The sequence below is a fragment of the Chiloscyllium punctatum genome, chromosome 24 (genome assembly GCF_047496795.1).
Source record: "Chiloscyllium punctatum isolate Juve2018m chromosome 24, sChiPun1.3, whole genome shotgun sequence".
NCBI classification, from domain to species: Eukaryota; Metazoa; Chordata; class Chondrichthyes; order Orectolobiformes; family Hemiscylliidae; genus Chiloscyllium; species Chiloscyllium punctatum.
In genome coordinates this window covers 47,354,758-47,632,754 of record NC_092762.1, presented here as the reverse complement: position 1 = coordinate 47,632,754, position 277,997 = coordinate 47,354,758, and positions in this window count along the sequence as shown.

Sequence of the window (277,997 nt, the reverse complement as noted above, 5' to 3'; positions counted from 1 at the left end):
CTCAGTCTCAGACTCAGTCTCAGACTCAGTCTCAGTCTCAGACTCAGTCTCAGACTCAGTCTCAGTCTCAGACTCAGTCTCAGTCACATACTCAGTCTCAGACTCAATCTCAGTCTCAGACTCAGTCTCAGTCTCAGTCTCAGACTCAGTCTCAGACTCAGTATCAGACTCAGTCTCAGTCTCAGACTCAGTCTCAGATTCAGACTCAGTCTCAGACTCAGTCTCAGTCTCAGACTCAGTCTCAGTCTCAGACAGTCTCAGACTCACACTCAGTCTCAGTCTCAGTCTCAGCTTCAGATTCAGACTCAGTCTCAGACTCTGTCTCAGTCTCAGTCTCAGTCTCAGACTCAGTCTCAGTCTCACACTCAGTCTCAGTCTCAGTCTCAGCTTCAGATTCAGACTCAGTCTCAGACTCTGTCTCAGTCTCAGTCTCAGTCTCAGACTCAGTCTCAGACTCAGTCTCAGTCTCAGACTCAGTCTCAGTCTCAGACTCAGTCTCAGACTCAATCTCAGTCTCAGACTCAGTCTCAAACTCAGTCTCAGTCTCTGTCTCAGACTCAGTCTCAGTCTCAGACTCAGTCTCAGACTCAGTCTCTGTCTATGTCTCAGTCTCAGACTCAGTCCCAGTCTCAGTTTCAGACTCAGTCTCAGTCTCAGTCTCAGTCTCAGTATCAGACTCAGACTCAGTTTCAGACTCAGTCTCAGTCTCAGTCTCAGCCTCAGTCTAAGTCTCAGCTTCAGATTCAGACTCAGTCTCAGACTCTGTCTCAGTCTCGGTCTCAGTCTCAGACTCAGTCTCAGTCTCACACTCAGTCTCAGTCTCAGTCTCAGTCTCAGCTTCAGATTCAGTCTCAGACTCTGTCTCAGTCTCAGTCTCAGACTCAGTCTCAGTCTCAGTCTCAGACTCAGTCTCAGACTCAGTCTCAGTCTCAGACTCAGTCTCAGTCTCAGACTCAGTCTCAGACTCAATCTCAGTCTCAGACTCAGTCTCAAACTCAGTCTCAGTCTCTGTCTCAGACTCAGTCTCAGTCTCAGACTCAGTCTCAGACTCAGTCTCTGTCTATGTCTCAGTCTCAGACTCAGTCTCAGTCTCAGTTTCAGACTCAGTCTCAGTCTCAGTCTCAGTGTCAGACTCAGATTCAGTCTCAGTCTCAGACTCAGTCTCAGACTCAGTCTCAGTCTCAGTCTCAGACTCAGTCTCAGATTCAGACTCAGTCTCAGTCTCAGACTCAGTCTCAGTCTCAGTCTCAGACTCAGACTCAGTCTCAGTCTCAGTCTCAGACTCAGTCTCAGTCTCAGACTCAGACTCATACTCAGTCTCAGACTCAGTCTCAGTCTCAGACTCAGAATCAGTCACAGATTGAGTCTCAGACTCAGTCTCAGACTCAGTCTCAGTCTCAGACTCAGACTCAGACTCAGTCTATGACTCAGTCTCAGACTCAGTCTCAGTCTCAGATTCAGACTCAGTCTCAGTCTCAGACTCAGTCTCAGTCTCAGTCTCAGACTCAGTCTCAGTCTCAGTCTCAGACGCAGTCTCAGACTCAGTCTCAGTCTCAGTCTCAGTCTCAGTCTCAGACTCAGTCTCAGTCTCAGTCTCAGACTCAGTCTCAGATTCAGACTCAGTCTCAGTCTCAGACTCAGTCTCAGTCTCAGTCTCAGTCTCAGACTCAGTCTCAGTCTCAGTCTCAGTCTCAGAGTCAGTCTCAGTCTCAGACTCAGTCTCAGTCTCAGTCTCAGTATCAGTCTCAGACTCAGTCTCAGTCTTAGTCTCAGACTCAGACTCAGTCTCAGTCTCAGTCTCAGACTCAGTCTCAGATTCAGACTCAGTCTCAGTCTCAGACTCAGTCTCAGTCTCAGTCTCAGACTCAGACTCAGTCTCAGTCTCAGACTCAGACTCAGTCTCAGTCTCAGACTCAGACTCATACTCAGTCTCAGACTCAGTCTCAGTCTCAGACTCAGAATCAGTCACAGATTGAGTCTCAGACTCAGTCTCAGACTCTGTCTCAGTCTCAGACTCAGACTCAGACTCAGTCTATGACTCAGTCTCAGACTCAGTCTCAGTCTCAGATTCAGACTCAGTGTCAGTCTCAGACTCAGTCTCAGTCTCAGACTCAGTCTCAGTCTCAGTCTCAGACTCAGTCTCAGACTCAGTCTCAGTCTCTGTCTCAGTCTCAGTCTCAGACTCAGTCTCAGTCTCAGTCTCAGACTCAGTCTCAGATTCAGACTCAGTCTCAGTCTCAGACTCAGTCTCAGTCTCAGACTCAGTCTCAGATTTAGACTCTGTCTCAGTCTCAGACTCAGTCTCAGTCTCAGCTTCAGATTCAGACTCAGTCTCAGACTCATTCTCAGTCTCAGACACCGACTCAGTCTCAGACTCAGTCTCAGACTCATTCTCAGTCTCAGACTCTGTCTCAGTCACAGACAGTCTCAGATTCAGACTCAGTCTCAGACTCATTCTCAGTCTCAGACTCAGTCTCAGTCTCAGACTCAGTCTCAGACTCAGTCTCAGTCTCAGACTCAGTCTCAGACTCAGTCTCAGTCTCAGACTCAGTCTCAGTCACATACTCAGTCTCAGACTCAATCTCAGTCTCAGACTCAGTCTCAGTCTCAGACTCAGACTCATACTCAGTCTCAGACTCAGACTCAGTATCAGACTCAGTCTCAGTCTCAGACTCAGTCGCAGATTCAGACTCAGTCTCAGACTCAGTCTCAGTCTCAGACTCAGTCTCAGTCTCAGACAGTCTCAGACTCACACTCAGTCTCAGTCTCAGTCTCAGCTTCAGATTCAGACTCAGTCTCAGACTCTGTCTCAGTCTCAGTCTCAGTCTCAGACTCAGTCTCAGTCTCACACTCAGTCTCAGTCTCAGTCTCAGCTTCAGATTCAGACTCAGTCTCAGACTCTGTCTCAGTCTCAGTCTCAGTCTCAGACTCAGTCTCAGACTCAGTCTCAGTCTCAGACTCAGTCTCAGTCTCAGACTCAGTCTCAGACTCAATCTCAGTCTCAGACTCAGTCTCAAACTCAGTCTCAGTCTCTGTCTCAGACTCAGTCTCAGTCTCAGACTCAGTCTCAGACTCAGTCTCAGTCTCAGTTTCAGACTCAGTCTCAGTCTCAGTCTCAGTCTCAGTATCTGACTCAGACTCAGTTTCAGACTCAGTCTCAGTCTCAGTCTCAGCCTCAGTCTCAGTCTCAGTCTCAGCTTCAGATTCAGACTCAGTCTCAGACTTTGTCTCAGTCTCAGTCTCAGTTTCAGACTCAGTCTCAGTCTCACACTCAGTCTCAGTCTCAGTCTCAGCTTCAGATTCAGACTCAGTCTCAGACACTGTCTCAGTCTCAGTCTCAGTCTCAGACTCAGTCTCAGTCTCAGACTCAGTCTCAGTCTCAGACTCAGTCTCAGACTCAATCTCAGTCTCAGACTCAGTCTCAAACTCAGTCTCAGTCTCTGTCTCAGACTCAGTCTCAGTCTCAGACTCAGTCTCAGACTCAGTCTCTGTCTATGTCTCAGTCTCAGACTCAGTCTCAGTCTCAGTTTCACACTCAGTCTCAGTCTCAGTCTCAGTGTCAGACTCAGATTCAGTCTCAGTCTCAGACTCAGTCTCAGACTCAGTCTCAGTCTCAGTCTCAGACTCAGTCTCAGATTCAGACTCAGTCTCAGTCTCAGACTCAGTCTCAGTCTCAGTCTCAGACTCAGACTCAGTCTCAGTCTCAGACTCAGACTCAGTCTCAGTCTCAGACTCAGACTCATACTCAGTCTCAGACTCAGTCTCAGTCTCAGACTCAGAATCAGTCACAGATTGAGTCTCAGACTCAGTCTCAGACTCAGTCTCTGTCTCAGACTCAGACTCAGACTCAGTCTATGACTCAGTCTCAGACTCAGTCTCAGTCTCAGATTCAGACTCAGTCTCAGACTCAGTCTCAGTCTCAGTCTCAGACTCAGTCTCAGTCTCAGTCTCAGACTCAGTCTCAGACTCAGTCTCAGTCTCAGTCTCAGACTCAGTCTCAGTCTCAGTCGCACTCTCAGACACAGTCTCAGATTCCGACTCAGTCTCAGTCTCAGACTCAGTCTCAGACTCAGTCTCAGTCTCAGACTCAGACTCAGACTCAGTCTATGACTCAGTCTCAGACTCAGTCTCAGTCTCAGATTCAGACTCAGTGTCAGTCTCAGACTCAGTCTCAGTCTCAGACTCAGTCTCAGTCTCAGTCTCAGACTCAGTCTCAGACTCAGTCTCAGTCTCTGTCTCAGTCTCAGTCTCAGACTCAGTCTCAGTCTCAGTCTCAGACTCAGTCTCAGATTCAGACTCAGTCTCAGTCTCAGACTCAGTCTCAGTCTCAGACTCAGTCTCAGATTTAGACTCTGTCTCAGTCTCAGACTCAGTCTCAGTCTCAGCTTCAGATTCAGACTCAGTCTCAGACTCATTCTCAGTCTCAGACACCGACTCAGTCTCAGACTCAGTCTCAGACTCATTCTCAGTCTCAGACTCTGTCTCAGTCACAGACAGTCTCAGATTCAGACTCAGTCTCAGACTCATTCTCAGTCTCAGACTCAGTCTCAGTCTCAGACTCAGTCTCAGACTCAGTCTCAGTCTCAGACTCAGTCTCAGACTCAGTCTCAGTCTCAGACTCAGTCTCAGTCACATACTCAGTCTCAGACTCAATCTCAGTCTCAGACTCAGTCTCAGTCTCAGACTCAGACTCATACTCAGTCTCAGACTCAGACTCAGTATCAGACTCAGTCTCAGTCTCAGACTCAGTCGCAGATTCAGACTCAGTCTCAGACTCAGTCTCAGTCTCAGACTCAGTCTCAGTCTCAGACAGTCTCAGACTCACACTCAGTCTCAGTCTCAGTCTCAGCTTCAGATTCAGACTCAGTCTCAGACTCTGTCTCAGTCTCAGTCTCAGTCTCAGACTCAGTCTCAGTCTCACACTCAGTCTCAGTCTCAGTCTCAGCTTCAGATTCAGACTCAGTCTCAGACTCTGTCTCAGTCTCAGTCTCAGTCTCAGACTCAGTCTCAGACTCAGTCTCAGTCTCAGACTCAGTCTCAGTCTCAGACTCAGTCTCAGACTCAATCTCAGTCTCAGACTCAGTCTCAAACTCAGTCTCAGTCTCTGTCTCAGACTCAGTCTCAGTCTCAGACTCAGTCTCAGACTCAGTCTCTGTCTATGTCTCAGTCTCAGACTCAGTCTCAGTCTCAGTTTCAGACTCAGTCTCAGTCTCAGTCTCAGTCTCAGTATCTGACTCAGACTCAGTTTCAGACTCAGTCTCAGTCTCAGTCTCAGCCTCAGTCTCAGTCTCAGTCTCAGCTTCAGATTCAGACTCAGTCTCAGACTTTGTCTCAGTCTCAGTCTCAGTTTCAGACTCAGTCTCAGTCTCACACTCAGTCTCAGTCTCAGTCTCAGCTTCAGATTCAGACTCAGTCTCAGACACTGTCTCAGTCTCAGTCTCAGTCTCAGACTCAGTCTCAGTCTCAGTCTCAGACTCAGTCTCAGACTCAGTCTCAGTCTCAGACTCAGTCTCAGTCTCAGACTCAGTCTCAGACTCAATCTCAGTCTCAGACTCAGTCTCAAACTCAGTCTCAGTCTCTGTCTCAGACTCAGTCTCAGTCTCAGACTCAGTCTCAGACTCAGTCTCTGTCTATGTCTCAGTCTCAGACTCAGTCTCAGTCTCAGTTTCACACTCAGTCTCAGTCTCAGTCTCAGTGTCAGACTCAGATTCAGTCTCAGTCTCAGACTCAGTCTCAGACTCAGTCTCAGTCTCAGTCTCAGACTCAGTCTCAGATTCAGACTCAGTCTCAGTCTCAGACTCAGTCTCAGTCTCAGTCTCAGACTCAGACTCAGTCTCAGTCTCAGACTCAGACTCAGTCTCAGTCTCAGACTCAGACTCATACTCAGTCTCAGACTCAGTCTCAGTCTCAGACTCAGAATCAGTCACAGATTGAGTCTCAGACTCAGTCTCAGACTCAGTCTCAGTCTCAGACTCAGACTCAGACTCAGTCTATGACTCAGTCTCAGACTCAGTCTCAGTCTCAGATTCAGACTCAGTCTCAGACTCAGTCTCAGTCTCAGTCTCAGACTCAGTCTCAGTCTCAGTCTCAGACTCAGTCTCAGACTCAGTCTCAGTCTCTGTCTCAGTCTCAGTCTCAGACTCAGTCTCAGTCTCAGTCTCAGACTCAGTCTCAGATTCAGACTCAGTCTCAGTCTCAGACTCAGTCTCAGTCTCAGTCTCAGACTCAGTCTCAGTCTCAGTCTCAGTCTCAGAGTCAGTCTCAGTCTCAGACTCAGTCTCAGTCTCAGTCTCAGTATCAGTCTCAGACTCAGTCTCAGTCTCAGTCTCAGACTCAGACTCAGTCTCAGTCTCAGACTCAGACTCAGTCTCAGACTCAGTCTCAGTCTCAGACTCAGACTCAGTCACAGTCTCAGTCTCTGTCTCAGACTCAGACTCAGTCTCAGTCTCAGTCTCAGACTCAGTCTCAGTCTCAGTCGCACTCTCAGACTCAGTCTCAGATTCAGACTCATTCTCAGTCTCAGTCTCAGGTTCAGTCTCAGTCTCAGTCTCAGACTCAGACTCAGTGTCAGTCTCAGACTCAGACTCAGTTTCAGTCTCAGACTCAGACTCAGACTCAGTCTCAGACTCAGTCTCAGATTCAGACTCAGTCTCAGTCTCAGTCTCAGACTCAGTCTCAGTTTCAGTCTCAGTCTCAGACTCAGACTCAGTGTCAGTCTCAGACTCAGACTCAGTTTCAGTCTCAGACTCAGACTCAGACTCAGTCTCAGACTCAGTCTCAGACTCAGGCTCAGTCTCAGACTCAGTATCAGACTCAGTCTCAGTCTCAGTCTCAGTCTCAGATTCAGACTCAGTCTCAGACTCAGTCTCAGTCTCAGACTCAGTCTCAGTCTCAGACAGTCTCAGACTCACACTCAGTCTCAGTCTCAGTCTCAGCTTCAGATTCAGACTCAGTCTCAGACTCATTCTCAGTCTCAGACTCCGACTCAGTCTCAGACTCAGTCTCAGACTCATTCTCAGTCTCAGACTCTGTCTCAGTCTCAGACAGTCTCAGACTCCGAATCAGTCTCAGACTCAGCTTCAGATTCAGACTCAGTCTCAGACTCATTCTCAGTCTCAGACTCCGACTCAGTCTCAGACTCAGTCTCAGACTCAGTCTCAGTCTCAGACTCAGTCTCAGTCTCAGACTCAGTCTCAGATTTAGACTCTGTCTCAGTCTCAGACTCAGTCTCAGTCTCAGCTTCAGATTCAGACTCAGTCTCAGTCTCAGTCTCAGACTCAGTCTCAGTCTCAGTCTCAGACTCAGTCTCAGACTCAGTCTCAGTCTCTGTCTCAGTCTCAGTCTCAGACTCAGTCTCAGTCTCAGTCTCAGACTCAGTCTCAGATTCAGACTCAGTCTCAGTCTCAGACTCAGTCTCAGTCTCAGTCTCAGACTCAGTCTCAGTCTCAGTCTCAGTCTCAGAGTCAGTCTCAGTCTCAGACTCAGTCTCAGTCTCAGTCTCAGTATCAGTCTCAGACTCAGTCTCAGTCTCAGTCTCAGACTCAGACTCAGTCTCAGTCTCAGACTCAGACTCAGTCTCAGACTCAGTCTCAGTCTCAGACTCAGACTCAGTCACAGTCTCAGTCTCTGTCTCAGACTCAGACTCAGTCTCAGTCTCAGTCTCAGACTCAGTCTCAGTCTCAGTCGCACTCTCAGACTCAGTCTCAGATTCAGACTCATTCTCAGTCTCAGTCTCAGGCTCAGTCTCAGTCTCAGTCTCAGACTCAGACTCAGTGTCAGTCTCAGACTCAGACTCAGTTTCAGTCTCAGACTCAGACTCAGACTCAGTCTCAGACTCAGTCTCAGATTCAGACTCAGTCTCAGTCTCAGTCTCAGACTCATTCTCAGTTTCAGTCTCAGTCTCAGACTCAGACTCAGTGTCAGTCTCAGACTCAGACTCAGTTTCAGTCTCAGACTCAGACTCAGACTCAGTCTCAGACTCAGGCTCAGACTCAGGCTCAGTCTCAGACTCAGTATCAGACTCAGACTCAGTATCAGACTCAGTCTCAGTCTCAGTCTCAGTCTCAGATTCAGACTCAGTCTCAGACTCAGTCTCAGTCTCAGACTCAGTCTCAGTCTCAGACAGTCTCAGACTCACACTCAGTCTCAGTCTCAGTCTCAGCTTCAGATTCAGACTCAGTCTCAGACTCATTCTCAGTCTCAGACTCCGACTCAGTCTCAGACTCAGTCTCAGACTCATTCTCAGTCTCAGACTCTGTCTCAGTCTCAGACAGTCTCAGACTCCGAATCAGTCTCAGACTCAGCTTCAGATTCAGACTCAGTCTCAGACTCATTCTCAGTCTCAGACTCCGACTCAGTCTCAGACTCAGTCTCAGACTCAGTCTCAGTCTCAGACTCAGTCTCAGTCTCAGACTCAGTCTCAGATTTAGACTCTGTCTCAGTCTCAGACTCAGTCTCAGTCTCAGCTTCAGATTCAGACTCAGTCTCAGACTCATTCTCAGTCTCAGACTCCGACTCAGTCTCAGACTCAGTCTCAGACTCATTCTCAGTCTCAGACTCTGTCTCAGTCTCAGACAGTCTCAGATTCAGACTCAGTCTCAGACTCATTCTCAGTCTCAGACTCAGTCTCAGTCTCAGACAGTCTCAGACTCGGTCTCAGTCTCAGTCCCAGACTCAGTCTCAGTCCCAGACTCAATCTCAGTCTCAGTCTCAGTCTCGGACTCAGTCTTAGATTCCGACTCAGTCTCTGTCTCAGTCTCAGTCTCAGTCTCAGACTCAGTCTCAGTTTCAGACTCAGACTCAGTCTCAGTCTCAGACTCAGACTCAGTCTTAGTCCCAGACTCAGTCTCAGTCTCTGTCTCAGACTCAGACTCAGTCTCAGTCTCAGTCTCAGTATCAGACTCAGACTCAGTTTCAGACTCAGTCTCAGTCTCAGTCTCAGCCTCAGTCTCAGTCTCAGTCTCAGTCTCAGTGTCATACTCAGATTCAGTCTCAGTCTCAGAATCAGTCTCAGTCCCAGACTCAGACTCAGTCTCAATCTCAGTCTCAGTTCCAGACTCAGTCTCAGTCTCAGACTCAGACCCAGTCTCAGTCTCAGTCTCAGACTCAGACTCATACTCAGTCTCAGACTCAGTCTCAGTCTCAGACTCAGAATCAGTCACAGATTGAGTCTCAGACTCAGTCTCAGACTCAGTCTCTGTCTCAGACTCAGACTCAGACTCAGTCTATGACTCAGTCTCAGACTCAGTCTCAGTCTCAGATTCAGACTCAGTCTCAGACTCAGTCTCAGTCTCAGTCTCAGACTCAGTCTCAGTCTCAGTCTCAGACTCAGTCTCAGACTCAGTCTCAGTCTCAGTCTCAGACTCAGTCTCAGTCTCAGTCGCACTCTCAGACACAGTCTCAGATTCCGACTCAGTCTCAGTCTCAGACTCAGTCTCAGACTCAGTCTCAGTCTCAGACTCAGACTCAGACTCAGTCTATGACTCAGTCTCAGACTCAGTCTCAGTCTCAGATTCAGACTCAGTGTCAGTCTCAGACTCAGTCTCAGTCTCAGACTCAGTCTCAGTCTCAGTCTCAGACTCAGTCTCAGACTCAGTCTCAGTCTCTGTCTCAGTCTCAGTCTCAGACTCAGTCTCAGTCTCAGTCTCAGACTCAGTCTCAGATTCAGACTCAGTCTCAGTCTCAGACTCAGTCTCAGTCTCAGACTCAGTCTCAGATTTAGACTCTGTCTCAGTCTCAGACTCAGTCTCAGTCTCAGCTTCAGATTCAGACTCAGTCTCAGACTCATTCTCAGTCTCAGACACCGACTCAGTCTCAGACTCAGTCTCAGACTCATTCTCAGTCTCAGACTCTGTCTCAGTCACAGACAGTCTCAGATTCAGACTCAGTCTCAGACTCATTCTCAGTCTCAGACTCAGTCTCAGTCTCAGACTCAGTCTCAGACTCAGTCTCAGTCTCAGACTCAGTCTCAGACTCAGTCTCAGTCTCAGACTCAGTCTCAGTCACATACTCAGTCTCAGACTCAATCTCAGTCTCAGACTCAGTCTCAGTCTCAGACTCAGACTCATACTCAGTCTCAGACTCAGACTCAGTATCAGACTCAGTCTCAGTCTCAGACTCAGTCGCAGATTCAGACTCAGTCTCAGACTCAGTCTCAGTCTCAGACTCAGTCTCAGTCTCAGACAGTCTCAGACTCACACTCAGTCTCAGTCTCAGTCTCAGCTTCAGATTCAGACTCAGTCTCAGACTCTGTCTCAGTCTCAGTCTCAGTCTCAGACTCAGTCTCAGTCTCACACTCAGTCTCAGTCTCAGTCTCAGCTTCAGATTCAGACTCAGTCTCAGACTCTGTCTCAGTCTCAGTCTCAGTCTCAGACTCAGTCTCAGACTCAGTCTCAGTCTCAGACTCAGTCTCAGTCTCAGACTCAGTCTCAGACTCAATCTCAGTCTCAGACTCAGTCTCAAACTCAGTCTCAGTCTCTGTCTCAGACTCAGTCTCAGTCTCAGACTCAGTCTCAGACTCAGTCTCTGTCTATGTCTCAGTCTCAGACTCAGTCTCAGTCTCAGTTTCAGACTCAGTCTCAGTCTCAGTCTCAGTCTCAGTATCTGACTCAGACTCAGTTTCAGACTCAGTCTCAGTCTCAGTCTCAGCCTCAGTCTCAGTCTCAGTCTCAGCTTCAGATTCAGACTCAGTCTCAGACTTTGTCTCAGTCTCAGTCTCAGTTTCAGACTCAGTCTCAGTCTCACACTCAGTCTCAGTCTCAGTCTCAGCTTCAGATTCAGACTCAGTCTCAGACACTGTCTCAGTCTCAGTCTCAGTCTCAGACTCAGTCTCAGTCTCAGTCTCAGACTCAGTCTCAGACTCAGTCTCAGTCTCAGACTCAGTCTCAGTCTCAGACTCAGTCTCAGACTCAATCTCAGTCTCAGACTCAGTCTCAAACTCAGTCTCAGTCTCTGTCTCAGACTCAGTCTCAGTCTCAGACTCAGTCTCAGACTCAGTCTCTGTCTATGTCTCAGTCTCAGACTCAGTCTCAGTCTCAGTTTCACACTCAGTCTCAGTCTCAGTCTCAGTGTCAGACTCAGATTCAGTCTCAGTCTCAGACTCAGTCTCAGACTCAGTCTCAGTCTCAGTCTCAGACTCAGTCTCAGATTCAGACTCAGTCTCAGTCTCAGACTCAGTCTCAGTCTCAGTCTCAGACTCAGACTCAGTCTCAGTCTCAGACTCAGACTCAGTCTCAGTCTCAGACTCAGACTCATACTCAGTCTCAGACTCAGTCTCAGTCTCAGACTCAGAATCAGTCACAGATTGAGTCTCAGACTCAGTCTCAGACTCAGTCTCAGTCTCAGACTCAGACTCAGACTCAGTCTATGACTCAGTCTCAGACTCAGTCTCAGTCTCAGATTCAGACTCAGTCTCAGACTCAGTCTCAGTCTCAGTCTCAGACTCAGTCTCAGTCTCAGTCTCAGACTCAGTCTCAGACTCAGTCTCAGTCTCTGTCTCAGTCTCAGTCTCAGACTCAGTCTCAGTCTCAGTCTCAGACTCAGTCTCAGATTCAGACTCAGTCTCAGTCTCAGACTCAGTCTCAGTCTCAGTCTCAGACTCAGTCTCAGTCTCAGTCTCAGTCTCAGAGTCAGTCTCAGTCTCAGACTCAGTCTCAGTCTCAGTCTCAGTATCAGTCTCAGACTCAGTCTCAGTCTCAGTCTCAGACTCAGACTCAGTCTCAGTCTCAGACTCAGACTCAGTCTCAGACTCAGTCTCAGTCTCAGACTCAGACTCAGTCACAGTCTCAGTCTCTGTCTCAGACTCAGACTCAGTCTCAGTCTCAGTCTCAGACTCAGTCTCAGTCTCAGTCGCACTCTCAGACTCAGTCTCAGATTCAGACTCATTCTCAGTCTCAGTCTCAGGCTCAGTCTCAGTCTCAGTCTCAGACTCAGACTCAGTGTCAGTCTCAGACTCAGACTCAGTTTCAGTCTCAGACTCAGACTCAGACTCAGTCTCAGACTCAGTCTCAGATTCAGACTCAGTCTCAGTCTCAGTCTCAGACTCAGTCTCAGTTTCAGTCTCAGTCTCAGACTCAGACTCAGTGTCAGTCTCAGACTCAGACTCAGTTTCAGTCTCAGACTCAGACTCAGACTCAGTCTCAGACTCAGTCTCAGACTCAGGCTCAGTCTCAGACTCAGTATCAGACTCAGTCTCAGTCTCAGTCTCAGTCTCAGATTCAGACTCAGTCTCAGACTCAGTCTCAGTCTCAGACTCAGTCTCAGTCTCAGACAGTCTCAGACTCACACTCAGTCTCAGTCTCAGTCTCAGCTTCAGATTCAGACTCAGTCTCAGACTCATTCTCAGTCTCAGACTCCGACTCAGTCTCAGACTCAGTCTCAGACTCATTCTCAGTCTCAGACTCTGTCTCAGTCTCAGACAGTCTCAGACTCCGAATCAGTCTCAGACTCAGCTTCAGATTCAGACTCAGTCTCAGACTCATTCTCAGTCTCAGACTCCGACTCAGTCTCAGACTCAGTCTCAGACTCAGTCTCAGTCTCAGACTCAGTCTCAGTCTCAGACTCAGTCTCAGATTTAGACTCTGTCTCAGTCTCAGACTCAGTCTCAGTCTCAGCTTCAGATTCAGACTCAGTCTCAGTCTCAGTCTCAGACTCAGACTCAGTCTCAGACTCAGTCTCAGTCTCAGACTCAGACTCAGTCACAGTCTCAGTCTCTGTCTCAGACTCAGACTCAGTCTCAGTCTCAGTCTCAGACTCAGTCTCAGTCTCAGTCGCACTCTCAGACTCAGTCTCAGATTCAGACTCATTCTCAGTCTCAGTCTCAGGCTCAGTCTCAGTCTCAGTCTCAGACTCAGACTCAGTGTCAGTCTCAGACTCAGACTCAGTTTCAGTCTCAGACTCAGACTCAGACTCAGTCTCAGACTCAGTCTCAGATTCAGACTCAGTCTCAGTCTCAGTCTCAGACTCATTCTCAGTTTCAGTCTCAGTCTCAGACTCAGACTCAGTGTCAGTCTCAGACTCAGACTCAGTTTCAGTCTCAGACTCAGACTCAGACTCAGTCTCAGACTCAGGCTCAGACTCAGGCTCAGTCTCAGACTCAGTATCAGACTCAGACTCAGTATCAGACTCAGTCTCAGTCTCAGTCTCAGTCTCAGATTCAGACTCAGTCTCAGACTCAGTCTCAGTCTCAGACTCAGTCTCAGTCTCAGACAGTCTCAGACTCACACTCAGTCTCAGTCTCAGTCTCAGCTTCAGATTCAGACTCAGTCTCAGACTCATTCTCAGTCTCAGACTCCGACTCAGTCTCAGACTCAGTCTCAGACTCATTCTCAGTCTCAGACTCTGTCTCAGTCTCAGACAGTCTCAGACTCCGAATCAGTCTCAGACTCAGCTTCAGATTCAGACTCAGTCTCAGACTCATTCTCAGTCTCAGACTCCGACTCAGTCTCAGACTCAGTCTCAGACTCAGTCTCAGTCTCAGACTCAGTCTCAGTCTCAGACTCAGTCTCAGATTTAGACTCTGTCTCAGTCTCAGACTCAGTCTCAGTCTCAGCTTCAGATTCAGACTCAGTCTCAGACTCATTCTCAGTCTCAGACTCCGACTCAGTCTCAGACTCAGTCTCAGACTCATTCTCAGTCTCAGACTCTGTCTCAGTCTCAGACAGTCTCAGATTCAGACTCAGTCTCAGACTCATTCTCAGTCTCAGACTCAGTCTCAGTCTCAGACAGTCTCAGACTCGGTCTCAGTCTCAGTCCCAGACTCAGTCTCAGTCCCAGACTCAATCTCAGTCTCAGTCTCAGTCTCGGACTCAGTCTTAGATTCCGACTCAGTCTCTGTCTCAGTCTCAGTCTCAGTCTCAGACTCAGTCTCAGTTTCAGACTCAGACTCAGTCTCAGTCTCAGACTCAGACTCAGTCTTAGTCCCAGACTCAGTCTCAGTCTCTGTCTCAGACTCAGACTCAGTCTCAGTCTCAGTCTCAGTATCAGACTCAGACTCAGTTTCAGACTCAGTCTCAGTCTCAGTCTCAGCCTCAGTCTCAGTCTCAGTCTCAGTCTCAGTGTCATACTCAGATTCAGTCTCAGTCTCAGAATCAGTCTCAGTCCCAGACTCAGACTCAGTCTCAATCTCAGTCTCAGTTCCAGACTCAGTCTCAGTCTCAGACTCAGACCCAGTCTCAGTCTCAGTCTCAGACTCAGACTCATACTCAGTCTCAGACTCAGTCTCAGTCTCAGACTCAGAATCAGTCACAGATTGAGTCTCAGACTCAGTCTCAGACTCAGTCTCTGTCTCAGACTCAGACTCAGACTCAGTCTATGACTCAGTCTCAGACTCAGTCTCAGTCTCAGATTCAGACTCAGTCTCAGACTCAGTCTCAGTCTCAGTCTCAGACTCAGTCTCAGTCTCAGTCTCAGACTCAGTCTCAGACTCAGTCTCAGTCTCAGTCTCAGACTCAGTCTCAGTCTCAGTCGCACTCTCAGACACAGTCTCAGATTCCGACTCAGTCTCAGTCTCAGACTCAGTCTCAGACTCAGTCTCAGTCTCAGACTCAGACTCAGACTCAGTCTATGACTCAGTCTCAGACTCAGTCTCAGTCTCAGATTCAGACTCAGTGTCAGTCTCAGACTCAGTCTCAGTCTCAGACTCAGTCTCAGTCTCAGTCTCAGACTCAGTCTCAGACTCAGTCTCAGTCTCTGTCTCAGTCTCAGTCTCAGACTCAGTCTCAGTCTCAGTCTCAGACTCAGTCTCAGATTCAGACTCAGTCTCAGTCTCAGACTCAGTCTCAGTCTCAGACTCAGTCTCAGATTTAGACTCTGTCTCAGTCTCAGACTCAGTCTCAGTCTCAGCTTCAGATTCAGACTCAGTCTCAGACTCATTCTCAGTCTCAGACACCGACTCAGTCTCAGACTCAGTCTCAGACTCATTCTCAGTCTCAGACTCTGTCTCAGTCACAGACAGTCTCAGATTCAGACTCAGTCTCAGACTCATTCTCAGTCTCAGACTCAGTCTCAGTCTCAGACTCAGTCTCAGACTCAGTCTCAGTCTCAGACTCAGTCTCAGACTCAGTCTCAGTCTCAGACTCAGTCTCAGTCACATACTCAGTCTCAGACTCAATCTCAGTCTCAGACTCAGTCTCAGTCTCAGACTCAGACTCATACTCAGTCTCAGACTCAGACTCAGTATCAGACTCAGTCTCAGTCTCAGACTCAGTCGCAGATTCAGACTCAGTCTCAGACTCAGTCTCAGTCTCAGACTCAGTCTCAGTCTCAGACAGTCTCAGACTCACACTCAGTCTCAGTCTCAGTCTCAGCTTCAGATTCAGACTCAGTCTCAGACTCTGTCTCAGTCTCAGTCTCAGTCTCAGACTCAGTCTCAGTCTCACACTCAGTCTCAGTCTCAGTCTCAGCTTCAGATTCAGACTCAGTCTCAGACTCTGTCTCAGTCTCAGTCTCAGTCTCAGACTCAGTCTCAGACTCAGTCTCAGTCTCAGACTCAGTCTCAGTCTCAGACTCAGTCTCAGACTCAATCTCAGTCTCAGACTCAGTCTCAAACTCAGTCTCAGTCTCTGTCTCAGACTCAGTCTCAGTCTCAGACTCAGTCTCAGACTCAGTCTCTGTCTATGTCTCAGTCTCAGACTCAGTCTCAGTCTCAGTTTCAGACTCAGTCTCAGTCTCAGTCTCAGTCTCAGTATCTGACTCAGACTCAGTTTCAGACTCAGTCTCAGTCTCAGTCTCAGCCTCAGTCTCAGTCTCAGTCTCAGCTTCAGATTCAGACTCAGTCTCAGACTTTGTCTCAGTCTCAGTCTCAGTTTCAGACTCAGTCTCAGTCTCACACTCAGTCTCAGTCTCAGTCTCAGCTTCAGATTCAGACTCAGTCTCAGACACTGTCTCAGTCTCAGTCTCAGTCTCAGACTCAGTCTCAGTCTCAGTCTCAGACTCAGTCTCAGACTCAGTCTCAGTCTCAGACTCAGTCTCAGTCTCAGACTCAGTCTCAGACTCAATCTCAGTCTCAGACTCAGTCTCAAACTCAGTCTCAGTCTCTGTCTCAGACTCAGTCTCAGTCTCAGACTCAGTCTCAGACTCAGTCTCTGTCTATGTCTCAGTCTCAGACTCAGTCTCAGTCTCAGTTTCACACTCAGTCTCAGTCTCAGTCTCAGTGTCAGACTCAGATTCAGTCTCAGTCTCAGACTCAGTCTCAGACTCAGTCTCAGTCTCAGTCTCAGACTCAGTCTCAGATTCAGACTCAGTCTCAGTCTCAGACTCAGTCTCAGTCTCAGTCTCAGACTCAGACTCAGTCTCAGTCTCAGACTCAGACTCAGTCTCAGTCTCAGACTCAGACTCATACTCAGTCTCAGACTCAGTCTCAGTCTCAGACTCAGAATCAGTCACAGATTGAGTCTCAGACTCAGTCTCAGACTCAGTCTCAGTCTCAGACTCAGACTCAGACTCAGTCTATGACTCAGTCTCAGACTCAGTCTCAGTCTCAGATTCAGACTCAGTCTCAGACTCAGTCTCAGTCTCAGTCTCAGACTCAGTCTCAGTCTCAGTCTCAGACTCAGTCTCAGACTCAGTCTCAGTCTCTGTCTCAGTCTCAGTCTCAGACTCAGTCTCAGTCTCAGTCTCAGACTCAGTCTCAGATTCAGACTCAGTCTCAGTCTCAGACTCAGTCTCAGTCTCAGTCTCAGACTCAGTCTCAGTCTCAGTCTCAGTCTCAGAGTCAGTCTCAGTCTCAGACTCAGTCTCAGTCTCAGTCTCAGTATCAGTCTCAGACTCAGTCTCAGTCTCAGTCTCAGACTCAGACTCAGTCTCAGTCTCAGACTCAGACTCAGTCTCAGACTCAGTCTCAGTCTCAGACTCAGACTCAGTCACAGTCTCAGTCTCTGTCTCAGACTCAGACTCAGTCTCAGTCTCAGTCTCAGACTCAGTCTCAGTCTCAGTCGCACTCTCAGACTCAGTCTCAGATTCAGACTCATTCTCAGTCTCAGTCTCAGGCTCAGTCTCAGTCTCAGTCTCAGACTCAGACTCAGTGTCAGTCTCAGACTCAGACTCAGTTTCAGTCTCAGACTCAGACTCAGACTCAGTCTCAGACTCAGTCTCAGATTCAGACTCAGTCTCAGTCTCAGTCTCAGACTCAGTCTCAGTTTCAGTCTCAGTCTCAGACTCAGACTCAGTGTCAGTCTCAGACTCAGACTCAGTTTCAGTCTCAGACTCAGACTCAGACTCAGTCTCAGACTCAGTCTCAGACTCAGGCTCAGTCTCAGACTCAGTATCAGACTCAGTCTCAGTCTCAGTCTCAGTCTCAGATTCAGACTCAGTCTCAGACTCAGTCTCAGTCTCAGACTCAGTCTCAGTCTCAGACAGTCTCAGACTCACACTCAGTCTCAGTCTCAGTCTCAGCTTCAGATTCAGACTCAGTCTCAGACTCATTCTCAGTCTCAGACTCCGACTCAGTCTCAGACTCAGTCTCAGACTCATTCTCAGTCTCAGACTCTGTCTCAGTCTCAGACAGTCTCAGACTCCGAATCAGTCTCAGACTCAGCTTCAGATTCAGACTCAGTCTCAGACTCATTCTCAGTCTCAGACTCCGACTCAGTCTCAGACTCAGTCTCAGACTCAGTCTCAGTCTCAGACTCAGTCTCAGTCTCAGACTCAGTCTCAGATTTAGACTCTGTCTCAGTCTCAGACTCAGTCTCAGTCTCAGCTTCAGATTCAGACTCAGTCTCAGTCTCAGTCTCAGACTCAGTCTCAGTCTCAGTCTCAGACTCAGTCTCAGACTCAGTCTCAGTCTCTGTCTCAGTCTCAGTCTCAGACTCAGTCTCAGTCTCAGTCTCAGACTCAGTCTCAGATTCAGACTCAGTCTCAGTCTCAGACTCAGTCTCAGTCTCAGTCTCAGACTCAGTCTCAGTCTCAGTCTCAGTCTCAGAGTCAGTCTCAGTCTCAGACTCAGTCTCAGTCTCAGTCTCAGTATCAGTCTCAGACTCAGTCTCAGTCTCAGTCTCAGACTCAGACTCAGTCTCAGTCTCAGACTCAGACTCAGTCTCAGACTCAGTCTCAGTCTCAGACTCAGACTCAGTCACAGTCTCAGTCTCTGTCTCAGACTCAGACTCAGTCTCAGTCTCAGTCTCAGACTCAGTCTCAGTCTCAGTCGCACTCTCAGACTCAGTCTCAGATTCAGACTCATTCTCAGTCTCAGTCTCAGGCTCAGTCTCAGTCTCAGTCTCAGACTCAGACTCAGTGTCAGTCTCAGACTCAGACTCAGTTTCAGTCTCAGACTCAGACTCAGACTCAGTCTCAGACTCAGTCTCAGATTCAGACTCAGTCTCAGTCTCAGTCTCAGACTCATTCTCAGTTTCAGTCTCAGTCTCAGACTCAGACTCAGTGTCAGTCTCAGACTCAGACTCAGTTTCAGTCTCAGACTCAGACTCAGACTCAGTCTCAGACTCAGGCTCAGACTCAGGCTCAGTCTCAGACTCAGTATCAGACTCAGACTCAGTATCAGACTCAGTCTCAGTCTCAGTCTCAGTCTCAGATTCAGACTCAGTCTCAGACTCAGTCTCAGTCTCAGACTCAGTCTCAGTCTCAGACAGTCTCAGACTCACACTCAGTCTCAGTCTCAGTCTCAGCTTCAGATTCAGACTCAGTCTCAGACTCATTCTCAGTCTCAGACTCCGACTCAGTCTCAGACTCAGTCTCAGACTCATTCTCAGTCTCAGACTCTGTCTCAGTCTCAGACAGTCTCAGACTCCGAATCAGTCTCAGACTCAGCTTCAGATTCAGACTCAGTCTCAGACTCATTCTCAGTCTCAGACTCCGACTCAGTCTCAGACTCAGTCTCAGACTCAGTCTCAGTCTCAGACTCAGTCTCAGTCTCAGACTCAGTCTCAGATTTAGACTCTGTCTCAGTCTCAGACTCAGTCTCAGTCTCAGCTTCAGATTCAGACTCAGTCTCAGACTCATTCTCAGTCTCAGACTCCGACTCAGTCTCAGACTCAGTCTCAGACTCATTCTCAGTCTCAGACTCTGTCTCAGTCTCAGACAGTCTCAGATTCAGACTCAGTCTCAGACTCATTCTCAGTCTCAGACTCAGTCTCAGTCTCAGACAGTCTCAGACTCGGTCTCAGTCTCAGTCCCAGACTCAGTCTCAGTCCCAGACTCAATCTCAGTCTCAGTCTCAGTCTCGGACTCAGTCTTAGATTCCGACTCAGTCTCTGTCTCAGTCTCAGTCTCAGTCTCAGACTCAGTCTCAGTTTCAGACTCAGACTCAGTCTCAGTCTCAGACTCAGACTCAGTCTTAGTCCCAGACTCAGTCTCAGTCTCTGTCTCAGACTCAGACTCAGTCTCAGTCTCAGTCTCAGTATCAGACTCAGACTCAGTTTCAGACTCAGTCTCAGTCTCAGTCTCAGCCTCAGTCTCAGTCTCAGTCTCAGTCTCAGTGTCATACTCAGATTCAGTCTCAGTCTCAGAATCAGTCTCAGTCCCAGACTCAGACTCAGTCTCAATCTCAGTCTCAGTTCCAGACTCAGTCTCAGTCTCAGACTCAGACCCAGTCTCAGTCTCAGTCTCAGTCTCAGTCCCAGACTCAGTCTCAGACTCAGTATCAGACTCAGTCTCATACTCAGTCTCAGTCTCAGTCTCAGGCTCAGTCAGTCTCAGACTCAGTATCAGACTCATTCTCAGTCTCAGACTCCGACTCAGTCTCAGACTCAGTCTCAGACTCATTCTCAGTCTCAGACTCTGTCTCAGTCTCAGACAGTCTCAGACTCCGAATCAGTCTCAGACTCAGCTTCAGATTCAGACTCAGTCTCAGACTCATTCTCAGTCTCAGACTCCGACTCAGTCTCAGACTCAGTCTCAGACTCAGTCTCAGTCTCAGACTCAGTCTCAGTCTCAGACTCAGTCTCAGATTTAGACTCTGTCTCAGTCTCAGACTCAGTCTCAGTCTCAGCTTCAGATTCAGACTCAGTCTCAGACTCATTCTCAGTCTCAGACTCCGACTCAGTCTCAGACTCAGTCTCAGACTCATTCTCAGTCTCAGACTCTGTCTCAGTCTCAGACAGTCTCAGATTCAGACTCAGTCTCAGACTCATTCTCAGTCTCAGACTCAGTCTCAGTCTCAGACAGTCTCAGACTCGGTCTCAGTCTCAGTCCCAGACTCAGTCTCAGTCCCAGACTCAATCTCAGTCTCAGTCTCAGTCTCGGACTCAGTCTTAGATTCCGACTCAGTCTCTGTCTCAGTCTCAGTCTCAGTCTCAGACTCAGTCTCAGTTTCAGACTCAGACTCAGTCTCAGTCTCAGACTCAGACTCAGTCTTAGTCCCAGACTCAGTCTCAGTCTCTGTCTCAGACTCAGACTCAGTCTCAGTCTCAGTCTCAGTATCAGACTCAGACTCAGTTTCAGACTCAGTCTCAGTCTCAGTCTCAGCCTCAGTCTCAGTCTCAGTCTCAGTCTCAGTGTCATACTCAGATTCAGTCTCAGTCTCAGAATCAGTCTCAGTCCCAGACTCAGACTCAGTCTCAATCTCAGTCTCAGTTCCAGACTCAGTCTCAGTCTCAGACTCAGACCCAGTCTCAGTCTCAGTCTCAGTCTCAGTCCCAGACTCAGTCTCAGACTCAGTATCAGACTCAGTCTCATACTCAGTCTCAGTCTCAGTCTCAGGCTCAGTCAGTCTCAGACTCAGTATCAGACTCAGTCTCAGTCTCAGACTCAGTCTCAGATTCAGACTCAGTCTCAGACTCAGTCTCAGTTTCAGACTCAGACTCAGTCTCAGTCTCAGACTCAGACTCAGTCTTAGTCCCAGACTCAGTCTCAGTCTCAGGCTCAGTCAGTCTCAGACTCAGTATCAGACTCAGTCTCAGTCTCAGTCTCAGACTCAGTCTCAGACTCAGTATCAGACTCTGTCTCAGTCTCAGTCTCAGTCTCAGACTCAGACTCAGTCTTAGTCCCAGACTCAGTCTCAGTCGCTGTCTCAGACTCAGACTCAGTCTCAGTCTCAGTCTCAGTCTCAGTCTCAGTCTCAGAGTCAGTCTCAGTCTCAGACTCAGTCTCAGATTCAGACTCAATCTCAGTATCAGTCTCAGACTCAGTCTCAGTCTCAGTCTCAGACTCAGACTCAGTCTCAGTCTCAGACTCAGACTCAGTCTCAGTCTCAGACTCAGTCTCAGACTCAGTCTCAGTCTCAGACTCAGACTCAGTCTCAGGCTCAGTCTCTGTCTCAGACTCAGACTCAGTCTCAGTCTCAGTCTCAGACTCAGTCTCAGTCTCAGTCGCACTCTCAGACTCAGTCTCAGATTCAGACTCAGTCTCAGTCTCAGTCTCAGACTCAGTCTCAGTCTCAGTCTCAGTCTCAGACTCAGTGTCAGTCTCAGACTCAGACTCAGTTTCAGTCTCAGACTCAGACTCAGACTCAGTCTCAGACTCAGTCTCAGACTCAGGCTCAGTCTCAGACTCAGTATCAGACTCAGTCTCAGTCTCAGTCTCAGTCTCAGTCTCAGATTCAGACTCAGGCTCAGTCTCAGACTCAGTATCAGACTCAGTCTCAGTCTCAGTCTCAGTCTCAGTCTCAGATTCAGACTCAGTCTCAGACTCAGTCTCAGTCTCAGACTCAGTCTCAGTCTCAGACAGTCTCAGACTCACACTCAGTCTCAGTCTCAGTCTCAGCTTCAGATTCAGACTCAGTCTCAGACTAATTCTCAGTCTCAGACTCCGACTCAGTCTCAGACTCAGCTTCAGATTCAGACTCAGTCTCAGTCTCAGTCTCAGACTCAGACTCAGACTCAGTCTATGACTCAGTCTCAGACTCAGTCTCAGTCTCAGATTCAGACTCAGTCTCAGACTCAGTCTCAGTCTCAGTCTCAGACTCAGTCTCAGTCTCAGTCTCAGACTCAGTCTCAGACTCAGTCTCAGTCTCTGTCTCAGTCTCAGTCTCAGACTCAGTCTCAGTCTCAGTCTCAGACTCAGTCTCAGATTCAGACTCAGTCTCAGTCTCAGACTCAGTCTCAGTCTCAGTCTCAGACTCAGTCTCAGTCTCAGTCTCAGTCTCAGAGTCAGTCTCAGTCTCAGACTCAGTCTCAGTCTCAGTCTCAGTATCAGTCTCAGACTCAGTCTCAGTCTCAGTCTCAGACTCAGACTCAGTCTCAGTCTCAGACTCAGACTCAGTCTCAGACTCAGTCTCAGTCTCAGACTCAGACTCAGTCACAGTCTCAGTCTCTGTCTCAGACTCAGACTCAGTCTCAGTCTCAGTCTCAGACTCAGTCTCAGTCTCAGTCGCACTCTCAGACTCAGTCTCAGATTCAGACTCATTCTCAGTCTCAGTCTCAGACTCTGTCTCAGTCTCAGACAGTCTCAGACTCCGAATCAGTCTCAGACTCAGCTTCAGATTCAGACTCAGTCTCAGACTCATTCTCAGTCTCAGACTCCGACTCAGTCTCAGACTCAGTCTCAGACTCAGTCTCAGTCTCAGACTCAGTCTCAGTCTCAGACTCAGTCTCAGATTTAGACTCTGTCTCAGTCTCAGACTCAGTCTCAGTCTCAGCTTCAGATTCAGACTCAGTCTCAGACTCATTCTCAGTCTCAGACTCCGACTCAGTCTCAGACTCAGTCTCAGACTCATTCTCAGTCTCAGACTCTGTCTCAGTCTCAGACAGTCTCAGATTCAGACTCAGTCTCAGACTCATTCTCAGTCTCAGACTCAGTCTCAGTCTCAGACAGTCTCAGACTCGGTCTCAGTCTCAGTCCCAGACTCAGTCTCAGTCCCAGACTCAATCTCAGTCTCAGTCTCAGTCTCGGACTCAGTCTTAGATTCCGACTCAGTCTCTGTCTCAGTCTCAGTCTCAGTCTCAGACTCAGTCTCAGTTTCAGACTCAGACTCAGTCTCAGTCTCAGACTCAGACTCAGTCTTAGTCCCAGACTCAGTCTCAGTCTCTGTCTCAGACTCAGACTCAGTCTCAGTCTCAGTCTCAGTATCAGACTCAGACTCAGTTTCAGACTCAGTCTCAGTCTCAGTCTCAGCCTCAGTCTCAGTCTCAGTCTCAGTCTCAGTGTCATACTCAGATTCAGTCTCAGTCTCAGAATCAGTCTCAGTCCCAGACTCAGACTCAGTCTCAATCTCAGTCTCAGTTCCAGACTCAGTCTCAGTCTCAGACTCAGACCCAGTCTCAGTCTCAGTCTCAGTCTCAGTCCCAGACTCAGTCTCAGACTCAGTATCAGACTCAGTCTCATACTCAGTCTCAGTCTCAGTCTCAGGCTCAGTCAGTCTCAGACTCAGTATCAGACTCAGTCTCAGTCTCAGACTCAGTCTCAGATTCAGACTCAGTCTCAGACTCAGTCTCAGTTTCAGACTCAGACTCAGTCTCAGTCTCAGACTCAGACTCAGTCTTAGTCCCAGACTCAGTCTCAGTCTCAGGCTCAGTCAGTCTCAGACTCAGTATCAGACTCAGTCTCAGTCTCAGTCTCAGACTCAGTCTCAGACTCAGTATCAGACTCTGTCTCAGTCTCAGTCTCAGTCTCAGACTCAGACTCAGTCTTAGTCCCAGACTCAGTCTCAGTCGCTGTCTCAGACTCAGACTCAGTCTCAGTCTCAGTCTCAGTCTCAGTCTCAGTCTCAGAGTCAGTCTCAGTCTCAGACTCAGTCTCAGATTCAGACTCAATCTCAGTATCAGTCTCAGACTCAGTCTCAGTCTCAGTCTCAGACTCAGACTCAGTCTCAGTCTCAGACTCAGACTCAGTCTCAGTCTCAGACTCAGTCTCAGACTCAGTCTCAGTCTCAGACTCAGACTCAGTCTCAGGCTCAGTCTCTGTCTCAGACTCAGACTCAGTCTCAGTCTCAGTCTCAGACTCAGTCTCAGTCTCAGTCGCACTCTCAGACTCAGTCTCAGATTCAGACTCAGTCTCAGTCTCAGTCTCAGACTCAGTCTCAGTCTCAGTCTCAGTCTCAGACTCAGTGTCAGTCTCAGACTCAGACTCAGTTTCAGTCTCAGACTCAGACTCAGACTCAGTCTCAGACTCAGTCTCAGACTCAGGCTCAGTCTCAGACTCAGTATCAGACTCAGTCTCAGTCTCAGTCTCAGTCTCAGTCTCAGATTCAGACTCAGGCTCAGTCTCAGACTCAGTATCAGACTCAGTCTCAGTCTCAGTCTCAGTCTCAGTCTCAGATTCAGACTCAGTCTCAGACTCAGTCTCAGTCTCAGACTCAGTCTCAGTCTCAGACAGTCTCAGACTCACACTCAGTCTCAGTCTCAGTCTCAGCTTCAGATTCAGACTCAGTCTCAGACTAATTCTCAGTCTCAGACTCCGACTCAGTCTCAGACTCAGCTTCAGATTCAGACTCAGTCTCAGTCTCAGTCTCAGACTCAGACTCAGACTCAGTCTATGACTCAGTCTCAGACTCAGTCTCAGTCTCAGATTCAGACTCAGTCTCAGACTCAGTCTCAGTCTCAGTCTCAGACTCAGTCTCAGTCTCAGTCTCAGACTCAGTCTCAGACTCAGTCTCAGTCTCTGTCTCAGTCTCAGTCTCAGACTCAGTCTCAGTCTCAGTCTCAGACTCAGTCTCAGATTCAGACTCAGTCTCAGTCTCAGACTCAGTCTCAGTCTCAGTCTCAGACTCAGTCTCAGTCTCAGTCTCAGTCTCAGAGTCAGTCTCAGTCTCAGACTCAGTCTCAGTCTCAGTCTCAGTATCAGTCTCAGACTCAGTCTCAGTCTCAGTCTCAGACTCAGACTCAGTCTCAGTCTCAGACTCAGACTCAGTCTCAGACTCAGTCTCAGTCTCAGACTCAGACTCAGTCACAGTCTCAGTCTCTGTCTCAGACTCAGACTCAGTCTCAGTCTCAGTCTCAGACTCAGTCTCAGTCTCAGTCGCACTCTCAGACTCAGTCTCAGATTCAGACTCATTCTCAGTCTCAGTCTCAGGCTCAGTCTCAGTCTCAGTCTCAGACTCAGACTCAGTGTCAGTCTCAGACTCAGACTCAGTTTCAGTCTCAGACTCAGACTCAGACTCAGTCTCAGACTCAGTCTCAGATTCAGACTCAGTCTCAGTCTCAGTCTCAGACTCAGACTCAGTTTCAGACTCAGTCTCAGTCTCAGTCTCAGCCTCAGTCTCAGTCTCAGTCTCAGTCTCAGTGTCATACTCAGATTCAGTCTCAGTCTCAGAATCAGTCTCAGTCCCAGACTCAGACTCAGTCTCAATCTCAGTCTCAGTTCCAGACTCAGTCTCAGTCTCAGACTCAGACCCAGTCTCAGTCTCAGTCTCAGTCCCAGACTCAGTCTCAGACTCAGTATCAGACTCAGTCTCATACTCAGTCTCAGTCTCAGTCTCAGGCTCAGTCAGTCTCAGACTCAGTATCAGACTCAGTCTCAGTCTCAGACTCAGTCTCAGATTCAGACTCAGTCTCAGACTCAGTCTCAGTTTCAGACTCAGACTCAGTCTCAGTCTCAGACTCAGACTCAGTCTTAGTCCCAGACTCAGTCTCAGTCTCAGGCTCAGTCAGTCTCAGACTCAGTATCAGACTCAGTCTCAGTCTCAGTCTCAGACTCAGTCTCAGACTCAGTATCAGACTCTGTCTCAGTCTCAGTCTCAGTCTCAGACTCAGACTCAGTCTTAGTCCCAGACTCAGTCTCAGTCGCTGTCTCAGACTCAGACTCAGTCTCAGTCTCAGTCTCAGTCTCAGTCTCAGTCTCAGAGTCAGTCTCAGTCTCAGACTCAGTCTCAGATTCAAACTCAATCTCAGTATCAGTCTCAGACTCAGTCTCAGTCTCAGTCTCAGACTCAGACTCAGTCTCAGTCTCAGACTCAGACTCAGTCTCAGTCTCAGACTCAGTCTCAGACTCAGTCTCAGTCTCAGACTCAGACTCAGTCTCAGTCTCAGTCTCTGTCTCAGACTCAGACTCAGTCTCAGTCTCAGTCTCAGACTCAGTCTCAGTCTCAGTCGCACTCTCAGACTCAGTCTCAGATTCAGACTCAGTCTCAGTCTCAGTCTCAGACTCAGTCTCAGACTCAGTCTCAGTCTCAGACTCAGACTCAGTCTCAGTCTCAGTCTCAGTCTCAGTCTCAGACTCAGACTCAGTTTCAGACTCAGTCTCAGTCTCAGTCTCAGCCTCAGTCTCAGTCTCAGTCTCAGTCTCAGTGTCATACTCAGATTCAGTCTCAGTCTCAGAATCAGTCTCAGTCCCAGACTCAGACTCAGTCTCAATCTCAGTCTCAGTTCCAGACTCAGTCTCAGTCTCAGACTCAGACCCAGTCTCAGTCTCAGTCTCAGTCCCAGACTCAGTCTCAGACTCAGTATCAGACTCAGTCTCAGTCTCCGACTCAGTCTCAGATTCAGACTCAGTCTCAGACTCAGTCTCAGTTTCAGACTCAGACTCAGTCTCAGTCTCAGACTCAGACTCAGTCTTAGTCCCAGACTCAGTCTCAGTCTCAGGCTCAGTCAGTCTCAGACTCAGTATCAGACTCAGTCTCAGTCTCAGTCTCAGACTCAGTCTCAGACTCAGTATCAGACTCTGTCTCAGTCTCAGTCTCAGTCTCAGACTCAGACTCAGTCTTAGTCCCAGACTCAGTCTCAGTCGCTGTCTCAGACTCAGACTCAGTCTCAGTCTCAGTCTCAGTCTCAGTCTCAGTCTCAGAGTCAGTCTCAGTCTCAGACTCAGTCTCAGATTCAGACTCAATCTCAGTATCAGTCTCAGACTCAGTCTCAGTCTCAGTCTCAGACTCAGACTCAGTCTCAGTCTCAGACTCAGACTCAGTCTCAGTCTCAGACTCAGTCTCAGACTCAGTCTCAGTCTCAGACTCAGACTCAGTCTCAGTCTCAGTCTCTGTCTCAGACTCAGACTCAGTCTCAGTCTCAGTCTCAGACTCAGTCTCAGTCTCAGTCGCACTCTCAGACTCAGTCTCAGATTCAGACTCAGTCTCAGTCTCAGTCTCAGACTCAGTCTCAGTCTCAGTCTCAGTCTCAGACTCAGACTCAGTGTCAGTCTCAGACTCAGACTCAGTTTCAGTCTCAGACTCAGACTCAGACTCAGTCTCAGACTCAGTCTCAGACTCAGGCTCAGTCTCAGACTCAGTATCAGACTCAGTCTCAGTCTCAGTCTCAGTCTCAGTCTCAGATTCAGACTCAGGCTCAGTCTCAGACTCAGTATCAGACTCAGTCTCAGTCTCAGTCTCAGTCTCAGTCTCAGATTCAGACTCAGTCTCAGACTCAGTCTCAGTCTCAGACTCAGTCTCAGTCTCAGACAGTCTCAGACTCACACTCAGTCTCAGTCTCAGTCTCAGCTTCAGATTCAGACTCAGTCTCAGACTCATTCTCAGTCTCAGACTCCGACTCAGTCTCAGACTCAGCTTCAGATTCAGACTCAGTCTCAGACTCAGTCTCAGACTCAGTCTCAGTCTCAGACTCAGTCTCAGTCTCAGACTCAGTCTCAGATTTAGACTCTGTCTCAGTCTCAGACTCAGTCTCAGTCTCAGCTTCAGATTCAGACTCAGTCTCAGACTCATTCTCAGTCTCAGACACCGACTCAGTCTCAGACTCAGTCTCAGACTCATTCTCAGTCTCAGACTCTGTCTCAGTCTCAGACAGTCTCAGATTCAGACTCAGTCTCAGACTCAGTCTCAGTCTCAGACTCAGTCTCAGACTCAGTCTCAGTCTCAGACTCAGTCTCAGTCACATACTCAGTCTCAGACTCAATCTCAGTCTCAGACTCAGTCTCAGTCTCAGTCTCAGACTCAGTCTCAGACTCAGTATCAGACTCAGTCTCAGTCTCAGACTCAGTCTCAGATTCAGACTCAGTCTCAGACTCAGTCTCAGTCTCAGACTCAGTCTCAGTCTCAGACAGTCTCAGACTCACACTCAGTCTCAGTCTCAGTCTCAGCTTCAGATTCAGACTCAGTCTCAGACTCTGTCTCAGTCTCAGTCTCAGTCTCAGACTCAGTCTCAGACTCAGTCTCAGACTCAATCTCAGTCTCAGAATCAGTCTCAAACTCAGTCTCAGTCTCTGTCTCAGACTCAGTCTCAGTCTCAGACTCAGTCTCAGACTCAGTCTCTGTCTATGTCTCAGTCTCAGACTCAGTCTCAGTCTCAGTTTCAGACTCAGTCTCAGTCTCAGTCTCAGTCTCAGTATCAGACTCAGACTCAGTTTCAGACTCAGTCTCAGACTCATTCTCAGTCTCAGACTCCGACTCAGTCTCAGACTCAGTCTCAGACTCATTCTCAGTCTCAGACTCTGTCTCAGTCTCAGACAGTCTCAGACTCCGAATCAGTCTCAGACTCAGCTTCAGATTCAGACTCAGTCTCAGACTCATTCTCAGTCTCAGACTCCGACTCAGTCTCAGACTCAGTCTCAGACTCAGTCTCAGTCTCAGACTCAGTCTCAGTCTCAGACTCAGTCTCAGATTTAGACTCTGTCTCAGTCTCAGACTCAGTCTCAGTCTCAGCTTCAGATTCAGACTCAGTCTCAGTCTCAGTCTCAGACTCAGTCTCAGTCTCAGTCTCAGACTCAGTCTCAGACTCAGTCTCAGTCTCTGTCTCAGTCTCAGTCTCAGACTCAGTCTCAGTCTCAGTCTCAGACTCAGTCTCAGATTCAGACTCAGTCTCAGTCTCAGACTCAGTCTCAGTCTCAGTCTCAGACTCAGTCTCAGTCTCAGTCTCAGTCTCAGAGTCAGTCTCAGTCTCAGACTCAGTCTCAGTCTCAGTCTCAGTATCAGTCTCAGACTCAGTCTCAGTCTCAGTCTCAGACTCAGACTCAGTCTCAGTCTCAGACTCAGACTCAGTCTCAGACTCAGTCTCAGTCTCAGACTCAGACTCAGTCACAGTCTCAGTCTCTGTCTCAGACTCAGACTCAGTCTCAGTCTCAGTCTCAGACTCAGTCTCAGTCTCAGTCGCACTCTCAGACTCAGTCTCAGATTCAGACTCATTCTCAGTCTCAGTCTCAGGCTCAGTCTCAGTCTCAGTCTCAGACTCAGACTCAGTGTCAGTCTCAGACTCAGACTCAGTTTCAGTCTCAGACTCAGACTCAGACTCAGTCTCAGACTCAGTCTCAGATTCAGACTCAGTCTCAGTCTCAGTCTCAGACTCATTCTCAGTTTCAGTCTCAGTCTCAGACTCAGACTCAGTGTCAGTCTCAGACTCAGACTCAGTTTCAGTCTCAGACTCAGACTCAGACTCAGTCTCAGACTCAGTCTCAGACTCAGGCTCAGTCTCAGACTCAGTATCAGACTCAGTCTCAGTCTCAGTCTCAGTCTCAGATTCAGACTCAGTCTCAGACTCAGTCTCAGTCTCAGACTCAGTCTCAGTCTCAGACAGTCTCAGACTCACACTCAGTCTCAGTCTCAGTCTCAGCTTCAGATTCAGACTCAGTCTCAGACTCATTCTCAGTCTCAGACTCCGACTCAGTCTCAGACTCAGTCTCAGACTCATTCTCAGTCTCAGACTCTGTCTCAGTCTCAGACAGTCTCAGACTCCGAATCAGTCTCAGACTCAGCTTCAGATTCAGACTCAGTCTCAGACTCATTCTCAGTCTCAGACTCCGACTCAGTCTCAGACTCAGTCTCAGACTCAGTCTCAGTCTCAGACTCAGTCTCAGTCTCAGACTCAGTCTCAGATTTAGACTCTGTCTCAGTCTCAGACTCAGTCTCAGTCTCAGCTTCAGATTCAGACTCAGTCTCAGACTCATTCTCAGTCTCAGACTCCGACTCAGTCTCAGACTCAGTCTCAGACTCATTCTCAGTCTCAGACTCTGTCTCAGTCTCAGACAGTCTCAGATTCAGACTCAGTCTCAGACTCATTCTCAGTCTCAGACTCAGTCTCAGTCTCAGACAGTCTCAGACTCGGTCTCAGTCTCAGTCCCAGACTCAGTCTCAGTCCCAGACTCAATCTCAGTCTCAGTCTCAGTCTCGGACTCAGTCTTAGATTCCGACTCAGTCTCTGTCTCAGTCTCAGTCTCAGTCTCAGACTCAGTCTCAGTTTCAGACTCAGACTCAGTCTCAGTCTCAGACTCAGACTCAGTCTTAGTCCCAGACTCAGTCTCAGTCTCTGTCTCAGACTCAGACTCAGTCTCAGTCTCAGTCTCAGTATCAGACTCAGACTCAGTTTCAGACTCAGTCTCAGTCTCAGTCTCAGCCTCAGTCTCAGTCTCAGTCTCAGTCTCAGTGTCATACTCAGATTCAGTCTCAGTCTCAGAATCAGTCTCAGTCCCAGACTCAGACTCAGTCTCAATCTCAGTCTCAGTTCCAGACTCAGTCTCAGTCTCAGACTCAGACCCAGTCTCAGTCTCAGTCTCAGTCTCAGTCCCAGACTCAGTCTCAGACTCAGTATCAGACTCAGTCTCATACTCAGTCTCAGTCTCAGGCTCAGTCAGTCTCAGACTCAGTATCAGACTCATTCTCAGTCTCAGACTCCGACTCAGTCTCAGACTCAGTCTCAGACTCATTCTCAGTCTCAGACTCTGTCTCAGTCTCAGACAGTCTCAGACTCCGAATCAGTCTCAGACTCAGCTTCAGATTCAGACTCAGTCTCAGACTCATTCTCAGTCTCAGACTCCGACTCAGTCTCAGACTCAGTCTCAGACTCAGTCTCAGTCTCAGACTCAGTCTCAGTCTCAGACTCAGTCTCAGATTTAGACTCTGTCTCAGTCTCAGACTCAGTCTCAGTCTCAGCTTCAGATTCAGACTCAGTCTCAGACTCATTCTCAGTCTCAGACTCCGACTCAGTCTCAGACTCAGTCTCAGACTCATTCTCAGTCTCAGACTCTGTCTCAGTCTCAGACAGTCTCAGATTCAGACTCAGTCTCAGACTCATTCTCAGTCTCAGACTCAGTCTCAGTCTCAGACAGTCTCAGACTCGGTCTCAGTCTCAGTCCCAGACTCAGTCTCAGTCCCAGACTCAATCTCAGTCTCAGTCTCAGTCTCGGACTCAGTCTTAGATTCCGACTCAGTCTCTGTCTCAGTCTCAGTCTCAGTCTCAGACTCAGTCTCAGTTTCAGACTCAGACTCAGTCTCAGTCTCAGACTCAGACTCAGTCTTAGTCCCAGACTCAGTCTCAGTCTCTGTCTCAGACTCAGACTCAGTCTCAGTCTCAGTCTCAGTATCAGACTCAGACTCAGTTTCAGACTCAGTCTCAGTCTCAGTCTCAGCCTCAGTCTCAGTCTCAGTCTCAGTCTCAGTGTCATACTCAGATTCAGTCTCAGTCTCAGAATCAGTCTCAGTCCCAGACTCAGACTCAGTCTCAATCTCAGTCTCAGTTCCAGACTCAGTCTCAGTCTCAGACTCAGACCCAGTCTCAGTCTCAGTCTCAGTCTCAGTCCCAGACTCAGTCTCAGACTCAGTATCAGACTCAGTCTCATACTCAGTCTCAGTCTCAGTCTCAGGCTCAGTCAGTCTCAGACTCAGTATCAGACTCAGTCTCAGTCTCAGACTCAGTCTCAGATTCAGACTCAGTCTCAGACTCAGTCTCAGTTTCAGACTCAGACTCAGTCTCAGTCTCAGACTCAGACTCAGTCTTAGTCCCAGACTCAGTCTCAGTCTCAGGCTCAGTCAGTCTCAGACTCAGTATCAGACTCAGTCTCAGTCTCAGTCTCAGACTCAGTCTCAGACTCAGTATCAGACTCTGTCTCAGTCTCAGTCTCAGTCTCAGACTCAGACTCAGTCTTAGTCCCAGACTCAGTCTCAGTCGCTGTCTCAGACTCAGACTCAGTCTCAGTCTCAGTCTCAGTCTCAGTCTCAGTCTCAGAGTCAGTCTCAGTCTCAGACTCAGTCTCAGATTCAGACTCAATCTCAGTATCAGTCTCAGACTCAGTCTCAGTCTCAGTCTCAGACTCAGACTCAGTCTCAGTCTCAGACTCAGACTCAGTCTCAGTCTCAGACTCAGTCTCAGACTCAGTCTCAGTCTCAGACTCAGACTCAGTCTCAGGCTCAGTCTCTGTCTCAGACTCAGACTCAGTCTCAGTCTCAGTCTCAGACTCAGTCTCAGTCTCAGTCGCACTCTCAGACTCAGTCTCAGATTCAGACTCAGTCTCAGTCTCAGTCTCAGACTCAGTCTCAGTCTCAGTCTCAGTCTCAGACTCAGACTCAGTGTCAGTCTCAGACTCAGACTCAGTTTCAGTCTCAGACTCAGACTCAGACTCAGTCTCAGACTCAGTCTCAGACTCAGGCTCAGTCTCAGACTCAGTATCAGACTCAGTCTCAGTCTCAGTCTCAGTCTCAGTCTCAGATTCAGACTCAGGCTCAGTCTCAGACTCAGTATCAGACTCAGTCTCAGTCTCAGTCTCAGTCTCAGTCTCAGATTCAGACTCAGTCTCAGACTCAGTCTCAGTCTCAGACTCAGTCTCAGTCTCAGACAGTCTCAGACTCACACTCAGTCTCAGTCTCAGTCTCAGCTTCAGATTCAGACTCAGTCTCAGACTAATTCACAGTCTCAGACTCCGACTCAGTCTCAGACTCAGCTTCAGATTCAGACTCAGTCTCAGTCTCAGTCTCAGACTCAGACTCAGACTCAGTCTATGACTCAGTCTCAGACTCAGTCTCAGTCTCAGATTCAGACTCAGTCTCAGACTCAGTCTCAGTCTCAGTCTCAGACTCAGTCTCAGTCTCAGTCTCAGACTCAGTCTCAGACTCAGTCTCAGTCTCTGTCTCAGTCTCAGTCTCAGACTCAGTCTCAGTCTCAGTCTCAGACTCAGTCTCAGATTCAGACTCAGTCTCAGTCTCAGACTCAGTCTCAGTCTCAGTCTCAGACTCAGTCTCAGTCTCAGTCTCAGTCTCAGAGTCAGTCTCAGTCTCAGACTCAGTCTCAGTCTCAGTCTCAGTATCAGTCTCAGACTCAGTCTCAGTCTCAGTCTCAGACTCAGACTCAGTCTCAGTCTCAGACTCAGACTCAGTCTCAGACTCAGTCTCAGTCTCAGACTCAGACTCAGTCACAGTCTCAGTCTCTGTCTCAGACTCAGACTCAGTCTCAGTCTCAGTCTCAGACTCAGTCTCAGTCTCAGTCGCACTCTCAGACTCAGTCTCAGATTCAGACTCATTCTCAGTCTCAGTCTCAGGCTCAGTCTCAGTCTCAGTCTCAGACTCAGACTCAGTGTCAGTCTCAGACACAGACTCAGTTTCAGTCTCAGACTCAGACTCAGACTCAGTCTCAGACTCAGTCTCAGATTCAGACTCAGTCTCAGTCTCAGTCTCAGACTCAGACTCAGTTTCAGACTCAGTCTCAGTCTCAGTCTCAGCCTCAGTCTCAGTCTCAGTCTCAGTCTCAGTGTCATACTCAGATTCAGTCTCAGTCTCAGAATCAGTCTCAGTCCCAGACTCAGACTCAGTCTCAATCTCAGTCTCAGTTCCAGACTCAGTCTCAGTCTCAGACTCAGACCCAGTCTCAGTCTCAGTCTCAGTCCCAGACTCAGTCTCAGACTCAGTATCAGACTCAGTCTCATACTCAGTCTCAGTCTCAGTCTCAGGCTCAGTCAGTCTCAGACTCAGTATCAGACTCAGTCTCAGTCTCAGACTCAGTCTCAGATTCAGACTCAGTCTCAGACTCAGTCTCAGTTTCAGACTCAGACTCAGTCTCAGTCTCAGACTCAGACTCAGTCTTAGTCCCAGACTCAGTCTCAGTCTCAGGCTCAGTCAGTCTCAGACTCAGTATCAGACTCAGTCTCAGTCTCAGTCTCAGACTCAGTCTCAGACTCAGTATCAGACTCTGTCTCAGTCTCAGTCTCAGTCTCAGACTCAGACTCAGTCTTAGTCCCAGACTCAGTCTCAGTCGCTGTCTAAGACTCAGACTCAGTCTCAGTCTCAGTCTCAGTCTCAGTCTCAGAGTCAGTCTCAGTCTCAGACTCAGTCTCAGATTCAGACTCAATCTCAGTATCAGTCTCAGACTCAGTCTCAGTCTCAGTCTCAGACTCAGACTCAGTCTCAGTCTCAGACTCAGACTCAGTCTCAGTCTCAGACTCAGTCTCAGACTCAGTCTCAGTCTCAGACTCAGACTCAGTCTCAGTCTCAGTCTCTGTCTCAGACTCAGACTCAGTCTCAGTCTCAGTCTCAGACTCAGTCTCAGTCTCAGTCGCACTCTCAGACTCAGTCTCAGATTCAGACTCAGTCTCAGTCTCAGTCTCAGACTCAGTCTCAGACTCAGTCTCAGTCTCAGACTCAGACTCAGTCTCAGTCTCAGTCTCAGTCTCAGTCTCAGACTCAGACTCAGTTTCAGACTCAGTCTCAGTCTCAGTCTCAGACTCAGACTCAGTGTCAGTCTCAGACTCAGACTCAGTTTCAGTCTCAGACTCAGACTCAGACTCAGTCTCAGACTCAGTCTCAGACTCAGTCTCAGTCTCAGTCTCAGACTCAGTCTCAGTCTCAGTCGCACTCTCAGACTCAGTCTCAGATTCAGACTCAGTCTCAGTCTCAGTCTCAGACTCAGTCTCAGACTCAGTCTCAGTCTCAGACTCAGACTCAGTCTCAGACTCAGTCTCAGTCTCAGTCTCAGACTCAGTCTCAGTCTCAGTCTCAGTCTCAGAGTCAGTCTCAGTCTCAGACTCAGTCTCAGTCTCAGTCTCAGTATCAGTCTCAGACTCAGTCTCAGTCTCAGTCTCAGACTCAGACTCAGTCTCAGTCTCAGACTCAGACTCAGTCTCAGACTCAGTCTCAGTCTCAGACTCAGACTCAGTCACAGTCTCAGTCTCTGTCTCAGACTCAGACTCAGTCTCAGTCTCAGTCTCAGACTCAGTCTCAGTCTCAGTCGCACTCTCAGACTCAGTCTCAGATTCAGACTCATTCTCAGTCTCAGTCTCAGGCTCAGTCTCAGTCTCAGTCTCAGACTCAGACTCAGTGTCAGTCTCAGACTCAGACTCAGTTTCAGTCTCAGACTCAGACTCAGACTCAGTCTCAGACTCAGTCTCAGATTCAGACTCAGTCTCAGTCTCAGTCTCAGACTCATTCTCAGTTTCAGTCTCAGTCTCAGACTCAGACTCAGTGTCAGTCTCAGACTCAGACTCAGTTTCAGTCTCAGACTCAGACTCAGACTCAGTCTCAGACTCAGTCTCAGACTCAGGCTCAGTCTCAGACTCAGTATCAGACTCAGTCTCAGTCTCAGTCTCAGTCTCAGATTCAGACTCAGTCTCAGACTCAGTCTCAGTCTCAGACTCAGTCTCAGTCTCAGACAGTCTCAGACTCACACTCAGTCTCAGTCTCAGTCTCAGCTTCAGATTCAGACTCAGTCTCAGACTCATTCTCAGTCTCAGACTCCGACTCAGTCTCAGACTCAGTCTCAGACTCATTCTCAGTCTCAGACTCTGTCTCAGTCTCAGACAGTCTCAGACTCCGAATCAGTCTCAGACTCAGCTTCAGATTCAGACTCAGTCTCAGACTCATTCTCAGTCTCAGACTCCGACTCAGTCTCAGACTCAGTCTCAGACTCAGTCTCAGTCTCAGACTCAGTCTCAGTCTCAGACTCAGTCTCAGATTTAGACTCTGTCTCAGTCTCAGACTCAGTCTCAGTCTCAGCTTCAGATTCAGACTCAGTCTCAGACTCATTCTCAGTCTCAGACTCCGACTCAGTCTCAGACTCAGTCTCAGACTCATTCTCAGTCTCAGACTCTGTCTCAGTCTCAGACAGTCTCAGATTCAGACTCAGTCTCAGACTCATTCTCAGTCTCAGACTCAGTCTCAGTCTCAGACAGTCTCAGACTCGGTCTCAGTCTCAGTCCCAGACTCAGTCTCAGTCCCAGACTCAATCTCAGTCTCAGTCTCAGTCTCGGACTCAGTCTTAGATTCCGACTCAGTCTCTGTCTCAGTCTCAGTCTCAGTCTCAGACTCAGTCTCAGTTTCAGACTCAGACTCAGTCTCAGTCTCAGACTCAGACTCAGTCTTAGTCCCAGACTCAGTCTCAGTCTCTGTCTCAGACTCAGACTCAGTCTCAGTCTCAGTCTCAGTATCAGACTCAGACTCAGTTTCAGACTCAGTCTCAGTCTCAGTCTCAGCCTCAGTCTCAGTCTCAGTCTCAGTCTCAGTGTCATACTCAGATTCAGTCTCAGTCTCAGAATCAGTCTCAGTCCCAGACTCAGACTCAGTCTCAATCTCAGTCTCAGTTCCAGACTCAGTCTCAGTCTCAGACTCAGACCCAGTCTCAGTCTCAGTCTCAGTCTCAGTCCCAGACTCAGTCTCAGACTCAGTATCAGACTCAGTCTCATACTCAGTCTCAGTCTCAGTCTCAGGCTCAGTCAGTCTCAGACTCAGTATCAGACTCATTCTCAGTCTCAGACTCCGACTCAGTCTCAGACTCAGTCTCAGACTCATTCTCAGTCTCAGACTCTGTCTCAGTCTCAGACAGTCTCAGACTCCGAATCAGTCTCAGACTCAGCTTCAGATTCAGACTCAGTCTCAGACTCATTCTCAGTCTCAGACTCCGACTCAGTCTCAGACTCAGTCTCAGACTCAGTCTCAGTCTCAGACTCAGTCTCAGTCTCAGACTCAGTCTCAGATTTAGACTCTGTCTCAGTCTCAGACTCAGTCTCAGTCTCAGCTTCAGATTCAGACTCAGTCTCAGACTCATTCTCAGTCTCAGACTCCGACTCAGTCTCAGACTCAGTCTCAGACTCATTCTCAGTCTCAGACTCTGTCTCAGTCTCAGACAGTCTCAGATTCAGACTCAGTCTCAGACTCATTCTCAGTCTCAGACTCAGTCTCAGTCTCAGACAGTCTCAGACTCGGTCTCAGTCTCAGTCCCAGACTCAGTCTCAGTCCCAGACTCAATCTCAGTCTCAGTCTCAGTCTCGGACTCAGTCTTAGATTCCGACTCAGTCTCTGTCTCAGTCTCAGTCTCAGTCTCAGACTCAGTCTCAGTTTCAGACTCAGACTCAGTCTCAGTCTCAGACTCAGACTCAGTCTTAGTCCCAGACTCAGTCTCAGTCTCTGTCTCAGACTCAGACTCAGTCTCAGTCTCAGTCTCAGTATCAGACTCAGACTCAGTTTCAGACTCAGTCTCAGTCTCAGTCTCAGCCTCAGTCTCAGTCTCAGTCTCAGTCTCAGTGTCATACTCAGATTCAGTCTCAGTCTCAGAATCAGTCTCAGTCCCAGACTCAGACTCAGTCTCAATCTCAGTCTCAGTTCCAGACTCAGTCTCAGTCTCAGACTCAGACCCAGTCTCAGTCTCAGTCTCAGTCTCAGTCCCAGACTCAGTCTCAGACTCAGTATCAGACTCAGTCTCATACTCAGTCTCAGTCTCAGTCTCAGGCTCAGTCAGTCTCAGACTCAGTATCAGACTCAGTCTCAGTCTCAGACTCAGTCTCAGATTCAGACTCAGTCTCAGACTCAGTCTCAGTTTCAGACTCAGACTCAGTCTCAGTCTCAGACTCAGACTCAGTCTTAGTACCAGACTCAGTCTCAGTCTCAGGCTCAGTCAGTCTCAGACTCAGTATCAGACTCAGTCTCAGTCTCAGTCTCAGACTCAGTCTCAGACTCAGTATCAGACTCTGTCTCAGTCTCAGTCTCAGTCTCAGACTCAGACTCAGTCTTAGTCCCAGACTCAGTCTCAGTCGCTGTCTCAGACTCAGACTCAGTCTCAGTCTCAGTCTCAGTCTCAGTCTCAGTCTCAGAGTCAGTCTCAGTCTCAGACTCAGTCTCAGATTCAGACTCAATCTCAGTATCAGTCTCAGACTCAGTCTCAGTCTCAGTCTCAGACTCAGACTCAGTCTCAGTCTCAGACTCAGACTCAGTCTCAGTCTCAGACTCAGTCTCAGACTCAGTCTCAGTCTCAGACTCAGACTCAGTCTCAGGCTCAGTCTCTGTCTCAGACTCAGACTCAGTCTCAGTCTCAGTCTCAGACTCAGTCTCAGTCTCAGTCGCACTCTCAGACTCAGTCTCAGATTCAGACTCAGTCTCAGTCTCAGTCTCAGACTCAGTCTCAGTCTCAGTCTCAGTCTCAGGCTCAGACTCAGTGTCAGTCTCAGACTCAGACTCAGTTTCAGTCTCAGACTCAGACTCAGACTCAGTCTCAGACTCAGTCTCAGACTCAGGCTCAGTCTCAGACTCAGTATCAGACTCAGTCTCAGTCTCAGTCTCAGTCTCAGTCTCAGATTCAGACTCAGGCTCAGTCTCAGACTCAGTATCAGACTCAGTCTCAGTCTCAGTCTCAGTCTCAGTCTCAGATTCAGACTCAGTCTCAGACTCAGTCTCAGTCTCAGACTCAGTCTCAGTCTCAGACAGTCTCAGACTCACACTCAGTCTCAGTCTCAGTCTCAGCTTCAGATTCAGACTCAGTCTCAGACTAATTCACAGTCTCAGACTCCGACTCAGTCTCAGACTCAGCTTCAGATTCAGACTCAGTCTCAGTCTCAGTCTCAGACTCAGACTCAGACTCAGTCTATGACTCAGTCTCAGACTCAGTCTCAGTCTCAGATTCAGACTCAGTCTCAGACTCAGTCTCAGTCTCAGTCTCAGACTCAGTCTCAGTCTCAGTCTCAGACTCAGTCTCAGACTCAGTCTCAGTCTCTGTCTCAGTCTCAGTCTCAGACTCAGTCTCAGTCTCAGTCTCAGACTCAGTCTCAGATTCAGACTCAGTCTCAGTCTCAGACTCAGTCTCAGTCTCAGTCTCAGACTCAGTCTCAGTCTCAGTCTCAGTCTCAGAGTCAGTCTCAGTCTCAGACTCAGTCTCAGTCTCAGTCTCAGTATCAGTCTCAGACTCAGTCTCAGTCTCAGTCTCAGACTCAGACTCAGTCTCAGTCTCAGACTCAGACTCAGTCTCAGACTCAGTCTCAGTCTCAGACTCAGACTCAGTCACAGTCTCAGTCTCTGTCTCAGACTCAGACTCAGTCTCAGTCTCAGTCTCAGACTCAGTCTCAGTCTCAGTCGCACTCTCAGACTCAGTCTCAGATTCAGACTCATTCTCAGTCTCAGTCTCAGGCTCAGTCTCAGTCTCAGTCTCAGACTCAGACTCAGTGTCAGTCTCAGACTCAGACTCAGTTTCAGTCTCAGACTCAGACTCAGACTCAGTCTCAGACTCAGTCTCAGATTCAGACTCAGTCTCAGTCTCAGTCTCAGACTCAGACTCAGTTTCAGACTCAGTCTCAGTCTCAGTCTCAGCCTCAGTCTCAGTCTCAGTCTCAGTCTCAGTGTCATACTCAGATTCAGTCTCAGTCTCAGAATCAGTCTCAGTCCCAGACTCAGACTCAGTCTCAATCTCAGTCTCAGTTCCAGACTCAGTCTCAGTCTCAGACTCAGACCCAGTCTCAGTCTCAGTCTCAGTCCCAGACTCAGTCTCAGACTCAGTATCAGACTCAGTCTCAGTCTCAGTGTCATACTCAGATTCAGTCTCAGTCTCAGAATCAGTCTCAGTCCCAGACTCAGACTCAGTCTCAATCTCAGTCTCAGTTCCAGACTCAGTCTCAGTCTCAGACTCAGACCCAGTCTCAGTCTCAGTCTCAGTCCCAGACTCAGTCTCAGACTCAGTATCAGACTCAGTCTCAGTCTCAGACTCAGTCTCAGATTCAGACTCAGTCTCAGACTCAGTCTCAGTTTCAGACTCAGACTCAGTCTCAGTCTCAGACTCAGACTCAGTCTTAGTCCCAGACTCAGTCTCAGTCTCAGGCTCAGTCAGTCTCAGACTCAGTATCAGACTCAGTCTCAGTCTCAGTCTCAGACTCAGTCTCAGACTCAGTATCAGACTCTGTCTCAGTCTCAGTCTCAGTCTCAGACTCAGACTCAGTCTTAGTCCCAGACTCAGTCTCAGTCGCTGTCTCAGACTCAGACTCAGTCTCAGTCTCAGTCTCAGTCTCAGTCTCAGTCTCAGAGTCAGTCTCAGTCTCAGACTCAGTCTCAGATTCAGACTCAATCTCAGTATCAGTCTCAGACTCAGTCTCAGTCTCAGTCTCAGACTCAGACTCAGTCTCAGTCTCAGACTCAGACTCAGTCTCAGTCTCAGACTCAGTCTCAGACTCAGTCTCAGTCTCAGACTCAGACTCAGTCTCAGTCTCAGTCTCTGTCTCAGACTCAGACTCAGTCTCAGTCTCAGTCTCAGACTCAGTCTCAGTCTCAGTCGCACTCTCAGACTCAGTCTCAGATTCAGACTCAGTCTCAGTCTCAGTCTCAGACTCAGTCTCAGTCTCAGTCTCAGTCTCAGACTCAGACTCAGTGTCAGTCTCAGACTCAGACTCAGTTTCAGTCTCAGACTCAGACTCAGACTCAGTCTCAGACTCAGTCTCAGACTCAGGCTCAGTCTCAGACTCAGTATCAGACTCAGTCTCAGTCTCAGTCTCAGTCTCAGTCTCAGATTCAGACTCAGGCTCAGTCTCAGACTCAGTATCAGACTCAGTCTCAGTCTCAGTCTCAGTCTCAGTCTCAGATTCAGACTCAGTCTCAGACTCAGTCTCAGTCTCAGACTCAGTCTCAGTCTCAGACAGTCTCAGACTCACACTCAGTCTCAGTCTCAGTCTCAGCTTCAGATTCAGACTCAGTCTCAGACTAATTCTCAGTCTCAGACTCCGACTCAGTCTCAGACTCAGCTTCAGATTCAGACTCAGTCTCAGACTCAGTCTCAGACTCAGTCTCAGTCTCAGACTCAGTCTCAGTCTCAGACTCAGTCTCAGATTTAGACTCTGTCTCAGTCTCAGACTCAGTCTCAGTCTCAGACACCGACTCAGTCTCAGACTCAGTCTCAGACTCATTCTCAGTCTCAGACTCTGTCTCAGTCTCAGACAGTCTCAGATTCAGAATCAGTCTCAGACTCAGTCTCAGTCTCAGACTCAGTCTCAGACTCAGTCTCAGTCTCAGACTCAGTCTCAGTCACATACTCAGTCTCAGACTCAATCTCAGTCTCAGACTCAGTCTCAGTCTCAGTCTCAGACTCAGTCTCAGACTCAGTATCAGACTCAGTCTCAGTCTCAGACTCAGTCTCAGATTCAGACTCAGTCTCAGACTCAGTCTCAGTCTCAGACTCAGTCTCAGTCTCAGACAGTCTCAGACTCACACTCAGTCTCAGTCTCAGTCTCAGCTTCAGATTCAGACTCAGTCTCAGACTCTGTCTCAGTCTCAGTCTCAGTCTCAGACTCAGTCTCAGACTCAGTCTCAGACTCAATCTCAGTCTCAGAATCAGTCTCAAACTCAGTCTCAGTCTCTGTCTCAGACTCAGTCTCAGTCTCAGACTCAGTCTCAGACTCAGTCTCTGTCTATGTCTCAGTCTCAGACTCAGTCTCAGTCTCAGTTTCAGACTCAGTCTCAGTCTCAGTCTCAGTCTCAGTATCAGACTCAGACTCAGTTTCAGACTCAGTCTCAGTCTCAGTCTCAGCCTCAGTCTAAGTCTCAGCTTCAGATTCAGACTCAGTCTCAGACTCTGTCTCAGTCTCGGTCTCAGTCTCAGACTCAGTCTCAGTCTCACACTCAGTCTCAGTCTCAGTCTCAGCTTCAGATTCAGACTCAGTCTCAGACTCTGTCTCAGTCTCAGTCTCAGTCTCAGACTCAGTCTCAGTCTCAGTCTCAGACTCAGTCTTAGTCTCAGTCTCAGTCTCAGACTCAGTCTCAGTCTCAGACTCAGTCTCAGACTCAATCTCAGTCTCAGACTCAGTCTCAAACTCAGTCTCAGTCTCTGTCTCAGACTCAGTCTCAGTCTCAGACTCAGTCTCAGACTCAGTCTCTGTCTATGTCTCAGTCTCAGACTCAGTCTCAGTCTCAGTTTCAGACTCAGTCTCAGTCTCAGTCTCAGTGTCAGACTCAGATTCAGTCTCAGTCTCAGACTCAGTCTCAGACTCAGTCTCAGTCTCAGTCTCAGACTCAGTCTCAGATTCAGACTCAGTCTCAGTCTCAGACTCAGTCTCAGTCTCAGTCTCAGACTCAGACTCAATCTCAGTCTCAGACTCAGACTCAGTCTCAGTCTCAGACTCAGACTCATACTCAGTCTCAGACTCAGTCTCAGTCTCAGACTCAGAATCAGTCACAGATTGAGTCTCAGACTCAGTCTCAGACTCAGTCTCAGTCTCAGACTCAGACTCAGACTCAGTCTATGACTCAGTCTCAGACTCAGTCTCAGTCTCAGATTCAGACTCAGTCTCAGTCTCAGACTCAGTCTCAGTCTCAGTCTCAGACTCAGTCTCAGTCTCAGTCTCAGACTCTGTCTCAGTCTCAGTCTCAGTCTCAGTCTCAGTCTCAGTCTCAGACTCAGTCTCAGTCTCAGTCTCAGACTCAGTCTCAGATTCAGACTCAGTCTCAGTCTCAGACTCAGTCTCAGTCTCAGTCTCAGTCTCAGACTCAGTCTCAGTCTCAGTCTCAGTCTCAGAGTCAGTCTCAGTCTCAGACTCAGTCTCAGTCTCAGTCTCAGTATCAGTCTCAGACTCAGTCTCAGTCTTAGTCTCAGACTCAGACTCAGTCTCAGTCTCAGTCTCAGACTCAGTCTCAGATTCAGACTCAGTCTCAGTCTCAGACTCAGTCTCAGTCTCAGTCTCAGACTCAGACTCAGTCTCAGTCACAGACTCAGACTCAGTCTCAGTCTCAGACTCAGACTCATACTCAGTCTCAGACTCAGTCTCAGTCTCAGACTCAGAATCAGTCACAGATTGAGTCTCAGACTCAGTCTCAGACTCAGTCTCAGTCTCAGACTCAGACTCAGACTCAGTCTATGACTCAGTCTCAGACTCAGTCTCAGTCTCAGATTCAGACTCAGTGTCAGTCTCAGACTCAGTCTCAGTCTCAGACTCAGTCTCAGTCTCAGTCTCAGACTCAGTCTCAGACTCAGTCTCAGTCTCTGTCTCAGTCTCAGTCTCAGACTCAGTCTCAGTCTCAGTCTCAGACTCAGTCTCAGATTCAGACTCAGTCTCAGTCTCAGACTCAGTCTCAGTCTCAGACTCAGTCTCGGATTTAGACTCTGTCTCAGTCTCAGACTCAGTCTCAGTCTCAGCTTCAGATTCAGACTCAGTCTCAGACTCATTCTCAGTCTCAGACACCGACTCAGTCTCAGACTCAGTCTCAGACTCATTCTCAGTCTCAGACTCTGTCTCAGTCTCAGACAGTCTCAGATTCAGACTCAGTCTCAGACTCATTCTCAGTCTCAGACTCAGTCTCAGTCTCAGACTCAGTCTCAGACTCAGTCTCAGTCTCAGACTCAGTCTCAGACTCAGTCTCAGTCTCAGACTCAGTCTCAGTCACATACTCAGTCTCAGACTCAATCTCAGTCTCAGACTCAGTCTCAGTCTCAGACTCAGACTCATACTCAGTCTCAGACTCAGACTCAGTATCAGACTCAGTCTCAGTCTCAGACTCAGTCTCAGATTCAGACTCAGTCTCAGACTCAGTCTCAGTCTCAGACTCAGTCTCAGTCTCAGACAGTCTCAGACTCACACTCAGTCTCAGTCTCAGTCTCAGCTTCAGATTCAGACTCAGTCTCAGACTCTGTCTCAGTCTCAGTCTCAGTCTCAGACTCAGTCTCAGTCTCACACTCAGTCTCAGTCTCAGTCTCAGCTTCAGATTCAGACTCAGTCTCAGACTCTGTCTCAGTCTCAGTCTCAGTCTCAGACTCAGTCTCAGACTCAGTCTCAGTCTCAGACTCAGTCTCAGTCTCAGACTCAGTCTCAGACTCAATCTCAGTCTCAGACTCAGTCTCAAACTCAGTCTCAGTCTCTGTCTCAGACTCAGTCTCAGTCTTAGACTCAGTCTCAGACTCAGTCTCTGTCTATGTCTCAGTCTCAGACTCAGTCTCAGTCTCAGTTTCAGACTCAGTCTCAGTCTCAGTCTCAGTCTCAGTATCTGACTCAGACTCAGTTTCAGACTCAGTCTCAGTCTCAGCCTCAGTCTCAGTCTCAGTCTCAGCTTCAGATTCAGACTCAGTCTCAGACTCAGACTCAGTCTCAGTCTCAGTTTCAGACTCAGTCTCAGTCTCACACTCAGTCTCAGTCTCAGTCTCAGCTTCAGATTCAGACTCAGTCTCAGACTCTGTCTCAGTCTCAGTCTCAGTCTCAGACTCAGTCTCAGTCTCAGTCTCAGACTCAGTCTCAGACTCAGTCTCAGTCTCTGTCTCAGACTCAGTCTCAGTCTCAGACTCAGTCTCAGACTCAGTCTCTGTCTATGTCTCAGTCTCAGACTCAGTCTCAGTCTCAGTTTCAGACTCAGTCTCAGTCTCAGTCTCAGTGTCAGACTCAGATTCAGTCTCAGTCTCAGACTCAGTCTCAGACTCAGTCTCAGTCTCAGTCTCAGACTCAGTCTCAGATTCAGACTCAGTCTCAGTCTCAGACTCAGTCTCAGTCTCAGTCTCAGACTCAGACTCAGTCTCAGTCTCAGACTCAGACTCAGTCTCAGTCTCAGACTCAGACTCATACTCAGTCTCAGACTCAGTCTCAGTCTCAGACTCAGAATCAGTCACAGATTGAGTCTCAGACTCAGTCTCAGACTCAGTCTCAGTCTCAGACTCAGACTCAGACTCAGTCTATGACTCAGTCTCAGACTCAGTCTCAGTCTCAGATTCAGACTCAGTCTCAGACTCAGTCTCAGTCTCAGTCTCAGACTCAGACTCAGTCTCAGTCTCAGACTCAGTCTCAGACTCAGTCTCAGTCTCAGTCTCAGACTCAGTCTCAGTCTCAGTCTCAGACTCAGTCTCAGACTCAGTCTCAGTCTCTGTCTCAGTCTCAGTCTCAGACTCAGTCTCAGTCTCAGTCTCAGACTCAGTCTCAGATTCAGACTCAGTCTCAGTCTCAGACTCAGTCTCAGTCTCAGTCTCAGACTCAGTCTCAGTCTCAGTCTCAGTCTCAGAGTCAGTCTCAGTCTCAGACTCAGTCTCAGTCTCAGTCTCAGTATCAGTCTCAGACTCAGTCTCAGTCTCAGTCTCAGACTCAGACTCAGTCTCAATCTCAGACTCAGACTCAGTCTCAGACTCAGTCTCAGTCTCAGACTCAGACTCAGTCACAGTCTCAGTCTCTGTCTCAGACTCAGACTCAGTCTCAGTCTCAGTCTCAGACTCAGTCTCAGTCTCAGTCGCACTCTCAGACTCAGTCTCAGATTCAGACTCATTCTCAGTCTCAGTCTCAGGCTCAGTCTCAGTCTCAGTCTCAGACTCAGACTCAGTGTCAGTCTCAGACTCAGACTCAGTTTCAGTCTCAGACTCAGACTCAGACTCAGTCTCAGACTCAGTCTCAGATTCAGACTCAGTCTCAGTCTCAGTCTCAGACTCAGTCTCAGTTTCAGTCTCAGTCTCAGACTCAGACTCAGTGTCAGTCTCAGACTCAGACTCAGTTTCAGTCTCAGACTCAGACTCAGACTCAGTCTCAGACTCAGTCTCAGACTCAGGCTCAGTCTCAGACTCAGTATCAGACTCAGTCTCAGTCTCAGTCTCAGTCTCAGATTCAGACTCAGTCTCAGACTCAGTCTCAGTCTCAGACTCAGTCTCAGTCTCAGACAGTCTCAGACTCACACTCAGTCTCAGTCTCAGCTTCAGATTCAGACTCAGTCTCAGACTCATTCTCAGTCTCAGACTCCGACTCAGTCTCAGACTCAGTCTCAGACTCATTCTCAGTCTCAGACTCTGTCTCAGTCTCAGACAGTCTCAGACTCCGAATCAGTCTCAGACTCAGCTTCAGATTCAGACTCAGTCTCAGACTCATTCTCAGTCTCAGACTCCGACTCAGTCTCAGACTCAGTCTCAGACTCAGTCTCAGTCTCAGACTCAGTCTCAGTCTCAGACTCAGTCTCAGATTTAGACTCTGTCTCAGTCTCAGACTCAGTCTCAGTCTCAGCTTCAGATTCAGACTCAGTCTCAGACTCATTCTCAGTCTCAGACTCCGACTCAGTCTCAGACTCAGTCTCAGACTCATTCTCAGTCTCAGACTCTGTCTCAGTCTCAGACAGTCTCAGATTCAGACTCAGTCTCAGACTCATTCTCAGTCTCAGACTCAGTCTCAGTCTCAGACAGTCTCAGACTCGGTCTCAGTCTCAGTCCCAGACTCAGTCTCAGTCCCAGACTCAATCTCAGTCTCAGTCTCAGTCTCGGACTCAGTCTTAGATTCCGACTCAGTCTCAGTCTCAGTCTCAGTCTCAGTCTCAGACTCAGTCTCAGTTTCAGACTCAGACTCAGACTCAGTCTTAGTCCCAGACTCAGTCTCAGTCTCTGTCTCAGACTCAGACTCAGTCTCAGTCTCAGTCTCAGTATCAGACTCAGACTCAGTTTCAGACTCAGTCTCAGTCTCAGTCTCAGCCTCAGTCTCAGTCTCCGTCTCAGTCTCAGTGTCATACTCAGATTCAGTCTCAGTCTCAGAATCAGTCTCAGTCCCAGACTCAGACTCAGTCTCAATCTCAGTCTCAGTTCCAGACTCAGTCTCAGTCTCAGACTCAGACCCAGTCTCAGTCTCAGTCTCAGTCCCAGACTCAGTCTCAGACTCAGTATCAGACTCAGTCTCATACTCAGTCTCAGTCTCAGTCTCAGGCTCAGTCAGTCTCAGACTCAGTATCAGACTCATTCTCAGTCTCAGACTCCGACTCAGTCTCAGACTCAGTCTCAGACTCATTCTCAGTCTCAGACTCTGTCTCAGTCTCAGACAGTCTCAGACTCCGAATCAGTCTCAGACTCAGCTTCAGATTCAGACTCAGTCTCAGACTCATTCTCAGTCTCAGACTCCGACTCAGTCTCAGACTCAGTCTCAGACTCAGTCTCAGTCTCAGACTCAGTCTCAGTCTCAGACTCAGTCTCAGATTTAGACTCTGTCTCAGTCTCAGACTCAGTCTCAGTCTCAGCTTCAGATTCAGACTCAGTCTCAGACTCATTCTCAGTCTCAGACTCCGACTCAGTCTCAGACTCAGTCTCAGACTCATTCTCAGTCTCAGACTCTGTCTCAGTCTCAGACAGTCTCAGATTCAGACTCAGTCTCAGACTCATTCTCAGTCTCAGACTCAGTCTCAGTCTCAGACAGTCTCAGACTCGGTCTCAGTCTCAGTCCCAGACTCAGTCTCAGTCCCAGACTCAATCTCAGTCTCAGTCTCAGTCTCGGACTCAGTCTTAGATTCCGACTCAGTCTCAGTCTCAGACAGTCTCAGATTCAGACTCAGTCTCAGACTCATTCTCAGTCTCAGACTCAGTCTCAGTCTCAGACTCAGTCTCAGACTCAGTCTCAGTCTCAGACTCAGTCTCAGACTCAGTCTCAGTCTCAGACTCAGTCTCAGTCACATACTCAGTCTCAGACTCAATCTCAGTCTCAGACTCAGTCTCAGTCTCAGACTCAGACTCATACTCAGTCTCAGACTCAGACTCAGTATCAGACTCAGTCTCAGTCTCAGACTCAGTCTCAGATTCAGACTCAGTCTCAGACTCAGTCTCAGTCTCAGACTCAGTCTCAGTCTCAGACAGTCTCAGACTCACACTCAGTCTCAGTCTCAGTCTCAGCTTCAGATTCAGACTCAGTCTCAGACTCTGTCTCAGTCTCAGTCTCAGTCTCAGACTCAGTCTCAGTCTCACACTCAGTCTCAGTCTCAGTCTCAGCTTCAGATTCAGACTCAGTCTCAGACTCTGTCTCAGTCTCAGTCTCAGTCTCAGACTCAGTCTCAGACTCAGTCTCAGTCTCAGACTCAGTCTCAGTCTCAGACTCAGTCTCAGACTCAATCTCAGTCTCAGACTCAGTCTCAAACTCAGTCTCAGTCTCTGTCTCAGACTCAGTCTCAGTCTTAGACTCAGTCTCAGACTCAGTCTCTGTCTATGTCTCAGTCTCAGACTCAGTCTCAGTCTCAGTTTCAGACTCAGTCTCAGTCTCAGTCTCAGTCTCAGTATCTGACTCAGACTCAGTTTCAGACTCAGTCTCAGTCTCAGTCTCAGCCTCAGTCTCAGTCTCAGTCTCAGCTTCAGATTCAGACTCAGTCTCAGACTCAGACTCAGTCTCAGTCTCAGTTTCAGACTCAGTCTCAGTCTCACACTCAGTCTCAGTCTCAGTCTCAGCTTCAGATTCAGACTCAGTCTCAGACTCTGTCTCAGTCTCAGTCTCAGTCTCAGACTCAGTCTCAGTCTCAGTCTCAGACTCAGTCTCAGACTCAGTCTCAGTCTCTGTCTCAGACTCAGTCTCAGTCTCAGACTCAGTCTCAGACTCAGTCTCTGTCTATGTCTCAGTCTCAGACTCAGTCTCAGTCTCAGTTTCAGACTCAGTCTCAGTCTCAGTCTCAGTGTCAGACTCAGATTCAGTCTCAGTCTCAGACTCAGTCTCAGACTCAGTCTCAGTCTCAGTCTCAGACTCAGTCTCAGATTCAGACTCAGTCTCAGTCTCAGACTCAGTCTCAGTCTCAGTCTCAGACTCAGACTCAGTCTCAGTCTCAGACTCAGACTCAGTCTCAGTCTCAGACTCAGACTCATACTCAGTCTCAGACTCAGTCTCAGTCTCAGACTCAGAATCAGTCACAGATTGAGTCTCAGACTCAGTCTCAGACTCAGTCTCAGTCTCAGACTCAGACTCAGACTCAGTCTATGACTCAGTCTCAGACTCAGTCTCAGTCTCAGATTCAGACTCAGTCTCAGACTCAGTCTCAGTCTCAGTCTCAGACTCAGACTCAGTCTCAGTCTCAGACTCAGTCTCAGACTCAGTCTCAGTCTCAGTCTCAGACTCAGTCTCAGTCTCAGTCTCAGACTCAGTCTCAGACTCAGTCTCAGTCTCTGTCTCAGTCTCAGTCTCAGACTCAGTCTCAGTCTCAGTCTCAGACTCAGTCTCAGATTCAGACTCAGTCTCAGTCTCAGACTCAGTCTCAGTCTCAGTCTCAGACTCAGTCTCAGTCTCAGTCTCAGTCTCAGAGTCAGTCTCAGTCTCAGACTCAGTCTCAGTCTCAGTCTCAGTATCAGTCTCAGACTCAGTCTCAGTCTCAGTCTCAGACTCAGACTCAGTCTCAGTCTCAGACTCAGACTCAGTCTCAGACTCAGTCTCAGTCTCAGACTCAGACTCAGTCACAGTCTCAGTCTCTGTCTCAGACTCAGACTCAGTCTCAGTCTCAGACTCAGACTCAGTCTCAGTCTCAGTCGCACTCTCAGACTCAGTCTCAGATTCAGACTCATTCTCAGTCTCAGTCTCAGGCTCAGTCTCAGTCTCAGTCTCAGACTCAGACTCAGTGTCAGTCTCAGACTCAGACTCAGTTTCAGTCTCAGACTCAGACTCAGACTCAGTCTCAGACTCAGTCTCAGATTCAGACTCAGTCTCAGTCTCAGTCTCAGACTCAGTCTCAGTTTCAGTCTCAGTCTCAGACTCAGACTCAGTGTCAGTCTCAGACTCAGACTCAGTTTCAGTCTCAGACTCAGACTCAGACTCAGTCTCAGACTCAGTCTCAGACTCAGGCTCAGTCTCAGACTCAGTATCAGACTCAGTCTCAGTCTCAGTCTCAGTCTCAGTCTCAGATTCAGACTCAGTCTCAGACTCAGTCTCAGTCTCAGACTCAGTCTCAGTCTCAGACAGTCTCAGACTCACACTCAGTCTCAGTCTCAGCTTCAGATTCAGACTCAGTCTCAGACTCATTCTCAGTCTCAGACTCCGACTCAGTCTCAGACTCAGTCTCAGACTCATTCTCAGTCTCAGACTCTGTCTCAGTCTCAGACAGTCTCAGACTCCGAATCAGTCTCAGACTCAGCTTCAGATTCAGACTCAGTCTCAGACTCATTCTCAGTCTCAGACTCCGACTCAGTCTCAGACTCAGTCTCAGACTCAGTCTCAGTCTCAGACTCAGTCTCAGTCTCAGACTCAGTCTCAGATTTAGACTCTGTCTCAGTCTCAGACTCAGTCTCAGTCTCAGCTTCAGATTCAGACTCAGTCTCAGACTCATTCTCAGTCTCAGACTCCGACTCAGTCTCAGACTCAGTCTCAGACTCATTCTCAGTCTCAGACTCTGTCTCAGTCTCAGACAGTCTCAGATTCAGACTCAGTCTCAGACTCATTCTCAGTCTCAGACTCAGTCTCAGTCTCAGACAGTCTCAGACTCGGTCTCAGTCTCAGTCCCAGACTCAGTCTCAGTCCCAGACTCAATCTCAGTCTCAGTCTCAGTCTCGGACTCAGTCTTAGATTCCGACTCAGTCTCAGTCTCAGTCTCAGTCTCAGTCTCAGACTCAGTCTCAGTTTCAGACTCAGACTCAGACTCAGTCTTAGTCCCAGACTCAGTCTCAGTCTCTGTCTCAGACTCAGACTCAGTCTCAGTCTCAGTCTCAGTATCAGACTCAGACTCAGTTTCAGACTCAGTCTCAGTCTCAGTCTCAGCCTCAGTCTCAGTCTCCGTCTCAGTCTCAGTGTCATACTCAGATTCAGTCTCAGTCTCAGAATCAGTCTCAGTCCCAGACTCAGACTCAGTCTCAATCTCAGTCTCAGTTCCAGACTCAGTCTCAGTCTCAGACTCAGACCCAGTCTCAGTCTCAGTCTCAGTCCCAGACTCAGTCTCAGACTCAGTATCAGACTCAGTCTCATACTCAGTCTCAGTCTCAGTCTCAGGCTCAGTCAGTCTCAGACTCAGTATCAGACTCATTCTCAGTCTCAGACTCCGACTCAGTCTCAGACTCAGTCTCAGACTCATTCTCAGTCTCAGACTCTGTCTCAGTCTCAGACAGTCTCAGACTCCGAATCAGTCTCAGACTCAGCTTCAGATTCAGACTCAGTCTCAGACTCATTCTCAGTCTCAGACTCCGACTCAGTCTCAGACTCAGTCTCAGACTCAGTCTCAGTCTCAGACTCAGTCTCAGTCTCAGACTCAGTCTCAGATTTAGACTCTGTCTCAGTCTCAGACTCAGTCTCAGTCTCAGCTTCAGATTCAGACTCAGTCTCAGACTCATTCTCAGTCTCAGACTCCGACTCAGTCTCAGACTCAGTCTCAGACTCATTCTCAGTCTCAGACTCTGTCTCAGTCTCAGACAGTCTCAGATTCAGACTCAGTCTCAGACTCATTCTCAGTCTCAGACTCAGTCTCAGTCTCAGACAGTCTCAGACTCGGTCTCAGTCTCAGTCCCAGACTGTCTCAGTCCCAGACTCAATCTCAGTCTCAGTCTCAGTCTCGGACTCAGTCTTAGATTCCGACTCAGTCTCAGTCTCAGTCTCAGTCTCAGACTCAGTCTCAGTTTCAGACTCAGTCTCAGACTCAGTCTCTGTCTATGTCTCAGTCTCAGACTCAGTCTCAGTCTCAGTTTCAGACTCAGTCTCAGTCTCAGTCTCAGTGTCAGACTCAGATTCAGTCTCAGTCTCAGACTCAGTCTCAGACTCAGTCTCAGTCTCAGTCTCAGACTCAGTCTCAGATTCAGACTCAGTCTCAGTCTCAGACTCAGTCTCAGTCTCAGTCCGAGACTCAGACTCAGTCTCAGTCTCAGACTCAGACTCAGTCTCAGTCTCAGACTCAGACTCATACTCAGTCTCAGACTCAGTCTCAGTCTCAGACTCAGAATCAGTCACAGATTGAGTCTCAGACTCAGTCTCAGACTCAGTCTCAGTCTCAGACTCAGACTCAGACTCAGTCTATGACTCAGTCTCAGACTCAGTCTCAGTCTCAGATTCAGACTCAGTCTCAGACTCAGTCTCAGTCTCAGTCTCAGACTCAGACTCAGTCTCAGTCTCAGACTCAGTCTCAGACTCAGTCTCAGTCTCAGTCTCAGACTCAGTCTCAGTCTCAGTCTCAGACTCAGTCTCAGACTCAGTCTCAGTCTCTGTCTCAGTCTCAGTCTCAGACTCAGTCTCAGTCTCAGTCTCAGACTCAGTCTCAGATTCAGACTCAGTCTCAGTCTCAGACTCAGTCTCAGTCTCAGTCTCAGACTCAGTCTCAGACTCAGTCTCAGTCTCAGAGTCAGTCTCAGTCTCAGACTCAGTCTCAGTCTCAGTCTCAGTATCAGTCTCAGACTCAGTCTCAGTCTCAGTCTCAGACTCAGACTCAGTCTCAGTCTCAGACTCAGACTCAGTCTCAGACTCAGTCTCAGTCTCAGACTCAGACTCAGTCACAGTCTCAGTCTCTGTCTCAGACTCAGACTCAGTCTCAGTCTCAGTCTCAGACTCAGTCTCAGTCTCAGTCGCACTCTCAGACTCAGTCTCAGATTCAGACTCATTCTCAGTCTCAGTCTCAGGCTCAGTCTCAGTCTCAGTCTCAGACTCAGACTCAGTGTCAGTCTCAGACTCAGACTCAGTTTCAGTCCATGACTCAGACTCAGACTCAGTCTCAGACTCAGTCTCAGATTCAGACTCAGTCTCAGTCTCAGTCTCAGACTCAGTCTCAGTTTCAGTCTCAGTCTCAGACTCAGACTCAGTGTCAGTCTCAGACTCAGACTCAGTTTCAGTCTCAGACTCAGACTCAGACTCAGTCTCAGACTCAGTCTCAGACTCAGGCTCAGTCTCAGACTCAGTATCAGACTCAGTCTCAGTCTCAGTCTCAGTCTCAGTCTCAGATTCAGACTCAGTCTCAGACTCAGTCTCAGTCTCAGACTCAGTCTCAGTCTCAGACAGTCTCAGACTCACACTCAGTCTCAGTCTCAGTCTCAGCTTCAGATTCAGACTCAGTCTCAGACTCATTCTCAGTCTCAGACTCCGACTCAGTCTCAGACTCAGTCTCAGACTCATTCTCAGTCTCAGACTCTGTCTCAGTCTCAGACAGTCTCAGACTCCGAATCAGTCTCAGACTCAGCTTCAGATTCAGACTCAGTCTCAGACTCATTCTCAGTCTCAGACTCCGACTCAGTCTCAGACTCAGTCTCAGACTCAGTCTCAGTCTCAGACTCAGTCTCAGTCTCAGACTCAGTCTCAGATTTAGACTCTGTCTCAGTCTCAGACTCAGTCTCAGTCTCAGCTTCAGATTCAGACTCAGTCTCAGACTCATTCTCAGTCTCAGACTCCGACTCAGTCTCAGACTCAGTCTCAGACTCATTCTCAGTCTCAGACTCTGTCTCAGTCTCAGACAGTCTCAGATTCAGACTCAGTCTCAGACTCATTCTCAGTCTCAGACTCAGTCTCAGTCTCAGACAGTCTCAGACTCGGTCTCAGTCTCAGTCCCAGACTCAGTCTCAGTCCCAGACTCAATCTCAGTCTCAGTCTCAGTCTCGGACTCAGTCTTAGATTCCGACTCAGTCTCAGTCTCAGTCTCAGTCTCAGTCTCAGACTCAGTCTCAGTTTCAGACTCAGACTCAGTCTCAGTCTCAGACTCAGACTCAGTCTCAGTCTCAGACTCAGTCTCAGACTCAGTCTCAGTCTCAGTCTCAGACTCAGTCTCAGTCTCAGTCTCAGACTCAGTCTCAGACTCAGTCTCAGTCTCTGTCTCAGTCTCAGTCTCAGACTCAGTCTCAGTCTCAGTCTCAGACTCAGTCTCAGATTCAGACTCAGTCTCAGTCTCAGACTCAGTCTCAGTCTCAGTCTCAGACTCAGTCTCAGTCTCAGTCTCAGTCTCAGAGTCAGTCTCAGTCTCAGACTCAGTCTCAGTCTCAGTCTCAGTATCAGTCTCAGACTCAGTCTCAGTCTCAGTCTCAGACTCAGACTCAGTCTCAGTCTCAGACTCAGACTCAGTCTCAGACTCAGTCTCAGTCTCAGACTCAGACTCAGTCACAGTCTCAGTCTCTGTCTCAGACTCAGACTCAGTCTCAGTCTCAGTCTCAGACTCAGTCTCAGTCTCAGTCGCACTCTCAGACTCAGTCTCAGATTCAGACTCATTCTCAGTCTCAGTCTCAGGCTCAGTCTCAGTCTCAGTCTCAGACTCAGACTCAGTGTCAGTCTCAGACTCAGACTCAGTTTCAGTCTCAGACTCAGACTCAGACTCAGTCTCAGACTCAGTCTCAGATTCAGACTCAGTCTCAGTCTCAGTCTCAGACTCAGTCTCAGTTTCAGTCTCAGTCTCAGACTCAGACTCAGTGTCAGTCTCAGACTCAGACTCAGTTTCAGTCTCAGACTCAGACTCAGACTCAGTCTCAGACTCAGTCTCAGACTCAGGCTCAGTCTCAGACTCAGTATCAGACTCAGTCTCAGTCTCAGTCTCAGTCTCAGTCTCAGATTCAGACTCAGTCTCAGACTCAGTCTCAGTCTCAGACTCAGTCTCAGTCTCAGACAGTCTCAGACTCACACTCAGTCTCAGTCTCAGTCTCAGCTTCAGATTCAGACTCAGTCTCAGACTCATTCTCAGTCTCAGACTCCGACTCAGTCTCAGACTCAGTCTCAGACTCATTCTCAGTCTCAGACTCTGTCTCAGTCTCAGACAGTCTCAGACTCCGAATCAGTCTCAGACTCAGCTTCAGATTCAGACTCAGTCTCAGACTCATTCTCAGTCTCAGACTCCGACTCAGTCTCAGACTCAGTCTCAGACTCAGTCTCAGTCTCAGACTCAGTCTCAGTCTCAGACTCAGTCTCAGATTTAGACTCTGTCTCAGTCTCAGACTCAGTCTCAGTCTCAGCTTCAGATTCAGACTCAGTCTCAGACTCATTCTCAGTCTCAGACTCCGACTCAGTCTCAGACTCAGTCTCAGACTCATTCTCAGTCTCAGACTCTGTCTCAGTCTCAGACAGTCTCAGATTCAGACTCAGTCTCAGACTCATTCTCAGTCTCAGACTCAGTCTCAGTCTCAGACAGTCTCAGACTCGGTCTCAGTCTCAGTCCCAGACTCAGTCTCAGTCCCAGACTCAATCTCAGTCTCAGTCTCAGTCTCGGACTCAGTCTTAGATTCCGACTCAGTCTCAGTCTCAGTCTCAGTCTCAGTCTCAGACTCAGTCTCAGTTTCAGACTCAGACTCAGTCTCAGTCTCAGACTCAGACTCAGTCTCAGTCTCAGACTCAGTCTCAGACTCAGTCTCAGTCTCAGTCTCAGACTCAGTCTCAGTCTCAGTCTCAGACTCAGTCTCAGACTCAGTCTCAGTCTCTGTCTCAGTCTCAGTCTCAGACTCAGTCTCAGTCTCAGTCTCAGACTCAGTCTCAGATTCAGACTCAGTCTCAGTCTCAGACTCAGTCTCAGTCTCAGTCTCAGACTCAGTCTCAGTCTCAGTCTCAGTCTCAGAGTCAGTCTCAGTCTCAGACTCAGTCTCAGTCTCAGTCTCAGTATCAGTCTCAGACTCAGTCTCAGTCTCAGTCTCAGACTCAGACTCAGTCTCAGTCTCAGACTCAGACTCAGTCTCAGACTCAGTCTCAGTCTCAGACTCAGACTCAGTCACAGTCTCAGTCTCTGTCTCAGACTCAGACTCAGTCTCAGTCTCAGTCTCAGACTCAGTCTCAGTCTCAGTCGCACTCTCAGACTCAGTCTCAGATTCAGACTCATTCTCAGTCTCAGTCTCAGGCTCAGTCTCAGTCTCAGTCTCAGACTCAGACTCAGTGTCAGTCTCAGACTCAGACTCAGTTTCAGTCTCAGACTCAGACTCAGACTCAGTCTCAGACTCAGTCTCAGATTCAGACTCAGTCTCAGTCTCAGTCTCAGACTCAGTCTCAGTTTCAGTCTCAGTCTCAGACTCAGACTCAGTGTCAGTCTCAGACTCAGACTCAGTTTCAGTCTCAGACTCAGACTCAGACTCAGTCTCAGACTCAGTCTCAGACTCAGGCTCAGTCTCAGACTCAGTATCAGACTCAGTCTCAGTCTCAGTCTCAGTCTCAGTCTCAGATTCAGACTCAGTCTCAGACTCAGTCTCAGTCTCAGACTCAGTCTCAGTCTCAGACAGTCTCAGACTCACACTCAGTCTCAGTCTCAGCTTCAGATTCAGACTCAGTCTCAGACTCATTCTCAGTCTCAGACTCCGACTCAGTCTCAGACTCAGTCTCAGACTCATTCTCAGTCTCAGACTCTGTCTCAGTCTCAGACAGTCTCAGACTCACACTCAGTCTCAGTCTCAGCTTCAGATTCAGACTCAGTCTCAGACTCATTCTCAGTCTCAGACTCCGACTCAGTCTCAGACTCAGTCTCAGACTCAGTCTCAGTCTCAGACTCAGTCTCAGTCTCAGACTCAGTCTCAGATTTAGACTCTGTCTCAGTCTCAGACTCAGTCTCAGTCTCAGCTTCAGATTCAGACTCAGTCTCAGACTCATTCTCAGTCTCAGACTCCGACTCAGTCTCAGACTCAGTCTCAGACTCATTCTCAGTCTCAGACTCTGTCTCAGTCTCAGACAGTCTCAGATTCAGACTCAGTCTCAGACTCATTCTCAGTCTCAGACTCAGTCTCAGTCTCAGACAGTCTCAGACTCGGTCTCAGTCTCAGTCCCAGACTCAGTCTCAGTCCCAGACTCAATCTCAGTCTCAGTCTCAGTCTCGGACTCAGTCTTAGATTCCGACTCAGTCTCAGTCTCAGTCTCAGTCTCAGTCTCAGACTCAGTCTCAGTTTCAGACTCAGACTCAGACTCAGTCTTAGTCCCAGACTCAGTCTCAGTCTCTGTCTCAGACTCAGACTCAGTCTCAGTCTCAGTCTCAGTATCAGACTCAGACTCAGTTTCAGACTCAGTCTCAGTCTCAGTCTCAGCCTCAGTCTCAGTCTCCGTCTCAGTCTCAGTGTCATACTCAGATTCAGTCTCAGTCTCAGAATCAGTCTCAGTCCCAGACTCAGACTCAGTCTCAATCTCAGTCTCAGTTCCAGACTCAGTCTCAGTCTCAGACTCAGACCCAGTCTCAGTCTCAGTCTCAGTCCCAGACTCAGTCTCAGACTCAGTATCAGACTCAGTCTCATACTCAGTCTCAGTCTCAGTCTCAGGCTCAGTCAGTCTCAGACTCAGTATCAGACTCATTCTCAGTCTCAGACTCCGACTCAGTCTCAGACTCAGTCTCAGACTCATTCTCAGTCTCAGACTCTGTCTCAGTCTCAGACAGTCTCAGACTCCGAATCAGTCTCAGACTCAGCTTCAGATTCAGACTCAGTCTCAGACTCATTCTCAGTCTCAGACTCCGACTCAGTCTCAGACTCAGTCTCAGACTCAGTCTCAGTCTCAGACTCAGTCTCAGTCTCAGACTCAGTCTCAGATTTAGACTCTGTCTCAGTCTCAGACTCAGTCTCAGTCTCAGCTTCAGATTCAGACTCAGTCTCAGACTCATTCTCAGTCTCAGACTCCGACTCAGTCTCAGACTCAGTCTCAGACTCATTCTCAGTCTCAGACTCTGTCTCAGTCTCAGACAGTCTCAGATTCAGACTCAGTCTCAGACTCATTCTCAGTCTCAGACTCAGTCTCAGTCTCAGACAGTCTCAGACTCGGTCTCAGTCTCAGTCCCAGACTCAGTCTCAGTCCCAGACTCAATCTCAGTCTCAGTCTCAGTCTCGGACTCAGTCTTAGATTCCGACTCAGTCTCAGTCTCAGTCTCAGTCTCAGACTCAGTCTCAGTTTCAGACTCAGTCTCAGACTCAGTCTCTGTCTATGTCTCAGTCTCAGACTCAGTCTCAGTCTCAGTTTCAGACTCAGTCTCAGTCTCAGTCTCAGTGTCAGACTCAGATTCAGTCTCAGTCTCAGACTCAGTCTCAGACTCAGTCTCAGTCTCAGTCTCAGACTCAGTCTCAGATTCAGACTCAGTCTCAGTCTCAGACTCAGTCTCAGTCTCAGTCCGAGACTCAGACTCAGTCTCAGTCTCAGACTCAGACTCAGTCTCAGTCTCAGACTCAGACTCATACTCAGTCTCAGACTCAGTCTCAGTCTCAGACTCAGAATCAGTCACAGATTGAGTCTCAGACTCAGTCTCAGACTCAGTCTCAGTCTCAGACTCAGACTCAGACTCAGTCTATGACTCAGTCTCAGACTCAGTCTCAGTCTCAGATTCAGACTCAGTCTCAGACTCAGTCTCAGTCTCAGTCTCAGACTCAGACTCAGTCTCAGTCTCAGACTCAGTCTCAGACTCAGTCTCAGTCTCAGTCTCAGACTCAGTCTCAGTCTCAGTCTCAGACTCAGTCTCAGACTCAGTCTCAGTCTCTGTCTCAGTCTCAGTCTCAGACTCAGTCTCAGTCTCAGTCTCAGACTCAGTCTCAGATTCAGACTCAGTCTCAGTCTCAGACTCAGTCTCAGTCTCAGTCTCAGACTCAGTCTCAGACTCAGTCTCAGTCTCAGAGTCAGTCTCAGTCTCAGACTCAGTCTCAGTCTCAGTCTCAGTATCAGTCTCAGACTCAGTCTCAGTCTCAGTCTCAGACTCAGACTCAGTCTCAGTCTCAGACTCAGACTCAGTCTCAGACTCAGTCTCAGTCTCAGACTCAGACTCAGTCACAGTCTCAGTCTCTGTCTCAGACTCAGACTCAGTCTCAGTCTCAGTCTCAGACTCAGTCTCAGTCTCAGTCGCACTCTCAGACTCAGTCTCAGATTCAGACTCATTCTCAGTCTCAGTCTCAGGCTCAGTCTCAGTCTCAGTCTCAGACTCAGACTCAGTGTCAGTCTCAGACTCAGACTCAGTTTCAGTCTCAGACTCAGACTCAGACTCAGTCTCAGACTCAGTCTCAGATTCAGACTCAGTCTCAGTCTCAGTCTCAGACTCAGTCTCAGTTTCAGTCTCAGTCTCAGACTCAGACTCAGTGTCAGTCTCAGACTCAGACTCAGTTTGAGTCTCAGACTCAGACTCAGACTCAGTCTCAGACTCAGTCTCAGACTCAGGCTCAGTCTCAGACTCAGTATCAGACTCAGTCTCAGTCTCAGTCTCAGTCTCAGTCTCAGATTCAGACTCAGTCTCAGACTCAGTCTCAGTCTCAGACTCAGTCTCAGTCTCAGACAGTCTCAGACTCACACTCAGTCTCAGTCTCAGTCTCAGCTTCAGATTCAGACTCAGTCTCAGACTCATTCTCAGTCTCAGACTCCGACTCAGTCTCAGACTCAGTCTCAGACTCATTCTCAGTCTCAGACTCTGTCTCAGTCTCAGACAGTCTCAGACTCCGAATCAGTCTCAGACTCAGCTTCAGATTCAGACTCAGTCTCAGACTCATTCTCAGTCTCAGACTCCGACTCAGTCTCAGACTCAGTCTCAGACTCAGTCTCAGTCTCAGACTCAGTCTCAGTCTCAGACTCAGTCTCAGATTTAGACTCTGTCTCAGTCTCAGACTCAGTCTCAGTCTCAGCTTCAGATTCAGACTCAGTCTCAGACTCATTCTCAGTCTCAGACTCCGACTCAGTCTCAGACTCAGTCTCAGACTCATTCTCAGTCTCAGACTCTGTCTCAGTCTCAGACAGTCTCAGATTCAGACTCAGTCTCAGACTCATTCTCAGTCTCAGACTCAGTCTCAGTCTCAGACAGTCTCAGACTCGGTCTCAGTCTCAGTCCCAGACTCAGTCTCAGTCCCAGACTCAATCTCAGTCTCAGTCTCAGTCTCGGACTCAGTCTTAGATTCCGACTCAGTCTCAGTCTCAGTCTCAGTCTCAGTCTCAGACTCAGTCTCAGTTTCAGACTCAGACTCAGTCTCAGTCTCAGACTCAGACTCAGTCTTAGTCCCAGACTCAGTCTCAGTCTCTGTCTCAGACTCAGACTCAGTCTCAGTCTCAGTCTCAGTATCAGACTCAGACTCAGTTTCAGACTCAGTCTCAGTCTCAGTCTCAGCCTCAGTCTCAGTCTCAGTCTCAGTCTCAGTGTCATACTCAGATTCAGTCTCAGTCTCAGAATCAGTCTCAGTCCCAGACTCAGACTCAGTCTCAATCTCAGTCTCAGTTCCAGACTCAGTCTCAGTCTCAGACTCAGACCCAGTCTCAGTCTCAGTCTCAGTCCCAGACTCAGTCTCAGACTCAGTATCAGACTCAGTCTCATACTCAGTCTCAGTCTCAGTCTCAGGCTCAGTCAGTCTCAGACTCAGTATCAGACTCATTCTCAGTCTCAGACTCCGACTCAGTCTCAGACTCAGTCTCAGACTCATTCTCAGTCTCAGACTCTGTCTCAGTCTCAGACAGTCTCAGACTCCGAATCAGTCTCAGACTCAGCTTCAGATTCAGACTCAGTCTCAGACTCATTCTCAGTCTCAGACTCCGACTCAGTCTCAGACTCAGTCTCAGACTCAGTCTCAGTCTCAGACTCAGTCTCAGTCTCAGACTCAGTCTCAGATTTAGACTCTGTCTCAGTCTCAGACTCAGTCTCAGTCTCAGCTTCAGATTCAGACTCAGTCTCAGACTCATTCTCAGTCTCAGACTCCGACTCAGTCTCAGACTCAGTCTCAGACTCATTCTCAGTCTCAGACTCTGTCTCAGTCTCAGACAGTCTCAGATTCAGACTCAGTCTCAGACTCATTCTCAGTCTCAGACTCAGTCTCAGTCTCAGACAGTCTCAGACTCGGTCTCAGTCTCAGTCCCAGACTCAGTCTCAGTCCCAGACTCAATCTCAGTCTCAGTCTCAGTCTCGGACTCAGTCTTAGATTCCGACTCAGTCTCAGTCTCAGTCTCAGTCTCAGTCTCAGACTCAGTCTCAGTTTCAGACTCAGACTCAGTCTCAGTCTCAGACTCAGACTCAGTCTTAGTCCCAGACTCAGTCTCAGTCTCTGTCTCAGACTCAGACTCAGTCTCAGTCTCAGTCTCAGTATCAGACTCAGACTCAGTTTCAGACTCAGTCTCAGTCTCAGTCTCAGCCTCAGTCTCAGTCTCAGTCTCAGTCTCAGTGTCATACTCAGATTCAGTCTCAGTCTCAGAATCAGTCTCAGTCCCAGACTCAGACTCAGTCTCAATCTCAGTCTCAGTTCCAGACTCAGTCTCAGTCTCAGACTCAGACTCAGTCTCAGTCTCAGTCTCAGTCTCAGTCCCAGACTCAGTCTCAGACTCAGTATCAGACTCAGTCTCATACTCAGTCTCAGTCTCAGTCTCAGGCTCAGTCAGTCTCAGACTCAGTATCAGACTCAGTCTCAGTCTCAGACTCAGTCTCAGATTCAGACTCAGTCTCAGACTCAGTCTCAGTCTCAGTCTCAGTCTCAGACTCAGTCTCAGTCTCAGTCTCAGACTCAGACTCAGTCTCAGTCTCAGTCTCAGTCTCAGACTCAGTCTCAGACTCAGTCTCAGTCTCAGTCTCAGTCCCAGACTCAGTCTCAGACTCAGTATCAGACTCAGTGTCAGACTCAGTCTCAGTCTCAGTCTCAGGCTCAGTCAGTCTCAGACTCAGTATCAGACTCAGTCTCAGTCTCAGACTCAGTCTCAGATTCAGACTCAGTCTCAGACTCAGTCTCAGTCTCAGTCTCAGACTCAGTCTCAGTCTCAGTCTCAGACTCAGTCTCAGACTCAGTCTCTGTCTCAGTCTCAGTCTCAGATTCAGACTCAGTCTTAGACTCATTCTCAGTCTCAGACTCAGTCTCAGTCTCAGACAGTCTCAGACTCGGTCTCAGTCTCAGTCCCAGACTCAGTCTCAGTCCCAGACTCAATCTCAGTCTCAGTCTCAGTCTCGGACTCAGTCTTAGATTCCGACTCAGTCTCAGTCTCAGTCTCAGACCCAGTCTCAGTCTCAGCCTCAGACTCAGTCTCAGTCTCAGACTCAGACTCAGTCTTAGTCCCAGACTCAGTCTCAGTCGCTGTCTCAGACTCAGACTCAGTCTCAGTCTCAGTCTCAGTATCAGACTCAGACTCAGTTTCAGACTCAGTCTCAGTCTCAGTCTCAGCCTCAGTCTCAGTCTCAGTGTCAGACTCAGATTCAGTCTCAGTCTCAGAATCAGTCTCAGTCCCAGACTCAGACTCAGTCTCAATCTCAATCTCAGTTCCAGACTCAGTCTCAGTCTCAGACTCAGACCCAGTCTCTATCTCAGTGTCAGACTCAGACTCAGTCTCAGTCTCAGACTCAGTCTCAGATTCAGACTCAGTCTCAGGCTCAGTCTCAGTCTCAGTCTCAGTCTCAGTCTCAGTCTCAGACTCAGTCTCAGACTCAGTCTCAGTCTCAGTCTCAGACTCAGTATCAGTCTCAGACAGTCTCAGACTCGGTCTCAGTCTCAGACTCAGTCTCAGTCTCAGTCTCAGACTCAGTCTCAGTCTCAGTCTCAGACTCAGTCTCAGTCTCAGTCTCAGTCTCAGTCCCAGACTCAGTCTCAGACTCAGTATCAGACTCAGTCTCATACTCAGTCTCAGTCTCAGTCTCAGGCTCAGTCAGTCTCAGACTCAGTATCAGACTCAGTCTCAGTCTCAGACTCAGTCTCAGATTCAGACTCAGTCTCAGACTCAGTCTCAGTCTCAGTCTCAGTCTCAGACTCAGTCTCAGTCTCAGTCTCAGTCTCAGACTCGGTCTCAGACTCAGTCTCAGTCTCAGTCTCAGTCTCAGACTCAGTCTCAGACTCAGTCTCAGTCTCAGTCTCAGTCCCAGACTCATTCTCAGACTCAGTATCAGACTCAGTGTCAGACTCAGTCTCAGTCTCAGTCTCAGGCTCAGTCAGTCTCAGACTCAGTATCAGACTCAGTCTCAGTCTCAGACTCAGTCTCAGATTCAGACTCAGTCTCAGACTCAGTCTCAGTCTCAGTCTCAGACTCAGTCTCAGTCTCAGTCTCAGACTCAGTCTCAGACTCAGTCTCTGTCTCAGTCTCAGTCTCAGATTCAGACTCAGTCTCAGACTCATTCTCAGTCTCAGACTCAGTCTCAGTCTCAGACAGTCTCAGACTCGGTCTCAGTCTCAGTCCCAGACTCAGTCTCGATCCCAGACTCAATCTCAGTCTCAGTCTCAGTCTCGGACTCAGTCTTAGATTCCGACTCAGTCTCAGTCTCAGTCTCAGACCCAGTCTCAGTCTCAGCCTCAGACTGAGTCTCAGTCTCAGACTCAGACTCCGTCTTAGTCCCAGACTCAGTCTCAGTCGCTGTCTCAGACTCAGACTCAGTCTCAGTCTCAGTCTCAGACTCAGTCTCAGTCTCAGTCTCAGTCTCAGAGTCAGTCTCAGTCTCAGACTCAGTCTCAGATTCAGACTCAGTCTCAGTATCAGTCTGAGACTCAGTCTCAGTCTCAGTCTCAGACTCAGACTCAGTCTCAGTCTCAGACTCAGACTCAGTCTCAGTCTCAGACTCAGTCTCAGACTCAGTCTCAGTCTCAGACTCAGACTCAGTCTCAGTCTCAGTCTCTGTCTCAGACTCAGACTCAGTCTCAGTCTCAGTCTCAGACTCAGTCTCAGTCTCAGTCGCACTCTCAGACTCAGTCTCAGATTCAGACTCAGTCTCAGACTCAGTCTCAGACTCAGTCTCAGTCTCAGTCTCAGACTCAGACTCAGTGTCAGTCTCAGACTCAGACTCAGTTTCAGTCTCAGACTCAGACTCAGACTCAGTCTCAGACTCAGTCTCAGACTCAGGCTCAGTCTCAGACTCAGTATCAGACTCAGTCTCAGGTTCAGTCTCAGTCTCAGTCTCAGATTCAGACTCAGTCTCAGACTCAGTCTCAGTCTCAGACTCAGTCTCAGTCTCAGACAGTCTCAGACTCACACTCAGTCTCAGTCTCAGTCTCAGCTTCAGATTCAGACTCAGTCTCAGACTCATTCTCAGTCTCAGTCTCCGACTCAGTCTCAGACGCAGCTTCAGATTCAGACTCAGTCTCAGACTCAGTCTCAGACTCAGTCTCAGTCTCAGACTCAGTCTCAGTCTCAGACTCAGTCTCAGATTTAGACTCTGTCTCAGTCTCAGACTCAGTCTCAGTCTCAGCTTCAGATTCAGACTCAGTCTCAGACTCATTCTCAGTCTCAGACACCGACTCAGTCTCAGACTCATTCTCAGTCTCAGACTCTGTCTCAGTCTCAGACAGTCTCAGATTCAGACTCAGTCTCAGACTCATTCTCAGTCTCAGACTCAGTCTCAGTCTCAGACTCAGTCTCAGACTCAGTCTCAGTCTCAGACTCAGTCTCAGACTCAGTCTCAGTCTCCGACTCAGTCTCAGTCACTTACTCAGTCTCAGACTCAATCTCAGTCTCAGACTCAGTCTCAGTCTCAGTCTCAGACTCAGTCTCAGACTCAGTATCAGACTCAGTCTCAGTCTCAGACTCAGTCTCAGATTCAGACTCAGTCTCAGACTCAGTCTCAGTCTCAGACTCAGTCTCAGTCTCAGACAGTCTCAGACTCACACTCAGTCTCAGTCTCAGTCTCAGCTTCAGATTCAGACTCAGTCTCAGACTCTGTCTCATTCTCAGTCTCAGTCTCAGACTCAGTCTCAGTCTCACACTCAGTCTCAGTCTCAGTCTCAGCTTCAGATTCAGACTCAGTCTCAGACTCTGTCTCAGTCTCAGTCTCAGTCTCAGACTCAGTCTCAGACTCAGTCTCAGTCTCAGACTCAGTCTCAGTCTCAGACTCAGTCTCAGACTCAATCTCAGTCTCAGACTCAGTCTCAAACTCAGTCTCAGTCTCTGTCTCAGACTCAGTCTCAGTCTCAGACTCAGTCTCAGACTCAGTCTCTGTCTATGTCTCAGTCTCAGACTCAGTCTCAGTCTCAGTTTCAGACTCAGTCTCAGTCTCAGTCTCAGTATCAGACTCAGACTCAGTTTCAGACTCAGTCTCAGTCTCAGTCTCAGCCTCAGTCTCAGTCTCAGTCTCAGCTTCAGATTCAGACTCAGTCTCAGACTCTGTCTCAGTCTCAGTCTCAGTCTCAGACTCAGTCTCAGTCTCACACTCAGTCTCAGTCTCAGTCTCAGCTTCAGATTCAGACTCAGTCTCAGACTCTGTCTCAGTCTCAGTCTCAGTCTCAGACTCAGTCTCAGTCTCAGTCTCAGACTCAGTCTCAGACTCAGTCTCAGTCTCAGACTCAGTCTCAGTCTCAGACTCAGTCTCAGACTCAATCTCAGTCTCAGACTCATTCTCAAACTCAGTCTCAGTCTCTGTCTCAGACTCAGTCTCAGTCTCAGACTCAGTCTCAGACTCAGTCTCTGTCTATGTCTCAGTCTCAGACTCAGTCTCAGTCTCAGTTTCAGACTCAGTCTCAGTCTCAGTCTCAGTGTCAGACTCAGATTCAGTCTCAGTCTCAGACTCAGTCTCAGACTCAGTCTCAGTCTCAGTCTCAGACTCAGTCTCAGTCTCAGTCTCAGACTCAGACTCAGTCTCAGTCTCAGACTCAGACTCAGTCTCAGTCTCCGACTCAGACTCATACTCAGTCTCAGGCTCAGTCTCAGTCTCAGACTCAGAATCAGTCACAGGTTGAGTCTCAGACTCAGTCTCAGACTCAGTCTCAGTCTCAGACTCAGACTCAGACTCAGTCTATGACTCAGTCTCAGACTCAGTCTCAGTCTCAGATTCAGACTCAGTCTCAGTCTCAGACTCAGTCTCAGTCTCTGTCTCAGACTCAGTCTCAGTCTCAGTCTCAGACTCAGTCTCAGACTCAGTCTCAGTCTCTGTCTCAGTCTCAGTCTCAGACTCAGTCTCAGTCTCAGTCTCAGACGCAGTCTCAGATTCAGACTCAGTCTCAGTCTCAGACTCAGTCTCAGTCTCAGTCTCAGTCTCAGACTCAGTCTCAGTCTCACACTCAGTCTCAGTCTCAGTCTCAGCTTCAGATTCAGACTCAGTCTCAGACTCTGTCTCAGTCTCAGTCTCAGTCTCAGACTCAGTCTCAGACTCAGTCTCAGACTCAGACTCAGTCTCAGTCTCAGACTCAGTCTCAGACTCAATCTCAGTCTCAGACTCAGTCTCAAACTCAGTCTCAGTCTCTGTCTCAGACTCAGTCTCAGTCTCAGACTCAGTCTCAGACTCAGTCTCTGTCTATGTCTCAGTCTCAGACTCAGTCTCAGTCTCAGTTTCAGACTCAGTCTCAGTCTCAGTCTCAGTATCAGACTCAGACTCAGTTTCAGACTCAGTCTCAGTCTCAGTCTCAGCCTCAGTCTCAGTCTCAGTCTCAGCTTCAGATTCAGACTCAGTCTCAGACTCTGTCTCAGTCTCAGTCTCAGTCTCAGACTCAGTCTCAGTCTCACACTCAGTCTCAGTCTCAGTCTCAGCTTCAGATTCAGACTCAGTCTCAGACTCTGTCTCAGTCTCAGTCTCAGTCTCAGACTCAGTCTCAGTCTCAGTCTCAGACTCAGTCTCAGACTCAGTCTCAGTCTCAGACTCAGTCTCAGTCTCAGACTCAGTCTCAGACTCAATCTCAGTCTCAGACTCATTCTCAAACTCAGTCTCAGTCTCTGTCTCAGACTCAGTCTCAGTCTCAGACTCAGTCTCAGACTCAGTCTCTGTCTATGTCTCAGTCTCAGACTCAGTCTCAGTCTCAGTTTCAGACTCAGTCTCAGTCTCAGTCTCAGTGTCAGACTCAGATTCAGTCTCAGTCTCAGACTCAGTCTCAGACTCAGTCTCAGTCTCAGTCTCAGACTCAGTCTCAGTCTCAGTCTCAGACTCAGACTCAGTCTCAGTCTCAGACTCAGACTCAGTCTCAGTCTCCGACTCAGACTCATACTCAGTCTCAGGCTCAGTCTCAGTCTCAGACTCAGAATCAGTCACAGGTTGAGTCTCAGACTCAGTCTCAGACTCAGTCTCAGTCTCAGACTCAGACTCAGACTCAGTCTATGACTCAGTCTCAGACTCAGTCTCAGTCTCAGATTCAGACTCAGTCTCAGTCTCAGACTCAGTCTCAGTCTCTGTCTCAGACTCAGTCTCAGTCTCAGTCTCAGACTCAGTCTCAGACTCAGTCTCAGTCTCTGTCTCAGTCTCAGTCTCAGACTCAGTCTCAGTCTCAGTCTCAGACTCAGTCTCAGTCTCAGTCTCAGACTCAGTCTCAGATTCAGACTCAGTCTCAGACTCAGTCTCAGTCTCAGACTCAGTCTCAGTCTCTGTCTCAGACTCAGTCTCAGTCTCAGTCTCAGACTCAGTCTCAGACTCAGTCTCAGTCTCTGTCTCAGTCTCAGTCTCAGTCTCAGTCTCAGTCTCAGACTCAGTCTCAGTCTCAGTCTCAGTCTCAGAGTCAGTCTCAGTCTCAGACTCAGTCTCAGTCTCAGTCTCAGTCTCAGACTCAGTCTTAGTCTCAGACTCAGTCTCAGTCTCAGACTCAGACTCAGTCTCAGTCTCAGACTCAGTCTCAGTCTCAGACTCAGACTCAGTCTCAGTCTCAGTCTCTGTCTCAGACTCAGACTCAGTCTCAGTCTCAGTCTCAGACTCAGTCTCAGTCTCAGTCGCACTCTCAGACTCAGTCTCAGATTCAGACTCAGTCTCAGTCTCAGTCTCAGACTCAGTCTCAGTCTCAGTCTCAGTCTCAGACTCAGACTCAGTGTCAGTCTCAGACTCAGACTCAGTTTCAGTCTCAGACTCAGACTCAGACTCAGTCTCAGGCTCAGTCTCAGACTCAGGCTCAGTCTCAGACTCAGTATCAGACTCAGTCTCAGTCTCAGTCTCAGTCTCAGTCTCAGATTCAGACTCAGTCTCAGACTCCGTCTCAGTCTCAGACTCAGTCTCAGTCTCAGACAGTCTCAGACTCACACTCAGTCTCAGTCTCAGTCTCAGCTTCAGATTCAGACTCAGTCTCAGACTCATTCTCAGTCTCAGACTCCGACTCAGTCTCAGACTCAGTCTCAGACTCATTCTCAGTCTCAGACTCTGTCTCAGTCTCAGACAGTCTCAGACTCCGAATCAGTCTCAGACTCAGCTTCAGATTCAGACTCAGTCTCAGACTCATTCTCAGTCTCAGACTCCGACTCAGTCTCAGACTCAGTCTCAGACTCAGTCTCAGTCTCAGACTCAGTCTCAGTCTCAGACTCAGTCTCAGATTTAGACTCTGTCTCAGTCTCAGACTCAGTCTCAGTCTCAGCTTCAGATTCAGACTCAGTCTCAGACTCATTCTCAGTCTCAGACTCCGACTCAGTCTCAGACTCAGTCTCAGACTCATTCTCAGTCTCAGACTCTGTCTCAGTCTCAGACAGTCTCAGATTCAGACTCAGTCTCAGACTCATTCTCAGTCTCAGACTCAGTCTCAGTCTCAGACAGTCTCAGACTCGGTCTCAGTCTCAGTCCCAGACTCAGTCTCAGTCCCAGACTCAATCTCAGTCTCAGTCTCAGTCTCGGACTCAGTCTTAGATTCCGACTCAGTCTCAGTCTCAGTCTCAGTCTCAGACTCAGTCTCAGTTTCAGACTCAGAATCAGTCTCAGTCTCGGACTCAGACTCAGTCTTAGTCCCAGACTCAGTCTCAGTCTCTGTCTCAGACTCAGACTCAGTCTCAGTCTCAGTCTCAGTATCAGACTCAGACTCAGTTTCAGACTCAGTCTCAGTCTCAGTCTCAGCCTCAGTCTCAGTCTCAGTCTTAGTGTCAGACTCAGATTCAGTCTCAGTCTCAGAATCAGTCTCAGTCCCAGACTCAGACTCAGTCTCAATCTCAGTCTCAGTTCCAGACTCAGTCTCAGTCTCAGACTCAGACCCAGTCTCAGTCTCAGTCTCAGTCTCAGTCCCAGACTCAGTCTCAGACTCAGTATCAGACTCAGTCTCATACTCAGTCTCAGTCTCAGTCTCAGGCTCAGTCAGTCTCAGACTCAGTATCAGACTCAGTCTCAGTCTCAGACTCAGTCTCAGATTCAGACTCAGTCTCAGACTCAGTCTCAGTCTCAGTCTCAGTCTCAGTCTCAGACTCAGTCTCAGTCTCAGTCTCAGACTCAGTCTCAGACTCAGTCTCAGTCTCAGTCTCAGTCTCAGACTCAGTCTCAGACTCAGTCTCAGTCTCAGTCTCAGTCCCAGACTCAGTCTCAGTCTCAGTCTCAGTCTCAGTCTCAGGCTCAGTCAGTCTCAGACTCAGTATCAGACTCAGTCTCAGTCTCAGACTCAGTCTCAGATTCAGACTCAGTCTCAGACTCAGTCTCAGTCTCAGTCTCAGACTCAGTCTCAGTCTCAGTCTCAGACTCAGTCTCAGATTCAGTCTCTGTCTCAGTCTCAGTCTCAGATTCAGACTCAGTCTCAGACTCATTCTCAGTCTCAGACTCAGTCTCAGTCTCAGACAGTCTCAGACTCGGTCTCAGTCTCAGTCCCAGACTCAGTCTCAGTCCCAGACTCAATCTCAGTCTCAGTCTCAGTCTCGGACTCAGTCTTAGATTCCGACTCAGTCTCAGTCTCAGTCTCAGACCCAGTCTCAGTCTCAGCCTCAGACTCAGTCTCAGTCTCAGACTCAGACTCAGTCTTAGTCCCAGACTCAGTCTCAGTCGCTGTCTCAGACTCAGACTCAGTCTCAGTCTCAGTCTCAGTATCAGACTCAGACTCAGTTTCAGACTCAGTCTCAGTCTCAGTCTCAGCCTCAGTCTCAGTCTCAGTCCCAGACTCAGACTCAGTCTCAATCTCAGTCTCAGTTCCAGACTCAGTCTCAGTCTCAGACTCAGACCCAGTCTCAGTCTCAGTCTCAGACTCAGTCCCAGACTCAGTCTCAGACTCAGTCTCAGTCTCAGACGCAGTCTCTATCTCAGTGTCAGACTCAGACTCAGTCTCAGTCTCAGTCTCAGACTCAGTCTCAGATTCAGACTCAGTCTCAGACTCAGTCTCAGTCTCAGTCTCAGTCTCAGTCTCAGTCTCAGACTCAGTATCAGTCTCAGACAGTCTCAGACTCGGTCTCAGTCTCAGTCTCAGTCTCAGTCTCAGTCTCAGTCTCAGTCTCAGACTCAGTCTCAGTCTCAGTCTCAGTCTCAGTCTCAGTCCCACACTCAGTCTCAGACTCATTATCAGACTCAGTCTCATACTCAGTCTCAGTCTCAGTCTCAGGCTCAGTCAGTCTCAGACTCAGTATCAGTCTCAGTCTCAGTCTCAGACTCAGTCTCAGATTCAGACTCAGTCTCAGACTCAGTCTCAGTCTCAGTCTCAGTCTCAGACTCAGTCTCAGTCTCAGTCTCCGTCTCAGACTCAGTCTCAGACTCAGTCTCAGTCTCAGTCTCAGTCTCAGACTCAGTCTCAGACTCAGTCTCATTCTCAGTCTCAGTCCAAGACTCAGTCTCAGACTCAGTCTCATTCTCAGTCTCAGTCTCAGTCTCAGGCTCAGTCAGTCTCAGACTCAGTATCAGACTCAGTCTCAGTCTCAGACTCAGTCTCAGTCCCAGACTCAATCTCAGTCTCAGTCTCAGTCTCGGACTCAGTCTTAGATTAAGACTCAGTCTCAGTCTCAGTCTCAGACCCAGTCTCAGTCTCAGCCTCAGACTCAGTCTCAGTCCCAGACTCAGTCTCAGACTCAGTCTCAGTCTCAGACTCAGTCTCTAATCAGTGTCAGACTCAGACTCAGTCTCAGTCTCAGTCTCAGACTCAGTCTCAGATTCAGACTCAGTCTCAGACTCAGTCTCAGTCTCAGTCTCAGTCTCAGTCTCAGACTCAGTCTCAGACTCAGTCTCAGTCTCAGTCTCAGTCTCAGACTCAGTATCAGTCTCAGACAGTCTCAGACTCGGTCTCAGTCTCAGTCTCAGTCTCAGTCTCAGACTCAGTCTCAGTCTCAGTCTCAGTCTCAGTCCCAGACTCAGTCTCAGACTCAGTATCAGACTCAGTCTCATACTCAGTCTCAGTCTCAGTCTCAGGCTCAGTCAGTCTCAGACTCAGTATCAGACTCAGTCTCAGTCTCAGACTCAGTCTCAGATTCAGACTCAGTCTCAGACTCAGTCTCAGTCTCAGTCTCAGTCTCAGACTCAGTCTCAGTCTCAGTCTCAGTCTCAGACTCAGTCTCAGACTCAGTCTCAGTCTCAGTCTCAGTCTCAGACTCAGTCTCAGACTCAGTCTCAGTCTCAGTCTCAGTATCAGACTCAGTATCAGACTCAGTGTCAGACTCAGTCTCAGTCTCAGTCTCAGGCTCAGTCAGTCTCAGACTCAGTCTCAGACTCAGTCTCAGTCTCAGACTCAGTCTCAGATTCAGACTCAGTCTCAGACTCAGTCTCAGTCTCAGTCTCAGACTCAGTCTCAGTCTCAGTCTCAGACTCAGTCTCAGACTCAGTCTCTGTCTCAGTCTCAGTCTCAGACTCTGTCTCAGTCTCAGACTCATTCTCAGTCTCAGACTCAGTCTCAGTCTCAGACAGTCTCAGACTCGGTCTCAGTCTCAGTCCCAGACTCAGTCTCAGTCCCAGACTCAATCTCAGTCTCAGTCTCAGTCTCGGACTCAGTCTTAGATTCCGACTCAGTCTCAGTCTCAGTCTCAGACCCAGTCTCAGTCTCAGCCTCATACTCAGTCTCAGTCTCAGACTCAGACTCAGTCTTAGTCCCAGACTCAGTCTCAGTCGCTGTCTCAGACTCAGACTCAGTCTCAGTCTCAGTCTCAGTATCAGACTCAGACTCAGTTTCAGACTCAGTCTCGGTCTCGGTCTCAGCCTCAGTCTCAGTCTCAGTGTCAGACTCAGATTCAGTCTCAGTCTCAGAATCAGTCTCAGTCCCAGACTCAGACTCAGTCTCAATCTCAGTCTCAGTTCCAGACTCAGTCTCAGTCTCAGACTCAGACCCAGTCTCCGTCTCAGTCTCAGACTCATTCCCAGACTCAGTCTCAGACTCAGTCTCAGTCTCAGACTCAGTCTCTATCTCAGTGTCAGACTCAGACTCAGTCTCAGTCTCAGTCTCAGTCTCAGACTCAGTCTCAGATTCAGACTCAGTCTCAGACTCAGTCTCAGTCTCAGTCTCAGTCTCAGTCTCAGACTCAGTCTCAGACTCAGTCTCAGTATCAGTCTCAGACTCAGTATCAGTCTCAGACAGTCTCAGACTCGGTCTCAGTCTCAGACTCAGTCTCAGTCTCAGTCTCAGACTCAGTCTCGGTCTCAGACTCAGTCTCAGTCTCAGTCTCAGACTCAGTCTCAGACTCAGTCTCAGTCTCAGTCTCAGACCCAGTCTCAGTCTCAGCCTCAGACTCAGTCTCAGTCCCAGACTCAGTCTCAGACTCAGTCTCAGTCTCAGACTCAGTCTCTATCTCAGTTTCAGACTCAGACTCAGTCTCAGTCTCAGTCTCAGACTCAGTCTCAGATTCAGACTCAGTCTCAGACTCAGTCTCAGTCTCAGTCTCAGTCTCAGTCTCAGACTCAGTCTCAGACTCAGTCTCAGTCTCAGTCTCAGTCTCAGACTCAGTATCAGTCTCAGACAGTCTCAGACTCGGTCTCAGTCTCAGTCTCAGTCTCAGTCTCAGTCTCAGACTCAGTCTCAGTCTCAGTCTCAGTCTCAGTCCCAGACTCAGTCTCAGACTCAGTATCAGACTCAGTCTCATACTCAGTCTCAGTCTCAGTCTCAGGCTCAGTCAGTCTCAGACTCAGTATCAGACTCAGTCTCAGTCTCAGACTCAGTCTCAGACTCAGTCTCAGTCTCAGTCTCAGACTCAGTCTCAGACTCAGTCTCAGTCTCAGTCTCAGTATCAGACTCAGTATCAGACTCAGTGTCAGACTCAGTCTCAGTCTCAGGCTCAGTCAGTCTCAGACTCAGTCTCAGACTCAGTCTCAGTCTCAGACTCAGTCTCAGATTCAGACTCAGTCTCAGACTCAGTCTCAGTCTCAGTCTCAGACTCAGTCTCAGTCTCAGTCTCAGACTCAGTCTCAGACTCAGTCTCTGTCTCAGTCTCAGTCTCAGACCCTGTCTCAGTCTCAGACTCATTCTCAGTCTCAGACTCAGTCTCAGTCTCAGACAGTCTCAGACTCGGTCTCAGTCTCAGTCCCAGACTCAGTCTCAGTCCCAGACTCAATCTCAGTCTCAGTCTCAGTCTCGGACTCAGTCTTAGATTCCGACTCAGTCTCTGTCTCAGTCTCAGACCCAGTCTCAGTCTCAGCCTCAGACTCTGTCTCAGTCTCAGACTAAGACTCAGTCTTAGTCCCAGACTCAGTCTCAGTCGCTGTCTCAGACTCAGACTCAGTCTCAGTCTCAGTCTCAGTATCAGACTCAGTCTCAGATTCAGACTCAGTCTCAGACTCAGTCTCAGTCTCAGTCTCAGTCTCAGACTCAGTCTCAGTCTCAGTCTCAGTCTCAGACTCAGTCTCAGACTCAGTCTCAGTCTCAGTCTCAGTCTCAGACTCAGTCTCAGACTCAGTCTCAGTCTCAGTCTCAGTATCAGACTCAGTATCAGACTCAGTGTCAGACTCAGTCTCAGTCTCAGTCTCAGGCTCAGTCAGTCTCAGACTCAGTCTCAGACTCAGTCTCAGTCTCAGACTCAGTCTCAGATTCAGACTCAGTCTCAGACTCAGTCTCAGTCTCAGTCTCAGACTCAGTCTCAGTCTCAGTCTCAGACTCAGTCTCAGACTCAGTCTCTGTCTCAGTCTCAGTCTCAGACTCTGTCTCAGTCTCAGACTCATTCTCAGTCTCAGACTCAGTCTCAGTCTCAGACAGTCTCAGACTCGGTCTCAGTCTCAGTCCCAGACTCAGTCTCAGTCCCAGACTCAATCTCAGTCTCAGTCTCAGTCTCGGACTCAGTCTTAGATTCCGACTCAGTCTCAGTCTCAGTCTCAGACCCAGTCTCAGTCTCAGCCTCAGACTCAGTCTCAGTCTCAGACTCAGACTCAGTCTTAGTCCCAGACTCAGTCTCAGTCGCTGTCTCAGACTCAGACTCAGTCTCAGTCTCAGTCTCAGTATCAGACTCAGACTCAGTTTCAGACTCAGTCTCAGTCTCGGTCTCAGCCTCAGTCTCAGTCTCAGTGTCAGACTCAGATTCAGTCTCAGTCTCAGAATCAGTCTCAGTCCCAGACTCAGACTCAGTCTCAATCTCAGTCTCAGTTCCAGACTCAGTCTCAGTCTCAGACTCAGACCCAGTCTCCGTCTCAGTCTCAGACTCATTCCCAGACTCAGTCTCAGACTCAGTCTCAGTCTCAGACTCAGTCTCTATCTCAGTGTCAGACTCAGACTCAGTCTCAGTCTCAGTCTCAGTCTCAGACTCAGTCTCAGATTCAGACTCAGTCTCAGACTCAGTCTCAGTCTCAGTCTCAGTCTCAGACTCAGTCTCAGACTCAGTCTCAGTATCAGTCTCAGACTCAGTATCAGTCTCAGACAGTCTCAGACTCGGTCTCAGTCTCAGACTCAGTCTCAGTCTCAGTCTCAGACTCAGTCTCGGTCTCAGACTCAGTCTCAGTCTCAGTCTCAGACTCAGTCTCAGACTCAGTCTCAGTCTCAGTCTCAGACCCAGTCTCAGTCTCAGCCTCAGACTCAGTCTCAGTCCCAGACTCAGTCTCAGTCTCAGTCTCAGTCTCAGACTCAGTCTCTATCTCAGTTTCAGACTCAGACTCAGTCTCAGTCTCAGTCTCAGACTCAGTCTCAGATTCAGACTCAGTCTCAGACTCAGTCTCAGTCTCAGTCTCAGTCTCAGTCTCAGACTCAGTCTCAGACTCAGTCTCAGTCTCAGTCTCAGTCTCAGACTCAGTATCAGTCTCAGACAGTCTCAGACTCGGTCTCAGTCTCAGTCTCAGTCTCAGTCTCAGTGTCAGACTCAGTCTCAGTCTCAGTCTCAGTCCCAGACTCAGTCTCAGACTCAGTATCAGACTCAGTCTCATACTCAGTCTCAGTCTCAGTCTCAGGCTCAGTCAGTCTCAGACTCAGTATCAGACTCAGTCTCAGTCTCAGACTCAGTCTCAGACTCAGTCTCAGTCTCAGTCTCAGACTCAGTCTCAGACTCAGTCTCAGTCTCAGTCTCAGTATCAGACTCAGTATCAGACTCAGTGTCAGACTCAGTCTCAGTCTCAGGCTCAGTCAGTCTCAGACTCAGTCTCAGACTCAGTCTCAGTCTCAGACTCAGTCTCAGATTCAGACTCAGTCTCAGACTCAGTCTCAGTCTCAGTCTCAGACTCAGACTCAGTCTCAGTCTCAGACTCAGTCTCAGACTCAGTCTCTGTCTCAGTCTCAGTCTCAGACCCTGTCTCAGTCTCAGACTCATTCTCAGTCTCAGACTCAGTCTCAGTCTCAGACAGTCTCAGACTCGGTCTCAGTCTCAGTCCCAGACTCAGTCTCAGTCCCAGACTCAATCTCAGTCTCAGTCTCAGTCTCGGACTCAGTCTTAGATTCCGACTCAGTCTCTGTCTCAGTCTCAGACCCAGTCTCAGTCTCAGCCTCAGACTCTGTCTCAGTCTCAGACTAAGACTCAGTCTTAGTCCCAGACTCAGTCTCAGTCGCTGTCTCAGACTCAGACTCAGTCTCAGTCTCAGTCTCAGTATCAGACTCAGACTCAGTTTCAGACTCAGTCTCAGTCTCGGTCTCAGCCTCAGTCTCAGTCTCAGTGTCAGACTCAGATTCAGTCTCAGTCTCAGAATCAGTCTCAGTCCCAGACTCAGACTCAGTCTCATTCTCAGGCTCAGTCCAAGACTCAGTCTCAGACTCAGTCTCATTCTCAGTCTCAGTCTCAGTCTCAGGCTCAGTCAGTCTCAGACTCAGTATCAGACTCAGTCTCAGTCTCAGACTCAGTCTCAGTCCCAGACTCAATCTCAGTCTCAGTCTCAGTCTCGGACTCAGTCTTAGATTCCGACTCAGTCTCAGTCTCAGTCTCAGACCCAGTCTCAGTCTCAGTCTCAGACTCAGTCTCTAATCAGTGTCAGACTCAGACTCAGTCTCAGTCTCAGACTCAGTCTCAGTCTCAGATTCAGACTCAGTCTCAGACTCAGTCTCAGTCTCAGATTCAGACTCAGTCTCAGACTCAGTCTCAGTCTCAGTCTCAGTCTCAGTCTCAGACTCAGTCTCAGACTCAGTCTCAGTCTCAGTCTCAGTCTCAGACTCAGTATCAGTCTCAGACAGTCTCAGACTCGGTCTCAGTCTCAGTCTCAGTCTCAGACTCAGTCTCAGTCTCAGTCTCAGTCTCAGTCCCAGACTCAGTCTCAGACTCAGTATCAGACTCAGTCTCATACTCAGTCTCAGTCTCAGTCTCAGGCTCAGTCAGTCTCAGACTCAGTATCAGACTCAGTCTCAGTCTCAGTCTCAGACTCAGTCTCAGACTCAGTCTCAGTCTCAGTCTCAGTCTCAGACTCAGTCTCAGACTCAGTCTCAGTCTCAGTCTCAGTATCAGACTCAGTATCAGACTCAGTGTCAGACTCAGTCTTAGTCTCAGTCTCAGGCTCAGTCAGTCTCAGACTCAGTCTCAGACTCAGTCTCAGTCTCAGACTCAGTCTCAGATTCAGACTCAGTCTCAGACTCAGTCTCAGTCTCAGTCTCAGACTCAGTCTCAGTCTCAGTCTCAGACTCAGTCTCAGACTCAGTCTCTGTCTCAGTCTCAGTCTCAGACTCTGTCTCAGTCTCAGACTCATTCTCAGTCTCAGACTCAGTCTCAGTCTCAGACAGTCTCAGACTCGGTCTCAGTCTCAGTCCCAGACTCAGTCTCAGTCCCAGACTCAATCTCAGTCTCAGTCTCAGTCTCGGACTCAGTCTTAGATTCCGACTCAGTCTCAGTCTCAGTCTCAGACCCAGTCTCAGTCTCAGCCTCAGACTCAGTCTCAGTCTCAGACTCAGACTCAGTCTTAGTCCCAGACTCAGTCTCAGTCGCTGTCTCAGACTCAGACTCAGTCTCAGTCTCAGTCTCAGTATCAGACTCAGACTCAGTTTCAGACTCAGTCTCAGTCTCGGTCTCAGCCTCAGTCTCAGTCTCAGTGTCAGACTCAGATTCAGTCTCAGTCTCAGAATCAGTCTCAGTCCCAGACTCAGACTCAGTCTCAATCTCAGTCTCAGTTCCAGACTCAGTCTCAGTCTCAGACTCAGACCCAGTCTCCGTCTCAGTCTCAGACTCATTCCCAGACTCAGTCTCAGACTCAGTCTCAGTCTCAGACTCAGTCTCTATCTCAGTGTCAGACTCAGACTCAGTCTCAGTCTCAGTCTCAGTCTCAGACTCAGTCTCAGATTCAGACTCAGTCTCAGACTCAGTCTCAGTCTCAGTCTCAGTCTCAGTCTCAGACTCAGTCTCAGACTCAGTCTCAGTATCAGTCTCAGACTCAGTATCAGTCTCAGACAGTCTCAGACTCGGTCTCAGTCTCAGACTCAGTCTCAGTCTCAGTCTCAGACTCAGTCTCGGTCTCAGACTCAGTCTCAGTCTCAGTCTCAGACTCAGTCTCAGACTCAGTCTCAGTCTCAGCCTCAGACTCAGTCTCAGTCCCAGACTCAGTCTCAGACTCAGTCTCAGTCTCAGACTCAGTCTCTATCTCAGTGTCAGACTCAGTCTCAGACTCAGTCTCAGTCTCAGACTCAGTCTCTATCTCAGTGTCAGACTCAGACTCAGTCTCAGTCTCAGTCTCAGACTCAGTCTCAGATTCAGACTCAGTCTCAGACTCAGTCTCAGTCTCAGTCTCAGTCTCAGTCTCAGACTCAGTCTCAGACTCAGTCTCAGTCTCAGTCTCAGTCTCAGACTCAGTATCAGTCTCAGACAGTCTCAGACTCGGTCTCAGTCTCAGTCTCAGTCTCAGTCTCAGTCTCAGACTCAGTCTCAGTCTCAGTCTCAGTCTCAGTCCCAGACTCAGTCTCAGACTCAGTATCAGACTCAGTCTCATACTCAGTCTCAGTCTCAGTCTCAGGCTCAGTCAGTCTCAGACTCAGTATCAGACTCAGTCTCAGTCTCAGACTCAGTCTCAGATTCAGACTCAGTCTCAGACTCAGTCTCAGTCTCAGTCTCAGTCTCAGACTCAGTCTCAGTCTCAGTCTCAGTCTCAGACTCAGTCTCAGACTCAGTCTCAGTCTCAGTCTCAGACTCAGTCTCAGACTCAGTCTCAGTCTCAGTCTCAGTATCAGACTCAGTATCAGACTCAGTGTCAGACTCAGTCTCAGTCTCAGGCTCAGTCAGTCTCAGACTCAGTCTCAGACTCAGTCTCAGTCTCAGACTCAGTCTCAGATTCAGACTCAGTCTCAGACTCAGTCTCAGTCTCAGTCTCAGACTCAGTCTCAGTCTCAGTCTCAGACTCAGTCTCAGACTCAGTCTCTGTCTCAGTCTCAGTCTCAGACTCTGTCTCAGTGTCAGACTCATTCTCAGTCTCAGACTCAGTCTCAGTCTCAGACAGTCTCAGACTCGGTCTCAGTCTCAGTCCCAGACTCAGTCTCAGTCCCAGACTCAATCTCAGTCTCAGTCTCAGTCTCGGACTCAGTCTTAGATTCCGACTCAGTCTCAGTCTCAGTCTCAGACCCAGTCTCAGTCTCAGCCTCAGACTCAGTCTCAGTCTCAGACTCAGTCTCAGTCCCAGACTCAATCTCAGTCTCAGTCTCAGTCTCGGACTCAGTCTTAGATTCCGACTCAGTCTCAGTCTCAGTCTCAGACCCAGTCTCAGTCTCAGCCTCAGACTCAGTCTCAGTCCCAGACTCAGTCTCAGACTCAGTCTCAGTCTCAGACTCAGTCTCTAATCAGTGTCAGACTCAGACTCAGTCTCAGTCTCAGTCTCAGACTCAGTCTCAGATTCAGACTCAGTCTCAGACTCAGTCTCAGTCTCAGTCTCAGTCTCAGTCTCAGACTCAGTCTCAGACTCAGTCTCAGTCTCAGTCTCAGTCTCAGACTCAGTATCAGTCTCAGACAGTCTCAGACTCGGTCTCAGTCTCAGTCTCAGTCTCAGTCTCAGTCTCAGACTCAGTCTCAGTCTCAGTCTCAGTCTCAGTCCCAGACTCAGTCTCAGACTCAGTATCAGACTCAGTCTCATACTCAGTCTCAGTCTCAGTCTCAGGCTCAGTCAGTCTCAGACTCAGTATCTGACTCAGTCTCAGTCTCAGTCTCAGACTCAGTCTCAGACTCAGTCTCAGTCTCAGTCTCAGACTCAGTCTCAGACTCAGTCTCAGTCTCAGTCTCAGTATCAGACTCAGTATCAGACTCAGTGTCAGACTCAGTCTCAGTCTCAGTCTCAGGCTCAGTCAGTCTCAGACTCAGTCTCAGACTCAGTCTCAGTCTCAGACTCAGTCTCAGATTCAGACTCAGTCTCAGACTCAGTCTCAGTCTCAGTCTCAGACTCAGTCTCAGTCTCAGTCTCAGACTCAGTCTCAGACTCAGTCTCTGTCTCAGTCTCAGTCTCAGACTCTGTCTCAGTCTCAGACTCAGTCTCAGTCTCAGACAGTCTCAGACTCGGTCTCAGTCTCAGTCCCAGACTCAGTCTCAGTCCCAGACTCAATCTCAGTCTCAGTCTCAGTCTCGGACTCAGTCTTAGATTCCGACTCAGTCTCAGTCTCAGTCTCAGACCCAGTCTCAGTCTCAGCCTCAGACTCAGTCTCAGTCTCAGACTCAGACTCAGTCTTAGTCCCAGACTCAGTCTCAGTCGCTGTCTCAGACTCAGACTCAGTCTCAGTCTCAGTCTCAGTATCAGACTCAGACTCAGTTTCAGACTCAGTCTCAGTCTCGGTCTCAGCCTCAGTCTCAGTCTCAGTGTCAGACTCAGATTCAGTCTCAGTCTCAGAATCAGTCTCAGTCCCAGACTCAGACTCAGTCTCAATCTCAGTCTCAGTTCCAGACTCAGTCTCAGTCTCAGACTCAGACCCAGTCTCCGTCTCAGTCTCAGACTCATTCCCAGACTCAGTCTCAGACTCAGTCTCAGTCTCAGACTCAGTCTCTATCTCATTGTCAGACTCAGACTCAGTCTCAGTCTCAGTCTCAGTCTCAGACTCAGTCTCAGATTCAGACTCAGTCTCAGACTCAGTCTCAGTCTCAGTCTCAGTCTCAGTCTCAGACTCAGTCTCAGACTCAGTCTCAGTATCAGTCTCAGACTCAGTATCAGTCTCAGACAGTCTCAGACTCGGTCTCAGTCTCAGACTCAGTCTCAGTCTCAGTCTCAGACTCAGTCTCGGTCTCAGACTCAGTCTCAGTCTCAGTCTCAGACTCAGTCTCAGACTCAGTCTCAGTCTCAGTCTCAGACCCAGTCTCAGTCTCAGCCTCAGACTCAGTCTCAGTCCCAGACTCAGTCTCAGACTCAGTCTCAGTCTCAGACTCAGTCTCTATCTCAGTGTCAGACTCAGACTCAGTCTCAGTCTCAGTCTCAGACTCAGTCTCAGATTCAGACTCAGTCTCAGACTCAGTCTCAGTCTCAGTCTCAGTCTCAGTCTCAGACTCAGTCTCAGACTCAGTCTCAGTCTCAGTCTCAGTCTCAGACTCAGTATCAGTCTCAGACAGTCTCAGACTCGGTCTCAGTCTCAGTCTCAGTCTCAGTCTCAGTCTCAGACTCAGTCTCAGTCTCAGTCTCAGTCTCAGTCCCAGACTCAGTCTCAGATTCAGTATCAGACTCAGTCTCATACTCAGTCTCAGTCTCAGTCTCAGGCTCAGTCAGTCTCAGACTCAGTATCAGACTCAGTCTCAGTCTCAGACTCAGTCTCAGATTCAGACTCAGTCTCAGACTCAGTCTCAGTCTCAGTCTCAGTCTCAGACTCAGTCTCAGTCTCAGTCTCAGTCTCAGACTCAGTCTCAGACTCAGTCTCAGTCTCAGTCTCAGTCTCAGACTCAGTCTCAGACTCAGTCTCAGTCTCAGTCTCAGTATCAGACTCAGTATCAGACTCAGTGTCAGACTCAGTCTCAGTCTCAGTCTCAGGCTCAGTCAGTCTCAGACTCAGTCTCAGACTCAGTCTCAGTCTCAGACTCAGTCTCAGATTCAGACTCAGTCTCAGACTCAGTCTCAGTCTCAGTCTCAGTCTCAGACTCAGTCTCAGTCTCAGTCTCAGTCTCAGACTCAGTCTCAGACTCAGTCTCAGTCTCAGTCTCAGACTCAGTCTCAGACTCAGTCTCAGTCTCAGTCTCAGTATCAGACTCAGTATCAGACTCAGTGTCAGACTCAGTCTCAGTCTCAGTCTCAGGCTCAGTCAGTCTCAGACTCAGTCTCAGACTCAGTCTCAGTCTCAGACTCAGTCTCAGATTCAGACTCAGTCTCAGACTCAGTCTCAGTCTCAGTCTCAGACTCAGTCTCAGTCTCAGTCTCAGACTCAGTCTCAGACTCAGTCTCTGTCTCAGTCTCAGTCTCAGACTCTGTCTCAGTGTCAGACTCATTCTCAGTCTCAGACTCAGTCTCAGTCTCAGACAGTCTCAGACTCGGTCTCAGTCTCAGTCCCAGACTCAGTCTCAGTCCCAGACTCAATCTCAGTCTCAGTCTCAGTCTCGGACTCAGTCTTAGATTCCGACTCAGTCTCAGTCTCAGTCTCAGACCCAGTCTCAGTCTCAGCCTCAGACTCAGTCTCAGTCTCAGACTCAGTCTCAGTCCCAGACTCAATCTCAGTCTCAGTCTCAGTCTCGGACTCAGTCTTAGATTCCGACTCAGTCTCAGTCTCAGTCTCAGACCCAGTCTCAGTCTCAGCCTCAGACTCAGTCTCAGTCCCAGACTCAGTCTCAGACTCAGTCTCAGTCTCAGACTCAGTCTCTAATCAGTGTCAGACTCAGACTCAGTCTCAGTCTCAGTCTCAGACTCAGTCTCAGATTCAGACTCAGTCTCAGACTCAGTCTCAGTCTCAGTCTCAGTCTCAGTCTCAGACTCAGTCTCAGACTCAGTCTCAGTCTCAGTCTCAGTCTCAGACTCAGTATCAGTCTCAGACAGTCTCAGACTCGGTCTCAGTCTCAGTCTCAGTCTCAGTCTCATTCTCAGACTCAGTCTCAGTCTCAGTCCCAGTCTCAGTCCCAGACTCAGTCTCAGACTCAGTATCAGACTCAGTCTCATACTCAGTCTCAGTCTCAGTCTCAGGCTCAGTCAGTCTCAGACTCAGTATCAGACTCAGTCTCAGTCTCAGTCTCAGACTCAGTCTCAGACTCAGTCTCAGTCTCAGTCTCAGACTCAGTCTCAGACTCAGTCTCAGTCTCAGTCTCAGTATCAGACTCAGTATCAGACTCAGTGTCAGACTCAGTCTCAGTCTCAGTCTCAGGCTCAGTCAGTCTCAGACTCAGTCTCAGACTCAGTCTCAGTCTCAGACTCAGTCTCAGATTCAGACTCAGTCTCAGACTCAGTCTCAGTCTCAGTCTCAGACTCAGTCTCAGTCTCAGTCTCAGACTCAGTCTCAGACTCAGTCTCTGTCTCAGTCTCAGTCTCAGACTCTGTCTCAGTCTCAGACTCATTCTCAGTCTCAGACTCAGTCTCAGTCTCAGACAGTCTCAGACTCGGTCTCAGTCTCAGTCCCAGACTCAGTCTCAGTCCCAGACTCAATCTCAGTCTCAGTCTCAGTCTCGGACTCAGTCTTAGATTCCGACTCAGTCTCAGTCTCAGTCTCAGACCCAGTCTCAGTCTCAGCCTCAGACTCAGTCTCAGTCTCAGACTCAGACTCAGTCTTAGTCCCAGACTCAGTCTCAGTCGCTGTCTCAGACTCAGACTCAGTCTCAGTCTCAGTCTCAGTATCAGACTCAGACTCAGTTTCAGACTCAGTCTCAGTCTCGGTCTCAGCCTCAGTCTCAGTCTCAGTGTCAGACTCAGATTCAGTCTCAGTCTCAGAATCAGTCTCAGTCCCAGACTCAGACTCAGTCTCAATCTCAGTCTCAGTTCCAGACTCAGTCTCAGTCTCAGACTCAGACCCAGTCTCCGTCTCAGTCTCAGACTCATTCCCAGACTCAGTCTCAGACTCAGTCTCAGTCTCAGACTCAGTCTCTATCTCATTGTCAGACTCAGACTCAGTCTCAGTCTCAGTCTCAGTCTCAGACTCAGTCTCAGATTCAGACTCAGTCTCAGACTCAGTCTCAGTCTCAGTCTCAGTCTCAGTCTCAGACTCAGTCTCAGACTCAGTCTCAGTATCAGTCTCAGACTCAGTATCAGTCTCAGACAGTCTCAGACTCGGTCTCAGTCTCAGACTCAGTCTCAGTCTCAGTCTCAGACTCAGTCTCGGTCTCAGACTCAGTCTCAGTCTCAGTCTCAGACTCAGTCTCAGACTCAGTCTCAGTCTCAGTCTCAGACCCAGTCTCAGTCTCAGCCTCAGACTCAGTCTCAGTCCCAGACTCAGTCTCAGACTCAGTCTCAGTCTCAGACTCAGTCTCTATCTCAGTGTCAGACTCAGACTCAGTCTCAGTCTCAGTCTCAGACTCAGTCTCAGATTCAGACTCAGTCTCAGACTCAGTCTCAGTCTCAGTCTCAGTCTCAGTCTCAGACTCAGTCTCAGACTCAGTCTCAGTCTCAGTCTCAGTCTCAGACTCAGTATCAGTCTCAGACAGTCTCAGACTCGGTCTCAGTCTCAGTCTCAGTCTCAGTCTCAGTCTCAGACTCAGTCTCAGTCTCAGTCTCAGTCTCAGTCCCAGACTCAGTCTCAGACTCAGTATCAGACTCAGTCTCATACTCAGTCTCAGTCTCAGTCTCAGGCTCAGTCAGTCTCAGACTCAGTATCAGACTCAGTCTCAGTCTCAGACTCAGACTCAGTCTCAGACTCAGTCTCAGTCTCAGTCTCAGTCTCAGACTCAGTCTCAGTCTCAGTCTCAGTCTCAGACTCAGTCTCAGACTCAGTCTCAGTCTCAGTCTCAGTCTCAGACTCAGTCTCAGACTCAGTCTCAGTCTCAGTCTCAGTATCAGACTCAGTATCAGACTCAGTGTCAGACTCAGTCTCAGTCTCAGTCTCAGGCTCAGTCAGTCTCAGACTCAGTCTCAGACTCAGTCTCAGTCTCAGACTCATTCTCAGATTCAGACTCAGTCTCAGACTCAGTCTCAGTCTCAGTCTCAGACTCAGTCTCAGTCTCAGTCTCAGACTCAGTCTCAGACTCAGTCTCTGTCTCAGTCTCAGTCTCAGACTCTGTCTCAGTCTCAGACTCATTCTCAGTCTCAGACTCAGTCTCAGTCTCAGACAGTCTCAGACTCGGTCTCAGTCTCAGTCCCAGACTCAGTCTCAGTCCCAGACTCAATCTCAGTCTCAGTCTCAGTCTCGGACTCAGTCTTAGATTCCGACTCAGTCTCAGTCTCAGTCTCAGACCCAGTCTCAGTCTCAGCCTCAGACTCTGTCTCAGTCTCAGACTCAGACTCAGTCTTAGTCCCAGACTCAGTCTCAGTCGCTGTCTCAGACTCAGACTCAGTCTCAGTCTCAGTCTCAGTATCAGACTCAGACTCAGTTTCAGACTCAGTCTCAGTCTCGGTCTCAGCCTCAGTCTCAGTCTCAGTGTCAGACTCAGATTCAGTCTCAGTCTCAGAATCAGTCTCAGTCCCAGACTCAGACTCAGTCTCAATCTCAGTCTCAGTTCCAGACTCAGTCTCAGTCTCAGACTCAGACCCAGTCTCCGTCTCAGACTCAGTCTCTATCTCAGTGTCAGACTCAGACTCAGTCTCAGTCTCAGTCTCAGTCTCAGACTCAGTCTCAGATTCAGACTCAGTCTCAGACTCAGTCTCAGTCCCAGACTCAGTCTCAGTCTCAGACTCAGTCTCAGACTCAGTCTCAGTATCAGTCTCAGACTCAGTATCAGTCTCAGACAGTCTCAGACTCGGTCTCAGTCTCAGACTCAGTCTCAGTCTCAGTCTCAGACTCAGTCTCGGTCTCAGACTCAGTCTCAGTCTCAGTCTCAGACTCAGTCTCAGACTCAGTCTCAGTCTCAGTCTCAGTCTCAGACCCAGTCTCAGTCTCAGCCGCAGACTCAGTCTCAGTCACAGACTCAGACTCAGTCTTAGTCCCAGACTCAGTCTCAGTCGCTGTCTCAGACTCAGACTCAGTCTCAGTCTCAGTCTCAGTATCAGACTCAGACTCAGTTTCAGACTCAGTCTCAGTCTCAGTCTCAGCCTCAGTCTCAGTCTCAGTGTCAGACTCAGATTCAGTCTCAGTCTCAGAATCAGTCTCAGTCCCAGACTCAGACTCAGTCTCAATCTCAGTCTCAGTTCCAGACTCAGTCTCAGTCTCAGACTCAGACCCAGTCTCAGTCTCAGTCTCAGACTCAGTCCCAGACTCAGTCTCAGACTCAGTCTCAGTCTCAAACTCAGTCTCTATCTCAGTGTCAGACTCAGACTCAGTCTCAGTCTCAGTCTCAGACTCAGTCTCAGATTCAGACTCAGTCTCAGACTCAGTCTCAGTCCCAGTCTCAGTCTGTCTCAGACTCAGTCTCAGACTCAGTCTCAGTCTCAGTCTCAGTCTCAGACTCAGTATCAGTCTCAGACAGTCTCAGACTCGGTCTCAGTCTCAGTCTCAGTCTCAGTCTCAGACTCAGTCTCAGTCTCAGACTCAGTCTCAGTCTCAGTCTCAGTCTCAGTCTCAGACTCAGTCTCAGACTCAGTCTCAGTCTCAGTCTCAGACTCAGTCTCAGACTCAGTCTCGGTCTCAGACTCAGTCTCAGTCTCAGTCTCAGACTCAGTCTCAGACTCAGTCTCAGTCTCAGTCTCAGACCCAGTCTCAGTCTCAGCCTCAGACTCAGTCTCAGTCCCAGACTCAGTCTCAGTCTCAGTCTCAGTCTCAGACTCAGTCTCTATCTCAGTTTCAGACTCAGACTCAGTCTCAGTCTCAGTCTCAGACTCAGTCTCAGATTCAGACTCAGTCTCAGACTCAGTCTCAGTCTCAGTCTCAGTCTCAGTCTCAGACTCAGTCTCAGACTCAGTCTCAGTCTCAGTCTCAGTCTCAGACTCAGTATCAGTCTCAGACAGTCTCAGACTCGGTCTCAGTCTCAGTCTCAGTCTCAGTCTCAGTGTCAGACTCAGTCTCAGTCTCAGTCTCAGTCTCAGTCCCAGACTCAGTCTCAGACTCAGTATCAGACTCAGTCTCATACTCAGTCTCAGTCTCAGTCTCAGGCTCAGTCAGTCTCAGACTCAGTATCAGACTCAGTCTCAGTCTCAGACTCAGTCTCAGACTCAGTCTCAGTCTCAGTCTCAGACTCAGTCTCAGACTCAGTCTCAGTCTCAGTCTCAGTATCAGACTCAGTATCAGACTCAGTGTCAGACTCAGTCTCAGTCTCAGGCTCAGTCAGTCTCAGACTCAGTCTCAGACTCAGTCTCAGTCTCAGACTCAGTCTCAGATTCAGACTCAGTCTCAGACTCAGTCTCAGTCTCAGTCTCAGACTCAGTCTCAGTCTCAGTCTCAGACTCAGTCTCAGACTCAGTCTCTGTCTCAGTCTCAGTCTCAGACCCTGTCTCAGTCTCAGACTCATTCTCAGTTCCAGACTCAGTCTCAGTCTCAGACTCAGACCCAGTCTCAGTCTCAGTCTCAGACTCAGTCCCAGACTCAGTCTCAGACTCAGTCTCAGTCTCAAACTCAGTCTCTATCTCAGTGTCAGACTCAGACTCAGTCTCAGTCTCAGTCTCAGACTCAGTCTCAGATTCAGACTCAGTCTCAGACTCAGTCTCAGTCCCAGTCTCAGTCTGTCTCAGACTCAGTCTCAGACTCAGTCTCAGTCTCAGTCTCAGTCTCAGACTCAGTATCAGTCTCAGACAGTCTCAGACTCGGTCTCAGTCTCAGTCTCAGTCTCAGTCTCAGACTCAGTCTCAGTCTCAGACTCAGTCTCAGTCTCAGTCTCAGTCTCAGTCTCAGTCCCACACTCAGTCTCAGAATCAGTATCTGACTCAGTCTCATACTCAGTCTCAGTCTCAGTCTCAGGCTCAGTCAGTCTCAGACTCAGTATCAGACTCAGTCTCAGTCTCAGACTCAGTCTCAGATTCAGACTCAGTCTCAGACTCAGTCTCAGTCTCAGTCTCAGTCTCAGACTCAGTCTCAGTCTCAGTCTCAGTCTCAGACTCAGTCTCAGACTCAGTCTCAGTCTCTGTCTCAGTCTCAGACTCAGTCTCAGACTCAGTCTCATTCTCAGTCTCAGTCCAAGACTCAGTCTCAGACTCAGTCTCATTCTCAGTCTCAGTCTCAGTCTCAGGCTCAGTCAGTCTCAGACTCAGTATCAGACTCAGTCTCAGTCTCAGACTCAGTCTCAGTCCCAGACTCAATCTCAGTCTCAGTCTCAGTCTCGGACTCAGTCTTAGATTCCGACTCAGTCTCAGTCTCAGTCTCAGACCCAGTCTCAGTCTCAGCCTCAGACTCAGTCTCAGTCCCAGACTCAGTCTCAGACTCAGTCTCAGTCTCAGACTCAGTCTCTATCTCAGTGTCAGACTCAGACCCTGTCTCAGTCTCAGTCTCAGACTCAGTCTCAGATTCAGACTCAGTCTCAGACTCAGTCTCAGTCTCAGTCTCAGTCTCAGACTCAGTCTCAGACTCAGTCTCAGTCTCAGTCTCAGTCTCAGACTCAGTATCAGTCTCAGACAGTCTCAGACTCGGTCTCAGTCTCAGTCTCAGTCTCAGTCTCAGTCTCAGTCCCAGACTCAGTCTCAGACTCAGTATCAGACTCAGTCTCATACTCAGTCTCAGTCTCAGTCTCAGGCTCAGTCAGTCTCAGACTCAGTATCAGACTCAGTCTCAGTCTCAGACTCAGTCTCAGATTCAGACTCAGTCTCAGACTCAGTCTCAGTCTCAGTCTCAGTCTCAGACTCAGTCTCAGTCTCAGTCTCAGTCTCAGACTCAGTCTCAGACTCAGTCTCAGTCTCAGTCTCAGTCTCAGACTCAGTCTCAGACTCAGTCTCAGTCTCAGTCTCAGTATCAGACTCAGTATCAGACTCAGTGTCAGACTCAGTCTCAGTCTCAGTCTCAGGCTCAGTCAGTCTCAGACTCAGTCTCAGACTCAGTCTCAGTCTCAGACTCAGTCTCAGATTCAGACTCAGTCTCAGACTCAGTCTCAGTCTCAGTCTCAGACTCAGTCTCAGTCTCAGTCTCAGACTCAGTCTCAGACTCAGTCTCTGTCTCAGTCTCAGTCTCAGACTCTGTCTCAGTCTCAGACTCATTCTCAGTCTCAGACTCAGTCTCAGTCTCAGACAGTCTCAGACTCGGTCTCAGTCTCAGTCCCAGACTCAGTCTAAGTCCCAGACTCAATCTCAGTCTCAGTCTCAGTCTCGGACTCAGTCTTAGATTCCGACTCAGTCTCAGTCTCAGTCTCAGACCCAGTCTCAGTCTCAGCCTCAGACTCAGTCTCAGTCTCAGACTCAGACTCAGTCTTAGTCCCAGACTCAGTCTCAGTCGCTGTCTCAGACTCAGACTCAGTCTCAGTCTCAGTCTCAGTATCAGACTCAGACTCAGTTTCAGACTCAGTCTCAGTCTCGGTCTCAGCCTCAGTCTCAGTCTCAGTGTCAGACTCAGATTCAGTCTCAGTCTCAGAATCAGTCTCAGTCCCAGACTCAGACTCAGTCTCAATCTCAGTCTCAGTTCCAGACTCAGTCTCAGTCTCAGACTCAGACCCAGTCTCCGTCTCAGTCTCAGACTCAGTCCCAGACTCAGTCTCAGACTCAGTCTCAGTCTCAGACTCAGTCTCTATCTCAGTGTCAGACTCAGACTCAGTCTCAGTCTCAGTCTCAGTCTCAGACTCAGTCTCAGATTCAGACTCAGTCTCAGACTCAGTCTCAGTCTCAGTCTCAGTCTCAGTCTCAGACTCAGTCTCAGACTCAGTCTCAGTATCAGTCTCAGACTCAGTATCAGTCTCAGACAGTCTCAGACTCGGTCTCAGTCTCAGACTCAGTCTCAGTCTCAGTCTCAGACTCAGTCTCGGTCTCAGACTCAGTCTCAGTCTCAGTCTCAGACTCAGTCTCAGACTCAGTCTCGGTCTCAGACTCAGTCTCAGTCTCAGTCTCAGACTCAGTCTCAGACTCAGTCTCAGTCTCAGTCTCAGACCCAGTCTCAGTCTCAGCCTCAGACTCAGTCTCAGTCCCAGACTCAGTCTCAGTCTCAGTCTCAGTCTCAGACTCAGTCTCTATCTCAGTTTCAGACTCAGACTCAGTCTCAGTCTCAGTCTCAGACTCAGTCTCAGATTCAGACTCAGTCTCAGACTCAGTCTCAGTCTCAGTCTCAGTCTCAGTCTCAGACTCAGTCTCAGACTCAGTCTCAGTCTCAGTCTCAGTCTCAGACTCAGTATCAGTCTCAGACAGTCTCAGACTCGGTCTCAGTCTCAGTCTCAGTCTCAGTCTCAGTGTCAGACTCAGTCTCAGTCTCAGTCTCAGTCTCAGTCCCAGACTCAGTCTCAGACTCAGTATCAGACTCAGTCTCATACTCAGTCTCAGTCTCAGTCTCAGGCTCAGTCAGTCTCAGACTCAGTATCAGACTCAGTCTCAGTCTCAGACTCAGTCTCAGACTCAGTCTCAGTCTCAGTCTCAGACTCAGTCTCAGACTCAGTCTCAGTCTCAGTCTCAGTATCAGACTCAGTATCAGACTCAGTGTCAGACTCAGTCTCAGTCTCAGGCTCAGTCAGTCTCAGACTCAGTCTCAGACTCAGTCTCAGTCTCAGACTCAGTCTCAGATTCAGACTCAGTCTCAGACTCAGTCTCAGTCTCAGTCTCAGACTCAGTCTCAGTCTCAGTCTCAGACTCAGTCTCAGACTCAGTCTCTGTCTCAGTCTCAGTCTCAGACCCTGTCTCAGTCTCAGACTCATTCTCAGTCTCAGACTCAGTCTCAGTCTCAGACAGTCTCAGACTCGGTCTCAGTCTCAGTCCCAGACTCAGTCTCAGTCCCAGACTCAATCTCAGTCTCAGTCTCAGTCTCGGACTCAGTCTTAGATTCCGACTCAGTCTCTGTCTCAGTCTCAGACCCAGTCTCAGTCACAGCCTCAGACTCTGTCTCAGTCTCAGACTAAGACTCAGTCTTAGTCCCAGACTCAGTCTCAGTCGCTGTCTCAGACTCAGACTCAGTCTCAGTCTCAGTCTCAGTATCAGACTCAGACTCAGTTTCAGACTCAGTCTCAGTCTCGGTCTCAGCCTCAGTCTCAGTCTCAGTGTCAGACTCAGATTCAGTCTCAGTCTCAGAATCAGTCTCAGTCCCAGACTCAGACTCAGTCTCATTCTCAGGCTCAGTCCAAGACTCAGTCTCAGACTCAGTCTCATTCTCAGTCTCAGTCTCAGTCTCAGGCTCAGTCAGTCTCAGACTCAGTATCAGACTCAGTCTCAGTCTCAGACTCAGTCTCAGTCCCAGACTCAATCTCAGTCTCAGTCTCAGTCTCGGACTCAGTCTTAGATTCCGACTCAGTCTCAGTCTCAGTCTCAGACCCAGTCTCAGTCTCAGTCTCAGACTCAGTCTCTAATCAGTGTCAGACTCAGACTCAGTCTCAGTCTCAGTCTCAGTCTCAGATTCAGACTCAGTCTCAGACTCAGTCTCAGTCTCAGTCTCAGTCTCAGTCTCAGACTCAGTCTCAGACTCAGTCTCAGTCTCAGTCTCAGTCTCAGACTCAGTATCAGTCTCAGACAGTCTCAGACTCGGTCTCAGTCTCAGTCTCAGTCTCAGTCTCAGACTCAGTCTCAGTCTCAGTCTCAGTCTCAGTCCCAGACTCAGTCTCAGACTCAGTATCAGACTCAGTCTCATACTCAGTCTCAGTCTCAGTCTCAGGCTCAGTCAGTCTCAGACTCAGTATCAGACTCAGTCTCAGTCTCAGTCTCAGACTCAGTCTCAGACTCAGTCTCAGTCTCAGTCTCAGTCTCAGACTCAGTCTCAGACTCAGTCTCAGTCTCAGTCTCAGTATCAGACTCAGTATCAGACTCAGTGTCAGACTCAGTCTCAGTCTCAGTCTCAGGCTCAGTCAGTCTCAGACTCAGTCTCAGACTCAGTCTCAGTCTCAGACTCAGTCTCAGATTCAGACTCAGTCTCAGACTCAGTCTCAGTCTCAGTCTCAGACTCAGTCTCAGTCTCAGTCTCAGACTCAGTCTCAGACTCAGTCTCTGTCTCAGTCTCAGTCTCAGACTCTGTCTCAGTCTCAGACTCATTCTCAGTCTCAGACTCAGTCTCAGTCTCAGACAGTCTCAGACTCGGTCTCAGTCTCAGTCCCAGACTCAGTCTCAGTCCCAGACTCAATCTCAGTCTCAGTCTCAGTCTCGGACTCAGTCTTAGATTCCGACTCAGTCTCAGTCTCAGTCTCAGACCCAGTCTCAGTCTCAGCCTCAGACTCAGTCTCAGTCTCAGACTCAGACTCAGTCTTAGTCCCAGACTCAGTCTCAGTCGCTGTCTCAGACTCAGACTCAGTCTCAGTCTCAGTCTCAGTATCAGACTCAGACTCAGTTTCAGACTCAGTCTCAGTCTCGGTCTCAGCCTCAGTCTCAGTCTCAGTGTCAGACTCAGATTCAGTCTCAGTCTCAGAATCAGTCTCAGTCCCAGACTCAGACTCAGTCTCAATCTCAGTCTCAGTTCCAGACTCAGTCTCAGTCTCAGACTCAGACCCAGTCTCCGTCTCAGTCTCAGACTCATTCCCAGACTCAGTCTCAGACTCAGTCTCAGTCTCAGACTCAGTCTCTATCTCAGTGTCAGACTCAGACTCAGTCTCAGTCTCAGTCTCAGTCTCAGACTCAGTCTCAGATTCAGACTCAGTCTCAGACTCAGTCTCAGTCTCAGTCTCAGTCTCAGTCTCAGACTCAGTCTCAGACTCAGTCTCAGTATCAGTCTCAGACTCAGTATCAGTCTCAGACAGTCTCAGACTCGGTCTCAGTCTCAGACTCAGTCTCAGTCTCAGTCTCAGACTCAGTCTCGGTCTCAGACTCAGTCTCAGTCTCAGTCTCAGACTCAGTCTCAGACTCAGTCTCAGTCTCAGTCTCAGACCCAGTCTCAGTCTCAGCCTCAGACTCAGTCTCAGTCCCAGACTCAGTCTCAGACTCAGTCTCAGTCTCAGACTCAGTCTCTATCTCAGTGTCAGACTCAGACTCAGTCTCAGTCTCAGTCTCAGACTCAGTCTCAGATTCAGACTCAGTCTCAGACTCAGTCTCAGTCTCAGTCTCAGTCTCAGTCTCAGACTCAGTCTCAGACTCAGTCTCAGTCTCAGTCTCAGTCTCAGACTCAGTATCAGTCTCAGACAGTCTCAGACTCGGTCTCAGTCTCAGTCTCAGTCTCAGTCTCAGTCTCAGACTCAGTCTCAGTCTCAGTCTCAGTCTCAGTCCCAGACTCAGTCTCAGACTCAGTATCAGACTCAGTCTCATACTCAGTCTCAGTCTCAGTCTCAGGCTCAGTCAGTCTCAGACTCAGTATCAGACTCAGTCTCAGTCTCAGACTCAGTCTCAGTCTCAGTCTCAGTCTCAGACTCAGTCTCAGACTCAGTCTCAGTCTCAGTCTCAGACTCAGTCTCAGACTCAGTCTCAGTCTCAGTCTCAGTATCAGACTCAGTATCAGACTCAGTGTCAGACTCAGTCTCAGTCTCAGGCTCAGTCAGTCTCAGACTCAGTCTCAGACTCAGTCTCAGTCTCAGACTCAGTCTCAGATTCAGACTCAGTCTCAGACTCAGTCTCAGTCTCAGTCTCAGACTCAGTCTCAGTCTCAGTCTCTGTCTCAGTCTCAGTCTCAGACTCTGTCTCAGTCTCAGACTCATTCTCAGTCTCAGACTCAGTCTCAGTCTCAGACAGTCTCAGACTCGGTCTCAGTCTCAGTCCCAGACTCAGTCTCAGTCCCAGACTCAATCTCAGTCTCAGTCTCAGTCTCGGACTCAGTCTTAGATTCCGACTCAGTCTCAGTCTCAGTCTCAGACCCAGTCTCAGTCTCAGCCTCAGACTCAGTCTCAGTCTCAGACTCAGTCTCAGTCCCAGACTCAATCTCAGTCTCAGTCTCAGTCTCGGACTCAGTCTTAGATTCCGACTCAGTCTCAGTCTCAGTCTCAGACCCAGTCTCAGTCTCAGCCTCAGACTCAGTCTCAGTCCCAGACTCAGTCTCAGACTCAGTCTCAGTCTCAGACTCAGTCTCTAATCAGTGTCAGACTCAGACTCAGTCTCAGTCTCAGTCTCAGACTCAGTCTCAGATTCAGACTCAGTCTCAGACTCAGTCTCAGTCTCAGTCTCAGTCTCAGTCTCAGACTCAGTCTCAGACTCAGTCTCAGTCTCAGTCTCAGTCTCAGACTCAGTATCAGTCTCAGACAGTCTCAGACTCGGTCTCAGTCTCAGTCTCAGTCTCAGTCTCAGTCTCAGACTCAGTCTCAGTCTCAGTCTCAGTCCCAGACTCAGTCTCAGACTCAGTATCAGACTCAGTCTCATACTCAGTCTCAGTCTCAGTCTCAGGCTCAGTCAGTCTCAGACTCAGTATCAGACTCAGTCTCAGTCTCAGTCTCAGACTCAGTCTCAGACTCAGTCTCAGTCTCAGTCTCAGACTCAGTCTCAGACTCAGTCTCAGTCTCAGTCTCAGTATCAGACTCAGTATCAGACTCAGTGTCAGACTCAGTCTCAGTCTCAGTCTCAGGCTCAGTCAGTCTCAGACTCAGTCTCAGACTCAGTCTCAGTCTCAGACTCAGTCTCAGATTCAGACTCATTCTCAGACTCAGTCTCAGTCTCAGTCTCAGACTCAGTCTCAGTCTCAGTCTCAGACTCAGTCTCAGACTCAGTCTCTGTCTCAGTCTCAGTCTCAGACTCTGTCTCAGTCTCAGACTCATTCTCAGTCTCAGACTCAGTCTCAGTCTCAGACAGTCTCAGACTCGGTCTCAGTCTCAGTCCCAGACTCAGTCTCAGTCCCAGACTCAATCTCAGTCTCAGTCTCAGTCTCGGACTCAGTCTTAGATTCCGACTCAGTCTCAGTCTCAGTCTCAGACCCAGTCTCAGTCTCAGCCTCAGACTCAGTCTCAGTCTCAGACTCAGACTCAGTCTTAGTCCCAGACTCAGTCTCAGTCGCTGTCTCAGACTCAGACTCAGTCTCAGTCTCAGTCTCAGTATCAGACTCAGACTCAGTTTCAGACTCAGTCTCAGTCTCGGTCTCAGCCTCAGTCTCAGTCTCAGTGTCAGACTCAGATTCAGTCTCAGTCTCAGAATCAGTCTCAGTCCCAGACTCAGACTCAGTCTCAATCTCAGTCTCAGTTCCAGACTCAGTCTCAGTCTCAGACTCAGACCCAGTCTCCGTCTCAGTCTCAGACTCATTCCCAGACTCAGTCTCAGACTCAGTCTCAGTCTCAGACTCAGTCTCTATCTCATTGTCAGACTCAGACTCAGTCTCAGTCTCAGTCTCAGTCTCAGACTCAGTCTCAGATTCAGACTCAGTCTCAGACTCAGTCTCAGTCTCAGTCTCAGTCTCAGTCTCAGACTCAGTCTCAGACTCAGTCTCAGTATCAGTCTCAGACTCAGTATCAGTCTCAGACAGTCTCAGACTCGGTCTCAGTCTCAGACTCAGTCTCAGTCTCAGTCTCAGACTCAGTCTCGGTCTCAGACTCAGTCTCAGTCTCAGTCTCAGACTCAGTCTCAGACTCAGTCTCAGTCTCAGTCTCAGACCCAGTCTCAGTCTCAGCCTCAGACTCAGTCTCAGTCCCAGACTCAGTCTCAGACTCAGTCTCAGTCTCAGACTCAGTCTCTATCTCAGTGTCAGACTCAGACTCAGTCTCAGTCTCAGTCTCAGACTCAGTCTCAGATTCAGACTCAGTCTCAGACTCAGTCTCAGTCTCAGTCTCAGTCTCAGTCTCAGACTCAGTCTCAGACTCAGTCTCAGTCTCAGTCTCAGTCTCAGACTCAGTATCAGTCTCAGACAGTCTCAGACTCGGTCTCAGTCTCAGTCTCAGTCTCAGTCTCAGTCTCAGACTCAGTCTCAGTCTCAGTCTCAGTCTCAGTCCCAGACTCAGTCTCAGATTCAGTATCAGACTCAGTCTCATACTCAGTCTCAGTCTCAGTCTCAGGCTCAGTCAGTCTCAGACTCAGTATCAGACTCAGTCTCAGTCTCAGACTCAGTCTCAGATTCAGACTCAGTCTCAGACTCAGTCTCAGTCTCAGTCTCAGTCTCAGACTCAGTCTCAGTCTCAGTCTCAGTCTCAGACTCAGTCTCAGACTCAGTCTCAGTCTCAGTCTCAGTCTCAGACTCAGTCTCAGACTCAGTCTCAGTCTCAGTCTCAGTATCAGACTCAGTATCAGACTCAGTGTCAGACTCAGTCTCAGTCTCAGTCTCAGGCTCAGTCAGTCTCAGACTCAGTCTCAGACTCAGTCTCAGTCTCAGACTCAGTCTCAGATTCAGACTCAGTCTCAGACTCAGTCTCAGTCTCAGTCTCAGTCTCAGACTCAGTCTCAGTCTCAGTCTCAGACTCAGTCTCAGACTCAGTCTCAGTCTCAGTCTCAGACTCAGTCTCAGACTCAGTCTCAGTCTCAGTCTCAGTATCAGACTCAGTATCAGACTCAGTGTCAGACTCAGTCTCAGTCTCAGTCTCAGGCTCAGTCAGTCTCAGACTCAGTCTCAGACTCAGTCTCAGTCTCAGACTCAGTCTCAGATTCAGACTCAGTCTCAGACTCAGTCTCAGTCTCAGTCTCAGACTCAGTCTCAGTCTCAGTCTCAGACTCAGTCTCAGACTCAGTCTCTGTCTCAGTCTCAGTCTCAGACTCTGTCTCAGTCTCAGACTCATTCTCAGTCTCAGACTCAGTCTCAGTCTCAGACAGTCTCAGACTCGGTCTCAGTCTCAGTCCCAGACTCAGTCTCAGTCCCAGACTCAATCTCAGTCTCTGTCTCAGTCTCGGACTCAGTCTTAGATTCCGACTCAGTCTCAGTCTCAGTCCCAGACCCAGTCTCAGTCTCAGCCTCAGACTCAGTCTCAGTCTCAGACTCAGTCTCAGTCCCAGACTCAATCTCAGTCTCAGTCTCAGTCTCGGACTCAGTCTTAGATTCCGACTCAGTCTCAGTCTCAGTCTCAGACCCAGTCTCAGTCTCAGCCTCAGACTCAGTCTCAGTCCCAGACTCAGTCTCAGACTCAGTCTCAGTCTCAGACTCAGTCTCTAATCAGTGTCAGACTCAGACTCAGTCTCAGTCTCAGTCTCAGACTCAGTCTCAGATTCAGACTCAGTCTCAGACTCAGTCTCAGTCTCAGTCTCAGTCTCAGTCTCAGACTCAGTCTCAGACTCAGTCTCAGTCTCAGTCTCAGTCTCAGACTCAGTATCAGTCTCAGACAGTCTCAGACTCGGTCTCAGTCTCAGTCTCAGTCTCAGTCTCATTCTCAGACTCAGTCTCAGTCTCAGTCCCAGTCTCAGTCCCAGACTCAGTCTCAGACTCAGTATCAGACTCAGTCTCATACTCAGTCTCAGTCTCAGTCTCAGGCTCAGTCAGTCTCAGACTCAGTATCAGACTCAGTCTCAGTCTCAGTCTCAGACTCAGTCTCAGACTCAGTCTCAGTCTCAGTCTCAGACTCAGTCTCAGACTCAGTCTCAGTCTCAGTCTCAGTATCAGACTCAGTATCAGACTCAGTGTCAGACTCAGTCTCAGTCTCAGTCTCAGGCTCAGTCAGTCTCAGACTCAGTCTCAGACTCAGTCTCAGTCTCAGACTCAGTCTCAGATTCAGACTCAGTCTCAGACTCAGTCTCAGTCTCAGTCTCAGACTCAGTCTCAGTCTCAGTCTCAGACTCAGTCTCAGACTCAGTCTCTGTCTCAGTCTCAGTCTCAGACTCTGTCTCAGTCTCAGACTCATTCTCAGTCTCAGACTCAGTCTCAGTCTCAGACAGTCTCAGACTCGGTCTCAGTCTCAGTCCCAGACTCAGTCTCAGTCCCAGACTCAATCTCAGTCTCAGTCTCAGTCTCGGACTCAGTCTTAGATTCCGACTCAGTCTCAGTCTCAGTCTCAGACCCAGTCTCAGTCTCAGCCTCAGACTCAGTCTCAGTCTCAGACTCAGACTCAGTCTTAGTCCCAGACTCAGTCTCAGTCGCTGTCTCAGACTCAGACTCAGTCTCAGTCTCAGTCTCAGTATCAGACTCAGACTCAGTTTCAGACTCAGTCTCAGTCTCGGTCTCAGCCTCAGTCTCAGTCTCAGTGTCAGACTCAGATTCAGTCTCAGTCTCAGAATCAGTCTCAGTCCCAGACTCAGACTCAGTCTCAATCTCAGTCTCAGTTCCAGACTCAGTCTCAGTCTCAGACTCAGACCCAGTCTCCGTCTCAGTCTCAGACTCATTCCCAGACTCAGTCTCAGACTCAGTCTCAGTCTCAGACTCAGTCTCTATCTCATTGTCAGACTCAGACTCAGTCTCAGTCTCAGTCTCAGTCTCAGACTCAGTCTCAGATTCAGACTCAGTCTCAGACTCAGTCTCAGTCTCAGTCTCAGTCTCAGTCTCAGACTCAGTCTCAGACTCAGTCTCAGTATCAGTCTCAGACTCAGTATCAGTCTCAGACAGTCTCAGACTCGGTCTCAGTCTCAGACTCAGTCTCAGTCTCAGTCTCAGACTCAGTCTCGGTCTCAGACTCAGTCTCAGTCTCAGTCTCAGACTCAGTCTCAGACTCAGTCTCAGTCTCAGTCTCAGACCCAGTCTCAGTCTCAGCCTCAGACTCAGTCTCAGTCCCAGACTCAGTCTCAGACTCAGTCTCAGTCTCAGACTCAGTCTCTATCTCAGTGTCAGACTCAGACTCAGTCTCAGTCTCAGTCTCAGACTCAGTCTCAGATTCAGACTCAGTCTCAGACTCAGTCTCAGTCTCAGTCTCAGTCTCAGTCTCAGACTCAGTCTCAGACTCAGTCTCAGTCTCAGTCTCAGTCTCAGACTCAGTATCAGTCTCAGACAGTCTCAGACTCGGTCTCAGTCTCAGTCTCAGTCTCAGTCTCAGTCTCAGACTCAGTCTCAGTCTCAGTCTCAGTCTCAGTCCCAGACTCAGTCTCAGACTCAGTATCAGACTCAGTCTCATACTCAGTCTCAGTCTCAGTCTCAGGCTCAGTCAGTCTCAGACTCAGTATCAGACTCAGTCTCAGTCTCAGACTCAGTCTCAGATTCAGACTCAGTCTCAGACTCAGTCTCAGTCTCAGTCTCAGTCTCAGACTCAGTCTCAGTCTCAGTCTCAGTCTCAGACTCAGTCTCAGACTCAGTCTCAGTCTCAGTCTCAGTCTCAGACTCAGTCTCAGACTCAGTCTCAGTCTCAGTCTCAGTATCAGACTCAGTATCAGACTCAGTGTCAGACTCAGTCTCAGTCTCAGTCTCAGGCTCAGTCAGTCTCAGACTCAGTCTCAGACTCAGTCTCAGTCTCAGACTCAGTCTCAGATTCAGACTCAGTCTCAGACTCAGTCTCAGTCTCAGTCTCAGACTCAGTCTCAGTCTCAGTCTCAGACTCAGTCTCAGACTCAGTCTCTGTCTCAGTCTCAGTCTCAGACTCTGTCTCAGTCTCAGACTCATTCTCAGTCTCAGACTCAGTCTCAGTCTCAGACAGTCTCAGACTCGGTCTCAGTCTCAGTCCCAGACTCAGTCTCAGTCCCAGACTCAATCTCAGTCTCAGTCTCAGTCTCGGACTCAGTCTTAGATTCCGACTCAGTCTCAGTCTCAGTCTCAGACCCAGTCTCAGTCTCAGCCTCAGACTCTGTCTCAGTCTCAGACTCAGACTCAGTCTTAGTCCCAGACTCAGTCTCAGTCGCTGTCTCAGACTCAGACTCAGTCTCAGTCTCAGTCTCAGTATCAGACTCAGACTCAGTTTCAGACTCAGTCTCAGTCTCGGTCTCAGCCTCAGTCTCAGTCTCAGTGTCAGACTCAGATTCAGTCTCAGTCTCAGAATCAGTCTCAGTCCCAGACTCAGACTCAGTCTCAATCTCAGTCTCAGTTCCAGACTCAGTCTCAGTCTCAGACTCAGACCCAGTCTCCGTCTCAGACTCAGTCTCTATCTCAGTGTCAGACTCAGACTCAGTCTCAGTCTCAGTCTCAGTCTCAGACTCAGTCTCAGATTCAGACTCAGTCTCAGACTCAGTCTCAGTCCCAGACTCAGTCTCAGTCTCAGACTCAGTCTCAGACTCAGTCTCAGTATCAGTCTCAGACTCAGTATCTGTCTCAGACAGTCTCAGACTCGGTCTCAGTCTCAGACTCAGTCTCAGTCTCAGTCTCAGACTCAGTCTCGGTCTCAGACTCAGTCTCAGTCTCAGTCTCAGACTCAGTCTCAGACTCAGTCTCAGTCTCAGTCTCAGTCTCAGACCCAGTCTCAGTCTCAGCCGCAGACTCAGTCTCAGTCACAGACTCAGACTCAGTCTTAGTCCCAGACTCAGTCTCAGTCGCTGTCTCAGACTCAGACTCAGTCTCAGTCTCAGTCTCAGTATCAGACTCAGACTCAGTTTCAGACTCAGTCTCAGTCTCAGTCTCAGCCTCAGTCTCAGTCTCAGTGTCAGACTCAGATTCAGTCTCAGTCTCAGAATCAGTCTCAGTCCCAGACTCAGACTCAGTCTCAATCTCAGTCTCAGTTCCAGACTCAGTCTCAGTCTCAGACTCAGACCCAGTCTCAGTCTCAGTCTCAGACTCAGTCCCAGACTCAGTCTCAGACTCAGTCTCAGTCTCAAACTCAGTCTCTATCTCAGTGTCAGACTCAGACTCAGTCTCAGTCTCAGTCTCAGACTCAGTCTCAGATTCAGACTCAGTCTCAGACTCAGTCTCAGTCTCAGTCTCAGTCTGTCTCAGACTCAGTCTCAGACTCAGTCTCAGTCTCAGTCTCAGTCTCAGACTCAGTATCAGTCTCAGACAGTCTCAGACTCGGTCTCAGTCTCAGTCTCAGTCTCAGTCTCAGACTCAGTCTCAGTCTCAGACTCAGTCTCAGTCTCAGTCTCAGTCTCAGTCTCAGTCCCACACTCAGTCTCAGAATCAGTATCTGACTCAGTCTCATACTCAGTCTCAGTCTCAGTCTCAGGCTCAGTCAGTCTCAGACTCAGTATCAGACTCAGTCTCAGTCTCAGACTCAGTCTCAGATTCAGACTCAGTCTCAGACTCAGTCTCAGTCTCAGTCTCAGTCTCAGACTCAGTCTCAGTCTCAGTCTCAGTCTCAGACTCAGTCTCAGACTCAGTCTCAGTCTCTGTCTCAGTCTCAGACTCAGTCTCAGACTCAGTCTCATTCTCAGTCTCAGTCCAAGACTCAGTCTCAGACTCAGTCTCATTCTCAGTCTCAGTCTCAGTCTCAGGCTCAGTCAGTCTCAGACTCAGTATCAGACTCAGTCTCAGTCTCAGACTCAGTCTCAGTCCCAGACTCAATCTCAGTCTCAGTCTCAGTCTCGGACTCAGTCTTAGATTCCGACTCAGTCTCAGTCTCAGTCTCAGACCCAGTCTCAGTCTCAGCCTCAGACTCAGTCTCAGTCCCAGACTCAGTCTCAGACTCAGTCTCAGTCTCAGACTCAGTCTCTATCTCAGTGTCAGACTCAGACCCTGTCTCAGTCTCAGTCTCAGACTCAGTCTCAGATTCAGACTCAGTCTCAGACTCAGTCTCAGTCTCAGTCTCAGTCTCAGACTCAGTCTCAGACTCAGTCTCAGTCTCAGTCTCAGTCTCAGACTCAGTATCAGTCTCAGACAGTCTCAGACTCGGTCTCAGTCTCAGTCTCAGTCTCAGTCTCAGTCTCAGTCCCAGACTCAGTCTCAGACTCAGTATCAGACTCAGTCTCATACTCAGTCTCAGTCTCAGTCTCAGGCTCAGTCAGTCTCAGACTCAGTATCAGACTCAGTCTCAGTCTCAGACTCAGTCTCAGATTCAGACTCAGTCTCAGACTCAGTCTCAGTCTCAGTCTCAGTCTCAGACTCAGTCTCAGTCTCAGTCTCAGTCTCAGACTCAGTCTCAGACTCAGTCTCAGTCTCAGTCTCAGTCTCAGACTCAGTCTCAGACTCAGTCTCAGTCTCAGTCTCAGTATCAGACTCAGTATCAGACTCAGTGTCAGACTCAGTCTCAGTCTCAGTCTCAGGCTCAGTCAGTCTCAGACTCAGTCTCAGACTCAGTCTCAGTCTCAGACTCAGTCTCAGATTCAGACTCAGTCTCAGACTCAGTCTCAGTCTCAGTCTCAGACTCAGTCTCAGTCTCAGTCTCAGACTCAGTCTCAGACTCAGTCTCTGTCTCAGTCTCAGTCTCAGACTCTGTCTCAGTCTCAGACTCATTCTCAGTCTCAGACTCAGTCTCAGTCTCAGACAGTCTCAGACTCGGTCTCAGTCTCAGTCCCAGACTCAGTCTCAGTCCCAGACTCAATCTCAGTCTCAGTCTCAGTCTCGGACTCAGTCTTAGATTCCGACTCAGTCTCAGTCTCAGTCTCAGACCCAGTCTCAGTCTCAGCCTCAGACTCAGTCTCAGTCTCAGACTCAGACTCAGTCTTAGTCCCAGACTCAGTCTCAGTCGCTGTCTCAGACTCAGACTCAGTCTCAGTCTCAGTCTCAGTATCAGACTCAGACTCAGTTTCAGACTCAGTCTCAGTCTCGGTCTCAGCCTCAGTCTCAGTCTCAGTGTCAGACTCAGATTCAGTCTCAGTCTCAGAATCAGTCTCAGTCCCAGACTCAGACTCAGTCTCAATCTCAGTCTCAGTTCCAGACTCAGTCTCAGTCTCAGACTCAGACCCAGTCTCCGTCTCAGTCTCAGACTCAGTCCCAGACTCAGTCTCAGACTCAGTCTCAGTCTCAGACTCAGTCTCTATCTCAGTGTCAGACTCAGACTCAGTCTCAGTCTCAGTCTCAGACTCAGTCTCAGATTCAGACTCAGTCTCAGACTCAGTCTCAGTCTCAGTCTCAGTCTCAGTCTCAGACTCAGTCTCAGACTCAGTCTCAGTATCAGTCTCAGACTCAGTATCAGTCTCAGACAGTCTCAGACTCGGTCTCAGTCTCAGACTCAGTCTCAGTCTCAGTCTCAGACTCAGTCTCGGTCTCAGACTCAGTCTCAGTCTCAGTCTCAGACTCAGTCTCAGACTCAGTCTCAGTCTCAGTCTCAGTCTCAGACAGTCTCAGTCTCAGACTCAGTCTCAGTCTCAGACTCAGTCTCAGTCTAAGGCTCAGTCAGTCTCAGACTCAATCTCAGTCTCAGACTCAGTCTCTGTCTCTGTCTCAGTCTCAGACTCAGTCTCAGTCTCAGTCTCAGACTCAGTCTCAGACTCAGTCTCAGTCTCAGACTCAGTCTCAGACTCAGTCTCTGTCTCTGTCTCAGTCTCAGACCCAGTCTCAGTCTCAGACTCAGTCCCAGACTCAGTCTCAGACTCAGTCTCAGACTCAGCCTCAGTCTGAGACTCAGACCCAGTCTCAGTCTCAGTCTCAGTCTCAGATTCAGTCTCAGTCTCATTCTCAGTCTCAGACTCAGTCTCAGTCTCAGTCTCAGACTCAGTCTCAGTCTCAGACTCAGTCTCAATCTCAGACTCAGTATCAGACTCAGTCACAGTCTCAGTCTCAGTCTCACTTTCAGACTCAGTCTCAGTCTCAGTCTCAGTCTCAGACTCAGTCTCAGTCTCAGACTCAGACTCAGTCCCAGACTCAGTCTCAGACTCAGGCTCAGTCTCAGACTCAGTATCAGACTCAGTCTCAATCTCAGTCTCAGTCTCAGTCTCAGACTCAGTCTCAGACTCAGTCTCAGTCTCAGTCTCAGTCCCAGACTCAGTCTCAGACTCAGTATCAGACTCAGTCTCAGACTCAGTCTCAGTCTCAGTCTCAGGCTCAGTCAGTCTCAGACTCAGTATCAGACTCAGTCTCAGTCTCAGACTCAGTCTCAGATTCAGACTCAGTCTCAGACTCAGTCTCAGTCTCAGTCTCAGACTCAGTCTCAGTCTCAGTCTCAGTCTCAGACTCAGTCTCAGACTCAGTCTCTGTCTCAGTCTCAGTCTCAGATTCAGACTCAGTCTCAGACTCATTCTCAGTCTCAGACTCAGTCTCAGTCTCAGACAGTCTCAGACTCGGTCTCAGTCTCAGTCCCAAACTCAGTCTCAGTCCCAGACTCAATCTCAGTCTCAGTCTCAGTCTCGGACTCAGTCTTAGATTCCGACTCAGTCTCAGTCTCAGTCTCAGTCTCAGACCCAGTCTCAGTCTCAGACTCAGACTCAGTCTCAGTCTCAGACTCAGACTCAGTCTTAGTCCCAGACTCAGTCTCAGTCTCAGTCTCAGTATCAGACTCAGACTCAGTTTCAGACTCAGTTTCACACTCAGTCTCAGCCTCAGTCTCAGTCTCAGTGTCAGACTCAGATTTAGTCTCAGTCTCAGAATCAGTCTCAGTCCCAGACTCAGACTCAGTCTCAATCTCAGTCTCAGTTCCAGACTCAGTCTCAGTCTCAGACTCAGACCCAGTCTCAGTCTCAGTCTCAGACTCAGTCCCAGACTCAGTCTCAGACTCAGTCTCAGTCTCAGACTCAGTCTCTATCTCAGTGTCAGACTCAGACTCAGTCTCAGTCTCAGACTCAGTCTCAGATTCAGACTCAGTCTCAGACTCAGTCTCAGTCTCAGTCTCAGACTCAGTCTCAGTCTCAGTCTCAGTCTCAGACTCAGACTCAGTGTCAGTCTCAGTCTCAGACTCAGTTTCAGTCTCAGACTCAGACTCAGACTCAGTCTCAGACTCAGTCTCAGACTCAGGCTCAGTCTCAGACTCAGTATCAGACTCAGTCTCAGTCTCAGTCTCAGTCTCAGATTCAGACTCAGTCTCAGACTCAGTCTCAGTCTCAGACTCAGTCTCAGTCTCAGACAGTCTCAGACTCACACTCAGTCTCAGTCTCAGTCTCAGCTTCAGATTCAGACTCAGTCTCAGACTCATTCTCAGTCTCAGACTCCGACTCAGTCTCAGACTCAGTCTCAGACTCATTCTCAGTCTCAGACTCTGTCTCAGTCTCAGACAGTCTCAGACTCCGAATCAGTCTCAGACTCAGCTTCAGATTCAGACTCAGTCTCAGACTCATTCTCAGTCTCAGACTCCGACTCAGTCTCAGACTCAGTCTCAGTCTCAGCTTCAGATTCAGACTCAGTCTCAGACTCATTCTCAGTCTCAGACTCCGACTCAGTCTCAGACTCAGTCTCAGACTCATTCTCAGTCTCAGACTCTGTCTCAGTCTCAGACAGTCTCAGATTCAGACTCAGTCTCAGACTCATTCTCAGTCTCAGGCTCAGTCTCAGTCTCAGACAGTCTCAGACTCGGTCTCAGTCTCAGTCCCAGACTCAGTCTCAGTCTCAGTCTCAGTCTCAGTCTCAGTCTCAGACTCAGTCTCAGTTTCAGACTCAGACTCAGTCTCAGTCTCAGACTCAGACTCAGTCTTAGTCCCAGACTCAGTCTCAGTCTCTGTCTCAGACTCAGACTCAGTCTCAGTCTCAGTCTCAGTATCAGACTCAGACTCAGTTTCAGACTCAGTCTCAGTCTCAGTCTCAGCCTCAGTCTCAGTCTCAGTCTCAGTGTCAGACTCAGATTCAGTCTCAGTCTCAGAATCAGTCTCAGTCCCAGACTCAGACTCAGTCTCAATCTCAGTCTCAGTTCCAGACTCAGTCTCAGTCTCAGACTCAGACCCAGTCTCAGTCTCAGTCTCAGTCTCAGTCCCAGACTCAGTCTCAGACTCAGTATCAGACTCAGTCTCATACACAGTCTCAGTCTCTGTCTCAGGCTCAGTCAGTCTCAGACTCAGTATCAGACTCAGTCTCAGTCTCAGACTCAGTCTCAGATTCAGACTCAGTCTCAGTCTCAGTCTCAGTCTCAGTCTCAGACTCAGTCTCAGACTCAGTCTCAGTCTCAGTCTCAGTCTCAGACTCAGTCTCAGACTCAGTCTCAGTCTCAGTCTCAGTCCCCGACTCAGTCTCAGACTCAGTATCAGACTCAGTGTCAGACTCAGTCTCAGTCTCAGTCTCAGGCTCAGTCAGTCTCAGACTCAGTATCAGACTCAGTCTCAGTCTCAGACTCAGTCTCAGATTCAGACTCAGTCTCAGACTCAGTCTCAGACTCAGTCTCAGACTCAGTCTCTGTCTCAGTCTCAGTCTCAGATTCAGACTCAGTCTCAGACTCATTCTCAGTCTCAGACTCAGTCTCAGTCTCAGACAGTCTCAGACTCGGTCTCAGTCTCAGTCCCAGACTCAGTCTCAGTCCCAGACTCAATCTCAGTCTCAGTCTCAGTCTCGGACTCAGTCTTAGATTCCGACTCAGTCTCAGTCTCAGTCTCAGACCCAGTCTCAGTCTCAGCCTCAGACTCAGTCTCAGTCTCAGACTCAGACTCAGTCTTAGTCCCAGACTCAGTCTCAGTCGCTGTCTCAGACTCAGACTCAGTCTCAGTCTCAGTCTCAGTATCAGACTCAGACTCAGTTTCAGACTCAGTCTCAGTCTCAGTCTCAGCCTCAGTCTCAGTCTCAGTGTCAGACTCAGACTCAGTCCCAGTCTCAGAATCAGTCTCAGTCCCAGACTCAGACTCAGTCTCAATCTCAGTCTCAGTTCCAGACTCAGTCTCAGTCTCAGACTCAGACCCAGTCTCAGTCTCAGCCTCAGACTCAGTCCCAGACTCAGTCTCAGACTCATTCTCAGTCTCAGACTCAGTCTCTATCTCAGTGTCAGACTCAGACTCAGTCTCAGTCTCAGTCTCAGACTCAGTCTCAGATTCAGACTCAGTCTCAGACTCAGTCTCAGTCTCAGTCTCAGTCTCAGACTCAGTCTCAGACTCAGTCTCAGTCTCAGTCTCAGTCTCAGACTCAGTATCAGTCTCAGACAGTCTCAGACTCGGTCTCAGTCTCAGACTCAGTCTCAGTCTCAGTCTCAGACTCAGTCTCAGTCTCAGACTCAGTCTCAGTCTCAGTCTCAGTCCCAGACTCAGTCTCAGACTCAGTCTCAGTCTCAGTCTCAGTATCAGACTCAGTCTCAGTCTCAGGCTCAGTCAGTCTCAGACTCAGTATCAGACTCAGTCTCAGTCTCAGACTCAGTCTCAGATTCAGTCTCAGTCTCAGAATCAGTCTCAGTCCCAGACTCAGACTCAGTCTCAATCTCAGTCTCAGTTCCAGACTCAGTCTCAGTCTCAGACTCAGACCCAGTCTCAGTCTCAGTCTCAGTCTCAGTCCCAGACTCAGTCTCAGACTCAGTATCAGACTCAGTCTCATACACAGTCTCAGTCTCTGTCTCAGGCTCAGTCAGTCTCAGACTCAGTATCAGACTCAGTCTCAGTCTCAGTCTCAGTCTCAGTCTCAGACTCAGTCTCAGACTCAGTCTCAGTCTCAGTCTCAGTCTCAGACTCAGTCTCAGACTCAGTCTCAGTCTCAGTCTCAGTCCCCGACTCAGTCTCAGACTCAGTATCAGACTCAGTGTCAGACTCAGTCTCAGTCTCAGTCTCAGGCTCAGTCAGTCTCAGACTCAGTATCAGACTCAGTCTCAGTCTCAGACTCAGTCTCAGATTCAGACTCAGTCTCAGACTCAGTCTCAGACTCAGTCTCAGACTCAGTCTCTGTCTCAGTCTCAGTCTCAGATTCAGACTCAGTCTCAGACTCATTCTCAGTCTCAGACTCAGTCTCAGTCTCAGACAGTCTCAGACTCGGTCTCAGTCTCAGTCCCAGACTCAGTCTCAGTCCCAGACTCAATCTCAGTCTCAGTCTCAGTCTCGGACTCAGTCTTAGATTCCGACTCAGTCTCAGTCTCAGTCTCAGACCCAGTCTCAGTCTCAGCCTCAGACTCAGTCTCAGTCTCAGACTCAGACTCAGTCTTAGTCCCAGACTCAGTCTCAGTCGCTGTCTCAGACTCAGACTCAGTCTCAGTCTCAGTCTCAGTATCAGACTCAGACTCAGTTTCACACTCAGTCTCAGTCTCAGTCTCAGCCTCAGTCTCAGTCTCAGTGTCAGACTCAGATTCAGTCTCAGTCTCAGAATCAGTCTCAGTCCCAGACTCAGACTCAGTCTCAATCTCAGTCTCAGTTCCAGACTCAGTCTCAGTCTCAGACTCAGACCCAGTCTCAGTCTCAGTCTCAGACTCAGTCCCAGACTCAGTCTCAGACTCAGTCTCAGTCTCAGACTCAGTCTCTATCTCAGTGTCAGACTCAGACTCAGTCTCAGTCTCAGTCTCAGACTCAGTCTCAGATTCAGACTCAGTCTCAGTCTCAGTCTCAGTCTCAGTCTCAGTCTCAGACTCAGTCTCAGACTCAGTCTCAGTCTCAGTATCAGACTCAGTATCAGTCTCAGACAGTCTCAGACTCGGTCTCAGTCTCAGACTCAGTCTCAGTCTCAGTCTCAGACTCAGTCTCAGTCTCAGACTCAGTCTCAGTCTCAGTCTCAGTCCCAGACTCAGTCTCAGACTCAGTATCAGACTCAGTCTCATACTCAGTCTCAGTCTCAGTCTCAGGCTCAGTCAGTCTCAGACTCAGTATCAGACTCAGTCTCAGTCTCAGACTCAGTCTCAGATTCAGACTCAGTCTCAGACTCAGTCTCAGTCTCAGTCTCAGTCTCAGACTCAGTCTCAGTCTCAGTCTCAGTCTCAGACTCAGTCTCAGACTCAGTCTCAGTCTCAGTCTCAGTCTCAGACTCAGTCTCAGACTCAGTCTCAGTCTCAGTCTCAGTCCCAGACTCAGTATCAGACTCAGTATCAGACTCAGTGTCAGACTCAGTCTCAGTCTCAGGCTCAGTCAGTCTCAGACTCAGTATCAGACTCAGTCTCAGTCTCAGTCTCAGTCCCAGACTCAGTCTCAGACTCAGTCTCAGTCTCAGTCTCAGTATCAGACTCAGTCTCAGTCTCAGGCTCAGTCAGTCTCAGACTCAGTATCAGACTCAGTCTCAGTCTCAGACTCAGTCTCAGATTCAGTCTCAGTCTCAGAATCAGTCTCAGTCCCAGACTCAGACTCAGTCTCAATCTCAGTCTCAGTTCCAGACTCAGTCTCAGTCTCAGACTCAGACCCAGTCTCAGTCTCAGTCTCAGTCTCAGTCCCAGACTCAGTCTCAGACTCAGTATCAGACTCAGTCTCATACACAGTCTCAGTCTCTGTCTCAGGCTCAGTCAGTCTCAGACTCAGTATCAGACTCAGTCTCAGTCTCAGACTCAGTCTCAGATTCAGACTCAGTCTCAGTCTCAGTCTCAGTCTCAGTCTCAGACTCAGTCTCAGACTCAGTCTCAGTCTCAGTCTCAGTCTCAGACTCAGTCTCAGACTCAGTCTCAGTCTCAGTCTCAGTCCCCGACTCAGTCTCAGACTCAGTATCAGACTCAGTGTCAGACTCAGTCTCAGTCTCAGTCTCAGGCTCAGTCAGTCTCAGACTCAGTATCAGACTCAGTCTCAGTCTCAGACTCAGTCTCAGATTCAGACTCAGTCTCAGACTCAGTCTCAGACTCAGTCTCAGACTCAGTCTCTGTCTCAGTCTCAGTCTCAGATTCAGACTCAGTCTCAGACTCATTCTCAGTCTCAGACTCAGTCTCAGTCTCAGACAGTCTCAGACTCGGTCTCAGTCTCAGTCCCAGACTCAGTCTCAGTCCCAGACTCAATCTCAGTCTCAGTCTCAGTCTCGGACTCAGTCTTAGATTCCGACTCAGTCTCAGTCTCAGTCTCAGACCCAGTCTCAGTCTCAGCCTCAGACTCAGTCTCAGTCTCAGACTCAGACTCAGTCTTAGTCCCAGACTCAGTCTCAGTCGCTGTCTCAGACTCAGACTCAGTCTCAGTCTCAGTCTCAGTATCAGACTCAGACTCAGTTTCAGACTCAGTCTCAGTCTCAGTCTCAGCCTCAGTCTCAGTCTCAGTGTCAGACTCAGATTCAGTCTCAGTCTCAGAATCAGTCTCAGTCCCAGACTCAGACTCAGTCTCAATCTCAGTCTCAGTTCCAGACTCAGTCTCAGTCTCAGACTCAGACCCAGTCTCAGTCTCAGTCTCAGACTCAGTCCCAGACTCAGTCTCAGACTCAGTCTCAGTCTCAGACTCAGTCTCTATCTCAGTGTCAGACTCAGACTCAGTCTCAGTCTCAGTCTCAGACTCAGTCTCAGATTCAGACTCAGTCTCAGACTCAGTCTCAGTCTCAGTCTCAGTCTCAGACTCAGTCTCAGACTCAGTCTCAGTCTCAGTATCAGACTCAGTATCAGTCTCAGACAGTCTCAGACTCGGTCTCAGTCTCAGACTCAGTCTCAGTCTCAGTCTCAGACTCAGTCTCAGTCTCAGACTCAGTCTCAGTCTCAGTCTCAGTCCCAGACTCAGTCTCAGACTCAGTATCAGACTCAGTCTCATACTCAGTCTCAGTCTCAGTCTCAGGCTCAGTCAGTCTCAGACTCAGTATCAGACTCAGTCTCAGTCTCAGACTCAGTCTCAGATTCAGACTCAGTCTCAGACTCAGTCTCAGTCTCAATCTCAGTCTCAGTTCCAGACTCAGTCTCAGTCTCAGACTCAGACCCAGTCTCAGTCTCAGTCCCAGACTCAGTCTCAGACTCAGTATCAGACTCAGTCTCATACACAGTCTCAGTCTCTGTCTCAGGCTCAGTCAGTCTCAGACTCAGTATCAGACTCAGTCTCAGTCTCAGACTCAGTCTCAGATTCAGACTCAGTCTCAGTCTCAGTCTCAGTCTCAGTCTCAGACTCAGTCTCAGACTCAGTCTCAGTCTCAGTCTCAGTCTCAGACTCAGTCTCAGACTCAGTCTCAGTCTCAGTCTCAGTCCCCGACTCAGTCTCAGACTCAGTATCAGACTCAGTGTCAGACTCAGTCTCAGTCTCAGTCTCAGGCTCAGTCAGTCTCAGACTCAGTATCAGACTCAGTCTCAGTCTCAGACTCAGTCTCAGATTCAGACTCAGTCTCAGACTCAGTCTCAGACTCAGTCTCAGACTCAGTCTCTGTCTCAGTCTCAGTCTCAGATTCAGACTCAGTCTCAGACTCATTCTCAGTCTCAGACTCAGTCTCAGTCTCAGACAGTCTCAGACTCGGTCTCAGTCTCAGTCCCAGACTCAGTCTCAGTCCCAGACTCAATCTCAGTCTCAGTCTCAGTCTCGGACTCAGTCTTAGATTCCGACTCAGTCTCAGTCTCAGTCTCAGACCCAGTCTCAGTCTCAGCCTCAGACTCAGTCTCAGTCTCAGACTCAGACTCAGTCTTAGTCCCAGACTCAGTCTCAGTCGCTGTCTCAGACTCAGACTCAGTCTCAGTCTCAGTCTCAGTATCAGACTCAGACTCAGTTTCAGACTCAGTCTCAGTCTCAGTCTCAGCCTCAGTCTCAGTCTCAGTGTCAGACTCAGATTCAGTCTCAGTCTCAGAATCAGTCTCAGTCCCAGACTCAGACTCAGTCTCAATCTCAGTCTCAGTTCCAGACTCAGTCTCAGTCTCAGACTCAGACCCAGTCTCAGTCTCAGTCTCAGACTCAGTCCCAGACTCAGTCTCAGACTCAGTCTCAGTCTCAGACTCAGTCTCTATCTCAGTGTCAGACTCAGACTCAGTCTCAGTCTCAGTCTCAGACTCAGTCTCAGATTCAGACTCAGTCTCAGACTCAGTCTCAGTCTCAGTCTCAGTCTCAGACTCAGTCTCAGACTCAGTCTCAGTCTCAGTATCAGACTCAGTATCAGTCTCAGACAGTCTCAGACTCGGTCTCAGTCTCAGACTCAGTCTCAGTCTCAGTCTCAGACTCAGTCTCAGTCTCAGACTCAGTCTCAGTCTCAGTCTCAGTCCCAGACTCAGTCTCAGACTCAGTATCAGACTCAGTCTCATACTCAGTCTCAGTCTCAGTCTCAGGCTCAGTCAGTCTCAGACTCAGTATCAGACTCAGTCTCAGTCTCAGACTCAGTCTCAGATTCAGACTCAGTCTCAGACTCAGTCTCAGTCTCAGTCTCAGTCTCAGACTCAGTCTCAGTCTCAGTCTCAGTCTCAGACTCAGTCTCAGACTCAGTCTCAGTCTCAGTCTCAGTCTCAGACTCAGTCTCAGACTCAGTCTCAGTCTCAGTCTCAGTCCCAGACTCAGTATCAGACTCAGTATCAGACTCAGTGTCAGACTCAGTCTCAGTCTCAGGCTCAGTCAGTCTCAGACTCAGTATCAGACTCAGTCTCAGTCTCAGACTCAGTCTCAGATTCAGACTCAGTCTCAGTCTCAGACTCAGTCTCAGTCTCAGTCTCAGACTCAGTCTCAGACTCAGTCTCTGTCTCAGTCTCAGTCTCAGATTCAGACTCAGTCTCAGACTCATTCTCAGTCTCAGACTCAGTCTCAGTCTCAGACAGTCTCAGACTCGGTCTCAGTCTCAGTCCCAGACTCAGTCTCAGTCCCAGACTCAATCTCAGTCTCAGTCTCAGTCTCGGACTCAGTCTTAGATTCCGACTCAGTCTCAGTCTCAGTCTCAGACCCAGTCTCAGTCTCAGCCTCAGACTCAGTCTCAGTCTCAGACTCAGACTCAGTCTTAGTCCCAGACTCAGTCTCAGTCGCTGTCTCAGACTCAGACTCAGTCTCAGTCTCAGTCTCAGTATCAGACTCAGACTCAGTTTCACACTCAGTCTCAGTCTCAGTCTCAGCCTCAGTCTCAGTCTCAGTGTCAGACTCAGATTCAGTCTCAGTCTCAGAATCAGTCTCAGTCCCAGACTCAGACTCAGTCTCAATCACAATCTCAGTTCCAGACTCAGTCTCAGTCTCAGACTCAGACCCAGTCTCAGTCTCAGTCTCAGACTCAGTCCCGGACTCAGTCTCAGACTCAGTCTCAGTCTCAGACTCAGTCTCTATCTCAGTGTCAGACTCAGACTCAGTCTCAGTCTCAGACTCAGTCTCAGATTCAGACTCAGTCTCAGTCTCAGTCTCAGTCTCAGTCTCAGTCTCAGACTCAGTCTCAGACTCAGTCTCAGTCTCAGTCTCAGACTCAGTATCAGTCTCAGACAGTCTCAGACTCGGTCTCAGTCTCAGACTCAGTCTCAGTCTCAGTCTCAGACTCAGTCTCAGTCTCAGACTCAGTCTCAGTCTCAGTCTCAGTCCCAGACTCAGTCTCAGACTCAGTATCAGACTCAGTCTCATACTCAGTCTCAGTCTCAGTCTCAGGCTCAGTCAGTCTCAGACTCAGTCTCAGATTCAGACTCAGTCTCAGACTCAGTCTCAGTCTCAGTCTCAGTCTCAGACTCAGTCTCAGTCTCAGTCTCAGTCTCAGACTCAGTCTCAGACTCAGTCTCAGTCTCAGTCTCAGTCTCAGACTCAGTCTCAGACTCAGTCTCAGTCTCAGTCTCAGTCCCAGACTCAGTCTCAGACTCAGTATCAGACTCAGTGTCAGACTCAGTCTCAGTCTCAGTCTCAGGCTCAGTCAGTCTCAGACTCAGTATCAGACTCAGTCTCAGTCTCAGACTCAGTCTCAGATTCAGACTCAGTCTCAGACTCATTCTCAGTCTCAGACTCAGTCTCAGTCTCAGACTCAGTCTCAGCCTCAGTCTCAGTCTCAGTGTCAGACTCAGATTCAGTCTCAGTCTCAGAATCAGTCTCAGTCCCAGACTCAGACTCAGTCTCAATCACAATCTCAGTTCCAGACTCAGTCTCAGTCTCAGACTCAGACCCAGTCTCAGTCTCAGTCTCAGACTCAGTCCCAGACTCAGTCTCAGACTCAGTCTCAGTCTCAGACTCAGTCTCTATCTCAGTGTCAGACTCAGACTCAGTCTCAGTCTCAGACTCAGTCTCAGATTCAGACTCAGTCTCAGACTCAGTCTCAGTCTCATACTCAGTCTCAGTCTCAGTCTCAGACTCAGTCTCAGTCTCAGTCTCTGTCTCAGTCTCAGTCTCAGATTCAGACTCAATCTCAGACTCATTCTCAGTCTCAGACTCAGTCTCAGTCTCAGACAGTCTCAGACTCGGTCTCAGTCTCAGTCCCAGACTCAGTCTCGATCCCAGACTCAATCTCAGTCTCAGTCTCAGTCTCAGACTCAGTCTCAGATTCAGACTCAGTCTCAGACTCAGTCTCAGACTCAGTCTCAGTCTCAGACTCAGTCTCAGTCTCAGTCTCCGTCTCAGACTCAGTCTCAGACTCAGTCTCAGTCTCAGTCTCAGTCTCAGACTCAGTCTCAGACTCAGTCTCAGTCTCAGTCTCAGTCCCAGACTCAGTCTCAGACTCAGTATCAGACTCAGTGTCAGACTCAGTCTCAGTCTCAGTCTCAGGCTCAGTCAGTCTCAGACTCAGTATCAGACTCAGTCTCAGTCTCAGACTCAGTCTCAGATTCAGACTCAGTCTCAGACTCAGTCTCAGTCTCAGTCTCAGACTCAGTCTCAGTCTCAGTCTCAGACTCAGTCTCAGACTCAGTCTCTGTCTCAGTCTCAGTCTCAGATTCAGACTCAGTCTCAGACTCATTCTCAGTCTCAGACTCAGTCTCAGTCTCAGACAGTCTCAGACTCGGTCTCAGTCTCAGTCCCAGACTCAGTCTCGATCCTAGACTCAATCTCAGTCTCAGTCTCAGTCTCGGACACAGTCTTAGATTCCGACTCAGTCTCAGTCTCAGTCTCAGACCCAGTCTCAGTCTCAGCCTCAGACTGAGTCTCAGTCTCAGACTCAGACTCAGTCTTAGTCCCAGACTCAGTCTCAGTCGCTGTCTCAGAATCAGACTCAGTCTCAGTCTCAGTCTCAGTCTCAGACTCAGTCTCAGTCTCAGTCTCAGTCTCAGAGTCAGTCTCAGTCTCAGACTCAGTCTCAGATTCAGACTCAGTCTCAGTATCAGTCTCAGACTCAGTCTCAGTCTCAGTCTCAGACTCAGACTCAGTCTCAGTCTCAGACTCAGACTCAGTCTCAGTCTCAGACTCAGTCTCAGACTCAGTCTCAGTCTCAGACTCAGACTCAGTCTCAGTCTCAGTCTCTGTCTCAGACTCAGACTCAGTCTCAGTCTCAGTCTCAGTCTCAGTCTCAGACTCAGTCTCAGTCTCAGACTCAGACTCAGTCTCAGTCTCAGTCTCAGACTCAGTCTCAGTCTCAGTCTCAGACTCAGACTCAGTGTCAGTCTCAGACTCAGACTCAGTTTCAGTCTCAGACTCAGACTCAGACTCAGTCTCAGACTCAGTCTCAGACTCAGGCTCAGTCTCAGACTCAGTATCAGACTCAGTCTCAGTCTCAGTCTCAGTCTCAGTCTCAGATTCAGACTCAGTCTCAGACTCAGTCTCAGTCTCAGACTCAGTCTCAGTCTCAGACAGTCTCAGACTCACACTCAGTCTCAGTCTCAGTCTCAGCTTCAGATTCAGACTCAGTCTCAGACTCATTCTCAGTCTCAGACTCAGCTTCAGATTCAGACTCAGTCTCAGACTCAGTCTCAGACTCAGTCTCAGTCTCAGACTCAGTCTCAGTCTCAGACTCAGTCTCAGATTTAGACTCTGTCTCAGTCTCAGACTCAGTCTCAGTCTCAGCTTCAGATTCAGACTCAGTCTCAGACTCATTCTCAGTCTCAGACACCGACTCAGTCTCAGTCTCAGTCTCAGACTCAATCTCAGTCTCAGACTCAGTCTCAGTCTCAGACTCAGTCTCAGACTCAGTCTCAGACTCAGTCTCCGTCTCAGACTCAGTCTCCGTCTCAGACTCAGTCTCAGTCACATACTCAGTCTCAGACTCAATCTCAGTCTCAGACTCAGTCTCAGTCTCAGTGTCAGACTCAGTCTCATACTCAGTATCAGACTCAGTCTCAGTCTCAGACTCAGTCTCAGATTCAGACTCAGTCTCAGACTCAGTCTCAGTCTCAGACTCAGTCTCAGTCTCAGACAGTCTCAGACTCACACTCAGTCTCAGTCTCAGTCTCAGCTTCAGATTCAGACTCAGTCTCAGACTCTGTCTCAGTCTCAGTCTCAGTCTCAGACTCAGTCTCAGTCTCACACTCAGTCTCAGTCTCAGTCTCAGCTTCAGATTCAGACTCAGTCTCAGACTCTGTCCCAGTCTCAGTCTCAGTCTCAGACTCAGTCTCAGTCTCAGTCTCAGACTCAGTCTCAGACTCAGTCTCAGTCTGAGACTCAGACTCAGTCTCAGTCTCACACTCAGTCTCAGTCTCAGTCTCAGCTTCAGATTCAGACTCAGTCTCAGACTCTGTCTCAGTCTCAGTCTCAGACTCAGTCTCAGACTCAGTCTCAGTCTCAGACTCAGTCTCAGTCTCAGACTCAGTCTCAGACTCAATCTCAGTCTCAGACTCAGTCTCAAACTCAGTCTCAGTCTCTGTCTCAGACTCAGTCTCAGTCTCAGACTCAGTCTCAGACTCAGTCTCAGTCTCAGTTTCAGACTCAGTCTCAGTCTCAGTCTCAGTCTCAGTATCAGACTCAGACTCAGTTTCAGACTCAGTCTCAGTCTCAGTCTCAGTCTCAGCTTCAGTTTCAGACTCAGTCTCAGACTCTGTCTCAGTCTCAGTCTCAGTCTCAGACTCAGTCTCAGTCTCACACTCAGTCTCAGTCTCAGTCTCAGCTTCAGATTCAGACTCAGTCTCAGACTCTGTCTCAGTCTCAGTCTCAGTCTCAGACTCAGTCTCAGTCTCAGTCTCAGACTCAGTCTCAGACTCAGTCTCAGTCTCAGACTCAGTCTCAGTCTCAGACTCAGTCTCAGACTCAATCTCAGTCTCAGACTCATTCTCAAACTCAGTCTCAGTCTCTGTCTCAGACTCAGTCTCAGTCTCAGACTCAGTCTCAGACTCAGTCTCTGTCTATGTCTCAGTCTCAGACTCAGTCTCAGTCTCAGTTTCAGACTCAGTCTCAGTCTCAGTCTCAGTGTCAGACTCAGATTCAGTCTCAGTTTCTGACTCAGTCTCAGACTCAGTCTCAGTCTCAGTCTCAGACTCAGTCTCAGATTCAGACTCAGTCTCTGTCTCAGACTCAGTCTCAGTCTCAGTCTCAGACTCAGACTCAGACTCATACTCAGTCTCAGACTCAGTCTCAGTCTCAGACTCAGAATCAGTCACAGATTGAGTCTCAGACTCAGTCTCAGACTCAGTCTCAGTCTCAGACTCAGACTCAGACTCAGTCTATGACTCAGTCTCAGACTCAGTCTCAGTCTCAGATTCAGACTCAGTCTCAGTCTCAGACTCAGTCTCAGTCTCAGTCTCAGACTCAGTCTCAGTCTCAGTCTCAGACTCAGTCTCAGACTCAGTCTCAGTCTCTGTCTCAGTCTCAGTCTCAGACTCAGTCTCAGTCTCAGTCTCAGACTCAGTCTCAGATTCAGACTCAGTCTCAGTCTCAGACTCAGTCTCAGTCTCAGTCTCAGTCTCAGACTCAGTCTCAGTCTCAGTCTCAGTCTCAGAGTCAGTCTCAGTCTCAGACTCAGTCTCAGTCTCAGTCTCAGTATCAGTCTCAGACTCAGTCTCAGTCTCAGTCTCAGACTCAGACTCAGTCTCAGTCTCAGTCTCAGACTCAGTCTCAGATTCAGACTCAGTCTCAGTCTCAGACTCAGTCTCAGTCTCAGTCTCAGACTCAGACTCAGTCTCAGTCTCAGACTCAGACTCAGGCTCAGTCTCAGACTCAGACTCATACTCAGTCTCAGACTCAGTCTCAGTCTCAGACTCAGAATCAGTCACAGATTGAGTCTCAGACTCAGTCTCAGACTCAGTCTCAGTCTCAGACTCAGACTCAGACTCAGTCTATGACTCAGTCTCAGACTCAGTCTCAGTCTCAGATTCAGACTCAGTCTCAGTCTCAGACTCAGTCTCAGTCTCAGTCTCAGACTCAGTCTCAGTCTCAGTCTCAGACTCAGTCTCAGACTCAGTCTCAGCCTCAGACTCAGTCTCAGTCTCAGACTCAGACTCAGTCTTAGTCCCAGACTCAGTCTCAGTCGCTGTCTCAGACTCAGACTCAGTCTCAGTCTCAGTCTCAGTATCAGACTCAGACTCAGTTTCAGACTCAGTCTCAGTCTCAGTCTCAGCCTCAGTCTCAGTCTCAGTGTCAGACTCAGATTCAGTCTCAGTCTCAGAATCAGTCTCAGTCCCAGACTCAGACTCAGTCTCAATCTCAGTCTCAGTTCCAGACTCAGTCTCAGTCTCAGACTCAGACCCAGTCTCAGTCTCAGTCTCAGACTCAGTCCCAGACTCAGTCTCAGACTCAGTCTCAGTCTCAGACTCAGTCTCTATCTCAGTGTCAGACTCAGACTCAGTCTCAGTCTCAGTCTCAGACTCAGTCTCAGATTCAGACTCAGTCTCAGACTCAGTCTCAGTCTCAGTCTCAGTCTCAGACTCAGTCTCAGACTCAGTCTCAGTCTCAGTCTCAGTCTCAGACTCAGTATCAGTCTCAGACAGTCTCAGACTCGGTCTCAGTCTCAGACTCAGTCTCAGTCTCAGTCTCAGACTCAGTCTCAGTCTCAGACTCAGTCTCAGTCTCAGTCTCAGTCCCAGACTCAGTCTCAGACTCAGTATCAGACTCAGTCTCATACTCAGTCTCAGTCTCAGTCTCAGGCTCAGTCAGTCTCAGACTCAGTATCAGACTCAGTCTCAGTCTCAGACTCAGTCTCAGATTCAGACTCAGTCTCAGACTCAGTCTCAGTCTCAGTCTCAGTCTCAGACTCAGTCTCAGTCTCAGTCTCAGTCTCAGACTCAGTCTCAGACTCAGTCTCAGTCTCAGTCTCAGTCTCAGACTCAGTCTCAGACTCAGTCTCAGTCTCAGTCTCAGTCCCAGACTCAGTCTCAGACTCAGTATCAGACTCAGTGTCAGACTCAGTCTCAGTCTCAGGCTCAGTCAGTCTCAGACTCAGTATCAGACTCAGTCTCAGTCTCAGACTCAGTCTCAGATTCAGACTCAGTCTCAGTCTCAGACTCAGTCTCAGTCTCAGTCTCAGACTCAGTCTCAGACTCAGTCTCTGTCTCAGTCTCAGTCTCAGATTCAGACTCAGTCTCAGACTCATTCTCAGTCTCAGACTCAGTCTCAGTCTCAGACAGTCTCAGACTCGGTCTCAGTCTCAGTCCCAGACTCAGTCTCAGTCCCAGACTCAATCTCAGTCTCAGTCTCAGTCTCGGACTCAGTCTTAGATTCCGACTCAGTCTCAGTCTCAGTCTCAGACCCAGTCTCAGTCTGAGCCTCAGACTCAGTCTCAGTCTCAGACTCAGACTCAGTCTTAGTCCCAGACTCAGTCTCAGTCGCTGTCTCAGACTCAGACTCAGTCTCAGTCTCAGTCTCAGTATCAGACTCAGACTCAGTTTCACACTCAGTCTCAGTCTCAGTCTCAGCCTCAGTCTCAGTCTCAGTGTCAGACTCAGATTCAGTCTCAGTCTCAGAATCAGTCTCAGTCCCAGACTCAGACTCAGTCTCAATCACAATCTCAGTTCCAGACTCAGTCTCAGTCTCAGACTCAGACCCAGTCTCAGTCTCAGTCTCAGACTCAGTCCCAGACTCAGTCTCAGACTCAGTCTCAGTCTCAGACTCAGTCTCTATCTCAGTGTCAGACTCAGACTCAGTCTCAGTCTCAGACTCAGTCTCAGATTCAGACTCAGTCTCAGACTCAGTCTCAGTCTCAGTCTCAGTCTCAGTCTCAGTCTCAGACTCAGTCTCAGACTCAGTCTCAGTCTCAGTCTCAGACTCAGTATCAGTCTCAGACAGTCTCAGACTCGGTCTCAGTCTCAGACTCAGTCTCAGTCTCAGTCTCAGACTCAGTCTCAGTCTCAGACTCAGTCTCAGTCTCAGTCTCAGTCCCAGACTCAGTCTCAGACTCAGTATCAGACTCAGTCTCATACTCAGTCTCAGTCTCAGTCTCAGGCTCAGTCAGTCTCAGACTCAGTCTCAGATTCAGACTCAGTCTCAGACTCAGTCTCAGTCTCAGTCTCAGTCTCAGACTCAGTCTCAGTCTCAGTCTCAGTCTCAGACTCAGTCTCAGACTCAGTCTCAGTCTCAGTCTCAGTCTCAGACTCAGTCTCAGACTCAGTCTCAGTCTCAGTCTCAGTCCCAGACTCAGTCTCAGACTCAGTATCAGACTCAGTGTCAGACTCAGTCTCAGTCTCAGTCTCAGGCTCAGTCAGTCTCAGACTCAGTATCAGACTCAGTCTCAGTCTCAGACTCAGTCTCAGATTCAGACTCAGTCTCAGACTCATTCTCAGTCTCAGACTCAGTCTCAGTCTCAGACTCAGTCTCAGCCTCAGTCTCAGTCTCAGTGTCAGACTCAGATTCAGTCTCAGTCTCAGAATCAGTCTCAGTCCCAGACTCAGACTCAGTCTCAATCACAATCTCAGTTCCAGACTCAGTCTCAGTCTCAGACTCAGACCCAGTCTCAGTCTCAGTCTCAGTCCCAGACTCAGTCTCAGACTCAGTATCAGACTCAGTGTCAGACTCAGTCTCAGTCTCAGGCTCAGTCAGTCTCAGACTCAGTATCAGACTCAGTCTCAGTCTCAGACTCAGTCTCAGATTCAGACTCAGTCTCAGTCTCAGACTCAGTCTCAGTCTCAGTCTCAGACTCAGTCTCAGACTCAGTCTCTGTCTCAGTCTCAGTCTCAGATTCAGACTCAGTCTCAGACTCATTCTCAGTCTCAGACTCAGTCTCAGTCTCAGACAGTCTCAGACTCGGTCTCAGTCTCAGTCCCAGACTCAGTCTCAGTCCCAGACTCAATCTCAGTCTCAGTCTCAGTCTCGGACTCAGTCTTAGATTCCGACTCAGTCTCAGTCTCAGTCTCAGACCCAGTCTCAGTCTGAGCCTCAGACTCAGTCTCAGTCTCAGACTCAGACTCAGTCTTAGTCCCAGACTCAGTCTCAGTCGCTGTCTCAGACTCAGACTCAGTCTCAGTCTCAGTCTCAGTATCAGACTCAGACTCAGTTTCACACTCAGTCTCAGTCTCAGTCTCAGCCTCAGTCTCAGTCTCAGTGTCAGACTCAGATTCAGTCTCAGTCTCAGAATCAGTCTCAGTCCCAGACTCAGACTCAGTCTCAATCACAATCTCAGTTCCAGACTCAGTCTCAGTCTCAGACTCAGACCCAGTCTCAGTCTCAGTCTCAGACTCAGTCCCAGCCTCAGTCTCAGACTCAGTCTCAGTCTCAGACTCAGTCTCTATCTCAGTGTCAGACTCAGACTCAGTCTCAGTCTCAGACTCAGTCTCAGATTCAGACTCAGTCTCAGACTCAGTCTCAGTCTCAGTCTCAGTCTCAGTCTCAGTCTCAGACTCAGTCTCAGACTCAGTCTCAGTCTCAGTCTCAGACTCAGTATCAGTCTCAGACAGTCTCAGACTCGGTCTCAGTCTCAGACTCAGTCTCAGTCTCAGTCTCAGACTCAGTCTCAGTCTCAGACTCAGTCTCAGTCTCAGTCTCAGTCCCAGACTCAGTCTCAGACTCAGTATCAGACTCAGTCTCATACTCAGTCTCAGTCTCAGTCTCAGGCTCAGTCAGTCTCAGACTCAGTCTCAGATTCAGACTCAGTCTCAGACTCAGTCTCAGTCTCAGTCTCAGACTCAGTCTCAGTCTCAGTCTCAGTCTCAGACTCAGTCTCAGACTCAGTCTCAGTCTCAGTCTCAGTCTCAGACTCAGTCTCAGACTCAGTCTCAGTCTCAGTCTCAGTCCCAGACTCAGTCTCAGACTCAGTATCAGACTCAGTGTCAGACTCAGTCTCAGTCTCAGTCTCAGGCTCAGTCAGTCTCAGACTCAGTATCAGACTCAGTCTCAGTCTCAGACTCAGTCTCAGATTCAGACTCAGTCTCAGACTCATTCTCAGTCTCAGACTCAGTCTCAGTCTCAGACTCAGTCTCAGCCTCAGTCTCAGTCTCAGTGTCAGACTCAGATTCAGTCTCAGTCTCAGAATCAGTCTCAGTCCCAGACTCAGACTCAGTCTCAATCACAATCTCAGTTCCAGACTCAGTCTCAGTCTCAGACTCAGACCCAGTTTCAGTCTCAGTCTCAGACTCAGTCCCAGACTCAGTCTCAGACTCAGTCTCAGTCTCAGACTCAGTCTCTATCTCAGTGTCAGACTCAGACTCAGTCTCAGTCTCAGACTCAGTCTCAGATTCAGACTCAGTCTCAGACTCAGTCTCAGTCTCAGTCTCAGACTCAGTCTCAGTCTCAGTCTCAGACTCAGTCTCAGACTCAGTCTCTGTCTCAGTCTCAGTCTCAGATTCAGACTCAGTCTCAGACTCATTCTCAGTCTCAGACTCAGTCTCAGTCTCAGACAGTCTCAGACTCGGTCTCAGTCTCAGTCCCAGACTCAGTCTCGATCCCAGACTCAATCTCAGTCTCAGTCTCAGTCTCAGACTCAGTCTCAGATTCAGACTCAGTCTCAGACTCAGTCTCAGACTCAGTCTCAGTCTCAGACTCAGTCTCAGTCTCAGTCTCAGTCTCAGACTCAGTCTCAGACTCAGTCTCAGTCTCAGTCTCAGTCTCAGACTCAGTCTCAGACTCAGTCTCAGTCTCAGTCTCAGTCCCAGACTCAGTCTCAGACTCAGTATCAGACTCAGTGTCAGACTCAGTCTCAGTCTCAGTCTCAGGCTCAGTCAGTCTCAGACTCAGTATCAGACTCAGTCTCAGTCTCAGACTCAGTCTCAGATTCAGACTCAGTCTCAGACTCAGTCTCAGTCTCAGTCTCAGACTCAGTCTCAGTCTCAGTCTCAGACTCAGTCTCAGACTCAGTCTCTGTCTCAGTCTCAGTCTCAGATTCAGACTCAGTCTCAGACTCATTCTCAGTCTCAGACTCAGTCTCAGTCTCAGACAGTCTCAGACTCGGTCTCAGTCTCAGTCCCAGACTCAGTCTCGATCCCAGACTCAATCTCAGTCTCAGTCTCAGTCTCGGACTCAGTCTTAGATTCCGACTCAGTCTCAGTCTCAGTCTCAGACCCAGTCTCAGTCTCAGCCTCAGACTGAGTCTCAGTCTCAGACTCAGACTCAGTCTTAGTCCCAGACTCAGTCTCAGTCGCTGTCTCAGAATCAGACTCAGTCTCAGTCTCAGTCTCAGTCTCAGACTCAGTCTCAGTCTCAGTCTCAGTCTCAGAGTCAGTCTCAGTCTCAGACTCAGTCTCAGATTCAGACTCAGTCTCAGTATCAGTCTCAGACTCAGTCTCAGTCTCAGTCTCAGACTCAGACTCAGTCTCAGTCTCAGACTCAGACTCAGTCTCAGTCTCAGACTCAGTCTCAGACTCAGTCTCAGTCTCAGACTCAGTCTCAGTCTCAGTCTCAGTCTCTGTCTCAGACTCAGACTCAGTCTCAGTCTCAGTCTCAGTCTCAGTCTCAGACTCAGTCTCAGTCTCAGACTCAGACTCAGTCTCAGTCTCAGTCTCAGTCTCAGACTCAGTCTCAGTCTCAGTCTCAGACTCAGACTCAGTGTCAGTCTCAGACTCAGACTCAGTTTCAGTCTCAGACTCAGACTCAGACTCAGTCTCAGACTCAGTCTCAGACTCAGGCTCAGTCTCAGACTCAGTATCAGACTCAGTCTCAGTCTCAGTCTCAGTCTCAGTCTCAGATTCAGACTCAGTCTCAGACTCAGTCTCAGTCTCAGACTCAGTCTCAGTCTCAGACAGTCTCAGACTCACACTCAGTCTCAGTCTCAGTCTCAGCTTCAGATTCAGACTCAGTCTCAGACTCATTCTCAGTCTCAGACTCCGACTCAGTCTCAGACTCAGCTTCAGATTCAGACTCAGTCTCAGACTCAGTCTCAGACTCAGTCTCAGTCTCAGACTCAGTCTCAGTCTCAGACTCAGTCTCAGATTTAGACTCTGTCTCAGTCTCAGACTCAGTCTCAGTCTCAGCTTCAGATTCAGACTCAGTCTCAGACTCATTCTCAGTCTCAGACACCGACTCAGTCTCAGTCTCAGTCTCAGACTCAATCTCAGTCTCAGACTCAGTCTCAGTCTCAGACTCAGTCTCAGACTCAGTCTCAGACTCAGTCTCAGACTCAGTCTCCGTCTCAGACTCAGTCTCAGTCACATACTCAGTCTCAGACTCAATCTCAGTCTCAGACTCAGTCTCAGTCTCAGTCTCAGACTCAGTCTCATACTCAGTATCAGACTCAGTCTCAGTCTCAGACTCAGTCTCAGATTCAGACTCAGTCTCAGACTCAGTCTCAGTCTCAGACTCAGTCTCAGTCTCAGACAGTCTCAGACTCACACTCAGTCTCAGTCTCAGTCTCAGCTTCAGATTCAGACTCAGTCTCAGACTCTGTCTCAGTCTCAGTCTCAGTCTCAGACTCAGTCTCAGTCTCACACTCAGTCTCAGTCTCAGTCTCAGCTTCAGATTCAGACTCAGTCTCAGACTCTGTCTCAGTCTCAGTCTCAGTCTCAGACTCAGTCTCAGTCTCAGTCTCAGACTCAGTCTCAGACTCAGTCTCAGTCTGAGACTCAGACTCAGTCTCAGTCTCACACTCAGTCTCAGTCTCAGTCTCAGCTTCAGATTCAGACTCAGTCTCAGACTCTGTCTCAGTCTCAGTCTCAGACTCAGTCTCAGACTCAGTCTCAGTCTCAGACTCAGTCTCAGTCTCAGACTCAGTCTCAGACTCAATCTCAGTCTCAGACTCAGTCTCAAACTCAGTCTCAGTCTCTGTCTCAGACTCAGTCTCAGTCTCAGACTCAGTCTCAGACTCAGTCTCAGTCTCAGTTTCAGACTCAGTCTCAGTCTCAGTCTCAGTCTCAGTATCAGACTCAGACTCAGTTTCAGACTCAGTCTCAGTCTCAGTCTCAGTCTCAGCTTCAGTTTCAGACTCAGTCTCAGACTCTGTCTCAGTCTCAGTCTCAGTCTCAGACTCAGTCTCAGTCTCACACTCAGTCTCAGTCTCAGTCTCAGCTTCAGATTCAGACTCAGTCTCAGACTCTGTCTCAGTCTCAGTCTCAGTCTCAGACTCAGTCTCAGTCTCAGTCTCAGACTCAGTCTCAGACTCAGTCTCAGTCTCAGACTCAGTCTCAGTCTCAGACTCAGTCTCAGACTCAATCTCAGTCTCAGACTCATTCTCAAACTCAGTCTCAGTCTCTGTCTCAGACTCAGTCTCAGTCTCAGACTCAGTCTCAGACTCAGTCTCTGTCTATGTCTCAGTCTCAGACTCAGTCTCAGTCTCAGTTTCAGACTCAGTCTCAGTCTCAGTCTCAGTGTCAGACTCAGATTCAGTCTCAGTTTCTGACTCAGTCTCAGACTCAGTCTCAGTCTCAGTCTCAGACTCAGTCTCAGATTCAGACTCAGTCTCTGTCTCAGACTCAGTCTCAGTCTCAGTCTCAGACTCAGACTCAGACTCATACTCAGTCTCAGACTCAGTCTCAGTCTCAGACTCAGAATCAGTCACAGATTGAGTCTCAGACTCAGTCTCAGACTCAGTCTCAGTCTCAGACTCAGACTCAGACTCAGTCTATGACTCAGTCTCAGACTCAGTCTCAGTCTCAGATTCAGACTCAGTCTCAGTCTCAGACTCAGTCTCAGTCTCAGTCTCAGACTCAGTCTCAGTCTCAGTCTCAGACTCAGTCTCAGACTCAGTCTCAGTCTCAGTCTCAGTCTCAGTCTCAGACTCAGTCTCAGTCTCAGTCTCAGACTCAGTCTCAGATTCAGACTCAGTCTCAGTCTCAGACTCAGTCTCAGTCTCAGTCTCAGTCTCAGACTCAGTCTCAGTCTCAGAGTCAGTCTCAGTCTCAGACTCAGTCTCAGTCTCAGTCTCAGTATCAGTCTCAGACTCAGTCTCAGTCTCAGTCTCAGACTCAGACTCAGTCTCAGTCTCAGTCTCAGACTCAGTCTCAGATTCAGACTCAGTCTCAGTCTCAGACTCAGTCTCAGTCTCAGTCTCAGACTCAGACTCAGTCTCAGTCTCAGACTCAGACTCAGTCTCAGTCTCAGACTCAGACTCATACTCAGTCTCAGACTCAGTCTCAGTCTCAGACTCAGAATCAGTCACAGATTGAGTCTCAGACTCAGTCTCAGACTCAGTCTCAGTCTCAGACTCAGACTCAGACTCAGTCTATGACTCAGTCTCAGACTCAGTCTCAGTCTCAGATTCAGACTCAGTCTCAGTCTCAGACTCAGTCTCAGTCTCAGTCTCAGACTCAGTCTCAGTCTCAGTCTCAGACTCAGTCTCAGACTGAGTCTCAGTCTCTGTCTCAGTCTCAGTCTCAGACTCAGTCTCAGTCTCAGTCTCAGACTCAGTCTCAGATTCAGACTCAGTCTCAGTCTCAGACTCAGTCTCAGTCTCAGTCTCAGTCTCAGACTCAGTCTCAGTCTCAGTCTCAGTCTCAGAGTCAGTCTCAGTCTCAGACTCAGTCTCAGTCTCAGTCTCAGTATCAGTCTCAGACTCAGTCTCAGTCTCAGTCTCAGACTCAGACTCAGTCTCAGTCTCAGACTCAGACTCAGTCTCAGTCTCAGACTCAGTCTCAGACTCAGTCTCAGTCTCAGACTCAGACTCAGTCTCAGTCTCAGTCTCTGTCTCAGACTCAGACTCAGTCTCAGTCTCAGTCTCAGACTCAGTCTCAGTCTCAGTCGCACTCTCAGACTCAGTCTCAGATTCAGACTCAGTCTCAGTCTCAGTCTCAGACTCAGTCTCAGTTTCAGTCTCAGTCTCAGACTCAGACTCAGTGTCAGTCTCAGACTCAGACTCAGTTTCAGTCTCAGACTCAGACTCAGACTCAGTCTCAGACTCAGTCTCAGACTCAGGCTCAGTCTCAGACTCAGTATCAGACTCAGTCTCAGTCTCAGTCTCAGACTCAGTCTCAGACTCAGTCTCAGTTTCAGTCTCAGTCTCAGACTCAGACTCAGTGTCAGTCTCAGACTCAGACTCAGTTTCAGTCTCAGACTCAGACTCAGACTCAGTCTCAGACTCAGTCTCAGACTCAGGCTCAGTCTCAGACTCAGTATCAGACTCAGTCTCAGTCTCAGTCTCAGTCTCAGTCTCAGATTCAGACTCAGTCTCAGACTCAGTCTCAGTCTCAGACTCAGTCTCAGTCTCAGACAGTCTCAGACTCACACTCAGTCTCAGTCTCAGTCTCAGCTTCAGATTCAGACTCAGTCTCAGACTCATTCTCAGTCTCAGACTCCGACTCAGTCTCAGACTCAGTCTCAGACTCATTCTCAGTCTCAGACTCTGTCTCAGTCTCAGACAGTCTCAGACTCCGAATCAGTCTCAGACTCAGCTTCAGATTCAGACTCAGTCTCAGACTCATTCTCAGTCTCAGACTCCGACTCAGTCTCAGACTCAGTCTCAGACTCAGTCTCAGTCTCAGACTCAGTCTCAGTCTCAGACTCAGTCTCAGATTTAGACTCTGTCTCAGTCTCAGACTCAGTCTCAGTCTCAGCTTCAGATTCAGACTCAGTCTCAGACTCATTCTCAGTCTCAGACTCCGACTCAGTCTCAGACTCAGTCTCAGACTCATTCTCAGTCTCAGACTCTGTCTCAGTCTCAGACAGTCTCAGATTCAGACTCAGTCTCAGACTCATTCTCAGTCTCAGACTCAGTCTCAGTCTCAGACAGTCTCAGACTCGGTCTCAGTCTCAGTCCCAGACTCAGTCTCAGTCCCAGACTCAATCTCAGTCTCAGTCTCAGTCTCGGACTCAGTCTTAGATTCCGACTCAGTCTCAGTCTCAGTCTCAGTCTCAGTCTCAGACTCAGTCTCAGTTTCAGACTCAGACTCAGTCTCAGTCTCAGACTCAGACTCAGTCTTAGTCCCAGACTCAGTCTCAGTCTCTGTCTCAGACTCAGACTCAGTCTCAGTCTCAGTCTCAGTATCAGACTCAGACTCAGTTTCAGACTCAGTCTCAGTCTCAGACTCCGACTCAGTCTCAGACTCAGCTTCAGATTCAGACTCAGTCTCAGACTCAGTCTCAGACTCAGTCTCAGTCTCAGACTCAGTCTCAGTCTCAGACTCAGTCTCAGATTTAGACTCTGTCTCAGTCTCAGACTCAGTCTCAGTCTCAGCTTCAGATTCAGACTCAGTCTCAGTCTCAGACAGTCTCAGACTGTGTCTCAGTCTCAGTCCCAGACTCAGTCTCGATCCCAGACTCAATATCAGTCTCAGTCTCAGTCTCGGACTCAGTCTTAGATTCCGACTCAGTCTCAGTCTCAGTCTCAGACCCAGTCTCAGTCTCAGCCTCAGACTGAGTCTCAGTCTCAGACTCAGACTCAGTCTTAGTCCAAGACTCAGTCTCAGTCGCTGTCTCAGACTCAGACTCAGTCTCAGTCTCAGTCTCAGACTCAGACTCAGTCTCAGTCTCAGTCTCAGTCTCAGAGTCAGTCTCAGTCTCAGACTCAGTCTCAGATTCAGACTCAGTCTCAGTATCAGTCTCAGACTCAGTCTCAGTCTCAGTCTCAGACTCAGACTCAGTCTCAGTCTCAGACTCAGACTCAGTCTCAGTCTCAGACTCAGTCTCAGACTCAGTCTCAGTCTCAGACTCAGACTCAGTCTCAGTCTCAGTCTCTGTCTCAGACTCAGACTCAGTCTCAGTCTCAGTCTCAGACTCAGTCTCAGTCTCAGTCGCACTCTCAGACTCAGTCTCAGATTCAGACTCAGTCTCAGTCTCAGTCTCATACTCAGTCTCAGTCTCAGTCTCAGACTCAGACTCAGTGTCAGTCTCAGACTCAGACTCAGTTTCAGTCTCAGACTCAGACTCAGACTCAGTCTCAGACTCAGTCTCAGACTCAGGCTCAGTCTCAGACTCAGTATCAGACTCAGTCTCAGTCTCAGTCTCAGTCTCAGTCTCAGATTCAGACTCAGTCTCAGACTCAGTCTCAGTCTCAGACTCAGTCTCAGTCTCAGACAGTCTCAGACTCACACTCAGTCTCAGTCTCAGTCTCAGCTTCAGATTCAGACTCAGTCTCAGACTCATTCTCAGTCTCAGACTCCGACTCAGTCTCAGACTCAGACTCAGTTTCAGTCTCAGACTCAGACTCAGACTCAGTCTCAGACTCAGTCTCAGACTCAGGCTCAGTCTCAGACTCAGTATCAGACTCAGTCTCAGTCTCAGTCTCAGTCTCAGTCTCAGATTCAGACTCAGTCTCAGACTCAGTCTCAGTCTCAGACTCAGTCTCAGTCTCAGACTCAGTCTCAGTCTCACACTCAGTCTCAGTCTCAGTCTCAGCTTCAGATTCAGACTCAGTCTCAGACTCTGTCTCAGTCTCAGTCTCAGACTCAGTCTCAGACTCAGTCTCAGTCTCAGACTCAGTCTCAGTCTCAGACTCAGTCTCAGACTCAATCTCAGTCTCAGACTCAGTCTCAAACTCAGTCTCAGTCTCTGTCTCAGACTCAGTCTCAGTCTCAGACTCAGTCTCAGACTCAGTCTCAGTCTCAGTTTCAGACTCAGTCTCAGTCTCAGTCTCAGTCTCAGTATCAGACTCAGACTCAGTTTCAGACTCAGTCTCAGTCTCAGTCTCAGTCTCAGCTTCAGTTTCAGACTCAGTCTCAGACTCTGTCTCAGTCTCAGTCTCAGTCTCAGACTCAGTCTCAGTCTCACACTCAGTCTCAGTCTCAGTCTCAGCTTCAGATTCAGACTCAGTCTCAGACTCTGTCTCAGTCTCAGTCTCAGTCTCAGACTCAGTCTCAGTCTCAGTCTCAGACTCAGTCTCAGACTCAGTCTCAGTCTCAGACTCAGTCTCAGTCTCAGACTCAGTCTCAGACTCAATCTCAGTCTCAGACTCATTCTCAAACTCAGTCTCAGTCTCTGTCTCAGACTCAGTCTCAGTCTCAGACTCAGTCTCAGACTCAGTCTCTGTCTATGTCTCAGTCTCAGACTCAGTCTCAGTCTCAGTTTCAGACTCAGTCTCAGTCTCAGTCTCAGTGTCAGACTCAGATTCAGTCTCAGTTTCTGACTCAGTCTCAGACTCAGTCTCAGTCTCAGTCTCAGACTCAGTCTCAGATTCAGACTCAGTCTCTGTCTCAGACTCAGTCTCAGTCTCAGTCTCAGACTCAGACTCAGACTCATACTCAGTCTCAGACTCAGTCTCAGTCTCAGACTCAGAATCAGTCACAGATTGAGTCTCAGACTCAGTCTCAGACTCAGTCTCAGTCTCAGACTCAGACTCAGACTCAGTCTATGACTCAGTCTCAGACTCAGTCTCAGTCTCAGATTCAGACTCAGTCTCAGTCTCAGACTCAGTCTCAGTCTCAGTCTCAGACTCAGTCTCAGTCTCAGTCTCAGACTCAGTCTCAGACTCAGTCTCAGTCTCTGTCTCAGTCTTAGTCTCAGACTCAGTCTCAGTCTCAGTCTCAGACTCAGTCTCAGATTCAGACTCAGTCTCAGTCTCAGACTCAGTCTCAGTCTCAGTCTCAGTCTCAGACTCAGTCTCAGTCTCAGTCTCAGTCTCAGAGTCAGTCTCAGTCTCAGACTCAGTCTCAGTCTCAGTCTCAGTATCAGTCTCAGACTCAGTCTCAGTCTCAGTCTCAGACTCAGACTCAGTCTCAGTCTCAGTCTCAGACTCAGTCTCAGATTCAGACTCAGTCTCAGTCTCAGACTCAGTCTCAGTCTCAGTCTCAGACTCAGACTCAGTCTCAGTCTCAGACTCAGACTCAGTCTCAGTCTCAGACTCAGGCTCATACTCAGTCTCAGACTCAGTCTCAGTCTCAGACTCAGAATCAGTCACAGATTGAGTCTCAGACTCAGTCTCAGACTCAGTCTCAGTCTCAGACTCAGACTCAGACTCAGTCTATGACTCAGTCTCAGACTCAGTCTCAGTCTCAGATTCAGACTCAGTCTCAGTCTCAGACTCAGTCTCAGTCTCAGTCTCAGACTCAGTCTCAGTCTCAGTCTCAGACTCAGTCTCAGACTCAGTCTCAGTCTCTGTCTCAGTCTCAGTCTCAGACTCAGTCTCAGTCTCAGTCTCAGACTCAGTCTCAGATTCAGACTCAGTCTCAGTCTCAGACTCAGTCTCAGTCTCAGTCTCAGTCTCAGACTCAGTCTCAGTCTCAGTCTCAGTCTCAGACTCAGTCTCAGACTCAATCTCAGTCTCAGACTCAGTCTCAGTATCAGTCTCAGACTCAGTCTCAGTCTCAGTCTCAGACTCAGACTCAGTCTCAGTCTCAGACTCAGACTCAGTCTCAGTCTCAGACTCAGTCTCAGACTCAGTCTCAGTCTCAGACTCAGACTCAGTCTCAGTCTCAGACTCAGACTCAGTCTCAGTCTCAGACTCAGACTCAGTCTCAGTCTCAGACTCAGGCTCATACTCAGTCTCAGACTCAGTCTCAGTCTCAGACTCAGAATCAGTCACAGATTGAGTCTCAGACTCAGTCTCAGACTCAGTCTCAGTCTCAGACTCAGACTCAGACTCAGTCTATGACTCAGTCTCAGACTCAGTCTCAGTCTCAGATTCAGACTCAGTCTCAGTCTCAGACTCAGTCTCAGTCTCAGTCTCAGACTCAGTCTCAGTCTCAGTCTCAGACTCAGTCTCAGACTCAGTCTCAGTCTCTGTCTCAGTCTCAGTCTCAGACTCAGTCTCAGTCTCAGTCTCAGACTCAGTCTCAGATTCAGACTCAGTCTCAGTCTCAGACTCAGTCTCAGTCTCAGTCTCAGTCTCAGACTCAGTCTCAGTCTCAGTCTCAGTCTCAGACTCAGTCTCAGACTCAATCTCAGTCTCAGACTCAGTCTCAGTATCAGTCTCAGACTCAGTCTCAGTCTCAGTCTCAGACTCAGACTCAGTCTCAGTCTCAGACTCAGACTCAGTCTCAGTCTCAGACTCAGTCTCAGACTCAGTCTCAGTCTCAGACTCAGACTCAGTCTCAGTCTCAGTCTCTGTCTCAGACTCAGACTCAGTCTCAGTCTCAGTCTCAGACTCAGTCTCAGTCTCAGTCGCACTCTCAGACTCAGTCTCAGATTCAGACTCAGTCTCAGTCTCAGTCTCAGACTCAGTCTCAGTTTCAGTCTCAGTCTCAGACTCAGACTCAGTGTCAGTCTCAGACTCAGACTCAGTTTCAGTCTCAGACTCAGACTCAGACTCAGTCTCAGACTCAGTCTCAGACTCAGGCTCAGTCTCAGACTCAGTATCAGACTCAGTCTCAGTCTCAGTCTCAGTCTCAGTCTCAGATTCAGACTCAGTCTCAGACTCAGTCTCAGTCTCAGACTCAGTCTCAGTCTCAGACAGTCTCAGACTCACACTCAGTCTCAGTCTCAGTCTCAGCTTCAGATTCAGACTCAGTCTCAGACTCATTCTCAGTCTCAGACTCCGACTCAGTCTCAGACTCAGTCTCAGACTCATTCTCAGTCTCAGACTCTGTCTCAGTCTCAGACAGTCTCAGACTCCGAATCAGTCTCAGACTCAGCTTCAGATTCAGACTCAGTCTCAGACTCATTCTCAGTCTCAGACTCCGACTCAGTCTCAGACTCAGTCTCAGACTCAGTCTCAGTCTCAGACTCAGTCTCAGTCTCAGACTCAGTCTCAGATTTAGACTCTGTCTCAGTCTCAGACTCAGTCTCAGTCTCAGCTTCAGATTCAGACTCAGTCTCAGACTCATTCTCAGTCTCAGACTCCGACTCAGTCTCAGACTCATTCTCAGTCTCAGACTCTGTCTCAGTCTCAGACAGTCTCAGATTCAGACTCAGTCTCAGACTCATTCTCAGTCTCAGACTCAGTCTCAGTCTCAGACAGTCTCAGACTCGGTCTCAGTCTCAGTCCCAGACTCAGTCTCAGTCCCAGACTCAATCTCAGTCTCAGTCTCAGTCTCGGACTCAGTCTTAGATTCCGACTCAGTCTCAGTCTCAGTCTCAGTCTCAGTCTCAGACTCAGTCTCAGTTTCAGACTCAGACTCAGTCTGAGTCTCAGACTCAGACTCAGTCTTAGTCCCAGACTCAGTCTCAGTCTCTGTCTCAGACTCAGACTCAGTCTCAGTCTCAGTCTCAGTATCAGACTCAGACTCAGTTTCAGACTCAGTCTCAGTCTCAGACTCCGACTCAGTCTCAGACTCAGCTTCAGATTCAGACTCAGTCTCAGACTCAGTCTCAGACTCAGTCTCAGTCTCAGACTCAGTCTCAGTCTCAGACTCAGTCTCAGATTTAGACTCTGTCTCAGTCTCAGACTCAGTCTCAGTCTCAGCTTCAGATTCAGACTCAGTCTCAGTCTCAGACAGTCTCAGACTGTGTCTCAGTCTCAGTCCCAGACTCAGTCTCGATCCCAGACTCAATATCAGTCTCAGTCTCAGTCTCGGACTCAGTCTTAGATTCCGACTCAGTCTCAGTCTCAGTCTCAGACCCAGTCTCAGTCTCAGCCTCAGACTGAGTCTCAGTCTCAGACTCAGACTCAGTCTTAGTCCCAGACTCAGTCTCAGTCGCTGTCTCAGACTCAGACTCAGTCTCAGTCTCAGTCTCAGACTCAGACTCAGTCTCAGTCTCAGTCTCAGTCTCAGAGTCAGTCTCAGTCTCAGACTCAGTCTCAGATTCAGACTCAGTCTCAGTATCAGTCTCAGACTCAGTCTCAGTCTCAGTCTCAGACTCAGACTCAGTCTCAGTCTCAGACTCAGACTCAGTCTCAGTCTCAGACTCAGTCTCAGACTCAGTCTCAGTCTCAGACTCAGACTCAGTCTCAGTCTCAGTCTCTGTCTCAGACTCAGACTCAGTCTCAGTCTCAGTCTCAGACTCAGTCTCAGTCTCAGTCGCACTCTCAGACTCAGTCTCAGATTCAGACTCAGTCTCAGTCTCAGTCTCATACTCAGTCTCAGTCTCAGTCTCAGACTCAGACTCAGTGTCAGTCTCAGACTCAGACTCAGTTTCAGTCTCAGACTCAGACTCAGACTCAGTCTCAGACTCAGTCTCAGACTCAGGCTCAGTCTCAGACTCAGTATCAGACTCAGTCTCAGTCTCAGTCTCAGTCTCAGTCTCAGATTCAGACTCAGTCTCAGACTCAGTCTCAGTCTCAGACTCAGTCTCAGTCTCAGACAGTCTCAGACTCACACTCAGTCTCAGTCTCAGTCTCAGCTTCAGATTCAGACTCAGTCTCAGACTCATTCTCAGTCTCAGACTCCGACTCAGTCTCAGACTCAGACTCAGTTTCAGTCTCAGACTCAGACTCAGACTCAGTCTCAGACTCAGTCTCAGACTCAGGCTCAGTCTCAGACTCAGTATCAGACTCAGTCTCAGTCTCAGTCTCAGTCTCAGTCTCAGATTCAGACTCAGTCTCAGACTCAGTCTCAGTCTCAGACTCAGTCTCAGTCTCAGACTCAGTCTCAGTCTCACACTCAGTCTCAGTCTCAGTCTCAGCTTCAGATTCAGACTCAGTCTCAGACTCTGTCTCAGTCTCAGTCTCAGACTCAGTCTCAGACTCAGTCTCAGTCTCAGACTCAGTCTCAGTCTCAGACTCAGTCTCAGACTCAATCTCAGTCTCAGACTCAGTCTCAAACTCAGTCTCAGTCTCTGTCTCAGACTCAGTCTCAGTCTCAGACTCAGTCTCAGACTCAGTCTCAGTCTCAGTTTCAGACTCAGTCTCAGTCTCAGTCTCAGTCTCAGTATCAGACTCAGACTCAGTTTCAGACTCAGTCTCAGTCTCAGTCTCAGTCTCAGCTTCAGTTTCAGACTCAGTCTCAGACTCTGTCTCAGTCTCAGTCTCAGTCTCAGACTCAGTCTCAGTCTCACACTCAGTCTCAGTCTCAGTCTCAGCTTCAGATTCAGACTCAGTCTCAGACTCTGTCTCAGTCTCAGTCTCAGTCTCAGACTCAGTCTCAGTCTCAGTCTCAGACTCAGTCTCAGACTCAGTCTCAGTCTCAGACTCAGTCTCAGTCTCAGACTCAGTCTCAGACTCAATCTCAGTCTCAGACTCATTCTCAAACTCAGTCTCAGTCTCTGTCTCAGACTCAGTCTCAGTCTCAGACTCAGTCTCAGACTCAGTCTCTGTCTATGTCTCAGTCTCAGACTCAGTCTCAGTCTCAGTTTCAGACTCAGTCTCAGTCTCAGTCTCAGTGTCAGACTCAGATTCAGTCTCAGTTTCTGACTCAGTCTCAGACTCAGTCTCAGTCTCAGTCTCAGACTCAGTCTCAGATTCAGACTCAGTCTCTGTCTCAGACTCAGTCTCAGTCTCAGTCTCAGACTCAGACTCAGACTCATACTCAGTCTCAGACTCAGTCTCAGTCTCAGACTCAGAATCAGTCACAGATTGAGTCTCAGACTCAGTCTCAGACTCAGTCTCAGTCTCAGACTCAGACTCAGACTCAGTCTATGACTCAGTCTCAGACTCAGTCTCAGTCTCAGATTCAGACTCAGTCTCAGTCTCAGTCTCAGTCTCAGTCTCAGTCTCAGTCTCAGACTCAGTCTCAGACTCAGTCTCAGTCTCTGTCTCAGTCTTAGTCTCAGACTCAGTCTCAGTCTCAGTCTCAGACTCAGTCTCAGATTCAGACTCAGTCTCAGTCTCAGACTCAGTCTCAGTCTCAGTCTCAGTCTCAGACTCAGTCTCAGTCTCAGTCTCAGTCTCAGAGTCAGTCTCAGTCTCAGACTCAGTCTCAGTCTCAGTCTCAGTATCAGTCTCAGACTCAGTCTCAGTCTCAGTCTCAGACTCAGACTCAGTCTCAGTCTCAGTCTCAGACTCAGTCTCAGATTCAGACTCAGTCTCAGTCTCAGACTCAGTCTCAGTCTCAGTCTCAGACTCAGACTCAGTCTCAGTCTCAGACTCAGACTCAGTCTCAGTCTCAGACTCAGGCTCATACTCAGTCTCAGACTCAGTCTCAGTCTCAGACTCAGAATCAGTCACAGATTGAGTCTCAGACTCAGTCTCAGACTCAGTCTCAGTCTCAGACTCAGACTCAGACTCAGTCTATGACTCAGTCTCAGACTCAGTCTCAGTCTCAGATTCAGACTCAGTCTCAGTCTCAGACTCAGTCTCAGTCTCAGTCTCAGACTCAGTCTCAGTCTCAGTCTCAGACTCAGTCTCAGACTCAGTCTCAGTCTCTGTCTCAGTCTCAGTCTCAGACTCAGTCTCAGTCTCAGTCTCAGACTCAGTCTCAGATTCAGACTCAGTCTCAGTCTCAGACTCAGTCTCAGTCTCAGTCTCAGTCTCAGACTCAGTCTCAGTCTCAGTCTCAGTCTCAGACTCAGTCTCAGACTCAATCTCAGTCTCAGACTCAGTCTCAGTATCAGTCTCAGACTCAGTCTCAGTCTCAGTCTCAGACTCAGACTCAGTCTCAGTCTCAGACTCAGACTCAGTCTCAGTCTCAGACTCAGTCTCAGACTCAGTCTCAGTCTCAGACTCAGACTCAGTCTCAGTCTCAGTCTCTGTCTCAGACTCAGACTCAGTCTCAGTCTCAGTCTCAGACTCAGTCTCAGTCTCAGTCGCACTCTCAGACTCAGTCTCAGATTCAGACTCAGTCTCAGTCTCAGTCTCAGACTCAGTCTCAGTTTCAGTCTCAGTCTCAGACTCAGACTCAGTGTCAGTCTCAGACTCAGACTCAGTTTCAGTCTCAGACTCAGACTCAGACTCAGTCTCAGACTCAGTCTCAGACTCAGGCTCAGTCTCAGACTCAGTATCAGACTCAGTCTCAGTCTCAGTCTCAGTCTCAGTCTCAGATTCAGACTCAGTCTCAGACTCAGTCTCAGTCTCAGACTCAGTCTCAGTCTCAGACAGTCTCAGACTCACACTCAGTCTCAGTCTCAGTCTCAGCTTCAGATTCAGACTCAGTCTCAGACTCATTCTCAGTCTCAGACTCCGACTCAGTCTCAGACTCAGTCTCAGACTCATTCTCAGTCTCAGACTCTGTCTCAGTCTCAGACAGTCTCAGACTCCGAATCAGTCTCAGACTCAGCTTCAGATTCAGACTCAGTCTCAGACTCATTCTCAGTCTCAGACTCCGACTCAGTCTCAGACTCAGTCTCAGACTCAGTCTCAGTCTCAGACTCAGTCTCAGTCTCAGACTCAGTCTCAGATTTAGACTCTGTCTCAGTCTCAGACTCAGTCTCAGTCTCAGCTTCAGATTCAGACTCAGTCTCAGACTCATTCTCAGTCTCAGACTCCGACTCAGTCTCAGACTCATTCTCAGTCTCAGACTCTGTCTCAGTCTCAGACAGTCTCAGATTCAGACTCAGTCTCAGACTCATTCTCAGTCTCAGACTCAGTCTCAGTCTCAGACAGTCTCAGACTCGGTCTCAGTCTCAGTCCCAGACTCAGTCTCAGTCCCAGACTCAATCTCAGTCTCAGTCTCAGTCTCGGACTCAGTCTTAGATTCCGACTCAGTCTCAGTCTCAGTCTCAGTCTCAGTCTCAGACTCAGTCTCAGTTTCAGACTCAGACTCAGTCTGAGTCTCAGACTCAGACTCAGTCTTAGTCCCAGACTCAGTCTCAGTCTCTGTCTCAGACTCAGACTCAGTCTCAGTCTCAGTCTCAGTATCAGACTCAGACTCAGTTTCAGACTCAGTCTCAGTCTCAGACTCCGACTCAGTCTCAGACTCAGCTTCAGATTCAGACTCAGTCTCAGACTCAGTCTCAGACTCAGTCTCAGTCTCAGACTCAGTCTCAGTCTCAGACTCAGTCTCAGATTTAGACTCTGTCTCAGTCTCAGACTCAGTCTCAGTCTCAGCTTCAGATTCAGACTCAGTCTCAGTCTCAGACAGTCTCAGACTGTGTCTCAGTCTCAGTCCCAGACTCAGTCTCGATCCCAGACTCAATATCAGTCTCAGTCTCAGTCTCGGACTCAGTCTTAGATTCCGACTCAGTCTCAGTCTCAGTCTCAGACCCAGTCTCAGTCTCAGCCTCAGACTGAGTCTCAGTCTCAGACTCAGACTCAGTCTTAGTCCCAGACTCAGTCTCAGTCGCTGTCTCAGACTCAGACTCAGTCTCAGTCTCAGTCTCAGACTCAGACTCAGTCTCAGTCTCAGTCTCAGTCTCAGAGTCAGTCTCAGTCTCAGACTCAGTCTCAGATTCAGACTCAGTCTCAGTATCAGTCTCAGACTCAGTCTCAGTCTCAGTCTCAGACTCAGACTCAGTCTCAGTCTCAGACTCAGACTCAGTCTCAGTCTCAGACTCAGTCTCAGACTCAGTCTCAGTCTCAGACTCAGACTCAGTCTCAGTCTCAGTCTCTGTCTCAGACTCAGACTCAGTCTCAGTCTCAGTCTCAGACTCAGTCTCAGTCTCAGTCGCACTCTCAGACTCAGTCTCAGATTCAGACTCAGTCTCAGTCTCAGTCTCATACTCAGTCTCAGTCTCAGTCTCAGACTCAGACTGAGTGTCAGTCTCAGACTCAGACTCAGTTTCAGTCTCAGACTCAGACTCAGACTCAGTCTCAGACTCAGTCTCAGACTCAGGCTCAGTCTCAGACTCAGTATCAGACTCAGTCTCAGTCTCAGTCTCAGTCTCAGTCTCAGATTCAGACTCAGTCTCAGACTCAGTCTCAGTCTCAGACTCAGTCTCAGTCTCAGACAGTCTCAGACTCACACTCAGTCTCAGTCTCAGTCTCAGCTTCAGATTCAGACTCAGTCTCAGACTCATTCTCAGTCTCAGACTCCGACTCAGTCTCAGACTCAGTCTCAGACTCAGTCTCAGTCTCAGACTCAGTCTCAGTCTCAGACTCAGTCTCAGATTTAGACTCTGTCTCAGTCTCAGACTCAGTCTCAGTCTCAGCTTCAGATTCAGACTCAGTCTCAGACTCATTCTCAGTCTCAGACACCGACTCAGTCTCAGACTCAGTCTCAGACTCATTCTCAGTCTCAGACTCTGTCTCAGTCTCAGACAGTCTCAGATTCAGACTCAGTCTCAGACTCATTCTCAGTCTCAGACTCAGTCTCAGTCTCAGACTCAGTCTCAGACTCAGTCTCAGTCTCAGACTCAGTCTCAGACTCAGTCTCAGTCTCAGACTCAGTCTCAGTCACATACTCAGTCTCAGACTCAATCTCAGTCTCAGACTCAGTCTCAGTCTCAGTCTCAGACTCAGTCTCAGACTCAGTATCAGACTCAGTCTCAGTCTCAGACTCAGTCTCAGATTCAGACTCAGTCTCAGACTCAGTCTCAGTCTCAGACTCAGTCTCAGTCTCAGACAGTCTCAGACTCACACTCAGTCTCAGTCTCAGTATCAGCTTCAGATTCAGACTCAGTCTCAGACTCTGTCTCAGTCTCAGTCTCAGTCTCAGACTCAGTCTCAGACTCAGTCTCAGTCTCAGACTCAGTCTCAGTCTCAGACTCAGTCTCAGACTCAATCTCAGTCTCAGACTCAGTCTCAAACTCAGTCTCAGTCTCTGTCTCAGACTCAGTCTCAGTCTCAGACTCAGTCTCAGACTCAGTCTCTGTCTATGTCTCAGTCTCAGACTCAGTCTCAGTATCAGTTTCAGACTCAGTCTCAGTCTCAGTCTCAGTCTCAGTATCAGACTCAGACTCAGTTTCAGACTCAGTCTCAGTCTCAGTCTCAGCCTCAGTCTCAGTCTCAGTCTCAGCTTCAGATTCAGACTCAGTCTCAGACTCTGTCTCAGTCTCAGTCTCAGTCTCAGTCTCAGTATCAGTCTCACACTCAGTCTCAGTCTCAGTCTCAGCTTCAGATTCAGACTCAGTCTCAGACTCTGTCTCAGTCTCAGTCTCAGTCTCAGACTCAGTCTCAGTCTCAGTCTCAGACTCAGTCTCAGACTCAGTCTCAGTCTCAGACTCAGTCTCAGTCTCAGACTCAGTCTCAGACTCAATCTCAGTCTCAGACTCATTCTCAAACTCAGTCTCAGTCTCTGTCTCAGACTCAGTCTCTGTCTCAGACTCAGTCTCAGACTCAGTCTCTGTCTATGTCTCAGTCTCAGACTCAGTCTCAGTCTCAGTTTCAGACTCAGTCTCAGTCTCAGTCTCAGTGTCAGACTCAGATTCAGTCTCAGTCTCAGACTCAGTCTCAGACTCAGTCTCAGTCTCAGTCTCAGACTCAGTCTCAGATTCAGACTCAGTCTCAGTCTCAGACTCAGTCTCAGTCTCAGTCTCAGACTCAGACTCAGTCTCAGTCTCAGACTCAGACTCAATCTCATTCTCAGACTCAGACTCATACTCAGTCTCAGACTCAGTCTCAGTCTCAGACTCAGAATCAGTCACAGATTGAGTCTCAGACTCAGTCTCAGACTCAGTCTCAGTCTCAGACTCAGACTCAGACTCAGTCTATGACTCAGTCTCAGACTCAGTCTCAGTCTCAGATTCAGACTCAGTCTCAGTCTCAGACTCAGTCTCAGTCTCAGTCTCAGACTCAGTCTCAGTCTCAGTCTCAGACTCAGTCTCAGACTCAGTCTCAGTCTCTGTCTCAGTCTCAGTCTCAGACTCAGTCTCAGTCTCAGTCTCAGACTCAGTCTCAGATTCAGACTCAGTCTCAGTCTCAGACTCAGTCTCAGTCTCAGTCTCAGTCTCAGACTCAGTCTCAGTCTCAGTCTCAGTCTCAGAGTCAGTCTCAGTCTCAGACTCAGTCTCAGTCTCAGTCTCAGTATCAGTCTCAGACTCAGTCTCAGTCTCAGTCTCAGACTCAGACTCAGTCTCAGTCTCAGTCTCAGACTCAGTCTCAGATTCAGACTCAGTCTCAGTCTCAGACTCAGTCTCAGTCTCAGTCTCAGACTCAGACTCAGTCTCAGTCTCAGACTCAGACTCAGTCTCAGTCTCAGACTCAGACTCATACTCAGTCTCAGACTCAGTCTCAGTCTCAGACTCAGAATCAGTCACAGATTGAGTCTCAGACTCAGTCTCAGACTCAGTCTCAGTCTCAGATTCAGACTCAGTCTCAGTCTCAGACTCAGTCTCAGTCTCAGTCTCAGTCTCAGTCTCAGACTCAGTCTCAGATTCAGACTCTGTCTCAGTCTCAGTCTCAGACTCAGTCTAGGTCTCAGTCTCAGACTCAGTCTCAGATTCAGACTCAGTCTCAGTCTCAGACTCAGTCTCAGTCTCAGTCTCAGTCTCAGACTCAGTCTCAGTCTCAGTCTCAGAGTCAGTCTCAGTCTCAGACTCAGTCTCAGTCTCAGTCTCAGTATCAGTCTCAGACTCAGTCTCAGTCTCAGTCTCAGACTCAGACTCAGTCTCAGTCTCAGACTCAGACTCAGTCTCAGTCTCAGACTCAGTCTCAGTCTCACACTCAGTCTCAGTCTCAGTCTCAGCTTCAGATTCAGACTCAGTCTCAGACTCTGTCTCAGTCTCAGTCTCAGTCTCAGACTCAGTCTCAGTCTCAGTCTCAGACTCAGTCTCAGACTCAGTCTCAGTCTCAGACTCAGTCTCAGTCTCAGACTCAGTCTCAGACTCAATCTCAGTCTCAGACTCATTCTCAAACTCAGTCTCAGTCTCTGTCTCAGACTCAGTCTCAGTCTCAGACTCAGTCTCAGACTCAGTCTCTGTCTATGTCTCAGTCTCAGACTCAGTCTCAGTCTCAGTTTCAGACTCAGTCTCAGTCTCAGTCTCAGTGTCAGACTCAGATTCAGTCTCAGTCTCAGACTCAGTCTCAGACTCAGTCTCAGTCTCAGTCTCAGACTCAGTCTCAGATTCAGACTCAGTCTCAGTCTCAGACTCAGTCTCAGTCTCAGTCTCAGACTCAGACTCAGTCTCAGTCTCAGACTCAGACTCAGTCTCATTCTCAGACTCAGACTCATACTCAGACTCAGTCTCAGTCTCAGACTCAGACTCAGTCTCAGTCTCAGACTCAGACTCAGTCTCATTCTCAGACTCAGACTCATACTCAGTCTCAGACTCAGTCTCAGTCTCAGACTCAGAATCAGTCACAGATTGAGTCTCAGACTCAGTCTCAGACTCAGTCTCAGTCTCAGACTCAGACTCAGACTCAGTCTATGACTCAGTCTCAGACTCAGTCTCAGTCTCAGATTCAGACTCAGTCTCAGTCTCAGACTCAGTCTCAGTCTCAGTCTCAGACTCAGTCTCAGTCTCAGTCTCAGACTCAGTCTCAGACTCAGTCTCAGTCTCTGTCTCAGTCTCAGTCTCAGACTCAGTCTCAGTCTCAGTCTCAGACTCAGTCTCAGATTCAGACTCAGTCTCAGTCTCAGACTCAGTCTCAGTCTCAGACAGTCTCAGATTCAGACTCAGTCTCAGTCTCAGTCTCAGTCTCAGTCTCAGATTCAGACTCAGTCTCAGACTCAGTCTCAGTCTCAGACTCAGTCTCAGTCTCAGACAGTCTCAGACTCACACTCAGTCTCAGTCTCAGTCTCAGCTTCAGATTCAGACTCAGTCTCAGACTCATTCTCAGTCTCAGACTCCGACTCAGTCTCAGACTCAGTCTCAGACTCATTCTCAGTCTCAGACTCTGTCTCAGTCTCAGACAGTCTCAGACTCCGAATCAGTCTCAGACTCAGCTTCAGATTCAGACTCAGTCTCAGACTCATTCTCAGTCTCAGACTCCGACTCAGTCTCAGACTCAGTCTCAGACTCAGTCTCAGTCTCAGACTCAGTCTCAGTCTCAGACTCAGTCTCAGATTTAGACTCTGTCTCAGTCTCAGACTCAGTCTCAGTCTCAGCTTCAGATTCAGACTCAGTCTCAGACTCATTCTCAGTCTCAGACTCCGACTCAGTCTCAGACTCATTCTCAGTCTCAGACTCTGTCTCAGTCTCAGACAGTCTCAGATTCAGACTCAGTCTCAGACTCATTCTCAGTCTCAGACTCAGTCTCAGTCTCAGACAGTCTCAGACTCGGTCTCAGTCTCAGTCCCAGACTCAGTCTCAGTCCCAGACTCAATCTCAGTCTCAGTCTCAGTCTCGGACTCAGTCTTAGATTCCGACTCAGTCTCAGTCTCAGTCTCAGTCTCAGTCTCAGACTCAGTCTCAGTTTCAGACTCAGACTCAGTCTCAGTCTCAGACTCAGACTCAGTCTTAGTCCCAGACTCAGTCTCAGTCTCTGTCTCAGACTCAGACTCAGTCTCAGTCTCAGTCTCAGTATCAGACTCAGACTCAGTTTCAGACTCAGTCTCAGTCTCAGACTCCGACTCAGTCTCAGACTCAGCTTCAGATTCAGACTCAGTCTCAGACTCAGTCTCAGACTCAGTCTCAGTCTCAGACTCAGTCTCAGTCTCAGACTCAGTCTCAGATTTAGACTCTGTCTCAGTCTCAGACTCAGTCTCAGTCTCAGCTTCAGGTTCAGACTCAGTCTCAGTCTCAGACAGTCTCAGACTGTGTCTCAGTCTCAGTCCCAGACTCAGTCTCGATCCCAGACTCAATATCAGTCTCAGTCTCAGTCTCGGACTCAGTCTTAGATTCCGACTCAGTCTCAGTCTCAGTCTCAGACCCAGTCTCAGTCTCAGCCTCAGACTGAGTCTCAGTCTCAGACTCAGACTCAGTCTTAGTCCCAGACTCAGTCTCAGTCGCTGTCTCAGACTCAGACTCAGTCTCAGTCTCAGTCTCAGTCTCAGACTCAGTCTCAGTCTCAGTCTCAGTCTCAGAGTCAGTCTCAGTCTCAGACTCAGTCTCAGATTCAGACTCAGTCTCAGTATCAGTCTCAGACTCAGTCTCAGACTCAGTCTCAGACTCAGACTCAGTCTCAGTCTCAGACTCAGACTCAGTCTCAGTCTCAGACTCAGTCTCAGACTCAGTCTCAGTCTCAGACTCAGACTCAGTCTCAGTCTCAGTCTCTGTCTCAGACTCAGACTCAGTCTCAGTCTCAGTCTCAGACTCAGTCTCAGTCTCAGTCGCACTCTCAGACTCAGTCTCAGATTCAGACTCAGTCTCAGTCTCAGTCTCATACTCAGTCTCAGTCTCAGTCTCAGACTCAGACTCAGTGTCAGTCTCAGACTCAGACTCAGTTTCAGTCTCAGACTCAGACTCAGACTCAGTCTCAGACTCAGTCTCAGACTCAGGCTCAGTCTCAGACTCAGTATCAGACTCAGTCTCAGTCTCAGTCTCAGTCTCAGTCTCAGATTCAGACTCAGTCTCAGACTCAGTCTCAGTCTCAGACTCAGTCTCAGTCTCAGACAGTCTCAGACTCACACTCAGTCTCAGTCTCAGTCTCAGCTTCAGATTCAGACTCAGTCTCAGACTCATTCTCAGTCTCAGACTCCGACTCAGTCTCAGACTCAGCTTCAGATTCAGACTCAGTCTCAGACTCAGTCTCAGACTCAGTCTCAGTCTCAGACTCAGTCTCAGTCTCAGACTCAGTCTCAGATTTAGACTCTGTCTCAGTCTCAGACTCAGTCTCAGTCTCAGCTTCAGATTCAGACTCAGTCTCAGACTCATTCTCAGTCTCAGACACCGACTCAGTCTCAGACTCAGTCTCAGACTCATTCTCAGTCTCAGACTCTGTCTCAGTCTCAGACAGTCTCAGATTCAGACTCAGTCTCAGACTCATTCTCAGTCTCAGACTCAGTCTCAGTCTCAGACTCAGTCTCAGACTCAGTCTCAGTCTCAGACTCAGTCTCAGACTCAGTCTCAGTCTCAGACTCAGTCTCAGTCACATACTCAGTCTCAGACTCAATCTCAGTCTCAGACTCAGTCTCAGTCTCAGTCTCAGACTCAGTCTCAGACTCAGTATCAGACTCAGTCTCAGTCTCAGACTCAGTCTCAGATTCAGACTCAGTCTCAGACTCAGTCTCAGTCTCAGACTCAGTCTCAGTCTCAGACAGTCTCAGACTCACACTCAGTCTCAGTCTCAGTATCAGCTTCAGATTCAGACTCAGTCTCAGACTCTGTCTCAGTCTCAGTCTCAGTCTCAGACTCAGTCTCAGACTCAGTCTCAGTCTCAGACTCAGTCTCAGTCTCAGACTCAGTCTCAGACTCAATCTTAGTCTCAGACTCAGTCTCAAACTCAGTCTCAGTCTCTGTCTCAGACTCAGTCTCAGTCTCAGACTCAGTCTCAGACTCAGTCTCTGTCTATGTCTCAGTCTCAGACTCAGTCTCAGTATCAGTTTCAGACTCAGTCTCAGTCTCAGTCTCAGTCTCAGTATCAGACTCAGACTCAGTTTCAGACTCAGTCTCAGTCTCAGTCTCAGCCTCAGTCTCAGTCTCAGTCTCAGCTTCAGATTCAGACTCAGTCTCAGACTCTGTCTCAGTCTCAGTCTCAGTCTCAGTCTCAGTATCAGTCTCACACTCAGTCTCAGTCTCAGTCTCAGCTTCAGATTCAGACTCAGTCTCAGACTCTGTCTCAGTCTCAGTCTCAGTCTCAGACTCAGTCTCAGTCTCAGTCTCAGACTCAGTCTCAGACTCAGTCTCAGTCTCAGACTCAGTCTCAGTCTCAGACTCAGTCTCAGACTCAATCTCAGTCTCAGACTCATTCTCAAACTCAGTCTCAGTCTCTGTCTCAGACTCAGTCTCTGTCTCAGACTCAGTCTCAGACTCAGTCTCTGTCTATGTCTCAGTCTCAGACTCAGTCTCAGTCTCAGTTTCAGACTCAGTCTCAGTCTCAGTCTCAGTGTCAGACTCAGATTCAGTCTCAGTCTCAGACTCAGTCTCAGACTCAGTCTCAGTCTCAGTCTCAGACTCAGTCTCAGATTCAGACTCAGTCTCAGTCTCAGACTCAGTCTCAGTCTCAGTCTCAGACTCAGACTCAGTCTCAGTCTCAGACTCAGACTCAATCTCATTCTCAGACTCAGACTCATACTCAGTCTCAGACTCAGTCTCAGTCTCAGACTCAGAATCAGTCACAGATTGAGTCTCAGACTCAGTCTCAGACTCAGTCTCAGTCTCAGACTCAGACTCAGACTCAGTCTATGACTCAGTCTCAGACTCAGTCTCAGTCTCAGATTCAGACTCAGTCTCAGTCTCAGACTCAGTCTCAGTCTCAGTCTCAGACTCAGTCTCAGTCTCAGTCTCAGACTCAGTCTCAGACTCAGTCTCAGTCTCTGTCTCAGTCTCAGTCTCAGACTCAGTCTCAGTCTCAGTCTCAGACTCAGTCTCAGATTCAGACTCAGTCTCAGTCTCAGACTCAGTCTCAGTCTCAGTCTCAGTCTCAGACTCAGTCTCAGTCTCAGTCTCAGTCTCAGAGTCAGTCTCAGTCTCAGACTCAGTCTCAGTCTCAGTCTCAGTATCAGTCTCAGACTCAGTCTCAGTCTCAGACTCAGACTCAGTCTCAGTCTCAGTCTCAGACTCAGTCTCAGATTCAGACTCAGTCTCAGTCTCAGACTCAGTCTCAGTCTCAGTCTCAGACTCAGACTCAGTCTCAGTCTCAGACTCAGACTCAGTCTCAGTCTCAGACTCAGACTCATACTCAGTCTCAGACTCAGTCTCAGTCTCAGACTCAGAATCAGTCACAGATTGAGTCTCAGACTCAGACTCAGACTCAGTCTATGACTCAGTCTCAGACTCAGTCTCAGTCTCAGATTCAGACTCAGTCTCAGTCTCAGACTCAGTCTCAGTCTCAGTCTCAGTCTCAGTCTCAGACTCAGTCTCAGATTCAGACTCTGTCTCAGTCTCAGTCTCAGACTCAGTCTCAGTCTCAGTCTCAGACTCAGTCTCAGATTCAGACTCAGTCTCAGTCTCAGACTCAGTCTCAGTCTCAGTCTCAGTCTCAGACTCAGTCTCAGTCTCAGTCTCAGAGTCAGTCTCAGTCTCAGACTCAGTCTCAGTCTCAGTCTCAGTATCAGTCTCAGACTCAGTCTCAGTCTCAGTCTCAGACTCAGACTCAGTCTCAGTCTCAGACTCAGACTCAGTCTCAGTCTCAGACTCAGTCTCAGTCTCACACTCAGTCTCAGTCTCAGTCTCAGCTTCAGATTCAGACTCAGTCTCAGACTCTGTCTCAGTCTCAGTCTCAGTCTCAGACTCAGTCTCAGTCTCAGTCTCAGACTCAGTCTCAGACTCAGTCTCAGTCTCAGACTCAGTCTCAGTCTCAGACTCAGTCTCAGACTCAATCTCAGTCTCAGACTCATTCTCAAACTCAGTCTCAGTCTCTGTCTCAGACTCAGTCTCAGTCTCAGACTCAGTCTCAGACTCAGTCTCTGTCTATGTCTCAGTCTCAGACTCAGTCTCAGTCTCAGTTTCAGACTCAGTCTCAGTCTCAGTCTCAGTGTCAGACTCAGATTCAGTCTCAGTCTCAGACTCAGTCTCAGACTCAGTCTCAGTCTCAGTCTCAGACTCAGTCTCAGATTCAGACTCAGTCTCAGTCTCAGACTCAGTCTCAGTCTCAGTCTCAGACTCAGACTCAGTCTCAGTCTCAGACTCAGACTCAGTCTCATTCTCAGACTCAGACTCATACTCAGTCTCAGACTCAGTCTCAGTCTCAGACTCAGAATCAGTCACAGATTGAGTCTCAGACTCAGTCTCAGACTCAGTCTCAGTCTCAGACTCAGACTCAGACTCAGTCTATGACTCAGTCTCAGACTCAGTCTCAGTCTCAGATTCAGACTCAGTCTCAGTCTCAGACTCAGTCTCAGTCTCAGTCTCAGACTCAGTCTCAGTCTCAGTCTCAGACTCAGTCTCAGACTCAGTCTCAGTCTCTGTCTCAGTCTCAGTCTCAGACTCAGTCTCAGTCTCAGTCTCAGACTCAGTCTCAGATTCAGACTCAGTCTCAGTCTCAGACTCAGTCTCAGTCTCAGTCTCAGTCTCAGACTCAGTCTCAGTCTCAGTCTCAGTCTCAGAGTCAGTCTCAGTCTCAGACTCAGTCTCAGTCTCAGTCTCAGTATCAGTCTCAGACTCAGTCTCAGTCTCAGTCTCAGACTCAGACTCAGTCTCAGTCTCAGTCTCAGTCTCAGACTCAGACTCAGTCTCAGTCTCAGACTCAGACTCAGTCTCAGTCTCAGACTCAGACTCATACTCAGTCTCAGACTCAGTCTCAGTCTCAGACTCAGAATCAGTCACAGATTGAGTCTCAGACTCAGTCTCAGACTCAGTCTCAGTCTCAGACTCAGACTCAGACTCAGTCTATGACTCAGTCTCAGACTCAGTCTCAGTCTCAGATTCAGACTCAGTCTCAGTCTCAGACTCAGTCTCAGTCTCAGTCTCAGTCTCAGTCTCAGACTCAGTCTCAGATTCAGACTCTGTCTCAGTCTCAGTCTCAGACTCAGTCTCAGTCTCAGTCTCAGACTCTGTCTCAGATTCAGACTCAGTCTCAGTCTCAGACTCAGTCTCAGTCTCAGTCTCAGTCTCAGACTCAGTCTCAGTCTCAGTCTCAGAGTCAGTCTCAGTCTCAGACTCAGTCTCAGTCTCAGTCTCAGTATCAGTCTCAGACTCAGACTCAGACTCAGTCTCAGTCTCAGACTCAGTCTCAGACTCAGTCTCAGTCTCAGACTCAGACTCAGTCTCAGTCTCAGTCTCTGTCTCAGACTCAGACTCAGTCTCAGTCTCAGTCTCAGACTCAGTCTCAGTCTCAGTCGCACTCTCAGACTCAGTCTCAGATTCAGACTCAGTCTCAGTCTCAGTCTCAGACTCAGTCTCAGTTTCAGTCTCAGTCTCAGACTCAGACTCAGTGTCAGTCTCAGACTCAGACTCAGTTTCAGTCTCAGACTCAGACTCAGACTCAGTCTCAGACTCAGTCTCAGACTCAGGCTCAGTCTCAGACTCAGTATCAGACTCAGTCTCAGTCTCAGTCTCAGTCTCAGTCTCAGATTCAAACTCAGTCTCAGACTCAGTCTCAGTCTCAGACTCAGTCTCAGTCTCAGACAGTCTCAGACTCACACTCAGTCTCAGTCTCAGCTTCAGATTCAGACTCAGTCTCAGACTCATTCTCAGTCTCAGACTCCGACTCAGTCTCAGACTCAGTCTCAGACTCATTCTCAGTCTCAGACTCTGTCTCAGTCTCAGACAGTCTCAGACTCCGAATCAGTCTCAGACTCAGCTTCAGATTCAGACTCAGTCTCAGACTCATTCTCAGTCTCAGACTCCGACTCAGTCTCAGACTCAGTCTCAGACTCAGTCTCAGTCTCAGACTCAGTCTCAGTCTCAGACTCAGTCTCAGATTTAGACTCTGTCTCAGTCTCAGACTCAGTCTCAGTCTCAGCTTCAGATTCAGACTCAGTCTCAGACTCATTCTCAGTCTCAGACTCCGACTCAGTCTCAGACTCAGTCTCAGACTCATTCTCAGTCTCAGACTCTGTCTCAGTCTCAGACAGTCTCAGATTCAGACTCAGTCTCAGACTCATTCTCAGTCTCAGACTCAGTCTCAGTCTCAGACAGTCTCAGACTCGGTCTCAGTCTCAGTCCCAGACTCAGTCTCAGTCCCAGACTCAATCTCAGTCTCAGTCTCAGTCTCGGACTCAGTCTTAGATTCCGACTCAGTCTCAGTCTCAGTCTCAGACCCAGTCTCAGTCTCAGCCTCAGACTGAGTCTCAGTCTCAGACTCAGACTCAGTCTTAGTCCCAGACTCAGTCTCAGTCGCTGTCTCAGAATCAGACTCAGTCTCAGTCTCAGTCTCAGTCTCAGACTCAGTCTCAGTCTCAGTCTCAGTCTCAGAGTCAGTCTCAGTCTCAGACTCAGTCTCAGATTCAGACTCAGTCTCAGTATCAGTCTCAGACTCAGTCTCAGTCTCAGTCTCAGACTCAGACTCAGTCTCAGTCTCAGACTCAGACTCAGTCTCAGTCTCAGACTCAGTATCAGACTCAGTCTCAGTCTCAGACTCAGACTCAGTCTCAGTCTCAGTCTCTGTCTCAGACTCAGACTCAGTCTCAGTCTCAGTCTCAGTCTCAGTCTCAGACTCAGTCTCAGTCTCAGACTCAGACTCAGTCTCAGTCTCAGTCTCAGTCTCAGACTCAGTCTCAGTCTCAGTCTCAGACTCAGACTCAGTGTCAGTCTCAGACTCAGACTCAGTTTCAGTCTCAGACTCAGACTCAGACTCAGTCTCAGACTCAGTCTCAGACTCAGGCTCAGTCTCAGACTCAGTATCAGACTCAGTCTCAGTCTCAGTCTCAGTCTCAGTCTCAGATTCAGACTCAGTCTCAGACTCAGTCTCAGTCTCAGACTCAGTCTCAGTCTCAGACAGTCTCAGACTCACACTCAGTCTCAGTCTCAGTCTCAGCTTCAGATTCAGACTCAGTCTCAGACTCATTCTCAGTCTCAGACTCAGTCTCAGTCTCAGACTCAGTCTCAGATTTAGACTCTGTCTCAGTCTCAGACTCAGTCTCAGTCTCAGCTTCAGATTCAGACTCAGTCTCAGACTCATTCTCAGTCTCAGACACCGACTCAGTCTCAGTCTCAGTCTCAGACTCAATCTCAGTCTCAGACTCAGTCTCAGTCTCAGACTCAGTCTCAGACTCAGTCTCAGACTCAGTCTCAGACTCAGTCTCCGTCTCAGACTCAGTCTCAGTCACATACTCAGTCTCAGACTCAATCTCAGTCTCAGACTCAGTCTCAGTCTCAGTCTCAGACTCAGTCTCATACTCAGTATCAGACTCAGTCTCAGTCTCAGACTCAGTCTCAGATTCAGACTCAGTCTCAGACTCAGTCTCAGTCTCAGACTCAGTCTCAGTCTCAGACAGTCTCAGACTCACACTCAGTCTCAGTCTCAGTCTCAGCTTCAGATTCAGACTCAGTCTCAGACTCTGTCTCAGTCTCAGTCTCAGTCTCAGACTCAGTCTCAGTCTCACACTCAGTCTCAGTCTCAGTCTCAGCTTCAGATTCAGACTCAGTCTCAGACTCTGTCTCAGTCTCAGTCTCAGTCTCAGACTCAGTCTCAGTCTCAGTCTCAGACTCAGTCTCAGACTCAGTCTCAGTCTGAGACTCAGACTCAGTCTCAGTCTCACACTCAGTCTCAGTCTCAGTCTCAGCTTCAGATTCAGACTCAGTCTCAGACTCTGTCTCAGTCTCAGTCTCAGACTCAGTCTCAGACTCAGTCTCAGTCTCAGACTCAGTCTCAGTCTCAGACTCAGTCTCAGACTCAATCTCAGTCTCAGACTCAGTCTCAAACTCAGTCTCAGTCTCTGTCTCAGACTCAGTCTCAGTCTCAGACTCAGTCTCAGACTTAGTCTCAGTCTCAGTTTCAGACTCAGTCTCAGTCTCAGTCTCAGTCTCAGTATCAGACTCAGACTCAGTTTCAGACTCAGTCTCAGTCTCAGTCTCAGTCTCAGCTTCAGTTTCAGACTCAGTCTCAGACTCTGTCTCAGTCTCAGTCTCAGTCTCAGACTCAGTCTCAGTCTCACACTCAGTCTCAGTCTCAGTCTCAGCTTCAGATTCAGACTCAGTCTCAGACTCTGTCTCAGTCTCAGTCTCAGTCTCAGACTCAGTCTCAGTCTCAGTCTCAGACTCAGTCTCAGACTCAGTCTCAGTCTCAGACTCAGTCTCAGTCTCAGACTCAGTCTCAGACTCAATCTCAGTCTCAGACTCATTCTCAAACTCAGTCTCAGTCTCTGTCTCAGACTCAGTCTCAGTCTCAGACTCAGTCTCAGACTCAGTCTCTGTCTATGTCTCAGTCTCAGACTCAGTCTCAGTCTCAGTTTCAGACTCAGTCTCAGTCTCAGTCTCAGTGTCAGACTCAGATTCAGTCTCAGTTTCTGACTCAGTCTCAGACTCAGTCTCAGTCTCAGTCTCAGTCTCAGTCTCAGATTCAGACTCAGTCTCTGTCTCAGACTCAGTCTCAGTCTCAGTCTCAGACTCAGACTCAGACTCATACTCAGTCTCAGACTCAGTCTCAGTCTCAGACTCAGAATCAGTCACAGATTGAGTCTCAGACTCAGTCTCAGACTCAGTCTCAGTCTCAGACTCAGACTCAGACTCAGTCTATGACTCAGTCTCAGACTCAGTCTCAGTCTCAGATTCAGACTCAGTCTCAGTCTCAGACTCAGTCTCAGTCTCAGTCTCAGACTCAGTCTCAGTCTCAGTCTCAGACTCAGTCTCAGACTCAGTCTCAGTCTCTGTCTCAGTCTCAGTCTCAGACTCAGTCTCAGTCTCAGTCTCAGACTCAGTCTCAGATTCAGACTCAGTCTCAGTCTCAGACTCAGTCTCAGTCTCAGTCTCAGTCTCAGACTCAGTCTCAGTCTCAGTCTCAGTCTCAGAGTCAGTCTCAGTCTCAGACTCAGTCTCAGTCTCAGTCTCAGTATCAGTCTCAGACTCAGTCTCAGTCTCAGTCTCAGACTCAGACTCAGTCTCAGTCTCAGTCTCAGACTCAGTCTCAGATTCAGACTCAGTCTCAGTCTCAGACTCAGTCTCAGTCTCAGTCTCAGACTCAGACTCAGTCTCAGTCTCAGACTCAGACTCAGTCTCAGTCTCAGACTCAGACTCATACTCAGTCTCAGACTCAGTCTCAGTCTCAGACTCAGAATCAGTCACAGATTGAGTCTCAGACTCAGTCTCAGACTCAATCTCAGTCTCAGACTCAGACTCAGACTCAGTCTATGACTCAGTCTCAGACTCAGTCTCAGTCTCAGATTCAGACTCAGTCTCAGTCTCAGACTCAGTCTCAGTCTCAGTCTCAGACTCAGTCTCAGTCTCAGTCTCAGACTCAGTCTCAGACTCAGTCTCAGTCTCTGTCTCAGTCTCAGTCTCAGACTCAGTCTCAGTCTCAGTCTCAGACTCAGTCTCAGATTCAGACTCAGTCTCAGTCTCAGACTCAGTCTCAGTCTCAGTCTCAGTCTCAGACTCAGTCTCAGTCTCAGTCTCAGTCTCAGACTCAGTCTCAGACTCAATCTCAGTCTCAGACTCAGTCTCAGTATCAGTCTCAGACTCAGTCTCAGTCTCAGTCTCAGACTCAGACTCAGTCTCAGTCTCAGACTCAGACTCAGTCTCAGTCTCAGACTCAGTCTCAGACTCAGTCTCAGTCTCAGACTCAGACTCAGTCTCAGTCTCAGTCTCTGTCTCAGACTCAGACTCAGTCTCAGTCTCAGTCTCAGACTCAGTCTCAGTCGCAGTCGCACTCTCAGACTCAGTCTCAGATTCAGACTCAGTCTCAGTCTCAGTCTCAGACTCAGTCTCAGTTTCAGTCTCAGTCTCAGACTCAGACTCAGTGTCAGTCTCAGACTCAGACTCAGTTTCAGTCTCAGACTCAGACTCAGACTCAGTCTCAGACTCAGTCTCAGACTCAGGCTCAGTCTCAGACTCAGTATCAGACTCAGTCTCAGTCTCAGTCTCAGTCTCAGTCTCAGATTCAGACTCAGTCTCAGACTCAGTCTCAGTCTCAGATTCAGTCTCAGTCTCAGACAGTCTCAGACTCACACTCAGTCTCAGTCTCAGTCTCAGCTTCAGATTCAGACTCAGTCTCAGACTCATTCTCAGTCTCAGACTCCGACTCAGTCTCAGACTCAGTCTCAGACTCATTCTCAGTCTCAGACTCTGTCTCAGTCTCAGACAGTCTCAGACTCCGAATCAGTCTCAGACTCAGCTTCAGATTCAGACTCAGTCTCAGACTCATTCTCAGTCTCAGACTCCGACTCAGTCTCAGACTCAGTCTCAGACTCAGTCTCAGTCTCAGACTCAGTCTCAGTCTCAGACTCAGTCTCAGATTTAGACTCTGTCTCAGTCTCAGACTCAGTCTCAGTCTCAGCTTCAGATTCAGACTCAGTCTCAGACTCATTCTCAGTCTCAGACTCCGACTCAGTCTCAGACTCAGTCTCAGACTCATTCTCAGTCTCAGACTCTGTCTCAGTCTCAGACAGTCTCAGATTCAGACTCAGTCTCAGACTCATTCTCAGTCTCAGACTCAGTCTCAGTCTCAGACAGTCTCAGACTCGGTCTCAGTCTCAGTCCCAGACTCAGTCTCAGTCCCAGACTCAATCTCAGTCTCAGTCTCAGTCTCGGACTCAGTCTTAGATTCCGACTCAGTCTCAGTCTCAGTCTCAGTCTCAGTCTCAGACTCAGTCTCAGTTTCAGACTCAGACTCAGTCTCAGTCTCAGACTCAGACTCAGTCTTAGTCCCAGACTCAGTCTCAGTCTCTGTCTCAGACTCAGACTCAGTCTCAGTCTCAGTCTCAGTATCAGACTCAGACTCAGTTTCAGACTCAGTCTCAGTCTCAGACTCCGACTCAGTCTCAGACTCAGCTTCAGATTCAGACTCAGTCTCAGACTCAGTCTCAGACTCAGTCTCAGTCTCAGACTCAGTCTCAGTCTCAGACTCAGTCTCAGATTTAGACTCTGTCTCAGTCTCAGACTCAGTCTCAGTCTCAGCTTCAGATTCAGACTCAGTCTCAGTCTCAGACAGTCTCAGACTGTGTCTCAGTCTCAGTCCCAGACTCAGTCTCGATCCCAGACTCAATATCAGTCTCAGTCTCAGTCTCGGACTCAGTCTTAGATTCCGACTCAGTCTCAGTCTCAGTCTCAGACCCAGTCTCAGTCTCAGCCTCAGACTGAGTCTCAGTCTCAGACTCAGACTCAGTCTTAGTCCCAGACTCAGTCTCAGTCGCTGTCTCAGACTCAGACTCAGTCTCAGTCTCAGTCTCAGTCTCAGACTCAGTCTCAGTCTCAGTCTCAGTCTCAGAGTCAGTCTCAGTCTCAGACTCAGTCTCAGATTCAGACTCAGTCTCAGTATCAGTCTCAGACTCAGTCTCAGTCTCAGTCTCAGACTCAGACTCAGTCTCAGTCTCAGACTCAGACTCAGTCTCAGTCTCAGACTCAGTCTCAGACTCAGTCTCAGTCTCAGACTCAGACTCAGTCTCAGTCTCAGTCTCTGTCTCAGACTCAGACTCAGTCTCAGTCTCAGTCTCAGACTCAGTCTCAGTCTCAGTCGCACTCTCAGATTCAGTCTCAGATTCAGACTCAGTCTCAGTCTCAGTCTCATACTCAGTCTCAGTCTCAGTCTCAGACTCAGACTCAGTGTCAGTCTCAGACTCAGACTCAGTTTCAGTCTCAGACTCAGACTCAGACTCAGTCTCAGACTCAGTCTCAGACTCAGGCTCAGTCTCAGACTCAGTATCAGACTCAGTCTCAGTCTCAGTCTCAGTCTCAGTCTCAGATTCAGACTCAGTCTCAGACTCAGTCTCAGTCTCAGACTCAGTCTCAGTCTCAGACAGTCTCAGACTCACACTCAGTCTCAGTCTCAGTCTCAGCTTCAGATTCAGACTCAGTCTCAGACTCAGTCTCAGACTCAGTCTCAGTCTCAGACTCAGTCTCAGTCTCAGACTCAGTCTCAGATTTAGACTCTGTCTCAGTCTCAGACTCAGTCTCAGTCTCAGCTTCAGATTCAGACTCAGTCTCAGACTCATTCTCAGTCTCAGACACCGACTCAGTCTCAGACTCAGTCTCAGACTCATTCTCAGTCTCAGACTCTGTCTCAGTCTCAGACAGTCTCAGATTCAGACTCAGTCTCAGACTCATTCTCAGTCTCAGACTCAGTCTCAGTCTCAGACTCAGTCTCAGACTCAGTCTCAGTCTCAGACTCAGTCTCAGACTCAGTCTCAGTCTCAGACTCAGTCTCAGTCACATACTCAGTCTCAGACTCAATCTCAGTCTCAGACTCAGTCTCAGTCTCAGTCTCAGACTCAGTCTCAGACTCAGTATCAGACTCAGTCTCAGTCTCAGACTCAGTCTTAGATTCAGACTCAGTCTCAGACTCAGTCTCAGTCTCAGACTCAGTCTCAGTCTCAGACAGTCTCAGACTCACACTCAGTCTCAGTCTCAGTATCAGCTTCAGATTCAGACTCAGTCTCAGACTCTGTCTCAGTCTCAGTCTCAGTCTCAGACTCAGTCTCAGACTCAGTCTCAGTCTCAGACTCAGTCTCAGTCTCAGACTCAGTCTCAGACTCAATCTCAGTCTCAGACTCAGTCTCAAACTCAGTCTCAGTCTCTGTCTCAGACTCAGTCTCAGTCTCAGACTCAGTCTCAGACTCAGTCTCTGTCTATGTCTCAGTCTCAGACTCAGTCTCAGTATCAGTTTCAGACTCAGTCTCAGTCTCAGTCTCAGTCTCAGTATCAGACTCAGACTCAGTTTCAGACTCAGTCTCAGTCTCAGTCTCAGCCTCAGTCTCAGTCTCAGTCTCAGTCTCAGTCTCAGTATCAGTCTCACACTCAGTCTCAGTCTCAGTCTCAGCTTCAGATTCAGACTCAGTCTCAGACTCTGTCTCAGTCTCAGTCTCAGTCTCAGACTCAGTCTCAGTCTCAGTCTCAGACTCAGTCTCAGACTCAGTCTCAGTCTCAGACTCAGTCTCAGTCTCAGACTCAGTCTCAGACTCAATCTCAGTCTCAGACTCATTCTCAAACTCAGTCTCAGTCTCTGTCTCAGACTCAGTCTCAGTCTCAGACTCAGTCTCAGACTCAGTCTCTGTCTATGTCTCAGTCTCAGACTCAGTCTCAGTCTCAGTTTCAGACTCAGTCTCAGTCTCAGTCTCAGTGTCAGACTCAGATTCAGTCTCAGTCTCAGACTCAGTCTCAGACTCAGTCTCAGTCTCAGACTCAGTCTCAGATTCAGACTCAGTCTCAGTCTCAGACTCAGTCTCAGTCTCAGTCTCAGACTCAGACTCAGTCTCAGTCTCAGACTCAGACTCAATCTCATTCTCAGACTCAGACTCATACTCAGTCTCAGACTCAGTCTCAGTCTCAGACTCAGAATCAGTCACAGATTGAGTCTCAGACTCAGTCTCAGACTCAGTCTCAGTCTCAGACTCAGACTCAGACTCAGTCTATGACTCAGTCTCAGACTCAGTCTCAGTCTCAGATTCAGACTCAGTCTCAGTCTCAGACTCAGTCTCAGTCTCAGTCTCAGACTCAGTCTCAGTCTCAGTCTCAGACTCAGTCTCAGACTCAGTCTCAGTCTCTGTCTCAGTCTCAGTCTCAGACTCAGTCTCAGTCTCAGTCTCAGACTCCGTCTCAGATTCAGACTCAGTCTCAGTCTCAGACTCAGTCTCAGTCTCAGTCTCAGTCTCAGACTCAGTCTCAGTCTCAGTCTCAGTCTCAGAGTCAGTCTCAGTCTCAGACTCAGTCTCAGTCTCAGTCTCAGTATCAGTCTCAGACTCAGTCTCAGTCTCAGTCTCAGACTCAGACTCAGTCTCAGTCTCAGTCTCAGACTCAGTCTCAGATTCAGACTCAGTCTCAGTCTCAGACTCAGTCTCAGTCTCAGTCTCAGACTCAGACTCAGTCTCAGTCTCAGACTCAGACTCAGTCTCAGTCTCAGACTCAGACTCATACTCAGTCTCAGACTCAGTCTCAGTCTCAGACTCAGAATCAGTCACAGATTGAGTCTCAGACTCAGTCTCAGACTCAGTCTCAGTCTCAGACTCAGACTCAGGCTCAGTCTATGACTCAGTCTCAGACTCAGTCTCAGTCTCAGATTCAGACTCAGTCTCAGTCTCAGACTCAGTCTCAGTCTCAGTCTCAGTCTCAGTCTCAGACTCAGTCTCAGATTCAGACTCTGTCTCAGTCTCAGTCTCAGACTCAGTCCCAGTCTCAGTCTCAGACTCAGTCTCAGATTCAGACTCAGTCTCAGTCTCAGACTCAGTCTCAGTCTCAGTCTCAGTCTCAGACTCAGTCTCAGTCTCAGTCTCAGAGTCAGTCTCAGTCTCAGACTCAGTCTCAGTCTCAGTCTCAGTATCAGTCTCAGACTCAGTCTCAGTCTCAGTCTCAGACTCAGACTCAGTCTCAGTCTCAGACTCAGACTCAGTCTCAGTCTCAGACTCAGTCTCAGTCTCACACTCAGTCTCAGTCTCAGTCTCAGCTTCAGATTCAGACTCAGTCTCAGACTCTGTCTCAGTCTCAGTCTCAGTCTCAGACTCAGTCTCAGTCTCAGTCTCAGACTCAGTCTCAGACTCAGTCTCAGTCTCAGACTCAGTCTCAGTCTCAGACTCAGTCTCAGACTCAATCTCAGTCTCAGACTCATTCTCAAACTCAGTCTCAGTCTCTGTCTCAGACTCAGTCTCAGTCTCAGACTCAGTCTCAGACTCAGTCTCTGTCTATGTCTCAGTCTCAGACTCAGTCTCAGTCTCAGTTTCAGACTCAGTCTCAGTCTCAGTCTCAGTGTCAGACTCAGATTCAGTCTCAGTCTCAGACTCAGTCTCAGACTCAGTCTCAGTCTCAGTCTCAGACTCAGACTCAGATTCAGACTCAGTCTCAGTCTCAGACTCAGTCTCAGTCTCAGTCTCAGACTCAGACTCAGTCTCAGTCTCAGACTCAGACTCAGTCTCATTCTCAGACTCAGACTCATACTCAGTCTCAGACTCAGTCTCAGTCTCAGACTCATAATCAGTCACAGATTGAGTCTCAGACTCAGTCTCAGACTCAGTCTCAGTCTCAGACTCAGACTCAGTCTAAGACTCAGTCTCAGACTCAGTCTCAGTCTCAGATTCAGACTCAGTCTCAGTCTCAGACTCAGTCTCAGTCTCAGTCTCAGACTCAGTCTCAGTCTCAGTCTCAGACTCAGTCTCAGACTCAGTCTCAGTCTCTGTCTCAGTCTCAGTCTCAGACTCAGTCTCAGTCTCAGTCTCAGACTCAGTCTCAGATTCAGACTCAGTCTCAGTCTCAGACTCAGTCTCAGTCTCAGTCTCAGTCTCAGACTCAGTCTCAGTCTCAGTCTCAGTTTCAGAGTCAGTCTCAGTCTCAGACTCAGTCTCAGTCTCAGTCTCAGTATCAGTCTCAGACTCAGTCTCAGTCTCAGTCTCAGACTCAGACTCAGTCTCAGTCTCAGTCTCAGTCTCAGACTCAGACTCAGTCTCAGTCTCAGACTCAGACTCAGTCTCAGTCTCAGACTCAGACTCATACTCAGTCTCAGTCTCAGACTCAGAATCAGTCACAGATTGAGTCTCAGACTCAGTCTCAGACTCAGTCTCAGTCTCAGACTCAGACTCAGACTCAGTCTATGACTCAGTCTCAGACTCAGTCTCAGTCTCAGATTCAGACTCAGTCTCAGTCTCAGACTCAGTCTCAGTCTCAGTCTCAGTCTCAGTCTCAGACTCAGTCTCAGATTCAGACTCTGTCTCAGTCTCAGTCTCAGACTCAGTCTCAGTCTCAGTCTCAGACTCTGTCTCAGATTCAGACTCAGTCTCAGTCTCAGACTCAGTCTCAGTCTCAGTCTCAGTCTCAGACTCAGTCTCAGTCTCAGTCTCAGAGTCAGTCTCAGTCTCAGACTCAGTCTCAGTCTCAGTCTCAGTATCAGTCTCAGACTCAGTCTCAGTCTCAGTCTCAGACTCAGACTCAGTCTCAGTCTCAGACTCAGACTCAGTCTCAGTCTCAGACTCAGTCTCAGACTCAGTCTCAGTCTCAGACTCAGACTCAGTCTCAGTCTCAGTCTCTGTCTCAGACTCAGACTCAGTCTCAGTCTCAGTCTCAGACTCAGTCTCAGTCTCAGTCGCAGTCTCAGACTCAGTCTCAGATTCAGACTCAGTCTCAGTCTCAGTCTAAGTCTCAGTCTCAGTTTCAGTCTCAGTCTCAGACTCAGACTCAGTGTCAGTCTCAGACTCAGACTCAGTTTCAGTCTCAGACTCAGACTCAGACTCAGTCTCAGACTCAGTCTCAGACTCAGGCTCAGTCTCAGACTCAGTATCAGACTCAGTCTCAGTCTCAGTCTCAGTCTCAGTCTCAGATTCAGACTCAGTCTCAGACTCAGTCTCAGTCTCAGACTCAGTCTCAGTCTCAGACAGTCTCAGACTCACACTCAGTCTCAGTCTCAGTCTCAGCTTCAGATTCAGACTCAGTCTCAGACTCATTCTCAGTCTCAGACTCCGACTCAGTCTCAGACTCAGTCTCAGACTCATTCTCAGTCTCAGACTCTGTCTCAGTCTCAGACAGTCTCAGACTCCGAATCAGTCTCAGACTCAGCTTCAGATTCAGACTCAGTCTCAGACTCATTCTCAGTCTCAGACTCCGACTCAGTCTTAGACTCAGTCTCAGACTCAGTCTCAGTCTCAGACTCAGTCTCAGTCTCAGACTCAGTCTCAGATTTAGACTCTGTCTCAGTCTCAGACTCAGTCTCAGTCTCAGCTTCAGATTCAGACTCAGTCTCAGACTCATTCTCAGTCTCAGACTCCGACTCAGTCTCAGACTCAGTCTCAGACTCATTCTCAGTCTCAGACTCTGTCTCAGTCTCAGACAGTCTCAGATTCAGACTCAGTCTCAGACTCATTCTCAGTCTCAGACTCAGTCTCAGTCTCAGACAGTCTCAGACTCGGTCTCAGTCTCAGTCTCAGTCTCGGACTCAGTCTTAGATTCCGACTCAGTCTCAGTCTCAGTCTCAGTCTCAGTCTCAGACTCAGTCTCAGTTTCAGTCTCAGACTCAGTCTCAGTCTCAGACTCAGACTCAGTCTTAGTCCCAGACTCAGTCTCAGTCTCTGTCTCAGACTCAGACTCAGTCTCAGTCTCAGTCTCAGTATCAGACTCAGACTCAGTTTCAGACTCAGTCTCAGTCTCAGTCTCAGCCTCAGTCTCAGTCTCAGTCTCAGTGTCAGACTCAGATTCAGTCTCAGTCTCAGAATCAGTCTCAGTCCCAGACTCAGACTCAGTCTCAATCTCAGTCTCAGTTCCAGACTCAGTCTCTGTCTCAGACTCAGACCCAGTCTCAGTCTCAGTCTCAGTCTCAGTCCCAGACTCAGTCTCAGACTCAGTATCAGACTCAGTCTCATACTCAGTCTCAGTCTCAGTCTCAGTCAGTCTCAGACTCAGTATCAGACTCTGTCTCAGTCTCAGACTCAGTCTCAGATTCAGACTCAGTCTCAGACTCAGTCTCAGTCTCAGTCTCAGTCTCAGACTCAGTCTCAGTCTCAGTCTCAGACTCAGTCTCAGACTCAGTCTCAGTCTCAGTCTCAGTCTCAGACTCAGTCTCAGACTCAGTCTCAGTCTCAGTCTCAGTCCCAGACTCAGTCTCAGACTCAGTATCAGACTCAGTGTCAGACTCAGTCTCAGTCTCAGTCTCAGGCTCAGTCAGTCTCAGACTCAGTATCAGACTCAGTCTCAGTCTCAGACTCAGTCTCAGATTCAGACTCAGTCTCAGACTCAGTCTCAGTCTCAGTCTCAGACTCAGTCTCAGTCTCAGTCTCAGACTCAGTCTCAGACTCAGTCTCTGTCTCAGTCTCAGTCTCAGATTCAGACTCAGTCTCAGACTCATTCTCAGTCTCAGACTCAGTCTCAGTCTCAGACAGTCTCAGACTCGGTCTCAGTCTCAGTCCCAGACTCAGTCTCAGTCCCAGACTCAATCTCAGTCTCAGTCTCAGTCTCGGACTCAGTCTTAGATTCCGACTCAGTCTCAGTCTCAGTCTCAGACCCAGTCTCAGTCTCAGCCTCAGACTCAGTCTCAGTCTCAGACTCAGACTCAGTCTTCGTCCCAGACTCAGTCTCAGTCGCTGTCTCAGACTCAGACTCAGTCTCAGTCTCAGTCTCAGTATCAGACTCAGACTCAGTTTCAGACTCAGTCTCAGTCTCAGTCTCAGCCTCAGTCTCAGTCTCAGTGTCAGACTCAGATTCAGTCTCAGTCTCAGAATCAGTCTCAGTCCCAGACTCAGACTCAGTCTCAATCTCAGTCTCAGTTCCAGACTCAGTCTCAGTCTCAGACTCAGACCCAGTCTCAGTCTCAGTCTCAGACTCAGTCCCAGACTCAGTCTCAGACTCAGTCTCAGTCTCAGACTCAGTCTCTATCTCAGTGTCAGACTCAGACTCAGTCTCAGTCTCAGTCTCAGACTCAGTCTCAGATTCAGACTCAGTCTCAGACTCAGTCTCAGTCTCAGTCTCAGTCTCAGTCCCAGACTCAGTCTCAGACTCAGTATCAGACTCAGTCTCATACTCAGTCTCAGTCTCAGTCTCAGGCTCAGTCAGTCTCAGACTCAGTATCAGACTCAGTCTCAGTCTCAGACTCAGTCTCAGATTCAGACTCAGTCTCAGACTCAGTCTCAGTCTCAGTCTCAGTCTCAGACTCAGTCTCAGTCTCAGTCTCAGACTCAGTCTCAGACTCAGTCTCAGTCTCAGTCTCAGTCTCAGACTCAGTCTCAGACTCAGTCTCAGTCTCAGTCTCAGTCCCAGACTCAGTCTCAGACTCAGTATCAGACTCAGTGTCAGACTCAGTCTCAGTCTCAGTCTCAGGCTCAGTCAGTCTCAGACTCAGTATCAGACTCAGTCTCAGTCTCAGACTCAGTCTCAGATTCAGACTCAGTCTCAGACTCAGTCTCAGTCTCAGTCTCAGACTCAGTCTCAGTCTCAGTCTCAGACTCAGTCTCAGACTCAGTCTCTGTCTCAGTCTCAGTCTCAGATTCAGACTCAGTCTCAGACTCATTCTCAGTCTCAGACTCAGTCTCAGTCTCAGACTCAATCTCAGTCTCAGTCTCAGTCTCGGACTCAGTCTTAGATTCCGACTCAGTCTCAGTCTCAGTCTCAGACCCAGTCTCAGTCTCAGCCTCAGACTCAGTCTTAGTCCCAGACTCAGTCTCAGTCGCTGTCTCAGACTCAGACTCAGTCTCAGTCTCAGTCTCAGTATCAGACTCAGACTCAGTTTCAGACTCAGTCTCAGTCTCAGTCTCAGCCTCAGTCTCAGTCTCAGTGTCAGACTCAGATTCAGTCTCAGTCTCAGAATCAGTCTCAGTCCCAGACTCAGACTCAGTCTCAATCTCAGTCTCAGTTCCAGACTCAGTCTCAGTCTCAGACTCAGACCCAGTCTCAGTCTCAGACTCAGTCTCAGACTCAGTCTCAGACTCAGTCTCAGTCTCAGACTCAGTCTCTATCTCAGTGTCAGACTCAGACTCAGTCTCAGTCTCAGTCTCAGACTCAGTCTCAGATTCAGACTCAGTCTCAGACTCAGTCTCAGTCTCAGTCTCAGTCTCAGTCTCAGACTCAGTCTCAGACTCAGTCTCAGTCTCAGTCTCAGTCTCAGACTCAGTATCAGTCTCAGACAGTCTCAGACTCGGTCTCAGTCTCAGTCTCAGTCTCAGTCTCAGTCTCAGACTCAGTCTCAGTCTCAGACTCAGTCTCAGTCTCAGTCTCAGTCTCAGTCTCAGTCCCAGACTCAGTCTCAGTCTCAGTCTCAGTCTCAGACTCAGTCTCAGTCTCAGACTCAGTCTCAGACTCAGTCTCTGTCTATGTCTCAGTCTCAGACTCAGTCTCAGTCTCAGTTTCAGACTCAGTCTCAGTCTCAGTCTCAGTGTCAGACTCAGATTCAGTCTCAGTCTCAGACTCAGTCTCAGACTCAGTCTCAGTCTCAGTCTCAGACTCAGTCTCAGATTCAGACTCAGTCTCAGTCTCAGACTCAGTCTCAGTCTCAGTCTCAGACTCAGACTCAGTCTCAGTCTCAGACTCAGACTCAATCTCATTCTCAGACTCAGACTCATACTCAGTCTCAGACTCAGTCTCAGTCTCAGACTCAGAATCAGTCACAGATTGAGTCTCAGACTCAGTCTCAGACTCAGTCTCAGTCTCAGACTCAGACTCAGACTCAGTCTATGACTCAGTCTCAGACTCAGTCTCAGTCTCAGATTCAGACTCAGTCGCAGTCTCAGACTCAGTCTCAGTCTCAGTCTCAGACTCAGTCTCAGTCTCAGTCTCAGACTCAGTCTCAGACTCAGTCTCAGTCTCTGTCTCAGTCTCAGTCTCAGACTCAGTCTCTGTCTCAGTCTCAGACTCAGTCTCAGTCTCAGTCTCAGTCTCAGACTCAGTCTCAGTCTCAGTCTCAGTCTCAGAGTCAGTCTCAGTCTCAGACTCAGTCTCAGTCTCAGTCTCAGTATCAGTCTCAGACTCAGTCTCAGTCTCAGTCTCAGACTCAGACTCAGTCTCAGTCTCAGTCTCAGACTCAGTCTCAGATTCAGACTCAGTCTCAGTCTCAGACTCAGTCTCAGTCTCAGTCTCAGACTCAGACTCAGTCTCAGTCTCAGACTCAGACTCAGTCTCAGTCTCAGACTCAGACTCATACTCAGTCTCAGACTCAGTCTCAGTCTCAGACTCAGAATCAGTCACAGATTGAGTCTCAGACTCAGTCTCAGACTCAGTCTCAGTCTCAGACTCAGACTCAGACTCAGTCTATGACTCAGTCTCAGACTCAGTCTCAGTCTCAGATTCAGACTCAGTCTCAGTCTCAGACTCAGTCTCAGTCTCAGTCTCAGTCTCAGTCTCAGACTCAGTCTCAGATTCAGACTCTGTCTCAGTCTCAGTCTCAGACTAAGTCTCAGTCTCAGTCTCAGACTCAGTCTCAGATTCAGACTCAGTCTCAGTCTCAGACTCAGTCTCAGTCTCAGTCTCAGTCTCAGACTCAGTCTCAGTCTCAGTCTCAGAGTCAGTCTCAGTCTCAGACTCAGTCTCAGTCTCAGTCTCAGTATCAGTCTCAGACTCAGTCTCAGTCTCAGTCTCAGACTCAGACTCAGTCTCAGTCTCAGACTCAGACTCAGTCTCAGTCTCAGACTCAGTCTCAGTCTCACACTCAGTCTCAGTCTCAGTCTCAGCTTCAGATTCAGACTCAGTCTCAGACTCTGTCTCAGTCTCAGTCTCAGTCTCAGACTCAGTCTCAGTCTCAGTCTCAGACTCAGTCTCAGACTCAGTCTCAGTCTCAGACTCAGTCTCAGTCTCAGACTCAGTCTCAGACTCAATCTCAGTCTCAGACTCATTCTCAAACTCAGTCTCAGTCTCTGTCTCAGACTCAGTCTCAGTCTCAGACTCAGTCTCAGACTCAGTCTCTGTCTATGTCTCAGTCTCAGACTCAGTCTCAGTCTCAGTTTCAGACTCAGTCTCAGTCTCAGTCTCAGTGTCAGACTCAGATTCAGTCTCAGTCTCAGACTCAGTCTCAGACTCAGTCTCAGTCTCAGTCTCAGACTCAGTCTCAGATTCAGACTCAGTCTCAGTCTCAGACTCAGTCTCAGTCTCAGTCTCAGACTCAGACTCAGTCTCAGTCTCAGACTCAGACTCAGTCTCATTCTCAGACTCAGACTCATACTCAGTCTCAGACTCAGTCTCAGTCTCAGACTCAGAATCAGTCACAGATTGAGTCTCAGACTCAGTCTCAGACTCAGTCTCAGTCTCAGACTCAGACTCAGACTCAGTCTATGACTCAGTCTCAGACTCAGTCTCAGTCTCAGATTCAGACTCAGTCTCAGTCTCAGACTCAGTCTCAGTCTCAGTCTCAGACTCAGTCTCAGTCTCAGTCTCAGACTCAGTCTCAGACTCAGTCTCAGTCTCTGTCTCAGTCTCAGTCTCAGACTCAGTCTCAGTCTCAGTCTCAGACTCAGTCTCAGATTCAGACTCAGTCTCAGTCTCAGACTCAGTCTCAGTCTCAGTCTCAGTCTCAGACTCAGTCTCAGTCTCAGTCTCAGTCTCAGAGTCAGTCTCAGTCTCAGACTCAGTCTCAGTCTCAGTCTCAGTATCAGTCTCAGACTCAGTCTCAGTCTCAGTCTCAGACTCAGACTCAGTCTCAGTCTCAGTCTCAGTCTCAGACTCAGACTCAGTCTCAGTCTCAGACTCAGACTCAGTCTCAGTCTCAGACTCAGACTCATACTCAGTCTCAGACTCAGTCTCAGTCTCAGACTCAGAATCAGTCACAGATTGAGTCTCAGACTCAGTCTCAGACTCAGTCTCAGTCTCAGACTCAGACTCAGACTCAGTCTATGACTCAGTCTCAGACTCAGTCTCAGTCTCAGTCTCAGTCTCAGTCTCAGACTCAGTCTCAGATTCAGACTCTGTCTCAGTCTCAGTCTCAGACTCAGTCTCAGTCTCAGTCTCAGACTCTGTCTCAGATTCAGACTCAGTCTCAGTCTCAGACTCAGTCTCAGTCTCAGTCTCAGTCTCAGACTCAGTCTCAGTCTCAGTCTCAGAGTCAGTCTCAGTCTCAGACTCAGTCTCAGTCTCAGTCTCAGTATCAGTCTCAGACTCAGTCTCAGTCTCAGTCTCAGACTCAGACTCAGTCTCAGTCTCAGACTCAGACTCAGTCTCAGTCTCAGACTCAGTCTCAGACTCAGTCTCAGTCTCAGACTCAGACTCAGTCTTAGTCTCAGTCTCTGTCTCAGACTCAGACTCAGTCTCAGTCTCAGTCTCAGACTCAGTCTCAGTCTCAGTCTCAGACTCAGACTCAGTGTCAGTCTCAGACTCAGACTCAGTTTCAGTCTCAGACTCAGACTCAGACTCAGTCTCAGACTCAGTCTCAGACTCAGGCTCAGTCTCAGACTCAGTATCAGACTCAGTCTCAGTCTCAGTCTCAGTCTCAGTCTCAGATTCAGACTCAGTCTCAGACTCAGTCTCAGTCTCAGACTCAGTCTCAGTCTCAGACAGTCTCAGACTCACACTCAGTCTCAGTCTCAGCTTCAGATTCAGACTCAGTCTCAGACTCATTCTCAGTCTCAGACTCCGACTCAGTCTCAGACTCAGTCTCAGACTCATTCTCAGTCTCAGACTCTGTCTCAGTCTCAGACAGTCTCAGACTCCGAATCAGTCTCAGACTCAGCTTCAGATTCAGACTCAGTCTCAGACTCATTCTCAGTCTCAGACTCCGACTCAGTCTCAGACTCAGTCTCAGACTCAGTCTCAGTCTCAGACTCAGTCTCAGTCTCAGACTCAGTCTCAGATTTAGACTCTGTCTCAGTCTCAGACTCAGTCTCAGTCTCAGCTTCAGATTCAGACTCAGTCTCAGACTCATTCTCAGTCTCAGACTCCGACTCAGTCTCAGACTCAGTCTCAGACTCATTCTCAGTCTCAGACTCTGTCTCAGTCTCAGACAGTCTCAGATTCAGACTCAGTCTCAGACTCATTCTCAGTCTCAGACTCAGTCTCAGTCTCAGACAGTCTCAGACTCGGTCTCAGTCTCAGTCCCAGACTCAGTCTCAGTCCCAGACTCAATCTCAGTCTCAGTCTCAGTCTCGGACTCAGTCTTAGATTCCGACTCAGTCTCAGTCTCAGTCTCAGTCTCAGTCTCAGACTCAGTCTCAGTTTCAGTCTCAGACTGAGTCTCAGTCTCAGACTCAGACTCAGTCTTAGTCCCAGACTCAGTCTCAGTCTCTGTCTCAGACTCAGACTCAGTCTCAGTCTCAGTCTCAGTATCAGACTCAGACTCAGTTTCAGACTCAGTCTCAGTCTCAGTCTCAGCCTCAGTCTCAGTCTCAGTCTCAGTGTCAGACTCAGATTCAGTCTCAGTCTCAGAATCAGTCTCAGTCCCAGACTCAGACTCAGTCTCAATCTCAGTCTCAGTTCCAGACTCAGTCTCAGTCTCAGACTCAGACCCAGTCTCAGTCTCAGTCTCAGTCTCAGTCCCAGACTCAGTCTCAGACTCAGTATCAGACTCAGTCTCATACTCAGTCTCAGTCTCAGTCTCAGGCTCAGTCAGTCTCAGACTCAGTATCAGACTCAGTCTCAGTCTCAGACTCAGTCTCAGATTCAGACTCAGTCTCAGACTCAGTCTCAGTCTCAGTCTCAGTCTCAGACTCAGTCTCAGTCTCAGTCTCAGACTCAGTCTCAGACTCAGTCTCAGTCTCAGTCTCAGACTCAGTCTCAGACTCAGTCTCAGTCTCAGTCTCAGTCCCAGACTCAGTCTCAGACTCAGTATCAGACTCAGTGTCAGACTCAGTCTCAGTCTCAGTCTCAGGCTCAGTCAGTCTCAGACTCAGTATCAGACTCAGTCTCAGTCTCAGACTCAGTCTCAGATTCAGACTCAGTCTCAGACTCAGTCTCAGTCTCAGTCTCAGACTCAGTCTCAGTCTCAGTCTCAGACTCAGTCTCAGACTCAGTCTCTGTCTCAGTCTCAGTCTCAGATTCAGACTCAGTCTCAGACTCATTCTCAGTCTCAGACTCAGTCTCAGTCTCAGACAGTCTCAGACTCGGTCTCAGTCTCAGTCCCAGACTCAGTCTCAGTCCCAGACTCAATCTCAGTCTCAGTCTCAGTCTCGGACTCAGTCTTAGATTCCGACTCAGTCTCAGTCTCAGTCTCAGACCCAGTCTCAGTCTCAGCCTCAGACTCAGTCTCAGTCTCAGACTCAGACTCAGTCTTCGTCCCAGACTCAGTCTCAGTCGCTGTCTCAGACTCAGACTCAGTCTCAGTCTCAGTCTCAGTATCAGACTCAGACTCAGTTTCAGACTCAGTCTCAGTCTCAGTCTCAGCCTCAGTCTCAGTCTCAGTGTCAGACTCAGATTCAGTCTCAGTCTCAGAATCAGTCTCAGTCCCAGACTCAGACTCAGTCTCAATCTCAGTCTCAGTTCCAGATTCAGTCTCAGTCTCAGACTCAGACCCAGTCTCAGTCTCAGTCTCAGACTCAGTCCCAGACTCAGTCTCAGACTCAGTCTCAGTCTCAGACTCAGTCTCTATCTCAGTGTCAGACTCAGACTCAGTCTCAGTCTCAGTCTCAGTCTCAGACTCAGTCTCAGATTCAGACTCAGTCTCAGATCAGTCTCAGTCTCAGTCTCAGTCTCAGTCCCAGACTCAGTCTCAGACTCAGTATCAGACTCAGTCTCATACTCAGTCTCAGTCTCAGTCTCAGGCTCAGTCAGTCTCAGACTCAGTATCAGACTCAGTCTCAGTCTCAGACTCAGTCTCAGATTCAGACTCAGTCTCAGACTCAGTCTCAGTCTCAGTCTCAGTCTCAGACTCAGTCTCAGTCTCAGTCTCAGACTCAGTCTCAGACTCAGTCTCAGTCTCAGTCTCAGTCTCAGACTCAGTCTCAGACTCAGTCTCAGTCTCAGTCTCAGTCCCAGACTCAGTCTCAGACTCAGTATCAGACTCAGTGTCAGACTCAGTCTCAGTCTCAGTCTCAGGCTCAGTCAGTCTCAGACTCAGTATCAGACTCAGTCTCAGTCTCAGACTCAGTCTCAGATTCAGACTCAGTCTCAGACTCAGTCTCAGTCTCAGTCTCAGACTCAGTCTCAGTCTCAGTCTCAGACTCAGTCTCAGACTCAGTCTCTGTCTCAGTCTCAGTCTCAGATTCAGACTCAGTCTCAGACTCATTCTCAGTCTCAGACTCAGTCTCAGTCTCAGACAGTCTCAGACTCGGTCTCAGTCTCAGTCCCAGACTCAGTCTCAGTCCCAGACTCAATCTCAGTCTCAGTCTCAGTCTCGGACTCAGTCTTAGATTCCGACTCAGTCTCAGTCTCAGTCTCAGACCCAGTCTCAGTCTCAGCCTCAGACTCAGTCTCAGTCTCAGACTCAGACTCAGTCTTAGTCCCAGACTCAGTCTCAGTCGCTGTCTCAGACTCAGACTCAGTCTCAGTCTCAGTCTCAGTATCAGACTCAGACTCAGTTTCAGACTCAGTCTCAGTCTCAGTCTCAGCCTCAGTCTCAGTCTCAGTGTCAGACTCAGATTCAGTCTCAGTCTCAGAATCAGTCTCAGTCCCAGACTCAGACTCAGTCTCAATCTCAGTCTCAGTTCCAGACTCAGTCTCAGTCTCAGACTCAGACCCAGTCTCAGTCTCAGTCTCAGACTCAGTCCCAGACTCAGTCTCAGACTCAGTCTCAGTCTCAGACTCAGTCTCTATCTCAGTGTCAGACTCAGACTCAGTCTCAGTCTCAGTCTCAGACTCAGTCTCAGATTCAGACTCAGTCTCAGACTCAGTCTCAGTCTCAGTCTCAGTCTCAGTCTCAGACTCAGTCTCAGACTCAGTCTCAGTCTCAGTCTCAGTCTCAGACTCAGTATCAGTCTCAGACAGTCTCAGACTCGGTCTCAGTCTCAGTCTCAGTCTCAGTCTCAGTCTCAGACTCAGTCTCAGTCTCAGACTCAGTCTCAGTCTCAGTCTCAGTCTCAGTCTCAGTCCCAGACTCAGTCTCAGTCTCAGTCTCAGACTCAGTCTCAGTCTCAGTCTCCGTCTCAGACTCAGTCTCAGACTCAGTCTCAGTCTCAGTCTCAGTCTCAGACTCAGTCTCAGACTCAGTCTCATTCTCAGTCTCAGTCTCAGTCTCAGGCTCAGTCAGTCTCAGACTCAGTCTCAGACTCAGTCTCAGTCTCAGTCTCAGTCTCAGACTCAGTCTCAGTCTCAGTCTCAGTCTCAGACTCAGTCTCAGACTCAGTCTCAGTCTCAGTCTCAGTCTCAGACTCAGTCTCAGACTCAGTCTCATTCTCAGTCTCAGTCCCAGAATCAGTCTCAGACTCAGTCTCATTCTCAGTCTCAGTCTCAGTCTCAGGCTCAGTCAGTCTCAGACTCAGTATCAGACTCAGTCTCAGTCTCAGACTCAGTCTCAGTCCCAGACTCAATCTCAGTCTCAGTCTCAGTCTCGGACTCAGTCTTAGATTCCGACTCAGTCTCAGTCTCAGTCTCAGACCCAGTCTCAGTCTCAGCCTCAGACTCAGTCTCAGTCTCAGACTCAGACTCAGTCTTAGTCCCAGACTCAGTCTCAGTCTCTGTCTCAGCCTCAGTCTCAGTCTCAGTGTCAGACTCAGATTCAGTCTCAGTCTCAGAATCAGTCTCAGTCCCAGACTCAGACTCAGTCTCAATCTCAGTCTCAGTTCCAGACTCAGTCTCAGTCTCAGTCTCAGTCTCAGACTCAGTCTCAGACTCAGTCTCAGTCTCAGTCTCAGTCTCAGACTCAGTCTCAGTCTCAGTCTCAGCTTCAGATTCAGACTCAGTCTCAGACTCATTCTCAGTCTCAGACTCCGACTCAGTCTCAGACTCAGTCTCAGACTCATTCTCAGTCTCAGACTCTGTCTCAGTCTCAGACAGTCTCAGACTCCGAATCAGTCTCAGACTCAGCTTCAGATTCAGACTCAGTCTCAGACTCATTCTCAGTCTCAGACTCCGACTCAGTCTCAGACTCAGTCTCAGACTCTGTCTCAGTCTCAGACTCAGTCTCAGTCTCAGACTCAGTCTCAGATTTAGACTCTGTCTCAGTCTCAGACTCAGTCTCAGTCTCAGCTTCAGATTCAGACTCAGTCTCAGACTCATTCTCAGTCTCAGACTCCGACTCAGTCTCAGACTCAGTCTCAGACTCATTCTCAGTCTCAGACTCTGTCTCAGTCTCAGACAGTCTCAGATTCAGACTCAGTCTCAGACTCATTCTCAGTCTCAGGCTCAGTCTCAGTCTCAGACAGTCTCAGACTCGGTCTCAGTCTCAGTCCCAGACTCAGTCTCAGTCTCAGTCTCAGTCTCAGTCTCAGTCTCAGACTCAGTCTCAGTTTCAGTCTCAGACTCAGTCTCAGTCTCAGACTCAGACTCAGTCTTAGTCCCAGACTCAGTCTCAGTCTCTGTCTCAGACTCAGACTCAGTCTCAGTCTCAGTCTCAGTATCAGACTCAGACTCAGTTTCAGACTCAGTCTCAGTCTCAGTCTCAGCCTCAGTCTCAGTCTCAGTCTCAGTGTCAGACTCAGATTCAGTCTCAGTCTCAGAATCAGTCTCAGTCCCAGACTCAGACTCAGTCTCAATCTCAGTCTCAGTTCCAGACTCAGTCTCAGTCTCAGACTCAGACCCAGTCTCAGTCTCAGTCTCAGTCTCAGTCCCAGACTCAGTCTCAGACTCAGTATCAGACTCAGTCTCATACACAGTCTCAGTCTCTGTCTCAGGCTCAGTCAGTCTCAGACTCAGTATCAGACTCAGTCTCAGTCTCAGACTCAGTCTCAGATTCAGACTCAGTCTCAGTCTCAGTCTCAGTCTCAGTCTCAGACTCAGTCTCAGACTCAGTCTCAGTCTCAGTCTCAGTCTCAGACTCAGTCTCAGACTCAGTCTCAGTCTCAGTCTCAGTCCCCGACTCAGTCTCAGACTCAGTCTCAGACTCAGGCTCAGTCTCAGACTCAGTATCAGACTCAGTCTCAGTCTCAGTCTCAGTCTCAGTCTCAGATTCAGACTCAGTCTCAGACTCAGTCTCAGTCTCAGACTCAGTCTCAGTCTCAGACAGTCTCAGACTCACACTCAGTCTCAGTCTCAGTCTCAGCTTCAGATTCAGACTCAGTCTCAGACTCATTCTCAGTCTCAGACTCCGACTCAGTCTCAGACTCAGTCTCAGACTCATTCTCAGTCTCAGACTCTGTCTCAGTCTCAGACAGTCTCAGACTCCGAATCAGTCTCAGACTCAGCTTCAGATTCAGACTCAGTCTCAGACTCATTCTCAGTCTCAGACTCCGACTCAGTCTTAGACTCAGTCTCAGACTCAGTCTCAGTCTCAGACTCAGTCTCAGTCTCAGACTCAGTCTCAGATTTAGACTCTGTCTCAGTCTCAGACTCAGTCTCAGTCTCAGCTTCAGATTCAGACTCAGTCTCAGACTCATTCTCAGTCTCAGACTCCGACTCAGTCTCAGACTCAGTCTCAGACTCATTCTCAGTCTCAGACTCTGTCTCAGTCTCAGACAGTCTCAGATTCAGACTCAGTCTCAGACTCATTCTCAGTCTCAGACTCAGTCTCAGTCTCAGACAGTCTCAGACTCGGTCTCAGTCTCAGTCCCAGACTCAGTCTCAGTCCCAGACTCAATCTCAGTCTCAGTCTCAGTCTCGGACTCAGTCTTAGATTCCGACTCAGTCTCAGTCTCAGTCTCAGTCTCAGTCTCAGACTCAGTCTCAGTTTCAGTCTCAGACTCAGTCTCAGTCTCAGACTCAGACTCAGTCTTAGTCCCAGACTCAGTCTCAGTCTCTGTCTCAGACTCAGACTCAGTCTCAGTCTCAGTCTCAGTATCAGACTCAGACTCAGTTTCAGACTCAGTCTCAGTCTCAGTCTCAGCCTCAGTCTCAGTCTCAGTCTCAGTGTCAGACTCAGATTCAGTCTCAGTCTCAGAATCAGTCTCAGTCCCAGACTCAGACTCAGTCTCAATCTCAGTCTCAGTTCCAGACTCAGTCTCTGTCTCAGACTCAGACCCAGTCTCAGTCTCAGTCTCAGTCTCAGTCCCAGACTCAGTCTCAGACTCAGTATCAGACTCAGTCTCATACTCAGTCTCAGTCTCAGTCTCAGTCAGTCTCAGACTCAGTATCAGACTCTGTCTCAGTCTCAGACTCAGTCTCAGATTCAGACTCAGTCTCAGACTCAGTCTCAGTCTCAGTCTCAGTCTCAGACTCAGTCTCAGTCTCAGTCTCAGACTCAGTCTCAGACTCAGTCTCAGTCTCAGTCTCAGTCTCAGACTCAGTCTCAGACTCAGTCTCAGTCTCAGTCTCAGTCCCAGACTCAGTCTCAGACTCAGTATCAGACTCAGTGTCAGACTCAGTCTCAGTCTCAGTCTCAGGCTCAGTCAGTCTCAGACTCAGTATCAGACTCAGTCTCAGTCTCAGACTCAGTCTCAGATTCAGACTCAGTCTCAGACTCAGTCTCAGTCTCAGTCTCAGACTCAGTCTCAGTCTCAGTCTCAGACTCAGTCTCAGACTCAGTCTCTGTCTCAGTCTCAGTCTCAGATTCAGACTCAGTCTCAGACTCATTCTCAGTCTCAGACTCAGTCTCAGTCTCAGACAGTCTCAGACTCGGTCTCAGTCTCAGTCCCAGACTCAGTCTCAGTCCCAGACTCAATCTCAGTCTCAGTCTCAGTCTCGGACTCAGTCTTAGATTCCGACTCAGTCTCAGTCTCAGTCTCAGACCCAGTCTCAGTCTCAGCCTCAGACTCAGTCTCAGTCTCAGACTCAGACTCAGTCTTCGTCCCAGACTCAGTCTCAGTCGCTGTCTCAGACTCAGACTCAGTCTCAGTCTCAGTCTCAGTATCAGACTCAGACTCAGTTTCAGACTCAGTCTCAGTCTCAGTCTCAGCCTCAGTCTCAGTCTCAGTGTCAGACTCAGATTCAGTCTCAGTCTCAGAATCAGTCTCAGTCCCAGACTCAGACTCAGTCTCAATCTCAGTCTCAGTTCCAGACTCAGTCTCAGTCTCAGACTCAGACCCAGTCTCAGTCTCAGTCTCAGACTCAGTCCCAGACTCAGTCTCAGACTCAGTCTCAGTCTCAGACTCAGTCTCTATCTCAGTGTCAGACTCAGACTCAGTCTCAGTCTCAGTCTCAGACTCAGTCTCAGATTCAGACTCAGTCTCAGACTCAGTCTCAGTCTCAGTCTCAGTCTCAGTCCCAGACTCAGTCTCAGACTCAGTATCAGACTCAGTCTCATACTCAGTCTCAGTCTCAGTCTCAGGCTCAGTCAGTCTCAGACTCAGTATCAGACTCAGTCTCAGTCTCAGACTCAGTCTCAGATTCAGACTCAGTCTCAGACTCAGTCTCAGTCTCAGTCTCAGTCTCAGACTCAGTCTCAGTCTCAGTCTCAGACTCAGTCTCAGACTCAGTCTCAGTCTCAGTCTCAGTCTCAGACTCAGTCTCAGACTCAGTCTCAGTCTCAGTCTCAGTCCCAGACTCAGTCTCAGACTCAGTATCAGACTCAGTGTCAGACTCAGTCTCAGTCTCAGTCTCAGGCTCAGTCAGTCTCAGACTCAGTATCAGACTCAGTCTCAGTCTCAGACTCAGTCTCAGATTCAGACTCAGTCTCAGACTCAGTCTCAGTCTCAGTCTCAGACTCAGTCTCAGTCTCAGTCTCAGACTCAGTCTCAGACTCAGTCTCTGTCTCAGTCTCAGTCTCAGATTCAGACTCAGTCTCAGACTCATTCTCAGTCTCAGACTCAGTCTCAGTCTCAGACAGTCTCAGACTCGGTCTCAGTCTCAGTCCCAGACTCAGTCTCAGTCCCAGACTCAATCTCAGTCTCAGTCTCAGTCTCGGACTCAGTCTTAGATTCCGACTCAGTCTCAGTCTCAGTCTCAGACCCAGTCTCAGTCTCAGCCTCAGACTCAGTCTTAGTCCCAGACTCAGTCTCAGTCGCTGTCTCAGACTCAGACTCAGTCTCAGTCTCAGTCTCAGTATCAGACTCAGACTCAGTTTCAGACTCAGTCTCAGTCTCAGTCTCAGCCTCAGTCTCAGTCTCAGTGTCAGACTCAGATTCAGTCTCAGTCTCAGAATCAGTCTCAGTCCCAGACTCAGACTCAGTCTCAATCTCAGTCTCAGTTCCAGACTCAGTCTCAGTCTCAGACTCAGACCCAGTCTCAGTCTCAGACTCAGTCTCAGACTCAGTCTCAGACTCAGTCTCAGTCTCAGACTCAGTCTCTATCTCAGTGTCAGACTCAGACTCAGTCTCAGTCTCAGTCTCAGACTCAGTCTCAGATTCAGACTCAGTCTCAGACTCAGTCTCAGTCTCAGTCTCAGTCTCAGTCTCAGACTCAGACTCAGTCTCTATCTCAGTGTCAGACTCAGACTCAGTCTCAGTCTCAGTCTCAGACTCAGTCTCAGATTCAGACTCAGTCTCAGACTCAGTCTCAGTCTCAGAGTCAGTCTCAGTCTCAGACTCAGTCTCAGTCTCAGTGTCAGACTCAGACTCAGTCTCAGTCTCAGTCTCAGACTCAGTCTCAGATTCAGACTCAGTCTCAGACTCAGTCTCAGTCTCAGTCTCAGTCTCAGTCTCAGACTCAGACTCAGTCTCTATCTCAGTGTCAGACTCAGACTCAGTCTCAGTCTCAGTCTCAGACTCAGTCTCAGATTCAGACTCAGTCTCAGACTCAGTCTCAGTCTCAGAGTCAGTCTCAGTCTCAGACTCAGTCTCAGTCTCAGTGTCAGACTCAGACTCAGTCTCAGTCTCAGTCTCAGTCTCAGCTTCAGATTCAGACTCAGTCTCAGACTCATTCTCAGTCTCAGACTCCGACTCAGTCTCAGACTCAGTCTCAGACTCATTCTCAGTCTCAGACTCTGTCTCAGTCTCAGACAGTCTCAGATTCAGACTCAGTCTCAGACTCATTCTCAGTCTCAGGCTCAGTCTCAGTCTCAGACAGTCTCAGACTCGGTCTCAGTCTCAGTCCCAGACTCAGTCTCAGTCTCAGTCTCAGTCTCAGTCTCAGTCTCAGACTCAGTCTCAGTTTCAGTCTCAGACTCAGTCTCAGTCTCAGACTCAGACTCAGTCTTAGTCCCAGACTCAGTCTCAGTCTCTGTCTCAGACTCAGACTCAGTCTCAGTCTCAGTCTCAGTATCAGACTCAGACTCAGTTTCAGACTCAGTCTCAGTCTCAGTCTCAGCCTCAGTCTCAGTCTCAGTCTCAGTGTCAGACTCAGATTCAGTCTCAGTCTCAGAATCAGTCTCAGTCCCAGACTCAGACTCAGTCTCAATCTCAGTCTCAGTTCCACACTCAGTCTCAGTCTCAGACTCAGACCCAGTCTCAGTCTCAGTCTCAGTCTCAGTCCCAGACTCAGTCTCAGACTCAGTATCAGACTCAGTCTCATACACAGTCTCAGTCTCTGTCTCAGGCTCAGTCAGTCTCAGACTCAGTATCAGACTCAGTCTCAGTCTCAGACTCAGTCTCAGATTCAGACTCAGTCTCAGTCTCAGTCTCAGTCTCAGTCTCAGACTCAGTCTCAGACTCAGTCTCAGTCTCAGTCTCAGTCTCAGACTCAGTCTCAGACTCAGTCTCAGTCTCAGTCTCAGTCCCCGACTCAGTCTCAGACTCAGTCTCAGACTCAGGCTCAGTCTCAGACTCAGTATCAGACTCAGTCTCAGTCTCAGTCTCAGTCTCAGTCTCAGATTCAGACTCAGTCTCAGACTCAGTCTCAGTCTCAGACTCAGTCTCAGTCTCAGACAGTCTCAGACTCACACTCAGTCTCAGTCTCAGTCTCAGCTTCAGATTCAGACTCAGTCTCAGACTCATTCTCAGTCTCAGACTCCGACTCAGTCTCAGACTCAGTCTCAGACTCATTCTCAGTCTCAGACTCTGTCTCAGTCTCAGACAGTCTCAGACTCCGAATCAGTCTCAGACTCAGCTTCAGATTCAGACTCAGTCTCAGACTCATTCTCAGTCTCAGACTCCGACTCAGTCTTAGACTCAGTCTCAGACTCAGTCTCAGTCTCAGACTCAGTCTCAGTCTCAGACTCAGTCTCAGATTTAGACTCTGTCTCAGTCTCAGACTCAGTCTCAGTCTCAGCTTCAGATTCAGACTCAGTCTCAGACTCATTCTCAGTCTCAGACTCCGACTCAGTCTCAGACTCAGTCTCAGACTCATTCTCAGTCTCAGACTCTGTCTCAGTCTCAGACAGTCTCAGATTCAGACTCAGTCTCAGACTCATTCTCAGTCTCAGACTCAGTCTCAGTCTCAGACAGTCTCAGACTCGGTCTCAGTCTCAGTCCCAGACTCAGTCTCAGTCCCAGACTCAATCTCAGTCTCAGTCTCAGTCTCGGACTCAGTCTTAGATTCCGACTCAGTCTCAGTCTCAGTCTCAGTCTCAGTCTCAGACTCAGTCTCAGTTTCAGTCTCAGACTCAGTCTCAGTCTCAGACTCAGACTCAGTCTTAGTCCCAGACTCAGTCTCAGTCTCTGTCTCAGACTCAGACTCAGTCTCAGTCTCAGTCTCAGTATCAGACTCAGACTCAGTTTCAGACTCAGTCTCAGTCTCAGTCTCAGCCTCAGTCTCAGTCTCAGTCTCAGTGTCAGACTCAGATTCAGTCTCAGTCTCAGAATCAGTCTCAGTCCCAGACTCAGACTCAGTCTCAATCTCAGTCTCAGTTCCAGACTCAGTCTCTGTCTCAGACTCAGACCCAGTCTCAGTCTCAGTCTCAGTCTCAGTCCCAGACTCAGTCTCAGACTCAGTATCAGACTCAGTCTCATACTCAGTCTCAGTCTCAGTCTCAGTCAGTCTCAGACTCAGTATCAGACTCTGTCTCAGTCTCAGACTCAGTCTCAGATTCAGACTCAGTCTCAGACTCAGTCTCAGTCTCAGTCTCAGTCTCAGACTCAGTCTCAGTCTCAGTCTCAGACTCAGTCTCAGACTCAGTCTCAGTCTCAGTCTCAGTCTCAGACTCAGTCTCAGACTCAGTCTCAGTCTCAGTCTCAGTCCCAGACTCAGTCTCAGACTCAGTATCAGACTCAGTGTCAGACTCAGTCTCAGTCTCAGTCTCAGGCTCAGTCAGTCTCAGACTCAGTATCAGACTCAGTCTCAGTCTCAGACTCAGTCTCAGATTCAGACTCAGTCTCAGACTCAGTCTCAGTCTCAGTCTCAGACTCAGTCTCAGTCTCAGTCTCAGACTCAGTCTCAGACTCAGTCTCTGTCTCAGTCTCAGTCTCAGATTCAGACTCAGTCTCAGACTCATTCTCAGTCTCAGACTCAGTCTCAGTCTCAGACAGTCTCAGACTCGGTCTCAGTCTCAGTCCCAGACTCAGTCTCAGTCCCAGACTCAATCTCAGTCTCAGTCTCAGTCTCGGACTCAGTCTTAGATTCCGACTCAGTCTCAGTCTCAGTCTCAGACCCAGTCTCAGTCTCAGCCTCAGACTCAGTCTCAGTCTCAGACTCAGACTCAGTCTTCGTCCCAGACTCAGTCTCAGTCGCTGTCTCAGACTCAGACTCAGTCTCAGTCTCAGTCTCAGTATCAGACTCAGACTCAGTTTCAGACTCAGTCTCAGTCTCAGTCTCAGCCTCAGTCTCAGTCTCAGTGTCAGACTCAGATTCAGTCTCAGTCTCAGAATCAGTCTCAGTCCCAGACTCAGACTCAGTCTCAATCTCAGTCTCAGTTCCAGACTCAGTCTCAGTCTCAGACTCAGACCCAGTCTCAGTCTCAGTCTCAGACTCAGTCCCAGACTCAGTCTCAGACTCAGTCTCAGTCTCAGACTCAGTCTCTATCTCAGTGTCAGACTCAGACTCAGTCTCAGTCTCAGTCTCAGACTCAGTCTCAGATTCAGACTCAGTCTCAGACTCAGTCTCAGTCTCAGTCTCAGTCTCAGTCCCAGACTCAGTCTCAGACTCAGTATCAGACTCAGTCTCATACTCAGTCTCAGTCTCAGTCTCAGGCTCAGTCAGTCTCAGACTCAGTATCAGACTCAGTCTCAGTCTCAGACTCAGTCTCAGATTCAGACTCAGTCTCAGACTCAGTCTCAGTCTCAGTCTCAGTCTCAGACTCAGTCTCAGTCTCAGTCTCAGACTCAGTCTCAGACTCAGTCTCAGTCTCAGTCTCAGTCTCAGACTCAGTCTCAGACTCAGTCTCAGTCTCAGTCTCAGTCCCAGACTCAGTCTCAGACTCAGTATCAGACTCAGTGTCAGACTCAGTCTCAGTCTCAGTCTCAGGCTCAGTCAGTCTCAGACTCAGTATCAGACTCAGTCTCAGTCTCAGACTCAGTCTCAGATTCAGACTCAGTCTCAGACTCAGTCTCAGTCTCAGTCTCAGACTCAGTCTCAGTCTCAGTCTCAGACTCAGTCTCAGACTCAGTCTCTGTCTCAGTCTCAGTCTCAGATTCAGACTCAGTCTCAGACTCATTCTCAGTCTCAGACTCAGTCTCAGTCTCAGACAGTCTCAGACTCGGTCTCAGTCTCAGTCCCAGACTCAGTCTCAGTCCCAGACTCAATCTCAGTCTCAGTCTCAGTCTCGGACTCAGTCTTAGATTCCGACTCAGTCTCAGTCTCAGTCTCAGACCCAGTCTCAGTCTCAGCCTCAGACTCAGTCTTAGTCCCAGACTCAGTCTCAGTCGCTGTCTCAGACTCAGACTCAGTCTCAGTCTCAGTCTCAGTATCAGACTCAGACTCAGTTTCAGACTCAGTCTCAGTCTCAGTCTCAGCCTCAGTCTCAGTCTCAGTGTCAGACTCAGATTCAGTCTCAGTCTCAGAATCAGTCTCAGTCCCAGACTCAGACTCAGTCTCAATCTCAGTCTCAGTTCCAGACTCAGTCTCAGTCTCAGACTCAGACCCAGTCTCAGTCTCAGACTCAGTCTCAGACTCAGTCTCAGACTCAGTCTCAGTCTCAGACTCAGTCTCTATCTCAGTGTCAGACTCAGACTCAGTCTCAGTCTCAGTCTCAGACTCAGTCTCAGATTCAGACTCAGTCTCAGACTCAGTCTCAGTCTCAGTCTCAGTCTCAGTCTCAGACTCAGACTCAGTCTCTATCTCAGTGTCAGACTCAGACTCAGTCTCAGTCTCAGTCTCAGACTCAGTCTCAGATTCAGACTCAGTCTCAGACTCAGTCTCAGTCTCAGAGTCAGTCTCAGTCTCAGACTCAGTCTCAGTCTCAGTGTCAGACTCAGACTCAGTCTCAGTCTCAGTCTCAGACTCAGTCTCAGATTCAGACTCAGTCTCAGACTCAGTCTCAGTCTCAGTCTCAGTCTCAGTCTCAGACTCAGACTCAGTCTCTATCTCAGTGTCAGACTCAGACTCAGACTCAGTCTCTGTCTCAGTCTCAGTCTCAGATTCAGACTCAGTCTCAGACTCATTCTCAGTCTCAGACTCAGACTCAGTCTCAGTCTCAGTCTCAGACTCAGTCTCAGATTCAGACTCAGTCTCAGACTCAGTCTCAGTCTCAGTCTCAGTCTCAGTCTCAGTCTCAGACTCAGACTCAGTCTCTATCTCAGTGTCAGACTCAGACTCAGACTCAGTCTCTGTCTCAGTCTCAGTCTCAGATTCAGACTCAGTCTCAGACTCATTCTCAGTCTCAGACTCAGTCTCAGTCTCAGACAGTCTCAGACTCAGTCTCAGTCTCAGTCTCGGACTCAGTCTTAGATTCCGACCCAGTCTCAGTCTCAGACTCAGTCTCAGACTCAGTCTCAGACTCAGTCTCAGTCTCAGACTCAGTCTCTATCTCAGTGTCAGACTCAGACTCAGTCTCAGTCTCAGTCTCAGACTCAGTCTCAGATTCAGACTCAGTCTCAGACTCAGTCTCAGTCTCAGTCTCAGACTCAGTCTCAGTCTCAGTCTCAGTCTCAGAGTCAGTCTCAGTCTCAGACTCAGTCTCAGTCTCAGTCTCAGTATCAGTCTCAGACTCAGTCTCAGTCTCAGTCTCAGACTCAGACTCAGTCTCAGTCTCAGTCTCAGTCTCAGACTCAGACTCAGTCTCAGTCTCAGACTCAGACTCAGTCTCAGTCTCAGACTCAGACTCATACTCAGTCTCAGACTCAGTCTCAGTCTCAGACTCAGAATCAGTCACAGATTGAGTCTCAGACTCAGTCTCAGACTCAGTCTCAGTCTCAGACTCAGACTCAGACTCAGTCTATGACTCAGTCTCAGACTCAGTCTCAGTCTCAGTCTCAGTCTCAGTCTCAGACTCAGTCTCAGATTCAGACTCTGTCTCAGTCTCAGTCTCAGACTCAGTCTCAGTCTCAGTCTCAGAGTCTGTCTCAGATTCAGACTCAGTCTCAGTCTCAGACTCAGTCTCAGTCTCAGTCTCAGTCTCAGACTCAGTCTCAGTCTCAGTCTCAGAGTCAGTCTCAGTCTCAGACTCAGTCTCAGTCTCAGTCTCAGTATCAGTCTCAGACTCAGTCTCAGTCTCAGTCTCAGACTCAGACTCAGTCTCAGTCTCAGACTCAGACTCAGTCTCAGTCTCAGACTCAGTCTCAGACTCAGTCTCAGTCTCAGACTCAGACTCAGTCTCAGTCTCAGTCTCTGTCTCAGACTCAGACTCAGTCTCAGTCTCAGTCTCAGACTCAGTCTCAGTCTCAGTCGCACTCTCAGACTCAGTCTCAGATTCAGACTCAGTCTCAGTCTCAGTCTCAGACTCAGACTCAGTGTCAGTCTCAGACTCAGACTCAGTTTCAGTCTCAGACTCAGACTCAGACTCAGTCTCAGACTCAGTCTCAGACTCAGGCTCAGTCTCAGACTCAGTATCAGACTCAGTCTCAGTCTCAGTCTCAGTCTCAGTCTCAGATTCAGACTCAGTCTCAGACTCAGTCTCAGTCTCAGACTCAGTCTCAGTCTCAGACAGTCTCAGACTCACACTCAGTCTCAGTCTCAGCTTCAGATTCAGACTCAGTCTCAGACTCATTCTCAGTCTCAGACTCCGACTCAGTCTCAGACTCAGTCTCAGACTCATTCTCAGTCTCAGACTCTGTCTCAGTCTCAGACAGTCTCAGACTCCGAATCAGTCTCAGACTCAGCTTCAGATTCAGACTCAGTCTCAGACTCATTCTCAGTCTCAGACTCAGACTCAGTCTCAGACTCAGTCTCAGACTCAGTCTCAGTCTCAGACTCAGTCTCAGTCTCAGACTCAGTCTCAGATTTAGACTCTGTCTCAGTCTCAGACTCAGTCTCAGTCTCAGCTTCAGATTCAGACTCAGTCTCAGACTCATTCTCAGTCTCAGACTCCGACTCAGTCTCAGACTCAGTCTCAGACTCATTCTCAGTCTCAGACTCTGTCTCAGTCTCAGACAGTCTCAGATTCAGACTCAGTCTCAGACTCATTCTCAGTCTCAGACTCAGTCTCAGTCTCAGACAGTCTCAGACTCGGTCTCAGTCTCAGTCCCAGACTCAGTCTCAGTCCCAGACTCAATCTCAGTCTCAGTCTCAGTCTCGGACTCAGTCTTAGATTCCGACTCAGTCTCAGTCTCAGTCTCAGTCTCAGTCTCAGACTCAGTCTCAGTTTCAGTCTCAGACTGAGTCTCAGTCTCAGACTCAGACTCAGTCTTAGTCCCAGACTCAGTCTCAGTCTCTGTCTCAGACTCAGACTCAGTCTCAGTCTCAGTCTCAGTATCAGACTCAGACTCAGTTTCAGACTCAGTCTCAGTCTCAGTCTCAGCCTCAGTCTCAGTCTCAGTCTCAGTGTCAGACTCAGATTCAGTCTCAGTCTCAGAATCAGTCTCAGTCCCAGACTCAGACTCAGTCTCAATCTCAGTCTCAGTTCCAGACTCAGTCTCAGTCTCAGACTCAGACCCAGTCTCAGTCTCAGTCTCAGTCTCAGTCCCAGACTCAGTCTCAGACTCAGTATCAGACTCAGTCTCATACTCAGTCTCAGTCTCAGTCTCAGGCTCAGTCAGTCTCAGACTCAGTATCAGACTCAGTCTCAGTCTCAGACTCAGTCTCAGATTCAGACTCAGTCTCAGACTCAGTCTCAGTCTCAGTCTCAGTCTCAGACTCAGTCTCAGTCTCAGTCTCAGACTCAGTCTCAGACTCAGTCTCAGTCTCAGTCTCAGACTCAGTCTCAGACTCAGTCTCAGTCTCAGTCTCAGTCCCAGACTCAGTCTCAGACTCAGTATCAGACTCAGTGTCAGACTCAGTCTCAGTCTCAGTCTCAGGCTCAGTCAGTCTCAGACTCAGTATCAGACTCAGTCTCAGTCTCAGACTCAGTCTCAGATTCAGACTCAGTCTCAGACTCAGTCTCAGTCTCAGTCTCAGACTCAGTCTCAGTCTCAGTCTCAGACTCAGTCTCAGACTCAGTCTCTGTCTCAGTCTCAGTCTCAGATTCAGACTCAGTCTCAGACTCATTCTCAGTCTCAGACTCAGTCTCAGTCTCAGACAGTCTCAGACTCGGTCTCAGTCTCAGTCCCAGACTCAGTCTCAGTCCCAGACTCAATCTCAGTCTCAGTCTCAGTCTCGGACTCAGTCTTAGATTCCGACTCAGTCTCAGTCTCAGTCTCAGACCCAGTCTCAGTCTCAGCCTCAGACTCAGTCTCAGTCTCAGACTCAGACTCAGTCTTCGTCCCAGACTCAGTCTCAGTCGCTGTCTCAGACTCAGACTCAGTCTCAGTCTCAGTCTCAGTATCAGACTCAGACTCAGTTTCAGACTCAGTCTCAGTCTCAGTCTCAGCCTCAGTCTCAGTCTCAGTGTCAGACTCAGATTCAGTCTCAGTCTCAGAATCAGTCTCAGTCCCAGACTCAGACTCAGTCTCAATCTCAGTCTCAGTTCCAGACTCAGTCTCAGTCTCAGACTCAGACCCAGTCTCAGTCTCAGTCTCAGACTCAGTCCCAGACTCAGTCTCAGACTCAGTCTCAGTCTCAGACTCAGTCTCTATCTCAGTGTCAGACTCAGACTCAGTCTCAGTCTCAGTCTCAGTCTCAGACTCAGTCTCAGATTCAGACTCAGTCTCAGACTCAGTCTCAGTCTCAGTCTCAGTCTCAGTCCCAGACTCAGTCTCAGACTCAGTATCAGACTCAGTCTCATACTCAGTCTCAGTCTCAGTCTCAGGCTCAGTCAGTCTCAGACTCAGTATCAGACTCAGTCTCAGTCTCAGACTCAGTCTCAGATTCAGACTCAGTCTCAGACTCAGTCTCAGTCTCAGTCTCAGTCTCAGACTCAGTCTCAGTCTCAGTCTCAGACTCAGTCTCAGACTCAGTCTCAGTCTCAGTCTCAGTCTCAGACTCAGTCTCAGACTCAGTCTCAGTCTCAGTCTCAGTCCCAGACTCAGTCTCAGACTCAGTATCAGACTCAGTGTCAGACTCAGTCTCAGTCTCAGTCTCAGGCTCAGTCAGTCTCAGACTCAGTATCAGACTCAGTCTCAGTCTCAGACTCAGTCTCAGATTCAGACTCAGTCTCAGACTCAGTCTCAGTCTCAGTCTCAGACTCAGTCTCAGTCTCAGTCTCAGACTCAGTCTCAGACTCAGTCTCTGTCTCAGTCTCAGTCTCAGATTCAGACTCAGTCTCAGACTCATTCTCAGTCTCAGACTCAGTCTCAGTCTCAGACAGTCTCAGACTCGGTCTCAGTCTCAGTCCCAGACTCAGTCTCAGTCCCAGACTCAATCTCAGTCTCAGTCTCAGTCTCGGACTCAGTCTTAGATTCCGACTCAGTCTCAGTCTCAGTCTCAGACCCAGTCTCAGTCTCAGCCTCAGACTCAGTCTCAGTCTCAGACTCAGACTCAGTCTTAGTCCCAGACTCAGTCTCAGTCGCTGTCTCAGACTCAGACTCAGTCTCAGTCTCAGTCTCAGTATCAGACTCAGACTCAGTTTCAGACTCAGTCTCAGTCTCAGTCTCAGCCTCAGTCTCAGTCTCAGTGTCAGACTCAGATTCAGTCTCAGTCTCAGAATCAGTCTCAGTCCCAGACTCAGACTCAGTCTCAATCTCAGTCTCAGTTCCAGACTCAGTCTCAGTCTCAGACTCAGACCCAGTCTCAGTCTCAGTCTCAGACTCAGTCCCAGACTCAGTCTCAGACTCAGTCTCAGTCTCAGACTCAGTCTCTATCTCAGTGTCAGACTCAGACTCAGTCTCAGTCTCAGTCTCAGACTCAGTCTCAGATTCAGACTCAGTCTCAGACTCAGTCTCAGTCTCAGTCTCAGTCTCAGTCTCAGACTCAGTCTCAGACTCAGTCTCAGTCTCAGTCTCAGTCTCAGACTCAGTATCAGTCTCAGACAGTCTCAGACTCGGTCTCAGTCTCAGTCTCAGTCTCAGTCTCAGTCTCAGACTCAGTCTCAGTCTCAGACTCAGTCTCAGTCTCAGTCTCAGTCTCAGTCTCAGTCCCAGACTCAGTCTCAGTCTCAGTCTCAGACTCAGTCTCAGTCTCAGTCTCCGTCTCAGACTCAGTCTCAGACTCAGTCTCAGTCTCAGTCTCAGTCTCAGACTCAGTCTCAGACTCAGTCTCATTCTCAGTCTCAGTCTCAGTCTCAGGCTCAGTCAGTCTCAGACTCAGTCTCAGACTCAGTCTCAGTCTCAGTCTCAGTCTCAGACTCAGTCTCAGTCTCAGTCTCAGACTCAGTCTCAGACTCAGTCTCAGTCTCAGTCTCAGTCTCAGACTCAGTCTCAGACTCAGTCTCATTCTCAGTCTCAGTCCCAGAATCAGTCTCAGACTCAGTCTCATTCTCAGTCTCAGTCTCAGTCTCAGGCTCAGTCAGTCTCAGACTCAGTATCAGACTCAGTCTCAGTCTCAGACTCAGTCTCAGTCCCAGACTCAATCTCAGTCTCAGTCTCAGTCTCGGACTCAGTCTTAGATTCCGACTCAGTCTCAGTCTCAGTCTCAGACCCAGTCTCAGTCTCAGCCTCAGACTCAGTCTCAGTCTCAGACTCAGACTCAGTCTTAGTCCCAGACTCAGTCTCAGTCTCTGTCTCAGCCTCAGTCTCAGTCTCAGTGTCAGACTCAGATTCAGTCTCAGTCTCAGAATCAGTCTCAGTCCCAGACTCAGACTCAGTCTCAATCTCAGTCTCAGTTCCAGACTCAGTCTCAGTCTCAGTCTCAGTCTCAGACTCAGTCTCAGACTCAGTCTCAGTCTCAGTCTCAGTCTCAGACTCAGTCTCAGTCTCAGTCTCAGCTTCAGATTCAGACTCAGTCTCAGACTCATTCTCAGTCTCAGACTCCGACTCAGTCTCAGACTCAGTCTCAGACTCATTCTCAGTCTCAGACTCTGTCTCAGTCTCAGACAGTCTCAGACTCCGAATCAGTCTCAGACTCAGCTTCAGATTCAGACTCAGTCTCAGACTCATTCTCAGTCTCAGACTCCGACTCAGTCTCAGACTCAGTCTCAGACTCTGTCTCAGTCTCAGACTCTGTCTCAGTCTCAGACTCAGTCTCAGATTTAGACTCTGTCTCAGTCTCAGACTCAGTCTCAGTCTCAGCTTCAGATTCAGACTCAGTCTCAGACTCATTCTCAGTCTCAGACTCCGACTCAGTCTCAGACTCAGTCTCAGACTCATTCTCAGTCTCAGACTCTGTCTCAGTCTCAGACAGTCTCAGATTCAGACTCAGTCTCAGACTCATTCTCAGTCTCAGGCTCAGTCTCAGTCTCAGACAGTCTCAGACTCGGTCTCAGTCTCAGTCCCAGACTCAGTCTCAGTCTCAGTCTCAGTCTCAGTCTCAGTCTCAGACTCAGTCTCAGTTTCAGTCTCAGACTCAGTCTCAGTCTCAGACTCAGACTCAGTCTTAGTCCCAGACTCAGTCTCAGTCTCTGTCTCAGACTCAGACTCAGTCTCAGTCTCAGTCTCAGTATCAGACTCAGACTCAGTTTCAGACTCAGTCTCAGTCTCAGTCTCAGCCTCAGTCTCAGTCTCAGTCTCAGTGTCAGACTCAGATTCAGTCTCAGTCTCAGAATCAGTCTCAGTCCCAGACTCAGACTCAGTCTCAATCTCAGTCTCAGTTCCAGACTCAGTCTCAGTCTCAGACTCAGACCCAGTCTCAGTCTCAGTCTCAGTCTCAGTCCCAGACTCAGTCTCAGACTCAGTATCAGACTCAGTCTCATACACAGTCTCAGTCTCTGTCTCAGGCTCAGTCAGTCTCAGACTCAGTATCAGACTCAGTCTCAGTCTCAGACTCAGTCTCAGATTCAGACTCAGTCTCAGTCTCAGTCTCAGTCTCAGTCTCAGACTCAGTCTCAGACTCAGTCTCAGTCTCAGTCTCAGTCTCAGACTCAGTCTCAGACTCAGTCTCAGTCTCAGTCTCAGTCCCCGACTCAGTCTCAGACTCAGTCTCAGACTCAGGCTCAGTCTCAGACTCAGTATCAGACTCAGTCTCAGTCTCAGTCTCAGTCTCAGATTCAGACTCAGTCTCAGACTCAGTCTCAGTCTCAGACTCAGTCTCAGTCTCAGACAGTCTCAGACTCACACTCAGTCTCAGTCTCAGTCTCAGCTTCAGATTCAGACTCAGTCTCAGACTCATTCTCAGTCTCAGACTCCGACTCAGTCTCAGACTCAGTCTCAGACTCATTCTCAGTCTCAGACTCTGTCTCAGTCTCAGACAGTCTCAGACTCCGAATCAGTCTCAGACTCAGCTTCAGATTCAGACTCAGTCTCAGACTCATTCTCAGTCTCAGACTCCGACTCAGTCTTAGACTCAGTCTCAGACTCAGTCTCAGTCTCAGACTCAGTCTCAGTCTCAGACTCAGTCTCAGATTTAGACTCTGTCTCAGTCTCAGACTCAGTCTCAGTCTCAGCTTCAGATTCAGACTCAGTCTCAGACTCATTCTCAGTCTCAGACTCCGACTCAGTCTCAGACTCAGTCTCAGACTCATTCTCAGTCTCAGACTCTGTCTCAGTCTCAGACAGTCTCAGATTCAGACTCAGTCTCAGACTCATTCTCAGTCTCAGACTCAGTCTCAGTCTCAGACAGTCTCAGACTCGGTCTCAGTCTCAGTCCCAGACTCAGTCTCAGTCCCAGACTCAATCTCAGTCTCAGTCTCAGTCTCGGACTCAGTCTTAGATTCCGACTCAGTCTCAGTCTCAGTCTCAGTCTCAGTCTCAGACTCAGTCTCAGTTTCAGTCTCAGACTCAGTCTCAGTCTCAGACTCAGACTCAGTCTTAGTCCCAGACTCAGTCTCAGTCTCTGTCTCAGACTCAGACTCAGTCTCAGTCTCAGTCTCAGTATCAGACTCAGACTCAGTTTCAGACTCAGTCTCAGTCTCAGTCTCAGCCTCAGTCTCAGTCTCAGTCTCAGTGTCAGACTCAGATTCAGTCTCAGTCTCAGAATCAGTCTCAGTCCCAGACTCAGACTCAGTCTCAATCTCAGTCTCAGTTCCAGACTCAGTCTCTGTCTCAGACTCAGACCCAGTCTCAGTCTCAGTCTCAGTCTCAGTCCCAGACTCAGTCTCAGACTCAGTATCAGACTCAGTCTCATACTCAGTCTCAGTCTCAGTCTCAGTCAGTCTCAGACTCAGTATCAGACTCTGTCTCAGTCTCAGACTCAGTCTCAGATTCAGACTCAGTCTCAGACTCAGTCTCAGTCTCAGTCTCAGTCTCAGACTCAGTCTCAGTCTCAGTCTCAGACTCAGTCTCAGACTCAGTCTCAGTCTCAGTCTCAGTCTCAGACTCAGTCTCAGACTCAGTCTCAGTCTCAGTCTCAGTCCCAGACTCAGTCTCAGACTCAGTATCAGACTCAGTGTCAGACTCAGTCTCAGTCTCAGTCTCAGGCTCAGTCAGTCTCAGACTCAGTATCAGACTCAGTCTCAGTCTCAGACTCAGTCTCAGATTCAGACTCAGTCTCAGACTCAGTCTCAGTCTCAGTCTCAGACTCAGTCTCAGTCTCAGTCTCAGACTCAGTCTCAGACTCAGTCTCTGTCTCAGTCTCAGTCTCAGATTCAGACTCAGTCTCAGACTCATTCTCAGTCTCAGACTCAGTCTCAGTCTCAGACAGTCTCAGACTCGGTCTCAGTCTCAGTCCCAGACTCAGTCTCAGTCCCAGACTCAATCTCAGTCTCAGTCTCAGTCTCGGACTCAGTCTTAGATTCCGACTCAGTCTCAGTCTCAGTCTCAGACCCAGTCTCAGTCTCAGCCTCAGACTCAGTCTCAGTCTCAGACTCAGACTCAGTCTTCGTCCCAGACTCAGTCTCAGTCGCTGTCTCAGACTCAGACTCAGTCTCAGTCTCAGTCTCAGTATCAGACTCAGACTCAGTTTCAGACTCAGTCTCAGTCTCAGTCTCAGCCTCAGTCTCAGTCTCAGTGTCAGACTCAGATTCAGTCTCAGTCTCAGAATCAGTCTCAGTCCCAGACTCAGACTCAGTCTCAATCTCAGTCTCAGTTCCAGACTCAGACTCAGTCTCAGACTCAGACCCAGTCTCAGTCTCAGTCTCAGACTCAGTCCCAGACTCAGTCTCAGACTCAGTCTCAGTCTCAGACTCAGTCTCTATCTCAGTGTCAGACTCAGACTCAGTCTCAGTCTCAGTCTCAGACTCAGTCTCAGATTCAGACTCAGTCTCAGACTCAGTCTCAGTCTCAGTCTCAGTCTCAGTCCCAGACTCAGTCTCAGACTCAGTATCAGACTCAGTCTCATACTCAGTCTCAGTCTCAGTCTCAGGCTCAGTCAGTCTCAGACTCAGTATCAGACTCAGTCTCAGTCTCAGACTCAGTCTCAGATTCAGACTCAGTCTCAGACTCAGTCTCAGTCTCAGTCTCAGTCTCAGACTCAGTCTCAGTCTCAGTCTCAGACTCAGTCTCAGACTCAGTCTCAGTCTCAGTCTCAGTCTCAGACTCAGTCTCAGACTCAGTCTCAGTCTCAGTCTCAGTCCCAGACTCAGTCTCAGACTCAGTATCAGACTCAGTGTCAGACTCAGTCTCAGTCTCAGTCTCAGGCTCAGTCAGTCTCAGACTCAGTATCAGACTCAGTCTCAGTCTCAGACTCAGTCTCAGATTCAGACTCAGTCTCAGACTCAGTCTCAGTCTCAGTCTCAGACTCAGTCTCAGTCTCAGTCTCAGACTCAGTCTCAGACTCAGTCTCTGTCTCAGTCTCAGTCTCAGATTCAGACTCAGTCTCAGACTCATTCTCAGTCTCAGACTCAGTCTCAGTCTCAGACAGTCTCAGACTCGGTCTCAGTCTCAGTCCCAGACTCAGTCTCAGTCCCAGACTCAATCTCAGTCTCAGTCTCAGTCTCGGACTCAGTCTTAGATTCCGACTCAGTCTCAGTCTCAGTCTCAGACCCAGTCTCAGTCTCAGCCTCAGACTCAGTCTTAGTCCCAGACTCAGTCTCAGTCGCTGTCTCAGACTCAGACTCAGTCTCAGTCTCAGTCTCAGTATCAGACTCAGACTCAGTTTCAGACTCAGTCTCAGTCTCAGTCTCAGCCTCAGTCTCAGTCTCAGTGTCAGACTCAGATTCAGTCTCAGTCTCAGAATCAGTCTCAGTCCCAGACTCAGACTCAGTCTCAATCTCAGTCTCAGTTCCAGACTCAGTCTCAGTCTCAGACTCAGACCCAGTCTCAGTCTCAGACTCAGTCTCAGACTCAGTCTCAGACTCAGTCTCAGTCTCAGACTCAGTCTCTATCTCAGTGTCAGACTCAGACTCAGTCTCAGTCTCAGTCTCAGACTCAGTCTCAGATTCAGACTCAGTCTCAGACTCAGTCTCAGTCTCAGTCTCAGTCTCAGTCTCAGACTCAGTCTCAGACTCAGTCTCAGTCTCAGTCTCAGACTCAGTATCAGTCTCAGACAGTCTCAGACTCGGTCTCAGTCTCAGTCTCAGTCTCAGTCTCAGTCTCAGACTCAGTCTCAGTCTCAGACTCAGTCTCAGTCTCAGTCTCAGTCTCAGTCTCAGTCCCAGACTCAGTCTCAGTCTCAGTCTCAGTCTCAGACTCAGTCTCAGTCTCAGACTCAGTCTCAGACTCAGTCTCTGTCTATGTCTCAGTCTCAGACTCAGTCTCAGTCTCAGTTTCAGACTCAGTCTCAGTCTCAGTCTCAGTGTCAGACTCAGATTCAGTCTCAGTCTCAGACTCAGTCTCAGACTCAGTCTCAGTCTCAGTCTCAGACTCAGTCTCAGATTCAGACTCAGTCTCAGTCTCAGACTCAGTCTCAGTCTCAGTCTCAGACTCAGACTCAGTCTCAGTCTCAGACTCAGACTCAATCTCATTCTCAGACTCAGACTCATACTCAGTCTCAGACTCAGTCTCAGTCTCAGACTCAGAATCAGTCACAGATTGAGTCTCAGACTCAGTCTCAGACTCAGTCTCAGTCTCAGACTCAGACTCAGACTCAGTCTATGACTCAGTCTCAGACTCAGTCTCAGTCTCAGATTCAGACTCAGTCGCAGTCTCAGACTCAGTCTCAGTCTCAGTCTCAGACTCAGTCTCAGTCTCAGTCTCAGACTCAGTCTCAGACTCAGTCTCAGTCTCTGTCTCAGTCTCAGTCTCAGACTCAGTCTCTGTCTCAGTCTCAGACTCAGTCTCAGTCTCAGTCTCAGTCTCAGACTCAGTCTCAGTCTCAGTCTCAGTCTCAGAGTCAGTCTCAGTCTCAGACTCAGTCTCAGTCTCAGTCTCAGTATCAGTCTCAGACTCAGTCTCAGTCTCAGTCTCAGACTCAGACTCAGTCTCAGTCTCAGTCTCAGACTCAGTCTCAGATTCAGACTCAGTCTCAGTCTCAGACTCAGTCTCAGTCTCAGTCTCAGACTCAGACTCAGTCTCAGTCTCAGACTCAGACTCAGTCTCAGTCTCAGACTCAGACTCATACTCAGTCTCAGACTCAGTCTCAGTCTCAGACTCAGAATCAGTCACAGATTGAGTCTCAGACTCAGTCTCAGACTCAGTCTCAGTCTCAGACTCAGACTCAGACTCAGTCTATGACTCAGTCTCAGACTCAGTCTCAGTCTCAGATTCAGACTCAGTCTCAGTCTCAGACTCAGTCTCAGTCTCAGTCTCAGTCTCAGTCTCAGACTCAGTCTCAGATTCAGACTCTGTCTCAGTCTCAGTCTCAGACTAAGTCTCAGTCTCAGTCTCAGACTCAGTCTCAGATTCAGACTCAGTCTCAGTCTCAGACTCAGTCTCAGTCTCAGTCTCAGTCTCAGACTCAGTCTCAGTCTCAGTCTCAGAGTCAGTCTCAGTCTCAGACTCAGTCTCAGTCTCAGTCTCAGTATCAGTCTCAGACTCAGTCTCAGTCTCAGTCTCAGACTCAGACTCAGTCTCAGTCTCAGACTCAGACTCAGTCTCAGTCTCAGACTCAGTCTCAGTCTCACACTCAGTCTCAGTCTCAGTCTCAGCTTCAGATTCAGACTCAGTCTCAGACTCTGTCTCAGTCTCAGTCTCAGTCTCAGACTCAGTCTCAGTCTCAGTCTCAGACTCAGTCTCAGACTCAGTCTCAGTCTCAGACTCAGTCTCAGTCTCAGACTCAGTCTCAGACTCAATCTCAGTCTCAGACTCATTCTCAAACTCAGTCTCAGTCTCTGTCTCAGACTCAGTCTCAGTCTCAGACTCAGTCTCAGACTCAGTCTCTGTCTATGTCTCAGTCTCAGACTCAGTCTCAGTCTCAGTTTCAGACTCAGTCTCAGTCTCAGTCTCAGTGTCAGACTCAGATTCAGTCTCAGTCTCAGACTCAGTCTCAGACTCAGTCTCAGTCTCAGTCTCAGACTCAGTCTCAGATTCAGACTCAGTCTCAGTCTCAGACTCAGTCTCAGTCTCAGTCTCAGACTCAGACTCAGTCTCAGTCTCAGACTCAGACTCAGTCTCATTCTCAGACTCAGACTCATACTCAGTCTCAGACTCAGTCTCAGTCTCAGACTCAGAATCAGTCACAGATTGAGTCTCAGACTCAGTCTCAGACTCAGTCTCAGTCTCAGACTCAGACTCAGACTCAGTCTATGACTCAGTCTCAGACTCAGTCTCAGTCTCAGATTCAGACTCAGTCTCAGTCTCAGACTCAGTCTCAGTCTCAGTCTCAGACTCAGTCTCAGTCTCAGTCTCAGACTCAGTCTCAGACTCAGTCTCAGTCTCTGTCTCAGTCTCAGTCTCAGACTCAGTCTCAGTCTCAGTCTCAGACTCAGTCTCAGATTCAGACTCAGTCTCAGTCTCAGACTCAGTCTCAGTCTCAGTCTCAGTCTCAGACTCAGTCTCAGTCTCAGTCTCAGTCTCAGAGTCAGTCTCAGTCTCAGACTCAGTCTCAGTCTCAGTCTCAGTATCAGTCTCAGACTCAGTCTCAGTCTCAGTCTCAGACTCAGACTCAGTCTCAGTCTCAGTCTCAGTCTCAGACTCAGACTCAGTCTCAGTCTCAGACTCAGACTCAGTCTCAGTCTCAGACTCAGACTCATACTCAGTCTCAGACTCAGTCTCAGTCTCAGACTCAGAATCAGTCACAGATTGAGTCTCAGACTCAGTCTCAGACTCAGTCTCAGTCTCAGACTCAGACTCAGACTCAGTCTATGACTCAGTCTCAGACTCAGTCTCAGTCTCAGTCTCAGTCTCAGTCTCAGACTCAGTCTCAGATTCAGACTCTGTCTCAGTCTCAGTCTCAGACTCAGTCTCAGTCTCAGTCTCAGACTCTGTCTCAGATTCAGACTCAGTCTCAGTCTCAGACTCAGTCTCAGTCTCAGTCTCAGTCTCAGACTCAGTCTCAGTCTCAGTCTCAGAGTCAGTCTCAGTCTCAGACTCAGTCTCAGTCTCAGTCTCAGTATCAGTCTCAGACTCAGTCTCAGTCTCAGTCTCAGACTCAGACTCAGTCTCAGTCTCAGACTCAGACTCAGTCTCAGTCTCAGACTCAGTCTCAGACTCAGTCTCAGTCTCAGACTCAGACTCAGTCTCAGTCTCAGTCTCTGTCTCAGACTCAGACTCAGTCTCAGTCTCAGTCTCAGACTCAGTCTCAGTCTCAGTCGCACTCTCAGACTCAGTCTCAGATTCAGACTCAGTCTCAGTCTCAGTCTCAGACTCAGACTCAGTGTCAGTCTCAGACTCAGACTCAGTTTCAGTCTCAGACTCAGACTCAGACTCAGTCTCAGACTCAGTCTCAGACTCAGGCTCAGTCTCAGACTCAGTATCAGACTCAGTCTCAGTCTCAGTCTCAGTCTCAGTCTCAGATTCAGACTCAGTCTCAGACTCAGTCTCAGTCTCAGACTCAGTCTCAGTCTCAGACAGTCTCAGACTCACACTCAGTCTCAGTCTCAGCTTCAGATTCAGACTCAGTCTCAGACTCATTCTCAGTCTCAGACTCCGACTCAGTCTCAGACTCAGTCTCAGACTCATTCTCAGTCTCAGACTCTGTCTCAGTCTCAGACAGTCTCAGACTCCGAATCAGTCTCAGACTCAGCTTCAGATTCAGACTCAGTCTCAGACTCATTCTCAGTCTCAGACTCCGACTCAGTCTCAGACTCAGTCTCAGACTCAGTCTCAGTCTCAGACTCAGTCTCAGTCTCAGACTCAGTCTCAGATTTAGACTCTGTCTCAGTCTCAGACTCAGTCTCAGTCTCAGCTTCAGATTCAGACTCAGTCTCAGACTCATTCTCAGTCTCAGACTCCGACTCAGTCTCAGACTCAGTCTCAGACTCATTCTCAGTCTCAGACTCTGTCTCAGTCTCAGACAGTCTCAGATTCAGACTCAGTCTCAGACTCATTCTCAGTCTCAGACCCCGTCTCAGTCTCAGACAGTCTCAGACTCGGTCTCAGTCTCAGTCCCAGACTCAGTCTCAGTCCCAGACTCAATCTCAGTCTCAGTCTCAGTCTCGGACTCAGTCTTAGATTCCGACTCAGTCTCAGTCTCAGTCTCAGTCTCAGTCTCAGACTCAGTCTCAGTTTCAGTCTCAGACTGAGTCTCAGTCTCAGACTCAGACTCAGTCTTAGTCCCAGACTCAGTCTCAGTCTCTGTCTCAGACTCAGACTCAGTCTCAGTCTCAGTCTCAGTATCAGACTCAGACTCAGTTTCAGACTCAGTCTCAGTCTCAGTCTCAGCCTCAGTCTCAGTCTCAGTCTCAGTGTCAGACTCAGATTCAGTCTCAGTCTCAGAATCAGTCTCAGTCCCAGACTCAGACTCAGTCTCAATCTCAGTCTCAGTTCCAGACTCAGTCTCAGTCTCAGACTCAGACCCAGTCTCAGTCTCAGTCTCAGTCTCAGTCCCAGACTCAGTCTCAGACTCAGTATCAGACTCAGTCTCATACTCAGTCTCAGTCTCAGTCTCAGGCTCAGTCAGTCTCAGACTCAGTATCAGACTCAGTCTCAGTCTCAGACTCAGTCTCAGATTCAGACTCAGTCTCAGACTCAGTCTCAGTCTCAGTCTCAGTCTCAGACTCAGTCTCAGTCTCAGTCTCAGACTCAGTCTCAGACTCAGTCTCAGTCTCAGTCTCAGACTCAGTCTCAGACTCAGTCTCAGTCTCAGTCTCAGTCCCAGACTCAGTCTCAGACTCAGTATCAGACTCAGTGTCAGACTCAGTCTCAGTCTCAGTCTCAGGCTCAGTCAGTCTCAGACTCAGTATCAGACTCAGTCTCAGTCTCAGACTCAGTCTCAGATTCAGACTCAGTCTCAGACTCAGTCTCAGTCTCAGTCTCAGACTCAGTCTCAGTCTCAGTCTCAGACTCAGTCTCAGACTCAGTCTCTGTCTCAGTCTCAGTCTCAGATTCAGACTCAGTCTCAGACTCATTCTCAGTCTCAGACTCAGTCTCAGTCTCAGACAGTCTCAGACTCGGTCTCAGTCTCAGTCCCAGACTCAGTCTCAGTCCCAGACTCAATCTCAGTCTCAGTCTCAGTCTCGGACTCAGTCTTAGATTCCGACTCAGTCTCAGTCTCAGTCTCAGACCCAGTCTCAGTCTCAGCCTCAGACTCAGTCTCAGTCTCAGACTCAGACTCAGTCTTCGTCCCAGACTCAGTCTCAGTCGCTGTCTCAGACTCAGACTCAGTCTCAGTCTCAGTCTCAGTATCAGACTCAGACTCAGTTTCAGACTCAGTCTCAGTCTCAGTCTCAGCCTCAGTCTCAGTCTCAGTGTCAGACTCAGATTCAGTCTCAGTCTCAGAATCAGTCTCAGTCCCAGACTCAGACTCAGTCTCAATCTCAGTCTCAGTTCCAGACTCAGTCTCAGTCTCAGACTCAGACCCAGTCTCAGTCTCAGTCTCAGACTCAGTCCCAGACTCAGTCTCAGACTCAGTCTCAGTCTCAGACTCAGTCTCTATCTCAGTGTCAGACTCAGACTCAGTCTCAGTCTCAGTCTCAGTCTCAGACTCAGTCTCAGATTCAGACTCAGTCTCAGACTCAGTCTCAGTCTCAGTCTCAGTCTCAGTCCCAGACTCAGTCTCAGACTCAGTATCAGACTCAGTCTCATACTCAGTCTCAGTCTCAGTCTCAGGCTCAGTCAGTCTCAGACTCAGTATCAGACTCAGTCTCAGTCTCAGACTCAGTCTCAGATTCAGACTCAGTCTCAGACTCAGTCTCAGTCTCAGTCTCAGTCTCAGACTCAGTCTCAGTCTCAGTCTCAGACTCAGTCTCAGACTCAGTCTCAGTCTCAGTCTCAGTCTCAGACTCAGTCTCAGACTCAGTCTCAGTCTCAGTCTCAGTCCCAGACTCAGTCTCAGACTCAGTATCAGACTCAGTGTCAGACTCAGTCTCAGTCTCAGTCTCAGGCTCAGTCAGTCTCAGACTCAGTATCAGACTCAGTCTCAGTCTCAGACTCAGTCTCAGATTCAGACTCAGTCTCAGACTCAGTCTCAGTCTCAGTCTCAGACTCAGTCTCAGTCTCAGTCTCAGACTCAGTCTCAGACTCAGTCTCTGTCTCAGTCTCAGTCTCAGATTCAGACTCAGTCTCAGACTCATTCTCAGTCTCAGACTCAGTCTCAGTCTCAGACAGTCTCAGACTCGGTCTCAGTCTCAGTCCCAGACTCAGTCTCAGTCCCAGACTCAATCTCAGTCTCAGTCTCAGTCTCGGACTCAGTCTTAGATTCCGACTCAGTCTCAGTCTCAGTCTCAGACCCAGTCTCAGTCTCAGCCTCAGACTCAGTCTCAGTCTCAGACTCAGACTCAGTCTTAGTCCCAGACTCAGTCTCAGTCGCTGTCTCAGACTCAGACTCAGTCTCAGTCTCAGTATCAGACTCAGACTCAGTTTCAGACTCAGTCTCAGTCTCAGTCTCAGCCTCAGTCTCAGTCTCAGTGTCAGACTCAGATTCAGTCTCAGTCTCAGAATCAGTCTCAGTCCCAGACTCAGACTCAGTCTCAATCTCAGTCTCAGTTCCAGACTCAGTCTCAGTCTCAGACTCAGACCCAGTCTCAGTCTCAGTCTCAGACTCAGTCCCAGACTCAGTCTCAGACTCAGTCTCAGTCTCAGACTCAGTCTCTATCTCAGTGTCAGACTCAGACTCAGTCTCAGTCTCAGTCTCAGACTCAGTCTCAGATTCAGACTCAGTCTCAGACTCAGTCTCAGTCTCAGTCTCAGTCTCAGTCTCAGACTCAGTCTCAGACTCAGTCTCAGTCTCAGTCTCAGTCTCAGACTCAGTATCAGTCTCAGACAGTCTCAGACTCGGTCTCAGTCTCAGTCTCAGTCTCAGTCTCAGTCTCAGACTCAGTCTCAGTCTCAGACTCAGTCTCAGTCTCAGTCTCAGTCTCAGTCTCAGTCCCAGACTCAGTCTCAGTCTCAGTCTCAGACTCAGTCTCAGTCTCAGTCTCCGTCTCAGACTCAGTCTCAGACTCAGTCTCAGTCTCAGTCTCAGTCTCAGACTCAGTCTCAGACTCAGTCTCATTCTCAGTCTCAGTCTCAGTCTCAGGCTCAGTCAGTCTCAGACTCAGTCTCAGACTCAGTCTCAGTCTCAGTCTCAGTCTCAGACTCAGTCTCCGTCTCAGTCTCAGTCTCAGACTCAGTCTCAGACTCAGTCTCAGTCTCAGTCTCAGTCTCAGACTCAGTCTCAGACTCAGTCTCATTCTCAGTCTCAGTCCCAGAATCAGTCTCAGACTCAGTCTCATTCTCAGTCTCAGTCTCAGTCTCAGGCTCAGTCAGTCTCAGACTCAATATCAGACTCAGTCTCAGTCTCAGACTCAGTCTCAGTCCCAGACTCAATCTCAGTCTCAGTCTCAGTCTCGGACTCAGTCTTAGATTCCGACTCAGTCTCAGTCTCAGTCTCAGACCCAGTCTCAGTCTCAGCCTCAGACTCAGTCTCAGTCTCAGACTCAGACTCAGTCTTAGTCCCAGACTCAGTCTCAGTCTCTGTCTCAGCCTCAGTCTCAGTCTCAGTGTCAGACTCAGATTCAGTCTCAGTCTCAGAATCAGTCTCAGTCCCAGACTCAGACTCAGTCTCAATCTCAGTCTCAGTTCCAGACTCAGTCTCAGTCTCAGTCTCAGTCTCAGACTCAGTCTCAGACTCAGTCTCAGTCTCAGTCTCAGTCTCAGACTCAGTCTCAGTCTCAGTCTCAGCTTCAGATTCAGACTCAGTCTCAGACTCATTCTCAGTCTCAGACTCCGACTCAGTCTCAGACTCAGTCTCAGACTCATTCTCAGTCTCAGACTCTGTCTCAGTCTCAGACAGTCTCAGACTCCGAATCAGTCTCAGACTCAGCTTCAGATTCAGACTCAGTCTCAGACTCATTCTCAGTCTCAGACTCCGACTCAGTCTCAGACTCAGTCTCAGACTCTGTCTCAGTCTCAGACTCAGTCTCAGTCTCAGACTCAGTCTCAGATTTAGACTCTGTCTCAGTCTCAGACTCAGTCTCAGTCTCAGCTTCAGATTCAGACTCAGTCTCAGACTCATTCTCAGTCTCAGACTCCGACTCAGTCTCAGACTCAGTCTCAGACTCATTCTCAGTCTCAGACTCTGTCTCAGTCTCAGACAGTCTCAGATTCAGACTCAGTCTCAGACTCATTCTCAGTCTCAGGCTCAGTCTCAGTCTCAGACAGTCTCAGACTCGGTCTCAGTCTCAGTCCCCCCCCCCCCCCCCCCCCCCCCTCCCCCCCCCCCCCCCCCCCCCCCCCCCCCCCCCCCCCCCCCCCCTCAGTCCCCCCCCTCCGTCTCCCGCCTCCGTCCTCTCCCCTCCCCCCCCCCCCCCCCCACCCCCCCCCCCCCTCCCACCCCCCCCCCCCCCCCCCCCCCCCCCCCCCCCCCCCCCCCCCCCCCCCCCCCCCCCCCCCCCCCCCCCCCCCCCCCCCCCCCCCCCCCCCCCCCCCCACCCCCCCCCCCCCACCCCCCCCCCCCCCCCCCCCCCCCCCCCCCCCCCCCCCACCCCCCCCCCCACCCTCCCCCTCCCCCCCCCCCCCCCCCCCCCTCCACCCCCCACCCCCCCCCCCCCCCCCCCCCCCCCCCCCCACCCCCCCCCCCCCCCCCCAGTCCAGCTCAGCCCCTCGCCCCCCAGTCTCCGTCTCCGTCCTCCCAGCCTCCTCCCCCCCCCCCCCCCCCCCCACCCCCCCCCCCCCCCCCCCCCCCACCCCCCCCCCCCCAGACTCAGTCTCAGACTCAGTCTCAGTCTCAGTCTCGTCTCAGTCTCAGTCTCAGTCTCAGTCTCAGACTCAGTCTCAGTCTCAGACTCAGTCTCAGTCGTCAGTCTACAGTCTCGACTCAGTCCTCAGACTCAGTCTCAGACTCAGTCTCAGTCCTCAGTCTCAGTCTCAGAATCAGTCTCAGACTCAGTGTCAGACTCAGTCTCAGTCTCAGTCTCAGGCTCAGCTCAGTCTCAGACTCAGTGTCAGACTCAGATTCAGTCTCAGTCTCAGGATCAGTCTCTCTGTCTCAGTCTCAGTCTCAGATTCAGACTCAGTCTCAGACTCATTCTCAGTCTCAGACTCAGTCTCAGTCTCAGACAGTCTCAGACTCGGTCTCAGTCTCAGTCCCAGACTCAGTCTCAGTCCCAGACTCAATCTCAGACTCATTCTCAGTCTCAGACTCCGACTCAGTCTCAGACTCAGTCTCAGACTCATTCTCAGTCTCAGACTCTGTCTCAGTCTCAGACAGTCTCAGATTCAGACTCAGTCTCAGACTCATTCTCAGTCTCAGGCTCAGTCTCAGTCTCAGACAGTCTCAGACTCGGTCTCAGTCTCAGTCCCAGACTCAGTCTCAGTCTCAGTCTCAGTCTCAGTCTCAGTCTCAGACTCAGTCTCAGTTTCAGTCTCAGACTCAGTCTCAGTGTCAGACTCAGACTCAGTCTTAGTCCCAGACTCAGTCTCAGTCTCTGTCTCAGACTCAGACTCAGTCTCAGTCTCAGTCTCAGTATCAGACTCAGACTCAGTTTCAGACTCAGTCTCAGTCTCAGTCTCAGCCTCAGTCTCAGTCTCAGACTCAGTGTCAGACTCAGATTCAGTCTCAGTCTCAGAATCAGTCTCAGTCCCAGACTCAGACTCAGTCTCAATCTCAGTCTCAGTTCCAGACTCAGTCTCAGTCTCAGACTCAGACCCAGTCTCAGTCTCAGTCTCAGTCTCAGTCCCAGACTCAGTCTCAGACTCAGTATCAGACTCAGTCTCATACTCAGTCTCAGTCTCAGTCTCAGGCTCAGTCAGTCTCAGACTCAGTATCAGACTCAGTCTCAGTCTCAGACTCAGTCTCAGATTCAGACTCAGTCTCAGACTCAGTCTCAGTCTCAGTCTCAGTCTCAGACTCAGTCTCAGTCTCAGTCTCAGACTCAGTCTCAGACTCAGTCTCAGTCTCAGTCTCAGTCTCAGACTCAGTCTCAGACTCAGTCTCAGTCTCAGTCTCAGTCCCAGACTCAGTCTCAGACTCAGTATCAGACTCAGTGTCAGACTCAGTCTCAGTCTCAGTCTCAGGCTCAGTCAGTCTCAGACTCAGTATCAGACTCAGTCTCAGTCTCAGACTCAGTCTCAGATTCAGACTCAGTCTCAGACTCAGTCTCAGTCTCAGTCTCAGACTCAGTCTCAGTCTCAGTCTCAGACTCAGTCTCAGACTCAGTCTCTGTCTCAGTCTCAGTCTCAGATTCAGACTCAGTCTCAGACTCATTCTCAGTCTCAGACTCAGTCTCAGTCTCAGTCTCAGACTCAGTCTCAGTCTCAGTCTCAGACTCAGTCTCAGATTCAGACTCAGTCTCAGACTCAGTCTCAGACTCAGTCTCAGACTCAGTCTCTGTCTCAGTCTCAGTCTCAGATTCAGACTCAGTCTCAGACTCATTCTCAGTCTCAGACTCAGTCTCAGTCTCAGACAGTCTCAGACTCGGTCTCAGTCTCAGTCCCAGACTCAGTCTCAGTCCCAGACTCAATCTCAGTCTCAGTCTCAGTCTCGGACTCAGTCTTAGATTCCGACTCAGTCTCAGTCTCAGTCTCAGACCCAGTCTCAGTCTCAGCCTCAGACTCAGTCTCTGTCTCAGACTCAGACTCAGTCTTCGTCCCAGACTCAGTCTCAGTCGCTGTCTCAGACTCAGACTCAGTCTCAGTCTCAGTCTCAGTATCAGACTCAGACTCAGTTTCAGACTCAGTCTCAGTCTCAGTCTCAGCCTCAGTCTCAGTCTCAGTGTCAGACTCAGATTCAGTCTCAGTCTCAGAATCAGTCTCAGTCCCAGACTCAGACTCAGTCTCAATCTCAGTCTCAGTTCCAGACTCAGTCTCAGTCTCAGACTCAGACCCAGTCTCAGTCTCAGTCTCAGACTCAGTCCCAGACTCAGTCTCAGACTCAGTCTCAGTCTCAGACTCAGTCTCTATCTCAGTGTCAGACTCAGACTCAGTCTCAGTCTCAGTCTCAGACTCAGTCTCAGATTCAGACTCAGTCTCAGACTCAGTCTCAGTCTCAGTCTCAGTCTCAGTCCCAGACTCAGTCTCAGACTCAGTATCAGACTCAGTCTCATACTCAGTCTCAGTCTCAGGCTCAGTCAGTCTCAGACTCAGTATCAGACTCAGTCTCAGTCTCAGACTCAGTCTCAGATTCAGACTCAGTCTCAGACTCAGTCTCAGTCTCAGTCTCAGTCTCAGACTCAGTCTCAGTCTCAGTCTCAGACTCAGTCTCAGACTCAGTCTCAGTCTCAGTCTCAGTCTCAGACTCAGTCTCAGACTCAGTCTCAGTCTCAGTCTCAGTCCCAGACTCAGTCTCAGACTCAGTATCAGACTCAGTGTCAGACTCAGTCTCAGTCTCAGTCTCAGGCTCAGTCAGTCTCAGACTCAGTATCAGACTCAGTCTCAGTCTCAGACTCAGTCTCAGATTCAGACTCAGTCTCAGACTCAGTCTCAGTCTCAGTCTCAGACTCAGTCTCAGTCTCAGTCTCAGACTCAGTCTCAGACTCAGTCTCTGTCTCAGTCTCAGTCTCAGATTCAGACTCAGTCTCAGACTCATTCTCAGTCTCAGACTCAGTCTCAGTCTCAGACAGTCTCAGACTCGGTCTCAGTCTCAGTCCCAGACTCAGTCTCAGTCCCAGACTCAATCTCAGTCTCAGTCTCAGTCTCGGACTCAGTCTTAGATTCCGACTCAGTCTCAGTCTCAGTCTCAGACCCAGTCTCAGTCTCAGCCTCAGACTCAGTCTCAGTCTCAGACTCAGACTCAGTCTTAGTCCCAGACTCAGTCTCAGTCGCTGTCTCAGACTCAGACTCAGTCTCAGTCTCAGTCTCAGTATCAGACTCAGACTCAGTTTCAGACTCAGTCTCAGTCTCAGTCTCAGCCTCAGTCTCAGTCTCAGTGTCAGACTCAGATTCAGTCTCAGTCTCAGAATCAGTCTCAGTCCCAGACTCAGACTCAGTCTCAATCTCAGTCTCAGTTCCAGACTCAGTCTCAGTCTCAGACTCAGACCCAGTCTCAGTCTCAGTCTCAGACTCAGTCCCAGACTCAGTCTCAGACTCAGTCTCAGTCTCAGACTCAGTCTCTATCTCAGTGTCAGACTCAGACTCAGTCTCAGTCTCAGTCTCAGACTCAGTCTCAGATTCAGACTCAGTCTCAGACTCAGTCTCAGTCTCAGTCTCAGTCTCAGTCTCAGACTCAGTCTCAGACTCAGTCTCAGTCTCAGTCTCAGTCTCAGACTCAGTATCAGTCTCAGACAGTCTCAGACTCGGTCTCAGTCTCAGTCTCAGTCTCAGTCTAAGTCTCAGACTCAGTCTCAGTCTCAGACTCAGTCTCAGTCTCAGTCTCAGTCTCAGTCTCAGTCCCAGACTCAGTCTCAGTCTCAGTCTCAGACTCAGTCTCAGTCTCAGTCTCAGTCTCAGACTCAGTCTCAGACTCAGTCTCAGTCTCAGTCTCAGTCTCAGACTCAGTCTCAGACTCAGTCTCATTCTCAGTCTCAGTCTCAGTCTCAGGCTCAGTCAGTCTCAGACTCAGTCTCAGACTCAGTCTCAGTCTCAGTCTCAGTCTCAGACTCAGTCTCAGTCTCAGTCTCAGTCTCAGACTCAGTCTCAGACTCAGTCTCAGTCTCAGTCTCAGTCTCAGACTCAGTCTCAGACTCAGTCTCATTCTCAGTCTCAGTCCCAGAATCAGTCTCAGACTCAGTCTCATTCTCAGTCTCAGTCTCAGTCTCAGGCTCAGTCAGTCTCAGACTCAGTATCAGACTCAGTCTCAGTCTCAGACTCAGTCTCAGTCCCAGACTCAATCTCAGTCTCAGTCTCAGTCTCGGACTCAGTCTTAGATTCCGACTCAGTCTCAGTCTCAGTCTCAGACCCAGTCTCAGTCTCAGCCTCAGACTCAGTCTCAGTCTCAGACTCAGACTCAGTCTTAGTCCCAGACTCAGTCTCAGTCTCTGTCTCAGCCTCAGTCTCAGTCTCAGTGTCAGACTCAGATTCAGTCTCAGTCTCAGAATCAGTCTCAGTCCCAGACTCAGACTCAGTCTCAATCTCAGTCTCAGTTCCAGACTCAGTCTCAGTCTCAGTCTCAGTCTCAGACTCAGTCTCAGACTCAGTCTCAGTCTCAGTCTCAGTCTCAGACTCAGTCTCAGTCTCAGTCTCAGCTTCAGATTCAGACTCAGTCTCAGACTCATTCTCAGTCTCAGACTCCGACTCAGTCTCAGACTCAGTCTCAGACTCATTCTCAGTCTCAGACTCTGTCTCAGTCTCAGACAGTCTCAGACTCCGAATCAGTCTCAGACTCAGCTTCAGATTCAGACTCAGTCTCAGACTCATTCTCAGTCTCAGACTCCGACTCAGTCTCAGACTCAGTCTCAGACTCTGTCTCAGTCTCAGTCTCAGTCCCAGACTCAGTCTCAGTCTCAGTCTCAGACTCAGTCTCAGTCTCAGTCTCAGTCTCAGACTCAGTCTCAGACTCAGTCTCAGTCTCAGTCTCAGTCTCAGACTCAGTCTCAGACTCAGTCTCATTCTCAGTCTCAGTCTCAGTCTCAGGCTCAGTCAGTCTCAGACTCAGTCTCAGACTCAGTCTCAGTCTCAGTCTCAGTCTCAGACTCAGTCTCAGTCTCAGTCTCAGTCTCAGACTCAGTCTCAGACTCAGTCTCAGTCTCAGTCTCAGTCTCAGACTCAGTCTCAGACTCAGTCTCATTCTCAGTCTCAGTCCCAGAATCAGTCTCAGACTCAGTCTCATTCTCAGTCTCAGTCTCAGTCTCAGGCTCAGTCAGTCTCAGACTCAGTATCAGACTCAGTCTCAGTCTCAGACTCAGTCTCAGTCCCAGACTCAATCTCAGTCTCAGTCTCAGTCTCGGACTCAGTCTTAGATTCCGACTCAGTCTCAGTCTCAGTCTCAGACCCAGTCTCAGTCTCAGCCTCAGACTCAGTCTCAGTCTCAGACTCAGACTCAGTCTTAGTCCCAGACTCAGTCTCAGTCTCTGTCTCAGCCTCAGTCTCAGTCTCAGTGTCAGACTCAGATTCAGTCTCAGTCTCAGAATCAGTCTCAGTCCCAGACTCAGACTCAGTCTCAATCTCAGTCTCAGTTCCAGACTCAGTCTCAGTCTCAGTCTCAGTCTCAGACTCAGTCTCAGACTCAGTCTCAGTCTCAGTCTCAGTCTCAGACTCAGTCTCAGTCTCAGTCTCAGCTTCAGATTCAGACTCAGTCTCAGACTCATTCTCAGTCTCAGACTCCGACTCAGTCTCAGACTCAGTCTCAGACTCATTCTCAGTCTCAGACTCTGTCTCAGTCTCAGACAGTCTCAGACTCCGAATCAGTCTCAGACTCAGCTTCAGATTCAGACTCAGTCTCAGACTCATTCTCAGTCTCAGACTCCGACTCAGTCTCAGACTCAGTCTCAGACTCTGTCTCAGTCTCAGACTCAGTCTCAGTCTCAGACTCAGTCTCAGATTTAGACTCTGTCTCAGTCTCAGACTCAGTCTCAGTCTCAGCTTCAGATTCAGACTCAGTCTCAGACTCATTCTCAGTCTCAGACTCCGACTCAGTCTCAGACTCAGTCTCAGACTCATTCTCAGTCTCAGACTCTGTCTCAGTCTCAGACAGTCTCAGATTCAGACTCAGTCTCAGACTCATTCTCAGTCTCAGGCTCAGTCTCAGTCTCAGACAGTCTCAGACTCGGTCTCAGTCTCAGTCCCAGACTCAGTCTCAGTCTCAGTCTCAGTCTCAGTCTCAGACTCAGTCTCAGTTTCAGTCTCAGACTCAGTCTCAGTCTCAGACTCAGACTCAGTCTTAGTCCCAGACTCAGTCTCAGTCTCTGTCTCAGACTCAGACTCAGTCTCAGTCTCAGTCTCAGTATCAGACTCAGACTCAGTTTCAGACTCAGTCTCAGTCTCAGTCTCAGCCTCAGTCTCAGTCTCAGTCTCAGTGTCAGACTCAGATTCAGTCTCAGTCTCAGAATCAGTCTCAGTCCCAGACTCAGACTCAGTCTCAATCTCAGTCTCAGTTCCAGACTCAGTCTCAGTCTCAGACTCAGACCCAGTCTCAGTCTCAGTCTCAGTCTCAGTCCCAGACTCAGTCTCAGACTCAGTATCAGACTCAGTCTCATACACAGTCTCAGTCTCTGTCTCAGGCTCAGTCAGTCTCAGACTCAGTATCAGACTCAGTCTCAGTCTCAGACTCAGTCTCAGATTCAGACTCAGTCTCAGTCTCAGTCTCAGTCTCAGTCTCAGACTCAGTCTCAGACTCAGTCTCAGTCTCAGTCTCAGTCTCAGACTCAGTCTCAGACTCAGTCTCAGTCTCAGTCTCAGTCCCCGACTCAGTCTCAGACTCAGTATCAGACTCAGTGTCAGACTCAGTCTCAGTCTCAGTCTCAGGCTCAGACTCAGTCTCAGACTCAGTCTCAGTCTCAGTCTCAGTCTCAGACTCAGTCTCAGACTCAGTCTCATTCTCAGTCTCAGTCTCAGTCTCAGGCTCAGTCAGTCTCAGACTCAGTCTCAGACTCAGTCTCAGTCTCAGTCTCAGTCTCAGACTCAGTCTCAGTCTCAGTCTCAGTCTCAGACTCAGTCTCAGACTCAGTCTCAGTCTCAGTCTCAGTCTCAGACTCAGTCTCAGACTCAGTCTCATTCTCAGTCTCAGTCCCAGAATCAGTCTCAGACTCAGTCTCATTCTCAGTCTCAGTCTCAGTCTCAGGCTCAGTCAGTCTCAGACTCAGTATCAGACTCAGTCTCAGTCTCAGACTCAGTCTCAGTCCCAGACTCAATCTCAGTCTCAGTCTCAGTCTCGGACTCAGTCTTAGATTCCGACTCAGTCTCAGTCTCAGTCTCAGACCCAGTCTCAGTCTCAGCCTCAGACTCAGTCTCAGTCTCAGACTCAGACTCAGTCTTAGTCCCAGACTCAGTCTCAGTCTCTGTCTCAGCCTCAGTCTCAGTCTCAGTGTCAGACTCAGATTCAGTCTCAGTCTCAGAATCAGTCTCAGTCCCAGACTCAGACTCAGTCTCAATCTCAGTCTCAGTTCCAGACTCAGTCTCAGTCTCAGTCTCAGTCTCAGACTCAGTCTCAGACTCAGTCTCAGTCTCAGTCTCAGTCTCAGACTCAGTCTCAGTCTCAGTCTCAGCTTCAGATTCAGACTCAGTCTCAGACTCATTCTCAGTCTCAGACTCCGACTCAGTCTCAGACTCAGTCTCAGACTCATTCTCAGTCTCAGACTCTGTCTCAGTCTCAGACAGTCTCAGACTCCGAATCAGTCTCAGACTCAGCTTCAGATTCAGACTCAGTCTCAGACTCATTCTCAGTCTCAGACTCCGACTCAGTCTCAGACTCAGTCTCAGACTCTGTCTCAGTCTCAGACTCAGTCTCAGTCTCAGACTCAGTCTCAGATTTAGACTCTGTCTCAGTCTCAGACTCAGTCTCAGTCTCAGCTTCAGATTCAGACTCAGTCTCAGACTCATTCTCAGTCTCAGACTCCGACTCAGTCTCAGACTCAGTCTCAGACTCATTCTCAGTCTCAGACTCTGTCTCAGTCTCAGACAGTCTCAGATTCAGACTCAGTCTCAGACTCATTCTCAGTCTCAGGCTCAGTCTCAGTCTCAGACAGTCTCAGACTCGGTCTCAGTCTCAGTCCCAGACTCAGTCTCAGTCTCAGTCTCAGTCTCAGTCTCAGACTCAGTCTCAGTTTCAGTCTCAGACTCAGTCTCAGTCTCAGACTCAGACTCAGTCTTAGTCCCAGACTCAGTCTCAGTCTCTGTCTCAGACTCAGACTCAGTCTCAGTCTCAGTCTCAGTATCAGACTCAGACTCAGTTTCAGACTCAGTCTCAGTCTCAGTCTCAGCCTCAGTCTCAGTCTCAGTCTCAGTGTCAGACTCAGATTCAGTCTCAGTCTCAGAATCAGTCTCAGTCCCAGACTCAGACTCAGTCTCAATCTCAGTCTCAGTTCCAGACTCAGTCTCAGTCTCAGACTCAGACCCAGTCTCAGTCTCAGTCTCAGTCTCAGTCCCAGACTCAGTCTCAGACTCAGTATCAGACTCAGTCTCATACACAGTCTCAGTCTCTGTCTCAGGCTCAGTCAGTCTCAGACTCAGTATCAGACTCAGTCTCAGTCTCAGACTCAGTCTCAGATTCAGACTCAGTCTCAGTCTCAGTCTCAGTCTCAGTCTCAGACTCAGTCTCAGACTCAGTCTCAGTCTCAGTCTCAGACTCAGTCTCAGACTCAGTCTCAGTCTCAGTCTCAGTCCCCGACTCAGTCTCAGACTCAGTATCAGACTCAGTGTCAGACTCAGTCTCAGTCTCAGTCTCAGGCTCAGTCAGTCTCAGACTCAGTATCAGACTCAGTCTCAGTCTCAGACTCAGTCTCAGATTCAGACTCAGTCTCAGACTCAGTCTCAGACTCAGTCTCAGACTCAGTCTCTGTCTCAGTCTCAGTCTCAGATTCAGACTCAGTCTCAGACTCATTCTCAGTCTCAGACTCAGTCTCAGTCTCAGACAGTCTCAGACTCGGTCTCAGTCTCAGTCCCAGACTCAGTCTCAGTCCCAGACTCAATCTCAGTCTCAGTCTCAGTCTCGGACTCAGTCTTAGATTCCGACTCAGTCTCAGTCTCAGTCTCAGACCCAGTCTCAGTCTCAGCCTCAGACTCAGTCTCAGTCTCAGACTCAGACTCAGTCTTAGTCCCAGACTCAGTCTCAGTCGCTGTCTCAGACTCAGACTCAGTCTCAGTCTCAGTCTCAGTATCAGACTCAGACTCAGTTTCAGACTCAGTCTCAGTCTCAGTCTCAGCCTCAGTCTCAGTCTCAGTGTCAGACTCAGACTCAGTCTCAGTCTCAGAATCAGTCTCAGTCCCAGACTCAGACTCAGTCTCAATCTCAGTCTCAGTTCCAGACTCAGTCTCAGTCTCAGACTCAGACCCAGTCTCAGTCTCAGTCTCAGACTCAGTCCCAGACTCAGTCTCAGACTCAGTCTCAGTCTCAGACTCAGTCTCTATCTCAGTGTCAGACTCAGACTCAGTCTCAGTCTCAGTCTCAGACTCAGTCTCAGATTCAGACTCAGTCTCAGACTCAGTCTCAGTCTCAGTCTCAGTCTCAGACTCAGTCTCAGACTCAGTCTCAGTCTCAGTCTCAGTCTCAGACTCAGTATCAGTCTCAGACAGTCTCAGACTCGGTCTCAGTCTCAGACTCAGTCTCAGTCTCAGTCTCAGACTCAGTCTCAGTCTCAGACTCAGTCTCAGTCTCAGTCTCAGTCCCAGACTCAGTCTCAGACTCAGTCTCAGTCTCAGTCTCAGTATCAGACTCAGTCTCAGTCTCAGGCTCAGTCAGTCTCAGACTCAGTATCAGACTCAGTCTCAGTCTCAGACTCAGTCTCAGTTTCAGTCTCAGTCTCAGAATCAGTCTCAGTCCCAGACTCAGACTCAGTCTCAATCTCAGTCTCAGTTCCAGACTCAGTCTCAGTCTCAGACTCAGACCCAGTCTCAGTCTCAGTCTCAGTCTCAGTCCCAGACTCAGTCTCAGACTCAGTATCAGACTCAGTCTCATACACAGTCTCAGTCTCTGTCTCAGGCTCAGTCAGTCTCAGACTCAGTATCAGACTCAGTCTCAGTCTCAGACTCAGTCTCAGATTCAGACTCAGTCTCAGTCTCAGTCTCAGTCTCAGTCTCAGACTCAGTCTCAGACTCAGTCTCAGTCTCAGTCTCAGTCTCAGACTCAGTCTCAGACTCAGTCTCAGTCTCAGTCTCAGTCCCCGACTCAGTCTCAGACTCAGTATCAGACTCAGTGTCAGACTCAGTCTCAGTCTCAGGCTCAGTCAGTCTCAGACTCAGTATCAGACTCAGTCTCAGTCTCAGACTCAGTCTCAGATTCAGACTCAGTCTCAGACTCAGTCTCAGACTCAGTCTCAGACTCAGTCTCTGTCTCAGTCTCAGTCTCAGATTCAGACTCAGTCTCAGACTCATTCTCAGTCTCAGACTCAGTCTCAGTCTCAGACAGTCTCAGACTCGGTCTCAGTCTCAGTCCCAGACTCAGTCTCAGTCCCAGACTCAATCTCAGTCTCAGTCTCAGTCTCGGACTCAGTCTTAGATTCCGACTCAGTCTCAGTCTCAGTCTCAGACCCAGTCTCAGTCTCAGCCTCAGACTCAGTCTCAGTCTCAGACTCAGACTCAGTCTTAGTCCCAGACTCAGTCTCAGTCGCTGTCTCAGACTCAGACTCAGTCTCAGTCTCAGTCTCAGTATCAGACTCAGACTCAGTTTCAGACTCAGTCTCAGTCTCAGTCTCAGCCTCAGTCTCAGTCTCAGTGTCAGACTCAGATTCAGTCTCAGTCTCAGAATCAGTCTCAGTCCCAGACTCAGACTCAGTCTCAATCTCAGTCTCAGACTCAGTCTCAGTCTCAGTCTCAGTCTCAGTCTCAGACTCAGTCTCAGTCTCAGTCTCAGACTCAGTCTCAGACTCAGTCTCTGTCTCAGTCTCAGTCTCAGATTCAGACTCAGTCTCAGACTCATTCTCAGTCTCAGACTCAGTCTCAGTCTCAGACAGTCTCAGACTCGGTCTCAGTCTCAGTCCCAGACTCAGTCTCAGTCCCAGACTCAATCTCAGTCTCAGTCTCAGTCTCGGACTCAGTCTTAGATTCCGACTCAGTCTCAGTCTCAGTCTCAGACCCAGTCTCAGTCTCAGCCTCAGACTCAGTCTCAGTCTCAGACTCAGACTCAGTCTTCGTCCCAGACTCAGTCTCAGTCGCTGTCTCAGACTCAGACTCAGTCTCAGTCTCAGTCTCAGTATCAGACTCAGACTCAGTTTCAGACTCAGTCTCAGTCTCAGTCTCAGCCTCAGTCTCAGTCTCAGTGTCAGACTCAGATTCAGTCTCAGTCTCAGAATCAGTCTCAGTCCCAGACTCAGACTCAGTCTCAATCTCAGTCTCAGTTCCAGACTCAGTCTCAGTCTCAGACTCAGACCCAGTCTCAGTCTCAGTCTCAGACTCAGTCCCAGACTCAGTCTCAGACTCAGTCTCAGTCTCAGACTCAGTCTCTATCTCAGTGTCAGACTCAGACTCAGTCTCAGTCTCAGTCTCAGACTCAGTCTCAGATTCAGACTCAGTCTCAGACTCAGTCTCAGTCTCAGTCTCAGTCTCAGTCCCAGACTCAGTCTCAGACTCAGTATCAGACTCAGTCTCATACTCAGTCTCAGTCTCAGTCTCAGGCTCAGTCAGTCTCAGACTCAGTATCAGACTCAGTCTCAGTCTCAGACTCAGTCTCAGATTCAGACTCAGTCTCAGACTCAGTCTCAGTCTCAGTCTCAGTCTCAGACTCAGTCTCAGTCTCAGTCTCAGACTCAGTCTCAGACTCAGTCTCAGTCTCAGTCTCAGTCTCAGACTCAGTCTCAGACTCAGTCTCAGTCTCAGTCTCAGTCCCAGACTCAGTCTCAGACTCAGTATCAGACTCAGTGTCAGACTCAGTCTCAGTCTCAGTCTCAGGCTCAGTCAGTCTCAGACTCAGTATCAGACTCAGTCTCAGTCTCAGACTCAGTCTCAGATTCAGACTCAGTCTCAGACTCAGTCTCAGTCTCAGTCTCAGACTCAGTCTCAGTCTCAGTCTCAGACTCAGTCTCAGACTCAGTCTCTGTCTCAGTCTCAGTCTCAGATTCAGACTCAGTCTCAGACTCATTCTCAGTCTCAGACTCAGTCTCAGTCTCAGACAGTCTCAGACTCGGTCTCAGTCTCAGTCCCAGACTCAGTCTCAGTCCCAGACTCAATCTCAGTCTCAGTCTCAGTCTCGGACTCAGTCTTAGATTCCGACTCAGTCTCAGTCTCAGTCTCAGACCCAGTCTCAGTCTCAGCCTCAGACTCAGTCTCAGTCTCAGACTCAGACTCAGTCTTCGTCCCAGACTCAGTCTCAGTCGCTGTCTCAGACTCAGACTCAGTCTCAGTCTCAGTCTCAGTATCAGACTCAGACTCAGTTTCAGACTCAGTCTCAGTCTCAGTCTCAGCCTCAGTCTCAGTCTCAGTGTCAGACTCAGATTCAGTCTCAGTCTCAGAATCAGTCTCAGTCCCAGACTCAGACTCAGTCTCAATCTCAGTCTCAGTTCCAGACTCAGTCTCAGTCTCAGACTCAGACCCAGTCTCAGTCTCAGTCTCAGACTCAGTCCCAGACTCAGTCTCAGACTCAGTCTCAGTCTCAGACTCAGTCTCTATCTCAGTGTCAGACTCAGACTCAGTCTCAGTCTCAGTCTCAGACTCAGTCTCAGATTCAGACTCAGTCTCAGACTCAGTCTCAGTCTCAGTCTCAGTCTCAGACTCAGTCTCAGATTCAGACTCAGTCTCAGACTCAGTCTCAGTCTCAGTCTCAGTCTCAGACTCAGTCTCAGTCTCAGTCTCAGACTCAGTCTCAGACTCAGTCTCAGTCTCAGTCTCAGTCTCAGACTCAGTCTCAGACTCAGTCTCAGTCTCAGTCTCAGTCCCAGACTCAGTCTCAGACTCAGTATCAGACTCAGTGTCAGACTCAGTCTCAGTCTCAGTCTCAGGCTCAGTCAGTCTCAGACTCAGTATCAGACTCAGTCTCAGTCTCAGACTCAGTCTCAGATTCAGACTCAGTCTCAGACTCAGTCTCAGTCTCAGTCTCAGACTCAGTCTCAGTCTCAGTCTCAGACTCAGTCTCAGACTCAGTCTCTGTCTCAGTCTCAGTCTCAGATTCAGACTCAGTCTCAGACTCATTCTCAGTCTCAGACTCAGTCTCAGTCTCAGACAGTCTCAGACTCGGTCTCAGTCTCAGTCCCAGACTCAGTCTCAGTCCCAGACTCAATCTCAGTCTCAGTCTCAGTCTCGGACTCAGTCTTAGATTCCGACTCAGTCTCAGTCTCAGACTCAGACTCAGTCTTAGTCCCAGACTCAGTCTCAGTCGCTGTCTCAGACTCAGACTCAGTCTCAGTCTCAGTCTCAGTATCAGACTCAGACTCAGTTTCAGACTCAGTCTCAGTCTCAGTCTCAGCCTCAGTCTCAGTCTCAGTGTCAGACTCAGATTCAGTCTCAGTCTCAGAATCAGTCTCAGTCCCAGACTCAGACTCAGTCTCAATCTCAGTCTCAGTTCCAGACTCAGTCTCAGTCTCAGACTCAGACCCAGTCTCAGTCTCAGTCTCAGACTCAGTCCCAGACTCAGTCTCAGACTCAGTCTCAGTCTCAGACTCAGTCTCTATCTCAGTGTCAGACTCAGACTCAGTCTCAGTCTCAGTCTCAGACTCAGTCTCAGATTCAGACTCAGTCTCAGACTCAGTCTCAGACTCAGTCTCAGTCTCAGTCTCAGACTCAGTCTCAGACTCAGTCTCAGTCTCAGTCTCAGTCTCAGACTCAGTATCAGTCTCAGACAGTCTCAGACTCGGTCTCAGTCTTAGTCTCAGTCTCAGTCTCAGTCTCAGACTCAGTCTCAGTCTCAGACTCAGTCTCAGTCTCAGTCTCAGTCTCAGTCTCAGTCCCAGACTCAGTCTCAGTCTCAGTCTCAGACTCAGTCTCAGTCTCAGTCTCAGTCTCAGACTCAGTCTCAGTCTCAGACTCAGTCTCAGACTCAGTCTCTGTCTATGTCTCAGTCTCAGACTCAGTCTCAGTCTCAGTTTCAGACTCAGTCTCAGTCTCAGTCTCAGTGTCAGACTCAGATTCAGTCTCAGTCTCAGACTCAGTCTCAGACTCAGTCTCAGTCTCAGTCTCAGACTCAGTCTCAGATTCAGACTCAGTCTCAGTCTCAGACTCAGTCTCAGTCTCAGTCTCAGACTCAGACTCAGTCTCAGTCTCAGACTCAGACTCAATCTCATTCTCAGACTCAGACTCATACTCAGTCTCAGACTCAGTCTCAGTCTCAGACTCAGAATCAGTCACAGATTGAGTCTCAGACTCAGTCTCAGACTCAGTCTCAGTCTCAGACTCAGACTCAGACTCAGTCTATGACTCAGTCTCAGACTCAGTCTCAGTCTCAGATTCAGACTCAGTCTCAGTCTCAGACTCAGTCTCAGTCTCAGTCTCAGACTCAGTCTCAGTCTCAGTCTCAGACTCAGTCTCAGACTCAGTCTCAGTCTCTGTCTCAGTCTCAGTCTCAGACTCAGTCTCAGTCTCAGTCTCAGACTCAGTCTCAGATTCAGACTCAGTCTCAGTCTCAGACTCAGTCTCAGTCTCAGTCTCAGTCTCAGACTCAGTCTCAGTCTCAGTCTCAGTCTCAGAGTCAGTCTCAGTCTCAGACTCAGTCTCAGTCTCAGTCTCAGTATCAGTCTCAGACTCAGTCTCAGTCTCAGTCTCAGACTCAGTCTCAGATTCAGACTCAGTCTCAGTCTCAGACTCAGTCTCAGTCTCAGTCTCAGACTCAGACTCAGTCTCAGTCTCAGACTCAGACTCAGTCTCAGTCTCAGACTCAGACTCATACTCAGTCTCAGACTCAGTCTCAGTCTCAGACTCAGAATCAGTCACAGATTGAGTCTCAGACTCAGTCTCAGACTCAGTCTCAGTCTCAGACTCAGACTCAGACTCAGTCTATGACTCAGTCTCAGACTCAGTCTCAGTCTCAGATTCAGACTCAGTCTCAGTCTCAGACTCAGTCTCAGTCTCAGTCTCAGTCTCAGTCTCAGACTCAGTCTCAGATTCAGACTCTGTCTCAGTCTCAGTCTCAGACTCAGTCTCAGTCTCAGTCTCAGACTCAGTCTCAGATTCAGACTCAGTCTCAGTCTCAGACTCAGTCTCAGTCTCAGTCTCAGTCTCAGACTCAGTCTCAGTCTCAGTCACAGAGTCAGTCTCAGTCTCAGACTCAGTCTCAGTCTCAGTCTCAGTATCAGTCTCAGTCTCAGACTCAGTCTCAGTCTCACACTCAGTCTCAGTCTCAGTCTCAGCTTCAGATTCAGACTCAGTCTCAGACTCTGTCTCAGTCTCAGTCTCAGTCTCAGACTCAGTCTCAGTCTCAGTCTCAGACTCAGTCTCAGACTCAGTCTCAGTCTCAGACTCAGTCTCAGTCTCAGACTCAGTCTCAGACTCAATCTCAGTCTCAGACTCATTCTCAAACTCAGTCTCAGTCTCTGTCTCAGACTCAGTCTCAGTCTCAGACTCAGTCTCATACTCAGTCTCTGTCTATGTCTCAGTCTCAGACTCAGTCTCAGTCTCAGTTTCAGACTCAGTCTCAGTCTCAGTCTCAGTGTCAGACTCAGATTCAGTCTCAGTCTCAGACTCAGTCTCAGACTCAGTCTCAGTCTCAGTCTCAGACTCAGTCTCAGATTCAGACTCAGTCTCAGTCTCAGACTCAGTCTCAGTCTCAGTCTCAGACTCAGACTCAGTCTCAGTCTCAGACTCAGACTCAGTCTCATTCTCAGACTCAGACTCATACTCAGTCTCAGACTCAGTCTCAGTCTCAGACTCAGAATCAGTCACAGATTGAGTCTCAGACTCAGTCTCAGACTCAGTCTCAGTCTCAGACTCAGACTCAGACTCAGTCTATGACTCAGTCTCAGACTCAGTCTCAGTCTCAGATTCAGACTCAGTCTCAGTCTCAGACTCAGTCTCAGTCTCAGTCTCAGACTCAGTCTCAGTCTCAGTCTCAGACTCAGTCTCAGACTCAGTCTCAGTCTCTGTCTCAGTCTCAGTCTCAGACTCAGTCTCAGTCTCAGTCTCAGACTCAGTCTCAGATTCAGACTCACTCTCAGTCTCAGACTCAGTCTCAGTCTCAGTCTCAGTCTCAGACTCAGTCTCAGTCTCAGTCTCAGTCTCAGAGTCAGTCTCAGTCTCAGACTCAGTCTCAGTCTCAGTCTCAGTATCAGTCTCAGACTCAGTCTCAGTCTCAGTCTCAGACTCAGACTCAGTCTCAGTCTCAGTCTCAGTCTCAGACTCAGACTCAGTCTCAGTCTCAGACTCAGACTCAGTCTCAGTCTCAGACTCAGACTCATACTCAGTCTCAGACTCAGTCTCAGTCTCAGACTCAGAATCAGTCACAGATTGAGTCTCAGACTCAGTCTCAGACTCAGTCTCAGTCTCAGACTCAGACTCAGACTCAGTCTATGACTCAGTCTCAGACTCAGTCTCAGTCTCAGATTCAGACTCAGTCTCAGTCTCAGACTCAGTCTCAGTCTCAGTCTCAGTCTCAGACTCAGTCTCAGATTCAGACTCTGTCTCAGTCTCAGTCTCAGACTCAGTCTCAGTCTCAGTCTCAGACTCTGTCTCAGATTCAGACTCAGTCTCAGTCTCAGACTCAGTCTCAGTCTCAGTCTCAGTCTCAGACTCAGTCTCAGTCTCAGTCTCAGAGTCAGTCTCAGTCTCAGACTCAGTCTCAGTCTCAGTCTCAGTATCAGTCTCAGACTCAGTCTCAGTCTCAGTCTCAGACTCAGACTCAGTCTCAGTCTCAGACTCAGACTCAGTCTCAGTCTCAGACTCAGTCTCAGACTCAGTCTCAGTCTCAGACTCAGACTCAGTCTCAGTCTCAGTCTCTGTCTCAGACTCAGACTCAGTCTCAGTCTCAGTCTCAGACTCAGTCTCAGTCTCAGTCGCACTCTCAGACTCAGTCTCAGATTCAGACTCAGTCTCAGTCTCAGTCTCAGACTCAGTCTCAGTTTCAGTCTCAGTCTCAGACTCAGACTCAGTGTCAGTCTCAGACTCAGACTCAGTTTCAGTCTCAGACTCAGTCTCAGACTCAGTCTCAGTTTCAGTCTCAGTCTCAGACTCAGACTCAGTGTCAGTCTCAGACTCAGACTCAGTTTCAGTCTCAGACTCAGACTCAGACTCAGTCTCAGACTCAGTCTCAGACTCAGGCTCAGTCTCAGACTCAGTATCAGACTCAGTCTCAGTCTCAGTCTCAGTCTCAGATTCAGACTCAGTCTCAGACTCAGTCTCAGTCTCAGACTCAGTCTCAGTCTCAGACAGTCTCAGACTCACACTCAGTCTCAGTCTCAGCTTCAGATTCAGACTCAGTCTCAGACTCATTCTCAGTCTCAGACTCCGACTCAGTCTCAGACTCAGTCTCAGACTCATTCTCAGTCTCAGACTCTGTCTCAGTCTCAGACAGTCTCAGACTCCGAATCAGTCTCAGACTCAGCTTCAGATTCAGACTCAGTCTCAGACTCATTCTCAGTCTCAGACTCCGACTCAGTCTCAGACTCAGTCTCAGACTCAGTCTCAGTCTCAGACTCAGTCTCAGTCTCAGACTCAGTCTCAGATTTAGACTCTGTCTCAGTCTCAGACTCATTCTCAGTCTCAGCTTCAGATTCAGACTCAGTCTCAGACTCATTCTCAGTCTCAGACTCCGACTCAGTCTCAGACTCAGTCTCAGACTCATTCTCAGTCTCAGACTCTGTCTCAGTCTCAGACAGTCTCAGATTCAGACTCAGTCTCAGACTCATTCTCAGTCTCAGACTCCGACTCAGTCTCAGACTCAGTCTCAGACTCATTCTCAGTCTCAGACTCAGTCTCAGTCTCAGACAGTCTCAGACTCGGTCTCAGTCTCAGTCCCAGACTCAGTCTCAGTCCCAGACTCAATCTCAGTCTCAGTCTCAGTCTCGGACTCAGTCTTAGATTCCGACTCAGTCTCAGTCTCAGTCTCAGTCTCAGTCTCAGACTCAGTCTCAGTTTCAGTCTCAGACTGAGTCTCAGTCTCAGACTCAGACTCAGTCTTAGTCCCAGACTCAGTCTCAGTCTCTGTCTCAGACTCAGACTCAGTCTCAGTCTCAGTCTCAGTATCAGACTCAGACTCAGTTTCAGACTCAGTCTCAGTCTCAGTCTCAGCCTCAGTCTCAGTCTCAGTCTCAGTGTCAGACTCAGATTCAGTCTCAGTCTCAGAATGAGTCTCAGTCCCAGACTCAGACTCAGTCTCAATCTCAGTCTCAGTTCCAGACTCAGTCTCAGTCTCAGACTCAGACCCAGTCTCAGTCTCAGTCTCAGTCTCAGTCCCAGAATCAGTCTCAGACTCAGTATCAGACTCAGTCTCATACTCAGTCTCAGTCTCAGTCAGTCTCAGACTCAGTATCAGACTCAGTCTCAGTCTCAGACTCAGTCTCAGATTCAGACTCAGTCTCAGACTCAGTCTCAGTCTCAGTCTCAGTCTCAGACTCAGTCTCAGTCTCAGTCTCAGACTCAGTCTCAGACTCAGTCTCAGTCTCAGTCTCAGTCTCAGACTCAGTCTCAGACTCAGTCTCAGTCTCAGTCCCAGACTCAGTCTCAGACTCAGTATCAGACTCAGTGTCAGACTCAGTCTCAGTCTCAGTCTCAGGCTCAGTCAGTCTCAGACTCAGTATCAGACTCAGTCTCAGTCTCAGACTCAGTCTCAGATTCAGACTCAGTCTCAGACTCAGTCTCAGTCTCAGTCTCAGACTCAGTCTCAGTCTCAGTCTCAGACTCAGTCTCAGACTCAGTCTCTGTCTCAGTCTCAGTCTCAGATTCAGACTCAGTCTCAGACTCATTCTCAGTCTCAGACTCAGTCTCAGTCTCAGACAGTCTCAGACTCGGTCTCAGTCTCAGTCCCAGACTCAGTCTCAGTCCCAGACTCAATCTCAGTCTCAGTCTCAGTCTCGGACTCAGTCTTAGATTCCGACTCAGTCTCAGTCTCAGTCTCAGACCCAGTCTCAGTCTCAGCCTCAGACTCAGTCTCAGTCTCAGACTCAGACTCAGTCTTAGTCCCAGACTCAGTCTCAGTCGCTGTCTCAGACTCAGACTCAGTCTCAGTCTCAGTCTCAGTATCAGACTCAGACTCAGTTTCAGACTCAGTCTCAGTCTCAGTCTCAGCCTCAGTCTCAGTCTCAGTGTCAGACTCAGATTCAGTCTCAGTCTCAGAATCAGTCTCAGTCCCAGACTCAGACTCAGTCTCAATCTCAGTCTCAGTTCCAGACTCAGTCTCAGTCTCAGACTCAGACCCAGTCTCAGTCTCAGTCTCAGACTCAGTCCCAGACTCAGTCTCAGACTCAGTCTCAGTCTCAGACTCAGTCTCTATCTCAGTGTCAGACTCAGACTCAGTCTCAGTCTCAGTCTCAGACTCAGTCTCAGATTCAGACTCAGTCTCAGACTCAGTCTCAGTCTCAGTCTCAGTCTCAGTCCCAGACTCAGTCTCAGACTCAGTATCAGACTCAGTCTCATACTCAGTCTCAGTCTCAGTCTCAGGCTCAGTCAGTCTCAGACTCAGTATCAGACTCAGTCTCAGTCTCAGACTCAGTCTCAGATTCAGACTCAGTCTCAGACTCAGTCTCAGTCTCAGTCTCAGTCTCAGACTCAGTCTCAGTCTCAGTCTCAGACTCAGTCTCAGACTCAGTCTCAGTCTCAGTCTCAGTCTCAGACTCAGTCTCAGACTCAGTCTCAGTCTCAGTCTCAGTCCCAGACTCAGTCTCAGACTCAGTATCAGACTCAGTGTCAGACTCAGTCTCAGTCTCAGTCTCAGGCTCAGTCAGTCTCAGACTCAGTATCAGACTCAGTCTCAGTCTCAGACTCTGTCTCAGATTCAGACTCAGTCTCAGACTCAGTCTCAGTCTCAGTCTCAGACTCAGTCTCAGTCTCAGTCTCAGACTCAGTCTCAGACTCAGTCTCTGTCTCAGTCTCAGTCTCAGATTCAGACTCAGTCTCAGACTCATTCTCAGTCTCAGACTCAGTCTCAGTCTCAGACAGTCTCAGACTCGGTCTCAGTCTCAGTCCCAGACTCAGTCTCAGTCCCAGACTCAATCTCAGTCTCAGTCTCAGTCTCGGACTCAGTCTTAGATTCCGACTCAGTCTCAGTCTCAGTCTCAGACCCAGTCTCAGTCTCAGCCACAGACTCAGTCTCAGTCTCAGACTCAGACTCAGTCTTAGTCCCAGACTCAGTCTCAGTCGCTGTCTCAGACTCAGACTCAGTCTCAGTCTCAGTCTCAGTATCAGACTCAGACTCAGTTTCAGACTCAGTCTCAGTCTCAGTCTCAGCCTCAGTCTCAGTCTCAGTGTCAGACTCAGATTCAGTCTCAGTCTCAGAATCAGTCTCAGTCCCAGACTCAGACTCAGTCTCAATCTCAGTCTCAGTTCCAGACTCAGTCTCAGTCTCAGACTCAGACCCAGTCTCAGTCTCAGTCTCAGACTCAGTCCCAGACTCAGTCTCAGACTCAGTCTCAGTCTCAGACTCAGTCTCTATCTCAGTGTCAGACTCAGACTCAGTCTCAGTCTCAGTCTCAGACTCAGTCTCAGATTCAGACTCAGTCTCAGACTCAGCCTCAGTCTCAGTCTCAGTCTCAGTCTCAGACTCAGTCTCAGACTCAGTCTCAGTCTCAGTCTCAGTCTCAGACTCAGTATCAGTCTCAGACAGTCTCAGACTCGGTCTCAGTCTCAGTCTCAGTCTCAGTCTCAGTCTCAGACTCAGTCTCAGTCTCAGACTCAGTCTCAGTCTCAGTCTCAGTCTCAGTCTCAGTCCCAGACTCAGTCTCAGACTCAGTATCAGACTCAGTGTCAGACTCAGTCTCAGTCTCAGTCTCAGGCTCAGTCAGTCTCAGACTCAGTATCAGACTCAGTCTCAGTCTCAGACTCAGTCTCAGATTCAGACTCAGTCTCAGACTCAGTCTCAGTCTCAGTCTCAGACTCAGTCTCAGTCTCAGTCTCAGACTCAGTCTCAGACTCAGTCTCTGTCTCAGTCTCAGTCTCAGATTCAGACTCAGTCTCAGACTCATTCTCAGTCTCAGACTCAGTCTCAGTCTCAGACAGTCTCAGACTCGGTCTCAGTCTCAGTCCCAGACTCAGTCTCAGTCCCAGACTCAATCTCAGTCTCAGTCTCAGTCTCGGACTCAGTCTTAGATTCCGACTCAGTCTCAGTCTCAGTCTCAGACCCAGTCTCAGTCTCAGCCTCAGACTCAGTCTCAGTCTCAGACTCAGACTCAGTCTTCGTCCCAGACTCAGTCTCAGTCGCTGTCTCAGACTCAGACTCAGTCTCAGTCTCAGTCTCAGTATCAGACTCAGACTCAGTTTCAGACTCAGTCTCAGTCTCAGTCTCAGCCTCAGTCTCAGTCTCAGTGTCAGACTCAGATTCAGTCTCAGTCTCAGAATCAGTCTCAGTCCCAGACTCAGACTCAGTCTCAATCTCAGTCTCAGTTCCAGACTCAGTCTCAGTCTCAGACTCAGACCCAGTCTCAGTCTCAGTCTCAGACTCAGTCCCAGACTCAGTCTCAGACTCAGTCTCAGTCTCAGACTCAGTCTCTATCTCAGTGTCAGACTCAGACTCAGTCTCAGTCTCAGTCTCAGACTCAGTCTCAGATTCAGACTCAGTCTCAGACTCAGTCTCAGTCTCAGTCTCAGTCTCAGTCCCAGACTCAGTCTCAGACTCAGTATCAGACTCAGTCTCATACTCAGTCTCAGTCTCAGTCTCAGGCTCAGTCAGTCTCAGACTCAGTATCAGACTCAGTCTCAGTCTCAGACTCAGTCTCAGATTCAGACTCAGTCTCAGACTCAGTCTCAGTCTCAGTCTCAGTCTCAGACTCAGTCTCAGTCTCAGTCTCAGACTCAGTCTCAGACTCAGTCTCAGTCTCAGTCTCAGTCTCAGACTCAGTCTCAGACTCAGTCTCAGTCTCAGTCTCAGTCCCAGACTCAGTCTCAGACTCAGTATCAGACTCAGTGTCAGACTCAGTCTCAGTCTCAGTCTCAGGCTCAGTCAGCCTCAGACTCAGTATCAGACTCAGTCTCAGTCTCAGACTCAGTCTCAGATTCAGACTCAGTCTCAGACTCAGTCTCAGTCTCAGTCTCAGACTCAGTCTCAGTCTCAGTCTCAGACTCAGTCTCAGACTCAGTCTCTGTCTCAGTCTCAGTCTCAGATTCAGACTCAGTCTCAGACTCATTCTCAGTCTCAGACTCAGTCTCAGTCTCAGACAGTCTCAGACTCGGTCTCAGTCTCAGTCCCAGACTCAGTCTCAGTCCCAGACTCAATCTCAGTCTCAGTCTCAGTCTCGGACTCAGTCTTAGATTCCGACTCAGTCTCAGTCTCAGTCTCAGACCCAGTCTCAGTCTCAGCCTCAGACTCAGTCTCAGTCTCAGACTCAGACTCAGTCTTAGTCCCAGACTCAGTCTCAGTCGCTGTCTCAGACTCAGACTCAGTCTCAGTCTCAGTCTCAGTATCAGACTCAGACTCAGTTTCAGACTCAGTCTCAGTCTCAGTCTCAGCCTCAGTCTCAGTCTCAGTGTCAGACTCAGATTCAGTCTCAGTCTCAGAATCAGTCTCAGTCCCAGACTCAGACTCAGTCTCAATCTCAGTCTCAGTTCCAGACTCAGTCTCAGTCTCAGACTCAGACCCAGTCTCAGTCTCAGTCTCAGACTCAGTCCCAGACTCAGTCTCAGACTCAGTCTCAGTCTCAGACTCAGTCTCTATCTCAGTGTCAGACTCAGAGTCAGTCTCAGTTTCAGTCTCAGACTCAGTCTCAGATTCAGACTCAGTCTCAGTCTCAGTCTCAGTCTCAGACTCAGTCTCAGACTCAGTCTCAGTCTCAGTCTCAGTCTCAGACTCAGTATCAGTCTCAGACAGTCTCAGACTCGGTCTCAGTCTCAGTCTCAGTCTCAGTCTCAGACTCAGTCTCAGTCTCAGACTCAGTCTCAGTCTCAGTCTCAGTCTCAGTCTCAGTCCCAGACTCAGTCTCAGTCTCAGTCTCAGACTCAGTCTCAGTCTCAGTCTCAGTCTCAGACTCAGTCTCAGACTCAGTCTCAGTCTCAGTCTCAGTCTCAGACTCAGTCTCAGACTCAGTCTCATTCTCAGTCTCAGTCTCAGTCTCAGGCTCAGTCAGTCTCAGACTCAGTCTCAGACTCAGTCTCAGTCTCAGTCTCAGTCTCAGACTCAGTCTCAGTCTCAGTCTCAGTCTCAGACTCAGTCTCAGACTCAGTCTCAGTCTCAGTCTCAGTCTCAGACTCAGTCTCAGACTCAGTCTCATTCTCAGTCTCAGTCCCAGACTCAGTCTCAGACTCAGTCTCATTCTCAGTCTCAGTCTCAGTCTCAGGCTCAGTCAGTCTCAGACTCAGTATCAGACTCAGTCTCAGTCTCAGACTCAGTCTCAGTCCCAGACTCAATCTCAGTCTCAGTCTCAGTCTCGGACTCAGTCTTAGATTCCGACTCAGTCTCAGTCTCAGTCTCAGACCCAGTCTCAGTCTCAGCCTCAGACTCAGTCTCAGTCTCAGACTCAGACTCAGTCTTAGTCCCAGACTCAGTCTCAGTCGCTGTCTCAGACTCAGACTCAGTCTCAGTCTCAGACTCAGACTCAGTTTCAGACTCAGTCTCAGTCTCAGTCTCAGCCTCAGTCTCAGTCTCAGTCTCAGTGTCAGACTCAGATTCAGTCTCAGTCTCAGAATCAGTCTCAGTCCCAGACTCAGACTCAGTCTCAATCTCAGTCTCAGTTCCAGACTCAGTCTCAGTCTCCGTCTCAGTCTCAGACTCAGTCTCAGACTCAGTCTCAGTCTCAGTCTCAGTCTCAGACTCAGTCTCAGTCTCAGTCTCAGCTTCAGATTCAGACTCAGTCTCAGACTCATTCTCAGTCTGAGACTCCGACTCAGTCTCAGACTCAGTCTCAGACTCATTCTCAGTCTCAGACTCTGTCTCAGTCTCAGACAGTCTCAGACTCCGAATCAGTCTCAGACTCAGCTTCAGATTCAGACTCAGTCTCAGACTCATTCTCAGTCTCAGACTCCGACTCAGTCTCAGACTCAGTCTCAGACTCTGTCTCAGTCTCAGACTCAGTCTCAGTCTCAGACTCAGTCTCAGATTTAGACTCTGTCTCAGTCTCAGACTCAGTCTCAGTCTCAGCTTCAGATTCAGACTCAGTCTCAGACTCATTCTCAGTCTCAGACTCCGACTCAGTCTCAGACTCAGTCTCAGACTCATTCTCAGTCTCAGACTCTGTCTCAGTCTCAGACAGTCTCAGATTCAGACTCAGTCTCAGACTCATTCTCAGTCTCAGGCTCAGTCTCAGTCTCAGACAGTCTCAGACTCGGTCTCAGTCTCAGTCCCAGACTCAGTCTCAGTCTCAGTCTCAGTCTCAGTCTCAGTCTCAGACTCAGTCTCAGTTTCAGACTCAGACTCAGTCTCAGTCTCAGACTCAGACTCAGTCTTAGTCCCAGACTCAGTCTCAGTCTCTGTCTCAGACTCAGACTCAGTCTCAGTCTCAGTCTCAGTATCAGACTCAGACTCAGTTTCAGACTCATTCTCAGTCTCAGTCTCAGCCTCAGTCTCAGTCTCAGTCTCAGTGTCAGACTCAGATTCAGTCTCAGTCTCAGAATCAGTCTCAGTCCCAGACTCAGACTCAGTCTCAATCTCAGTCTCAGTTCCAGACTCAGTCTCAGTCTCAGACTCAGACCCAGTCTCAGTCTCAGTCTCAGTCTCAGTCCCAGACTCAGTCTCAGACTCAGTATCAGACTCAGTCTCATACACAGTCTCAGTCTCTGTCTCAGGCTCAGTCAGTCTCAGACTCAGTATCAGACTCAGTCTCAGTCTCAGACTCAGTCTCAGATTCAGACTCAGTCTCAGTCTCAGTCTCAGTCTCAGTCTCAGACTCAGTCTCAGACTCAGTCTCAGTCTCAGTCTCAGTCTCAGACTCAGTCTCAGACTCAGTCTCAGTCTCAGTCTCAGTCCCCGACTCAGTCTCAGACTCAGTATCAGACTCAGTGTCAGACTCAGTCTCAGTCTCAGTCTCAGGCTCAGTCAGTCTCAGACTCAGTATCAGACTCAGTCTCAGTCTCAGACTCAGTCTCAGATTCAGACTCAGTCTCAGTCTCAGTCTCAGACTCAGTCTCAGATTCAGACTCAGTCTCAGACTCAGTCTCAGTCTCAGTCTCAGACTCAGTCTCAGTCTCAGTCTCAGACTCAGTCTCAGACTCAGTCTCTGTCTCAGTCTCAGTCTCAGATTCAGACTCAGTCTCAGACTCATTCTCAGTCTCAGACTCAGTCTCAGTCTCAGACAGTCTCAGACTCGGTCTCAGTCTCAGTCCCAGACTCAGTCTCAGTCCCAGACTCAATCTCAGTCTCAGTCTCAGTCTCGGACTCAGTCTTAGATTCCGACTCAGTCTCAGTCTCAGTCTCAGACCCAGTCTCAGTCTCAGCCTCAGACTCAGTCTCAGTCTCAGACTCAGACTCAGTCTTAGTCCCAGACTCAGTCTCAGTCGCTGTCTCAGACTCAGACTCAGTCTCAGTCTCAGTCTCAGTATCAGACTCAGACTCAGTTTCAGACTCAGTCTCAGTCTCAGTCTCAGCCTCAGTCTCAGTCTCAGTGTCAGACTCAGACTCAGTCTCAGTCTCAGAATCAGTCTCAGTCCCAGACTCAGACTCAGTCTCAATCTCAGTCTCAGTTCCAGACTCAGTCTCAGTCTCAGACTCAGACCCAGTCTCAGTCTCAGTCTCAGACTCAGTCCCAGACTCAGTCTCAGACTCAGTCTCAGTCTCAGACTCAGTCTCTATCTCAGTGTCAGACTCAGACTCAGTCTCAGTCTCAGTCTCAGACTCAGTCTCAGATTCAGACTCAGTCTCAGACTCAGTCTCAGTCTCAGTCTCAGTCTCAGACTCAGTCTCAGACTCAGTCTCAGTCTCAGTCTCAGTCTCAGACTCAGTATCAGTCTCAGACAGTCTCAGACTCGGTCTCAGTCTCAGACTCAGTCTCAGTCTCAGTCTCAGACTCAGTCTCAGTCTCAGACTCAGTCTCAGTCTCAGTCTCAGTCCCAGACTCAGTCTCAGACTCAGTCTCAGTCTCAGTCTCAGTATCAGACTCAGTCTCAGTCTCAGGCTCAGTCAGTCTCAGACTCAGTATCAGACTCAGTCTCAGTCTCAGACTCAGTCTCAGATTCAGTCTCAGTCTCAGAATCAGTCTCAGTCCCAGACTCAGACTCAGTCTCAATCTCAGTCTCAGTTCCAGACTCAGTCTCAGTCTCAGACTCAGACCCAGTCTCAGTCTCAGTCTCAGTCTCAGTCCCAGACTCAGTCTCAGACTCAGTATCAGACTCAGTCTCATACACAGTCTCAGTCTCTGTCTCAGGCTCAGTCAGTCTCAGACTCAGTATCAGACTCAGTCTCAGTCTCAGACTCAGTCTCAGATTCAGACTCAGTCTCAGTCTCAGTCTCAGTCTCAGTCTCAGACTCAGTCTCAGACTCAGTCTCAGTCTCAGTCTCAGTCTCAGACTCAGTCTCAGACTCAGTCTCAGTCTCAGTCTCAGTCCCCGACTCAGTCTCAGACTCAGTATCAGACTCAGTGTCAGACTCAGTCTCAGTCTCAGTCTCAGGCTCAGACTCAGTCTCAGATTCAGACTCAGTCTCAGACTCAGTCTCAGACTCAGTCTCAGACTCAGTCTCTGTCTCAGTCTCAGTCTCAGATTCAGACTCAGTCTCAGACTCATTCTCAGTCTCAGACTCAGTCTCAGTCTCAGACAGTCTCAGACTCGGTCTCAGTCTCAGTCCCAGACTCAGTCTCAGTCCCAGACTCAATCTCAGTCTCAGTCTCAGTCTCGGACTCAGTCTTAGATTCCGACTCAGTCTCAGTCTCAGTCTCAGACCCAGTCTCAGTCTCAGCCTCAGACTCAGTCTCAGTCTCAGACTCAGACTCAGTCTTAGTCCCAGACTCAGTCTCAGTCGCTGTCTCAGACTCAGACTCAGTCTCAGTCTCAGTCTCAGTATCAGACTCAGACTCAGTTTCAGACTCAGTCTCAGTCTCAGTCTCAGCCTCAGTCTCAGTCTCAGTGTCAGACTCAGATTCAGTCTCAGTCTCAGAATCAGTCTCAGTCCCAGACTCAGACTCAGTCTCAATCTCAGTCTCAGTTCCAGACTCAGTCTCAGTCTCAGACTCAGACCCAGTCTCAGTCTCAGTCTCAGACTCAGTCCCAGACTCAGTCTCAGACTCAGTCTCAGTCTCAGACTCAGTCTCTATCTCAGTGTCAGACTCAGACTCAGTCTCAGTCTCAGTCTCAGACTCAGTCTCAGATTCAGACTCAGTCTCAGACTCAGTCTCAGTCTCAGTCTCAGTCTCAGACTCAGTCTCAGACTCAGTCTCAGTCTCAGTCTCAGACTCAGTATCAGTCTCAGACAGTCTCAGACTCGGTCTCAGTCTCAGACTCAGTCTCAGTCTCAGTCTCAGACTCAGTCTCAGTCTCAGACTCAGTCTCAGTCTCAGTCTCAGTCCCAGACTCAGTCTCAGACTCAGTATCAGACTCAGTCTCATACTCAGTCTCAGTCTCAGTCTCAGGCTCAGTCAGTCTCAGACTCAGTATCAGACTCAGTCTCAGTCTCAGACTCAGTCTCAGATTCAGACTCAGTCTCAGACTCAGTCTCAGTCTCAGTCTCAGTCTCAGACTCAGTCTCAGTCTCAGTCTCAGTCTCAGACTCAGTCTCAGACTCAGTCTCAGTCTCAGTCTCAGTCTCAGACTCAGTCTCAGACTCAGTCTCAGTCTCAGTCTCAGTCCCAGACTCAGTTTCAGACTCAGTATCAGACTCAGTGTCAGACTCAGTCTCAGTCTCAGGCTCAGTCAGACTCAGACTCAGTATCAGACTCAGTCTCAGTCTCAGACTCAGTCTCAGATTCAGACTCAGTCTCAGTCTCAGACTCAGTCTCAGTCTCAGTCTCAGACTCAGTCTCAGACTCAGTCTCTGTCTCAGTCTCAGTCTCAGATTCAGACTCAGTCTTAGTCCCAGACTCAGACTCAGTCTCAGTCTCAGACTCAGACTCAGTCTCAGTCTCAGACTCAGACTCATACTCAGTCTCAGACTCAGTCTCAGTCTCAGGCTCAGTCTCAGTCTCAGACAGTCTCAGACTCGGTCTCAGTCTCAGTCCCAGACTCAGTCTCAGTCTCAGTCTCAGTCTCAGTCTCAGTCTCAGTCTCAGACTCAGTCTCAGACTCAGTCTCAGTCTCAGTCTCAGACTCAGACTCAGTCTCAGTCTCAGACTCAGACTCAGTCTCAGTCTCAGACTCAGACTCATACTCAGTCTCAGACTCAGTCTCAGTCTCAGACTCAGAATCAGTCACAGATTGAGTCTCAGACTCAGTCTCAGACTCAGTCTCAGTCTCAGACTCAGACTCAGACTCAGTCTATGACTCAGTCTCAGACTCAGTCTCAGTCTCAGATTCAGACTCAGTCTCAGTCTCAGACTCAGTCTCAGTCTCAGTCTCAGTCTCAGTCTCAGACTCAGTCTCAGATTCAGACTCTGTCTCAGTCTCAGTCTCAGACTCAGTCTCAGTCTCAGTCTCAGACTCAGTCTCAGATTCAGACTCAGTCTCAGTCTCAGACTCAGTCTCAGTCTCAGTCTCAGTCTCAGACTCAGTCTCAGTCTCAGTCTCAGAGTCAGTCTCAGTCTCAGACTCAGTCTCAGTCTCAGTCTCAGTATCAGTCTCAGACTCAGTCTCAGTCTCAGTCTCAGACTCAGACTCAGTCTCAGTCTCAGACTCAGACTCAGTCTCAGTCTCAGACTCAGTCTCAGTCTCACACTCAGTCTCAGTCTCAGTCTCAGCTTCAGATTCAGACTCAGTCTCAGACTCTGTCTCAGTCTCAGTCTCAGTCTCAGACTCAGACTCAGTCTCAGTCTCAGACTCAGTCTCAGACTCAAACTCAGTCTCAGTCTCTGTCTCAGACTCAGTCTCAGTCTCAGACTCAGTCTCAGACTCAGTCTCTGTCTATGTCTCAGTCTCAGACTCAGTCTCAGTCTCAGTTTCAGACTCAGTCTCAGTCTCAGTCTCAGTGTCAGACTCAGATTCAGTCTCAGTCTCAGACTCAGTCTCAGACTCAGTCTCAGTCTCAGTCTCAGACTCAGTCTCAGATTCAGACTCAGTCTCAGTCTCAGACTCAGTCTCAGTCTCAGTCTCAGACTCAGACTCAGTCTCAGTCTCAGACTCAGACTCAGTCTCATTCTCAGACTCAGACTCATACTCAGTCTCAGACTCAGTCTCAGTCTCAGACTCAGAATCAGTCACAGATTGAGTCTCAGACTCAGTCTCAGACTCAGTCTCAGTCTCAGACTCAGACTCAGACTCAGTCTATGACTCAGTCTCAGACTCAGTCTCAGTCTCAGATTCAGACTCAGTCTCAGTCTCAGACTCAGTCTCAGTCTCAGTCTCAGACTCAGTCTCAGTCTCAGTCTCAGACTCAGTCTCAGACTCAGTCTCAGTCTCTGTCTCAGTCTCAGTCTCAGACTCAGTCTCAGTCTCAGTCTCAGACTCAGTCTCAGATTCAGACTCAGTCTCAGTCTCAGACTCAGTCTCAGTCTCAGTCTCAGTCTCAGACTCAGTCTCAGTCTCAGTCTCAGTCTCAGAGTCAGTCTCAGTCTCAGACTCAGTCTCAGTCTCAGTCTCAGTATCAGTCTCAGACTCAGTCTCAGTCTCAGTCTCAGACTCAGACTCAGTCTCAGTCTCAGTCTCAGTCTCAGACTCAGACTCAGTCTCAGTCTCAGACTCAGACTCAGTCTCAGTCTCAGACTCAGACTCATACTCAGTCTCAGACTCAGTCTCAGTCTCAGACTCAGAATCAGTCACAGATTGAGTCTCAGACTCAGTCTCAGACTAAGTCTCAGTCTCAGACTCAGACTCAGACTCAGTCTATGACTCAGTCTCAGACTCAGTCTCAGTCTCAGATTCAGACTCAGTCTCAGTCTCAGACTCAGTCTCAGTCTCAGTCTCAGTCTCAGTCTCAGACTCAGTCTCAGATTCAGACTCTGTCTCAGTCTCAGTCTCAGACTCAGTCTCAGACTCAGTCTCAGTCTCAGTCTCAGTCTCAGACTCAGTCTCAGTCTCAGTCTCAGAGTCAGTCTCAGTCTCAGACTCAGTCTCAGTCTCAGTCTCAGTATCAGTCTCAGACTCAGTCTCAGTCTCAGTCTCAGACTCAGACTCAGTCTCAGTCTCAGACTCAGACTCAGTCTCAGTCTCAGACTCAGTCTCAGACTCAGTCTCAGTCTCAGACTCAGACTCAGTCTCAGTCTCAGTCTCTGTCTCAGACTCAGACTCAGTCTCAGTCTCAGTCTCAGACTCAGTCTCAGTCTCAGTCGCACTCTCAGACTCAGTCTCAGATTCAGACTCAGTCTCAGTCTCAGTCTCAGACTCAGTCTCAGTTTCAGTCTCAGTCTCAGACTCAGAATCAGTGTCAGTCTCAGACTCAGACTCAGTTTCAGTCTCAGACTCAGACTCAGACTCAGTCTCAGACTCAGTCTCAGACTCAGGCTCAGTCTCAGACTCAGTATCAGACTCAGTCTCAGTCTCAGTCTCAGTCTCAGTCTCAGATTCAGACTCAGTCTCAGACTCAGTCTCAGTCTCAGACTCAGTCTCAGTCTCAGACAGTCTCAGACTCACACTCAGTCTCAGTCTCAGATTCAGATTCAGACTCAGTCTCAGACTCATTCTCAGTCTCAGACTCCGACTCAGTCTCAGACTCAGTCTCAGACTCATTCTCAGTCTCAGACTCTGTCTCAGTCTCAGACAGTCTCAGACTCCGAATCAGTCTCAGACTCAGCTTCAGATTCAGACTCAGTCTCAGACTCATTCTCAGTCTCAGACTCCGACTCAGTCTCAGACTCAGTCTCAGACTCAGTCTCAGTCTCAGACTCAGTCTCAGTCTCAGACTCAGTCTCAGATTTAGACTCTGTCTCAGTCTCAGACTCAGTCTCAGTCTCAGCTTCAGATTCAGACTCAGTCTCAGACTCATTCTCAGTCTCAGACTCCGACTCAGTCTCAGACTCAGTCTCAGACTCATTCTCAGTCTCAGACTCTGTCTCAGTCTCAGACAGTCTCAGATTCAGACTCAGTCTCAGACTCATTCTCAGTCTCAGACTCCGACTCAGTCTCAGACTCAGTCTCAGACTCATTCTCAGTCTCAGACTCAGTCTCAGTCTCAGACAGTCTCAGACTCGGTCTCAGTCTCAGTCCCAGACTCAGTCTCAGTCCCAGACTCAATCTCAGTCTCAGTCTCAGTCTCGGACTCAGTCTTAGATTCCGACTCAGTCTCAGTCTCAGTCTCAGTCTCAGTCTCAGACTCAGTCTCAGTTTCAGTCTCAGACTGAGTCTCAGTCTCAGACTCAGACTCAGTCTTAGTCCCAGACTCAGTCTCAGTCTCTGTCTCAGACTCAGACTCAGTCTCAGTCTCAGTCTCAGTATCAGACTCAGACTCAGTTTCAGACTCAGTCTCAGTCTCAGTCTCAGCCTCAGTCTCAGTCTCAGTCTCAGTGTCAGACTCAGATTCAGTCTCAGTCTCAGAATCAGTCTCAGTCCCAGACTCAGACTCAGTCTCAATCTCAGTCTCAGTTCCAGACTCAGTCTCAGTCTCAGACTCAGACCCAGTCTCAGTCTCAGTCTCAGTCTCAGTCCCAGACTCAGTCTCAGACTCAGTATCAGACTCAGTCTCATACTCAGTCTCAGTCTCAGTCTCAGTCAGTCTCAGACTCAGTATCAGACTCAGTCTCAGTCTCAGACTCAGTCTCAGATTCAGACTCAGTCTCAGACTCAGTCTCAGTCTCAGTCTCAGTCTCAGACTCAGTCTCAGTCTCAGTCTCAGACTCAGTCTCAGACTCAGTCTCAGTCTCAGTCTCAGTCTCAGACTCAGTCTCAGACTCAGTCTCAGTCTCAGTCCCAGACTCAGTCTCAGACTCAGTATCAGACTCAGTGTCAGACTCAGTCTCAGTCTCAGTCTCAGGCTCAGTCAGTCTCAGACTCAGTATCAGACTCAGTCTCAGTCTCAGACTCAGTCTCAGATTCAGACTCAGTCTCAGACTCAGTCTCAGTCTCAGTCTCAGACTCAGTCTCAGTCTCAGTCTCAGACTCAGTCTCAGACTCAGTCTCTGTCTCAGTCTCAGTCTCAGATTCAGACTCAGTCTCAGACTCATTCTCAGTCTCAGACTCAGTCTCAGTCTCAGACAGTCTCAGACTCGGTCTCAGTCTCAGTCCCAGACTCAGTCTCAGTCCCAGACTCAATCTCAGTCTCAGTCTCAGTCTCGGACTCAGTCTTAGATTCCGACTCAGTCTCAGTCTCAGTCTCAGACCCAGTCTCAGTCTCAGCCTCAGACTCAGTCTCAGTCTCAGACTCAGACTCAGTCTTAGTCCCAGACTCAGTCTCAGTCGCTGTCTCAGACTCAGACTCAGTCTCAGTCTCAGTCTCAGTATCAGACTCAGACTCAGTTTCAGACTCAGTCTCAGTCTCAGTCTCAGCCTCAGTCTCAGTCTCAGTGTCATACTCAGATTCAGTCTCAGTCTCAGAATCAGTCTCAGTCCCAGACTCAGACTCAGTCTCAATCTCAGTCTCAGTTCCAGACTCAGTCTCAGTCTCAGACTCAGACCCAGTCTCAGTCTCAGTCTCAGACTCAGTCCCAGACTCAGTCTCAGACTCAGTCTCAGTCTCAGACTCAGTCTCTATCTCAGTGTCAGACTCAGACTCAGTCTCAGTCTCAGTCTCAGACTCAGTCTCAGATTCAGACTCAGTCTCAGACTCAGTCTCAGTCTCAGTCTCAGTCTCAGTCCCAGACTCAGTCTCAGACTCAGTATCAGACTCAGTCTCATACTCAGTCTCAGTCTCAGTCTCAGGCTCAGTCAGTCTCAGACTCAGTATCAGACTCAGTCTCAGTCTCAGACTCAGTCTCAGATTCAGACTCAGTCTCAGACTCAGTCTCAGTCTCAGTCTCAGTCTCAGACTCAGTCTCAGTCTCAGTCTCAGACTCAGTCTCAGACTCAGTCTCAGTCTCAGTCTCAGTCTCAGACTCAGTCTCAGACTCAGTCTCAGTCTCAGTCTCAGTCCCAGACTCAGTCTCAGACTCAGTATCAGACTCAGTGTCAGACTCAGTCTCAGTCTCAGTCTCAGGCTCAGTCAGTCTCAGACTCAGTATCAGACTCAGTCTCAGTCTCAGACTCAGTCTCAGATTCAGACTCAGTCTCAGACTCAGTCTCAGTCTCAGTCTCAGACTCAGTCTCAGTCTCAGTCTCAGACTCAGTCTCAGACTCAGTCTCTGTCTCAGTCTCAGTCTCAGATTCAGACTCAGTCTCAGACTCATTCTCAGTCTCAGACTCAGTCTCAGTCTCAGACAGTCTCAGACTCGGTCTCAGTCTCAGTCCCAGACTCAGTCTCAGTCCCAGACTCAATCTCAGTCTCAGTCTCAGTCTCGGACTCAGTCTTAGATTCCGACTCAGTCTCAGTCTCAGTCTCAGACCCAGTCTCAGTCTCAGCCTCAGACTCAGTCTCAGTCTCAGACTCAGACTCAGTCTTAGTCCCAGACCCAGTCTCAGTCGCTGTCTCAGACTCAGACTCAGTCTCAGTCTCAGTCTCAGTATCAGACTCAGACTCAGTTTCAGACTCAGTCTCAGTCTCAGTCTCAGCCTCAGTCTCAGTCTCAGTGTCAGACTCAGATTCAGTCTCAGTCTCAGAATCAGTCTCAGTCCCAGACTCAGACTCAGTCTCAATCTCAGTCTCAGTTCCAGACTCAGTCTCAGTCTCAGACTCAGACCCAGTCTCAGTCTCAGTCTCAGACTCAGTCCCAGACTCAGTCTCAGACTCAGTCTCAGTCTCAGACTCAGTCTCTATCTCAGTGTCAGACTCAGACTCAGTCTCAGTCTCAGTCTCAGACTCAGTCTCAGATTCAGACTCAGTCTCAGACTCAGTCTCAGTCTCAGTCTCAGTCTCAGTCTCAGACTCAGTCTCAGACTCAGTCTCAGTCTCAGTCTCAGTCTCAGACTCAGTATCAGTCTCAGACAGTCTCAGACTCGGTCTCAGTCTCAGTCTCAGTCTCAGTCTCAGTCTCAGACTCAGTCTCAGTCTCAGACTCAGTCTCAGTCTCAGTCTCAGTCTCAGTCTCAGTCCCAGACTCAGTCTCAGACTCAGTATCAGACTCAGTGTCAGACTCAGTCTCAGTCTCAGTCTCAGGCTCAGTCAGTCTCAGACTCAGTATCAGACTCAGTCTCAGTCTCAGACTCAGTCTCAGATTCAGACTCAGTCTCAGACTCAGTCTCAGTCTCAGTCTCAGACTCAGTCTCAGTCTCAGTCTCAGACTCAGTCTCAGACTCAGTCTCTGTCTCAGTCTCAGTCTCAGATTCAGACTCAGTCTCAGACTCATTCTCAGTCTCAGACTCAGTCTCAGTCTCAGACAGTCTCAGACTCGGTCTCAGTCTCAGTCCCAGACTCAGTCTCAGTCCCAGACTCAATCTCAGTCTCAGTCTCAGTCTCGGACTCAGTCTTAGATTCCGACTCAGTCTCAGTCTCAGTCTCAGACCCAGTCTCAGTCTCAGCCTCAGACTCAGTCTCAGTCTCAGACTCAGACTCAGTCTTCGTCCCAGACTCAGTCTCAGTCGCTGTCTCAGACTCAGACTCAGTCTCAGTCTCAGTCTCAGTATCAGACTCAGACTCAGTTTCAGACTCAGTCTCAGTCTCAGTCTCAGCCTCAGTCTCAGTCTCAGTGTCAGACTCAGATTCAGTCTCAGTCTCAGAATCAGTCTCAGTCCCAGACTCAGACTCAGTCTCAATCTCAGTCTCAGTTCCAGACTCAGTCTCAGTCTCAGACTCAGACCCAGTCTCAGTCTCAGTCTCAGACTCAGTCCCAGACTCAGTCTCAGACTCAGTCTCAGTCTCAGACTCAGTCTCTATCTCAGTGTCAGACTCAGACTCAGTCTCAGTCTCAGTCTCAGACTCAGTCTCAGATTCAGACTCAGTCTCAGACTCAGTCTCAGTCTCAGTCTCAGTCTCAGTCCCAGACTCAGTCTCAGACTCAGTATCAGACTCAGTCTCATACTCAGTCTCAGTCTCAGTCTCAGGCTCAGTCAGTCTCAGACTCAGTATCAGACTCAGTCTCAGTCTCAGACTCAGTCTCAGATTCAGACTCAGTCTCAGACTCAGTCTCAGTCTCAGTCTCAGTCTCAGACTCAGTCTCAGTCTCAGTCTCAGACTCAGTCTCAGACTCAGTCTCAGTCTCAGTCTCAGTCTCAGTCTCAGACTCAGTCTCAGTCTCAGTCTCAGTCCCAGACTCAGTCTCAGACTCAGTATCAGACTCAGTGTCAGACTCAGTCTCAGTCTCAGTCTCAGGCTCAGTCAGTCTCAGACTCAGTATCAGACTCAGTCTCAGTCTCAGACTCAGTCTCAGATTCAGACTCAGTCTCAGACTCAGTCTCAGTCTCAGTCTCAGACTCAGTCTCAGTCTCAGTCTCAGACTCAGTCTCAGACTCAGTCTCTGTCTCAGTCTCAGTCTCAGATTCAGACTCAGTCTCAGACTCATTCTCAGTCTCAGACTCAGTCTCAGTCTCAGACAGTCTCAGACTCGGTCTCAGTCTCAGTCCCAGACTCAGTCTCAGTCCCAGACTCAATCTCAGTCTCAGTCTCAGTCTCGGACTCAGTCTTAGATTCCGACTCAGTCTCAGTCTCAGTCTCAGACCCAGTCTCAGTCTCAGCCTCAGACTCAGTCTCAGTCTCAGACTCAGACTCAGTCTTAGTCCCAGACTCAGTCTCAGTCGCTGTCTCAGACTCAGACTCAGTCTCAGTCTCAGTCTCAGTCTCAGCCTCAGTCTCAGTCTCAGTGTCAGACTCAGATTCAGTCTCAGTCTCAGAATCAGTCTCAGTCCCAGACTCAGACTCAGTCTCAATCTCAGTCTCAGTTCCAGACTCAGTCTCAGTCTCAGACTCAGACCCAGTCTCAGTCTCAGTCTCAGACTCAGTCCCAGACTCAGTCTCAGACTCAGTCTCAGTCTCAGACTCAGTCTCTATCTCAGTGTCAGACTCAGACTCAGTCTCAGTCTCAGTCTCAGACTCAGTCTCAGATTCAGACTCAGTCTCAGTCTCAGTCTCAGTCTCAGTCTCAGACTCAGTCTCAGACTCAGTCTCAGTCTCAGTCTCAGTCTCAGACTCAGTATCAGTCTCAGACAGTCTCAGACTCGGTCTCAGTCTCAGTCTCAGTCTCAGTCTCAGACTCAGTCTCAGTCTCAGACTCAGTCTCAGTCTCAGTCTCAGTCTCAGTCTCAGTCCCAGACTCAGTCTCAGTCTCAGTCTCAGACTCAGTCTCAGTCTCAGTCTCAGTCTCAGACTCAGTCTCAGACTCAGTCTCAGTCTCAGTCTCAGTCTCAGACTCAGTCTCAGACTCAGTCTCATTCTCAGTCTCAGTCTCAGTCTCAGGCTCAGTCAGTCTCAGACTCAGTCTCAGACTCAGTCTCAGTCTCAGTCTCAGTCTCAGACTCAGTCTCAGTCTCAGTCTCAGTCTCAGACTCAGTCTCAGACTCAGTCTCAGTCTCAGTCTCAGTCTCAGACTCAGTCTCAGACTCAGTCTCATTCTCAGTCTCAGTCCCAGACTCAGTCTCAGACTCAGTCTCATTCTCAGTCTCAGTCTCAGTCTCAGGCTCAGTCAGTCTCAGACTCAGTATCAGACTCAGTCTCAGTCTCAGACTCAGTCTCAGTCCCAGACTCAATCTCAGTCTCAGTCTCAGTCTCGGACTCAGTCTTAGATTCCGACTCAGTCTCAGTCTCAGTCTCAGACCCAGTCTCAGTCTCAGCCTCAGACTCAGTCTCAGTCTCAGACTCAGACTCAGTCTTAGTCCCAGACTCAGTCTCAGTCGCTGTCTCAGACTCAGACTCAGTCTCAGTCTCAGTCTCAGTATCAGACTCAGACTCAGTTTCAGACTCAGTCTCAGTCTCAGTCTCAGCCTCAGTCTCAGTCTCAGTCTCAGTGTCAGACTCAGATTCAGTCTCAGTCTCAGAATCAGTCTCAGTCCCAGACTCAGACTCAGTCTCAATCTCAGTCTCAGTTCCAGACTCAGTCTCAGTCTCCGTCTCAGTCTCAGACTCAGTCTCAGACTCAGTCTCAGTCTCAGTCTCAGTCTCAGACTCAGTCTCAGTCTCAGTCTCAGCTTCAGATTCAGACTCAGTCTCAGACTCATTCTCAGTCTCAGACTCCGACTCAGTCTCAGACTCAGTCTCAGACTCATTCTCAGTCTCAGACTCTGTCTCAGTCTCAGACAGTCTCAGACTCCGAATCAGTCTCAGACTCAGCTTCAGATTCAGACTCAGTCTCAGACTCATTCTCAGTCTCAGACTCCGACTCAGTCTCAGACTCAGTCTCAGACTCTGTCTCAGTCTCAGACTCAGTCTCAGTCTCAGACTCAGTCTCAGATTTAGACTCTGTCTCAGTCTCAGACTCAGTCTCAGTCTCAGCTTCAGATTCAGACTCAGTCTCAGACTCATTCTCAGTCTCAGACTCCGACTCAGTCTCAGACTCAGTCTCAGACTCATTCTCAGTCTCAGACTCTGTCTCAGTCTCAGACAGTCTCAGATTCAGACTCAGTCTCAGACTCATTCTCAGTCTCAGGCTCAGTCTCAGTCTCAGACAGTCTCAGACTCGGTCTCAGTCTCAGTCCCAGACTCAGTCTCAGACTCAGTCTCAGTCTCAGTCTCAGTCTCAGACTCAGTCTCAGACTCAGTCTCAGTCTCAGTCTCAGTCTCAGACTCAGTCTCAGACTCAGTCTCATTCTCAGTCTCAGTCTCAGTCTCAGGCTCAGTCAGTCTCAGACTCAGTCTCAGACTCAGTCTCAGTCTCAGTCTCAGTCTCAGACTCAGTCTCAGTCTCAGTCTCAGTCTCAGACTCAGTCTCAGACTCAGTCTCAGTCTCAGTCTCAGTCTCAGACTCAGTCTCAGACTCAGTCTCATTCTCAGTCTCAGTCCCAGACTCAGTCTCAGACTCAGTCTCATTCTCAGTCTCAGTCTCAGTCTCAGGCTCAGTCAGTCTCAGACTCAGTATCAGACTCAGTCTCAGTCTCAGACTCAGTCTCAGTCCCAGACTCAATCTCAGTCTCAGTCTCAGTCTCGGACTCAGTCTTAGATTCCGACTCAGTCTCAGTCTCAGTCTCAGACCCAGTCTCAGTCTCAGCCTCAGACTCAGTCTCAGTCTCAGACTCAGACTCAGTCTTAGTCCCAGACTCAGTCTCAGTCGCTGTCTCAGACTCAGACTCAGTCTCAGTCTCAGTCTCAGTATCAGACTCAGACTCAGTTTCAGACTCAGTCTCAGTCTCAGTCTCAGCCTCAGTCTCAGTCTCAGTCTCAGTGTCAGACTCAGATTCAGTCTCAGTCTCAGAATCAGTCTCAGTCCCAGACTCAGACTCAGTCTCAATCTCAGTCTCAATTCCAGACTCAGTCTCAGTCTCCGTCTCAGTCTCAGACTCAGTCTCAGTCTCAGTCTCAGTCTCAGTCTCAGTCTCAGACTCAGTCTCAGTCTCAGTCTCAGCTTCAGATTCAGACTCAGTCTCAGACTCATTCTCAGTCTCAGACTCCGACTCAGTCTCAGACTCAGTCTCAGACTCATTCTCAGTCTCAGACTCTGTCTCAGTCTCAGACAGTCTCAGACTCCGAATCAGTCTCAGACTCAGCTTCAGATTCAGACTCAGTCTCAGACTCATTCTCAGTCTCAGACTCCGACTCAGTCTCAGACTCAGTCTCAGACTCTGTCTCAGTCTCAGACTCAGTCTCAGTCTCAGACTCAGTCTCAGATTTAGACTCTGTCTCAGTCTCAGACTCAGTCTCAGTCTCAGCTTCAGATTCAGACTCAGTCTCAGACTCATTCTCAGTCTCAGACTCCGACTCAGTCTCAGACTCAGTCTCAGACTCATTCTCAGTCTCAGACTCTGTCTCAGTCTCAGACAGTCTCAGATTCAGACTCAGTCTCAGACTCATTCTCAGTCTCAGGCTCAGTCTCAGTCTCAGACAGTCTCAGACTCGGTCTCAGTCTCAGTCCCAGACTCAGTCTCAGTCTCAGTCTCAGTCTCAGTCTCAGTCTCAGACTCAGTCTCAGTTTCAGACTCAGACTCAGTCTCAGTCTCAGACTCAGACTCAGTCTTAGTCCCAGACTCAGTCTCAGTCTCTGTCTCAGACTCAGACTCAGTCTCAGTCTCAGTCTCAGTATCAGACTCAGACTCAGTTTCAGACTCAGTCTCAGTCTCAGTCTCAGCCTCAGTCTCAGTCTCAGTCTCAGTGTCAGACTCAGATTCAGTCTCAGTCTCAGAATCAGTCTCAGTCCCAGACTCAGACTCAGTCTCAATCTCAGTCTCAGTTCCAGACTCAGTCTCAGTCTCAGACTCAGACCCAGTCTCAGTCTCAGTCTCAGTCTCAGTCCCAGACTCAGTCTCAGACTCAGTATCAGACTCAGTCTCATACACAGTCTCAGTCTCTGTCTCAGGCTCAGTCAGTCTCAGACTCAGTATCAGACTCAGTCTCAGTCTCAGACTCAGTCTCAGATTCAGACTCAGTCTCAGTCTCAGTCTCAGTCTCAGTCTCAGACTCAGTCTCAGACTCAGTCTCAGTCTCAGTCTCAGTCTCAGACTCAGTCTCAGACTCAGTCTCAGTCTCAGTCTCAGTCCCCGACTCAGTCTCAGACTCAGTATCAGACTCAGTGTCAGACTCAGTCTCAGTCTCAGTCTCAGGCTCAGTCAGTCTCAGACTCAGTATCAGACTCAGTCTCAGTCTCAGACTCAGTCTCAGATTCAGACTCAGTCTCAGACTCAGTCTCAGACTCAGTCTCAGACTCAGTCTCTGTCTCAGTCTCAGTCTCAGATTCAGACTCAGTCTCAGACTCATTCTCAGTCTCAGACTCAGTCTCAGTCTCAGACAGTCTCAGACTCGGTCTCAGTCTCAGTCCCAGACTCAGTCTCAGTCCCAGACTCAATCTCAGTCTCAGTCTCAGTCTCGGACTCAGTCTTAGATTCCGACTCAGTCTCAGTCTCAGTCTCAGACCCAGTCTCAGTCTCAGCCTCAGACTCAGTCTCAGTCTCAGACTCAGACTCAGTCTTAGTCCCAGACTCAGTCTCAGTCGCTGTCTCAGACTCAGACTCAGTCTCAGTCTCAGTCTCAGTATCAGACTCAGACTCAGTTTCAGACTCAGTCTCAGTCTCAGTCTCAGCCTCAGTCTCAGTCTCAGTGTCAGACTCAGACTCAGTCTCAGTCTCAGAATCAGTCTCAGTCCCAGACTCAGACTCAGTCTCAATCTCAGTCTCAGTTCCAGACTCAGTCTCAGTCTCAGACTCAGACCCAGTCTCAGTCTCAGTCTCAGACTCAGTCCCAGACTCAGTCTCAGACTCAGTCTCAGTCTCAGACTCAGTCTCTATCTCAGTGTCAGACTCAGACTCAGTCTCAGTCTCAGTCTCAGACTCAGTCTCAGATTCAGACTCAGTCTCAGACTCAGTCTCAGTCTCAGTCTCAGTCTCAGACTCAGTCTCAGACTCAGTCTCAGTCTCAGTCTCAGTCTCAGACTCAGTATCAGTCTCAGACAGTCTCAGACTCGGTCTCAGTCTCAGACTCAGTCTCAGTCTCAGTCTCAGACTCAGTCTCAGTCTCAGACTCAGTCTCAGTCTCAGTCTCAGTCCCAGACTCAGTCTCAGACTCAGTCTCAGTCTCAGTCTCAGTATCAGACTCAGTCTCAGTCTCAGGCTCAGTCAGTCTCAGACTCAGTATCAGACTCAGTCTCAGTCTCAGACTCAGTCTCAGATTCAGTCTCAGTCTCAGAATCAGTCTCAGTCCCAGACTCAGACTCAGTCTCAATCTCAGTCTCAGTTCCAGACTCAGTCTCAGTCTCAGACTCAGACCCAGTCTCAGTCTCAGTCTCAGTCTCAGTCCCAGACTCAGTCTCAGACTCAGTATCAGACTCAGTCTCATACACAGTCTCAGTCTCTGTCTCAGGCTCAGTCAGTCTCAGACTCAGTATCAGACTCAGTCTCAGTCTCAGACTCAGTCTCAGATTCAGACTCAGTCTCAGTCTCAGTCTCAGTCTCAGTCTCAGACTCAGTCTCAGACTCAGTCTCAGTCTCAGTCTCAGTCTCAGACTCAGTCTCAGACTCAGTCTCAGTCTCAGTCTCAGTCCCCGACTCAGTCTCAGACTCAGTATCAGACTCAGTGTCAGACTCAGTCTCAGTCTCAGTCTCAGGCTCAGACTCAGTCTCAGATTCAGACTCAGTCTCAGACTCAGTCTCAGACTCAGTCTCAGACTCAGTCTCTGTCTCAGTCTCAGTCTCAGATTCAGACTCAGTCTCAGACTCATTCTCAGTCTCAGACTCAGTCTCAGTCTCAGACAGTCTCAGACTCGGTCTCAGTCTCAGTCCCAGACTCAGTCTCAGTCCCAGACTCAATCTCAGTCTCAGTCTCAGTCTCGGACTCAGTCTTAGATTCCGACTCAGTCTCAGTCTCAGTCTCAGTCTCAGACCCAGTCTCAGTCTCAGCCTCAGACTCAGTCTCAGTCTCAGACTCAGACTCAGTCTTAGTCCCAGACTCAGTCTCAGTCGCTGTCTCAGACTCAGACTCAGTCTCAGTCTCAGTCTCAGTATCAGACTCAGACTCAGTTTCAGACTCAGTCTCAGTCTCAGTCTCAGCCTCAGTCTCAGTCTCAGTGTCAGACTCAGATTCAGTCTCAGTCTCAGAATCAGTCTCAGTCCCAGACTCAGACTCAGTCTCAATCTCAGTCTCAGTTCCAGACTCAGTCTCAGTCTCAGACTCAGACCCAGTCTCAGTCTCAGTCTCAGACTCAGTCCCAGACTCAGTCTCAGACTCAGTCTCAGTCTCAGACTCAGTCTCTATCTCAGTGTCAGACTCAGACTCAGTCTCAGTCTCAGTCTCAGACTCAGTCTCAGATTCAGACTCAGTCTCAGACTCAGTCTCAGTCTCAGTCTCAGTCTCAGACTCAGTCTCAGACTCAGTCTCAGTCTCAGTCTCAGACTCAGTATCAGTCTCAGACAGTCTCAGACTCGGTCTCAGTCTCAGACTCAGTCTCAGTCTCAGTCTCAGACTCAGTCTCAGTCTCAGACTCAGTCTCAGTCTCAGTCTCAGTCCCAGACTCAGTCTCAGACTCAGTATCAGACTCAGTCTCATACTCAGTCTCAGTCTCAGTCTCAGGCTCAGTCAGTCTCAGACTCAGTATCAGACTCAGTCTCAGTCTCAGACTCAGTCTCAGATTCAGACTCAGTCTCAGACTCAGTCTCAGTCTCAGTCTCAGTCTCAGACTCAGTCTCAGTCTCAGTCTCAGTCTCAGACTCAGTCTCAGACTCAGTCTCAGTCTCAGTCTCAGTCTCAGACTCAGTCTCAGACTCAGTCTCAGTCTCAGTCTCAGTCCCAGACTCAGTTTCAGACTCAGTATCAGACTCAGTGTCAGACTCAGTCTCAGTCTCAGGCTCAGTCAGTCTCAGACTCAGTATCAGACTCAGTCTCAGTCTCAGACTCAGTCTCAGATTCAGACTCAGTCTCAGTCTCAGACTCAGTCTCAGTCTCAGTCTCAGACTCAGTCTCAGACTCAGTCTCTGTCTCAGTCTCAGTCTCAGATTCAGACTCAGTCTCAGACTCATTCTCAGTCTCAGACTCAGTCTCAGTCTCAGACAGTCTCAGACTCGGTCTCAGTCTCAGTCCCAGACTCAGTCTCAGTCCCAGACTCAATCTCAGTCTCAGTCTCAGTCTCGGACTCAGTCTTAGATTCCGACTCAGTCTCAGTCTCAGTCTCAGACCCAGTCTCAGTCTGAGCCTCAGACTCAGTCTCAGTCTCAGACTCAGACTCAGTCTTAGTCCCAGACTCAGTCTCAGTCGCTGTCTCAGACTCAGACTCAGTCTCAGTCTCAGTCTCAGTATCAGACTCAGACTCAGTTTCACACTCAGTCTCAGTCTCAGTCTCAGCCTCAGTCTCAGTCTCAGTGTCAGACTCAGATTCAGTCTCAGTCTCAGAATCAGTCTCAGTCCCAGACTCAGACACAGTCTCAATCACAATCTCAGTTCCAGACTCAGTCTCAGTCTCAGACTCAGACCCAGTCTCAGTCTCAGTCTCAGACTCAGTCCCAGACTCAGTCTCAGACTCAGTCTCAGTCTCAGACTCAGTCTCTATCTCAGTGTCAGACTCAGACTCAGTCTCAGTCTCAGACTCAGTCTCAGATTCAGACTCAGTCTCAGACTCAGTCTCAGTCTCAGTCTCAGTCTCAGTCTCAGTCTCAGACTCAGTCTCAGACTCAGTCTCAGTCTCAGTCTCAGACTCAGTATCAGTCTCAGACAGTCTCAGACTCGGTCTCAGTCTCAGACTCAGTCTCAGTCTCAGTCTCAGACTCAGTCTCAGTCTCAGACTCAGTCTCAGTCTCAGTCTCAGTCCCAGACTCAGTCTCAGACTCAGTATCAGACTCAGTCTCATACTCAGTCTCAGTCTCAGTCTCAGGCTCAGTCAGTCTCAGACTCAGTCTCAGATTCAGACTCAGTCTCAGACTCAGTCTCAGTCTCAGTCTCAGTCTCAGACTCAGTCTCAGTCTCAGTCTCAGTCTCAGACTCAGTCTCAGACTCAGTCTCAGTCTCAGTCTCAGTCTCAGACTCAGTCTCAGACTCAGTCTCAGTCTCAGTCTCAGTCCCAGACTCAGTCTCAGACTCAGTATCAGACTCAGTGTCAGACTCAGTCTCAGTCTCAGTCTCAGGCTCAGTCAGTCTCAGACTCAGTATCAGACTCAGTCTCAGTCTCAGACTCAGTCTCAGATTCAGACTCAGTCTCAGACTCATTCTCAGTCTCAGACTCAGTCTCAGTCTCAGACTCAGTCTCAGCCTCAGTCTCAGTCTCAGTGTCAGACTCAGATTCAGTCTCAGTCTCAGAATCAGTCTCAGTCCCAGACTCAGACTCAGTCTCAATCACAATCTCAGTTCCAGACTCAGTCTCAGTCTCAGACTCAGACCCAGTCTCAGTCTCAGTCTCAGACTCAGTCCCAGACTCAGTCTCAGACTCAGTCTCAGTCTCAGACTCAGTCTCTATCTCAGTGTCAGACTCAGACTCAGTCTCAGTCTCAGACTCAGTCTCAGATTCAGACTCAGTCTCAGACTCAGTCTCAGTCTCAGTCTCAGACTCAGTCTCAGTCTCAGTCTCAGACTCAGTCTCAGACTCAGTCTCTGTCTCAGTCTCAGTCTCAGATTCAGACTCAGTCTCAGACTCATTCTCAGTCTCAGACTCAGTCTCAGTCTCAGACAGTCTCAGACTCGGTCTCAGTCTCAGTCCCAGACTCAGTCTCGATCCCAGACTCAATCTCAGTCTCAGTCTCAGTCTCAGACTCAGTCTCAGATTCAGACTCAGTCTCAGACTCAGTCTCAGACTCAGTCTCAGTCTCAGACTCATTCTCAGTCTCAGTCTCAGTCTCAGACAGACTCAGTCTCAGTCTCAGACTCATTCTCAGTCTCAGTCTCAGTCTCAGACTCAGTCTCAGACTCAGTCTCAGTCTCAGTCTCAGTCTCAGACTCAGTCTCAGACTCAGTCTCAGTCTCAGTCTCAGTCCCAGACTCAGTCTCAGACTCAGTATCAGACTCAGTGTCAGACTCAGTCTCAGTCTCAGTCTCAGGCTCAGTCAGTCTCAGACTCAGTATCAGACTCAGTCTCAGTCTCAGACTCAGTCTCAGATTCAGACTCAGTCTCAGACTCAGTCTCAGTCTCAGTCTCAGACTCAGTCTCAGTCTCAGTCTCAGACTCAGTCTCAGACTCAGTCTCTGTCTCAGTCTCAGTCTCAGATTCAGACTCAGTCTCAGACTCATTCTCAGTCTCAGACTCAGTCTCAGTCTCAGACAGTCTCAGACTCGGTCTCAGTCTCAGTCCCAGACTCAGTCTCGATCCCAGACTCAATCTCAGTCTCAGTCTCAGTCTCGGACTCAGTCTTAGATTCCGACTCAGTCTCAGTCTCAGTCTCAGACCCAGTCTCAGTCTCAGCCTCAGACTGAGTCTCAGTCTCAGACTCAGACTCAGTCTTAGTCCCAGACTCAGTCTCAGTCGCTGTCTCAGAATCAGACTCAGTCTCAGTCTCAGTCTCAGTCTCAGACTCAGTCTCAGTCTCAGTCTCAGTCTCAGAGTCAGTCTCAGTCTCAGACTCAGTCTCAGATTCAGACTCAGTCTCAGTATCAGTCTCAGACTCAGTCTCAGTCTCAGTCTCAGACTCAGACTCAGTCTCAGTCTCAGACTCAGACTCAGTCTCAGTCTCAGACTCAGTCTCAGACTCAGTCTCAGTCTCAGACTCAGACTCAGTCTCAGTCTCAGTCTCTGTCTCAGACTCAGACTCAGTCTCAGTCTCAGTCTCAGTCTCAGTCTCAGACTCAGTCTCAGTCTCAGACTCAGACTCAGTCTCAGTCTCAGTCTCAGTCTCAGACTCAGTCTCAGTCTCAGTCTCAGACTCAGACTCAGTGTCAGTCTCAGACTCAGACTCAGTTTCAGTCTCAGACTCAGACTCAGACTCAGTCTCAGACTCAGTCTCAGACTCAGGCTCAGTCTCAGACTCAGTATCAGACTCAGTCTCAGTCTCAGTCTCAGTCTCAGTCTCAGATTCAGACTCAGTCTCAGACTCAGTCTCAGTCTCAGACTCAGTCTCAGTCTCAGACAGTCTCAGACTCACACTCAGTCTCAGTCTCAGTCTCAGCTTCAGATTCAGACTCAGTCTCAGACTCATTCTCAGTCTCAGACTCCGACTCAGTCTCAGACTCAGCTTCAGATTCAGACTCAGTCTCAGACTCAGTCTCAGACTCAGTCTCAGTCTCAGACTCAGTCTCAGTCTCAGACTCAGTCTCAGATTTAGACTCTGTCTCAGTCTCAGACTCAGTCTCAGTCTCAGCTTCAGATTCAGACTCAGTCTCAGACTCATTCTCAGTCTCAGACACCGACTCAGTCTCAGTCTCAGTCTCAGACTCAATCTCAGTCTCAGACTCAGTCTCAGTCTCAGACTCAGTCTCAGACTCAGTCTCAGACTCAGTCTCAGACTCAGTCTCCGTCTCAGACTCAGTCTCAGTCACATACTCAGTCTCAGACTCAATCTCAGTCTCAGACTCAGTCTCAGTCTCAGTCTCAGACTCAGTCTCATACTCAGTATCAGACTCAGTCTCAGTCTCAGACTCAGTCTCAGATTCAGACTCAGTCTCAGACTCAGTCTCAGTCTCAGACTCAGTCTCAGTCTCAGACAGTCTCAGACTCACACTCAGTCTCAATCTCAGTCTCAGCTTCAGATTCAGACTCAGTCTCAGACTCTGTCTCAGTCTCAGTCTCAGTCTCAGACTCAGTCTCAGTCTCACACTCAGTCTCAGTCTCAGTCTCAGCTTCAGATTCAGACTCAGTCTCAGACTCTGTCTCAGTCTCAGTCTCAGTCTCAGACTCAGTCTCAGTCTCAGTCTCAGACTCAGTCTCAGACTCAGTCTCAGTCTGAGACTCAGACTCAGTCTCAGTCTCACACTCAGTCTCAGTCTCAGTCTCAGCTTCAGATTCAGACTCAGTCTCAGACTCTGTCTCAGTCTCAGTCTCAGACTCAGTCTCAGACTCAGTCTCAGTCTCAGACTCAGTCTCAGTCTCAGACTCAGTCTCAGACTCAATCTCAGTCTCAGACTCAGTCTCAAACTCAGTCTCAGTCTCTGTCTCAGACTCAGTCTCAGTCTCAGACTCAGTCTCAGACTCAGTCTCAGTATCAGTTTCAGACTCAGTCTCAGTCTCAGTCTCAGTATCAGACTCAGACTCAGTTTCAGACTCAGTCTCAGTCTCAGACTCAGTCTCAGTTTCAGACTCACATTCAGTCTCAGTCTCAGACTCAGACTCAGTCTTAGTCCCAGACTCAGTCTCAGTCGCTGTCTCAGACTCAGACTCAGTCTCAGTCTCAGTCTCAGTATCAGACTCAGACTCAGTTTCACACTCAGTCTCAGTCTCAGTCTCAGCCTCAGTCTCAGTCTCAGTGTCAGACTCAGATTCAGTCTCAGTCTCAGAATCAGTCTCAGTCCCAGACTCAGACTCAGTCTCAATCACAATCTCAGTTCCAGACTCAGTCTCAGTCTCAGACTCAGACCCAGTCTCAGTCTCAGTCTCAGACTCAGTCCCAGACTCAGTCTCAGACTCAGTCTCAGTCTCAGACTCAGTCTCTATCTCAGTGTCAGACTCAGACTCAGTCTCAGTCTCAGACTCAGTCTCAGATTCAGACTCAGTCTCAGACTCAGTCTCAGTCTCAGTCTCAGTCTCAGTCTCAGTCTCAGACTCAGTCTCAGACTCAGTCTCAGTCTCAGTCTCAGACTCAGTATCAGTCTCAGACAGTCTCAGACTCGGTCTCAGTCTCAGACTCAGTCTCAGTCTCAGTCTCAGACTCAGTCTCAGTCTCAGACTCAGTCTCAGTCTCAGTCTCAGTCCCAGACTCAGTCTCAGACTCAGTATCAGACTCAGTCTCATACTCAGTCTCAGTCTCAGTCTCAGGCTCAGTCAGTCTCAGACTCAGTCTCAGATTCAGACTCAGTCTCAGACTCAGTCTCAGTCTCAGTCTCAGTCTCAGACTCAGTCTCAGTCTCAGTCTCAGTCTCAGACTCAGTCTCAGACTCAGTCTCAGTCTCAGTCTCAGTCTCAGACTCAGTCTCAGACTCAGTCTCAGTCTCAGTCTCAGTCCCAGACTCAGTCTCAGACTCAGTATCAGACTCAGTGTCAGACTCAGTCTCAGTCTCAGTCTCAGGCTCAGTCAGTCTCAGACTCAGTATCAGACTCAGTCTCAGTCTCAGACTCAGTCTCAGATTCAGACTCAGTCTCAGACTCATTCTCAGTCTCAGACTCAGTCTCAGTCTCAGACTCAGTCTCAGCCTCAGTCTCAGTCTCAGTGTCAGACTCAGATTCAGTCTCAGTCTCAGAATCAGTCTCAGTCCCAGACTCAGACTCAGTCTCAATCACAATCTCAGTTCCAGACTCAGTCTCAGTCTCAGACTCAGACCCAGTCTCAGTCTCAGTCTCAGACTCAGTCCCAGACTCAGTCTCAGACTCAGTCTCAGTCTCAGACTCAGTCTCTAACTCAGTGTCAGACTCAGACTCAGTCTCAGTCTCAGACTCAGTCTCAGATTCAGACTCAGTCTCAGACTCAGTCTCAGTCTCAGTCTCAGACTCAGTCTCAGTCTCAGTCTCAGACTCAGTCTCAGACTCAGTCTCTGTCTCAGTCTCAGTCTCAGATTCAGACTCAGTCTCAGACTCATTCTCAGTCTCAGACTCAGTCTCAGTCTCAGACAGTCTCAGACTCGGTCTCAGTCTCAGTCCCAGACTCAGTCTCGATCCCAGACTCAATCTCAGTCTCAGTCTCAGTCTCAGACTCAGTCTCAGATTCAGACTCAGTCTCAGACTCAGTCTCAGACTCAGTCTCAGTCTCAGACTCATTCTCAGTCTCAGTCTCAGTCTCAGACTCAGTCTCAGACTCAGTCTCAGTCTCAGTCTCAGTCCCAGACTCAGTCTCAGACTCAGTCTCAGTCTCAGTCTCAGTCCCAGACTCAGTCTCAGACTCAGTATCAGACTCAGTGTCAGACTCAGTCTCAGTCTCAGTCTCAGGCTCAGTCAGTCTCAGACTCAGTATCAGACTCAGTCTCAGTCTCAGACTCAGTCTCAGATTCAGACTCAGTCTCAGACTCAGTCTCAGTCTCAGTCTCAGTCTCAGTCTCAGTCTCAGTCTCAGACTCAGTCTCAGACTCAGTCTCTGTCTCAGTCTCAGTCTCAGATTCAGACTCAGTCTCAGACTCATTCTCAGTCTCAGACTCAGTCTCAGTCTCAGACAGTCTCAGACTCGGTCTCAGTCTCAGTCCCAGACTCAGTCTCGATCCCAGACTCAATCTCAGTCTCAGTCTCAGTCTCGGACTCAGTCTTAGATTCCGACTCAGTCTCAGTCTCAGTCTCAGACCCAGTCTCAGTCTCAGCCTCAGACTGAGTCTCAGTCTCAGACTCAGACTCAGTCTTAGTCCCAGACTCAGTCTCAGTCGCTGTCTCAGAATCAGACTCAGTCTCAGTCTCAGTCTCAGTCTCAGACTCAGTCTCAGTCTCAGTCTCAGTCTCAGAGTCAGTCTCAGTCTCAGACTCAGTCTCAGATTCAGACTCAGTCTCAGTATCAGTCTCAGACTCAGTCTCAGTCTCAGTCTCAGACTCAGACTCAGTCTCAGTCTCAGACTCAGACTCAGTCTCAGTCTCAGACTCAGTCTCAGACTCAGTCTCAGTCTCAGACTCAGACTCAGTCTCAGTCTCAGTCTCTGTCTCAGACTCAGACTCAGTCTCAGTCTCAGTCTCAGTCTCAGTCTCAGACTCAGTCTCAGTCTCAGACTCAGACTCAGTCTCAGTCTCAGTCTCAGTCTCAGACTCAGTCTCAGTCTCAGTCTCAGACTCAGACTCAGTGTCAGTCTCAGACTCAGACTCAGTTTCAGTCTCAGACTCAGACTCAGACTCAGGCTCAGACTCAGTCTCAGACTCAGGCTCAGTCTCAGACTCAGTATCAGACTCAGTCTCAGTCTCAGTCTCAGTCTCAGATTCAGACTCAGTCTCAGACTCAGTCTCAGTCTCAGACTCAGTCTCAGTCTCAGACAGTCTCAGACTCACACTCAGTCTCAGTCTCAGTCTCAGCTTCAGATTCAGACTCAGTCTCAGACTCATTCTCAGTCTCAGACTCCGACTCAGTCTCAGACTCAGCTTCAGATTCAGACTCAGTCTCAGACTCAGTCTCAGACTCAGTCTCAGTCTCAGACTCAGTCTCAGTCTCAGACTCAGTCTCAGATTTAGACTCTGTCTCAGTCTCAGACTCAGTCTCAGTCTCAGCTTCAGATTCAGACTCAGTCTCAGACTCATTCTCAGTCTCAGACACCGACTCAGTCTCAGTCTCAGTCTCAGACTCAATCTCAGTCTCAGACTCAGTCTCAGTCTCAGACTCAGTCTCAGACTCAGTCTCAGACTCAGTCTCAGACTCAGTCTCCGTCTCAGACTCAGTCTCAGTCACATACTCAGTCTCAGACTCAATCTCAGTCTCAGACTCAGTCTCAGTCTCAGTCTCAGACTCAGTCTCATACTCAGTATCAGACTCAGTCTCAGTCTCAGACTCAGTCTCAGATTCAGACTCAGTCTCAGACTCAGTCTCAGTCTCAGACTCAGTCTCAGTCTCAGACAGTCTCAGACTCACACTCAGTCTCAATCTCAGTCTCAGCTTCAGATTCAGACTCAGTCTCAGACTCTGTCTCAGTCTCAGTCTCAGTCTCAGACTCAGTCTCAGTCTCACACTCAGTCTCAGTCTCAGTCTCAGCTTCAGATTCAGACTCAGTCTCAGACTCTGTCTCAGTCTCAGTCTCAGTCTCAGACTCAGTCTCAGTCTCAGTCTCAGACTCAGTCTCAGACTCAGTCTCAGTCTGAGACTCAGACTCAGTCTCAGTCTCACACTCAGTCTCAGTCTCAGTCTCAGCTTCAGATTCAGACTCAGTCTCAGACTCTGTCTCAGTCTCAGTCTCAGACTCAGTCTCAGACTCAGTCTCAGTCTCAGACTCAGTCTCAGTCTCAGACTCAGTCTCAGACTCAATCTCAGTCTCAGACTCAGTCTCAAACTCAGTCTCAGTCTCTGTCTCAGACTCAGTCTCAGTCTCAGACTCAGTCTCAGACTCAGTCTCAGTATCAGTTTCAGACTCAGTCTCAGTCTCAGTCTCAGTATCAGACTCAGACTCAGTTTCAGACTCAGTCTCAGTCTCAGTCTCAGTCTCAGCTTCAGTTTCAGACTCAGTCTCAGACTCTGTCTCAGTCTCAGTCTCAGCCTCAGACTCAGTCTCAGTCTCACACTCAGTCTCAGTCTCAGTCTCAGCTTCAGATTCAGACTCAGTCTCAGACTCTGTCTCAGTCTCAGTCTCAGTCTCAGACTCAGTCTCAGTCTCAGTCTCAGACTCAGTCTCAGACTCAGTCTCAGTCTCAGACTCAGTCTCAGTCTCAGACTCAGTCTCAGACTCAATCTCAGTCTCAGACTCATTCTCAAACTCAGTCTCAGTCTCTGTCTCAGACTCAGTCTCAGTCTCAGACTCAGTCTCAGACTCAGTCTCTGTCTATGTCTCAGTCTCAGACTCAGTCTCAGTCTCAGTTTCAGACTCAGTCTCAGTCTCAGTCTCAGTGTCAGACTCAGATTCAGTCTCAGTTTCTGACTCAGTCTCAGACTCAGTCTCAGTCTCAGTCTCAGACTCAGTCTCAGATTCAGACTCAGTCTCTGTCTCAGACTCAGTCTCAGTCTCAGTCTCAGACTCAGACTCAGACTCATACTCAGTCTCAGACTCAGTCTCAGTCTCAGACTCAGAATCAGTCACAGATTGAGTCTCAGACTCAGTCTCAGACTCAGTCTCAGTCTCAGACTCAGACTCAGACTCAGTCTATGACCCAGTCTCAGACTCAGTCTCAGTCTCAGATTCAGACTCAGTCTCAGTCTCAGACTCAGTCTCAGTCTCAGTCTCAGACTCAGTCTCAGTCTCAGTCTCAGACTCAGTCTCAGACTCAGTCTCAGTCTCTGTCTCAGTCTCAGTCTCAGACTCAGTCTCAGTCTCAGTCTCAGACTCAGTCTCAGATTCAGACTCAGTCTCAGTCTCAGACTCAGTCTCAGTCTCAGTCTCAGTCTCAGACTCAGTCTCAGTCTCAGTCTCAGTCTCAGAGTCAGTCTCAGTCTCAGACTCAGTCTCAGTCTCAGTCTCAGTATCAGTCTCAGACTCAGTCTCAGTCTCAGTCTCAGACTCAGACTCAGTCTCAGTCTCAGTCTCAGACTCAGTCTCAGATTCAGACTCAGTCTCAGTCTCAGACTCAGTCTCAGTCTCAGTCTCAGACTCAGACTCAGTCTCAGTCTCAGACTCAGACTCAGTCTCAGTCTCAGACTCAGACTCATACTCAGTCTCAGACTCAGTCTCAGTCTCAGACTCAGAATCAGTCACAGATTGAGTCTCAGACTCAGTCTCAGACTCAGTCTCAGTCTCAGACTCAGACTCAGACTCAGTCTATGACTCAGTCTCAGACTCAGTCTCAGTCTCAGATTCAGACTCAGTCTCAGTCTCAGACTCAGTCTCAGTCTCAGTCTCAGACTCAGTCTCAGTCTCAGTCTCAGACTCAGTCTCAGACTCAGTCTCAGTCTCTGTCTCAGTCTCAGTCTCAGACTCAGTCTCAGTCTCAGTCTCAGACTCAGTCTCAGTCTCAGACTCAGTCTCAGTCTCAGTCTCAGTCTCAGACTCAGTCTCAGTCTCAGTCTCAGTCTCAGACTCAGTCTCAGACTCAATCTCAGTCTCAGACTCAGTCTCAGTATCAGTCTCAGACTCAGTCTCAGTCTCAGTCTCAGACTCAGACTCAGTCTCAGTCTCAGACTCAGACTCAGTCTCAGTCTCAGACTCAGTCTCAGACTCAGTCTCAGTCTCAGACTCAGACTCAGTCTCAGTCTCAGTCTCTGTCTCAGACTCAGACTCAGTCTCAGTCTCAGTCTCAGACTCAGTCTCAGTCTCAGTCGCACTCTCAGACTCAGTCTCAGATTCAGACTCAGTCTCAGTCTCAGTCTCAGACTCAGTCTCAGTTTCAGTCTCAGTCTCAGACTCAGACTCAGTGTCAGTCTCAGACTCAGACTCAGTTTCAGTCTCAGACTCAGAATCAGACTCAGTCTCAGACTCAGTCTCAGACTCAGGCTCAGTCTCAGACTCAGTATCAGACTCAGTCTCAGTCTCAGTCTCAGTCTCAGTCTCAGATTCAGACTCAGTCTCAGACTCAGTCTCAGTCTCAGACTCAGTCTCAGTCTCAGACAGTCTCAGACTCACACTCAGTCTCAGTCTCAGTCTCAGCTTCAGATTCAGACTCAGTCTCAGACTCATTCTCAGTCTCAGACTCCGACTCAGTCTCAGACTCAGTCTCAGACTCATTCTCAGTCTCAGACTCTGTCTCAGTCTCAGACAGTCTCAGACTCCGAATCAGTCTCAGACTCAGCTTCAGATTCAGACTCAGTCTCAGACTCATTCTCAGTCTCAGACTCCGACTCAGTCTCAGACTCAGTCTCAGACTCAGTCTCAGACTCAGTCTCAGACTCAGTCTCAGTCTCAGACTCAGTCTCAGTCTCAGACTCAGTCTCAGACTCAATCTCAGTCTCAGACTCATTCTCAAACTCAGTCTCAGTCTCTGTCTCAGACTCAGTCTCAGTCTCAGACTCAGTCTCAGACTCAGTCTCTGTCTATGTCTCAGTCTCAGACTCAGTCTCAGTCTCAGTTTCAGACTCAGTCTCAGTCTCAGTCTCAGTGTCAGACTCAGATTCAGTCTCAGTTTCTGACTCAGTCTCAGACTCAGTCTCAGTCTCAGTCTCAGACTCAGTCTCAGATTCAGACTCAGTCTCTGTCTCAGACTCAGTCTCAGTCTCAGTCTCAGACTCAGACTCAGACTCATACTCAGTCTCAGACTCAGTCTCAGTCTCAGACTCAGAATCAGTCACAGATTGAGTCTCAGACTCAGTCTCAGACTCAGTCTCAGTCTCAGACTCAGACTCAGACTCAGTCTATGACCCAGTCTCAGACTCAGTCTCAGTCTCAGATTCAGACTCAGTCTCAGTCTCAGACTCAGTCTCAGTCTCAGTCTCAGACTCAGTCTCAGTCTCAGTCTCAGACTCAGTCTCAGACTCAGTCTCAGTCTCTGTCTCAGTCTCAGTCTCAGACTCAGTCTCAGTCTCAGTCTCAGACTCAGTCTCAGATTCAGACTCAGTCTCAGTCTCAGACTCAGTCTCAGTCTCAGTCTCAGTCTCAGACTCAGTCTCAGTCTCAGTCTCAGTCTCAGAGTCAGTCTCAGTCTCAGACTCAGTCTCAGTCTCAGTCTCAGTATCAGTCTCAGACTCAGTCTCAGTCTCAGTCTCAGACTCAGACTCAGTCTCAGTCTCAGTCTCAGACTCAGTCTCAGATTCAGACTCAGTCTCAGTCTCAGACTCAGTCTCAGTCTCAGTCTCAGACTCAGACTCAGTCTCAGTCTCAGACTCAGACTCAGTCTCAGTCTCAGACTCAGACTCATACTCAGTCTCAGACTCAGTCTCAGTCTCAGACTCAGAATCAGTCACAGATTGAGTCTCAGACTCAGTCTCAGACTCAGTCTCAGTCTCAGACTCAGACTCAGACTCAGTCTATGACTCAGTCTCAGACTCAGTCTCAGTCTCAGATTCAGACTCAGTCTCAGTCTCAGACTCAGTCTCAGTCTCAGTCTCAGACTCAGTCTCAGTCTCAGTCTCAGACTCAGTCTCAGACTCAGTCTCAGTCTCTGTCTCAGTCTCAGTCTCAGACTCAGTCTCAGTCTCAGTCTCAGACTCAGTCTCAGTCTCAGACTCAGTCTCAGTCTCAGTCTCAGTCTCAGACTCAGTCTCAGTCTCAGTCTCAGTCTCAGACTCAGTCTCAGACTCAATCTCAGTCTCAGACTCAGTCTCAGTATCAGTCTCAGACTCAGTCTCAGTCTCAGTCTCAGACTCAGACTCAGTCTCAGTCTCAGACTCAGACTCAGTCTCAGTCTCAGACTCAGTCTCAGACTCAGTCTCAGTCTCAGACTCAGACTCAGTCTCAGTCTCAGTCTCTGTCTCAGACTCAGACTCAGTCTCAGTCTCAGTCTCAGACTCAGTCTCAGTCTCAGTCGCACTCTCAGACTCAGTCTCAGATTCAGACTCAGTCTCAGTCTCAGTCTCAGACTCAGTCTCAGTTTCAGTCTCAGTCTCAGACTCAGACTCAGTGTCAGTCTCAGACTCAGACTCAGTTTCAGTCTCAGACTCAGAATCAGACTCAGTCTCAGACTCAGTCTCAGACTCAGGCTCAGTCTCAGACTCAGTATCAGACTCAGTCTCAGTCTCAGTCTCAGTCTCAGTCTCAGATTCAGACTCAGTCTCAGACTCAGTCTCAGTCTCAGACTCAGTCTCAGTCTCAGACAGTCTCAGACTCACACTCAGTCTCAGTCTCAGTCTCAGCTTCAGATTCAGACTCAGTCTCAGACTCATTCTCAGTCTCAGACTCCGACTCAGTCTCAGACTCAGTCTCAGACTCATTCTCAGTCTCAGACTCTGTCTCAGTCTCAGACAGTCTCAGACTCCGAATCAGTCTCAGACTCAGCTTCAGATTCAGACTCAGTCTCAGACTCATTCTCAGTCTCAGACTCCGACTCAGTCTCAGACTCAGTCTCAGACTCAGTCTCAGTCTCAGACTCAGTCTCAGATTTAGACTCTGTCTCAGTCTCAGACTCAGTCTCAGTCTCAGCTTCAGATTCAGACTCAGTCTCAGACTCATTCTCAGTCTCAGACTCCGACTCAGTCTCAGACTCAGTCTCAGACTCATTCTCAGTCTCAGACTCTGTCTCAGTCTCAGACAGTCTCAGATTCAGACTCAGTCTCAGACTCATTCTCAGTCTCAGACTCAGTCTCAGTCTCAGACAGTCTCAGACTCGGTCTCAGTCTCAGTCCCAGACTCAGTCTCAGTCCCAGACTCAATCTCAGTCTCAGTCTCAGTCTCGGACTCAGTCTTAGATTCCGACTCAGTCTCAGTCTCAGTCTCAGTCTCAGACTCAGTCTCAGTTTCAGACTCAGACTCAGTCTCAGTCTCAGACTCAGACTCAGTCTTAGTCCCAGACTCAGTCTCAGTCTCTGTCTCAGACTCAGACTCAGTCTCAGTCTCAGTCTCAGTATCAGACTCAGACTCAGTTTCAGACTCAGTCTCAGTCTCAGACTCCGACTCAGTCTCAGACTCAGCTTCAGATTCAGACTCAGTCTCAGACTCAGTCTCAGACTCAGTCTCAGTCTCAGACTCAGTCTCAGTCTCAGACTCAGTCTCAGATTTAGACTCTGTCTCAGTCTCAGACTCAGTCTAAGTCTCAGCTTCAGATTCAGACTCAGTCTCAGTCTCAGACAGTCTCAGACTGTGTCTCAGACTCAGACTCAGACTCAGTCTATGACTCAGTCTCAGACTCAGTCTCAGTCTGAGACTCAGACTCAGTCTCAGTCTCACACTCAGTCTCAGTCTCAGTCTCAGCTTCAGATTCAGACTCAGTCTCAGACTCTGTCTCAGTCTCAGTCTCAGACTCAGTCTCAGACTCAGTCTCAGTCTCAGACTCAGTCTCAGTCTCAGACTCAGTCTCAGACTCAATCTCAGTCTCAGACTCAGTCTCAAACTCAGTCTCAGTCTCTGTCTCAGACTCAGTCTCAGTCTCAGACTCAGTCTCAGACTCAGTCTCAGTCTCAGTTTCAGACTCAGTCTCAGTCTCAGTCTCAGTCTCAGTATCAGACTCAGACTCAGTTTCAGACTCAGTCTCAGTCTCAGTCTCAGTCTCAGCTTCAGTTTCAGACTCAGTCTCAGACTCTGTCTCAGTCTCAGTCTCAGCCTCAGACTCAGTCTCAGTCTCACACTCAGTCTCAGTCTCAGTCTCAGCTTCAGATTCAGACTCAGTCTCAGACTCTGTCTCAGTCTCAGTCTCAGTCTCAGACTCAGTCTCAGTCTCAGTCTCAGACTCAGTCTCAGACTCAGTCTCAGACTCAGTCTCAGTCTCAGACTCAGTCTCAGACTCAATCTCAGTCTCAGACTCATTCTCAAACTCAGTCTCAGTCTCTGTCTCAGACTCAGTCTCAGTCTCAGACTCAGTCTCAGACTCAGTCTCTGTCTATGTCTCAGTCTCAGACTCAGTCTCAGTCTCAGTTTCAGACTCAGTCTCAGTCTCAGTCTCAGTGTCAGACTCAGATTCAGTCTCAGTTTCTGACTCAGTCTCAGACTCAGTCTCAGTCTCAGTCTCAGACTCAGTCTCAGATTCAGACTCAGTCTCTGTCTCAGACTCAGTCTCAGTCTCAGTCTCAGACTCAGACTCAGACTCATACTCAGTCTCAGACTCAGTCTCAGTCTCAGACTCAGAATCAGTCACAGATTGAGTCTCAGACTCAGTCTCAGACTCAGTCTCAGTCTCAGACTCAGACTCAGACTCAGTCTATGACCCAGTCTCAGACTCAGTCTCAGTCTCAGATTCAGACTCAGTCTCAGTCTCAGACTCAGTCTCAGTCTCAGTCTCAGACTCAGTCTCAGTCTCAGTCTCAGACTCAGTCTCAGACTCAGTCTCAGTCTCTGTCTCAGTCTCAGTCTCAGACTCAGTCTCAGTCTCAGTCTCAGACTCAGTCTCAGATTCAGACTCAGTCTCAGACTCAGTCTCAGTCTCAGTCTCAGTCTCAGACTCAGTCTCAGTCTCAGTCTCAGTCTCAGAGTCAGTCTCAGTCTCAGACTCAGTCTCAGTCTCAGTCTCAGTATCAGTCTCAGACTCAGTCTCAGTCTCAGTCTCAGACTCAGACTCAGTCTCAGTCTCAGTCTCAGACTCAGTCTCAGATTCAGACTCAGTCTCAGTCTCAGACTCAGTCTCAGTCTCAGTCTCAGACTCAGACTCAGTCTCAGTCTCAGACTCAGACTCAGTCTCAGTCTCAGACTCAGACTCATACTCAGTCTCAGACTCAGTCTCAGTCTCAGACTCAGAATCAGTCACAGATTGAGTCTCAGACTCAGTCTCAGACTCAGTCTCAGTCTCAGACTCAGACTCAGTCTATGACTCAGTCTCAGACTCAGTCTCAGTCTCAGATTCAGACTCAGTCTCAGTCTCAGACTCAGTCTCAGTCTCAGTCTCAGACTCAGTCTCAGTCTCAGTCTCAGACTCAGTCTCAGACTCAGTCTCAGTCTCTGTCTCAGTCTCAGTCTCAGACTCAGTCTCAGTCTCAGTCTCAGACTCAGTCTCAGTCTCAGACTCAGTCTCAGTCTCAGTCTCAGTCTCAGACTCAGTCTCAGTCTCAGTCTCAGTCTCAGACTCAGTCTCAGACTCAATCTCAGTCTCAGACTCAGTCTCAGTATCAGTCTCAGACTCAGTCTCAGTCTCAGTCTCAGACTCAGACTCAGTCTCAGTCTCAGACTCAGACTCAGTCTCAGTCTCAGACTCAGTCTCAGACTCAGTCTCAGTCTCAGACTCAGACTCAGTCTCAGTCTCAGTCTCTGTCTCAGACTCAGACTCAGTCTCAGTCTCAGTCTCAGACTCAGTCTCAGTCTCAGTCGCACTCTCAGACTCAGTCTCAGATTCAGACTCAGTCTCAGTCTCAGTCTCAGACTCAGTCTCAGTTTCAGTCTCAGTCTCAGACTCAGACTCAGTGTCAGTCTCAGACTCAGACTCAGTTTCAGTCTCAGACTCAGACTCAGACTCAGTCTCAGACTCAGTCTCAGACTCAGGCTCAGTCTCAGACTCAGTATCAGACTCAGTCTCAGTCTCAGTCTCAGTCTCAGTCTCAGATTCAGACTCAGTCTCAGACTCAGTCTCAGTCTCAGACTCAGTCTCAGTCTCAGACAGTCTCAGACTCACACTCAGTCTCAGTCTCAGTCTCAGCTTCAGATTCAGACTCAGTCTCAGACTCATTCTCAGTCTCAGACTCCGACTCAGTCTCAGACTCAGTCTCAGACTCATTCTCAGTCTCAGACTCTGTCTCAGTCTCAGACAGTCTCAGACTCCGAATCAGTCTCAGACTCAGCTTCAGATTCAGACTCAGTCTCAGACTCATTCTCAGTCTCAGACTCCGACTCAGTCTCAGACTCAGTCTCAGACTCAGTCTCAGTCTCAGACTCAGTCTCAGATTTAGACTCTGTCTCAGTCTCAGACTCAGTCTCAGTCTCAGCTTCAGATTCAGACTCAGTCTCAGACTCATTCTCAGTCTCAGACTCCGACTCAGTCTCAGACTCAGTCTCAGACTCATTCTCAGTCTCAGACTCTGTCTCAGTCTCAGACAGTCTCAGATTCAGACTCAGTCTCAGACTCATTCTCAGTCTCTGACTCAGTCTCAGTCTCAGACAGTCTCAGACTCGGTCTCAGTCTCAGTCCCAGACTCAGTCTCAGTCCCAGACTCAATCTCAGTCTCAGTCTCAGTCTCGGACTCAGTCTTAGATTCCGACTCAGTCTCAGTCTCAGTCTCAGTCTCAGACTCAGTCTCAGTTTCAGACTCAGACTCAGTCTCAGTCTCAGACTCAGACTCAGTCTTAGTCCCAGACTCAGTCTCAGTCTCTGTCTCAGACTCAGACTCAGTCTCAGTCTCAGTCTCAGTATCAGACTCAGACTCAGTTTCAGACTCAGTCTCAGTCTCAGACTCCGACTCAGTCTCAGACTCAGCTTCAGATTCAGACTCAGTCTCAGACTCAGTCTCAGACTCAGTCTCAGTCTCAGACTCAGTCTCAGTCTCAGACTCAGTCTCAGATTTAGACTCTGTCTCAGTCTCAGACTCAGTCTAAGTCTCAGCTTCAGATTCAGACTCAGTCTCAGTCTCAGACAGTCTCAGACTGTGTCTCAGTCTCAGTCCCAGACTCAGTCTCGATCCCAGACTCAATATCAGTCTCAGTCTCAGTCTCGGACTCAGTCTTAGATTCCGACTCAGTCTCAGTCTCAGTCTCAGACCCAGTCTCAGTCTCAGCCTCAGACTGAGTCTCAGTCTCAGACTCAGACTCAGTCTTAGTCCCAGACTCAGTCTCAGTCGCTGTCTCAGACTCAGACTCAGTCTCAGTCTCAGTCTCAGTCTCAGACTCAGTCTCAGTCTCAGTCTCAGAGTCAGTCTCAGTCTCAGACTCAGTCTCAGATTCAGACTCAGTCTCAGTATCAGTCTCAGACTCAGTCTCAGTCTCAGTCTCAGACTCAGACTCAGTCTCAGTCTCAGACTCAGTCTCAGACTCAGTCTCAGTCTCAGACTCAGACTCAGTCTCAGTCTCTGTCTCAGACTCAGACTCAGTCTCAGTCTCAGTCTCAGACTCAGTCTCAGTCTCAGTCGCACTCTCAGACTCAGTCTCAGATTCAGACTCAGTCTCAGTCTCAGTCTCAGACTCAGACTCAGTCTCAGTCTCAGTCTCAGACTCAGACTCAGTGTCAGTCTCAGACTCAGACTCAGTTTCAGTCTCAGACTCAGACTCAGACTCAGTCTCAGACTCAGTCTCAGACTCAGGCTCAGTCTCAGACTCAGTATCAGACTCAGTCTCAGTCTCAGTCTCAGTCTCAGTCTCAGATTCAGACTCAGTCTCAGACTCAGTCTCAGTCTCAGACTCAGTCTCAGTCTCAGACAGTCTCAGACTCACACTCAGTCTCAGTCTCAGTCTCAGCTTCAGATTCAGACTCAGTCTCAGACTCATTCTCAGTCTCAGACTCCGACTCAGTCTCAGACTCAGCTTCAGATTCAGACTCAGTCTCAGACTCAGTCTCAGTCTCAGTCTCAGACTCAGTCTCAGTCTCAGTCTCAGACTCAGACTCAGTCTCAGTCTCAGACTCAGACTCAGTCTCAGTCTCAGACTCAGACTCATACTCAGTCTCAGACTCAGTCTCAGTCTCAGACTCAGAATCAGTCACAGATTGAGTCTCAGACTCAGTCTCAGACTCAGTCTCAGTCTCAGACTCAGACTCAGACTCAGTCTATGACTCAGTCTCAGACTCAGTCTCAGTCTCAGATTCAGACTCAGTCTCAGTCTCAGACTCAGTCTCAGTCTCAGTCTCAGACTCAGTCTCAGTCTCAGTCTCAGACTCAGTCTCAGACTCAGTCTCAGTCTCTGTCTCAGTCTCAGTCTCAGACTCAGTCTCAGTCTCAGTCTCAGCCTCAGTCTCAGTCTCAGACTCAGTCTCAGTCTCAGTCTCAGTCTCAGACTCAGTCTCAGTCTCAGTCTCAGTCTCAGACTCAGTCTCAGACTCAATCTCAGTCTCAGACTCAGTCTCAGTATCAGTCTCAGACTCAGTCTCAGTCTCAGTCTCAGACTCAGACTCAGTCTCAGTCTCAGACTCAGACTCAGTCTCAGTCTCAGACTCAGTCTCAGACTCAGTCTCAGTCTCAGACTCAGACTCAGTCTCAGTCTCAGTCTCTGTCTCAGACTCAGACTCAGTCTCAGTCTCAGTCTCAGACTCAGTCTCAGTCTCAGTCGCACTCTCAGACTCAGTCTCAGATTCAGACTCAGTCTCAGTCTCAGTCTCAGACTCAGTCTCAGTTTCAGTCTCAGTCTCAGACTCAGACTCAGTGTCAGTCTCAGACTCAGACTCAGTTTCAGTCTCGGACTCAGACTCAGACTCAGTCTCAGACTCAGTCTCAGACTCAGGCTCAGTCTCAGACTCAGTATCAGACTCAGTCTCAGTCTCAGTCTCAGTCTCAGTCTCAGATTCAGACTCAGTCTCAGACTCAGTCTCAGTCTCAGACTCAGTCTCAGTCTCAGACAGTCTCAGACTCACACTCAGTCTCAGTCTCAGTCTCAGCTTCAGATTCAGACTCAGTCTCAGACTCATTCTCAGTCTCAGACTCCGACTCAGTCTCAGACTCAGTCTCAGACTCATTCTCAGTCTCAGACTCTGTCTCAGTCTCAGACAGTCTCAGACTCCGAATCAGTCTCAGACTCAGCTTCAGATTCAGACTCAGTCTCAGACTCATTCTCAGTCTCAGACTCCGACTCAGTCTCAGACTCAGTCTCAGACTCAGTCTCAGTCTCAGACTCAGTCTCAGATTTAGACTCTGTCTCAGTCTCAGACTCAGTCTCAGTCTCAGCTTCAGATTCAGACTCAGTCTCAGACTCATTCTCAGTCTCAGACTCCGACTCAGTCTCAGACTCAGTCTCAGACTCATTCTCAGTCTCAGACTCTGTCTCAGTCTCAGACAGTCTCAGATTCAGACTCAGTCTCAGACTCATTCTCAGTCTCAGACTCAGTCTCAGTCTCAGACAGTCTCAGACTCGGTCTCAGTCTCAGTCCCAGACTCAGTCTCAGTCCCAGACTCAATCTCAGTCTCAGTCTCAGTCTCGGACTCAGTCTTAGATTCCGACTCAGTCTCAGTCTCAGTCTCAGTCTCAGACTCAGTCTCAGTTTCAGACTCAGACTCAGTCTCAGTCTCAGACTCAGACTCAGTCTTAGTCCCAGACTCAGTCTCAGTCTCTGTCTCAGACTCAGACTCAGTCTCAGTCTCAGTCTCAGTATCAGACTCAGACTCAGTTTCAGACTCAGTCTGTCTCAGACTCCGACTCAGTCTCAGACTCAGCTTCAGATTCAGACTCAGTCTCAGACTCAGTCTCAGACTCAGTCTCAGTCTCAGACTCAGTCTCAGTCTCAGACTCAGTCTCAGATTTAGACTCTGTCTCAGTCTCAGACTCAGTCTAAGTCTCAGCTTCAGATTCAGACTCAGTCTCAGTCTCAGACAGTCTCAGACTGTGTCTCAGTCTCAGTCCCAGACTCAGTCTCGATCCCAGACTCAATATCAGTCTCAGTCTCAGTCTCGGACTCAGTCTTAGATTCCGACTCAGTCTCAGTCTCAGTCTCAGACCCAGTCTCAGTCTCAGCCTCAGACTGAGTCTCAGTCTCAGACTCAGACTCAGTCTTAGTCCCAGACTCAGTCTCAGTCGCTGTCTCAGACTCAGACTCAGTCTCAGTCTCAGTCTCAGTCTCAGACTCAGTCTCAGTCTCAGTCTCAGAGTCAGTCTCAGTCTCAGACTCAGTCTCAGATTCAGACTCAGTCTCAGTATCAGTCTCAGACTCAGTCTCAGTCTCAGTCTCAGACTCAGACTCAGTCTCAGTCTCAGACTCAGTCTCAGACTCAGTCTCAGTCTCAGACTCAGACTCAGTCTCAGTCTCTGTCTCAGACTCAGACTCAGTCTCAGTCTCAGTCTCAGACTCAGTCTCAGTCTCAGTCGCACTCTCAGACTCAGTCTCAGATTCAGACTCAGTCTCAGTCTCAGTCTCAGACTCAGACTCAGTCTCAGTCTCAGTCTCAGACTCAGACTCAGTGTCAGTCTCAGACTCAGACTCAGTTTCAGTCTCAGACTCAGACTCAGACTCAGTCTCAGACTCAGTCTCAGACTCAGGCTCAGTCTCAGACTCAGTATCAGACTCAGTCTCAGTCTCAGTCTCAGTCTCAGTCTCAGATTCAGACTCAGTCTCAGACTCAGTCTCAGTCTCAGACTCAGTCTCAGTCTCAGACAGTCTCAGACTCACACTCAGTCTCAGTCTCAGTCTCAGCTTCAGATTCAGACTCAGTCTCAGACTCATTCTCAGTCTCAGACTCCGACTCAGTCTCAGACTCAGCTTCAGATTCAGACTCAGTCTCAGACTCAGTCTCAGACTCAGTCTCAGTCTCAGACTCAGTCTCAGTCTCAGACTCAGTCTCAGATTTAGACTCTGTCTCAGTCTCAGACTCAGTCTCAGTCTCAGCTTCAGATTCAGACTCAGTCTCAGACTCATTCTCAGTCTCAGACACCGACTCAGTCTCGGACTCAGTCTCAGTCTCAGACTCAGTCTCAGTCTCAGACTCAGTCTCAGATTTAGACTCTGTCTCAGTCTCAGACTCAGTCTCAGTCTCAGCTTCAGATTCAGACTCAGTCTCAGACTCATTCTCAGTCTCAGACACCGACTCAGTCTCAGACTCAGTCTCAGACTCATTCTCAGTCTCAGACTCTGTCTCAGTCTCAGACAGTCTCAGATTCAGACTCAGTCTCAGACTCATTCTCAGTCTCAGACTCAGTCTCAGTCTCAGACTCAGTCTCAGCCTCAGTCTCAGTCTCAGTGTCAGACTCAGATTCAGTCTCAGTCTCAGAATCAGTCTCAGTCCCAGACTCAGACTCAGTCTCAATCACAATCTCAGTTCCAGACTCAGTCTCAGTCTCAGACTCAGACCCAGTCTCAGTCTCAGTCTCAGACTCAGTCCCAGACTCAGTCTCAGACTCAGTCTCAGTCTCAGACTCAGTCTCTATCTCAGTGTCAGACTCAGACTCAGTCTCAGTCTCAGACTCAGTCTAAGATTCAGACTCAGTCTCAGACTCAGTCTCAGTCTCAGTCTCAGTCTCAGTCTCAGTCTCAGACTCAGTCTCAGACTCAGTCTCAGTCTCAGTCTCAGACTCAGTATCAGTCTCAGACAGTCTCAGACTCGGTCTCAGTCTCAGACTCAGTCTCAGTCTCAGTCTCAGACTCAGTCTCAGTCTCAGACTCAGTCTCAGTCTCAGTCTCAGTCCCAGACTCAGTCTCAGACTCAGTATCAGACTCAGTCTCATACTCAGTCTCAGTCTCAGTCTCAGGCTCAGTCAGTCTCAGACTCAGTCTCAGATTCAGACTCAGTCTCAGACTCAGTCTCAGTCTCAGTCTCAGTCTCAGACTCAGTCTCAGTCTCAGTCTCAGTCTCAGACTCAGTCTCAGACTCAGTCTCAGTCTCAGTCTCAGTCTCAGACTCAGTCTCAGACTCAGTCTCAGTCTCAGTCTCAGTCCCAGACTCAGTCTCAGACTCAGTATCAGACTCAGTGTCAGACTCAGTCTCAGTCTCAGTCTCAGGCTCAGTCAGTCTCAGACTCAGTATCAGACTCAGTCTCAGTCTCAGACTCAGTCTCAGATTCAGACTCAGTCTCAGACTCAGTCTCAGTCTCAGTCTCAGACTCAGTCTCAGTCTCAGTCTCAGACTCAGTCTCAGATTTAGACTCTGTCTCAGTCTCAGACTCAGTCTCAGTCTCAGCTTCAGATTCAGACTCAGTCTCAGACTCATTCTCAGTCTCAGACACCGACTCAGTCTCGGACTCAGTCTCAGTCTCAGACTCAGTCTCAGTCTCAGACTCAGTCTCAGATTTAGACTCTGTCTCAGTCTCAGACTCAGTCTCAGTCTCAGCTTCAGATTCAGACTCAGTCTCAGACTCATTCTCAGTCTCAGACACCGACTCAGTCTCAGACTCAGTCTCAGACTCATTCTCAGTCTCAGACTCTGTCTCAGTCTCAGACAGTCTCAGATTCAGACTCAGTCTCAGACTCATTCTCAGTCTCAGACTCAGTCTCAGTCTCAGACTCAGTCTCAGCCTCAGTCTCAGTCTCAGTGTCAGACTCAGATTCAGTCTCAGTCTCAGAATCAGTCTCAGTCCCAGACTCAGACTCAGTCTCAATCACAATCTCAGTTCCAGACTCAGTCTCAGTCTCAGACTCAGACCCAGTCTCAGTCTCAGTCTCAGACTCAGTCCCAGACTCAGTCTCAGACTCAGTCTCAGTCTCAGACTCAGTCTCTATCTCAGTGTCAGACTCAGACTCAGTCTCAGTCTCAGACTCAGTCTAAGATTCAGACTCAGTCTCAGACTCAGTCTCAGTCTCAGTCTCAGTCTCAGTCTCAGTCTCAGACTCAGTCTCAGACTCAGTCTCAGTCTCAGTCTCAGACTCAGTATCAGTCTCAGACAGTCTCAGACTCGGTCTCAGTCTCAGACTCAGTCTCAGTCTCAGTCTCAGACTCAGTCTCAGTCTCAGACTCAGTCTCAGTCTCAGTCTCAGTCCCAGACTCAGTCTCAGACTCAGTATCAGACTCAGTCTCATACTCAGTCTCAGTCTCAGTCTCAGGCTCAGTCAGTCTCAGACTCAGTCTCAGATTCAGACTCAGTCTCAGACTCAGTCTCAGTCTCAGTCTCAGTCTCAGACTCAGTCTCAGTCTCAGTCTCAGTCTCAGACTCAGTCTCAGACTCAGTCTCAGTCTCAGTCTCAGTCTCAGACTCAGTCTCAGTCTCAGTCTCAGTCCCAGACTCAGTCTCAGACTCAGTATCAGACTCAGTGTCAGACTCAGTCTCAGTCTCAGTCTCAGGCTCAGTCAGTCTCAGACTCAGTATCAGACTCAGTCTCAGTCTCAGACTCAGTCTCAGATTCAGACTCAGTCTCAGACTCAGTCTCAGTCTCAGTCTCAGACTCAGTCTCAGTCTCAGTCTCAGACTCAGTCTCAGACTCAGTCTCTGTCCCAGTCTCAGTCTCAGATTCAGACTCAGTCTCAGACTCATTCTCAGTCTCAGACTCAGTCTCAGTCTCAGACAGTCTCAGACTCGGTCTCAGTCTCAGTCCCAGACTCAGTCTCGATCCCAGACTCAATCTCAGTCTCAGTCTCAGTCTCAGACTCAGTCTCAGATTCAGACTCAGTCTCAGACTCAGTCTCAGTCTCAGTCTCAGTCTCAGACTCAGTCTCAGTCTCAGTCTCAGTCTCAGACTCAGTCTCAGACTCAGTCTCAGTCTCAGTCTCAGTCTCAGACTCAGTCTCAGACTCAGTCTCAGTCTCAGTCTCAGTCCCAGACTCAGTCTCAGACTCAGTATCAGACTCAGTGTCAGACTCAGTCTCAGTCTCAGTCTCAGGCTCAGTCAGTCTCAGACTCAGTATCAGACTCAGTCTCAGTCTCAGACTCAGTCTCAGATTCAGACTCAGTCTCAGACTCAGTCTCAGTCTCAGTCTCAGACTCAGTCTCAGTCTCAGTCTCAGACTCAGTCTCAGACTCAGTCTCTGTCTCAGTCTCAGTCTCAGATTCAGACTCAGTCTCAGACTCATTCTCAGTCTCAGACTCAGTCTCAGTCTCAGACAGTCTCAGACTCGGTCTCAGTCTCAGTCCCAGACTCAGTCTCGATCCCAGACTCAATCTCAGTCTCAGTCTCAGTCTCGGACTCAGTCTTAGATTCCGACTCAGTCTCAGTCTCAGTCTCAGACCCAGTCTCAGTCTCAGCCTCAGACTGAGTCTCAGTCTCAGACTCAGACTCAGTCTTAGTCCCAGACTCAGTCTCAGTCGCTGTCTCAGAATCAGACTCAGTCTCAGTCTCAGTCTCAGTCTCAGACTCAGTCTCAGTCTCAGTCTCAGTCTCAGAGTCAGTCTCAGTCTCAGACTCAGTCTCAGATTCAGACTCAGTCTCAGTATCAGTCTCAGACTCAGTCTCAGTCTCAGTCTCAGACTCAGACTCAGTCTCAGTCTCAGACTCAGACTCAGTCTCAGTCTCAGACTCAGTCTCAGTCTCAGTCTCTGTCTCAGACTCAGACTCAGTCTCAGTCTCAGTCTCAGTCTCAGTCTCAGACTCAGTCTCAGTCTCAGACTCAGACTCAGTCTCAGTCTCAGTCTCAGTCTCAGACTCAGTCTCAGTCTCAGTCTCAGACTCAGACTCAGTGTCAGTCTCAGACTCAGACTCAGTTTCAGTCTCAGACTCAGACTCAGACTCAGTCTCAGACTCAGTCTCAGACTCAGGCTCAGTCTCAGACTCAGTATCAGACTCAGTCTCAGTCTCAGTCTCAGTCTCAGTCTCAGATTCAGACTCAGTCTCAGACTCAGTCTCAGTCTCAGACTCAGTCTCAGTCTCAGACAGTCTCAGACTCACACTCAGTCTCAGTCTCAGTCTCAGCTTCAGATTCAGACTCAGTCTCAGACTCATTCTCAGTCTCAGACTCCGACTCAGTCTCAGACTCAGCTTCAGATTCAGACTCAGTCTCAGACTCAGTCTCAGACTCAGTCTCAGTCTCAGACTCAGTCTCAGTCTCAGACTCAGTCTCAGATTTAGACTCTGTCTCAGTCTCAGACTCAGTCTCAGTCTCAGCTTCAGATTCAGACTCAGTCTCAGACTCATTCTCAGTCTCAGACACCGACTCAGTCTCAGTCTCAGTCTCAGACTCAATCTCAGTCTCAGACTTTGTCTCAGTCTCAGACTCAGTCTCAGACTCAGTCTCAGACTCAGTCTCAGACTCAGTCTCCGTCTCAGACTCAGTCTCAGTCACATACTCAGTCTCAGACTCAATCTCAGTCTCAGACTCAGTCTCAGTCTCAGTCTCAGACTCAGTCTCATACTCAGTATCAGACTCAGTCTCAGTCTCAGACTCAGTCTCAGATTCAGACTCAGTCTCAGACTCAGTCTCAGTCTCAGACTCAGTCTCAGTCTCAGACAGTCTCAGACTCACACTCAGTCTCAGTCTCAGTCTCAGCTTCAGATTCAGACTCAGTCTCAGACTCTGTCTCAGTCTCAGTCTCAGTCTCAGACTCAGTCTCAGTCTCACACTCAGTCTCAGTCTCAGTCTCAGCTTCAGATTCAGACTCAGTCTCAGACTCTGTCTCAGTCTCAGTCTCAGTCTCAGACTCAGTCTCAGTCTCAGGCTCAGTCAGTCTCAGACTCAGTATCAGACTCAGTCTCAGTCTCAGACTCAGTCTCAGATTCAGACTCAGTCTCAGACTCAGTCTCAGTCTCAGTCTCAGACTCAGTCTCAGTCTCAGTCTCAGACTCAGTCTCAGACTCAGTCTCTGTCTCAGTCTCAGTCTCAGATTCAGACTCAGTCTCAGACTCATTCTCAGTCTCAGACTCAGTCTCAGTCTCAGACAGTCTCAGACTCGGTCTCAGTCTCAGTCCCAGACTCAGTCTCGATCCCAGACTCAATCTCAGTCTCAGTCTCAGTCTCGGACTCAGTCTTAGATTCCGACTCAGTCTCAGTCTCAGTCTCAGACCCAGTCTCAGTCTCAGCCTCAGACTGAGTCTCAGTCTCAGACTCAGACTCAGTCTTAGTCCCAGACTCAGTCTCAGTCGCTGTCTCAGAATCAGACTCAGTCTCAGTCTCAGTCTCAGTCTCAGACTCAGTCTCAGTCTCAGTCTCAGTCTCAGAGTCAGTCTCAGTCTCAGACTCAGTCTCAGATTCAGACTCAGTCTCAGTATCAGTCTCAGACTCAGTCTCAGTCTCAGTCTCAGACTCAGACTCAGTCTCAGTCTCAGACTCAGACTCAGTCTCAGTCTCAGACTCAGACTCAGTCTCAGTCTCTGTCTCAGACTCAGACTCAGTCTCAGTCTCAGTCTCAGTCTCAGACTCAGTCTCAGTCTCAGACTCAGACTCAGTCTCAGTCTCAGTCTCAGTCTCAGACTCAGTCTCAGTCTCAGTCTCAGACTCAGACTCAGTGTCAGTCTCAGACTCAGACTCAGTTTCAGTCTCAGACTCAGACTCAGACTCAGTCTCAGACTCAGTCTCAGACTCAGGCTCAGTCTCAGACTCAGTATCAGACTCAGTCTCAGTCTCAGTCTCAGTCTCAGTCTCAGATTCAGACTCAGTCTCAGACTCAGTCTCAGTCTCAGACTCAGTCTCAGTCTCAGACAGTCTCAGACTCACACTCAGTCTCAGTCTCAGTCTCAGCTTCAGATTCAGACTCAGTCTCAGACTCATTCTCAGTCTCAGACTCCGACTCAGTCTCAGACTCAGCTTCAGATTCAGACTCAGTCTCAGACTCAGTCTCAGACTCAGTCTCAGTCTCAGATTCAGTCTCAGTCTCAGACTCAGTCTCAGATTTAGACTCTGTCTCAGTCTCAGACTCAGTCTCAGTCTCAGCTTCAGATTCAGACTCAGTCTCAGACTCATTCTCAGTCTCAGACACCGACTCAGTCTCAGTCTCAGTCTCAGACTCAATCTCAGTCTCAGACTCAGTCTCAGTCTCAGACTCAGTCTCAGACTCAGTCTCAGACTCAGTCTCAGACTCAGTCTCCGTCTCAGACTCAGTCTCAGTCACATACTCAGTCTCAGACTCAATCTCAGTCTCAGACTCAGTCTCAGTCTCAGTCTCAGACTCAGTCTCATACTCAGTATCAGACTCAGTCTCAGTCTCAGACTCAGTCTCAGATTCAGACTCAGTCTCAGACTCAGTCTCAGTCTCAGACTCAGTCTCAGTCTCAGACAGTCTCAGACTCACACTCAGTCTCAGTCTCAGTCTCAGCTTCAGATTCAGACTCAGTCTCAGACTCTGTCTCAGTCTCAGTCTCAGTCTCAGACTCAGTCTCAGTCTTACACTCAGTCTCAGTCTCAGTCTCAGCTTCAGATTCAGACTCAGTCTCAGACTCTGTCTCAGTCTCAGTCTCAGTCTCAGACTCAGTCTCAGTCTCAGTCTCAGACTCAGTCTCAGACTCAGTCTCAGTCTGAGACTCAGACTCAGTCTCAGTCTCACACTCAGTCTCAGTCTCAGTCTCAGCTTCAGATTCAGACTCAGTCTCAGACTCTGTCTCAGTCTCAGTCTCAGACTCAGTCTCAGACTCAGTCTCAGTCTCAGACTCAGTCTCAGTCTCAGACTCAGTCTCAGACTCAATCTCAGTCTCAGACTCAGTCTCAAACTCAGTCTCAGTCTCTGTCTCAGACTCAGTCTCAGTCTCAGACTCAGTCTCAGACTCAGTCTCAGTCTCAGTTTCAGACTCAGTCTCAGTCTCAGTCTCAGTCTCAGTATCAGACTCAGACTCAGTTTCAGACTCAGTCTCAGTCTCAGTCTCAGTCTCAGCTTCAGTTTCAGACTCAGTCTCAGACTCTGTCTCAGTCTCAGTCTCAGTCTCAGACTCAGTCTCAGTCTCACACTCAGTCTCAGTCTCAGTCTCAGCTTCAGATTCAGACTCAGTCTCAGACTCTGTCTCAGTCTCAGTCTCAGACTCAGTCTCAGTCTCAGTCTCAGACTCAGTCTCAGACTCAGTCTCAGTCTCAGACTCAGTCTCAGTCTCAGACTCAGTCTCAGACTCAATCTCAGTCTCAGACTCATTCTCAAACTCAGTCTCAGTCTCTGTCTCAGACTCAGTCTCAGTCTCAGACTCAGTCTCAGACTCAGTCTCTGTCTATGTCTCAGTCTCAGACTCAGTCTCAGTCTCAGTTTCAGACTCAGTCTCAGTCTCAGTCTCAGTGTCAGACTCAGATTCAGTCTCAGTTTCTGACTCAGTCTCAGACTCAGTCTCAGTCTCAGTCTCAGACTCAGTCTCAGATTCAGACTCAGTCTCTGTCTCAGACTCAGTCTCAGTCTCAGTCTCAGACTCAGACTCAGACTCATACTCAGTCTCAGACTCAGTCTCAGTCTCAGACTCAGAATCAGTCACAGATTGAGTCTCAGACTCAGTCTCAGACTCAGTCTCAGTCTCAGACTCAGACTCAGACTCAGTCTATGACCCAGTCTCAGACTCAGTCTCAGTCTCAGATTCAGACTCAGTCTCAGTCTCAGACTCAGTCTCAGTCTCAGTCTCAGACTCAGTCTCAGTCTCAGTCTCAGACTCAGTCTCAGACTCAGTCTCAGTCTCTGTCTCAGTCTCAGTCTCAGACTCAGTCTCAGTCTATGTCTCAGACTCAGTCTCAGTCTCAGTCTCAGACTCAGTCTCAGATTCAGACTCAGTCTCAGTCTCAGACTCAGTCTCAGTCTCAGTCTCAGTCTCAGACTCAGTCTCAGTCTCAGTCTCAGTCTCAGAGTCAGTCTCAGTCTCAGACTCTGTCTCAGTCTCAGTCTCAGTCTCAGACTCAGTCTCAGTCTCACACTCAGTCTCAGTCTCAGTCTCAGCTTCAGATTCAGACTCAGTCTCAGACTCTGTCTCAGTCTCAGTCTCAGTCTCAGACTCAGTCTCAGTCTCAGTCTCAGACTCAGTCTCAGACTCAGTCTCAGTCTGAGACTCAGACTCAGTCTCAGTCTCACACTCAGTCTCAGTCTCAGTCTCAGCTTCAGATTCAGACTCAGTCTCAGACTCTGTCTCAGTCTCAGTCTCAGACTCAGTCTCAGACTCAGTCTCAGTCTCAGACTCAGTCTCAGTCTCAGACTCAGTCTCAGACTCAATCTCAGTCTCAGACTCAGTCTCAAACTCAGTCTCAGTCTCTGTCTCAGACTCAGTCTCAGTCTCAGACTCAGTCTCAGACTCAGTCTCAGTCTCAGTTTCAGACTCAGTCTCAGTCTCAGTCTCAGTCTCAGTATCAGACTCAGACTCAGTTTCAGACTCAGTCTCAGTCTCAGTCTCAGTCTCAGCTTCAGTTTCAGACTCAGTCTCAGACTCTGTCTCAGTCTCAGTCTCAGTCTCAGACTCAGTCTCAGTCTCACACTCAGTCTCAGTCTCAGTCTCAGCTTCAGATTCAGACTCAGTCTCAGACTCTGTCTCAGTCTCAGTCTCAGTCTCAGACTCAGTCTCAGTCTCAGTCTCAGACTCAGTCTCAGACTCAGTCTCAGTCTCAGACTCAGTCTCAGTCTCAGACTCAGTCTCAGACTCAATCTCAGTCTCAGACTCATTCTCAAACTCAGTCTCAGTCTCTGTCTCAGACTCAGTCTCAGTCTCAGACTCAGTCTCAGACTCAGTCTCTGTCTATGTCTCAGTCTCAGACTCAGTCTCAGTCTCAGTTTCAGACTCAGTCTCAGTCTCAGTCTCAGTGTCAGACTCAGATTCAGTCTCAGTTTCTGACTCAGTCTCAGACTCAGTCTCAGTCTCAGTCTCAGACTCAGTCTCAGATTCAGACTCAGTCTCTGTCTCAGACTCAGTCTCAGTCTCAGTCTCAGACTCAGACTCAGACTCATACTCAGTCTCAGACTCAGTCTCAGTCTCAGACTCAGAATCAGTCACAGATTGAGTCTCAGACTCAGTCTCAGACTCAGTCTCAGTCTCAGACTCAGACTCAGACTCAGTCTATGACTCAGTCTCAGACTCAGTCTCAGTCTCAGATTCAGACTCAGTCTCAGTCTCAGACTCAGTCTCAGTCTCAGTCTCAGACTCAGTCTCAGTCTCAGTCTCAGACTCAGTCTCAGACTCAGTCTCAGTCTCTGTCTCAGTCTCAGTCTCAGACTCAGTCTCAGTCTCAGTCTCAGACTCAGTCTCAGATTCAGACTCAGTCTCAGTCTCAGACTCAGTCTCAGTCTCAGTCTCAGTCTCAGACTCAGTCTCAGTCTCAGTCTCAGTCTCAGTCTCAGTCTCAGTCTCAGACTCAGTCTCAGACTCAGTCTCAGTCTCTGTCTCAGTCTCAGTCTCAGACTCAGTCTCAGTCTCAGTCTCAGACTCAGTCTCAGATTCAGACTCAGTCTCAGTCTCAGACTCAGTCTCAGTCTCAGTCTCAGTCTCAGAGTCAGTCTCAGTCTCAGACTCAGTCTCAGTCTCAGTCTCAGTATCAGTCTCAGACTCAGTCTCAGTCTCAGTCTCAGACTCAGACTCAGTCTCAGTCTCAGTCTCAGACTCAGTCTCAGATTCAGACTCAGTCTCAGTCTCAGACTCAGTCTCAGTCTCAGTCTCAGACTCAGACTCAGTCTCAGTCTCAGACTCAGACTCAGTCTCAGTCTCAGACTCAGACTCATACTCAGTCTCAGACTCAGTCTCAGTCTCAGACTCAGAATCAGTCACAGATTGAGTCTCAGACTCAGTCTCAGACTCAGACTCAGTCTCAGACTCAATCTCAGTCTCAGACTCAGTCTCAAACTCAGTCTCAGTCTCTGTCTCAGACTCAGTCTCAGTCTCAGACTCAGTCTCAGACTCAGTCTCAGTCTCAGTTTCAGACTCAGTCTCAGTCTCAGTCTCAGTCTCAGTATCAGACTCAGACTCAGTTTCAGACTCAGTCTCAGTCTCAGTCTCAGTCTCAGCTTCAGTTTCAGACTCAGTCTCAGACTCTGTCTCAGTCTCAGTCTCAGTCTCAGACTCAGTCTCAGTCTCACACTCAGTCTCAGTCTCAGTCTCAGCTTCAGATTCAGACTCAGTCTCAGACTCTGTCTCAGTCTCAGTCTCAGACTCAGTCTCAGTCTCAGTCTCAGACTCAGTCTCAGACTCAGTCTCAGTCTCAGACTCAGTCTCAGTCTCAGACTCAGTCTCAGACTCAATCTCAGTCTCAGACTCATTCTCAAACTCAGTCTCAGTCTCTGTCTCAGACTCAGTCTCAGTCTCAGACTCAGTCTCAGACTCAGTCTCTGTCTATGTCTCAGTCTCAGACTCAGTCTCAGTCTCAGTTTCAGACTCAGTCTCAGTCTCAGTCTCAGTGTCAGACTCAGATTCAGTCTCAGTTTCTGACTCAGTCTCAGACTCAGTCTCAGTCTCAGTCTCAGACTCAGTCTCAGATTCAGACTCAGTCTCTGTCTCAGACTCAGTCTCAGTCTCAGTCTCAGACTCAGACTCAGACTCATACTCAGTCTCAGACTCAGTCTCAGTCTCAGACTCAGAATCAGTCACAGATTGAGTCTCAGACTCAGTCTCAGACTCAGTCTCAGTCTCAGACTCAGACTCAGACTCAGTCTATGACCCAGTCTCAGACTCAGTCTCAGTCTCAGATTCAGACTCAGTCTCAGTCTCAGACTCAGTCTCAGTCTCAGTCTCAGACTCAGTCTCAGTCTCAGTCTCAGACTCAGTCTCAGACTCAGTCTCAGTCTCTGTCTCAGTCTCAGTCTCAGACTCAGTCTCAGTCTATGTCTCAGACTCAGTCTCAGTCTCAGTCTCAGACTCAGTCTCAGATTCAGACTCAGTCTCAGTCTCAGACTCAGTCTCAGTCTCAGTCTCAGTCTCAGACTCAGTCTCAGTCTCAGTCTCAGTCTCAGAGTCAGTCTCAGTCTCAGACTCTGTCTCAGTCTCAGTCTCAGTCTCAGACTCAGTCTCAGTCTCACACTCAGTCTCAGTCTCAGTCTCAGCTTCAGATTCAGACTCAGTCTCAGACTCTGTCTCAGTCTCAGTCTCAGTCTCAGACTCAGTCTCAGTCTCAGTCTCAGACTCAGTCTCAGACTCAGTCTCAGTCTGAGACTCAGACTCAGTCTCAGTCTCACACTCAGTCTCAGTCTCAGTCTCAGCTTCAGATTCAGACTCAGTCTCAGACTCTGTCTCAGTCTCAGTCTCAGACTCAGTCTCAGACTCAGTCTCAGTCTCAGACTCAGTCTCAGTCTCAGACTCAGTCTCAGACTCAATCTCAGTCTCAGACTCAGTCTCAAACTCAGTCTCAGTCTCTGTCTCAGACTCAGTCTCAGTCTCAGACTCAGTCTCAGACTCAGTCTCAGTCTCAGTTTCAGACTCAGTCTCAGTCTCAGTCTCAGTCTCAGTATCAGACTCAGACTCAGTTTCAGACTCAGTCTCAGTCTCAGTCTCAGTCTCAGCTTCAGTTTCAGACTCAGTCTCAGACTCTGTCTCAGTCTCAGTCTCAGTCTCAGACTCAGTCTCAGTCTCACACTCAGTCTCAGTCTCAGTCTCAGCTTCAGATTCAGACTCAGTCTCAGACTCTGTCTCAGTCTCAGTCTCAGTCTCAGACTCAGTCTCAGTCTCAGTCTCAGACTCAGTCTCAGACTCAGTCTCAGTCTCAGACTCAGTCTCAGTCTCAGACTCAGTCTCAGACTCAATCTCAGTCTCAGACTCATTCTCAAACTCAGTCTCAGTCTCTGTCTCAGACTCAGTCTCAGTCTCAGACTCAGTCTCAGACTCAGTCTCTGTCTATGTCTCAGTCTCAGACTCAGTCTCAGTCTCAGTTTCAGACTCAGTCTCAGTCTCAGTCTCAGTGTCAGACTCAGATTCAGTCTCAGTTTCTGACTCAGTCTCAGACTCAGTCTCAGTCTCAGTCTCAGACTCAGTCTCAGATTCAGACTCAGTCTCTGTCTCAGACTCAGTCTCAGTCTCAGTCTCAGACTCAGACTCAGACTCATACTCAGTCTCAGACTCAGTCTCAGTCTCAGACTCAGAATCAGTCACAGATTGAGTCTCAGACTCAGTCTCAGACTCAGTCTCAGTCTCAGACTCAGACTCAGACTCAGTCTATGACTCAGTCTCAGACTCAGTCTCAGTCTCAGATTCAGACTCAGTCTCAGTCTCAGACTCAGTCTCAGTCTCAGTCTCAGACTCAGTCTCAGTCTCAGTCTCAGACTCAGTCTCAGACTCAGTCTCAGTCTCTGTCTCAGTCTCAGTCTCAGACTCAGTCTCAGTCTCAGTCTCAGACTCAGTCTCAGATTCAGACTCAGTCTCAGTCTCAGACTCAGTCTCAGTCTCAGTCTCAGTCTCAGACTCAGTCTCAGTCTCAGTCTCAGTCTCAGTCTCAGTCTCAGTCTCAGACTCAGTCTCAGACTCAGTCTCAGTCTCTGTCTCAGTCTCAGTCTCAGACTCAGTCTCAGTCTCAGTCTCAGACTCAGTCTCAGATTCAGACTCAGTCTCAGTCTCAGACTCAGTCTCAGATTCAGACTCAGTCTCAGTCTCAGACTCAGTCTCAGTCTCAGTCTCAGACTCAGACTCAGTCTCAGTCTCAGACTCAGACTCAGTCTCAGTCTCAGACTCAGACTCATACTCAGTCTCAGACTCAGTCTCAGTCTCAGACTCAGAATCAGTCACAGATTGAGTCTCAGACTCAGTCTCAGACTCAGTCTCAGTCTCAGACTCAGACTCAGACTCAGTCTATGACTCAGTCTCAGACTCAGTCTCAGTCTCAGATTCAGACTCAGTCTCAGTCTCAGACTCAGTCTCAGTCTCAGACTCAGTCTCAGTCTCAGTCTCAGTCTCAGACTCAGTCTCAGACTCAGTCTCAGTCTCTGTCTCAGTCTCAGTCTCAGACTCAGTCTCAGTCTCAGTCTCAGACTCAGTCTCAGATTCAGACTCAGTCTCAGTCTCAGACTCAGTCTCAGTCTCAGTCTCAGTCTCAGACTCAGTCTCAGTCTCAGTCTCAGTCTCAGACTCAGTCTCAGACTCAATCTCAGTCTCAGACTCAGTCTCAGTATCAGTCTCAGACTCAGTCTCAGTCTCAGTCTCAGACTCAGACTCAGTCTCAGTCTCAGACTCAGACTCAGTCTCAGTCTCAGACTCAGTCTCAGACTCAGTCTCAGTCTCAGACTCAGACTCAGTCTCAGTCTCAGTCTCTGTCTCAGACTCAGACTCAGTCTCAGTCTCAGTCTCAGACTCAGTCTCAGTCTCAGTCGCACTCTCAGACTCAGTCTCAGATTCAGACTCAGACTCAGTCTCAGACTCAGTCTCAGTTTCAGTCTCAGTCTCAGACTCAGACTCAGTGTCAGTCTCAGACTCAGACTCAGACTCAGTCTCAGACTCAGACTCAGACTCAGTCTCAGACTCAGTCTCAGACTCAGGCTCAGTCTCAGACTCAGTATCAGACTCAGTCTCAGTCTCAGTCTCAGTCTCAGTCTCAGATTCAGACTCAGTCTCAGTCTCAGTCTCTGTCTCAGACTCAGTCTCAGACTCAGACTCAGTCTCAGATTTAGACTCTGTCTCAGTCTCAGACTCAGTCTCAGTCTCAGACTCAGACTCAGACTCAGTCTATGACTCAGTCTCAGACTCAGTTTCAGTCTCAGTCTCAGACTCAGACTCAGTGTCAGTCTCAGACTCAGACTCAGACTCAGTCTCAGACTCAGACTCAGACTCAGTCTCAGACTCAGTCTCAGACTCAGGCTCAGTCTCAGACTCAGTATCAGACTCAGTCTCAGTCTCAGTCTCAGTCTCAGTCTCAGATTCAGACTCAGTCTCAGACTCAGTCTCAGTCTCAGACTCAGTCTCAGTCTCAGACAGTCTCAGACTCACACTCAGTCTCAGTCTCAGTCTCAGCTTCAGATTCAGACTCAGTCTCAGACTCATTCTCAGTCTCAGACTCCGACTCAGTCTCAGACTCAGTCTCAGACTCATTCTCAGTCTCAGACTCTGTCTCAGTCTCAGACAGTCTCAGACTCCGAATCAGTCTCAGACTCAGCTTCAGATTCAGACTCAGTCTCAGACTCATTCTCAGTCTCAGACTCCGACTCAGTCTCAGACTCAGTCTCAGACTCAGTCTCAGTCTCAGACTCAGTCTCAGTCTCAGACTCAGTCTCAGATTTAGACTCTGTCTCAGTCTCAGACTCAGTCTCAGTCTCAGCTTCAGATTCAGACTCAGTCTCAGACTCATTCTCAGTCTCAGACTCCGACTCAGTCTCAGACTCAGTCTCAGACTCATTCTCAGTCTCAGACTCTGTCTCAGTCTCAGACAGTCTCAGATTCAGACTCAGTCTCAGACTCATTCTCAGTCTCAGACTCAGTCTCAGTCTCAGACAGTCTCAGACTCGGTCTCAGTCTCAGTCCCAGACTCAGTCTCAGTCCCAGACTCAATCTCAGTCTCAGTCTCAGTCTCGGACTCAGTCTTAGATTCCGACTCAGTCTCAGTCTCAGTCTCAGTCTCAGACTCAGTCTCAGTTTCAGACTCAGACTCAGTCTCAGTCTCAGACTCAGACTCAGTCTTAGTCCCAGACTCAGTCTCAGTCTCTGTCTCAGACTCAGACTCAGTCTCAGTCTCAGTCTCAGTATCAGACTCAGACTCAGTTTCAGACTCAGTCTCAGTCTCAGACTCCGACTCAGTCTCAGACTCAGCTTCAGATTCAGACTCAGTCTCAGACTCAGTCTCAGACTCAGTCTCAGTCTCAGACTCAGTCTCAGTCTCAGACTCAGTCTCAGATTTAGACTCTGTCTCAGTCTCAGACTCAGTCTCAGTCTCAGCTTCAGATTCAGACTCAGTCTCAGTCTCAGACAGTCTCAGACTGTGTCTCAGTCTCAGTCCCAGACTCAGTCTCGATCCCAGACTCAATATCAGTCTCAGTCTCAGTCTCGGACTCAGTCTTAGATTCCGACTCAGTCTCAGTCTCAGTCTCAGACCCAGTCTCAGTCTCAGCCTCAGACTGAGTCTCAGTCTCAGACTCAGACTCAGTCTTAGTCCCAGACTCAGTCTCAGTCGCTGTCTCAGACTAAGACTCAGTCTCAGTCTCAGTCTCAGTCTCAGACTCAGTCTCAGTCTCAGTCTCAGTCTCAGAGTCAGTCTCAGTCTCAGTCTCAGACTCAGTCTCAGATTCAGACTCAGTCTCAGTATCAGTCTCAGACTCAGTCTCAGTCTCAGTCTCAGACTCAGACTCAGTCTCAGTCTCAGACTCAGACTCAGTCTCAGTCTCAGACTCAGTCTCAGACTCAGTCTCAGTCTCAGACTCAGACTCAGTCTCAGTCTCAGTCTCTGTCTCAGACTCAGACTCAGTCTCAGTCTCAGTCTCAGACTCAGTCTCAGTCTCAGTCGCACTCTCAGACTCAGTCTCAGATTCAGACTCAGTCTCAGTCTCAGTCTCAGACTCAGTCTCAGTCTCAGTCTCAGACTCAGACTCAGTGTCAGTCTCAGACTCAGACTCAGTTTCAGTCTCAGACTCAGACTCAGACTCAGTCTCAGACTCAGTCTCAGACTCAGGCTCAGTCTCAGACTCAGTATCAGACTCAGTCTCAGTCTCAGTCTCAGTCTCAGTCTCAGATTCAGACTCAGTCTCAGACTCAGTCTCAGTCTCAGACTCAGTCTCAGTCTCAGACAGTCTCAGACTCACACTCAGTCTCAGTCTCAGTCTCAGCTTCAGATTCAGACTCAGTCTCAGACTCATTCTCAGTCTCAGACTCCGACTCAGTCTCAGACTCAGCTTCAGATTCAGACTCAGTCTCAGACTCAGTCTCAGACTCAGTCTCAGTCTCAGACTCAGTCTCAGTCTCAGACTCAGTCTCATATTTAGACTCTGTCTCAGTCTCAGACTCAGTCTCAGTCTCAGCTTCAGATTCAGACTCAGTCTCAGACTCATTCTCAGTCTCAGACACCGACTCAGTCTCAGACTCATTCTCAGTCTCAGACTCTGTCTCAGTCTCAGACAGTCTCAGATTCAGACTCAGTCTCAGACTCATTCTCAGTCTCAGACTCAGTCTCAGTCTCAGACTCAGTCTCAGACTCAGTCTCAGTCTCAGACTCAGTCTCAGACTCAGTCTCAGTCTCAGACTCAGTCTCAGTCACATACTCAGTCTCAGACTCAATCTCAGTCTCAGTCTCAGTCTCAGACAGTCTCAGACTCACACTCAGTCTCAGTCTCAGTATCAGCTTCAGATTCAGACTCAGTCTCAGACTCTGTCTCAGTCTCAGTCTCAGTCTCAGACTCAGTCTCAGACTCAGTCTCAGTCTCAGACTCAGTCTCAGTCTCAGACTCAGTCTCAGACTCAATCTCAGTCTCAGACTCAGTCTCAAACTCAGTCTCAGTCTCTGTCTCAGACTCGGTCTCAGTCTCAGACTCAGTCTCAGACTCAGTCTCTGTCTATGTCTCAGTCTCAGACTCAGTCTCAGTATCAGTTTCAGACTCAGTCTCAGTCTCAGTCTCAGTCTCAGTATCAGACTCAGACTCAGTTTCAGACTCAGTCTCAGTCTCAGTCTCAGCCTCAGTCTCAGTCTCAGTCTCAGCTTCAGATTCAGACTCAGTCTCAGACTCTGTCTCAGTCTCAGTCTCAGTCTCAGACTCAGTCTCAGTCTCACACTCAGTCTCAGTCTCAGTCTCAGCTTCAGATTCAGACTCAGTCTCAGACTCTGTCTCAGTCTCAGTCTCAGTCTCAGACTCAGTCTCAGTCTCAGTCTCAGACTCAGTCTCAGACTCAGTCTCAGTCTCAGACTCAGTCTCAGTCTCAGACTCAGTCTCAGACTCAATCTCAGTGTCAGACTCATTCTCAAACTCAGTCTCAGTCTCTGTCTCAGACTCAGTCTCAGTCTCAGACTCAGTCTCAGACTCAGTCTCTGTCTATGTCTCAGTCTCAGACTCAGTCTCAGTCTCAGTTTCAGACTCAGTCTCAGTCTCAGTCTCAGTGTCAGACTCAGATTCAGTCTCAGTCTCAGACTCAGTCTCAGACTCAGTCTCAGTCTCAGTCTCAGACTCAGTCTCAGATTCAGACTCAGTCTCAGTCTCAGACTCAGTCTCAGTCTCAGTCTCAGACTCAGACTCAGTCTCAGTCTCAGACTCAGACTCAGTCTCATTCTCAGACTCAGACTCATACTCAGTCTCAGACTCAGTCTCAGTCTCAGACTCAGAATCAGTCACAGATTGAGTCTCAGACTCAGTCTCAGACTCAGTCTCAGTCTCAGACTCAGACTCAGACTCAGTCTATGACTCAGTCTCAGACTCAGTCTCAGTCTCAGATTCAGACTCAGTCTCAGTCTCAGACTCAGTCTCAGTCTCAGTCTCAGACTCAGTCTCAGTCTCAGTCTCAGACTCAGTCTCAGACTCAGTCTCAGTCTCTGTCTCAGTCTCAGTCTCAGACTCAGTCTCAGTCTCAGTCTCAGACTCAGTCTCAGATTCAGACTCAGTCTCAGTCTCAGACTCAGTCTCAGTCTCAGTCTCAGTCTCAGACTCAGTCTCAGTCTCAGTCTCAGTCTCAGAGTCAGTCTCAGTCTCAGACTCAGTCTCAGTCTCAGTCTCAGTATCAGTCTCAGACTCAGTCTCAGTCTCAGTCTCAGACTCAGACTCAGTCTCAGAGTCAGTCTCAGTCTCAGACTCAGTCTCAGTCTCAGTCTCAGTATCAGTCTCAGACTCATACTCAGTCTCAGACTCAGTCTCAGTCTCAGACTCAGAATCAGTCACAGATTGAGTCTCAGACTCAGTCTCAGACTCAGTCTCAGTCTCAGACTCAGACTCAGACTCAGTCTATGACTCAGTCTCAGACTCAGTCTCAGTCTCAGATTCAGACTCAGTCTCAGACTCAGTATCAGACTCAGTCTCAGTCTCAGTCTCAGTCTCAGTCTCAGATTCAGACTCAGTCTCAGACTCAGTCTCAGTCTCAGACTCAGTCTCAGTCTCAGACAGTCTCAGACTCACACTCAGTCTCAGTCTCAGTCTCAGCTTCAGATTCAGACTCAGTCTCAGACTCATTCTCAGTCTCAGACTCCGACTCAGTCTCAGACTCAGCTTCAGATTCAGACTCAGTCTCAGACTCAGTCTCAGACTCAGTCTCAGTCTCAGACTCAGTCTCAGTCTCAGACTCAGTCTCATATTTAGACTCTGTCTCAGTCTCAGACTCAGTCTCAGTCTCAGCTTCAGATTCAGACTCAGTCTCAGACTCATTCTCAGTCTCAGACACCGACTCAGTCTCAGACTCATTCTCAGTCTCAGACTCTGTCTCAGTCTCAGACAGTCTCAGATTCAGACTCAGTCTCAGACTCATTCTCAGTCTCAGACTCAGTCTCAGTCTCAGACTCAGTCTCAGACTCAGTCTCAGTCTCAGACTCAGTCTCAGACTCAGTCTCAGTCTCAGACTCAGTCTCAGTCACATACTCAGTCTCAGACTCAATCTCAGTCTCAGTCTCAGTCTCAGACAGTCTCAGACTCACACTCAGTCTCAGTCTCAGTATCAGCTTCAGATTCAGACTCAGTCTCAGACTCTGTCTCAGTCTCAGTCTCAGTCTCAGACTCAGTCTCAGACTCAGTCTCAGTCTCAGACTCAGTCTCAGTCTCAGACTCAGTCTCAGACTCAATCTCAGTCTCAGAC